We start from the raw sequence: 266,173 nt of genomic DNA on the forward strand, positions 1-266,173 counted from the left end.
GGCTTTGCATAGACATGCACAGAACAATTTTCTGTCTTTTACAAAATGTCACTTACGTTTCTGTAAAATACCTAAAGATGACATGGCACAATGGACATAAATAACATCATTTGCATAACAAACCACCATAGTGACGTACTTTCTGATTCAATGGCCATTGATGAATAATGGATCTCCCTCCCTCCCAATTAGTCTGTTAAAACAAGGTCTCAGTGTATAAGTGATTCATGATGTTTCCTTGAAAGAAGCAGTAGAAATACTGTAGATGAGCTCTGGAATGGTGGCGGGTGGGGGTGGGGGTGGGGGGAAGGAATTTGTTCCTTGTGGAACTGGCTTGGTGTATATTTCCTCAGCTGAATAACACTCACTTTAAAATAGAGACATGCTCTCTGTTGTTCCTGAGGTTTTCATTGTCTGAAACTCAGATAAATACATATTGTCCAAAGCACAGAGCAGGAGAGATGTGAAAGATATATATCTTCTTCCTCATAATGTAGCACATTCAATAGAAAAGACTCCAGAGTTTCACAGGAAAGCCCAAGTCCTGTTGATAAGAACTGCCACTTCTTTACAGAACAAGTTAAACAAGGAGTTTTTGAAACTCCCCCTTCTCTTCAAAATCTTAGACTACTCCAGAATCCTGGAGGGAATTCAGACAAAGCTTTCAAGGGTAACTTGATGCTGTACAGGCCAAGGACAAATGTGGTTACAAATTATCTCTCTTGTTGCATGTTGTTGGAGAAGACACACTTGAGGTTTATAGTAATTTTCGATATACAAATTATGAAATGTTAACATTGAGTGCTGTGATGTCAAAATTTGAAAAGTACTGCTCACCAAGAAAGAATGAGACCTTTGAAAATCTAGGCATGGTAAAAGTAGGTGAAATTGTTGAGCCGTATGTGATTCTTACATCCCCAAAGACTCACATGATGCTCAATGGTTTTACCTACAGAATCTCTCAACAAGGATAGAATTATTGGGGTACCAGGGATAATACAACCCAGGAAAGATTATTGCATGAAATAAGACCTTATCTTGGAAAAAGCTCTTAAGTTATGCTTGGCACAAGCAAAGGAGATGAAGAACCTCCTTGATGGGGAAGCTGTGGGTAAGTAAAACCTCAAAAATGGGAAATGGTAAAAGCAAGCCCAAGAGAACATCACAATCAAATTGTACTCCAGAAGAGTTCATCAATCAGTCCCCATCAAGGAGTGAGGGATGGGCACTGCTAAGTGCTATTAGTGGCCTGGATGAAGAGGTGAAAGGAATGCAGGTGATACAAAACTGGGAAAATAGCCAATACCCTTGAAGGCAGACATTAAAAGCAAAACCATGTTGATAAGTCAAAGAAATGGCCTGAAAAATAACAGAATGAAATGTAACAAAGACAAATGCAAAGTTCTATTACGTGACGTGGCAGGAATAGAGTTAGTCTTGGAATAGTAGTTCAGGAGATTTCAATCTTTTTCAGGCCACAGAATCAATCAATCTCTCTCTCTCTCTCTCTCTCTCAGAACTTAGGGTGTGAAAAATCCAATATGAGTTGATTACAAAGTGAAGATGAGTAAGCAGTGTGATATGGCCTCAAAAATAGCAAACGTAATTTGAGGCTGCAGTTTTCATATCCTTGGAAGGAAGAATTTTACTTCATTCTGCACTGATCAGACTCCACCTCAAATATTATCCTAGTTCTGCATCTTAAGAAGGATTCAGATAGGAAAAGAGTGGGATGACAAGCGTGATCAGGGGACCAGAAATGAAACCTCATGAAAACAGATTGAAGGAACTGGGAATATTTAGCCTTGAGAAGAGAAGGGGAGTATTGTGATCAGACTCTTCAAATAACTGAACAGATGCCACACAGAAGATCACAACGTTGTCTCTCATCTTAAAATGAAGAACATAGAATAATAGATTTAAGTTATGGAAAGACAGGCTCCAACTGAATGTTACAAAAACTTCCTAATGGTGAGAGGAATTTTGATTGTGGAACCAATTACTAAGAGAGTTGGTCAGCTCCCATGCAGTAGGGTGTGTTCAAGAGGAAACTGTGTAGCCATCTCTCAGGGAAGCTTTAATTTGGATTCTTGTACTGAACAGGGGGTTGGATTTGATGATCTAAATAGTCTCTTCTAACCCTAATACTCCAAAATATTAATAATATGATAAACTATTCAATATGATTAAAATATCATCCATGGCAGAAGCTTGCATCCTTGTATTCTCACTCAGTTCTTCACTGAAGTTAGCAGTGATATTTTTACCTAGGAGTCCAATATATCCCTAATAGTTATATATTACAATATACAATATTACAACATTTTGTATCCTGAATTTTTCTTTGTCATAACGCTACCAGCACATTAATGTTTTTTGCCTTGAAGACAGAGTTTTCACATAACGGAGTTCCTTGAGGTGTTGTTAGTAATAATGCTTCTCAGTATTATACCCTGGAGTTCATCTAGTTTACAAACAAATGGGTTTTTATCATCTACATCTACATCTAATCATCATTCCCCTTAATCAAGTGGCCTTGCAGAAAAGGCTATCTGTACAGTAAAAAACATGATGAACAAAAAGACGGTAGTGGAAAATGACATAAAACATTGAGGTCTTACCATAGCACACCTTGAGATAATATTTTGTTCCCCAGTGCAGTTTTTAATAGGCCAAAGAATCACCTTCCCATTGCTCATTTATTAGCATATTTATGCTCATAAATATTACTGATAGGGACTGGATATAAAACTGCAAAGCAAATGAACAAAAACAAGACTCTCCAAGAACTAGCAAAGCTGAATTCAGCATTTCAAGGAGCAGGTGGCCTCACCATGGCTAGGAGGACCTTTGCACAGATTCACCTTGTGCACCAGTTGCACCCATTTTTGGATCAGAAGGCCTTACTCACAGTAATGTATGCTGTTATCTCCAGGTTGGATTACTGTAATGCACTCTACATAGGCTGCCCTTGAAGAATATTTGGGAGCTGCAGCTGGTCCAGAATGCGGCATCATGGGCAGTTTGGAGTGATCTACTACATGACTGTGTAACACCACTGGTCTGCAAGCTGTACTGGTTCCCACTAGGCTTCTAGGTGCAATTCAAGGTGTTGGTTATTGTCCTACATGGCACAGGGCCAGGTTCTTGGTGGGACCACCTATTTCTGCTCACTCCACCAAAATCAGCAAAGTTTGCATGCTCCAGATCCCATCTGTTAAGTCAGTGCCATCTTATAAGATCTAGAAGTCGTGGCTTCTATCTTGCTGTGCCTGGTCTGTGAGACAGCATTCCCTCTGAGATCTGGTTGGCCTCAAACCTGTTGGTCTTTCATATGGCATTAAAGACCTGGATGATCCCACAAACATTTTGGCTGGGTTGTTAGTTGTCTTAGTGACTGAAATGGAACAGCATTCTTTCTTTCGACTTCAGGCATATGGAATATTATGGTTTCTCTGTATATAGTTTAAACCGTGTTTTGTTCTTTTGGTTCTAATTTTTTGTAAGCCACCTAGAGTCACTGTGGTGAGATGGGCAGCTATATAAATTGCATGAATGAATGAATGAATGAATGAATGAACATCAGGATGCCAGATAATTAGACCAGAAGCTCATCACCACTGGGTCCTAGAAATAATTAAGAGAAATAACAAATATGGCCATGCAAAACCCCCATTAGCAGAATTTACCCAATTGTGACAGAACTAACTACAAGCAGCTGGTAGAATCTGGCTATCTTTCTAGCTTTAAATTAACTTCCTAGCAGTCCTTCAAATGAATGCTAAACCTGTAGAAAGAAGATGCTGGCATAAAAACCTAACAAGGGCTTTGGGAAGTGTTGATCGAGCATTATGCTGGCAGATGAGATTCCTCTGCAGAAGCCAGTTATCCAGTCCTTCCTGTAACCCAAGCCCAAATTGTCAGAGAGGGCAGTTTCCAGTGACTGGAGGGAATGGGGTGAGCCCACAGTGGTCAAAGGTGGCTAATAGGAGTTGGGCATGTCCAAACTCTCCCCATGCCAGCAATCAAATGTCAAGTCAATGTGTGGCAGCTGTGAAAAAGGCTGTCAAGCATGTAGAGCAGCAGAAATTCCTTGTTAGGGATTATTTATTTATTTTATTGATTTATATTTCAAATTTGCACCACCCATCTCACTGCAGACTGACTCTGGGCGTTTAATTGGAAAAGGGATTGAGAATGGCCAACATTGTCATGTTTTTATAAAAATCTATGGCATGTCCACAGCTGGACTACAGTATTCAGTTCTGACCACCACATTGGAAGAAGGATGTAGACAAGGGCATCCAAAGAAATCACTGGCCTTGAATACATTCCCTATGGGAAAAAAAGGGCTAAAACATTAGGACAGAAAAAAGGAAATTGAGTGAGACATAGTTGAGGTATAAAAAATAATGCATGATATGGAGAATATAGACATGGAAAAGTTCTTCTCCCTCTCTCAAAACACCGGGAACGGGGGTCATCTAATAAAGCTAAATGAAAGGAGGTTTAGACAAAACCAAGCACTTCTTCACACTGCTCACAAACCATGGCATTCATTACTATGAGGTATGTTGATGGCCCCCAGCTTGGAGAGCTATAAAAAGGGGTTGGAAGAATTCATGGCAGACAAGCATGTCAAGGGTTATTACCCTTGAGTTTCTGTGCTAGCTTCAGATGGGAGGCAGCATGCCTCAAGTACCAGCTACAGAAACCACGGGAGGAGAGGGATGTGTGATCATCTGGTTAGCTACTATGAAAAACAAAATCCTGGATTAAGATGGACCTTGGCCTGATTTATGCTTTTATTGGCTTATATTCTTAATTCTGGAGTTTCAGCTGCAAACTACTTTTGGAACATCAGGATGCATAAGACTGGTTTAGCTTTAGTTGTATGAAAACAGTTACCCCCTGTTTTCATACAGCATTCACATACACACAAATAATAGGTTTGATCCAAAATGTGACAGGGACCAACCCAGAGCATGCTGGGTTGAGAGAAAATAAAGTCAGTGCCACTCCTGGAGAAAGCATTTTATTTATTAATACAAGAATAGAAATTCTGCAATAAATACAATCTAATAAATAACATCTGAAAATAAATAAATATTAATATAGACAAACTTAGAATAACAACCTGACAGGAGGAGGGAGGGGTGGGCAAAGATGGAGAGAAAGAATGGTAGATGGGGCCACATGTGGGAAATTCCTCCTTTGCTGGTGACAGTGTAAACCACAGAGCTTCACCAATCCTGTCTTGTGGAGTGAATGGTACAACAAGTGGTAGCCACTACTGGAGCTGGCTTAGACAGTTATCCTACTATGGGTAGGTCTGCACATGGCAATAGTGAATGAATGATCTTACCTAACCACAGAGGGGAAAGAAAGGCTGAAAACATACAAGTGCTTGCACTAAACCAAGCCCCTCATCTCTGGGTCAGAGTCCAGTTTGCCCCTTCTGGTGAAGACGGCCACTAGAATTAAGGTCCAGCAGAAGGTCCAGCTTGGGCATATTGTATGGTCTGACTGGAGAGATGCTTCCCATGTAACTGCCTGATCAGTGAGTGGCCTTTGTAAGCTCCCAACTGGCATAGCCCCTTAGAGAGAGCAGGGAGAATGCAGAGGAATCCAGCCATTGAGGGAGTGCAGTTTAAGGCAAGTGGAGCATCAGGGTGGAGGCTGCCAGATGTTGGCTGCCCTGCAGCCAGGGCTTTATTGCTCATCATGGAGGCAGGAGGGAAAAGGGGTCTTCCTTTTCTTCTTGAAAATGAATGGCCCCCTCTGGAAGAAAAAGGAGGAGGAGGAGGAGGAGGAGAAGGAGAAGGAGAAGGAGAAGGAGAAGAAGAGGAGGATATAATATTAATACTGTACAAGAAAGCAGAGGAGAAAGAGATGAAAAGAAACAGGCTGTATAGATGTAGATCTGCTCACCCAGGGGCACAGCTTAGTAACAGACAGCAATACAGCACCAAGAAAGCATGGGAGGAGGAGAGCAATTGTGAGGAGGGGCTGGGAAAGAGCAGTAGATTTGGAGTCTTTCAGAAGTGCTAGTCCTTGAGCGGCAGGTATGAATGATGTCAGTGAATTGAGGTGGAGGCAGAGACAATGGCAATGGCAGGGATCAAAAGCCTCTGGTCTCAAGATGCAGCATAACAGCGGAAGGAGGCACCCTTTTGCGCAGCCGGTTGAAGTCTTTGGCTGAGCGCCACAGCCAGGTCTGTAGCTCTTTCAGCAGCCAGAAGTCATCCATCTTGCGCAGGAAGTGGCTGGGTGGGGTAAGCTCTACAGGGGGCCCTGGAGTTGGAAGTGAATAGCCCAGGGAAGCCATGATGCCTGCGATTGAGCCCAACAGCCCTTGCAGGCTAGCCCGGAAGTGGGCTAGGCTGTGGCGCAGACTTGGCAAGGCAGTTGGAGCTGTGCCATCCATGGTCCTCAGGTAGCAGAGCAGATGGCTGTAGGCCTGGTAATTAGCTGCTAGCCGGGCATTGTCATTCAAGCTGTGCCACTCCTGAATGTCTACGGTGGCACTTGGCACAGCTTCTACCCCAATTATCCGGGGAGGGTCAAAGTCTGGCTCATTGAAAGGTGGCCCCAAATAGTTGAGCTGAGGGGAAAAGACAAGACAATGTTAAACTCAGTGGTACAGGAATATCCACTTTCACAGTTCTTTCCACCCACCATCTCTACAAACGCCTCCTCCCTCTCCTACACAGCAAGACAAGGAGGTGTAACTCTACTGGAACACAGGACATGCGTCCACTTGCACTTAATCACAAAACAAACAATCTCTTTTTTCTGCTGTGACCCCCTGATGTTACTTCATCTGGTCCCTGGTCCACCAGTGGGAAAGCTGCGGTATTCTTTAGCTGTTCTGGTGTTAAAATACTCCCCTTATTCCAACAGCCTCAAGGTGTGCAAAATCTATCAAGCCTTGTCACCCTTTACCTTGGAAGGAAATCAGGTCACTGGCAGTGCCCAGGAACATAGATAAGAGAAATGGAGTAGGGATTAGCAGTGGGAGCAACTGGTACAGTTTTCTGCTGATGGAGGGGTGGATAAGACCTCAGCTTGATGTGGGAAAGACCATTTGCAATACACAATGCAAAATGCAAGAGGACATACTTCTGTGTATTCTGTTGCCTACCTATGCCTGCTGACGAACCCATCCCTAGTCATGGGCAAAATGTCCCTGGATCCACTGAGTTGCAAAAGCCTCACTTTTACCTGGTTGCACTTCTTGCACTTCCATACTGCAACTGCAGCTGGTAAGTTTCTATCTTTGAAAGATCCTTGCTTCCCGGCTGATCGTTCTGCTACAGACAGAGGCACATGCTGGCTTTATTCACACCCGCCTGCCCTGCTGAGCTGCGTTCCTGGGATTCCCCACCCCCTGCCAACAGTGGTGTCCCGCAGGCAGCAGGATTGCCCAGGCAGTGGGGTGAGTGGGTGGGTGAAGCACCAAGCGGAAGGGAGGTGTGTCAAACCCTGCGGGTGTGTGAAGAATCTGACAAGCTCAGGAGACAAATTAATTTCCTCTCTGTGGCCTGAGGGCAAGTAGAGGCTCCCCAAACAATATTGTAGCAGTAGCAGAGATCAGCTAACAGGCAGGCTGAGACGTGGCCATCACCAGGAGACCAGCAGGAGAAGGTGGGGAAAGGAGAAGCAGGAATTCTGTCATATTTAAGAACAGGGGCTTCATAGGGAAAAAGAATAAGGAAGGAAAGATGGTGCACATGGAAACATGGTTATTGGAAGATATGTTTGTTTAAGATATGAAGTGATATAGCCCTGCATCTGTCAAAGGCTTTCCTTTTCCATCTTTTTGTGATACTTTCACCTTTTATATAAGGACAACGCGCCAATTACTGTTAACCCCATTCATTGATCTCAACTGTTGTCCCATTCACTGCAAGACTGTGTACCAAGGTAGAGGGAGAAAGACAGTGCAAAATCCAGTGTCAAGTCACTTGTTACACTCACAAAAAAATGCTCAGATTGAAAATGTGAATCAATCTTAAATGTTAAAATGCTTCTTTACATTTCATCATTTATTTGGGATTGGATAATTTAATGGGGAGGATCCAAAAGCTGTCTAGAACACTGAAGAACTTATCTGTCAACAGATACAGTGGTGGCCACTCAATTAGACCTAAATTTGTATAGAAGGTATCTAAATAACATTGTGGAGGATTAGGCTATCAGTGGCCACTAGTCTTGATAGTTATGGAGGTAGTCCTTGTTTAGAAACTGCCTTGTCTAGCAACCGTTTGCAGTTACAACGGTGATGAAAAAGCAACCTTATAACCAGTCCTTGCATTTATGACCTTTGCAGGTCTGTAAAGCAAAGGAAAGCTAAAGTAAGATCACAAGCACAGTTGCAGTTTCACTTAGCATCCACTCTGCTTAACAACCGAGTTGCTGGTCCCAATTGTGGTTGCTAAATGAGGACTACCTGTATACCACCTGCAGATTCAAAGGCAACATATTATACATTCCAATGACCATGAAACAAAAAAGGGTTGTTGCCCTCATGTACTGTTTCTTTTGAGCTTTTCTGTGCAACCAGACAGAATATTGAAGATGAGCCTTTGGCCTGATCCAGCAGGGTGCTTAACAACTCTTATGAGTTTAAAGGTAAACACAGGAACTTTCTCATAAAGGCTGCTGAGACTCCATTGTGCCCAGCACAAGGGTTTTAGTTAAGTTCAACAACCACCAGTTCCTGAGCAGGTAAGGGATGGGAGAAAGCTGAGTAGCAGGAGGCCAGGCTAGTGGGACCCATGCAGTCAGCTATGGCTTCCTGCAAGTTGAGGGGGGGGGGGTCAGCTCTCTGCATGGTGTGGTGGGCTGCCTGATGCTTAGTGCCTGGTGCTTATGGGCCAGCTTTGCTAGGCACTCATAGCAAGACTGTGCTGCTGCCCCTTCCAAGTACACTGCACAGCAACCCATCCCACTGAAGGCCAAGCAGAGAGGCCTTCGGCCTTCGTGTACAGCCTGAGTGGATGCTGGAACTTGCTCTCCTCTGCTTAGTTCTTAGAGAAAAGAAAAAGAAAAAAAACCCCAAAGAGTTTGCAAAGAGAACTGGCCCAACCCTGGCTAGACAACAACCTTCTTCAGCATGTCTTGGGAAAAGGTAGGTACCTTTTGGCACTTAATCAAGCCCACAGACTCCATTCCCTGCTCCTCCCACAATCATTGCCCAGAAGACAAGCAAGGAAAGGCCATGGCAGAGATTTGGTCCACGTAAACCTCAAATCTTCACAGCCTCTAAGAGACTTGCCTAGGTAAGACATTTGTGTTCGGCTGGTGCTTCCTTTCATTTCTCCTGGCCCTCTGAATAGCTTTCTCCACCCATAGCTTCTATGGCAGCCTGTGGAAGGAGCTTTGCTTCCACAGAAATCCCTTGGGAAAAAGTCTGTAACATTCCTCTGAAGTCTGCCAGCGGGATGGCCTGCCCAATTGTTTTCCTTCCCTGACAGGTTCAGAGCAGAGCGCTTGTGACTAGGGGGCCCTTTGCCTGGGTATCCTTGTGTTATTTTGCTTTGCTTTGCTTTCCCCTTCTGCTTGGCTGCCAACCATTAAGCATTGTGAATGCTAACCTACTGGGGGGCGGGGGGGGGTAGCCTGGGCAGTCCTCCCAAGGCATTAGCACAGCTTCCTTGACCATCAGGATCATCCCTTTGTCACTGTCTGAGTTCCTCTGCCGTTTTAATCTCCTGAATTTAGGCTTTTGCCTGTGCTCCCCTCTCCAAAGGAAAACTGCTGTGAGGTGCGGCAATTGACAGTATAGCCTTTCTATAGGATCTGATTTCCCAGTTCCTGCACTTATTGCTCTCAGCATTCTCCTTCAGACTGCCGCAATGCTTTTCCTCATCTTCATTTGACTTACCATGACTCTTCCATTTCTTTATTTTCATTTTGGTTTCCTATTACACATCCTTTCCCAACCTGCTGGTCTCCGGATGTGTTGACTATAAGTCCCATTAGCTCCCAGCCATGTTGCCAGGGGATATTTATTTATTAAATTTATATGGCCACTCATTCACTAAGCAAGTCTGATGGGATGATGGGAGTCACAGTCCAACAGATTTGGAAAGTACCTGGTTGCAGAAAGCCGTTTTTATTTTGGTTTATTAAAATCTTTGTCTGTCTGGGTAGGTTATTTCTAAGGCCTGGATCATGCTCTTATTTCTTGACAATTAAGATGGACTAGCGTTTAAAAGTGAACACTTACAAAATGGAACTGCACTATCTGACAGATCTTAAGATATAGATGCTGGGGGTGGGGTGGGGGAGCAAGAAGGTGAATGTGATGAAATGCATGTCATGATGTCACAGTAGAAGCCCTGTGACTGACATACCTGCATCCAATGTTAGAATGCAAGTACAAAACGCCAGGAATTCCCTCATGACATCACAATATACATTCCATCATTTTCTTATTGTGATTTGAAGCAGTAGCAGAAGCAGAAGCAGAGACCTAGGCTCTCAGAAATTGCAAAGCACTATAAAGATTGTGGAAGCCTAACAGAAGTGGAAATTATTTCAATGCAACATCACCCATTTGATATGACATTGTACATGTTACAGTTAGTTTTAGTATTTAGCAAAAATAAGTGTAGGTTTTTTTAATATACAGTAGATATAACATTGTACATGTTACAGTTAGTTTTAGTATTTAGTAAAAATAAGTGTGGGGTTTTTTTTCTGTCTAGCTCTGGAAATTGTTCTGGAAATGAGCATCTATGGATTAGGCTTTTCTTTTCTTTTCTTTTTTAAGCATAAGGAGGAACGTATATCAGTTGATCTTGCATTAAGCAAAGTTTGGGACCAGATGACTTCCAAGTAATCTTTAATTTCTAACCTATGATGTAAATGTCATTAATTAGTTTTTAAAAGTTTACCGTCTTTTACAAAGGGAAGACAAGTTTGAGAGTCCGAGTTCAGTGTGAAGCCAAGTACACATTGCAAGTGAAGAACCAGCTGTTCCTGCCATATCTTTACTTATATAATTTCACTCACTGAAAATAAGTGAAATCTAGCTTTCTGTGGCTCTAATGTAACAGGTTTCATACAAAAATATCACCTAAATTTGGAAATTTGTCTATATGTCTCTGTGCACACAACTATATATTTTGAAGACACTCACATCTTTTGTGTTCCAGGTGGACAACATGGGAATGCACCATTAGTTGAGGTTGGCAAAATAAATTCCCATATTGATTGTGACTTCATTAGATGTGGCAACATGCATGCACTGTAGGATTAGTACACCAGTACTGATCAAATTGATCTTTTGCCATTCTAGTTGCTATAATGATAAATAATTGTACCTTTGGTGACAAGGATTAAAATATCAATATTTAATTGGGGACAGTTTTGTCAATAAATAAAACATATCTACCACCCCAGATTTTATCAGATGGTAGTTTTTCAGTCCCTGCACTAAGACAGGAAAAGAAGAAAAGGTCATGATTGTCATTTTGACCTCATTCTCTCTCTCTCTCCCTCACGTGCACATGCATGCACACACACACACACACACACACACACACACACAGAGAAACACCTCTCCATGCATTTATACATTTTCTGGTTGGAAAGTGGCACAAGCTGAATATGGGCACAGTGGAGGCCCAGAGAGTTGGCTACAGGCTGAATTTGCCTCGGTTGATCAGCCTCTTCCATTCAATTAGCTTATTATTATCAAAAGCCTGTATTGTTTGAGAATGTTGTTCATTTCTGTGACAGAAATCATCATTAAGTGAGCACATAAAGGAAACTCAATGAATGGACCCTGGCTGCTGTATAATGGCACAATTCTTTTGTTTTCTAGACTGTGGAAACTTGACCTTCTTGGTCTCCTTCCTTAAAAGAAAGTTTCCAGAAAGTTGATACACTAGAAAATATGGGTCCTGCATTTTCCATGGGCCAAACAAGCAAATCCCTGATTTTGATAGCATTTGATGCTCAGTGTCAAGGAAACCTGCCAAGGGGTAGGGCCTGAAATGCCAGGTAGGCCAGAGAGCAGGGATGCCACGCAAGCTGATGAGGGGCTGCCCCCACTTTCAGCTCTCTGCACAGCCGGGCGTTTCCCTGGCAAGTTCTGACAGACGAGGCCTCACCTCACCCCAGCGGGAGATCCACAACAGATTGTAAACAGGGAGACTCCACCGGTGCCTGAAGGCAGGGAGGAGAAAGGATGTCAGATATTCTGCCAAGTGAGGGCCATAGCTGTGGAGAGAGAACAGTATTTCAGCTATTCACCATGTAGGAGGAAATTTTAGGTGCTGGGACAGAGTGTTGCAGGCACGAAAAGTCCATATCCCTAAATCCCTTTTCAAATCGTGCGCAAAATCAGTCTGTTGCCTTTTAAAGCCCTTCTCTTCCAGTGGGCTTTCAGGATTCAGTATCTGGTTGTATAATGCTTCCCTTCTTATGCACCAGTCTTATTCATAATTTTATGAGGCTCCAAATGACACTGCTCCTATCTTTCCCTACCACTTCTTGCATCATTTTAATTTCCAGAAATACTCATTAAGAAAAAAAAAATAGAACGACTGCCTGAGTCCTGTGGATAGGTGGCATGAGAGGCCCTCTGTGCAGAAGTGGCCTGAGATTCACTGAGCCCACAAGCCAGAATGCACAGAGGGAAGGACTGTACAGCCAGGCCTCCCTTTGCTGCGCAGATGTCCAAAGGGAGAGAAACAGGGAGGGACAATTTTCAAAGGAGATCTCAGCTAGGCAGGAAGAAACGGAGATGGTTCAGGGAAAAGGGAAGGAAGGAAGGAAGGAATGAAGGAAAGAATTTCTAGGAAGTCGCTCAGCTCAGTCGCTTCCATTCTCCCAAAGCATCTACACTCACATAAGTGGCCGCAAGCGTGTGCAGCTGGTGTTCCAGATAGCGAGTGAGGTCGTACATCTGCTGGATGGACTGTCTGGTGGTCACTTGGTCCGTGCGGTTCAGTGCAGGCACCCCAGGCAGGTTCCAAAGCGTGGCACACAGGAAGGCAAGGATCCCCCACGAATCTCCTGCAGGGAGCACACTTGTAAGGAGCTGTGGGCAAAGGGAGCACTGTGACCGGGGGAGCAAAGCCTGCGTTCCCCATCCCTGACCCTCCACACCCACCCTCCCCTAGAGAAATCCCAGGAGAAAAGGGCTTCAAGCAATCTTGTTCTCTCCCACTGTATATATTTCCCCCAAACCCGTGGTATAAATCATATCTACGTGCATGGGAACAGATGGCCTTTTTAGCTTAAGAGTGATTCGGTCTATTCTGATGCTGGTCTAATGGCTGGAAGAGTCCACCAGAAAAGCCTTTTGTCAAGCAATCCTTATTCCTCGTCAACCCTATTTGTCCCACCCTTCTTTCATGCAAACGAAACGGCTCCACTTATTCATGCATTTCTGCCACCTCAGCAGAAACGCTTCTATTTTTTTTTACAGGCAGGGTTTCCCATGGCAGCAGTTAAAAGCAATCGGGGCCAATTAAGACTTCCCCAGATGCAAATAGCAACTTTAGGGGATGTGTGCCTGCACGTGTAGGCTTTCAGTAGGGCCAGGGAAGGGAGAGGAAAAAACCCTGGTACTGTTTCCCTGAAACTAAGGTTGCTATTTCCATTATGAAACATGTTACCTGGATTCTCCTCATGTCCAATCCAGTGTAGCCTAAAGGTTACCAAGATTGTGCTAGGATGAAAAGATTCTTACATAATGTCTTTTTTCCTTTTTTTTTTTTTTTTTGGAAGTTCTTCTATCCTTCTTCCCTGCCCCCATAGTGCTGGTACATTCTGGAGATTTTCAGGGAGAAAAAAATAATATATCTCTCTGGAAATATATAGGTCAATTTTTCATTCCTGGCAATTGCCTGGATTGGCCCCTGCAGTTTTCTTGGCAACATTTTTTGGAAATGCTTTGTCCTTGCTTCCTTCCTAGGGCTGAGAGAGAGTGACTGGGCCCAAGGTCACCCAGCCGGCTTCATGCCTAAGGTGGGACTAGAACTCACAGTCCCCTGGTTTCTAGCCTAGTGCCCTAACCACTAGACCAAACTGGCCCTCTTATTGTTAAGGAGAATAATGTCTCCTTAAGTATCCCATCCAAATTCCCAGTGAATGTTCAGAGTTGGGGTGAAGGCCTATTTTCAGGCAAGGCATAATTTTAAGTGATCTAATACTTGACAGGATAGAACAGACTAGTCAGAGATTCTGTGTTAGTAACTTGGAATGATTAATGTACATTAAGCATTATCTGTTTGATAGCAAATATTTCCACACTTAGTGGACAAATGGTTGAAATACATTCAGCATGTACCCAAAACTAGAGTTTTTCTGTCAAATGTACAACATTTGGCTGAAACAATGCTCTTAGTCCAAAAGAGAAACCCTATTTCCTAAGTTTATTAGTACACCATGAATGCTGTAATTCTAAAAAAAAAAAAAAACAACCCTTAGCATTTTGAGAGTGAAATTTTGGATGCTAATAGAAAAGATAAATACAGCCAAAAAGCTCTAAGTAATATGAAACATTACATGGAAGACTAAGGCACATTCCCACATTTCTTTGTTAGGAATGCCACAAAAGGGGATTCTTCACTTGGCTGGCCTGGTGTTTCTGTTTTCCTCTGCCAGAGACAGAAACATCTACAATATATCTTTATTCCTGGACCAAGGCTAGGTTATGGTTATGACTGTAAAGCCGCCGTAAAAACCTACCACATTACTCATGCCAGTGCCTCCCACTTGGGTGATTCACCTACGAAGCACGCAGCCCGCCCTGGCCACTCGCACTTCATTAAAGACTATCCTGTGGCATTTTTCAGTGCGCGCCACACCCAAGCCCAGCCCAGCCTCAATGATTCCATCTTACTTCAGTGCTTCCACTGTTCTTCTACCCACCAGGGACAGTGCCCACCCATTCTCTCTCCCACACAATCCAGAGATTTCCTTTCCTTTTATACAAATTCTTTAGGAATCTGTGTCATTTTCCTTTGCAAGTGTGGAGGGGGAAGGGGTGGTGTCTCAACACTGGGAGCTTAAAGGGTATGTGTTTTTGGTCCCAAATGGATGTCTGGTATACAGTAACTCCTGCCTGATCTTGATCATTCTTTCTAAAGAGAATGAGGGAGGCATGGGAAGGTCCTGCTGTGGCTTGAGAAATTCTGCTTCATCACCCAAGACATGTTGCCATTTCTGATAAAGGAAGTATTCAGTGCCCCGCCCTCGTCCTCATTCTGGGCAGTTCTACCCGGCTACTAGGCCCTCAGATACATTGTCCAAATGACTGTCCTCATCATTACTGTTCAGGAAATGGCAATAACAAGCAACCATCACCCCCTCCAGCTAACCAACAGACGAATGAAAAACTCAACACCCTCCTATCATTATTAGCTTGCAATGCATTCTTTTCTTTGTAATTAAGGGGGGGGGGACTGTCTAACTGAGCTTTGGAGTCCTTGGGGTTCTCTGAGCTTGGTTGTTTTCTTGCAAACATTTCGTTACCTGGCTAGGTAACATCTTCAGTGCTGGAATGCGATGGGGTTTGCTCTCTGTTTATATACAGTGGCATGCCCTGCCAGTGTTAGTGGGGGTGGGGGTTTTATTTTTTCCCTCTGGTAGTTCCTTGATTAAGGTATTGTTTACTGCTTGATTGTATGTCTGGTGGTAATCTTGGTGTTAATCTCTGCTTATCTGGTTGATGATTGCTGGTGAGGAGATGTTCTGGTCATTTGTTTTCCTTTCTATTGTCTCTTTTGAATAGTGTGTAGATGTTGTTTATTGCTATGTGCCTGTTGATGGCTGCCTTGTCTGAATACCAAGCTTCCAGGGATTCCCTTGCATTTTTGGATTTAGCTTGGTCTAAGATGCTGACAGTTTCCCAGTTAAAACTATGGTTAAGTCTGTCCCTAAAGAGTGAGCTTTAGGAAGACCAGTGAAAGAACAGCAGAGTACTATGGTGGCTTAGGTGACTTATGAAGCAGGGGGAGAATAGCAACCAGGAGCCAAGGGCAGTTTGGAGTTCCCAGACGGCCCTCCCACAAGCTTCATCCTTTCAGTTGCTCAGATGCATTCACTGCCATTCATTTTGTGCCATCTTGGAGCTGGAAGTTAATGATGCCCTGAAAAATGGAAGCAAACTTGTGTGGTCACACAGGCAGAGAGCTATAGAGGAGTGACACTAATACTGGATGTGGAAATGTCCTCAACATGCTGCTAGCACCTGGACTTTGAACTGTTTGTTCAACACCAGCAATGGGACATTGTCCTCCTCCACTGCACCTGAAGGCAACAAGCTAGCTTAAGGAATGTGGTGCAGACAGCACAGCAACGTGTGCCCCCTTTCTTCCATGAATTTTTTCTTCTTATGTATTTTTTATATATTTATAGTTTTAATGTTTCTTGTAAGTTGCCCAGAGCCCCCTATTGTGGGGGAGATGGGCGGGGGAGAAATCCAACAAATAAATAAATAAAAATAAATAAATGAAGCACCTTGTCAGCTTTCTCCTGCTGCCTGAGGCAGCTGCCCCACAGGCCTAATGGCAGGGCTCATCCTGCATAACAACATTTTGGTCCTTTTCTATAGTGGTTATAATCACATGATAACAGTACTTTTATTTTTCAGATATATTGTCAAATTCAAGATAATTCTACATTTCATACAGTTTCTGCTTGGATTATATCTGATGTGGATAACCCGGAGGTACCTAATAGCTGCTAAATTCAGGACTCAAATAAATAGTTAATCCAGCTCCATAAGGGAAAGATATCCTGATCCTCTCAGCATTTCTGTATAATCAGAAAGATCCACCCTCTATTTAGATTACTGCAAATTAATTAGATGAAGAAGAAAGAAAAAAGAACCTTGTTTAAAGGTTTCAAAACAATCTACTAGAATACACATGAGGTCTTTGTGCAGCCAATGTCCTCTTAGTTAATATTTTCCCCATTAAGCTATTTACAGGTATATATGAATTTTTAGCTCTTCGTTATTCTGATAAGTGTCCATTGTATGCTAGAGTATACAGCCATTAGACTTCTCCAATTCAATGGACAAAGAAATGCTTAGATACTTAAAAGAAGACTCTAGACTTTCAGTTGTAGCGAACTGGAGAAAAACAGCGCCAGTCCCCATACACACTGGTGACTTTCAATTTTTTTTAGAAAATGCTAACCATGGAAAAGGAGACGTGTCAAAATCAATATCTAAATGAGTAAAGGAAGAAAGCAATATTTATCCTATAATGCTATGATGGAAACGTCTGGAGTCTGTATTTTTTCCCCACAAAGCCAAAGAGATCTGAAAACTTTTTACAATATTTTAATTTTGAAATACATCTGACTTGCATTTGTATCTATTTATATCTTACAACAGTGATTTGGATGTGTTTCTGACAGCACACTGAGATTGTTAATCCATAATTTATTGTAAAAATAATTCTTCACATACACTAGAGTAGATACAAAGTTACTTTTTAACCTTCTGTTACAAAAGCTAAATAGCTAAGTAAAATATAAATGAAATCGCCCTCAAATTGAGCTTAACATACATAGGTTGTTTTCTTGCAATAGTACTGAAATCTGGCATTGCTTGTGGTCTCCCATTGAAAATACTAACCAGGTCTTATGTTGTGGTGGTGTGGTTTTTTTTAGATTAGTCAAGGTAAAGTAGGTGCTGCCACAAATAAATGCATCATTTTACATCCCACTGTGATAGTTTTAGATCTCTCTAACTATGCACTCTATTTGTCTTCCAATTTTTGCTTTTCTGGGATGGGATGCCCCAGGAAAGACAGCATTCAAAAATGATCGTTCCTAGCAAAAAGGAAATAGTAATTCCTTGGTTTGAATATGACCAAGAATCACATTAGCCCTATGAGCCGCAGCATCTTCCTGGAAGCTCACTGTGAAATAAAGTTGTGCCTGTCCTAGTTCTCTTTTTGGGTTTTCCAGGTTATGCTTCCCCAGCATATAAGATATGGACAAGTAACCACTTCTTTGCAGCCCTTGTAAACTCTGCATTGCTGAATGTTGGCAGCACAATTTCCCATCTTTTTGAGACTGGAAATACACAGGTAGTGTAGGTTAAAGTAAGCTTAGCACTATTTAAAAGAAAAGAAAAGAAAAGAAAATCTCACAGCCCCCAAACTGGAAAAACCCTGGCCTATCCCTTTGTATGCGATGCACTGCTTTCTACTTCTTGCTTGATCATATGGTCTTGCAAATTGTTAAGCATGGATACCAGCCACCAAAAGCTTGCTTAATCCTATTCTAAGGGCAGTTTCAACGGCAGGTGCCATCGTTCTGAGTCAGAGCGCTTAGTACCTGCAAACTAAATGAAGTCTATCCTAATCAGATTACCAGTGGTCTACACCAAACCAGAAACTGGCAGAATCAGTATGGGCGATGCATCTCCTTCATTCTGATGGCTTTTCTGACAGCTTTTGATTGAGTGTAGTTATTCAGCCTCCGATTCTCCTGGTCTTCCCTTTTAGGCAAATGGTGTCTTTGTTCAAATGACCCCATGATATCAACTGATTTCTACCACCACCTATAGCTAGGTCTGGCCTTATTATTAATCATTACTCTTTCTTCTGCAAAAAGATTCCTTCACTCCCCACATTTCCCAAAACACACATTTAGTGGAAGGCAGCTTAGAGTTGTTCTTAGCTGTTCCAGATTTAGAGTAGGGTTCTCTCTCTTCTTCTGGCACAACTTTGGTCATGGACACAATCCAGGACATTTCATCAATGATGCGGTTGATGACACAGTCACGCTCGGATCTGCCCAGCTCCAATTGCTGCTCTGGTTTCTGCAGCCATGCCCCTCCCCTTGGGTCACTGGTCACTGCCCGCCAGGACCATTTTGGTCTGGGCTGCAAGAGAGGCTGGTCACCTGGTTTTCAGAGAGTCACATGCCCATGTAGGGCTGACTGGCACCTTTTAAAGTATTTGTTGGGTCTTACACAGACTCTGTATATGTCTGCGTTTAGTGCTTTTTAAAAAGAATACTAGATCTGTTTTTTTCCTTAAAAAAACAAAAAAAAAATTTAGTGCTCTTTTGAAAGTGTGATTGTCCTGTGCTGCATAGGAAGTCAATTTGAACCAGGAAAGAGAACCTGGTTTTGCCAGCTGTATGTTCCTGATTCTGACACCAATGAGTGCGTGTCAGGTTTTCTACTGTACCTGCAGTTTCACATGACTGTACTCTTTTTTTTACTGTTTCTATTACTTGTGGGGGGGGGACTAAAGTCCCCTTTTGCCTATCCCCACACCCTTTTGCCTATCCACAGGCAGCTATTGTGGTGCTACTGGCAATGGCCACTAATTGCTAGCACAGCCATCCCCTTGCAGCACTAACTGAGGGCAGAGCTCAGTGATTATCCGTGTCTCCTTCCCATTCCACTTACCCTCCCTCACTTCTGCCCCATCACATCCGGGCAGGTGATGCTCAGTGAGAAGGGAAACAAAGCCACCACCCATTGCTTTCCTTAGTTTGTCCATACTAAAAGGGTTAGAACAGCGCTACCTGCAACCTCCTTGGTGGGGCAGAACAGGGCTCGGTCGGCTGTGCATGTTATGCCAACGGACTGTGCTGCCGACCGAAGAACTGGAGGAAAGTGCTTCACATGGCCATGAGGAAGAGCCTTTAAAATAATAATGGACCTAAGTAGAGCCTTATGGGTTTCCCATGGCACAGCTCAAGATTATTGGTTTAACTGCTAATGTCAGTAGGAAGTGGCAGTGAACATGTGATATTTGGGATGACCTAATAAGCCAACTGAATGTAGAACATTGTGAAATGGTATTTCTGCAATGCAATGTCACATAGTGAAACATTTCACATACACCATCAGATGCCGTCTCCAAATTCCTAACGTAATGGAGAAACTATTTTTCAAAACAGAATGCATTAGCAAGCTGACACTGTATCTCATTGTTTAAATAAAGATTATGGGTAGCTTTCTCACAACAACATGTAATTGTACCCCTATTTGCCATTGCAGCAATAATCTCTCATAGGAAGCAGGAACAAGACTACTAGCTCAAATCCAGCACCCTGCGTACTGTCTGAGCTTTACTTGACACAAGCACACACACACTCAGTTATCAACAAGAGAGTGAGAAACTGGAAACAAAACTCCATTCTCTCCTCAAAGTCCACTAGCAAAATGCACATTTCAGGTTCGTTTCCTAGCATCTGCACAACAGAATTTCAAGGAGCAGGACAGGAAAACCCCCAGTATGATACCTATGAGCAGAGGTTAGAGATCTGGTGCCTTCCAGATGTTTTGGACATAATTCCCACAGTCCATTGATACTGATCGTGTTGGCTTGGCCTGATTAAGTTCAAAACATCTGGAGGATACCATGTTGTCTATCCCTAGGTGAACTAATAGTCTGTTTCAGTATAAAGATGCCTCTTTTGTTCACAGAAGAGCTACACTCTTACTAGATGGTTAATTAGATTTGTTTTGGCATTCCAGTAGATGTACTTTACGCCAGGGCTTTTCAGACTAGGGTTCCATGAGAATTTGATGGGGTTCTGTGAGAAACTAAGTTAAAAAAAAGTTCACTTGAATGCAGCCAATTTTCTATCATTAGAGTTCTGCCTCTTAATTAGAGGTTCTGGTTTGGTTTTGTTTTTTTGTAATTAAGAGATTCCAAGGCTGGAAAAAGGTTCAAAAATAGTGCCTTTCATTTAGGTAATACGTTTCTTCATATTTCACATCCTGCTAATACTGTCTTTGTATTTCTCCTACTTTAGGTATCAGCATCTTTTTAAACTCTGCAGTGACTGGACTCACATGATCGGCTCTGAGCATCTGTTGAAAAATGCACTTGCTTATCAGAACTTTTAACAAAATTAATAGGTTTTTTTTTTTTAAGAATCAACAAAAGACAAAAAACAAACTGCATGTATTTTTTGAACATCCAGTTCAGGAAGAAATTATGATGACTATTTTTTTTTTAGTGTATATCAGTTCTGACAGAAGGCACAAGTCAAATTTTTCTTACTAAATTAGCCTGTGATAATTGACCATGAACGAGGACCTGATTAATTTCTTCAGGGAAAATATGTGGAATTTCTTTTGGGGAAATAGATACACATCTGTATGTGTGTGTGTGTGTGCGCATGTGTAGTAGAAAAGCAGATTCAAGGTTTTACAGAGAACACCCACAAGGAAGAAAATAGCTTGTGAAAAACATGAGATTATTTCTCCAGTCCTCAGCATTAGGCATTCACTATCAAAATGTGCCTTAAGCCAAGACAATCTTATTGGAGCATCAGGCTGCATTGGAAATGCCCTTGTGGATTTTCAGTCCAAATATTCCTTTTCTATTGAAGGATAACTTTGGGTGGGGTGGAAAGGGGGTGAATCCAAAACTGTAGTACCTGATGTTGATTTGCTGTCACTGATGAGTCACCAGAAAACACCTTCCTCTGATGCCTGGAACATTTTTGCACTTTTAAGAAATCTTCCTTTTCTAAAAAGATGGTGATGTTAAATGTATGAAGATTCATGAGGAGGAGGAGGAGGAGGAGGAGGAGGAGGAGGAGGAGGAGGAGAGATGATGATGATGATGATGATGATGATGATGATGATGATGATGATAGAGGAAGCAGTCACCTGAATCACATGGGGTGGAGCTCAACCACTGTTTGATTTACAAGCATGTATGAGCTCTTCTTCATGGCCACCCACATTAAAGGGGTCTCCTCCAGGCCTGGGAGTGGCAAACAAGGATGCTGGCTGGCAGGCATTGCACAGTCCTCATGGCTTAGCCTTGTTCTGCTTCAGTAACCAAGCCAGGGAGGGGTGCTATTTTAGAGATTAATGCAGGACAAGTTAAGGAAAGTAGTTGATGGATTCCCCTGGCTTTCTCCTCCCACCAAAGATCACTCAAACCCAAAGGGAAAAGCCATCCTCAGTCGCTCTTCTCCTTTACATAGGATCTGGCTGAGGCTGAGGAGAAGGAAATGAGAGCTTGCCTCTAGGCCAGTGTTTCTCAACCTTGGCCATTTTAAGATGGGTGGACTTCAACTCCCAGAATTCTCCAGCCAGCATGCTGGCTGGGGAATTCTGGGAGTTGAAGTCCACCCATCTTAAAATGGCCAAGGTTAAAAAACACTGCTCTAGGTCATTCCCCGCTGCTTTCCACCCAACCCTTGAGTTGAAAGAAAACTCTGAGTTTGAAGGCACAAATTCTCTGGTCCTGAGATAGAAATGCAGTGAATCCCTATAGAGAATGAACACTTAAGAGTAGGAGGAAATCTAAATAAGTATAATGGCAGGTACAAAACCAGGAATTCTAATTTTAGATACCTGTCATTAATTTCTGCAACTTACAAAAAAATATTTTCAATAGCTATTTTTCCATGGTGGTACTGTAGCAAGTATTCCATTTCTGTTCATAATACAAATATGTTGCCCTTTTCTCCCATAAAAGAACCATGATCCCGGAATATAAATAATCTTCCAACATAAATTTTGCCTGTATTTAATTGACAGTTTCCATATCATTATCTGAATTCGAATATATAGAATTTTACAACTATGTTTTTATAATATAGGTAAATCATTTATATGAACATTTCAAGATCTTTTGCTTATCATTTATCATAATGTGCACTTTTAAAACTTCCAAATTGGAGGTGCATTTGTTATGTAATTTCCTTTTTTTGCTAATAACACTTCGGTAAAAATTTTTTCTTTACTAACGTTTAAATGGCTAAATAAATAATAAGATTTCTAAAATATTTTTCTGGAATTTCCAAGCAAATTTTCCCTGAGTCTCATTCATGCTTTATTTTCTTGTTTTCAAATGTTGGAAAACTGTTCCTTTCAGTATTTTGTAATATATGTGCAAACGGTATGAACTACTGAGCCATTTTTGTATGGTGATTGCAAAAAGGGCACCTAAATAACCATAATTATTTCATTCTGGGATCAACTTAATCTTTAGCCATCCAGATAAAATAGATTTTAGAGCACAAGCACATTTAATATACTAAACTTTTTCCCCTTTTCCCAAGCTATAATGAGCCAAGAAATAGAGAGGTCAGACTCCACACAGATGCTGTCATACATTTGGCGAACGTATGTGGTGTGCTACCCCGCTACCGGTATTCATTAGCTAGCCCAGGTCTGTTTCAGATAAACAGATTCCAAAGTCAATTTTCAAAAAGGGGGAGGGGGTGGAAGAGGCCTAGCCCACAAGGAGCAAAAGGAAGGGTTAATAGAAAGTAGTTGAAAGTTAGATGAAATTAGTATAGAAATAGCTTTGTATAACACCACTCCCCCCACCCACCCTGTAAAATGTGTTAAACCTGCTTGATCTTTCCTTTCCCCTCCCTTTAACATCTTCTTGGCTTTCTGAAATATATCCTGATCGTGAAGGTGGGAACAATTAGTGATAAAGGTTGGAAGTCTTGGTTCACAATGCCAATATAACTGTGGGCCAGATGTTAAGTCAACCTCAGCTGCAGGGTTCCTAGCCTGTTCTACACTGGCAAAGGACAGCTGCCAAAGACCAAATTGTAACTCTTGTTAGGTGTGTTTTGCAAGGAAAAAAACATGTGCTTGATTTTTCTGGCATTTTTTTTGTTGCTGAGAAGTGAGCCATTGCATACAGCTTTTAAGAAGCAACACACCCCTTTGCAAACATGTTGCAGAAGGAAAACTGTTTCCTCAAACATACCAATGCTCTGTGGGAAATGCTGCACCCCCCAGAATGCCACTGCATCTGTAATGAAGCAGGAAAGGTGTGTTTTGGTTTGCTTAGCAACCTGAAATCACAAACCATCAAACAACAGTAACTGTTTGTGATTATCAGTTAGATTTGCCAGGGAAGCCCACATTGAATCTCTGTAAATTTGGCAGCTCAGAGAATCACATGATTGCATCTGCTCACATTTTAATTAAAAGCTGCATCCACAGAGCTGGTATTAAAAGTAACATCTGCAGAACTGTGGGACTTAACAAGAAATGAAATGTTGACTGTAATAACTTTTTTAAAATTGGTAAGGTTTCCTGTCAAGAAGCAGACATGCCATTTTTATCTTCGAGAAGATGCCATAGCCAGGGAACCCTTATATTTATAGTTATATTTATATGTTTGTTTATATTTATCAATCAGTAGCCCAGAATATCATATACAATCCCATATCATTGTATCATCAATTGAAAGATGTAGATTATATTAAGTTCTCCTTTTTTATCCCCTTACATATTTGTTTTCTCTGAATTAGGTATGAAGATTACATTAAATGCAGAACTGATTAAAAGTCCAAATTCATGTTAGCTGAACCAAATTCATGAATACAAAGGAATTACTATCATGTTGCTATATGTATGTATTGGTAAAATCCAGAGTCTATGATCTTAATTAAGGTTGGCATTTTTTCTTCCATAGGATTAAATTCCTGTCCATCTTTAATTATTCTTGAGCCCAAGAAAACAGAATTGCCTACCACTTCTACTTTTTCATAGTCAGCTGTACATTCACTAAGCATGCTGGCTGGCATTACCTTATCTTCTTAAAATTAACCATTGGCCCCAATTTGCTTTCCTAGTGAGATTTTTAAAGCCTTCCATAATTTTAGCTAATAAAGTGGTACCATCTGTAGTAGATAGTGGCAACAGCCAAATTTTCAACTAAGACTATAAAAACAAGGTATTTTCTAATAAATTAATAGTTTTGAGTTTTTAAATGTTTTATGTAGTCTCTTTTAAGTTATCTCTTAAACTTTTCATCTTACATCAAACTTTTAATTATATTTGTACTTTGCTACTTGGGTCTTTTGGCTGTAAATAAAAATTGTTAGTAGTAGCAGTATTAGTACCCCCTGCATATCTCAACTGTTGGTGCTTCAACCTCCACATCTGATTCCAGATGTCATCTCTACTAATATTGCCATTCTATTAACACATTTGTTGAATCAGTTAAAGCAGTGTTCCTCAACCTCAGCAACTTTAAGATGGGTGGACTTCAACTCCCAGAATTCCCCGGCCAGCATGGGTGGCTGGGGAATTCTGGGAGTTGAAGTCCACCCATCTTAAAGTTGCTGAGGTTGAGGAACCCTGAGTTAAGGTGTGGATATCTTTCAGATATGGGGTCAACATGCATTTTTATCTCTCTCCTTTCCCTATTCTGAACTCCATTTCCTAAGATTCAGTTTTTACAATCGCTTATTGTTCATTGTAAAGATTACTAAAAAGAATAATCAGCTATTTTGGCATGCCCAGTTAACCTCAGTATGTTCCATATGATCTAAATCTGAACAATCAAAGGCTTTGCTATAATCAATAAAGCAAAGATAAACTTCCTTCTTAACTTGCTTGCTCCAATATCTATTGTATAGTAGTAACTGATAACCCATATCCCTCTGAATTGCCTTTTCTGAAACTTGCCTGTTCATTTGGTATTTCTCTTTCCATGTACACTTCTACATAAGATCTTAAGTAAAGCTTTGCTTGCAGTCAGTAATCTGCATGTTCTTGCATTACTATACTTCAGTATACACACACACACACACATATTTTTCAGTCACCCAATCTTGTTTGATATTTGTTGATGTAAAACTATTAGCATTTTAACTGACTCATCTCCTTCAGCTTTAAACCACGTAGTAGGTATTTCATTCATGCCTAGGACTTTCTTTTTTTATAGCTCCTCTATTGCCTCTCATACCTCTTGTTTTAGTGGAATTGGTCCTTGAATATATTCTGTCTCTATTAATTCCTGTCATTCTAAAACCCATTTTTATGGGGTTTCAGTGTACTCTTTCTGACCCTCTTTAACCGAATTTTACTCTGTTAACTTTCTTCCAGGCTTCCTCAACCAGTTCTGTGCTATATATTTTCTCAGTTTCACTGATCTTATTTCTCATTTCCCTTTTCTTGTTATCAGTAGTATTTACGACCAATCTTCCACTGGCCCCATTTTTGTTTTTGTATCCCATAGCATGTGCTTTGGTGTTCACAGAACAGAGAGTGAATGGAGAGAGAATTGCTCTAATAGATGGCATTAAGAAAGACCTATGGAGAGAGAGTACATGCTGAAAAGTGGGGAAAAAGGAAAGTTAAACAGAACAGCTTAATTGAACTAATTAAGGACTAAAGTAATAGTGAAAACTTTCCCACCATTGCTGTCAACATCTTCATCTGTTTGCTGATTTCCTGTTTCCCACTCCATAGGCCTCTCTGCATTCTAATCTTGTAGCTTCCATGTACTTTCTTTTTTCCAATTTTTTTCTCTTTAATCTATCATGTCTCAGTCTTTCTTCATTCCCCACTATAATGCAAATCCTTCACACCCTATCTCTCAGTCCCTTTTATTCCTGGACTTTTTTATACTTTTATTTCCTTATTTCTCCATTTCTTTCCACCTGATTTTAGCAACCATAACAAAGAAGTCTTTCATTCCAAGAAATTCATACAATGAAGGAATTTTACTGTGGAACCCTACAAACCCACAGCATATGGTAGGACTCCCTTCAGATAACGTGTGCATATTGTAGCATGCAGCCTGACTTTGAACCTCAGAAAAGGAAAATCCATGGAGGGGGCCTACCCTCGTATTAGATGTTGGGAACGTTGCAGGAGTTATTTACTGTAAACAAGGATTTATTTCCAGTCATATAGAGTAGGATGATGGGTCTATTTATAATGACAGAAGGGCCATGTGTGTAAGGACTGCTGAATCCTCTTGCTGTCTGCTTCTTACCTCTCTGCAATCTTTCACTCCAAGTACTTTGGTCGAAGCCGAGCATAGCTCCAGTATCAGGGCTTGTTTGAGAAGAAACACATGGGCAAGGGGATGGGAATAGGGAGACAGAGAGGTGAGAAGGTAAGCAACAAGTGGGAGAAGGGCTCTGAATCTTTCAACCATGTGCCCTTGCATATAATGAAACTCCCTTTCTACTCCCTGGGCATTTAAGATGGTCCTCAGGCATTCCTTTCAGAAGAACAGAAAGAGCCACATGGAGCAGTCGCTTGGAATTCTTCAGTGGGTGAAGGGAGGCAACACAGGGAGGAGGCACAAAAGCCTTAGGTTAACTTCTTCATATATAAGACAGAGCGCATGGAGACAATGGCTAGTAGTGGGAAATGTTGGGAACAGTGGTTTAAGGACATCTGGAGGACCATAGATGTATTACCCCCTGCCCCAGAAGAACCCAATGAATTAGATTTTGCTAGAGCTGTGCATGTTTCAGTGCTTCAGACCATGCACAGCTTCAGTCTGCTAATGGACTTTTTTCAGGTTTTTGTACAAACATGAAAATAAGAAGCCCCCACTCCAAGGAGTTCACTGATTTAAATTCATGTGACTCTTAAAACAGTGCCATCTTTTTTTCAGGCTCCTGAAAAAAACTGAAAAAAGTCAGCCTGCTTTAACAAATAGTAGGCAGGTGCTATGCTCACATGAGGCTGAAGCACTTATTCCAGATCATTTCCCCTACTTTCTATCATCTCATTCTGTGTTCAGATAAGGAAGGAGGGATCCTTATCTGATCATGCCTGTCAGTTACAGCCTGAACTGTACTGATATGGAAAGTGACTTCTGTGTATATGTTAATAAAATGAACATCTGGAATCCATCATGGTGGCAGCCATGATCAAACTCAATCTCTTACCTCTAAAATTCAGGCCCCTGCCACTGAGCTGCAGAAGAAACCACTTAGTAGTGGGTGGGAGTGAGAGGTGTGTGATATACAGAGCAGCAGTCACAGGCCTATAAACATCCACACTGCTGTGTTCAGTGCTATATAAACATGATTAAATACTCATCAAGTCTGAAAAATGGCCCAATACTCCTCTCTTTAATTGTTCAGCAGGCCCTAAAAGTTCAGACTGTAATTTCTACTTTATTTCTTTTGCCCCATTTCCATTCCCACCACACTTTTGCTAATACAATGGAAAAGCAGAAACATCAACAATTACAGAGAACCAACATGAAGTTCCAGAAACTGTATTTACACACCCAGCACTAAGATTATAATTCAGTATAACATTTTTAGATTTCTGGGATGCCACACTGCATTTTAGTCTCACTTTTGCTTAATTTATGTCTATTGATTTATTAAAAGTATTATTTTATAACAAATATAATTTTATTTATTAAAATTAACTTCTGTGTCAGGCAATTGGCTTGGCAACTGATGCAGAATTGCTTGCTGTAAACAAAATGACATATGCAACTCACAGACAGGGTTTACTTTCTCTCTGTCCAGAAGAGGTGACAATTCTGATAATAACCAAGGCACAGGAATCCTACCCTTGAAGCTTCTTGCCTTCTTGGAGTTTCAATAATCCACTTCCAAGGGCTTGTGCGGGTCCTACTCATCAGTGGCTCCAATTTTATGTGGAGCTCCTGAGCAAGAAAATGACCTCCTTGCCTCATCCTACAGGGTGTGCTGAACAGGTTGTAAGCGACTGCCAAGAAATAACAGGGTAAGCAAATGGGCATCTTTGCATGAATTTTATTGGTCATTTATTTTTTCCTGAGGGAGAACAGTCATTTATTCCTTTGCCCCAGTAGCCACTGAAATCTTTGCACTTTTATATAGACTAGCTTAATTAGGCCCTGTCTAACATCCAAACTATTCTTAAGAATATCCAAAACTGCAGAAGGGGAGGTTTTTTCCCTAATAATCAGCAATATATTTCCTCCCTCCTTTTTTCTTGCTTTGCTCAAGATTCAGCCTGAAAAAGAGTCCCGGTGAGCTCAAATCTTTGGTCATGGTCATGCAATATCTTAGGTCTAGTCAAGATGCTGCTCTATTGTTACATCAAGAGGATCTTTTCCCTAATGGTTTAGCATGAATACCTGCCATTTCCATATGAACCCTTAGTGTGCTCTCTTGCTTATGGGGCAACTAGTGGTCAATGAGCTACCAATGTAAGGAAACTGGAAAGAGATTGCAAAAAGACTCATGTTGTTAAGCTGACTGGCACACCGTATGAACAAATTGTAGATAATCCTTTGTTTTGTTGTTACCACTATCCATATGCATGTCCATTTGCACAGAATCAAAGCATAAGTCACTGTCTACGTCACAATAAACTATATTTGCACCAACTTTATACACTTCCCCCATCAAATGCCTCACTACACATACGTTTTGCAAGGTGCCAGACAGATCAAAAAGCAGCTTTTTAAATCAAGGGAAGTAATTCTTCCTCTCTATTCTGCAATGGTCAGATCCAGTTCTGGACATTGCCCTTTAAGAAGCATTCAGATAAATTTGAGCAAGTGCCAGGAAAGGCAAAGAGGATGATCAGGGACTGGAGACTATCTTGTGGGGAGAGACTGCAAGAACGGGGTATATTTAGTCTTCAGAAAAGACAACTGAAGGGATAATATGACAGCGGTTACCAAGGATGTTACATAGAAGGTGATTATGACATGTTCTCTAACACCCCATGGTGAAGGGCATAGGACAACAGTCTAAGTTATAGAAAGGCAGATTTTGGTTGGGTGTTAGGAAAAACTTCCTAATGGTAAGAACATTTCAATAGTGGAACTAGTTCCCCAGAGAGTTTTTGACCTGCACTTTGCCAGATGGTTGCAGTAGAGGCATTTATCAGGGGTGCATTAATTTGGATTGGTAAACTGAACAAGGGTTGGACTTGATGTCTAAATGGATCCTTCCAACCCTATAATTCTATAAAAAATGTGCTGACGTAGAAATAGCATTTTAATCCCACATAAAATAATTACATTTATCTTTCCTGATAATACCTTTAGTTCTTTAGCATGATTTTGGCCCAAAGAAATTTAACAGGAACAACTATTCTTCTGCCCCTCCCTTCTCCCCCATCATTTATATCCCTGCCAGGAAAAACTTCACCTCTTTATTTGGGTGGCTAAAAACACAGGGGCCCATGCTGTTTAAGGCAGGGTTCCTCAACCTTGGCAACTTTAAGACGGGTAGACTTCAACTTCCAGAATTCCCCAGCCAGCAAGTTGAAGTCCACCCGTCTTAAAGTTGCCAAGGTTGAGGAACCCTGGTTTAAGGCACACATACCTACCCCAACCCAGTCTGGCTGGCACAGGTAAATACAAAGTACTGTTTATGCCAGGATAGATTGGCATAAGACCCTAACAGGATAAATGTTCATTCCAGGAACTGAAAACATCATCAAGCCAAGTCATTGCTATGGAGTATAACGCCTGCCTTCATTTGTGATGTAGCAGTGGTGAATGACAAATAAGAGACTATAAATCCCTGATATAGAAATAGCCTTGGTTAACACAGTAATTCCGATGGAAGTATTGACGCATCTATTCTAGGCCAGCGAACATCATGCGACACCACCCTTCCTGGACCAAGGACCCTAATGTTAGAGAAGCCAGTCAGCGAGGATGTCCCCACATTAACATTCTATAGAACCTTCCGTGCTTATGTCTCACCATGGCAAAACAGGCCCTGGCAATCTCTCTCTTCTGCCATGTCCCTAGGAAGTTGCCTTCATCTCGTCCCCAAGTAGTATGAGCACTTCACTTCAGCTGCGGGGAAAGGCCTGTGGGTTGTCCTGCTGTTACTGCGGGAATATGTTTATTTGGGAGTAAGTTTGAAGTCATTAGGATATCCTCCAAGTACACATACCCTGGCTTGCACAGAATACACGCAGATTTCCTTGTTAGGCAGCTAGGTTCGCTGAAATAATCTTGACTGAGGCTTATGGTGGGCAGGGTTATCTACACTGATCTGCCCTCTGGCCTTCCTTCTTGGGGCTCTATCTGGCCGGCCACTCGTGCCAATTTCTGCCACGCAGCCGGGGGAACGCAACAGGACCCCAAAGCGGGCGGCAACGTAGAGAGCCGCTATTGGCTCAGAAAGCGCTGAGGTCACAGACCCTGTGCCTTAAATAGGAGGCCCGGCGGGTGCGGAGTGGCTGAGCGAGCGGGGAGTCGGGGGTACCGCGGGCGGCCGGAGAGGAAGGAGTGAGGGAGAGCTCGCCTTTCTTCTCTTCGCGCCGGAGTTCAGCTCGCCTTGCCAGCTGCCGGTCTCAGGAAGAGAGCGCGTCCAGCTGGCGAGGCTGGATCGGAAGCAGGCGAGGGACAAGGATCGGGGCGGCGGAGTTTGCTTTGTCTCCTTTTTCTCGCCATTTCATCATTTCCCGACGCTCTTCTCCCATCCGGCCATCTCCCCTACTTCCCCGCCGCGGCTCTCCTGCCTCTGCTGGCCTGCTCCCGCCCCACGCGCGGAGCCTTCGGGTGACCCCTTCCTGCCGGCTTGGCTGGGGGCCGGAGTGAAGTTGGCCCCTGTTCAGCGGAGGAAACCAGCAGCCCATTAAAGCAGGTGTCACATGTTTCTTCACCTGGGTCGCTTGGCATGTGGAGGCTGCAGTTTCCCTTTAAGAGCCTAACCTGGAGAGGCCAAGGAGAAGAGCGAGCTATGGTTCCCATCGCATTTCTGGTCCCCCCCCCCACGCACACAAACGCTTACAGACACACACACACACACACACACACAACATAGAGGGGCCCAAGGAGGTTTAGCATGGGAATTCTTATATCCCCACCCACTTTTCTTCCGCCATACAGCAGCATAATAGACTTGTAGCAGATGCTTGTGGGGTTTTTTTTCCTAACACACACACACACACACACACACATCATAATCATCCATAACTATTGTTCCCCAGCCATGCACCTCCTGACCTGAAGATCAAACCTGCAAAACTGAAAGGGGCTGCAGATGCCTGACCAACAAGAAAGACATGAGTCATTGGAATGAGCAAATCAAATCCCCAGCCAGAATGGACTGCTTCTGATGGATCCTTACACAGAATAGTTGTTGAAGTCATGGCAATTCCCACATGCTGGGTCACAAGGTGTTGGGGGGTGGAAAATTTTTAGGAAGTCATCAGTCTGCCAGGACTTACACTATAGCACAAGAAGCTGGAATCAATGTGGGGGTGATGAACAAAGCCCAGATTTGGGGGGGATCCCCCCTTAGCATTTGGAAAGCAGCAGGACGCCCAATTTCACCTCCACCAAATTGGCAAACCAAAAGCTGCACATTCTCAGAACACCAGCAAGGGTACACGTCCCACTGTGAACATTTCAATGCACTACAAGCTGACAACCAGCACATACAAAAGCAGCTATAAACTATCAGTGGGAGTTGTGAATCATAAGACAGCCCAGGCGCTAAAGAGGAACAACGGTGCAGCCAAAGCAAATATGCCATATCAGAATTGGCTAGAATAGACATTCATAAAAATGCCTGTGTGCTGTTACAAATATTTAACACTGGAACATTCCAGAGTGGAAGAATTCCATAAAGTTACCTATAAAAATACCCTAAAACCATGGAGATGCTTTGATATTTAATGCTGCCCGGTAGCCTGTGGAAATATCCAGAATGGGACTCTTTACAGATTCTGCGTAATTGCCCCAGTTTTGGATGGCCACTTTCAAACGCCAAGGATATCTTCCTCTAAGAGAGGTTCCATGGGCATCACCCAGGCAAAAAAGGCAGAATCAAAGTGTCCCAACACTATCCTTATCCTGCCAATTTTAGAAAATATTTTCCTTGCAAAAATTAAGGGAAGTCATGCCGGTTACCGGGATGGCTTCCCATCTATTTTGCCCCATAAGAAACTACCGTAGGGGGAGTTTTTTTTTAAAGGATATTGCTGCTGATATGATAGAGAATCACTTTCTTTCCCATACTACAAAACTACTACAGAAATAAAGGGACTGCAGTCATCTGATGGATCAATATTCATAACATTTTAGAATTCCCTTTCCTGAAATAAATGGACCAAGCCATGGTGAAATATCTTATAGTTACAAAAAGAACATGCCATAGGAGGCAACAGAGCACAACATTCAAACTGGGAATATGGACATCAAAGCTGTTGTCTTCTGCCACTCCACTGGTACGTTTCTCAACAAAAGATAACACTGGATCCCATTTCCAGACTCAGTTCAAAATGCCGATTTTGTCATTTAAAACCTGGAGACCAAAGAAGATATAGCATCTAAGCATTTTTGTCTCCACACGCTCTGTCCTGAATATGAAAAATTTAATCTAAGCACTGTAACTAATATATTGCATCATATGGCCATCTCTCTGATGGAGATCCAATCTTTAGAAAGACTTGTATTTACTCTGATCATTCATTCATTTCTTGTTTTAGTGCCAGGAAAAAAAACCTGTTTATTTAATTGATTTGTTTTATCTTGGCAGAGTTTCTATTTTCATGCTGTTACTGCTGATTTTACTAGTTTTGATATATGCCGATTTTACTGTAGTGTAGTACATAACACTTCTGTGGAGTTCTTGCTGCTCTTTGAGCTTGGCTGTTTGCTTGCAGACGTTTCATTACCCAACTAGGTAACATCATCAGTGTGAGTGAGAGTAGGACTTGCTGCCTGTTTATAGGAGGAGGAAACTACACCCCCCCCAAAACTGGCAGGGCAAGCTATTGCATATAAACAGGCAGCAAACCCCACACTCACTTGCACTGATGATGTTACCTAGTTGGGTAATTAAACATCTGCAAGCAAACAACCAAACTCAGAAAGCATCAGAACTCCATAGTTCAACCCCAAGCTACAAATAGTTCTTCTTCGAAACTCTTCTATTGAAACATACATTTTTGTGGTTCTGGCTGATGTTAGCTACTGGGTAGGCATGGGATTTAAAAGGATGCATGAAATATGTCATGGGGCAATTTCAGATGAACAGATGCAAGCATTATCATTCAGAAGACATTATGCAGCAATTCTTTCCACCAAAAGAATTTTGGAAGAAGCAATGGAAAAAGAGTTACAAATGAAAAACTTCCATAAAATTATGAGAATAAGGCAGGAAAATGGGATGTTCAAGTTGTTGTCTGGAAATACTCATGGTGTGCAAGATTACTATGCTGTAAACTTACTGGGAGGTCACTGAAAAAGTTAAGAACAAAGATCTTCTGCACACTGAACTATTAAAGCAGAGAGAGAATGAACAGCAGTAAAGGCTAAGGGGAGAAAGCCTAACAGAAGGGATAGAAAACAGGAGTACTCCACTGACTCTGCTGAAGCACCAACTTCATGGAGTTCCTCCCTCTGCTTCCATTTCAAACCCAGCTCAGGTGATATGTTCAATATGTAAATCTCAACATGTGAGAAGTGATGAGCAATCTCTTCCCTCTCTCAGATGTGCAGTGATGTCTGAACACTTGCATTGTCCATGGGTGCAACACAACTGTCTCCATGTCAGAGTTTCTGTGTCCATACAAAGGCTTCCACATGACTGGCACTTCTTTCCATGAGGGCTCCAGCTCATGGGGAAACCTTCTAGTGTACCGCAAAACTCCTAGATGCAAGCCGTTGTATCCATAGAGACTGACCCTTCAATGACAGAAACAGCAGGAACTAGAGAAGAGCAGGACCCCTCACTGTTTCTCTCAGACTGAGATTTACACAGAGATATTGCTTGAACAGGCTCCAGTCACTCTAAGTATTATGAACTTTAAAAATTGATATACCTTTACCCTCTTCCCTCACATTCATTTTAGGGTCTGCTGTTTAGATTACCAATCAACAGTAAAGAAACTAGCAATCCAGAAATGCACCACAGACAAACACTTGGTAAAATAACAAGAAAGGCCTTGGGAAAATACTTAGATGCCATTATATGCTTATAACTACAAAGATCAGAATCATGCAAGCAATGGTTTTCCCTGTGATACTCTATGGAAGTAAAAGTTGGATTTTGAAGAAGTAGGACAGAAAGAATATTGACACTTTTGAACTTTGCTGATGGCGAAGACTTGAGAATACCACAGATAGCTAAGAAAACAAGCCAATGAATCATCAATCCAGAGTTCTCACTCAAGGCCCAAATGTCATGGCTCAGATTATCATATTTTGGACACATTATGCAAAGACACAGCTCTCTGGAGAAGTGTATCATGCTGAGAAAGGTAGAAAGAAAGAGAAGAAGGGGATGATCAGCAGCAAAGAGAATGGACTCAGTAACAATGATAATCATGCACTATTGAAAGATCTGATGGGCCTGGCTGAAGACAGATCATCCTGGAAAAGGCCACCTTGAGGACACTTAATCATCATAATCCGATTTGGTTACGATAGCAAATTTAAGAGTATACATGTACACGTTAAAGCTTAGTCCTTGACTTTAAAAGGCTGACATTTTGCTGCACGGGGATGATTTTGCTCTGTGCATGGGCAATATTTTATAACCTAAACAAAAAGCCTTCAAGCCAAAATGGAATGCAAGATGACGCCAGTAAGGCATGTGGCATAAAAACATTGACGGAGAAAGCCAAGACTTCTATCAATAAGACATTTACTTTTGATCTCTTAAAGAATAAGTAATGTAGCCATTGCGTAGAACCTTATTCCTGGATTTTAGTGAGATTGGAAGAAATCCATAGATTCTTCCTGTATGCCTGAAGGTCTAAAACTGCATTGAGCACATCTTTTTTTGAAGCTCCAGTGTTCATAGTTTTCTTGGTTCTCTGGTACCTCACACTCAGCGCTGCTGTGCTTCCTTTAGCACATTCACCAGCCTGGGCATTGTGACTTGACCCTGCTGGGCAGTTTCAAGCTCAATCCAAAACACCTCTGTAGCAAGTTGGAAAACTAGAGTACATGGTCTGCAATTTGCTGTCTTACTGGGCACTATAGGGTTAATGGCTGCTTTAAGTAATTGCCTAATAACATTGTACTGTAATTAAAAAAATGGACTGCCTCTAGCATTGGGGATGACCTGTATCCACACCACCTCCCTGAAAACCAGCCTCACCCCAATTTGCTGACCTTTTCCAGTTCAGGGCTCCCCGTAAAAATAGTTCTGACTCCATTCTGTGATTCCACCCTCATCCTGCTATTCTAATCCTCAGCTCTCTGTAAATAGCTCTGCTTATGCCCATGATTCCTGCAAACCTGTCCCTGGGATTACAGATGCAAATAACTCAGCTTCACCCCCTGTTTCTCATCTATAGGCCAGCAACCAACAATGTCAGTTCTAATATCCCAGAACAGCACTGCCCACAGTTCCAGTATTTTAGCAACAGCAAACCTGCTGTTTCTAGATTCTAGAATTCTGCCAATATTTTCCAGCCTGACATGCTTGGCAGCCTCCTATTTTCTCTTTGATTTTAGGTACCGTGAACAAGCAGGATTCAAGCAATTTAAACATTTGCAACCCGGCCTTGGAGATGTCAGTGCTTTATTATTTCAAAAATGAAACCTGTCAGAAAGAATTGCTTTCTTCTTGGGAATCTTGCTTATAAATCTCACTTTGCTAATACACATGTTATCCAGTCCCCAAGAATGAAAGAAATGTATTGAAATATGACTCTGCATATGTCCAGATCTCCTTTTCCCACTCTGCTATGCCACCCCAGACTGGCTACAAAACAAAGCCACGCATTCCATGCGACAAAATGGATCGCTCTTACTGGCTTGAGAGCAAGTAGCACCTGCTCTTTTTAAAAGCACCTAAAACACATTTATCAATGTGCGCCTGTTTTTAAAAATTAGTATCTGAAGGAGAACATTGATGAGAGATAGCAAAGAAGCGGCCAGTGATTTGTGATGTCTGAGTGTAAACATTTGCTTTCTTTGATTGCAGGAAATTACATAGTTTGTCATTCTAAAGCAGGGAAGGTGATATCTTCTTCTACCAGTGGAGGAGTTTGCAGGAGTTGAGATATACAGAATTTGCCATTAGCACAATGGAAAGGTATATCTATGCCAAAATGTTCTGCAGCCAGCATTTCAACAAACTTCAAGGGTGGGGGGAGTATGGCTCATTCACTCAAGGGCTTTGATTTCTCATTACTGCACCATGAGTCACTGGTTTGCATAACAAGGGTCTACTGATGTGACTTTTCCAATTGTTGGAGGGTGCACTGAGGCAACCTGGAAACAAAAGAAGGAAAGCGGCTTGTACCCCAAGTGAGCCTTGGGCGAAGGGCCCCTCCTTGTGACTTCTTGGGTGAGCCTCTGCATAAACAGGAATGGCGGGAAGAAGAGAGGGGGAGGGGGAGTGGCAACAGAGATTGTGCCTGGTTAAGCCCTGGGATAGATTGACCCTGACAGATGTTTACAGTGGTGCTGAAGAAGGGGGGCTATTACAGAGCCGCAGACTAAACAGACCTTCATGCAGGGAGGGGCCGATATCACCCCTTGCCCCCCAGTCCTGCCAAACCTACGTCTGAGAAGAGGGGATGGAAGTAGCAGTCCCAGAACATGGTCCCAGGTCTCATGGCAGGGCGGGAGCCACTTGGGGAGATGAGGAGCTTGTGGGAAAAGGCACCCACAGCTGCCCCAGTATTTTGTCCCACACTGTTTCCAAGCTCAAGCTGCTCTTGAAGAGTGGGTTCTGAAGTGGTGAGCTTCAGGGCAAGAGATGTCTTGAGGAATGGGCAGAAGGCAGCATGATTCAGGGGAGAGGCTGATTGGAGGGAATTCCTTGTGGAGAAGAGAGAGAGCCAGGCTGAAACAATGGTCTGTTTGGACTCAAAAAACCATGGAGGCTCCTGACGTCAAAACCTTTATGAAACATAAGGAAAGGTCATGTCTGGTGGCAGAACATTTCCATCCAGCAGGCATCTTTCTTGGCATGTTTTGGTCTATGCATGCATGTGTATGGGGTGGAATAGAGTGGGATGGTGGAGGAATTCCCATCATTTCCCAGAACGAAGAGCTCTTGGGATCATGGTTCCCACCAGCAATTGTCTGTCATCCTAATTCACTAATCCAGATCCAGTGGAAGTATTTCAACCCTCAGCTCAAGGTCAGGGTGCAGTTTTAGACCACCACTGTGTTAACACTCCCCCCACCCATTCAAAGCCTAGAAGCAAGCAAAGATAATTTGCTCACATCCATTTTCGCAAAACTGCATTTGAAAATTTGGAAGGATGGAAAACATGCCCTTACTTTATATGTATTTACTTGTATATTTATGCGCTATCCATTTTGGCTCTCTGTTCAACCCTCCACAGTAGGCTTGTCTGCAGCTTGCCTTCAAAGCACTCTCTGCTCCAAGCCAGTTGCCAACCAGGGCTCACTTCTTGGAGTCTCTGACTGCTGGAAGTTGCTGAAGTCAACAACTAGGTTCACATATCCAGCCATGGTTAATCAAGGATTTTTGAATACTCCACAATCAGATGGATTTACACAACACATTAAGCCATAGTCTACAACTTACTGTGCACAATGACTAAGTTCACACAGCAGGCCAAAGCTAATAAGTGACAACAGAATGAGAGAGGCACTGGGACTTTTGGACTTTCCAAAAATGTAAAGGGGGCTGGTGATGGGAACAAAATGCTTGACTATATAGATCTTTTATATGATGCAGCATGGCCATTCCTAGGTTCTGAAAAGGGAATTTTGCCCACATCTGTGTGATGGCCCTTCATGTACTCTGAGTGTTGGTGTGCTCTTGCTTCATCTTCTCCTCTTTGGGTTAAACATATTTAGTTCCTTGAACCTTTCCTCATATGACTTCTTCTATATGCTTCTACCCATCCTCATCGATTCCCTGTTTGTCAGTATTCATTCTTAGGAGCTCCTTCATATTAATGTACAAAAACTCAGGTTTGTTTTTTAAATGGAGCCCAGCTGATCACTCTTCTGTGAGAGGAGATGGGAAAGAGGAAGAAGCTGCAGTTTAGCATAGACAAGGAGTGGGTAAGACAAGCTTAGCTAATTTAAATGAATTCAAGTCTCCCTGGCCAGAGACATTACATCCCAGGGGACTGAAGGAACTAGCAGAGGTATTGCAGAAACACTTCCAGTATTCTTTGAGAATTCCTGAAGGCATGGTAGGTCCCACAATACTGAAAGACAGGAAATGTCCCCATTTTCAAGAAGGGGAAGAAGGAGGACTCAGGAAGCCACAGACCTGTCAACTTGACAGCTATGTTGAGCAAATTCCTCAAAGAGATTTGTAATAACAGTGCATGTTCGTGAGCACTTGGATAAGCATGCTACAGTTAATAGGAGCCAGCATGGGTTTGTCACTAACAAATTGTGCCAGACTAACCGTATCTATTTCTTTGACAGAGCTACTAGCTTAGTAGATAAGGGGAATGCTAAAGACATGGTGTACTAGGATCTCAGCAAAGCCTTTGGAAAACCCACTCATGAAGAATTCCTTATTAAAATGGTAAAAGGTAGGTTGGATAATACTACTGTCAGATGGAGATGGCTGAATGATTGTATCCATGAGTGCTCATTAATGGCTCCATTTCAGTTGGAGGGAATACGATCGCAGTTTTCAAAGTTTTGAAGAGATGTCACCTAGAAGAGGTGGTGGACTTGTTCTCTGTTGCTCCAGAGGGCAGGACCAGTGGATTAAAACCATAAGAAGTAAGTTCAACTTAGACATCAGGAGGAACTTCCTGACTACATGAATTGTCAGCAAGTAGAATAGGGTGTTATAAAATGTGATGAGTTTTTCTTCACTAGAAGTCTTCTAACAGAGCTGGATGTCATCTGTCAGAGATGCCTTAGTGGATCCTGCACTGAACAAGGGGTTGGACTAGATAAGTTCTAAGGTTACTTCCAACTCTATGATTCTATGACAAATTACTAGGTTTTGGATGTTAAGGAAAGCTTAATAGCAAATGCAGTTTGACCACAGAGCCAGTTGCACAAGGATACAAAGTTTTTCCCTTCAAGCAGAAGCTGGACAGTCATCTACTGATGCTAGAGCAACTAGTCATGAAGATGCTCTACGTAGTTCAAGGTTTCTCAACCTTGGCAGCTTTAAGACATGTGGACTTCAATGCCCAAATTCCCCAGCCGGCTGGGGAATTTTGGGCGTTGAAGTCCACACATCTTAAAGTTGCCAAGGTTGAGAAATCCTGCTCCGGTTTGAGGAAGAGGTTGGATTAAACAGCCTTCAAGATCATCATAATTCTGTGGTTCCATGATTGGAAAAATGAGTACACTGTGGTTATCTCCAAGGAAGTGGTGTAGCTACACCCTTTTTTGGTTGAATTGGCCCCAAGGGAGTGAAAAGTAGCTATGGATTCCCATTCTCAAATCACAAAAACCATCTGAACCTGAAAGAGAAGGCACAGACTGGAGAAACAGGATAGAATTGGGTAGTAATTAAGTTTGGGAATAGATAGTTATGTCAGGTTAAGGTCTAACAGCACACCTCTTCTCAGTCCCCATCTGCAGCGATTACTGAGGACCAGGGTACTCTGTGGATACGTCACCCAGCAAACAAGATGCTTCAGGGTAAAAACTGACTCTGGGATCTGATGGGCTTTGGTTTCCATTTGCTTCAGTATATGGAATAGGTGACCTCATCCAGAGAAAAAGTCACAAGACAAAGTTTACTAGAGAGTAGGAAGAATTATCCTTCGTTTTTAGTGAGAACTTAACAAAAAGAATCATATTACTCCAAGGAAGTAAAATAAGGATTTAATGCACAAGACAGCAATTAGCAAGCTTTGAGACCACGTCCCATTTTATAAATACTAAGCCTTAAATTTCAATCTAATCCCACACCGATATATGCATAATCTTACCCACTTTACAGCGTAGCTGGGTGGGGGGAGAAATTGGAGAGGATTACATTCTCTCTGTGGTTGCCTCTTCCTGTTTGGTGTTGTGTTTTTCATATGTGAGCCCATGGCATATACAGTATGTGCTTAAGGGAGTTTGCCATAAGAACATTCCTGTTATATCTGTACAGTCTGCAGTGATAGTTGTGAAAAACATATCTGAGGCATTACAACAGAGAATCTGCCTAAGTATTTTTCACCTTTTGAACACTTGGCTTAAGCCACGTTGGCACCTCCAGGGCTTCTTCCTGAGTTTGCCATTTGTGCTTCTTGCCTACATTAGGCCTCCGCACTAACAGTTTATCAGCAACCTGCACAGGAGTTGTGAGTCATTCTCAGAGATAGCCTGCCTGTAGCTTCCCTTTCCTGAAAAGCAAGCATGCAGGAGAGGCTGATACAATTCCAAAATGGCTGGTGAATGGTCTTTTTGAACATGATCTACTGACAGTAAGAATCCATGGACAAATGGGTTCAGGCATGAAACTTTTGAGAAGTTTAAGAGAGAAATAACCAGTTTTCATTTCTGGTTGTGTCTTTCCACAGAAGTGACAACACCTAGATGATGTTATCAGATTTCAAAAACGTTAAGCAGATTTGGGCCAAGTTAGTCCCTGGATGGAAGGCCATCAGGAAATGTCAGGGTTAGATTTGGAAATCTCTTGGTTTTTCTTAGACTGTCATAGAAAAGAAAGCAGTAGCAAGCCACTTCCATACTGATGCCAAGAAATTTCACAGACATGTCCATGAAGTTACCAGTGGTTGACTCTTTTTTACTTTTACTTTACATTACGTTTTTAACCCTCCACATCATTTGCTGAGATAAGCTATGTCTCCAAAAGCATTTCTGCCTTGAATGAAAACTGAATGTCCTATTCCAAAAGATTTTAAAATAATAAACTCCATGAGAAAAGAAATAAACAACTCGAGCAGGATGAAAACATCACATCCCTTGGAATAACAAATCAAATTTCTTCTGTAAAATCTAAAGTCTAATCTTCTACATGTTTACTGAGAAGCAATTCCAACAGAATTCAAACACACTTACTATCAACCAAGAGCAATTTTCAATGTCATGCCCACAACATTAGTTTAATGGCATGGGACTACGTATTATTGTTTTCTGTTCCAGCCTAGCAAAAGCAAAGGTACTGCAGTGTGATTCATTTTGGGGTTTTTTTTTCCTGCTGATTTTCCTAACCATATGCCACTGTGCTACCTACATCTTTGCCATAAATACAGAATCCTAGCCTGTATGAAAGTTAAGATAGAAGGTGCTTCATCGGATAGAACTCTAGCCTAAGTAATTATGCACTGGTTTGTGCTGCCTCTCAAACTCTTTGTGTGCATATGCAAATGCTGTTAATGTTGGCTGGAAGGCAAAAGGGAATTATCTTTAAATAAACATGCATGTTTTTAGTCCATATTGGTTTTCCATGGATATATGAAACAGAAAAATGATTCTACAGCGTAACTCTATGCGTGTGTAGTTAGAAGAAAATGTGTATTTTCCTTTGTAAGTTTTTTTTCCCCCTTTTAGGATGGCAGGCTAACAGCTCAATCTTATGAATCAATAGACTGAACGTGCAGCTGGATCTGAGAGCTTTGCAGTAGATGAGCAAGTATTTCTGACTCTTATACAATTTCAATCACAAAATCCCTTCACTTGAAATAAAAAGCTTGGGATAACTGGGAATGGATATTTATATACAGAAGCACTGGGAGTTCTATGGAGTTAATTTAATCCTTGTATTCAAAGTTTTTTTTGCACCTGGCTTTATTTGGTGGCTCTAGTAAAAAAAGAAAGAGCAAGTGTGTAATCTTGGCCACTCCAACTTTACATGTCCAGACAGAAGTGTTATTAAAGTTGGAGAGAGCACATACAGTAGTACATTGATACAGACTTTTACCATCATCCTACGTGAGAATGGCCATACTCTGTTTTTAAGTTTTCAAGGTGAAAAGAACATTTGGGTTCCAGCAGATACAGTTCTCAGAGGGTCAATCACTAGTAGTAGAGCTCGATTTGAGGATCTTATCTTTTTAGCCATGTTAATCTATTGCAGCTTAATCATATGGCATTTAAAACACTAACTAAGGTATTCTTGAAGCTTTTATGAATCAGTCTATCAGATCTGTGGTTCAAATATGTGGTGTTTTTTTTTTTCCATCTTACATTTACCAGGTTATCAGTCGATCGATTGATTTAAAATTAAACCTTCTTGACATTAATTTCAAAGGTGCCATTGTGAAAACTTCGATCACCTGTCCACTGAATTTCCGAAGGAACAGAAAAAAGAAAAGAAAAGAAAACGCAGGAAATCTACTTCTGGGGATCGCCCCTGTGCTGCTGAATGGGATAACCCTAAGATGAAAGTCTTAAGAGTCCCCAGTGCTTGGCCAGAAAGAGATGGAATAACTGAGCCGAAGAGAAAACCGAAACGTGGAGTGGAGAATCAGAGGAAAGGGAAAGTCCATTCGTTGATCCTCCCCTCCTCTGCCCGCTGTTTCTCTTGCCCTGAGCTCCCGTTTTTTGCAGCGTAGCTCGGTCGGTTCGCTCTGAGAGTCGCAGTTCGGTGGAGGAGAAACGAGTTTCTGCAGCTGCGAACGGGGCTGCATGCAAAGCGAACGACGAAGCTGGGGAAGACTGCCGACTTCGGAAGGGGGATGGGGGAGGCGGGAGATGGCGGGTGGGGGGCACACTCGCAGAAGCCCTGAGGTTGGCTGGGCAGGGATCAGGGATCCTGCTCGCGCTGCTGGGGAGGCTGGAATGGGAACCGGAAGAAGAAATCGAATCGTGGTGGGAAAGGGGCCGCGGGTCTCTCCAAAGGAGAACTGTTGCCGTCTTTCGGCATGCACAAAAAGAGGTTCCTAAAGACGGGGGTGGGAGAAGGGTTTATCCTTTTTTCCCATCGTGCATATTGGTAGGAGTCGCGCTGCCTTAGAAATGGAGGGCCGATTCCAAGTTTGTAGCGTTCTGTTTTTATGGCGGGAAAGACGAGATGGGCAAGGGATTGACTTCTCCAGTTGTGACCTTGATAGTATTAAAATAAACGGGTTGTGCTTGTTTATGTGATGTACATCCTTTTTTAATCAGTTCCAAAATGAGTTAGAGTACTAACAATGTCTGAGAGGATTTAATATAATACGTTCTGTAGACTTTGCTCATCTCAACAGTGCAATGCAGGCCTTTCACCATGGCAGAACTGAGTTGTCTCCACAACAGCTACCTTTTGCCAAACAGCTGCTGAATGACAGCAATTCCCAACTTTTTGCTCCCAACTAATTTTTGTAGTCCAGATATGGAGGTCTGTGGAGCTCCACCTATCCATGGGTCAAATTATACCAGCAGGAAATGCCAATTCCTATCCTCCTCCTATTGCCTCCATTGCAAGCCAGGCAGTCACCTGACTTCCCTCCCAGGTAGGGTATGACAAAGCCTGAGAGGCTTCATGCATAATATTGGAAGAAGGGGGAAGCCATTTGTGGGCAGATGACTAGGTGAGGGCAGTGCCCAAGGGAAGCAGTAGAAATAAGGTTGCCAAGGCGTGTTTGCTCTGTGATTACTCACAAGTGGGGAAATGTTCTAAGTAGCTTTCTCACTGCTTGAAACCAGAAGGTTAGTGGGGAGTAGTTCAGTGAACTAAGTGAGGTTGTGAGTGGTTTTCCAATCTCTGATTTTAAACAAAAGAAGCCAGGAATAGATTATTTTGTTTTGAAATTTCAGGGAGAAGAGAATGCTCCCCCTGTAGCCAGATGAAAAAGGAATTTTGCCTCTTTACCAAGTGTTTGTCAAGAGAAAATGCAAGGTAAAATGGGACATATGATTGGATCGTTCATCTAGGCCAGCCAGGGCATGCTGGGTAGAATTGTGGGTGCTAAAGTTTGACACATCTGGATGATACCAGGTTGGAGAGAGTTGGCCTAGGCTGACAAGATTGTGTCTGACCTGGTCCAAGAAGCTATGACTGGAGTTCAGTGGACAGCTGCCCTAATTAATAGCAAATAAGTACCTTTCCACTTAGCAGAGACAGGTTTCATCTATAACAGATTGCGCAGAGGGCACAAAATATGAGAGTAAGAGATAGATCTAGGATGCACACGCTGTCCACTGGGTCCTTGGTCCTTAAAATGTTTATCAATCAAGTGTAACTTGGTTTAACCTGACTGAGGCTAAAGCTAATAAACATTACACCCAATTTACCCAAGGTCTTTTGTAAAAGTAGGTACATTCAATGAATTGGAAAGATAAAACCAGAGTTATTGAAAACTGAGTTATAGAAGACCCGCAAAAGTCTTTAAAATAGTCCACAAAATACCCCTAGCATTTTTTTTTTCTATAAAGGAAATCGGGGAGAACTGCCATGTCAAACCCCCTACTCCTGTTCCATAAGTGGAGTACATAAATCTGTTAGGGAATAATCAGAGTGATAGGAAGGACGTTTCAGTGTGCACACAGGTAGTTGGAAAGGAAAAGGGAGAGGTAAGGTTAAAATGGAGGGGGCTATCAATTCATACATGAGACAGAGACATAAGAGGAGCTGAACTTTTAGAAGGAAATTGTACTTCTTGGGACAAATTCTACTGATCCAAGACAAATTCCTAGCACCCTTTAATCTCTGAACAAAGTCATTACAAAATGCTAAAAGTTTTCTTTCAAATCCTATTTTCTGTATGTGCTAGTGGGTTGAAGGCCTGATGTCTTAATTAATAAGGTTTCAGATTTAGAACATTGTATATCCTTTCCCAGCCTGCAGCTTTCCAAATAGGACAAACATTTTTTTTTTGAAAATTTAGAGTGCCTTATAGAGTGGTATCCTTAAAGACGGGTTATCACTTTTCCACAGTTTCCTGTATAATCTTAGGTGAGAAAAATATTAAGGGCTAGCATCCAAAAAATAGTTGATCAGTGAAATGAATCCTTATTTTCTCTGCTTGATTCAAAGTGAGTTCTTAATATATAGTGGTTGCGAAGAAATCTCAGAAGTATGTGTGTTTGTACACAGTATAATGCGGGGATTTCTCTAAGAGCCAAAAGGAGCCTGGCAGTGTGAACTGTTCAGTGTCCCTTGGCCAGCTGGGGAATGGTTCTGTCTTGCGTAGCTCAAATTCAAATGCCAGCACTCTTAATTTTTTGATGCTCCTGTAAAAATGCTCATAAATGTGGAATAGAGATCAGTGTATCTTTTAAGGATCATTATAATATGTGCAATACATAATCTTTTACCAGTAAGCCATGTTCTTAGATATATATTAATTATGATGGATCATCACTAATGAATCTTTTTGGGTCTCCTATCTGTGTATGGCACACTGCAAATGATATGTTTTTGGCATCCGGACCTTTACAGGGAACCAGCAGCATCGGCCAACTGCCTTTATTACTACTTTCACTTTCAAAACCAACCAACCATCTTTCACTGTGGTCTATGTTTATTCTCATTTTGCAGACCCTAGACTGAGATAATACTTTTCAAATATTCATTTGGTGAATTTTTGGCTGACCCGAAAAGGTGCTGGGTGGGCTGGGGTGAGATGGTTTGTTGTTAGCTGCATATTTTCCTTACATCTGCTTTGTTCCCTCGGAGTTGTTGCAGGCTGAGCAAGTGAGGAGTTTGCAGGTGATACTGGGGAGCCCCAAGCAGCCAACAGGCTTGTTTGCATCAGTGACAGAGTCAAGGCTACGCAAAGAAAAAAAGGACAGTGAAATTAACCAGACAGTGGCTGTGCTTTGTAAGGATTTTTCCATTCTGAGGTAAGCTGTATTGCTCCAGGGGAGAGGTGGGTAAAGTAAAGTGGATAGTGACAAGGAACAGAAAAAGTGTGAAACTGAATGAGGCACAAGGAAATTCCTAGATGAACAGAAGATTTTCTGTAGATTATATGGCCAACTGAGGTATTTCCAGTTGTTTATGTAACAACACCACTGAACATATGCCAAAACGCTGCTAGGAATAAGCCTTTATTAGGTCTTCCAGCAGATTTTTAACTTCTATGTAAAAGTTAGAATTTTTAAATCACATATGGGATGAAGGGTCATTGATTTCAGGGCAACTAGTTCCCTGGTAAATATGACTAAGGTTGCAACCTTAGTGGAATATATTATATTTACAGCCAATGAACAAATGGAGGACCATCAGTAACCACCTACTTACAGGCAGCTGCAGTGAATAAGAAATGGACACAGAATGGCGAATTGCTGCAAGGGATGTGAAGACAAATCAGGTCGGAATGAAGGATACTGAAAGGATTGAAGGTGCTAAGGGCTGAAGGGCTGAGGGACCAAATCCAAGGGACATAACACTGAGGCTGAACGTACAAGTTGCTTTTGAAGTCATTTAGCTGTATGCTTAGCCATGCTAATTTGCCTGCAGAGCAATATGCAAGAGACATTGGCAGAAAAAATTAGGGAAGTGAGATGCGCTAAAGCTATACCAGCGTGTTCTTAATATTGTGCCACAGAGTATGTGGATACTACATTATACTTCCTTGACAGTGAGAGACAAAGTTGCACCAGACAAGATGGTGAAGAAATCCTTTTGGACTCAGGTCTCTGTAACTGAAAGCAAAGAAATGAAACATTTCTAGGGTCCAAAAGTTGTGAAGCAGGGCCACCAAGTGTGTGCAGTGCCCCTGGAGTACAGTTGAAGAGATCATGTCTAGACCGTACAATGCAAAAATAATTTTGGATCTGGATATGAGCCAAGAGGTTTGGCCGTTCCAGCTCTACAGTATACAGAAAATGCCAAACACCTTCCCCCCTGCTGCCCTACCTTCCATGTCTATGCTGAAAGGATACTTGGGATAGTAGATACTGAGACTATAAGAACATCACCGTGGGCATGCAGAACATGAAAGAGGCATCTTGTGCGTGGTCCAAGGACTGGGAAGGAAACTGTAGGCTATTCCTACAGTTTGTATGCTTACTCAGTGGTAAATCATACTGAGTTCCATGGAACATACCGTGCAAGGCTTTCCCTTTTATTGAGCGTTAGTCCCACTCTAGGGACTTAAATCTGGGAAGAATGAGCATAGGGTTGCAGCCCTACTTCTACTCAGTGTGCTTAGCATTGCATTCTTTGTACAACAAGAGGCTTCCTGCAGTGTGACATATGATGGATTTCCATTGAAGGAAAGCAACCGTTCTGGATGAAAGACCTCAAGCATGCAGAGAACAAGCCATGTGTTGAAATGCTGCAAGGAAACACTTTATTTCAATTGCTGCATGTGGTGAAGGGTTACCAGATTTTGGCACCAGATTTTATAGCAAGACATTCTTAGGAATGAAGTATTGATTGCAGGCATCGACTGATAACAAAGGACAGATAGCAGTTTAGGGATTGGGAAGCAATTGGGAGTATATTGATGTTTCTTTGAAGCATTCTCTGATTGCTGCCTTTGCTTTATATAAAAGTCATTCCCATGCTTGCTTACTTGGAGGTAAGCTTTCTTGATCTCAGTGGGATTTACTTTGAGTAAACTTAGAGTAGAATAGGCCTGCACAACCTCAAAACAGTCCTCTGCACCAGTAACATATTGAGGCTCGTATTTAGTTGACTTCAGAATCTTTCTTGTGGGGAGGCTCCATAAGCACGTTCCCCTACAGTTAAATGCAGAAGCCAGTGGAGCTGAAGTAAACACTGGGCTGAGCTCTGCTGAAACTAAATCTGACCAGCTTAGTCTAAAACCACAGGGTGGTGTGAGCTTCCAAGAGTATCAAGGCTAGAAAGCGGGGCAAGAGGAAAATCCAAATTTCCGAAAGCCAAAAAGGGGGAGGGGCAGAAGTCACACTGAGGAGAAGTCCCTGTGCACAATATGATTTGATACAATACCACCATTTATTAATCTGGTGCAGAATAGAAATGACTAAACTTAAATACTAGTGCCCATTTGGTTACTGAGACATGTGCAAACAGAGCCAGCAATGACCTATCTTGATTAAGCACAGATGTACTTAACCAGGTTAAATATCCAGCTACGAAGCATGCAGTCAGTACAAAGAGCTGAAGGCACTCACGGATGCTTTCTTTTTGGGATACAGCAGATTCTTTGTCACGGAAACTCCAGAGGTGCTTCCTGGTTTTTCCTGACTGAAAACTCTCCAAGTGTGTGACCACCTTGTGTTGCAAGGTTAAGGCAAATAGATCCCCTTTCAGCTTGTGAGCCTTTCTCTTCATTGCAAATTCCTCAGGAAAAACCAAGCTATACACAAAACATAGTACATAGAAGCAACTTCCCCTGGAATTTCAAAGTACTTGTGAAAAGAATGACAGTGCAATTTGCAAACGTTTTGTCCAAAGTATGCTGTGGGAAATCATAACTAGAAGTCTTTCTATCTAGCATAGTCGATCACAGAGAATCTGGTATTCTGAGTGCTCTTACAGGGATTTGCAGCTGGATTTGTAAATTATCTCTGAAGGTCCTCGAGAAGGGATTACAGACAGAAGAAGGAAGAGTCAACTGACATAATCATCTATTTAGCAAAGGCCTCTTGGCCTAAGCAGTTGTATGCCAGAGCACAAGAATACACAAGGCATGCTTGCAATAAATAGGGCCTTCCATTATTAGAAGCTAAATGAGAAATCACTAGCCTTTTCATGATCTGTCTATACCAAGAAAAAAACTAGCACTGTGGATTAGATGTTAGACTGGAAAAAAAAATCTTGTGTTCTAGTTTCTATAGATAGCAAACTGTCCTTCCAGATGGGGTGAAGAGGCTGTAAAAGGCAGGTGGATGGCTCTTTTTTTTTTTTTTTTTTTGAGATTGATGAGCTAACATCGAGTTAGGGATCTTACCTCATTCTGGTTTGCCTTTAAAAATCTGCTGTGGGTTTCTTAATAGGTGCACCAAGCTGATTGGAGGCTTCACACAACTATTTCACTGCTTATTTCCTTTTTAAAAAGCAGGAAATTGCCTCGCTGTAATTTGGGAGTACAGAGTCAAGAAAGCTTCCCCAAGAAAATGAGGTCTGTTTTAATGCCTCTGCTGTTCTCAAGTAGGTCCCAGCAGATGGCAGCACTTAGCTAACCATGACCAATCTCAGAAAAGCTAAGCAGAGTCAACTTGATTAGTTCTTAGATGGGAGACCACTAGGAAATCCTGAAGTGGTAGCCTAGCCTGGAAAGAAAAAAAAAGCTTCTGGAAAGTAAACAATGACAGCCCCCATTGTATTGCTGCCTAGAAAACAACATGGCCTGTCTATGTAGTCCTGTGTTTCTCAACCTTGGCAACTTGAAGATGTGTGGACTTCAACTCCCAGAATTCCCCAGCCAGCTTTGCTAACTAGGGAATTCTGGGAGTTGAAGTCCACACATCTTCAAACTGCCAAGGTTGAGAAGCACTGAGGTAGTCAGTAGGACAGTCTTTATCTCCTATTGTTGCGTGATCTCTCCTCTGCAGTTCATACTCCATCTTGCCTCATTTAACCTCACGTCCATTTCTTTTCTTTTTCTGTGTATGTCCTGCAGAGGCTCCAGCCCTTTTCCAGACAACTCCCCCAAACAGCTGATATAACCCCTTCAGTCCCCTCTTTTGGGACCAGACTCAGCAGCAACACCCTGCCCTCATCTCCCTTGGACTCCCCATCGATCTCCTTTTTGTGGAAATCTCCTGGGATTCCTCTATCCTGCATACTCTCCTCTGCTGCTGTTCAGACTGTCATGTCCCCTCCGCCCCTGCACCTTTGTGTTCTGTTCCCTTGGCCTCTCCGCAAGCCCTCATGAGGCTGTCCTCATCCGTTGCCTGCAGTTCAGTGCGGTCAGAATAGAGCTTGATTTTCCCATATATAGTCAGGGTACGTACCATGCTGCCTTTTGCTCAAGACCTCAGATATCTCTCTGTGACTAAGTTCTAGTGACTAATTGTTCCACGTCATCTGGGCTAGCATCCAAAGAACCTCCTGCCCGTGACCCAGATTAGTACAGATTTGCTGTTCCTACCTGTGATATATGCTTTCCTCCCTCTCCGCATGCCATCCTTGCCTACTTAGGCAAGGCCCATAATTTGGAGCCTTGCTTTGCCAGATCTGCCTCTCTGCACTTTGAGACCTTTCCATTATCCATCTAACTGTGTTGTCATCCTGAGGCTGTTTCTCTTCCTGACATCCCTCTTTTTTCTCCCCTTGAAGACACCTTAGTGGTCACATGTAGATAGATTTTGCCTGCATAAATGGATCACAGCTAGCCTAACATGTTGCAGCTGAAGTTTAGGAAGATGATGTCCAAAGAGTGAACAAACTGTTCTTATCTTTCAGGAACCAGCGAATATTTTCTTGTAAGAAACTGGCTTCTTATAATCTTGGCCTCTTCTGGCTATTGTTAAGAAAAGTGACAGAGTTCAATGGGAATAGTTGTACTAGTCATCACGATTTTTATACTGGGCCTTTGCTCCCAGATTTAGCAGGTGCCTGGGCTATACAGGGGGCTTCTGCAAGAGTGAAGCTTAAACCTGATCTTGTTCTTAAGAAGCTGAAATAATTGTGACCGCAAAGTTGTTGTGTAGACATGAGAACTTGTATTTCAGTTGTTATGCTTCTTGTGGTCTTGGGAAGGGGGACTGAGGTTTTCCTAGATTAGTTTCAAAAATCCAATTAGTTCCAAAAATCCAATTAGTTCCAAAAATCCAATTAGATTAGTTCCAAAAATCCAATTATGAATTGGATTTTTTTCTAGAATGTCTTCAGAACACCTACATACACCAGGTTGGAGAATACTGGTATAAGGAGAACATCTGGTTGTCCCTAAATTTGAAGACTAGGTGAGCTTCTTTCTCTGTGCAAATGCCATGGCATCATATCTGTTCATGCTAGTCACCCCTTTGATGGAATTAATAAAGAGCACAGGAGGTAGTTTACAGAAAAAGTATTGGCTGCTTCCCAGAGTGTGCCCAATTATGTGTCAGACCTGGCCCATAAAACAGTTTACTTGGCAGCCTTATCTGTTTTAACCATGTGGTATACATTTTGCCCAAATTTTCATATCTAAGCAAAGGAAATTTGTTTTCAAAGGTTGGGAGATACAAAAGTATGGACGCTTTTAAACATTTGTTCACAATTCAGTGCGATACCCTGGTGATAGTTATGCAGAGATTCTGTTCTTAAGCCTGGCCACCTGTGTTGTGTATCAGACTATACTTCTGGTTTCCACACCACTGCTTGGAGGGTAGATTGGTCCCCAAGAGCAGAGAATTTGGCTATTCAAGTTCTACAGCACTTGACCAGGAGTGTGGGAAGCTGCTGAGCATATGCATCCTTAAAACTGAAGTCTCATTCAAAATGTCTTGTTTGAGCCTCAGTTGTTTTGTTTTTCTTGTTCAAGTGCATCTCTGCCTTGTCACAATAACACAAAACAGTCAGACAATTTCTACAACTTTTCTTTTCTCCTCTTTAATTTCCTGGCTGCAGGCTCAGGGCCAGCAAACCAAGACCAGAAGCAGAAGTTATGAAGGACACTTTCTAGAAAAGGCATGGATGTAGAAAAGGGTGTGCCTCTGTGTGGTACATGTGCACATATGTGTGTATGTATGTGCATGCAAAGATATGGGTGAGTAGGAGAGGTTGGACAGCAGAGGGTTTACTTCTCAGAACTGAACAGCTGCTTTGAACACATCTGATTGTGGGATGGGAGGCAGTAAGAAAATCAAGTGGGGAACAGGGAATTTACTTACTCGGTTTTGCTGTGAACCCTCACCTGCTCCAAAACCATGATTTAACTCCTATTCAGAAACTAATGTGAGAAGCATTCATGCATGTGTATTGGTGCATTAGTGCACCAGGTTGGATATTCTGAGCTGAAGCTGGCTTTCTGATGCCATAATTCCTGTTGTCAAGTTAGTTGTCAAAAGAAGAATCCCTCAAATACATGCAGGAATGCCTTCTCCACAGAGCTAAATCTTCAATTTCCAGACAGTTGAGTCCTGGCAGCCTTCACTTTGGGTATGAAGCAATATCTGTGTCAGAGTATATGGTACTTGGAAGAACAGCACAGAGATCTCTGTATAGGACAGACTGTATGAATTAGTCTGCTTCCTGTCGTGTATCTGATTGTCCTGACACTGATTGTTTACATTCTGTCTCTTTGCTAGTTTTAAATAGCCATGTGGAGACTCAAATAGGCTGAGTGAAAGAGATGCCTGTGAGCTGAACAAGGTCTGATCTTATGCAGATTCCTATAGTTCTCATGCACTTCAGATATTTTCCCCTGCACTTCAGTTCTGAGCAGAGCTTGGCGCTACCATTCCCTGAAAGGGGCAGCCTCCTTATACATATGACATCCATGTTCATTTTGAAGTCTACATGCCAATGTCACTCCAAACCATTGGAGAGCAGTATGAAATGTGTTGGTCCCTAAACCAGCTCTTCAACTGTAGTCACTTTCTTTCTGTACTTCAAATCCATTCAGAGTGATAATATGTCTCCAGTTTGTTTGCCAAATTGATGGTGGTATGAATATGGAAACTAAGCCAATGGTGGAAGCCTCCTTGCCCTGTTGTCTCTCAGCAGCAAGACAAATACTGCTGCATAGAAAGGAGATGCTGATATAGTGTGCACGTGCATGGCTGTTTGGAGCATAAAACTATGCACCTTCTTGAGGTGGGTGTTCACGTATACGTGTCTGAGCACCTGGCTGGATGGTTTTTCTGGGGAATTCTCGGATACCTTGGTATCCCTGCCTATATCACAGAGTTGGCTTTCTGTGCGGGCACTGGATTTCTAACCATAGTCTTTCACTGTGGAGAAAGTTTTCAGGTTCAGCTGGAACTGCTAGTTCTCTCTTGGGAGGAAGGGCTCCTACCTTTTTCTTCACATGCAGTAGAAGTCCCTGTTACCCGGAGAAGCCCATGTGACTCATCAGCTTGTGGTGGCTACATTATGGTGCTAGTGGTTGAAAACTACTTGCCAAAAACTGAAGGCTTCAGCAGCAAGTGATGTCTTTTTGTCTGACTTGCCATAGCTGCAAGCACACTTGAATAATCTTGCATGTGTGTGTGCATGCAGGTAAAGAGAGGGTGTTGGAAAATTATGCCCTTTCCTGGCACCTATTCCCTTTCTACCTATATCTTCCACGAAACTTTCCTCATAGCTTCTCCAGCATATAGTATTATCCATTCTTCTGCTACTCAATTACTATCAAGTTGGAGAAGTTCTAAAGCTGGTTTAAAGCTTAAGAAGCCCAGAGGTTAGCCATCCTGGCCATGTTGTTGAGGAACATTTCCCCCTAATTTCAGCTATCCTAGGGGGGGGAAAAGTTGCTGTCTGCAGCTGCCGGATGGGAGTGTTAGAGCCGTGTGTGTTTATCAGTGGGACGTTCTTCTCTCCTTTAATTTTGCTAGCTAACTCAGCCAAGGATCAAAACCGCCTGGCTGAAAAGGGTCCCAAGAGCATTGCAATTGGGCAAGCATCTCTTTTTGCTCTACCTAGCAGTAAGAGTTTGGTCTCTTGCTCGTTGTGTTCTGTGTTTGCCTGTCTGCTCTTAGAGGGCTGAATCAAAGCTGGTCTCCCCAGCCTCATGTTTTCCGGCATCTTCCCCTTCAGTTAGTTTCCTTGCTCTGCCTTTTCCAACATCCAGAGTGAAACCCCCCCCCCAAAGCTTTTTGTTCTGTATCCTTTTTTTAAAAAAAAAGCTTTGTTTGCTCTTTCTTTTTAAATAACTAATTCTGTGGGAGCAAGAGACTCGCCTGTTCCTAAATGGCATGATTAGATTGTCAAAAGAGCCAGTTCGGGAAACAAACCACTTTTGACCTTTTAAGGCTTCTTTTTACATTTCTATTTTATTTAAACACAAGTCCTCTCCCAGAAAGCCTGGGGTGTTGTCTGCAAAACACAAAAACCCCATTGCTTATAAAAATTACACCCTGCAGGAAAAAGTACTCTCATTCTAAGTAATCTCCCCCTCTTCAGCTTTTCTACCTTCTCAAAGTAGAAGTGAGAAAAGTTTTGCTAACCAGACTGAAATGTTAAAACTTTACCAAGTAACAAAAACAACACCCCAGACCCCTCACAGAACTTAGAAAGATTCAGACACTTCCCAAGGTTGTGATCTCCCCCCTATTTCTATCCCCCCCAGAGAAGGACATTTCCTCATTTGGGGGGAAAAAGTGTTTCAGGGTGGCTTTCTTCCCCCTTGTCCTGTTCTTTGTTTAAAAACAAACGAATAAACTATCCTTTTATTTTAGTAACCAAACATACTTTCTTTCTGTTTTGGGACAGCACTTAACTCAAGCCATGGGGAGGGGGAAAAACCCTTTTTAGCAGTGGTCTAAAATGTTGGTGACTTTGATTTTCCTCTGTCAATTTGGGATGTTATTCCCTTGCTAAGCAGCCTTCTCCTCTCTACCCCCCCCCTTTCAGTAATCACAAACATACATGAAAAAGGGAGAAGGGGGGCAGAGGGAAAGTCTTAAATCAGTCCCAAAGCCAGACAGACGTTTTAATCAAATCAAATTAGAATCAGCAGCGGTTGGAAAAAAAGACAAGGCGCACAGCAAGACCCCCACCCCACCCCCCTTCTCAAAACTGAGCAAGATGCGAGCCCTTACCTGAACCCTCCCCAGCAACACATAGCATAGTAGACTCAGAGTGTGGGCTGGGGGCGACACGGCGGGTTAGCAGACCAACGGTTGTGCTCCGAATGAACGCTGCAGATCCCGGCGCGGAGTGAAAAATTCCCTTTCTCTCTGGCTGGCTCTGCCCCGGGTTCCGTTCCTTCCTTCCTTCCTTTCTTCCTTTTTTTTCCCCCTTCCCTATTTGTTTTGGCTTGTGTTTGCTGGGTGTTAGGTGGGAAAAGCTGTCTGTACTTTGTTTTGTATGTATGCAAAGTTTTTACCACGCGCGCTCTCTCTCTCTCGCTCTCGCTCTCGCTCTCCTCTTCCACCTCCTGTGATTTGTTCTTTGATTGGTGTCCAGGAATGTAGGAGAAAGGGAGAAAGAAAGAAAGAAAGAAAGAAAGAAAGAAAGAAAGAAAGAAAGAAAGAAAGAAAGAAAGAAAGAAAGAAAGAAAGAAAGGCATAACCCTCTTCTCAAAGTGGCTGCTTTTTAAAAAAAATTAAAGTGTTAAGCAGAACCAGGTTGCTTTCAAGAATGTATTTGATACAATTGTCTACAAGCACCCATTCATTTTCTTCCCCCTCCTGCTTGCTGCTCAGCCTGAGGTGCCCCACTTCCAGCTCTTCAAAATTTGGAGTGGGGAGGGGTACAGGAGAAAGGTAAAAGTCCTAGCAATAGGACTCTTCTGAAAGGAAAGAAGGAAGGGGACTTTTCTTGGGTTGTTTTTGTAAAAACTATCCAGAGGAAATGCCAGCCCACCATACTCCTCCCCACCCTGTTCTCTAGATCTCTGGATGCTGCCAAGTTTTGCTAGTGGCATTTAAAAAAAAAAAAATTAAGGGGGGGGGGCTTCCAGCAAATATTGAAAAATCCAGTGTGTTGCAAGGGCTTCCTTTAGCTTCTGAGTGAGGAAGAGAGTGGGCAGGCTACCCTCTGGATGGGGGCAGGCTGGGGAAAGGGACCAAGGGCTCCTACCTGCTCTCCACGCCATCTGGTTAAAGCCCCAGTCCGGTGCAGCCCTTGAAGGTAGGTGTGTGACTGAATGCTTCCTTTCGCCGAAGGGTCTGCATGGAGTCTGCTGCCTCCTTTATTCTGGGCCAGGATTAATAATCCCATTTGCCAATCCCACTCACTGGGGTTTGGTTGTGGGGTTTTTTTGAAATGTGGATGTGTGCGTGTGTGCAAGCATGCGTGTGTTTTAATTTGGGGAAGATATTCATGCAACCTTTCTTCTACCCCCCCCCCTTTTCTGACGTGTAAAGCTTTAACCACAAAGCTAAGCCCAGTCCCTGGAGGGGGGAATATATGTGGGGGGCATAGGGGGAGGAGAGGTCCTGCAGATTGCCTCCTCTCCCCTACAAAGAGACAAGGCGAGGTGAGTGTGTGAACCCACCCTGTCTCAGGCTGAAATGCCAGATTTGGAAAGGGGGGTGGAGGGAGAAAAGGGGTGGGGATAGAGGGAAGAAACTGACCCATTCTTTTTCTCCACTTCTTTCGCCTTCTGTGTGCTTCCCATTCTCTGTCCTACAGTTGCCTGTCCATGACCCCCTTGGACCAGACTTTTGGCCTCAACTGTGAACTGCTCTTACACCGCATACCAGTCTGAGTGCCAGGCACTGGGCTTCCTCTTGTTGCCCCACTGCCCTTGTCCAGGAAACAAAGCACAATAGCTTGTTGGTGGGTTGCTGTCAAGGGCTTGCCCCATTCTCATAAACTGAGTGGCCTTTAGTCATTGGCAGGTGACTAACCCCACTCCCCCGTCCTGTGAAAAGGAGGGTGTGCCTCTAGTTCCTGGCTGCACAGCCACTCAAGAATACTGGAAGCAAGAGGTGACCTCCCCTCCCTCCAGGCAGAACAAAACAAAACACCCCCCAGCATTTTATACCCACTTGTCCCTCATTCAACCCAGTGTTGTTCTTCTCTTCCGTTCTTTGTATGTCTCATATCTGTGGGATCCAACACTAATTCATTAATCAGCAAAAGTTTTCCCAGTCCCCTTTCAGTCCACACCGGGTGACTCAGCAGTCAACTCTGCAACATGAGGGGTAACCTCCCTGGCACTGGATGGGTTCCTTGGACACCGGATGGGTTTCTTGGAAAGGGGTGCAAGGAAGAAACTGGGGAGGCTGCATAAAAGTTTGGGCAATGGTAGGAAGGGAAGAAAAGGGGGAAAAAACCCAGGATGGATGGATGCTGAAGAAGGAATCCTTAAAAAGCCCTACCTTGCAAGTATAATTTGTACAAAAGAGAAAACGTTCTGTGCTGAGGTAATAAACAGCCTCCCAGTACTTCTTGAAAATGTGCACTACATGGATATTATCATTTTAGCAAAAGGAAGCCCTGCCGAATTCCATAGGATTTGTACACAGACCACTGAGTGGAAACAATCAAGTTTTGGAGAGTCCCCAGTTCTGCAATTCTTGCACACGCAGCATCTCCATTAGCAAATTAGCAGCATAGGTGGTTCTGACCCATCAAACTTTCACTGCATTATTTTGTTTCTTCCATACTGCTCTCCAAGTAAAACATCTTAAAGTGTTAAACTTTGAGATTTTAGTAGAAGTTTCTTTTTGCTAAGATTCTGAGCAGCGTTGAAATGGTTTGTTTGTTTTCTTTAATTATGTTTAAAAAGTTATTTGACCAAAAAAAAACAAAAACCACTCTAACCCTTTCTCTGAATTTCAATAGCCAAGCAATTGTTTGTTTTCAATTACCCTCCTTTGATTAGGACCGACTTTGCTGATGGGAAGCGTTCTAACTAGATGAGGACTTGAGAAGTAAACTTTATATTTAAAATAAACTGTCACATGTTATTAAAGCTGGCATGCCAGGTATATGGCAAAAGTGGAAAAATACCGAAACTCTGTTTATTCTCATTACTAAATATTTACATATTTAGCAAACAAAAAAAAATAAAAAAGTTTTGTGCTGTTCGAGGAAATCCAATCACTTCATCCAAAATTAATTGCATTTGTGAATATATACGTTTTTTCATTGTTCAAACCTGACTCGTTATTTACATGGAAAAACTATTATGAGGCTTTGAACTTTAAGGAGGAGGGGGATGGAAACCTATTCCTTTTTTCCCCTTGCAGGCTTTTGCGTAATGCTTTGTGTAAAAACAAAGGCACTTACAGACACAACTAATTGTAGTGCTTTTTTTTCTTTTTTTCTTTCCCAAAAAGTGTTTTGCGCCTCCAAAAGGTAATATTCAGAATTAATCTCAAATACAGTATGAGCTTAAAGTCCTCAGGTTTTTAAACGTTTTGAGCCCCAAATCCACCATAATTTGCCTTTCTGGTTTTTATTTGAAATAACAGTTCAATCATAAAATGAAGATTTATGTATCTCAGATTTGGCTGATGTAAGCACAGAATAAATCCATCTATGGTAGGTAGTGGTTGCTCAGTGTATATATTTAAAAGAAATGGAGTTCTGCACAAAGCCTTGCATTTTTATTTATTTATTTTGGCCTAGAAACAATTTTATGTATTCATAAAACACATAGAGATTTTGGGACATAACACTTCCTACTTCTTTGTTTTTCAATCCATTACACCAAAATATAAAATTAACTAAAATGGACTATCAGGGACAACAGAGATCAATCTAAAACCTAAATCATGAGCTTTTAGTCTTTACCTAAAGAATGGATACTTTTATTTGTAAATGTCCCAGTTCTGTTTTTCTAGGGGGAAACACTGAAGATAGAGCTGGAGTGCTCTGAATATAAAATACTCATTACATGAAAAATGTGTAACGTATGTTTTGTCTTGGAGGACTGTGAAGCTGTAGAGCAAGAAACTGTCTTTGAAATAAAGAGTATCTGCTAAAATAAATATGGGTGACAAACAGCAAGAACTGATTTTGTATGGTGTGTATGTACAGTATAAGCTGCCAGGAAAATTCACACAGTTTCAAAAGTAGCAATGCTATTCACAATAGTATGCTTATTTTGTACTACATACAACGATATTCCTTTATAACACAGATTGTTGGCAATCCTTGAATATGATAAACTAAAGGCCTGGATCTAGATCTCAATTCATAGTTTCTCATTCTTGAAAAGATTGTGGACATGACGGCATGTCCTAGGCATTAGGAACTGCAAAGTGAAAGAACAGAAGTATTGCAAGCAATCTGTTTGTCATGCGCGCCCTGATCCGATACATGTCAAGATATCTAGGATAGAGGAAATGGATTTTACGTTGAAGGAGTTTAAATTCCAGTGGGATAACTTTGCCTCTTTGGTAACCACAGCAGACGTGCCACCCAACCCCCTGCCCCCATGCAAAGGCCTTGTTATCTGGCCCTAAAATGACGTAACTGATTTCCTTTAGGCCATGAGTGAGAAACATTGGCCCTCCAGACATCATTGAACTATAATTCCCAGTAATCCCAGTCAGTATAGCCAGTGGGACAAATGTTGGGAATTGTAGTTCAGTAACTTATCGACCCACGTGGGTTCTGTATTCCAACTTTAGGTTTTAAGTCCAACTATTGCAGATATGGGCTCCACAACTAACAGGCACCAAGATCATATTTGTGATACAAGCAGCTAACCTTTTGTGACCTATGATGATTTTCCTCTTCCATCATCTGAAATTGGACATGTTTTGTACCCTGCCACCTGTATGAACAGTCTTTTTCTATTCTGTAGGTTTTGTGGCCATCAGGTTTTTGCAATTATAATGCCCAAAAAGTTTGCTGCTAGGACATCTCATATCATTCTCCACCCTACACAGGAAGCTCAATGTAATGCAGTACAGTACAATTTTTTTAATGTGTTTTGTGGCTGAAGGAAGATGTGTTACCAGAGGCATTTATGTTAGCCCCTACTGGAACTTGCAATCTCTTGAGATGGCCTGCAAAGCTACAAATTAGTCAGAAAGCTCATCTACATAAAGGGTGATAGGGTAACTCCCCAAAGCCCTATAAAATAGCTTCTATTCTCTCTATGTCAGGGGCATATTTGAGAGATGCAGAGCAAGCAAGAGGAAGTTCATTTGAAAATACATATTTAACATCAGCAATAAGACTATAATAAGACAATCCTCCCCCAAAATCTGTGATTAAAAACCATCATGTGTCAATGTACAAAGTAGCAGAGTATCATATATTTTGTGTGATAACATTCAAGAGTTGACCCTTATGTGCGAGAAGGAAGAAACAATGTGCATCCTTTTCTGCTCTATCACAAGATAGTAATAACCATGCCTAGGAGTAAATAGAATTTTCTATGACCTTACAGACTGATTCATGACACTGTAGTAGGCTTGTGCCACAAAGGATATAAGCAAGCATTCAAGGAACTGTACATTTCAGAAAAACGCCAGCTGAAATTATAATGCAAATTATGTCTTTATATTATAGTACACATTCTGTATATATAATTCTAATATTGGAGATATGGGCTATCTGACTTCCGGGGAAGCAATGGCAAACTGAAGAAGTCTCCGCTGAGAGTGGAGCTGACAACTGCGGCAGAATGAGGAACTGGTGAATGGACCAGCTTTTTGGAATTACTGTCCGGATAAGGAGAGGACTTGGGATAGCTCTCACACATTCCATACAGCAGTTCCTCATGAGGAGACTGTAAGACAGCAGTCTCCAGCAGGCTTAGAGCTCTGGGAGCCAAGGGATTGCCATCTTCTCCCAAGCTGCGGTCAGCCCCTTTCAAAAGGATACTGGGTTTGCATACTTTCTTTCTTAATCACTTTTGGAAATTGCTTGTTAATGGTTTCTTGGGTATTAAGAACCGTCAGAAAGACAAGTTTCATTACACCAGGTTAGTTTCCTTGGTGAAATGGGTTTTATGCAAGTTTAAGGTCTTAAAAAATTCTTATTTTGGAATAAACAGCAAAAGAGTGATTAGAATGTTGATTTTGGAAAATTATAAATGGACTAAGGGACCAGATAGATTTGAAATAAGATTTTGAAATTAATTACAAGAATCCTTTCTGTGGGTTGTTTAGAATTCTATAAAAATATATATGATGATTTTGAAATTAAGTATAAGAAACCTTCCCATGGGAAAATGCTGTTGATTAGGAAAAAAAACATAAGATGGGCCTTTGAAAGTTGGACACGAGAAGGAACCAGGAACAACTAAAAATTATTATTAAAGGAGAAGAGACCCACTTACACAGAATGGAGCAAAATAATCTGACTTTGGAAGAATTCAAGGATATTTGGGAACAATGCACTCAGAAATTACTCTCAAGATTATCTGCTATTATAAAAACAGATTTAAAAGAGGAAGAAGAGGAACAGATTTCACTGGACAAAACAGAGACTGAGGCTGATTTGAATGTGGATCTGAAAATGGATTTAAAAATGTCAGGCTACAAGAATGATACAGAAAAAGATGTTACACTGGATTTACAAATGAAACCAGCTGATGTTTTAATAATTAAAAGGAATACACACATAACAAACCAGAAGAGTGACTTGGATAACTTTCTTATTTTGGATTTACAAAAGAGACATGTTGAAGTTTTGAAGGAGCTTCTGAGAAGAGACAAAGAGAAAATGAAAAGAAATCAAGTTCTGGGATACTTTAAAGAGATTAAAGATCAAGATTGTTAAAAGCAAAGGGAAGGAATATAAAGTTGGTTTATTTGATCAAGGATAACATATATATGTTGTTGTTTCTGGTAACTCTTATTGGATTTTTGCTGACCAGGACCAAATGATGAGACTTTAAAGATTTGTTTATAGGCAAGAGATGAGATATGGGAAGAAGAGACATTTTGTTGTATTTTTAGAGAAAGTGATAAGTTACTGTGTTAAAAAGAAAGGAAAGGAATATAGAGTGGGTTTATTTGATTGAGATTAAAATATATATGTTGTTATTTCTGGTAACTTAATGGACTTTGGCTGATTAGGACTGAATGATGAAACTTTAAGAATTTGTTTATAGATAAAAGATGGGATATAGGAAGAAGAAGTCTTTTGAGGTAGTATCAGAAAAGGTGATTAGTTACTGAAATTATACTTGTGATGATGAAGGGGGAAGTCATTTCTTTATATATCTCTCTTCTTTTTCCTATGCTATTTTTTTTCTTTTGTCCTTTTATAATTTTTTTTCTTTGCACCTTTTCTTTTTTATATTTTTCTTAGTTTGTATTAGTTCTTTATCTTTGTATCTTTAAACTTTAATAAAAATTATTATTAAAAATATAGGAGATATGGGCTATCTGGGAGATCAATAGTCAGCAGCACTGTAAGCAGGCATGAAATTGGAGTCTGAGAAGATACACAGAATGAATTTCTACCTTCTGTCTATTGAACCCAACACACATATTATCTTGGCTTTACAGGAGTGAGCAAACACAGCCTTTACAAAGGTGTTTTATTTCTCTAATCATCCGCTCTAGAGACATGCTTTTTGAGAAGCAGAAGCTTTAGGATTTTGACGTACATAGGCTGTTTTCAAATGTTTTAAAATGGGGAGTGGGGGGAGAGAAACAGATGGACAAACAAGAAGAGTTATGTATTTTCTATCATTTGAAATGCAACTTTTACATCTCACCTTATAGTAAGATGTAAACATACCTAAGAGATGATGTATTTATGTGCTTAAAACTTCTGGAACAGTATAAAGAAGTACAAGAAAGATGCATAAACCACTTGGGTTGAGTAGATTACTATGTGTGTGGACAAAATGCACCATTTGGCAGTGCTGTCCAACTAAATGATTTGGAGTAAATCTTCTATCACAGTTTTCTGTTACTACTTTCAGAAAATGGACTGAGCACATTTGCAAGACCACATGATGTAAAAACCCATAACACATTAGAAAGCATGCTTCAGTAAAGTCATGCTTTAAAGTATAATCTATCTTGATTAAACAGTCTTATAAAAGTCTCTTTAAGTCTCCTGTAACTATTTTGAATCTGATTGTTCCATTCCCTTCTTGGTCTTCCCTTCTATTGGGCAGGGTTTTATCTGTTTTTCTGAGGCCATATTCATATAGATAATTCAGCTTAATAAGCAAAGTTTATACACTTAATAGCCTCTAACACCTATACTATCCATGCATTAAGAAGACATAACATGAAGATGATACAATTTCTGTTTTATATATTTGTGCAACAAAGAGATCATATATTTCTCCCCTCAAGTGTTTCTTTGACCATGACCTACAACTCTGTTGTACTTTAGGAAATAGAGGTAGGAGGAATTCTGGAATTCTTCATGTAAGATCACGAAACAGTATCTCTTGGGGCATTATGTAGTGCTTATGATGGGTGTGAGCTGTCTAGAAACAAGGCATATATTTCTGAGGATCTCCAGCAGAAGTGTCTCATACTGTATGTATCATGCCCATTGGTATATTGAAAAGAGAAGAAACCATTTTGAGTCCCCACAGCATCAGAGTGGTACCTTCCAGTATATGTGCCCAGAGCTTCTTTATTAATGAGGAGAATCATGACTGGTCTGATAGCTAGACAGCAGCCAATGGCCTTTTTCTCTGTCAAGTTTTATATGTCAACCATCAAGGGTCTTCTTCCAGATGAAACTATAAGATCCTCTTGAACTCTATTGCTCCTTCTGGCTTTCAACTACATTCTTCGAAAGTGCTGGTTCCTTATGTCCATAATCCCTCAGCCAACCTTTTGATCATGCTTAGTAAGGAGAAGATTTTGCTAAGGAACATCAGATATCTGGGGAGGCTGAAGAGTTCCTTTCTAACTCAGTCACTCTTTTATTTCCTCACTGGGAGCTAGGTCTCGGTCAGTAGCATCCTTGCTTGACTTTCAACCCAATAGAGAGAGAAGCCATTCCATACATGGTTGCATGGGTCACCAGCTGGCCTTCACAGCCTTGGCTGACTGCCCAGTTCTGCCATCCCCGGCCTTGCCTTTCTCACTTCCTCCCCCCTTCCCCTCATGCACACAGGAAGTGCTGTGGGTGGCTGACCTCACCAGAGAAGGGTGAGTCGCTCCCTTGCCTTCCAGTGGCGCCAGCCCCAGCCAAGCCTCCCACTTCCGACCTTTGATAGAGCTTCTTCCCAGCCTCTTCTTTGCCAACATGTGATGTCTTCTTTTTTTTCTTTTCCCTTCTGGCAGGAAAGACAGCGGGCTATGAGAATTGCACAGAGATTCTCTATGGCTTTTCTTTCAGTCTGTAGTGATATCACTAGGGAGAATCCCACAGACATTGGTCTGAAATCCTAGCCATTAGTTACTATAACGAGAGAGATGTCTGTTTACACTGTTCTCAGTGATATAATTTTATGTTGCTGTCACTGAAATATAGTGTTCCCTGCCCTCCTCTCAGATCTTCCTTCATCTCTCATCTCTTCCTCCCCCTTCACCACATGCTGAGGTTCTCTTCTGCTGACATTCCCACAGCTGCTCTTTTCAAATTTGAAACCCTCATGCCCAAGATTCCCCTTTTACTATTTCTTCTCCATCCACCAATGGACTGGCGGATCAGGGAATTCTGTGAAAGGGAAATGATCGCTGGGTTTTTAAAACTGAACTTCTACTGTAGTGGGGATTGATGCACCATGCAGTTAAGAGTCAGGGCTGATCTTAGGCCAGATGTCTCTATAATAGTGGCACTTGTGGAGCGCTCTGCAACCACAAGAGGAAAATCCATGCAGTGCAAATACAAAAGAAAAACCAAAGTTAGATTTACATATGTGTTTTACTTCATGTTACATCTGCTTTTACTTCTGTGGTGTCTGCAGTAGTAGGTACTTCTACATCTCCTGTCCACATGGCAGAATTGTTGCCAATTCCTGCTCCTTGAGTAGCGTCTTTATACGGCACATTCCACTGAACAAAACAGAACATCCTTGTGTGCTCGATCCAGGTCCTAGTGAGACGTACAATGAACAGGTTGCTCTGCCATTCTGCAACCTTTAACCTCTAACCAGTTGTATGTGTCTAAAAGCTGGATGGCCAGAATAAATTTGCAGTGACCCTGGAGAGCAATTATACTGGTTCTTCAAGACGCAGATACACTCTTATTTATGTACTTACCTATTCCATTTATATAGCCACCCATCTCACATAATATAGTATGTCTATATACTGTGTGGGTATGTGTGTATATACACTATATGCAATACACACATACATAAACAGGGTGTATGTACCAAAAATCAGGCCCCATAGACAATTACATAAATTGCATTAAATGTTCAAATTGGCTTCCATTTCCTTCCAGACACTTCCTTATTTATTTGATGCATGATCTTTACACATTCCTAAGTACAGTAACACACATACATACTTATACATGCGTACATACATAGTAGCAAGATTTTTTTTAGTGAAGCATCTGGCATCTTCCTGAGCTCACATTTTATGAACTTTGTGATGATAGAGCATATCTGCTTTTGGACCACAAAAACATTTTCAGTCATTTATGGCTCAAACAAACAAGCCTTGTGTATTTATGAACTTTTCCTGTCCCCAAAGATGAAAACTTTTAAGACATAACAAGATCATATTTTAATATTTGTTTAAAGAAGCTGAAAAGTTAAAGCAAAAGTTCCAACAACAGATGAAAATGAAACAAACAAACAATAATTTGGAGGTGAGCTGCTTTTTATAGCACATGCCTAAAAGAGCCTTAATTTTCCAGCATGTTTATCCACTTACATTCCACCTGAAACAAATGGATTTAGGAAAGCCTTTCTTTTCCCACCTTCTGTGTTGCTTCATTTCTAACCAAAGGCTACTTGAGGAGAGAAAAAGTTTGTTTGAAAGACTTCATTCCATTCTGGTAGAAGTTCCCTCTCTCCCTGCTCTTATTTTCATCTTCATTTTATAGCCTTGAGCTTTGTTTACTGCAAGCATTAAATGCTGCCCTGACTAAAGAATTACTCATATCCCTTTAGGGTGTCCCATTTAACACCTCCTTGTAGCTTCTTTATCTTCACAGCATCTTGATTAGACATTTATAATGGAGAAAGTATCTACTTAATTTGGGATAGCCTCCTTAACATTCATGTGATCAAAGCTGGGATTTACACCGCAGCTCTGCCCTTCGCTGTAGGCAGGGCCTGCCCGCCTGGCAGTAGATACCACAAGAGTTTTCTTCTCTCTTTTATCCCCCACTTCTCCCTCTTTTCACCTACTTAGGCTTGTGGGGGAAGGATCAATTCTTTTGCGAGGGGTCTGAACGGCCTGCCTGTAGGGATCTTTTGAAAGCATACCGCTGGCTACAGTCCAGGTGCTCAGACTTCAGGACATGCCTCTTTGAGGAGATGCAGGAGGGCGAGAGGTAGGAAAGCTTTGCTTGGCATTAACTTCAGGTTCCCTCAGTCCCTTCCAAGCTAGTTTGGGTGGGGGAGTGGCTGGGAGCGGGACAAGAGGGGAGATGGATGCTCCTGTCTAAAATCAGGGGGCTCACCAGAGAGCCTTCCTGTCCCTGCATTCAGTTCTGCAGGTTGCCTGGTGTGCCTCTATGTACTCAGCTGAGCATTTTGTAGAATGGTGACTTTCACAGTTGATATAGGTTGGATGGAACATTGCATTAAGCCATGGTTCATTCAATAAACGAGAACCAACTGGATTCACACCGTATGTTCAATCATAAACCATAGTTTACCAATCATAGTGGTTAGGCTCACACAACATGCTAAGTCAAAAGCTAACAAACTGCTTAGCGTGATTTGTGAACACAGTGATTTAATTATTTAAAGACTCTGATTTTTAGTTATGCACTCTAGATAGACAAATTCATTCTCAGGAAGAGACTGCTGCTCAGAGGCAAGACACATCTCAGATACCCCGGGTCTTTTCCTGGCCTTTAAAAGAATTCTCAGTAGGAGTCCTGTCCAAGAGGCTGGGGGTGCCACGAGGGTGAGTTATTTGAACCACTGTCTCACGTCACATAAAGCAAGCAGAGATCTTTACCTCTCTGGCAACACTGGAATGAGCCAGTTCACACATTCAAACAGCTACACTGAGAATTAGAGCTGTGCTGAAGCACTCATGGGATTTCTTCAAAAAGCACGTAGCCTGAGACACTCCCATAATTACCATGCCACCACAAAGTGCACAGCAGTGGCACAATAATGGGAAGCTGGATGGTGAACCCACTGCTTGGCCACCAAAGCAAATCTGACTAGAACATGGATTCACTGAATCGATATAAAAGCCAAATTAATCATGCAGATTTAGTGATGAATTACCTTCCTATATAGGAAGGGTCCAATCAAGACTTCCTCTACAGATCTTGGAGGGCCAAAGGTACTTCCAGCCCTGAGCTTTTCAGTACTACTGAGGTTTTGTTTTTCACAGTTGGCTGGAAGCAGACACAAAGTGTTCGTTCTGCATAAGCCCTTTGTATTGGCACTCTGCTATGCAGCAATATCAATCTATTTGGCCAAACTCATGCTATACGTGTGCTTACAAGTACATTAAGAAAAGGTGCCTAGCAAAGTTAATAGACAGTGCAGCACTATACATGTCTGAGCAGAGGCAAGCCCCACTGTGAATTAATTCTAAATAAGTGGGCATAGGATTGCTGCCTAAATTTCCTGTTTGCAGTTCTTGCTTGCTTAGGACTTGCAGCAAGTCACATGTGTGAGTAGAGATTGTCCTTTCAATAGCTACTCTGGAGTGCTGAATGTTGATTTATGTTGCTCAAAGGAATAATACTGACTTCCTTTTGCTGATTTTCATTTAATTTTTATCACAAATAAAAAATGTTCTATTAAATGGTAAGAACAAAAATATAGAATGCATGCTGGTGTCCCCATTATCTATTTCTACTAAAGCAACTTGAAAAAATAAGTTGTCTCTTATTCACAGTCCGCTGGAAAGTAAGCATGTTCATAGAAATAAATTAGCTGTATCTAAAACAACAAAAACAAAAACAGAAAGCAATATAGAAAACCTGGAGCAAATAGTGACCTGAAAAGTCAATGACAGAGACTGGCAATTCTAAAGATATGGACTAAAGTGGAAGCAACTCTAATTCTCCAGCAGTTCCAAACCATCTTTCACCAGATGAGCCATAAGCTTAGCATATCCAGATCTAAAGATGGGGAGAGGTAGCTCATTGATTGGGTCAATGACTCATCTCTTCTTCACATAATAACATGATTATGGAAATATGTGTAACCTGCTTTTACTCTTAGATAAAGAAATAAAGTAATGGTTTATTCTAGTTTCACTAACTTTTGCCTGTGATTCAACTTTTCTTGGATCTCACTTGGGGTAGTGATTAAGGTTGTTAGAGACAGTCTTCAGTAAATGTATACAAGAACACCTGGCAACCAATGCCCTTAGAACCCATTGTGGCAAAGGAGTTGATGCGGTTGGAGCCCTAAGGCAATTGGCTGATGGAAGCAGCACAGTTGTAACATAACGGTTGTACGTCATTTGCTGCCAAATCTCTCTGGATCAGTATGGTGAAATTGGAAACACAACCATGCACATCCCTACTGGGCAAATTGGTGGGATCAGTCTGCACAGACATATCTGTTTTACATACCAGCTATTCAAATTTCAGATGTAAGTTGGCACTCTTTGATAAATTTCAGAGATTCTCAGACATCTAGTCAAATAGAAACATAGATGAAGGGGCCATTGAGGCCATCAAGCCCAAGCTCTTGATCTTTTTTTTTTTTTAATAATAGTTTTATTAAAGATTTGCAACAATAAAAACTAATACAATCTAAAAAAAGAAAAAAATAGGTGCAGAAAAGAGAAAAAGAAAAAAGAATATAGTAAAAAAAAAATATGTAAAGAAGTGGCTTCCCCTTCATCACAAGTATAAACAATTTTAGTAATTTATCACCTTATCTTAAAAGACAACAAATGATCTCTTCTTCCCATATCCCATCTCTTATCTATAAACAAATCCTTAAAGCCTCATCGTTCAGTCCTGATTAGCAAAAGTCCATTAAGGGTTACCAGAGATAATAATGTATCTATTTTAGCCTTGATAAAATAAACCAAGTTGATATTCCTTCCTTTTACTTCTAACAATCTTGATTTTTCGTCCCTTCAAATAATGTCCTAGAACTTGATTTCTTTTCTTTTTTTCTTTGTTCCTTCTCACAAAATCCTTCAAAGCTTTAACAAGCCTCTTTTGTGAATCCAATATAGGAAAATTATCCAGGTCACTGCCTTGGTTTGTTATTTGTAATTATCAAGGTTTCTTTTGCATGTTCAGCATAACATCTTTTTCCATGTCATTCTTGTAGCCTGTCATTTTAAATCCACTTTCAAATCAGTCTCAATCATGTCAGGTAATACGTGTTCCTCTTCCATAACATCTTTTAAACAGACTATTTAGGCAGACACTCTTAAAATTAATTTCTGGGTCTATTGTTCAAAAATATCCTTCAATATGTCCAATGTTAAAATATTTTGCTTCATTCTGTATTAGTAAGTCGAGTCTGAGTGTTCTTCTCCTTTAATTGTAATCTTTAGTTTCTTCTAGTTCCCTCTAGTGTCCAATTTTTAAAGTCTTATTTAAAAAAAAAAAGAATTCAAAACAAAAGCATTTTCCCACAGGAAGGATTCTTTATAATTAATTCCAAAATCTTATTACAAATTTACCTGGAGCCTTAGTCTGTTTGTAACTTTCCAAAATCAAAGTTTTAATCACCCCTTTTCTGTTTACTCCAGAAAAAAAATTAAGTCCTTAAACTTGTATTTAAAACTTCTTTCACTAAGGATTGAAGGAAATTCACCCAGTACTGTAAAACTTGTTGATCCAACGTTCCTAATAGTTGAAAAGCAGTTTACAAGCAATTTCCAAAAGTGATTAGAAAAGGAAGTATGCAAACTAGTGTCCTTTCAAAAGCACCGACTGTGGTTTGAGCAAGATGGCTATTCCCTTGTCTCCCAGAGCTCTAAACCCACCAGAGACTGCTGAGGACATGAGGAGCACCTGTCTGGAGCACATGTAGGTGATCTCATGTCCTCTCCTTGTCTGGAGAGGAATTATGAAGAGCTGGTCTACTCGCCAGCTATTCATTCCACTGCAGTCGTTGGCTCTTCTTTTCACTGAGCCATCTTCAGTTCACCAGTTCTTCCTCAGAAGTCCCCCAACCTCTTGTTCAACATAGGATATCTAAAGTAAACCATCCTGACAGATGGCTGTCTAACTTGTGTACAAGCACATCCAATGAAGGGGAGCCCACCACTTCTCTGGGTAACTGAACCCATTGTCATACTGCTCTTACTGTTACAAAGTGTTTTGTACCATTCAATCAGAGTCTGCCTTCCTGAATCCACTATTTCATGTCCTGTGTTCCAGAATGATGAATACCTTCTACCTTGTGACATCCTTCCAGGTATTTGAAGAGTGCTATTGTATCTTGCTGCCCCACTCCACCCCACCTCCAGTCTTCTCTTCTCAAGGCTTGGCATTTCCAGTTCCTTCAGGCTCTTCATAGATTCTCGAGTCCTTGTCACTCTCATTCTCTGAATTCTTCTTAGAAGTGTGGTGCCCAGAATTGGACACAATACTTAAGATAGAGTCTGACTAGAATAAAGTGGAACTGCTTCCTGTTACTTGGAAACTGTTAATGTAACCTAAAATTGCATTTGCCTTTTTTTCAACCATATCATACTGCTGACTCATATTCAGTTTGCAATTTATTACTAGATGTTTTTCACATATACTGTTAGCCCTCTCTCCCTGTGAATTTGATTTCTAAGTGAAGAACTCTGCAATTTTTAAATTTCATTCTGTTATTTTCAGCCCATTTCTTTGGTCTATCAAAATAGTTTTAATTTTATGTCTGTTTTCTAGAGTATTAATTGTCCCATCCAATTATGATCTGGAAATTTAATTAGCATCCCCTCCAACTCTTCATCCAAGTCATCTGTAAAAATGTTGAAGGATCCAGGATCTAGGACAGAACACTATGGTGCCCCATTTGATACCTCACCTTACTCAGGTTTGGTGAGGAACTATTGACAATCATTCCTTGAGTATGATTTTTGAGCCTGCTGTATGTAACCTTTTAACCGTCATCCCATCCATCCCATACTAGCTTGCTATTACCATATCATAGAGTATTTTGTATGTAGCTCTATTATATCTTTATTTCTGCAAAGCATTTGACAATCTACTAAGGAAGTTACCAATCAAAAAATTTAAAAAAAGATTAGTCTGGTAAGACTTGTTCTTCACAAATCCTTGCTGATGTCTGGTAACTACTGTACCGTTTCAAGTACTTACAGATTAATCTCTTTATGACCTTCTCCAGAATCTGCTGAGATATTGATGTCAGATGGACTGGTCTGCAGTTCCTTGGAGTCTCCTTTTTCCTCTTTTTGAAGATAGGGACAATATTTGTCCTCTTCCAATCATCGGGCACTTCACCCACTCACCAACATTTCTCAGACATACTACATAAACATTTGGCCAGCTCATGAACAAATTCCTTCAGTATCCTAGGATGCAATTTATCTGGCCCTGGAGATTTAGGCTGCAAGTAAACAGATATCCATTGACCATGGTTCTATCAATCTCATGTTCAATCCTGCCTCTTTGTTCTGCTCACAACTGCTTGGTGGAACACAAATTGCCTTGTTGGTGAAGACAGAGACAAAATAGGAGTAGCTCTGTTTCCTCATTCTCTGTTAGCATTTTGTTGTCCTCTGTGAGTAGCTTGTGATATAATTTTTTAAAAAATGTAAGTTTATTGAAAGTTTTAAAAACAAGAGTGAAAATTAATACAAACTAAAATAGAATAAGAGAAAAAAGAAAAAGGAAGAAATAAAAGAGAAAGCTGGAGTGCAAAATGGGAGAAAAAGGGGGGAAAGGTAGAAGAAAAACGGAAAAGAAAGAAAAAAGATTCAAAGAAGTGGCTTTCAATCTTGTTTACAGCAGTTATAGGTGCAATGCAGCAAATATAAGTGCAACTTCTTTCTCTAAAGTCACATCACGACTCTCTTTTTTCTATAATCTGTGCTATCTAATCATCAAAACCATAGATCATAAGTTCACTTTTAATTGATTTAATTTTTTTTAAAAAAAATTATTTTGAAGAATCGGAAAACTTAGCACCCTTTGCCAGCCTCAGCTCATTCTGAACATTAACTTTCTTGATACCCTCTCTACAATTTCAGGCATACTTTATGTATTCTTCCTTGGTGATCTGCCTCTTTTTCATAAACTGTGAAATCAGATTCCATAATGGTAGAATCACAGGAACATAAAATGTATGAGTTCAAAGAAGCCTTCTAAGCAAACTAGTCCAAATCCCCGTTCAGGTGGGAATCTACTAAACTATCCCCAACAGCTTGCTATTGAGCAACAGGGACTCCACCCCCAGGGCAACTGAACCATGCAAAGTCTTTCAATAATATTGTAAATAGATCATAACCTCAGAGTGCTGAGGGGCAATGCTTTATCTAAGACTACAAAATAAGCTGTGGCATTTCAATGAGATGATCACAATGGGGCCAAATATAAAGAGATGCCAAAAAAGTACAAGTCCTTTTTTACGGAAGCAACTTTCCCGGTATTTAGATGGGCCATAATTTTTCAAACAAAGCTGTACTATAACCATCTTTCCCCACTGTTCTGTCTCTCACTCATTTATTTTTTATTTTTTGTTTTTGTTTCTGTTTTTACCCTTTGAAGAAAGAAGGAAGAATCCTGCCATCTGCAGATACTGTGCCCTTTTTTTTCAGCACTGCATCACCTCCTGGTGGCCAGGAAGTGCAGCTCTTATGGATTCCCATCAGACGTCCCAACTCATTCTGGCGCTCTTTCAGCGCAGACAACTTGGCAACTTCTCTTGCCAAGTTCTTAAAAGTCTCTGCTAAACATGCATAAACTGTAACATTTTGGAGGCTTCCAATCTGGCCAAATGCGGACAAATTTTTCCTGAGGCCGACAAAAGCAAGGCTCCTGCCTCGCACCAAAACGAAACCTCTCTGTGGTCAGATTTCAAGCCATTACTTGAAGCATGGAAGTGCTGGAATGTCTTAGTGCTACCACTGAACATGGGAAGGGGGGAGGGGGAACCAAACAGCTATTTTGTGGCTCCAGTTATGATGTTCACAAGTGTTAACCATTACAACTGAAACTCGAAAAAAACCAGCCTGAGGGAAAATTAGTATTTGCAAGTAATATACACAAATAGTTGTAATTGGGCAAAAATAACAAGCAACTAGTAGTGGTTTTAGAATGGAAGTTTTAACAACCCCAGTAAGCAGCATTCACAGCATCCATCTGAATGAAAGCCAAGCTGGTCTTCTGATTTGATAGTTTCCCAAATTTTGTATTAAGGTGATCTGCCAATGAAAACCACTTGGCCCCATTTATCAATTGTTCATAATCCACCAGTAATGTTTCATGGTGTGGGAATTAAGGCTCTTGTTCCCAAAAGAGATCAGTCCTCACAGAAGGGAATGCAGACAAGAGGACTTCCTTTTACATTTGTGGTTATTATTTGCTATCTTTATAGGGTGTCTAAACAAGGATGCATTTAATTATCAGGGGTATAATGTTATTCCATGCATGCCTATTCAAAAGTAAGCTCTACTGAATTCAGTGGAATTTATTCCCATGTAAAGTGTATAGGATTGTTGCCTGTGGAAGTTGTGGATTCTCTGGAGATTGTTAAAAAGAAGCTAGGTAACCACTTCTCAAGAATGGGCTAATATTGAAAGGGGTTAAACTAGGTGATCCTTGGGGTCCCTTCTAACTTCATAATTCCAGGATTCTAGAAAAGGATTTAAACATACAGTATGGCCATCAAATCTTGTAAGAGTAACTTATGTTTCTAGAGGACACTAGCATAGAGAACACTGGCACGGCATTCATTTTCTACCTCATGAAGAAATACTGTTTCATTCAGTAATTTCTACTCATTGTTTCTGGAAAGTTCTGGATCCTTTTTATCTCCCAGAGTTACGTATGTTGCTCCTGATTGTGGGATTTGTTTGCAGTCCAGAGGATTGAAGTCAGCCTTTCCAGTAAGTGATCTTCCTTCATATTGTTGCATATACAGATTTTCAGGATATTCTACACCACAGAATGTTGTAGAATGTCCATAACATTCTACAGTACAAAAGGCACCATAAGGTACATGGCCAAAACCTGTGAATTATATTTTTAGAAGAAATTCCTTGGCTTGTTCAAATGTCTGGATTACCACTGAGGCTGAGAGCAGTTCAGTTGTTGGAAAGTATTGATTGTTATGTATAATTTAGGCTGAGTTCACACAACATTGCTAATCTAGGGTAAAATGGGATTGGATTGTTTATGGATCAGTGTGTTGTGGGAATTTGTGCTTAATTGGCCTATTAAAATAAAACTTACTTAAAAGTGTCCCACATCATGGGACAACTTTTGACTCAGCAGATAACATGCCCTGTTCTAGTTCAACTGTGTCCTTCAATAAAATGCATGTGAGTTCAGTTCCACTCTCAACTTATACCCATATATAAATTAATGAATTATATATGATGAATTAATCCCTGATAACATTTTTATTGCTGTGCAACTAAATTCATGCTTTCTTGCTGCTTATTAATTGCTCATGTTAAGTAGTATGGTGTAGCAGGTCTATGTAGGGGAGATATGGAATTCAGTGGAGTGGAGGGAATTTTAAATAGTTGGCCCACTTTACCAAAGGGGTTACTAGCATGGAGTTTTAATATTTATAAAACCTACTTGTGCTAGATTAATATTGATCAATAGAAACAATAAGAACATTAAACATTACTGGTGTCATATTTATAAAATGGGCACATTCAAACTTGCTTTTTAAAAGAAACCTAGAACAATATATTATCCAGGTACTTCATTCCTTGATAAAACAGTACATATACATAAACATTTGATTATACTCACAATTATTTCAATTTGTGTTCCCTCATTTCAAAATATATACAGAAAGTATCCTGTGTATGTGAGTACACTGCATATAGTTTCTAACTGATATCTGATATGGACAAATAGTATTTGATGTTGGCTTGTAAAGTGTATATATTACACTATATTAAGGATGCTAGCTTGTGAGGGAATAGCATGGGCAGTTTGGAGTAAAACTGGGCTTTGGTTGCAGTAGTGGCATACTTGCCAAAATGTGCCAAAACAGACCTTACTGCTGTTACTGTTAGTTAGTGTTGTTACTGTTACTGTTAGTAAGGCCAGTTGTAAACTAACTTCTCTGTCTTACTATAAAGTCCTGTGAGGCTTGATTGGCCTAAACCATGATGGACAGACAAGGTGGCATCTATGGCATCAACCATAGCATATAACAGACTGCACCTGGGTATGTAAGAGGAATATGCAGTAAAGTGTGAATTAACAAACGAAAGAAAGGGAAAGAAATATGTTGCGTATCTGAAATAAGAGAAAGGGTAGGATGTAATAGGTGTGGATGAAAGAGTGGTACCTCGGTTCACGAACTTAATCCGTTCCACGATTCTGGGCGCAAGCCGAACTGATCGCGAGCCGAATCAAATTTCCCCATAAGGTTCAATGTAAATAAGGTTAATCCATTCTGACCCCTAAGAACGTGCTCGCGAACCGAATTGGTCACCAACCGAATCAGATTTCCCCATAAGGTTCAGTGTAAATAAGGTTAATCCATTCTGAACCATATGTATTTTTTTTAACCACAAAAATATGAAACAAAGTACAGTACAGTACAGTAATGAAGAGAGAGAACACTAACCTTGCTTGAGGCGACAGCAAAAAGCTTCACAGCAAGTGTCTGTCTGAGACCGCAATCTCACCTAGAGGAAGCCACAACCACGTGTCAGAGCAGGGAAGATGGCCGTGGGTCGTGTTCGTCACCCGATGCGGCGTCCGCGAACGGAAGCAAAATTTTGCGAATGCTGCTGTTCGTGAACCGAATTGTTCGTAAACAGAAGCGTTCGTGAACTGAGGTATTACTGTAATCTGATCTTGTACAGTGGAGTACATAAATACATGCAGGGGAATGAAGGTGTATGTTTAATTATGAATGAAAACTAAAAAGTATGTCAGAAAGTATGAAGGTTGAGTATATATGTGAAAATAGCAATACACAGGTTGATAAGAACTGCGTGTTATGATCCAGTGAATAATGATAATCAAAGAACCAAGGATGTGCTTTGGGGAAAAAATGTGTAGCGTTCTGAATAAATACGACTCAGATGAAAAGTTATTATGTTAGGTGACATGTGTTGATGTGTGGAAACAAGAAAAGAGTATACTGAAAAAGTGGTTGAGCCATTCAGAGACCCCAGAATGAATGAGACTGGTGGCTATTTGGTGAGTAACTGCCTAGAAAATGGTATGTTTGTTGACTTAACCATAAGTCTTTTATATGAATGCACAGAAGAAGAATGAATAAAAAATCACGATTGATTTCACTGTTTATGATGACAGATAATCAGTCAAGGATACAAGAGTGATGAGAGGTTCTAAATGTGGGACAAACCATTACAGTCATTACAAATAGTTTCATTGTAATGGTTTGTCCCACATTTAGAAATAAAAATTGTTTTGGAAGTAGGTGAAAAGGTCTAAATAAGGAGCCTTCAGCAGAGTGGATGGAATTAAAAATATAAGTGATGAAATTATTTGTAATGATTCTATAAATGTTAGTGTCGAAGAAAAAATTGCTGGAAAGGAGGTCATAAATGCTGTGAAAATGGTTTGTCCCACAAGTGTCAACAGTGGATCCGGGGGGAAATGGACATTGAAAAAAAAAGATACAAAAGATAGTTCCAAAGAGAGAAAGGGACAATTAAGATTAAAAAAGGAAGAAAAATGCTGTGATTTTGATGGAAATAAAAAATTGCTTTGGAAGTAGGTGAAAAGGTCTAAATAAGGAGCCTTCAGTAGAGTGGATGGAATTAAAAATATAAGTGATGAAATTATTTGTAATGAAACTAAAAGGAATAAATGCTGAAAGGAGAATTTTAGAGATTTGTATGGTATTGTCAAAGAGTGGAAGAATGGAACAAATTCTATAAATGTTAATGTCCAAGAAAAAATTGCTGGAAAGGAGGTCATAAATGCTGTGAAAATGTTGGAAAATGGCAAGGGGAGAGGAGTAGATCATGTAACTGGAAGAATGTAAAAATATGGATTTGGATTATGTGGAGTGGCTGTATGACTTGTTTAACATGTGCATGAAGACCACATCCATGCCTGAAAATTTGCCGTTCCATTGTACAAAAGGAAAGATAGCAAGAGTAAAAACAAAAACTATAGTGGGGGTTTTGTTTGTTAAGTGCATCTGTGAATTGTTTGACAGAATTCTGATAGAAAGGGTTCAAGAGATGACAATGATCAAATTTGGAAAGTGTAGCATAGCTTTATATAGGGCAGGAGATACCCAGACTATATTTTTGCTCTTCAGCAGGTCACTGAAAAATGGGAATGTAAGAAGGTTTTTATACCTTTGTTGAGTTTTGAAAAAAATATATAATAAAACAAATAGTCTGAATTGTGGAATATATTGTGCAAATTTGAAATTGAAGGCTGGTCACTGAATGCAATAAGATGGCTCGTTTATTTATTACAAAGATTTGTATTCTGCCTGATTCACTATAAGGAACTTAATAAATGGAATATTTAGTGAATGGTTGTACATTGAGCAAGGAGGTAAGATTAGGATGTGTGATGTCTCCTTGATTGTTCAATGCAAATGTATGAGGGATAATTGTGGTAATGTTAGTAATGTCCTGATCAGAAATGTGAATGCGTGCATATTTTTGTAAGCAGATAACGCCATGTTGTTGGCTGAAGACAATGGTGTACAATGAATGTTGGATTGTTGATCCAACTGGGAGTATGAATCTGGAAATTAATGTATCAAACACCAATGTAGTTGGGTTTAAGAGGAAAATAAAGCAAATAAGTGTAAATAGTGAAAAACTAGAGCAAGTAGATGAATTTATGTATTTTGCTAGAATGCTTTAAAAAGCTGGGAAAACTGAGAAATTTTAAGATGTGCAAATGCTGGAAGAAAGGTGGTAGGTAGTAATATAAGATCTCTTGCAACGAATGAATGTTGAAAGCAGCAAAACAGTTCTGATAAGAGCATTTTTTATTTTGCCCATTTTGTTATATGGAAGTGAGTTAGGTATGTCAGGAGAAACCTAACAGTAAGTTGAATACACAGGAATGGGGTATTAAGCAAGTGTATATGGCAAAACAAGATGAGATGGGGTCAAGAATGAATGGATGCTAAAGGAATGCACACTGAATACAAAAGTGAATGACTGGTGAAAAAGATGTGCATTACAGAGGTTTACTCAAATAGAATGAATGAAGATCACAAAACAAGGAAGAGTGGATGGGTCAAGAAGAAAGGGATGATGGGAAAGTCATAGTTAGATGAAGTTGATGAGATCCTCAAAAAGAGAGATGAGAGGTTTAAAGAAAAGGCAAAGGATGAGGTGCTGTCCTGAGAAGGTGGAAGCAAGAATTTGCAAGAATAGAAAGATACGGAAAGGTATAGTGAATGGTGTTAATGTAAACTTGATTTACCTATATTTTCTTTCTTTTTCTTGAGTTAAGAACAATTGTCTTAATTTCTTTGGATTACTATTTCTTTCTGTTTTTTGGCATTTTGCATATTGATTACCCTGAAAGGGATTAGCCTGATGAATATATATATTTGTGAATACATTACAGTGGATTTTATTATTATGTTTTATGACTGGATAATATAGATAATGTTCCTAAATCATTGGCTCTATGCATCTCTCTCTCCTTTGGCTAGAAACACATTATAGTGTCTGGATTATAGTAGACTAACTATCCCTAGTCTGACACTTTCCAGATTCAACTGTTGGGGGAGCTACCAGCTTCTCCACTTAAACTCCAACTTCTGAAACAGAATAATTCAATCAGTAATGGAGCAATAAGTGAATTGCTTACGAAAATGCACACTACTGGGAAATTTCCCATTGTTACCTCTGTCTATAATTATATGCATCCATTTAACTAAACTGAATTACTGGAACATAGAGATAACACCTTTATTTCTCTACAGACCTCTTACATCCATTTCTCCAGTCAACTTAAATCTTTCTTGGCCTCCCTCCCATCTAAGTATATCCTGCACTCACAGGAAGCATCTATCTGCAAAGCAATGGTTGCAGAGCGCCCTCTACTGGTCAGGGAAAACAACAACAAAATCACTTCCTACAAAAAAGCCTCCAGTTGAAAAGCGGCAGATTCTTTTTGTGTTCGTTTTTCAAAACATATTTCAGCCTTCGGTAATGAAGTTTATGGTCTCCAAAATCAGGAATAGATTTGAAGCATTTAGAAGCATTCATTATCAACTAACAATAATCAGCCCTTTCTGTAATCCAGGCAAGCCACATTTCTTAGTTTTAAACTGATAGCAACCAAGTAGTACCATGAGATTAAGAAATCCCAGTGTATTGTCTTAACTGTATTATTGATCTGGCTGGTAAACTAAACTGACAATTTTCCAGGGAATCCTGTAAATATTTCAGGTCATAAGACTATCATAAACAGTTTCTGAAACTTGGAGGATTTTGTTAAACAAATTTACAGTGTGATGCTATTTTAGTTCTTGGAATAAACTGGGTTTCCTGCTGGGAATGCCCAAATTAAAGCTCTAATGGCCCAAATGGACATTTAACCCTCAGTATATTTCTACTTATTCAATAGAAATTTCTTCTTCTAAAATTGCTATTTTAAATCAAGTGGGGGAGTAGATAGTACAACAGTTGTATTAGGCATACCTATAGCAAACAGGTGGCAGACGTGCACAAGATTTTAAAAGGATATTAGTTTGGGCCTTCACCTTTGATCCATATTTTCGTAAGGATTTATTACTATAGAAAAAAGTCTACTTTTACATTCTTGTGTAGGTTACAATTAGGTACTCTGGCTTATTCTGTAGTGAAGCTAATTATGGATTGTCTTTCTAGTAGAGATCTGCCATGCACCCTAATCTCTTTCCTACATTAAACCTCCTGCTTTTGCTTTGTCTTCATATTTACAATATATTTTGATTTTGAGAACATTTTTGCTCATTTTAATGGTGTGTTAAGTTTCATTTTGTGTTTTTGTATTTTTTACGTAAGTCATTTGGAATTATTGTAGAGGAATGGATATAAATAAATCACAGCCGGATCAATAATATAGTTAAGGCAAAACACTTGGATTTGTGTAATTTGTGTCTCATGGTACAACTTGGTTGCTCTCAGTTTAAAACCAAGAAATTTGGCTTGTCTGAATTGTGGAAAGGGCTCATTATTGTTAGTTGATAATAAATGCTTCTAAATGCTTCAAATCTATTCTTGATTTTGGAGACCATAAACCTTTAATGTACAGGCTGAATATTATTGAAGGCTATGGTATTTGGAATTTTTTTTTTTTTTACTAATGTACACATTGCAGTTGATTAAACCATGAACGGATGCAATGAAGTCATAATTTACCTCTCAATTATGTTTTGTAATTCAGGGGCCAGGTTTAATCCCAAGTGTTTGCTTACAGCCTGCTGCAAATACAGTATAACCTTCTAGTTTTTTGTTTAACATGTCTGTTTGAATTGGCTAGAGATTTAATTCCAAAAAGGAAATCCACTGGAGTTTTTATGGATTTTGTAATGCGTTTGGTGGGTACTATTTATGTTTAGCAGTATGTGTGTGGGGAAACGTAGATAAGGAGGTCATTTCGACAAACCCAAGATCTTGCTCTTGAGATGGCTTAAATGTAAAAGATAATTCGTTTTTTCTTCTCATGTTTCATGGCTCACGTTAAATTAAGGTAAACTAGTTTCCATTTGCAAAAAATTCAGAAAAGTAAAACACCATTTCCCCAAATAATGTCCCATAAGGAAAACCGTGAAATAACGTTGAATAATGCTGTCAGTGACGGGAGATTTTTAAAAAAAAGCATAATCGTATCCCAGCTACTTAGAAGAAAATTCCACTGATATCAATAGGGATATTTCTTGGGATAAACTCCCAAGAAAGCGAGTTTAGGAACAATAAACCGTCCTCTCCCCTTTGCTAGTTGGAACAAGCCGAAATCCTCTGTTGCAAAGTAATTTCCTCCTTCCGTTCCATACAGCGCAGGCGTAAACCCTCCCTCTTCCCTCGGGGAGCAGCCATAATCGAAGGGTTAACGAGAGGGGGCGTGGCTTTCAGAAGATTCCTGGAATCTGACCCCCTCCCTTCCCCCTTGTTCGGCACTGTAGTCTACCCTCCGGTCCAAACACCATGCTGGTCAGGTGGACTGAATCCACAAATGAGGTTTCACTAATTTCCCACGTGCTTTCCCAGCGGTACCTGGCAGTCGTATTGGCCAATGACAAGGCAGGGTGGGTGCAGGGGAGGTTGGGTCTTTGCGTTGATGTTGGAGGGAGGTGGCAGAAGGCGGAATTACTGGGCATGTAGCGGGCGGTTTGGGGCGGTGCTTTTTTTGACGGGACTGTGGAGCGGCAGTTCCTCTCTCATGCCACGGGTGGCCATTCAGCAGTCTTTAGCTTTGGGATGGGGTGGCGAAGTCTCGTGGCCAAAGAGCAGAGCGAGTCGCGTGTCCAGATGTGAAATTTAGCATTCAGACGACGGTGGACTGATGCCTTCCATGCCAAGGTATCCTTTCCAGGGGCTACGATTGCCTAGCCTGATCTTGTACAGTGCCCCTGCCTCTCTTAAGCGGGCCGCGTGACAATTTCAATTTCTCGATATTGTTGAAACTGCAATCCTTTGCTTATTTAAAGTAATATGTAGCGTTTGCTTTTGCATAAATATGCAGAATTACATCGTCAAGGCTGCTTAGGATACTCCTTGAATTTGTCCCCAAGACCTCCTTGCCCCTAAGGGAACAGCTTTCCTATTCTGGTTAGGGCAGGATCAGCACCACAACCAAATCTCCCTACCGAAACAAATCTGACTATTCTCTTTATAGCAATTGCCTATATATAAAATGCCTGCCTGCCTGCCTGCCTGCCTGCCTGCCTGCCTGCCTGCCTGCCTGCCTGCCTGCCTGCCTGCCTATCATGCCAAACCACCTATACACACACACACACACACAAAATGCCAAACCTATTTTTCCATATCTTTCTGAGGCATAAGTTCTCTTGAAACAATCACTAAAAAAGGGAAGCAAGGGTGGTGCTTTCCAGCTGTTCAGACAGGCAACTTCTGGAGATTATATAGCAATAGGCACAAAATGGAATTTTAAATTAAATTCATATTCTTCTAAAAGCATATTTGACATTTTTCCATCTACTTAGCTGAACAGATGATAAGAATGAAAGATGTGAAACAGAGTTTCTTTATATAAGTCAGTGATGCTGAATAGTTTTTTCCAAAAGTAAAACAGCTGCACAGCCTTTCCTGAAGCCATAATTTGTTTGGTGTACAAGTGCTATGAACTTGTATATGTGTTACATTGAGAGGTGTAAAGAGGATCTTATGTCACCTTCAGTGCTATGTTGTTCAGACTCAAGACCTATTGGGAAAAAATGCAGTATTGCAACTTCCATTGTTCACTTTCTGAATGATAAAAGCTAAAAGCTTCACTCACACATTCATACAACTGTTCAAAACCCAACTCAGACCCCAACTCCTAGCCAGGCTACAATTGATCTCCAGGACAATTTTGGAGCAAGAGGCAGGCCCTCATAGAAAGCTTGAATTATGTGATGGTTCCACAGGACTATACTTCCCAAACACTTTTATAATTTTCATCAAGGCTTAGCATTTTTCTCGCATCTCTTGTACTCTTCCACTAGAATACCATTGCCTCATCCAGTTCACATGGAAACTGTCTGTTCCTCTGATAACCATTTTCTGATCTAGGAATTATCTTTTGGTTATGTCTTTTAATTCTTCTGATATTTTTCCACATGGTGCATAAGCTGAAATCTTCCTCAATAACCCTTTCACCTCCAGGCTTGCTTTTAGTGGGTCTCAGGTAGTTTATCTTTTTTTTCATTCACACAAATAAATTGAGTAAAATTCCAAATGATAATTGATTATGTGCCATTGAGTCAGTGTTGACTCCTAGCAACCTGTAATGGTATGTGGGAATGACCTAGAGAGTTGAGGGGAAGAGATGCCGCCGAGGGTATGATCAGATAAAATCGTCAGGAGCGCACAGCTAAATAACAGGTAGAGAAAGAAAGTTAGAAAGGAACCTAACTTATCAGGCTGTAAAAAGAGAAGGTAGGAGATTTGTATTTTCAGGCTTGCAAGATTCTGTTCATGTAGCCTTACGGTACAGTAGAATTAGCTCATCTTGTGTTCCCTGTCTGGTCTACCTGGGAGGCTGACACAACCATACAAATGGACCTCCTCCAGGATGGACCTGTCTTCCTTATTTTACCATGTATTTTCCCATCTTCAGTATATTTTCAGATGTCTTTGTAATACTGTTTCTTGTCTCTTCTAGCAGCTCTGAAATTCTTTGTCAGGTTTCTTCCTGAGATTCTTGTTTTTCTTGGCTTTGGCTTCTCTTCTCTTTTTGACAGTTTCCACTGTTCGTTCTGATATCCATCTTGCTTCTGTTTCTTGATATTCGGCAGTCTCTTTTCACATTCATCCTTACATCATTACTGTTTTCATTCCACAGTTTCTGTGGTTTCTAATCAGTGATGTTCAGGACTTTAAAGCAATTCCTGATGTTCTCCTTGAAAATAATGGGTATTGCTCAAGATCATATTGTGGAAACTAGTTGGCTTTATTATTCTGCTTTAGCTTGCCTTGAAACTTATACAGGAGTAGTGACCTGTTCCACAGTCAGCCCCCGACCACATCTTTGCTATTATAACTGAGTCTTCACCTCCTTGTACCAATAATAAAATCAGTTTGATTTCTGTGTCCTCTGTCTGGTGATGACCATGTATATAGGCATCATTTTGTTTCTTTGAAGAATGTGTTAGCAATGAAGGAGTCATTGGATTGGCAGAAACTGATAAGTCGTTCTCCTGCTTCATCTTTGTTTACTAGGCCACGTAGTCTATATTTTCCTTCTTAGTGTTTTCAACTTTGGCATTCCAGTCTCCAACCACAAGCAGCACATCTTGCTTACATGTTCTGTTAATTTCAAGTTGAACTTATCAACTGTTTATTCTTCTGCATCAGTGGTAGGAGCATAAACTTGGATAACCATCATATTAAAGGGTTGTCTATAAATCTGAATGCTGTTATTTGGTCACTGACTGCACTGTACCCAAGTACTGTGTTTGCTGTATCCTTCCTGACTATGAAAGAAAGCATACTGAACTGAAGTATACTTATTTCTGAGTAAAAAAATGTTTTATGATTGGACAAGAGATCAAAGAACAAAAATAAATTACTCTAGCTTAAATGAGGGCAAATTAAGTGCCCTCTCTGTATGTTGGCTTTCAACTCCTAGAATTTCTACCCAACACAGTTCAGCACATTGGAAGGTATCTGGCTGAGGAAGGTTGGTTTAGAATATCTATTCTCTTCACAATATAAGACAAATAGCATCTTCAAGAGACATAATTTGAAAAAAACATAGGAGGACAGCTTACTGCTCCTTCCTTAACAACACAGTTTTTAATCCGTTTTTCCAACTGACTTGTTTGGCCCTTAGACTGAGAATCTTTTCCATACTCTGTTACAGATTTCATAATATTTCTGTATTATATGAATCAATAAATTATTATGTTTTTAACTTACATATTGTCATTAAAGTAGGAGCTGACATTGGGGAACAAACATAATGCAAATTAGAAACCTCATGCCCTTCAAATGCCTACAAGTATGAATAAAGCTTATTAATCTAAATAGACAGTATGTGGATTCATTGCAAAAAATTGAATTTGTGATACATATTTTTTTTATTTTCTCTAATTTTCTAGTACCTTCTTTGCAAAGTAGAGTTCCTATTGGATAATAAGTGAAGAGTAATAGTACAAACATTTTGTTTCTTCCCAGTTGTACTAGGGATCTCTGTGACATCTCTCCATTGGCATGAAGTGCATAGTTACAGGGGGCAATGTGAAAGGTGAGCTGTGAACAACAATTTTATTTATTTATTTTAGAAATTTATAAGGCTACCTAATTCTACAACAACTCCAGGCAGCGTACAATACAAACAATCATACAGTACCATTAAAACAAACAAAAGAAGCCCATCCAATGCCATAAGAAAAGCAACCATAAAAAGACAAACATACAGGACCCACCACCCACTCTAACCCAAGACCTGGGGCAAGAACCAGGTTTTCAGAGTTCTTTTGAACATGGCCAGAGTAGGGGTCAAACATATCTTGGCGGGATGGTGTTCCAAAAGCCGAGTGCTGTGACAGAGAAAGTGTGGCTCCTGGGGCCCATCAGGTGACACTGCTTACGGATGGGACCTGGAGCATGATCATTTGGGCTCAGTAGAAGCCACAGAAGACAGATGGTCTTTTAAATATCTAGGCCCTATGCCATGAAGGGTTTTATAGATAATAACCAGCATCTTGAATTGCAACCAGAAGCCTTCTGTAACCAGTACAGTTCATGAAGCAAAAGTGTTACATGAGTCTGATGAGATACAACTATAATTGCTCATGCTGCCACATTCTGGACCAGCCGCAACTTCTGAGTAGCTTTCAAGGTTAACCTTATGTAGAGTGCATTGCAGTGGTCCAAAGATGAGTTGACCAAAGTGTGAGCGACTCTCTGAAGGGCCTCCTGGTCCACATAAGGACACAATTGGCACATAAGATGGATTTGCATAAAGGCCTTCTTAGTGTCAGCTGCCACTTGCTCCTTGAGTCCAATTTTGTGAGTCCAAGAAGACCCCTACATTTTGTGTAAGGGGTGTTAATTTCTGATGTGGTCTGGCCTTTCCCAAAAAGGAGTATAGGTAGAGTGAACACACTCCTGAAGGAGCTTTCTTATCAGTAAAACAACAGTATTTAACTACAGGATAGAGAGACTAAGAATAAATGGAGTATTAGAGAGAAAGGATCGTCCTGTTCATTTTTAATAAAATTGCCAATATTGGAATGCTTTTATTTAACTCTATTGGGTGACAGCAGTCACACTGTGTATTATTCTGGTCAGAGTTCACCTCAAAAGATCCACTGTATAGCTGGAGCAGAAAAAAAGAATCAGAATGCCTCCAGTAACAGCTGCTGGGGAATACTGGTGTAAAGTTGCTGTTAATAGTTAATTAGGAGGAGGAGGAAGTTGTGGTAGATAGTCTCAGCCTACACAGATTCCTAGCTAGTGTAAGAAACAGCATCTCACATTATGTGAGACTTCAACTTATCCAGTCCTTTATGTTCTTCTGTCCCTTTTGCAGCCCTGGGGAAGGCGATACATGCTCTCTCCCGGATTGGAGATGAAATCTACATTGAACCATTACAGGAAGGGGTAAGATGAGATCTAGGAGATATTTGTGTGGGCTTGGAGAACTTTTAAATGAATGTTATGTAAGTGGAAGGATATGTTTCAACGAAAAATTAATGCACTTCTTTAAAAAAGTTAAATGTAAAATGTTATGGGAAAACTGAGTTAAGGAATTTAGTTCATTTGCCAGTCTGATGCAGAAATATTATATAAAAACTTGCAATATATTATAAAGGATAGGACAAGATACAATGGAAACCTGCTGTGCTGAGGCTGTTAATATATGCAATGTATATATTGAATACAAATCTCAAAACTGTTCATTAGGGGCATATCCCCTAGGTGGCCAAATGTGAAGAAATTATTTTGGGGGAAGAACAATAGAATCCTGGTAAACACTGACATGACCAAAGCAGGGCTGCAATATAGTCTGAATTGTTGTGTCTCTGTAGCTCAATTGTCAGCAGTTTTGACTGTACCAGGAGCTGCCTGATAATTCAGGTTTGCTTCATGTTTGGACCAGTTATGCTGAATCTTTACAAGGCATGTAGTGACTGACCAGGAAGGGGATCATGTAGATACCTGAAAAAAAATAGCAACCTCAGGGTGCTGCACTGTAGCAAAAGGCAAGTTTCACTGTTGGGAATGTAAAGAAAGGAATGCATAATAAAATTGCCAATATTGGAATGCTTTTATTTAACTATGTTGGGTGACAGCAGTCACACTGTGTATTATTCTGGTCAGAGTTCACCTCAAAAGATCCACTGTATAGCTGGAGCAGAAAAAAAGAATCAGAATGTCTCCAGTAACAGCTGCTGGGGAATGCTGGTGTAAAGTTGCTCTTTCCTCTATGGTTTGCCTGTGGGAGGCCCATAGACGCTAGCTGGGATAATTGAATGGTGGACCTGATCTGATCAAGCATCCCTCTCTTAGTTGCTTGGTGTTCGAAACCTAAGAGAAAGCTAAGGGCTGGAGGGATGGGGAGACAATTCCTGTGCTACTGTTATTTCCTGTTTTACCTTCCCAGTTGTCTTTGCGTGCAATAAACACATCTCGCTCTGCCTATGCCTGCTTCCTGTTCACCTCACTCTTCTTCCAGCGCTACCAGCCTGGGGAATCCGGATCAGACCCAGATGTGGGTGCTTTCCGATGCAAAGTGCTCATGAAGGTGAGGTGCTCCTGAGAGCTGCAGAAAGTGTGCAGCCTCTCCTCAGAACTCAAGTAAATATTCCCCCTCTGGGTTCTTGTGGCCTCTGGACCTCTTTGCAGTCACTGGCATGGATGGAAGTGTGTTGTTTCATACTGCAGGTAGTAGCAGAAAATTAGCATGTCACTGAACTGCTGAGTTAAACCATTCTTCTGGTGCTGTTTTTGTGTACAGAAAAACATTCTTTTATGCCATTTTCCATCAGCAATATGAAGTAGTATAATCCGGTCACATTTTTGCCATCTCATATACTGTTTGTCAGCCTTCTCTAATCTGACTCACTCTAGATTTTTTGGGAAAGCTGCTCTGATAGTTCCCAGGTGGCCTGGCAGTTCCAGTGCCTATCTGGAGAGCACCAGGTTGGGGAAATCTGATGTAGATGCAGTGATGTGGCTATTTCCAGGATGTTCTCCCTTCTGCCAGCAGGTTTCTTCCATTACAGGGTCTATGGATTGAGACAGTCCCCTGATATCCTGAAGTGCACCTTGATTCCACAAATTCAGAGGGCCAGAAGGGAGGCTAGTGGCCACAGAGTTAAGCAGTGATTATTGCTTCAGTGTAGTATACCAGTCTCCTGCCTTTTCTCCAGGTGGTTCAAGGTCAAGCAGATCAAGAGCAAGCAAACTGGATGTTTTGGATGACACTCCCAGCATCGCTGCACTGGGCATTGTAGCTGGAGCTGGGAGTTCTCCAAAACATCTAAAGGGCACAGGCTGCCTCTCCCTCGTATGGGTAATTCTCCCTTTTCTTCCCACAGTTAGATGCAAAGATAGTTTGTGAGTTCACTAACTTGCTAACACGGTTACTGAATTAACAGTTTTCTGAATTCATACAAGACATTGAATAATAAACCAGTCAAATGAGCTGGGTTTGTTTAAGGCACTAAAGCCACGCATAAAACTAACCAAGGTTAAAACTATTCCAGCTTAGGAGGTTGTGCAGATCCAGCTGTTCAGTCTGTGACTGACCTCCTTAAGTGAACCTGGCCTGTGAGTGGCCCACTGAGTTTACAAGCTATCTTGGGGTTTGAACTTGAATCTTCCCCATCCTAATTTGGCATTCAAGCATTACACAGAATGTGGCACTCTCGGTGGCTTTCACTTGTTCAAGAACAATCTCACGCCCTTGTGCCTTGCAGTCTTTCCTAGCTGTATTCCGCTCACTCCCTGCCCTGGAGAAGACGGTGGAGAAATGTCTCTTGTCACTGAATCCCCGGATGAACCGGTTCCGTGTGCAGCTGCACTGCAAATACGGTGAGCGCTGGGGAAGAGCCCTGCTTGTATGTGAAAGGGGTTAACTTTAGGCAGTAGAAAGGGGGTGCAGCAAGACTTAGACCCAGTGGTCATTTGAATGGAGGAATGATCACCCATGGTTCAGGAATCTTACAGCTTATTGATACCTAAGTGGGAGAGTGGGATCCAAGAGTGGTTCAAATGAATTTGGAAAAGGAAGTACAGTCAAGAGGGAAGAATCTATTGAAAGTCAGTTGTAAAAGCCACAGGCCTGTACCACTTTTTAACTGGAGTAGTAAAGGGCTGCAAAGAGCCTGAAACTCTGTACGAATGAAGAGATCAGAGTTTGTTCACTTGCGGAAGGCTAAGGAAATGAAAAATGGGTATCTGATGCCTTCAGGTGCCAGGAATAGAACGTCCAGCCCCAGTGCCAGCAAATTCCTGCAGAGAAATTGGTTGGGTCATTAGTTTGGTTTTTTTTTTCCTCTCATCCATAAGAAGCATAACATAGAGAGAAAGAGTGAACGTAGCTACACACAGTTAGCACTTGCTGATACATACTCTGCTATCCCTATCTCCCTGCTTTCAGTGCTTCAGCGGTACAGTCAGAAGAAGCATATCCAGTTCTTCTCAGCCATTCCCATAAGTTGTACTTCAAGGGCTTATCATCTCTGGGCCTCTCCTCAGAATATGATTGGGGGTGGGGGGTGCCACATCTTACAAAGTAGACAGCCACAAGACAGGACTACCACAAATAGTCATGCTGCCTCTCCACATGATGTCACTTGCATGGAATAATCTTAAACTCTGAATCAGGCTTGCAAGTTTCCTGCCAACATGTAATTTACTAATGAATGATATCAGGTTCCCGTTGATGAATTCAGCCTATCCTCGCTAGCGCTTTTTTGTATCTTACTGCATTTTAGTGACAACGTTTTCTTTGAAATCCATAGCATAAGAGTGTAATCTTATGGGGCAGAAAAAATATCAGGCCAATAATCTGAGTCAGATATTCTTCACCCTCAGAGGGGGAAACTGAAATTCTGACGTCTCCTTTCTCTATTCCTGCAGACATGACTGCAGTTCTTATTTCTCTGAGATTGGTTCTTCAGCTTTGGAGGGCAAAGAAAGGGGGTGAATGTGAACAGGCCTTCAGACACCTTCTCTTCTCCTTCCACACACACCCTTCCCTCCCGATTTTTTCCCCTGGTCCTGGAACTGATGTATAACTGACTTCCCATTATTTGCAGTGGGAAGATCAAATAAAAGATGGTTTCCTGGGATGTGGGGGGTAAGAGAAATCCAATCAGGGAACTGGATTTAAATGCCTCTTTTTTACCTCAGCAGAATGTTGGATGTTTTAGAGTTCTTTGCAATAGCTTTCACTAACAGGAATCAATTTATATTCAAACCATATATTTGAAGGTTGTTATGAACAGGAACAAACTTCTCGCTTTCACATGTACAGTATACTTTTTCAGTGTACTGTAAGTGCTTCTGTGGTTTCATTTATCAGTTTACTTTAGTTGATGGGAAAAAAGGACGGTATCTCACACATACAAGAAGCAAGAGTAGTCTGTGCTTGTGAAGGTCATTCTTCCATATGGTAGCAGTGATATACTCAGCAGCCTCCAAATTATATGATCTGAAGATGTCCCTTATTCTGCAATATTTCAATTATGCCTTGTTTAGGAAAAGTGATTTTGTAAAAGTATACTGTTGATGATACTATCTATTACTACGTTCTGTGCAAATACAGCAGATGGTCTCTGATGCAGCCACTAAAATAAAAAAATATTAAAGCATTTCTACCTAAAAGTTTGGAACACTTGAGCCTTTTTGCCAAAATCTTGCAAGATTTCAGGTTGGGAGCATCTGAAATCTTATGAGATTTGGTGATAGCTATCTGTATCTCTTTATTTCTGTATATCTATATTGTGGAATCATTTGTATGCTATCGGAAAGGATCTATGTGTGTTGTTGTGCTCAAGGTACAGTTATGGTGAACTGGTGAAGGGGGGAGGGAGTGTGTGTGGATGACAATCTGGGCCTGGAAGCTAAGCAGCATCATGGATAGGAAATTATCACAGAATGCCTGGGCTACAGGCTAGATGGGGACATTGAAAAAATTGCAAAAGAAGTCAGTAGTAAACTTACTTCTCTATTGATTCTAAGAAACCTGCGTGGTCATGTCTACAAAGTCACCAGAAGTTGAGCTCAAATAAAAGGAGAGTTTAGCTTTCGTGATCTGCATAAATCTGAGGAGTCGTCTCGCCCCAGTTACTTCAGCCCGCCCCACTCGGTCCAGCAGAAGGGGCATGTTGCGGACCCCACCAGTCAAGGAATTTTGACTGGTGGGGTCTAGGCAGAGGGCCTTTTCTGCTGTGGCCCCCACCCTATGGAACAATCTGCCTCCCGAGGTCCGGTGTGCCCCCACTCTCATGTCCTTCAGGAAAGGGGTGAAATCCTGGCTGTGCCAGAAGGCCTGGGGGCTGGATGGGGGCTTGCACCAGTGGAGGTGGCTTGTGGAGTGATTGACCTTGCCCCCCCTCCCCCCGTCATCTTGAATGTTTTTAGTATTTATGTACAGGGTTTGTTTTTTATACTTGATTTTTAATGGATTAATTTATTTTAACTATTTATGGGATATTTTTAATTGTTGATGGAGTTTTTGATTTTAACTGTGAGCCGCCCAGAGTCACCCGTTGGGGGGAAATGGGCATCATAAAAATGTAATAATAAATAAAATAAATAAATAAAAATAAAGGAAACAGTTGTGTATGGATGGCTTGTGAATTGGATCTAACCTGAAAGAAGCATGAACTGTCTTAACAGTGCTATCTTTAATGAATGCATAGAAAAGTATTTTGCTTTTTAATAAGCACATATCTCATCAAAAGCTTTTACTTTTCCCCTCACAAGTTTCACTCTTTTCTCTCTCTCTCTCTCTCTCTCTCCCTCTCCCCCTCCCCCTCCCCCTCCCTCCCTCCCTCTCATATTCACTGCAGGGGTTGTCAAGACTCATGATTTGTCATTCCAGGAATGTGAATTGTTACAGGCTGTCTTTGACAAAAGACAATATGCCCATCTGCTGCGTGCCCCTCCCAGGTGGGATTATGATGTGATTGAGAGGGATTGCAAGGCAGGGGGATGGGAGGCTATTATGGTTTAGTTGCATCTGTAGGAATGGCAATGGCAATACAACACATGCATGTGTTGTATGCGTCCTTCGCACAGGGAATCCCACTGTCCATAGGCTGTTCCTACTCATCTGTTCAGCAGGCAAGGCTGCTATGCTGTCAGCATGGCGTAATTTACAAATGTTGAAATGGGTGGGAGGATGTTTTGGGAATTATACATTCCCCCCCCCCCCAGTTGAGCTACTGAGTATGAGAATATGTTATGTGAACAAATGATGGGAAGAAAGTGATGAATGCTTTGTGTAAGACAGTGCTGCCATCCAAGTTAAATTGCTAAGACAATAAGTACTAAGTACAGAAGGGAACTGGGGATGTTCAGCCATGAAATTTTCCCTCTCCTACTCAGCCTTTTCCTGCCTCTCCTCCATCCAATTCAGGCTGTTAGCAGATGCTGTGGTTCATTTCCCACTGACCCTGGCTGAGGTGACTCTGGGTGCCAGCCCTGCTGGGAAGGTGACTCTCCGCAGTTACCTGGAAGAAGAGACAGGTGAGCTGCCCACCAGGCCGTGCTTCCAACTCACCCCCCAAAGCTCCAAAGGCAAGGCTTCCTTAGCCTCCCTTGAGAAACTATTCTGTGGCTAGCACGTTTCAGCCTAAGGGTTTCTTCCTAGCATTGTGGCTGTAAATACCTTGAATAGACTATCTTCATCAGTCCGCATCTGTCTTTTTTATTGTGCTTCCTCATGGAAAATTGTATGGAATGGAGACAAGTGGTTGTATGAAGAGATGTTTTCTGATCCATCTCTGTGTGACAGAGCCAAGTCGGATGATGGTGACAGAGATGTGTCTGAGTGAGGAGGAGTTCCAGGCCTTCCACATCAAGCAAGAAACACAAATCACTTTCTGCCTTAAGGAATTCCGGGTGAGAATGCACCCAGCTCCCTGCCTGCTTTAGGATGGGTAGAGTTTGTTCTTTCCAACCTGCTTCATCACTTTTCTCTCCCTCTTCCCCATTTTTAGGGTTTTTTGAGTTTTGCTGAGTCCTCAAATCTTTCCCTTGATATCCACTTTGACATACCTGGCAGGTAGGACTTAAGGAACTTACTAAGCAAAAGCAGCTTAATGATCAAACAGAGCTTCCATCTACAGTGGCAGCAGGCCACTTTAGAGTACGGTGTTGAATAACACTTGCTGGAAGGCATCAGTAGTGTTTCACAGTATTGCTTTGCGGGTTTCCAGAAAGGCTTCTCAGAGACCCTAGTCTGATCTAACCATCCTGCTTATATTCTTAAAAAAAAAAGCAGTCTTTGTAAGCATCGGTGAACTTATTTTCTATTCTGCTTCACCAGAGGCATTGGTATCTTGGCCTGGTCAGCTTGGACATGTTTCCATTCTTGTTGATTTTTCTTTGATTTCCTTCCAGTTGAAATACATATGCCCACCCTTCCTATTTTTATCTTCACAGGCCAGCTATCTTTACTGTGGAGGATCCTGTGCTGGAACTGCAGCTGGTCCTGGCCACACTTTCTGAATCAGAAAGCCGTTTGCCAGCCTGGTAAGAAATATTCTACCTCCTGTGCTAAACCTTCTTGGCACAGACAGAGAGAAAACAAGTTGCTGGAAGAGAACAAAGCATTTAACAGGGCCTCCATCTCTCCTTGGCATACAGGAAGGTAGCATCACTTTCAAATGGGCAATTTTGTTGCCTTTCAGCTGAGCTGTTTGCCATTCTCCAGTCTTGATGCACTACCATCTTAGTGGGTATCCATGGGTGCTTTAGTTACTTTTGGAATAGTTTAGTATTTTGGCTTTAAATTGTTCTCTGCTAGTCAGCAAGCTGTATCAAATCCTTGGTGTTTGGGATGAGGACTTAATTGATTGGATAAGAACTTAACCATGTGTCCCCAAGGAAGGAAGGAAGGCTTCCCCTATGATTAACAGGGTGCCTTCTCCAAGAAAGGAAGCTAGGGCTCCGTAGCTAACACGCCTGTCCCCATTTGTCTCTTCCAGCACTCACAAGCCAGTTGCCCCAGCCTGTGACTTCACCAATGATGACATTGATGCCTACATGGTAGCCATGGAAACCACATGCGATGGAGTGGAACCATCTCCCAGCCCTACTTTCCACACAAGATGTTCCAGGTCTGAGACCGGGGAGTCAGAGAGTGAAAATGAGGATACCGTCCTTGGCACACCACCACAGAAGAGGGTAGGTGGAGCAAGCTTGTGCATGCTCAGGGCATGAAAGCATAGTGGAGGGTGTCAGGCATTGGCCTGGAGAATCTCCTGACCATCCATATTCAAGGATGGGAGAAGCAGGAGCATGGATACACATACTTTTCAGTATAGGAAGGTGTGACTGTTGCAGCACTTATGGCATCTACCCACACTGCCCCTTTTGCATGTACTAGTGACTACTGTAGTGTATGACACATCACTTAGTTCAGAAGCAGGGAAGAAGCTTCTAAAAAAGTCATATTGGGGCAGTGTCTTGGTGATGCCGCTGAAATGGGTGGGGTGGGGATTTCAAGGGAGAATTTCTTGGAGAAAAGATCAGTCCTGTTAAGTTGATCGTAACTGTTACTGAAAGCAACGGAATAGCAGGATCCACTTAGCACGCTGAGCCAAAGTGCATATGACCTCTGCAGTGGTGATCACAGGGGCACCTGCACCGGGAACTGCCTACCATAACTTCCTGGACCACTTATGCATTCTTTACATCCAACCATTGTGGTTTGTAAAACATGATCTAGGGTTATGTATGCATGGATCCACTATTGTGTCATTCAATAATTTGTGGCTAAACTGACTGTACTTTACTGCGATCTGTGTACCAGCTTAATTACTTATAATTATTTCCATCCCTTGCAGTCCGTCTTAACTTATGACAAACTTCTTCAGTTGGAACTGAGCCATTATTTACTAAATTTTAATGGCAGCAGCCAGGTTTTGTTAATCATTCTATTGCAAAATCAGGGATTTTTTAAAAGTCATTTGAAAAGGGTGTGGTGTATGGCGTGCCAGAGAGAGGGGTGTGGTGAAAAATACACATTTGGGAGCAGCTTTGGAATGATTGGGAGGAACAGGGAAAGACAGCAAGCATTCAACCTAAAGGTACGGCAAACTTTATTCTGAACGTCATCTATGTCTTTTCTTCAAGCATTTCTAGAGAAAACTTTTGTGTGCTTTTTAAATTCTCTCCTGTTGTCAGTTCCTGATGAGGAAAGACTCAAGAATGCGTGTACCTTTTCAGATTTCTTTCTCCCCAACTGTATTTTCTTTTGCAGTTTCGTTCCTTATTCTTTGGATCAGTTCTAAGCCAGTCCCAGGCGGGGACTCATTCCTTTTCCAGCCAAGAGGTACTTGCGGAGGACAGCGAGGGAGATTCGTGAGCTCATCTTGATTGCTATGCACGCAGCACACCTCTAAATTGAAAGGAGTCTTTGGCAGGTTAGACTCCTAATCCAACCCACCCCAGCGGAATACTTTCTGACCAGAGACAGCTCTTCGTTGGCATTTTTTAGTAAATGAACTGAGTATCATGGAACTAGTATCTCCAGTGTAGAACTCTAATAGAACCATCATCACACCCCAGCCTTCATTTTCTTTGGAAAAGCAGAAATGTAGGAGACATTTCTGGCTTTGGGTTTGCAGCTAATGCAGAGCTCCAACACATTCATTTTGTAACAAATATAGTGTTTTGATGGTAATGTATATTGTTGCTGTAATACAGACCAACCTTGTAAGTTTCCTTTAGAGTCTTCCACTGTTTGGAGCCAACTTTCCTCTCATTCCCTGTAATTAACATGTTTTATTGCCAAACCTCTCATTAGTTGGAAGGCATCTGGGAATGGAAAGTGAAATTAGGAGGAGAAAAAACTAGGATGGTCCTAAAACTGCCATTATTCAGTAAATATAGAAGGTGGGAAAGGACTGGGCCTGATCCCTTGTTACTTCCTCTTGGTTTCTCCAGTTAGTCAATGTAGCCTTGAAGTTAAAGGCCAAAGCCACTTTTAATTGAAGGACTTGTCTTGTATAGTGCTTCCGAAGAGCAGGCATGTTGCCAAAAAAAAAAAACACCCTAGAATTACTTATTTTAGACAGAGAAGTGATTGAAGCAACAGTTCTAATCAAAGGATTGCCTCTACAGAGGACATAACAGGGAATACTGTCCAAAGTTCCATCATGTACTTCTCCATAGAAGGCCTTATCAAGTCAAATATGGAATGACCAAGATTTGTCTGGCTTCTCTGCCCTTCTAAGAAGTATCTTGTTACTACTTTTCCCAACAAGTGATGACGGTACAAGACTCAACAACCCTCCAGAGCTGCTATATTAAAGTATGCTACAACCGGATTCTGACTTCATTGCTACAATTTTCTCAGTTGCTTGTACATTTTCCCAGATTAGTCCATTTGTACACTTCATGGTACAGGGCAGGTGCTATCCTCTTCAAACTCATGGGCTCCCCAGCCTTAAAGGAGAAGGGGAGGGAGTATTCTCTCTGAAAGTGGGAAGCATTTTTCTCACAATCCCAGCCCATTTCATTTTGTTTCCCCAAGATTACAAAGAGAAACAACTACGTAAGAATCTTACATGTTTATTCAAAAAAGATGCAGTACCCCCAGGGGGGAAAGGGGTGCATACATCAGGACACAGTTGGCAAAAAAGTCAATCAAAAATACCCCCAAAAATAATGACATTCCCTTTCTAGAGGAAGCAGATTTTTTTTTTTTTTTTTTGGTATTCAATCTTATTCAGACATTTTTTTCTTAAAAAAATCACATGGCTGGATCCTGGGAAGGTAGGCAGCCGCTGTACAGTGTAACCGCTATGCAAGACCGCCCAGGCCCCTCATCTGCAGATGCGGGGCACGCAGGACTTGTTACTTCTTGGCTTTGGCTGAGTTGCGTGGTGGAGTGACTGGGCGTCCACCAGGATTCAAGCCACTGAACTGACCATATTTGCCCTTGTTCTTGTCTGCCGGTTTCAAGATCTGTTGAAAAAAAAGTTAAGATGAGAGGCTGGGGAAACAGGAATTAAAGACTTTCTTCCATGCCTAATTTCTGGGGGGAAAATTCCAACTGATTTTATCTAACTCGTGCTGGCTGGGGAATTCTGGTAGTTGAAGTCCATACAGCTTAAAGTTGCCAAGGTTGAGAGACACTGATCTAACCATTGCAAATGTTTCATGGTGACAAAACTAAGCACCAAGCCTCCTGATGTTTTGAGCATGTATTAAACTCTTATGGTGGAAATACAACTCCAGACACAGATCTTTATAATTGGCAAAATAAAAACCCACAAATTCTCTAACTTCATGCCTTGAACTTTGCTCTCTATTCTAAAGCAAGCTTAAGTACATATAATTGCACCTCTCATATCCCTTCTTACCACACGTCTCTCTCTTTTCAGCTATAAACTCCCCCTGAGCCTGTATATTTGTTTCTGAAATTATATAAATAGATAGTATAGGCCAAAAAACCACTATATTCAATTTTTTTTCCTCAAGGAGAAAGAAACTACATTATTTTCAAAAAACTATAGACTCAGATTAGTATGCTACATAGTCACTTGATCTGTTTAATGTACCAAATAAAAAAAGATGCCCAAAACAAATGCAAAACAAAAAAAGGAATAATGTCCAAATTTCTTTTAAATAGGGGAATTATTCTTGGCAAAGTACTTCCCTTATCACATTTCACTATCACTTAAGGTACTAAGATGTATGTGTATATGAACACTTCCTTTTCCTCAATATTCAATCTGACAAAGTATTTTTGCTGCAGTTCAAAAACTTGTTCATGACTTTGCCATTGGTTGGTTGGTTCCAAAAAAACCCCCTTTTTCTGTAGCTTTTGAATCTCCATCCATCCAATGGGCACACTGCAGTAGCCCTGCGGGTCAGAGCAAAAACTAACATAAAGGCAGAAAAATGCACCCAGTGCAGAGACATAAACAGATTTAATATACAAAGTTACTGTAATTGAGAAACTTGGTATCCTAAGTATCCCAGTTTACTATAGACCAGAGACACAATCTTGCTCCAGACCAGGAATTTAGTGGATACAGAAATCCTTTTAAAATACAACTCACTCTTAAACGTATTCAAGAATCAAAAATCTACTTCTCGCTTCATCACCAAATAGTGCATCCTTGGGACTTTAACTTTTATTGTTTATACTAGGCATAAAAAGATAACAGAGCTGTAAACAGTAGATCTTCAAAAGTCCTTACCTGGAAGGAGCACATGAGAGTCTCATCAACACTCATCATTGCACCTGCATTGTCAAACTCGCCACAGTAGTTTGGAGCAGAAAAGAGTGTCACCAGCTGCCGTTTGGCAAAAAACTCATATCCATCTTCTACCACCTAACCGGGGAGGGAGAATTCATTAATCAAATACACGCACACACTCAACTTAATGTCCCCTTGTCAACAATATGCTTCAGCCCTTCTTCATTTCATTGTCAGCTTTTGCAGCTATGTTTCCCACCACTTCTACCTTCTCTCTTTATTTAAAACTGCGGATTCTAACTTCCCAACCCACACAGACACCTTACTCCCACTCCAACCAGGTGTACCCTTTCCTACTTCCTTTGTACTCTAACCTGATGTGCTCTGCAGATCAAGTCAAGATCATGTTTGTGAAGAAATTTGGCGACCACTTCTGAACCAAATGTGAAGGAGACCCCACGGTCATTTTCACCCCAGCCCTGTACGTCCTTGTCAGGATCAGACCAGAGCAAGTCACAAAGCAGACCCTGGTCAGGCACGTCCGTGGGCCTCATGATCCGCCGAATCTGTTCCATAGATTGGAGGTCAGGAGAGAGTCCTGGAATACAAGGAATACGGAATTTGCATTTATAAAGGCAGATCATCTCAATGTGTGGCTCTCACTAGAGGTAATCAGTAACTGGTTGTACTAGGAGTCACTATTTTGCAAAACACTCCTGTTGGTGGACTTGGGAGGGGTATTAATTGAAAAAAACAATACGTCTGACAAGGCCTTCCATACTCAATCCTTTAAGTCAATTCTTACCCCTCAATGGAGTCAAAATTAGCCTGAATAAATGTTTCATCTAAAATGCTGCAACAATGAGGAAACCGCTTATAGGAAGTCAACATGGCCTTTCACTTTTCCCCAGACTTCATTCCACCTCCCAAAGGAAGCATGTCTACTTAATATTCGAAAGACACCAAATTCCCCAGTGTGCTACTGACACTGCTTATTACTTGAGTTCTTTTCCTGTTGACACAGATTGCGAACTGTAGAAGTTCTGCATTACTTCAGTCTCTTGCCTAGAGCATTGCTGGCATCAGTAGTACCACCCAGCTTCCCCACTCCAACATTTTAGATGGCCTACCTCCATGACAGCAGAAGATTTTCTCATCAACAATGGCAGCAATGGGTAAGCAGTTGAAGCAATCAGTGAAAGTCTTCCATAATTTGATGTTATACCGCCGTTTACCTATGGAAAGCAGGGAAAGGGCAAAAGTTAGCTAGAAAAGATAGAGGCTGGACTACTTTGAGTAGCCACATTCCTGCAAGACTTGGTGGGGATCTCCCTGGGGTTGGAGAGAAAGGAGGATTCATGTAGCATAGACGCTGTATGCCACACACCATTTCCCAACCCACTACCCTCATCATCTACGTGAATTCTTCATGGCTTCACCTCCCATCCTGCAACCCTGTTGGTATGATGCACTCACATTCATCATAAAAACCATAGATGCGGTTAATGCTTGCACACTCATGATTTCCACGCAAAAGGAAGAAGTTCTCAGGGTATTTAATTTTGTAGGCCAACAGCAGACAGATTGTCTCCAATGATTGTTTCCCTCGGTCCACATAGTCACCCAAAAAGAGGTAATTACTCTCCGGGGGGAAACCCCCATATTCAAAAAGTCGAAGCAAGTCATAGTACTGCCCATGAATATCACCTGGGGGATGGAAGAAAAAAGAAATACAGAAATGATCAACAATTTATACACTGCACGATAGGGTATGCTCTCTTCTTTCTAAGTGCAGAATGGCAAAGATGGGAAATGACCATTCCAGAACCAGACAGCCTGGCATTCATGGGCATTAATGTACCTGTAGATGTCATCTTTAATTTCTGCCAGATTTCTCGCCCTCCTTTACTTTAAAAAATGATTAAAAGGGAAGCTGACACAGTACAAACCAAGGCATTACCCTCTAGTATCTTTGTTTACATAGGCATTCTTAGAAAATTAAAATATGGTGTGCTTGCAGCTCAGTGCTTTGCCTGAAAGAGGGAGGGTCTACATGACCAGATAAAAAGAAAAGGGCAAGCTTCAGCTGAGGAGACCATTATGAAGGTGCCGGTACAGAGTCTTCTGCTCAAAGTGTGTTTTGAGACTAGCTATGCTCACCAAGGCAACCATTTTGTGAGGGCTCCAGGGAAAGAGAAGAAGACTGTAATAACATTCACTTACCGCAAATTTTGAGTGGGGCTTCTAGTTCCAGCAAGATGGGCTGGCTCAGGAAGATCTCTCTTGACTTCAGGCATAGGCCCCGAATCTCATTTTCTGTGAGCTGTACATTCTTGCCTGGACGTGATCCTTGCACTGGGGGAGGAAAAAAAAGATGACACCCCCAATCCCCAGCATCCACCTTCATGCTGATTCACCTTCCCAGAGATATTCCTGACACATTCCTCTTGCTGTTTCTAGGAAGTTCTGGCATTATAACCAAATCCTACCTCGTTCCCATGTGAAAAGCCAAATTACCTTCTGGAACTGAGGAAGGCAAAATCAGCCAGGTCTGTGCCTGAAGGACATGCATTTTCAAAGGTTACCAAACCATTACGGGCTCAGGAGACATCAACTGGGGAACTGCCACGAAGCAAGCAAAATCTTAAAGGATGCATTATTTGCTTTAGTGTAACATTCTGCTTTGGGACAATTTTAATGAAAAACAAGCTAAACTTGATGTAAATAAATAACAATATATATTGAGACTAGTGGTGGTTTTTTCCCCTCTCTCCCTGGAACTTGCACATGGGTAAGTCCCACTTTACCAGAATATCAATGTGTAGCTGGCTAGCCAGAAAAAAACAAGATTAATTTAGCCACCAATTCATTACCATCCTTGGACTGATTAGCAAACTTGCCTTATTATATTTAATACAGGAGGATCAAAGAAAACCAGAACAAGGAACCAAGAAAACTCTGCTGTGATATTCACCACTTTTGGCTGTGGCTGTGTAAACAAAAGCCACAAAGTGAAGCAAGCGGATCAGTCAGCAGTGCTGGTAAAAACCTACAACTTTGGGATGACAGCACTGTCCCACAAGCAGTCCTCTACCATCTAGCATAAGCTGGCATAAACTCATTTACACAATAGTTGCAAAGTGATGATGTTGCATCCAATACACTTCCAAATTTCTAGCTATAGCAAAGCCAGAGTTTGTGATCAAGGGTTTCTCCTTTGCACTGCTACCTTGCAACTGGCTCTGACCAAAATTAGTATATCAGCTTTGAATCAAAAAGCAAAAACAAAGGCATTGCATAAACCTAAATCTATACAATCCATGGGCTTGGGCAAATTTAATACTAAAATCCTGCCTTATCCTGATGCCAATCTCTCTCAAACTCCACCCACGCACCCCTGCAATGGGAATAGATTTAACCTACCTCACAAGTTAAATTCAGCAAGGCTAAATCCCAATCTTATCAGAACTAGGGCACAACTGGATAATCTGGAAAAGCCAACTCCCACTGAGTTGATTAGCAGAAAACCAGACTCCATACCTCCTGAATTGTATGAGACAGGTGCCCAAGTGAATACTTAGGTTGGGGCTGTAATGGTCTCAAATTACTTTTGAAACAGCAAAGGGTCTTATAAGCCGACGCTGATGTATCTTCCTTTCTTCTTGGGTGAGGAGATCCCAAGAACTAGGGCAACCACTTTTTCACACATGGGTCTGCTTTTGAAGACCGCCTCCTTAAAAGGGCTTCAGGTTCCGGTCCTGCTGCCAAAGCCAGAGCCGCCTGCTCATCAGCGCATCTTTAAGCCTAACCTCCCCCCTCCCCACCGAGCGCAAAAGGTCTTTCCCCAGGGGTAGGTCGGCACCTGCGCTTCACCCCGCCCTTCATTTGCACCCAAGAGGAGCCGAACCAAAAAACCACAGGAATCGCCTGGCGATGCGGAACCCGGCTCTTCGTTCCCACCGTCAGCGTCAGGAAACTCGGTTCCCCGCCTGAGTCAGAGGCTCGTCGCCCTCACACGGAGAGGGCGAGTCCCTGGACACTTGTACGGCTCGATCGCTCTTAGGCTCAGGACCCAAGGATTCCAAGAACACTCAGCCACTGCTGGCGGAGCCCCTCGGCCACCGGCACACCCTTCTCGAGGCGCAGGTCTCCCACCTGCCCCGACCCTCCGCTGAGCTCTCCCCCCACGCTGCAGAACGCCAGCTTCCGGCTCTTTTCTTTTACGGAGAACATCGGGAGAGAGGTTTTGCAAGAGCGGCTACGAAAGGCGAGCCGCGACGGTGAAACCTACGCAGACTGGGGCGGGGGCAGCTCATTCATGAGATTTTAGTCCCGAACCGACCTTGGTTCCCCGGTCGTAACCGAGGCTAACCGAAGGGGATGTAAGGGCCGCTTCGCCCGCGGAAATAAAGACATTCCGACCGGGAGACGGAAGGTGCGTTTCAGGGCCGCTTCATCCCCCTTGCGCTTGGGAGACAATGCCGAGGCGCCAGCTCGCGCGACGCAGCTCCGTCCGGTTCCCTTCTCCTCCGTGCCCCGAGCGGGGAAGTGGAGCTGCCGCTGGGAATCCTGGGGGCTGCCCCGCGCCGTGCGAGCGAGCGAGCGCGCGCCGCCGTCTGGAAGAGGCGCTCGGGCGGGGGCGGCGCGGCGCATTCCAGCGCCGGGAGGGGAAGCGGGAGGTCGGGAAGCGGGCAAGGTCCGCCGCTCGGCCTCCCCTTGGACTGCGCGACGGGAGCCCCAGTCGCTTTCGGCAATGCAAAGCCGGCCCAGCCCCAGCCGCTTACCTTCCAGCAGGCGCCCGATGATGGAATCTAAATTAAGCTTCTCGCCGTCCGACATGGCGCCCTAAGAAGCCGAAGTCGCCTGGTTCCTTCCTTCCTTCCTTCCTTCCTTCCTTCCTTCCTTCCTTCCCCTCGGCGCGCCCCCCTCCCGCCCCGCTCGGTGGTCCTAGCAAGCAAGTGGGAGGAAAGGCCGGCTTTCTTCTCCTGTTTCTTAACAAGGAGCCTCCTCCTTCTCCTACTCCTCCTCCTCCGAAAACAGCCCGCAAGACAGAAAGCCGCGAGCCTGCAGGCCTCGCCGTCCGCCGCCGCCACCACCACCTACAGGCTGGAGGGATCAAGACGAGCCTTCTCTTGCGATTGCGCGAGCTTCGGCGGATCCCTGGAAAACGGAAGAGGAGGAGGAGGAGGAGGAGGCGGTGGCGGCGAGAGGCTTCTGGGAACTGTGGTGTTTTCCTCATGCTGGTCCCGGTAGAGTCGGAAGAAGCGGCGGGCGGAGAAATATTGGGACCCGCAATGCACTGAAAATGCGAAATACTCCCCTAAGAAGCTGGTGAACGGGTACATGTTATACGTGTTTGAAAGAGAGAGAACATAGAGTGGAAAAATGCCTGGTTGTCCCAAGATCAGACTCGAATGCAGTATCCTGTGGAAGCTGAATTTAAAAGCTTACTCTAAGTGCAAGCAGTCGGCCTTTCCAAGCGTTCATCCCCACGCCTCCTTGCCCAGCTCCTGGTGGCAGAAGCTCCATCTCGATGCCAGCTCGCTGCTGCAAAGAGCTGAAGCCAGAGCAATGCCGTCCGGCGTTTCGCCTCCCCAAGAGGAGCAAGCCCTCCTACGGGAGCATTCTGGGTCGGCGACCAGCAAGTCCAATTGCCCTGTTGCAGGGACTGCCCCCTCAGTTCAGCCCCTGGGTTTGTACCCCATGGCCATTTCTGCCTTGGTTGACAGAGCCCCGCACAGCAACCAGTTTTCTTCTTCCTTTTTGTGGATCAGGAATATCAACCCTGTGGAATACCTTCCCTTGGGTCGGATTTCTTTAGGGCAGCCTCCACACAGCAGGCCACCGCCTCCCACCATTGCAGGCTCGGCCTCCCTTGCCTACCCCAGGCCAAACTAATGCTGCACTTCTCCTTCTCTGCTGCCTGCCTCACTCTCTCTCTCCCTCCCTGCCTCCAGCAAGCACAGATCCTTTGCCCTGCGCCTTGCCCCTTTGCTGCCCCTTCCCTCTCTTGCGCTTGCTGGAGAGAGCCACCACCATCCCCAACAGCAGCAGCCACAATTAGCCACTACCGCTGGAAGGAGCTGTGCTTGGCCATGGAGGAAATGAGGCTGGCTGCGGAGAAGGAGAAGAAGCAGAATCCCTTTCTCTGCTCCTTGCTCCCCTCAACAGAAGCAACACCAACTGCTACCCATGTGAAGGCAGTGATCTCCGGCCTTGTTCCTGCAGTGTGATAACAGGAAGGCTGGGGGGCGGGTGTCAGTTCTCAAAACAAGAGACTTTCCTTCCCTCTCAAGGATAAGAGGGAAGCACCTTGACAGGGATCTGTGAATTAGGCCTAGTCTCCCTTTGTGAAACTTACAGGCTGAGTTCGTACAGTAGGCTAAGGCTAAAATGTGAGTAAATAGTTTGTGACTAGTGTGAAGATCCAGTCGCAGTGATGAGTTTATGGTTCATATTATAAAAGGCAGGCAATTTGGTTAATTCACTAAACCATGATTCTGTGTGGTATTAGTAGGTTGTGCAAACACAGCTTTACATCACTAGTGCTAAATTTTTCTACATTCATATCTGTTCTTTCCGATTCAAGGGACAGGGAGATGAAACCTTACAGCACCACACCTTGGGATGGGTCAAGCAAATTGCAGAGGTACAGTTGTGTCAATTAACAACTGCCAATACCCTTCCTTGTATACAGTCACTCAGGAATTTAATTTTATATGTGATGAAATTCCTATATGGCAGCCTTTCAGTTATTTAGGAATTTGTGAAATCTGCATTTAGATATATACAGAAATCACACATGACTACAGGATGATTTTCATCCTCTGAATACTGTATGCCAACTTTAGGAACCCATCATTACATATGGCTGGATGTGTGTTAATATCTACTGTCATTTAGAATATATACATTAAAAAATGAAATTGGATTTGTTGAATTATTCCTACATCACTTGAGACAGACGCATTCACCCCAAATCTTGTATCAAAGAACAATCATGATTCCCACAGTAATCATCTGTGTCTTCAAGGAAGCACAACACATCTTCTTGAGACAACTATCCAACAACAGCGGAGGGTAGTGAATTTATGATCTAGATCTTGTTGAACAACAAGCGTCTGTGGTGGAGAGAGTGGAGCGTAGAAAGCCTACAGCTATTCCAGCATCTTCCAGGGTACTTTGCTGGTACTGTGCTTACACATCTGGTGAGTCACTCCAGTTCAAAGCACGATATAAATCTACTGAGACTATAAATTAGCATAATCCATATATAAGTTTGATAGATAATCTCAGTGATTTCTAGCACAGGAAGGAATCATATAAACTTATTTTGGGCTTATCTCCAAATAATGCAAATCAAGTGGACCTAAGGAAGTGGGGTGATCTTTGGGGAACTTTCATGTGTATAATGACTACTGTAGTATGTCATACTGATAGCATTTTATTTCCTTAGGTTATACCAGAGGGACAATATGTTGTAATGGTCCTTGTGTCATCCTAGGAGGAGGGAAGCTCAGGTTCAAATGACCACTTCATGAAGTCACTGTATAGTTTTGAACCAATAATTCTTCCTCTGGAGGGATAAAATGCCATGGAGAGAACTGTGTCTATTCTATTAGGCTTCTTGGACACAACCCAGACTCTAGATATAACAACAACAACAATTATTCAAAACTGATGGGATAACAAAAATGTCCCCAGTAGTAAGTATTCTAGGAGAAGTAGCTCTTGGCTCAGCACCTTGGTTTTGTTCTGCCTATAGGAGAGAGGTTAAGAGAGGGAAAGGGCATCTCCTGGGGGTGTCTTTGCAACTTCTTTTTTTTTTTACTTTGCAAAAGAGCTACTGAGTGCCTTCCTTCCCTGTAGTCTTCTGTGCCCTTCCGTCTTTTGTTCCCCACCCCCTTTGCCTTGCCCATTTCATAGTGCTATGTATTACATCAGGAAATGGTTTTGGGAGGAAATAGCTTGCAGAACCTGTGGAGAACTCTAGTCATAACAGTAGGAGTATGTGCATAGAGGCAATCTTCACTTCAGAGACTGCAAAACCATGGGCCCTGCAGTCAGCATGAGATAAGGTCACAAGATTGACAGTTTCAGTTGATTCAAAGGATTTGATTGGTAGGGAAGAATGTCAGACCCTTCTCTGTCAGCAGAGCTCCCTGATAATATAAGTCAAGCTATGGCTGAACTACCAGATGCCTTTGATTTCTCCTTGCGTGATGATACCAGCTCTCTGGGCTCTGACTCTGAGCTGAATGGCATGGCTCCATATCGCAAGACGGATCGCTTTGGCTTTATTGGGGGCAATAGCCTCCATAATGGGTAAGAGGCAGCTTCTGCTCCAAAGGTTGCTGGAAGGGTGGGGGATGAGGGGTTGGACCTTTGTTGCATAGAGCAATAATGCTCAAAGGCAAAATGGCACTGAACTCTCCTGTAGACAACTGGATGAAATCTGTTTTCAAACTAGTGGAGTTCTTTCATATTCTAGAGTACTCATTTCTGTGTTCTTCCTATTTCTGACTGCTCCACTTTGCAGAAATGGGTAATTTTCATAGGTTTCTGATTCTTTTGTTCCCACCTGACTAGCTGCATCTATAGATGCCCACAATAATATTCCTTCCATTCATTAGAAAGAAGGAGTCGCTTCAGAAGAACTTTGTAAGGAAAGGTACTTAGCAGATGGGGATGAGAAACTGAAAGGCAATAAATCTGTCTTGGTTTAAGGTCATTTTCCAAGATGTATTATTTACTTCAGATGTGGCAAGCATCAAAGGCAGAGGGGAGGTATATAAATAAGTACACAGCCATGTTCTACCCTGTTGTTAGGTAATTTTAGACTAATGTCTTCCAGGGGAGAGTGCTTTTTTTTTTTTTAACTTAACATCCCTTTTTGAGTACACAAGCTGTGCTGAATTAGGGCCCTCTGGCTCATTCTTTTGAATGGCTCTCTCTGGATTTCTTTCACAGAATCCTATCCTGGCATCGCAATCTCTTTGTAATTTTCTGGTAATATTGCCTTAGGAGTCTGCCCCCAGTAAAATAAGCCTAAGCTTCTACAGGCAAGAAATACAATTTAAAATTAGAGGTGAGAATTATTTTGCTATTTTTCATATTTAATCTAGCTAGTATTAGATATTAAAAATTGTGAAATAGATCAGGGGAACTTTCCCCAGCAAGAAGCCAGATATTTTAGATTTAAATTCCAGATCAGCTTGATTGCCAAGTCTTAAATTAGGGAAAGCTGGGCTAGAACAGAAAGAGTGTCACAAAATCAGGGTTGTTTGGAAGACTGAGAACTGGCATGATTTTGAAAGAGGGACAAAGGGGTTGCAACGCCATTTCAAGTTTGTAGATTTGGATCTATTCCCTTTTGCTAGCTTTATGGCCGTGCTAGATGGGTATTCTGTGAACTGTAATCCTCACGTATTTGGAGGGTATCAGGTTGGAGAAGGCTGATGTAAAAAGACTGAAGGCTTGATGAATTGAATTCATACACATCAAAAGATGCATTTAGTCAAGTCAGAGTGATCCAGACATGTATGGTAAAGGTGTTTACCTACATTCATATAAATAGAGCACATGGAAACCTATTTCTAACTCAGATGTTATTTGCTGGATGAGGATGATGAGAACCAATTATCCTCCCAATGAAAACAGGCAATAATCCTAACCTAGCTATTAACTCATTTTGTAGGACAATAAGTCTTAACTTTTGGTTTCTTAAGTTTTGCCATTCAGTCTATCAAAGAACCTGGTTGCCACATGATAGAAACAAAAAGCCAACTTTGCCCTCAAAATACATCTATATATGAGCAAGCATGCTATTGTTATAATTATTGTTACAGTAAGATTAAAAGACTTAACATTTCATGACGAACCCTGTGTCCCACCTGGATCACTTTCTGTGGTTATGTGCGATCAATTGAAAACCGTGTTCTAGAGTTCATTTCCTTTATACATGAAAGCTAGTATCATTCACCAATCATATTATCTATGAATATCTATACAGGATTAGCCCTGGTTAGTACTTGGGAGACGACCAGGGCAGTAGGTAGACTGGGAAGTCATAGAACTATCCCAGAAATGAGGCAACGGCAAAATTACTTCTGTACTGATGCCAAGAAAACTGCATGGGAAATCACCAGGAGTTGAGCTTGACTCAGAGATGACTTTACTTACTTGTTACAGAGCTGTGTGGTTACAATGGCTTCTCTGTCTGTGCTGTAATCATATTTAAGTAGCTAAATGACAGTTATATTTAAGCTGTATTTATGAGCCTGCATCACTTTAAACAATTTGATTCTGAGGTGTATTATATATTTTGCTTATTTCTTATACTTCCTGGTGAATCTAAAAAAATTGTTACAACTTCAGGAATACTTAATGTTACAGTATGGAATCAGATCAACTTTGATCTGTTTGGAATCAGCAATATTCTATTCAACAATTAAAACTTCAGTTGTGGAATGGAATAGACCAGCTACAAACTTCCGAACCATGCTTAGTTGTCCTTTTCATAGCAGCTTGAGCTAAAGCAACTTGGTAATGCTTTGGTTCAGCCATGAAATGCTTCAGTAGTGGATCTTGTATATCAGGGATGGATAAACTGAGGTTCAAGAGCTTCATGCACCCAATCTCCCTTTTTATAGAGCTTGGAAAGCCTTTTAACCACAATTCCCCAAAACTGGCAGCAAGGTTTCCTGCCATCTTGAAGTAGAATTGTAGTGAAACTCTAAAATTGGCTTAATATCACTTAGGAGAGGGACAAATTCTCCTCAGGAACCTATTAAAAAACAGTGAGCAATCTTTGCCCAAACTAGGTACTCACACTGTTGCTCCCACATTCTCAAAAATATTAAATGTATATGATTATTCACCACTCCAGTGTGTTAAAAAACTCCCTTTAAAATATATTTAAAGGATTTATTCATCCATCCATCCATCCATCCATCCATCCACCCACCCCCTTTCTGGTTGACTGATAAACTTAAATCGCCAAAGAGTACCATTGTTCTATAATTGTAGCTTATTGTAATAGGAGTAAATCAAATATGTAGGACTGGTAAATGTTGTTCTTTCGGAGAAGAAAGAATCTATAATAGCCATTTCCAATCTGGGTGACTTCCCACTGTGAATAATGCTAGAATGAAATTGCTCAGCAAAGCATTATCACATATAGGCTCAAAACCAAAAAGGAATAAGAGCAACAAGAACAACGAGAACAACAACCACTTAAAAAAAAGTACAGAATTGAAAAGAACCCTTTCGTTGTTGATTACAGATTAGAATTGATCTAGCGGGTAGAAAGAACCTTGTGAAAACTCTGCATATCTCCTGCACTTCTACATAGGTTGTCTATTTCATCCTTGTAATTAATACAGGGCAGTTGGAGTACTCTATCTGGGTATTCCTCACTGTATGGTAAATGAGTGACTAAATTCATAGTTGGTTTGCTGGATCAAAATAAAGTCTTAATTCCCATCATCCATGCTGACTGGAACTGTAGTCTGTTTAAATGCTATTATTTGGCAAGATGACAAACTATACACTCAGTTATAGTCCTAATACCCCTAACTGAGGAAGACTAGCCTCTCTACTCCAACATAAGTGTCTCTATGGCCAACCAGTCAATAGACTCATGAGAAACATGCAAGCGGGAGTTGTAAGAGTGCTCTTAACAATGATATTTAGATCAAGATTATTTGTAATGTAGAAGAGGGCTTGAGTGGAAAATGTCTTTGCCTACCTATTAACTAACACTTCCTGTTTCAGCAATGTAGCTCAGCCACATCCTCTCGCTGTATCCATGGCAACTTGTGTACCCCGACAATAAAAGTTGTGGTTATGGTGGCTAGCAACTAGGTTTTCTTGACTCTTTGGCCTGCAAGACTTTGGATTGCCTAGAAGGCTGAATTCAATAAATTAGTAATATTTTTTTTAGCCACAGTAGAAATTCTCGATTTTAAACTGTGTTAACTTTCAAGACTTCCCCCAAAGAATTGTGAAACCAGAGTCTGGTGAAATGCAGACAAAACTTTAGAGAACTCTAATGTTCTCCTTCCTAACTGCAACTCTATTATTCCCAGAGTTCCTGAGGAGGAAAATGTGTGTGTATGTGCCCATGTTTTGAACCAATAAACTTGGGGCAAACCATGACCCACAGCGAGCAGGAGTTTGTGAGAGCACTCTTAACAGTGATACACAGATCAAGATTCTCTGTAATGTGAGAAGAGCCACTTAGCATCTCTCTCTCACAAACACCCCTTCTGGCAGTCACTGGGATTTCCCCAAGATTGTGTTATTAAAATTATGACAGCAGGGTTTTCTGTTGCAGTAAATTATGGTGAAAATAAGCAGTAAATTAAGATTTTAAAGTCATGATGCTCCTGTTTTACTGTACGTTTTTTAAAAAAATCTATTTTTGAAGCCTCCTGTCCTCCAAAGATGGGATATGTCACCACCATTTCCCCTATGACCTTTGAGGCTAAAAAAGATTAAAGGGTGGGGGGAAAGGGATAGTTCCCAGCTACAAAAAGATTGCCTGCCTCAGGTTGGTGCAGAGCATGCAAAGAGAAAAAAAGACTCATTACAATTAAAATGGAAAAAGCAAGCTTAATTTCTTGTAATACCTTCACAGGCATCCATGGGAAAGGGGGTAAACAGCATTAAAATGTCAGGTGCCACTGGGTGATCAAAGCCCTACAGCCCTTTCTAATGTACATTACAAGCATCACGTGCATGTAAAAAGGGGTGGGGCTTTAATCGATAATACCATTTTGACTCTGTTGACCCACCCTCCATGGATATCCCTGCACACCTTGCTTAAATTCTGTTAGCAACCTCAAAGGTCATTTAAAATGCAATCATCAGCTGGGTTCTTGCCCTTTTGTCTGAATTTCATTTTTGGAGAGAGAGAGATTGCTTTTATTGAAATACTATTTCTGAGCGAAAGATTTGTACTGTACAGTCTGGCCAAGTCCCAAGCATTGGATCCTGTAGTGACTCAGTTCTTCCCTGATATTTGATATGCAAATGTTCTAGTATTCCAACTCCTACCAGTACTAGGAAATATGGTGACTTGATCAAAATTGAATCTAAATCAATCCCACGAAGGCAAGAGAAGCTGAAGACTGGTATAATTCTACTGTATCTGTAATAGGGAAGAATTATCTAAACAGACATACTTCCCATACTGCATTTATGTCCTACCATTCTTCCAAAGAACTCAGGATAATTTCATTTTACTCTCACAACAACCTGACTGAAAATGTTTTTTCTCCGGTACCATCCCTGCTAATCTGCATGAAATAGGAAGCAACATGGCAACAGCAAAAGATAAAAAAGATGTTCATAGAGCAGATTAAGCTTGGCTTTTGTGACTGTGTACTGAATAAACCATACTGGCTGACTTAAAACTCTAGGCTAAGCTGTAGATAAGCAAATCACCTGGGGCTTTGTGCATCATAGGGACTCAGAAGCTGAGGTCATAGCAGGAAAGGAGTAAAGCTGTCTGACTCAGAGAAGAGTCTCCTCACCCTTTCCGGTCTCAGAGCATTTTGTGCGCGCACTTGCTTCATATTAAAGATGCTTCAACTTGGCTCTTTAATAGGCAACCTGAAGACCATATCCACCCTGTTGGATGGTTCTGACTGGATAAATCTCTGCCTTTTGCTCCCTTTCTCGGTATAATTGTCTCACCATTTCCTCTGCTGCTACATAAAGCATCTGCATGCAGCTTTCTGTCAGAACATCGTAGCAGCAAGAGGGGGGCTCCAGAGCCACTGGAAACCACTGCCTTTGGGGTGAAGGGAGTTCAGAGCCAGGGCCACCTCGTCCTTTAACTGAATGCTCCTTCTCTCAAGAAAAAAAGAAAGAAAGCTAATATCTCTTTCTAGGGGTAATATATATATTTTTTTACTAATTTTATTAAAAATTACAATTAAAAAGATAAAAACTAATACAAACTAGAAAAAAGAATAAAAAGAAAAAATAGAAAGTGCAGAAAAGAAAAAATAGAAAAATAGAAAAGAAGGGGGGAAAATCTGAATATAGTAAAGAAAAAGAAAAGAAACACATAAATGACTCCCCCCTTCATCATAACAAGTATAAATAATTTTAGTAACTTATCATCTTCTCTTAAAATACAATAAATGTTCTCTTCTTCTCATCTCTTATCTATAAACAAATCCTTAAAGCCTCCTCATTCAGTCCTGTTCAGCAAAGTCCATTAAAGGTCACCAGAAATAACAACATATCTATTTTAACCTTGATCAAATAAACCAACTTTATATTCCTTCCTTTTACTTCTAACAATCTTGATCTTTAATCCCTTCAAATAATGTCCTAGAACTTGATTTCTTTCCATTTTTTCTTTGTTCCTTCTCACAAAATCCTTCAAAATTTTAACAAGTCTCTTTTGTAAATCCAATATAGGAAAGTTATCCATGTCACTCTTTTGGTTTGTTATTTGTATATCCCTTTTAATTATTAAGACATCAGCTGTATCATTTGTATGTCCAGTGTAGCATCTTATTCCATATCATTCTTACAGCCTGTCATTTTTAAATCCACTTTGAGATCAGTCTCAGTCTTGTCTGGTAAAACTTGTTCTCTTCCATAACGTCTTTTAAACACAGTATATCTATAGAGGCAGACACTCTTAAAATTAACTTCTGGGTCCATTGTTCACAAATACCCTTCAATATGCCCAATGTTAAAATATTTTGTTTCATTCTGTATTAGTAAGTCAAATTTAAGTTTTCTTCTCCTATAATTGTAATCTTTAGTTCCTTCTGGTTCCTTCTAGTGTCCAACCTTCAAAGCCTCATCCTATCATGATTTTTTTTTTTTAAGAGAATTCAGAACAAAAGCATTTTCCCATGGGAAGGATTCTTATAATTAATTCCAAAATCTTATTTCAAATCCATCTGGACCCTTAGTCTGTTTGTAACTTTCCAAAATCAAAGTGCTAATCACCCTTTTGCTGTTTATTCCAAAAGAATTTTTTTAGGTCCTTAAACTTGTACAGGTAGTCCTCACCTAATGACTACATTTGGGACCGGAATCTTGGTCATTGAGCAAAGTGGTTGTTAAGCGAGATGCCCACAATCTGGGCATGCCTGGTTGCGGTTGTTAAGTGATCTCCCGGATCATTAAGCAGATGGAGTGAAAGAGCTGTCTGCTGAAGTATTTCAGCTCCGTGTAGAGCTGAAATCCTCCCAACAGGCAGCCCTTTCACTCTCAAACATTCCTAAAGCCCACCAAAGAGTTTGCCCTTCCCTCCGTAGACGGAGGGGAAATTCTTCCTGGGTGTTGGAAGAAAAAGCCCAACCTTCTAACATGGGGATGGAGGAATGGAGCTCAAATCTTCAGGGTTTGAGCTCCTTTCTTGCACACTGCCCCATCCCCTCCACTTGCAACCTTCCCTGCTAGCTTCCTATGGGGAATCATCGTGGGGCACTTGGCAACCAGTTGTAAATGTGAGACAATTGCCAAGCACCCGAAATGCGGGGGGAGTGGGTGGCACAATGTTTTATGATGGCTGGAAGTGCTTTACAGGCTATAAAGCACCTTTTTCGAGGCCATCGTAACTTCAAACCATCATTAAACGAATGGTCATTAAGTGAGGACTACCAGTATTTAAAACTTCTTTCACTAAGGATTGAAGGAAACTCACCCAGTGCTGTAAAGCTTGCCAATCCAAAGGTTCCTAATAGCTGAAAAGCAGTTAACAAACAATTTCCAAAAGTGAATAGAAAAGGAAGTATGCAAACCCAGTGTCCTTTTAAAGGTGCCAACCTCAGTTTGAGCAAAAAGATAGCTATTCCCTTGTCTCCCAGAGCTCTAAATCTGCTGGAGACTGCTGTCTTGTGGTCTCCTCGCAAGGAGCAACTGTCTGGAGCACTTGTAGGTAATCTCAAGTCCTCTCCTTGACTGGAGAGGAATGAGGAAGAGCTGGTCTACCCTCCAGCTCTTCATTCTGCTGCGGTCCTTGGCTCCACTACTTCAGTTCGCCATTTCTTCCATCTTCAAGATAAATGTTTACTGTTACTATTTATTTATTTTTATTTATTTATTTATTAAATTTCTCCCCGCCCATCTCCCCCCAATGGGGGACTCTGGGTGGCTCACACAAAACATTAAAACCATAAATACATATAAATACATAACACATAAAAATGTAAATAAAACATTACTAAAAAAAGAAGAAGAGAGTCCCAGAAGATGAAGGATCTGGGGCTGAAGACTGCAGGCATCTATGGGGCTAGCCATCCCCATGCTTGAAGTATTCCCTCCCCACCCCAGGCCAAGTGGCAGAACCAGGTCTTCAAAGCCCTCCAGAAGGCCAGGAGTGAGGGGGCCAATCGCACCTCCGGGGGCAGAATGTTCCAAAGAGCGGGGGCATACACATGGGTGTTTACTCAGATTTACTCAAATGTAACTAAATGTTTGCTTCAGTGTAACTTTGAGTCACACATTGTGTTATTCACTTGATAAACAGCTTCTTCAATGTGGGGGTCCATTTAATTTGTTTCTTTATTCAGTTGCTTTGTAATTGATATGTGGAATTTCTTTTCTTTTTTCTCTTTTTAAATCTTTTTTATCTAGTAGCCACCAGTTCACATTCTATGGATTTATTCTATACAATGTACAAATGCTAGCAATACATTATTAGCATGGACAGACTCAACCATAGTTTTAACTGGGAAACTGTCAGCATTTTAGACCAAGCTAAATCCAAATATGCAAGAGAATTCTTGGAAGCTTGGTATTCAGACAAGGCAGCAATTAACAGACACAGAGAGATTAACAGTATCTACATACTACTCAAAAGAGACAAAAGACAGAAGATCCCCTTACCAGCAATCAAGCACCAGCAATCATCACCCAGATAAGCAAAGGTTACCACCAGGCACATAGTCAAGCAGCAAACATATGCCAATCAAAGACTACCAGAGGAGCAAAACAAAAAAAACCCCACCCTTACCAGCACTGGCAAGGCAGGCACAGCAGGTAAATAGAGAGCAAACCCCATCCATTTTAGCACTGAAGATGTTACCTAGCCGGGTAATGAAATGTTTGCAAGAAAAGAACCAAGCTCAGGGAACCCCAAGGACTCCACAGTTCGACCCTGAGCTACACATATTCACCTGTATTGGAATTTGAATGTTGTAAGCAGACAATTTAGAAAAAAATTGTTTCTTTTGTTTTGTCTTTCATGCTCAGAAAAAATAGTCTGTAGTAAGCCAGTCATCTACTGAACCTTATTGCAATAAAACTCAATTTTATTGTTATTGCTTTTGCAAGTAATTATTATCATTATTAGTTTTTATAAACTTTATTAAATTCTGACTAGAGTAAAATATAAAAATTAAGAAAAAGAAGAGAACAGAAAAAGAGAAAGGATCAGAAAAGAAATACAAGAAGAGAAAAAGTAGGAAGATAAAAAAAGAGATAACCTCCAACTTTGGTACAGGCATAAATGTATAATATATTCAACTCTTACTCTAATGTTTAAAATAATACAAAATAAATCTATATCAATAAAAGATATAAGAAAAACTAATACAAAGTATTTCTATAATTATAAAATATATCAGTCATCAAACCCCAAAATTAAAATTTTATTTCTTTCAGTCTCAAGCAAAAAGTCCAAAAGTGGTTTCCAAATAGAAGCAAAGCCAATCAAAGTCTTTTCCTTAATCAAAGTAGTCAATTTCACCATCTCTGCCAATTCCATTAATTTCACTATCCATTCTTCGGCTGTAGGTATTTGTAAATCTTTCCATTTCTGTGCATATAAAAATCTTTCTGCTGTTATCATATACAGAGATAAATTGTCATTTTTTCCCCATCTGTTTGTCCATCATACCTAAAAGGAAAACCTCTGGTTTCAGTTGTGCATCCATTTTTAAAATTTTCTGAATCAAAATACATATCACGTCCCAATATTTCTTAGCCTTCTTACGAGTCCACTAAAGACGATAAAAAGTACCTTCACACTGATTACATTTCCAACATATATTTGACCTTCTTTCATACATCTTATATAATTTATCTGGTGTTAAATACCCATGGTACATCATTTTATAAAAAATTCTTTCAAGTTGTAGTTAAGTGTAAACATGTTCCACATGTTTTCCCACTGATCCAACATTATATTATATCCAAAACCTTTTGCCCACTTGAGCACACAATTGTTAACATATTCATTTTGCATATTCATTTTCAACAGGACTTTGTACATCTTAGTAATAACAAGTTCATTATTAGTACATAAAGCAAGTTCAAAGTCTATTATTATTATTATTACTGAGATTTTCTAAGCAAGCTCAACAAATGCAACAGAGGATATGCATTCTATAAACTTTTAAAAATGTGTAAGGTTTTGCAAATAAAAAATAAAAGAGAGTACATGAAGATACTGTACAGTACCTATTTACATGTGGTAATATGAAATCTTCATTTCTTCCCTATGTATTTTGGAGAAATTGAGACAAATATTTCATACAACGTAATAAGCTTCATGCTCATATAAGTCAGGGGTTGAGGGTTATGGTTAAGAGAGATATAGTACTGGATTTATAAAATAATATTGTATTTTGTTGTGGCCTGTGGAGTGTTTAAATAAATGGGGAGGCTGATATGGGGAGAACCTGCATATTTTTGACAGGGATTTCTCTGGGCAGCACTGTCCTGATTCATTCTGGAAAATGTGCTTCTGAATGAGAGCAGCCAGGGGGATGTGCAGTGGAGATCCAGGGTACTTAACGTATCAGTTCTCCTTTCAGTCTCTCTCCTCTTAAGTTAGGCTATTTGATCTGCTGGAGTAAACTGGAGGAGGAGTGGAAATTGCTCAAAAGGAAGAATGAGGCATTTCCACAGACTCCGAGATCCACACCTACAAATGCCATGTCTCCATGTTAAGCTATTTAAGTTTGGTGTGTGTGTGTGTGTGTGTGTGTGTGGTGGTGGTGGTGGGAATCATGGGACTATTCTGGATGCAAGTGTATGCAAACACCTGTCCACAGAAGAAGCTCACCTTTCTAACCTGGGGAAAAGCCAGCTTTCAAACCCAATTTTTGTCAAAGGGAAAGGGGATGCATTTCCAGAGGACAATCAACAGGCAGAATGAACACTCCTGTAGCTTACGCTTCCAACAGGTATTGGATTAATACCGCCAAGCACATTTTCCCCTCAGCGAGCCTCTGCATCCTCTGTCGTATAAAACAGGCTCTGTAGGAATGGACTTAGTAGGAGCCCTCATGAAGTGTAATAATGTCTTGCAAGATTTTTTTCAGTTGCAGGAAGGAACAGTGGGGAACATTATGGCCTTACAGGAAATTTAGGGAGGTGTGCTAAGTTTTGCTTTTCTCTCCTCCACATGCAGCCAAGATCATCTCCCTGTCGAGCTCATCCGACACCGTGAAGCCAAATGGCTGGAAATGACAGCTCACTGGGAGAAAACCATGGCCCGGCGCTACAGGAAGGTAAGAAGGTATCTAGGGTTGTTCCTTTAAATGGTGATTTCAGCACACCCTTTCGTCAGAGTCTTTAATGAGCCCTATTGTGATTTCATGTAATGTTCAGAAAGAGCTGAGTATTTGACACATTGCATCAAATGACATTTAACCATGATTTATTGAATAAATAGCAAATGGTTAACTTCATAGAACAAAGTCAAGACCAAACACATTATATTATGACACAGCAGAACATGTGAATCTTATCAGAAGCTTTTCCCTTATCTCTCTCTTGCACACACCAACCCCAAACAGAAACAGTCCAAATAGAACAACATAACTGAAAGAGTTCCAAGATGCCAAGTTTTTGTGGCCAATGGTTGCACTTTCCTTGAAACATTAATATTTCTGCTTCCAAGGCAGTTAATAATTGCAAATACACTGCAGCATAATACTGATATTAAATTAAAGGCCTGAGACTGAAAGCCCAGGACAGAAGGTAGGAAGACCACCCTAACAACTGGATGCTAAAACTGAGAAGTCTTATTCCTGCATCCCATCAACCTTCTCAGATGGACAGGAGTTACTCTAAGATAAGTTTCCAAAGGTGAGCTTAGCCAAATTCACATGAAAGATAATCCTTTTTGGCACCAAAGACTTTTTAACATTACAAGGCTTTTGAATCCTTCATATATTCACTGCATTGTGAAACTTGGAATTTGTGTTTAATTCCTTTTAATTTTGTCTTAACTTTATGAGCTACCTTTATACTGTTTAATACTGTGATCCTAAAATCCATACAAGGATCCAAAGGCCAACCCCAAGGTTACAGAATACTTTTAAGATTGACCTACTAAAGATATTACTCTAATATGAATTCTGGAATTCTTTGTGTGACCAACTTGGCTTAGCATTTTGTATGTTCTCTTGGGTAGCAGTTGAAAAAAAGAAAACAATTTAGGGCAATAAAGCTGTGTAGGAGGCAAGCAACCATACACCTGTGATAGATAGATGGATAGATGGTAGACAGACAGACAGACAGAATAACAGGCTCATGTGCGAAACAAGCACCACAAATCTCTCTCTGGGTTAGTCAGAAGTAAAGTTTTATTGGAAGCGTTTGCAAAGGCTGGTGGGCTTCGTTGCAAATAAGAAGCCACACCCACATACACACTCCGGCCTAATTATACACCTTCCCGATCGCAAGTCCCTCCCCTTTTCCCCATTGGCTAAGGTACTCAGGGTGTACAGTCTTTCCGGCCGCTCTATGATTTCTTCCTGGTCCCTCCCACCTCATCCATTGCAAGTCTATGGTAATTTGCTCAAGGTTTCAGCTAATTGCATTATACTGATAAAGACTGCCCCAGGTTAAATTAGTTTTTATTTACATTGTCCCACACAAGGAGACAACTTCCTCTCCATCTGCCACTATTTGATAACCATAACACTTAACACTACTTCCTTCTCTCTCACACAGCTGCACTCTTAGCATGCTCAAGCTACTATTTCTTTGTCAATAATAACATATTTTATCCATCTCTCACACTCATTTGTGGAAGACTTTTAATAAGAATACTGAAGATATAAACAGCAGACTGCCACAAAGCTAATTTTTATAGTGGTAGATATACTGTTCTCCAGATATTGTTGGCTGCAGTTCCACTGTCTTTAATCAATGGCCATTCTGCCTACAGCAGATAACAGTTCAGCAACATCCAGTGGACCATCCATATGCTACCAATCCATGCTATGGTGTGATGCCATCCAGAAAAGGCTAGCCTGGTGAATTGCATGCCAATGAGACCTCCATCTTGTGTGAATATGGAGCTTTAGCTTCTTGGTACTCATCCAATCCATTATTGGTTCCACCCATCAATTTAGCCTTTGCAGCTTTTGTGCTGCTCCAACTGAAACAGAGATAAAGGAGAAATAGAATTAGACTTGACTGACATGCTGATGATGGCCCATCACTGTTTAAAATTCCCTGGCGATCACAGTACTTTTAGGCAGATGTTAAAAAAAAAAAGGAGAAAAACTGAATCCTGCCTGCTGACTGGGGCCCAAACCTTGGCTAGCTATAGGGAGAAGGGGTATTGGGATCCTTTCTAGAAGTGGGCTCTATACAGGATCATTATGTACTTAGTTTATATGGTTTACCTTGACTCAGGTAAAGCTGTTGTGCCGAAAAGGAATCCCTTCATCTTTACGTGCACGCTGTTGGCCTCTGTTATGTGGAGGACAGATCAAAATGGAGAGGAGCCCTGGAAAGTACCAGGTAAGATAGCACCTTTTATAATGTATCCCAGCCTTCCATGCACAAGATATTCCACATGTGTTGGATTAAAAAGGTTTTGGATCAGAAATGTTCTATCATCACACCAGCCAACAGGACAATTGCCTCTTCTGCTATTGCACTTATTCTTGTCATCTGTGCCCTTATGTCAGTTAATTGGCAAACTGACAACACATTCTTCCTGACTGATATTTCCTCTTAAGTTGATTATTTGAATATTTACATTAAGACCTGATGCCTGCCTCTTATCGTATAGCATCTCAAACAAAAGTATGGCAAGAACAATTCATTAAATTGAGGAATACCTTAAAATGCAATCCTATGGACATTTACCTGGGAGTAAGTCTAACAGTTGGACATATTTCCAAGTAAATGTGTGTAAGTCTGGAGTGTTAAGTTTGCTTTTTATTTATGCCAGAATACAGTCTTAGTTTGGTATTATTTTTTCATTTGTAACACTTTTTAACTTTAAAATATCATGCTGTCTTTCAGCAAAAAGTGCTTCCAAGGCAACAGTATGCAGTTAAAACAATTGAAATGTATGCAAAATAATCTAATTACAAAATTAAAAACTCAAGATGGTGCTTTTAAGGAAATATAGTATGAAACAAGTAAACCAAAGTAGTTGAAGTCTGTTTAGATTGTGTGCTGTCAAGTTGGTTTCAACTCTTAGTAGCAACACAGACAGACCTTCTCCAGGTTGATCTGTCCCCATCTCAGCCCTTCAGGTCTTTTTGGGTTATAAACCCATTGTCTTTATAATCAAGTCCATTCACCTTTTTTCTAGTCATCCTCTGCTTCTCTTTCCTTCTACCTCTCCAAGCATTATGGATTTCTCAAGGAACTGGGTCTTTTCATAATGTGTCCAAAATATGATAATTTGAGCCTGATCACATGTGCCTCCAGTGAAAACTCTGGGTTGATTTGTTTGATAATCCATTTGTTTCTTTTCTTGATTATCCATGACATTCTCAAGAGTCTTCTCCAACATCACAGTTCAAAAGCACCAATATTCTTTCTGTCCTGCTTCTTCAAAAATCAACTTTCACTTCCATAGAGTATCACATGGAAAACCACTGTTTGCATAGTTCTGATCTTTATAGGCATAGATATATCACAACATCTAAATATATTTTCCAAGGCCTTCATTTGTACCCTACCAACAGCTAGTCTGCAGTGTATTTCTTGATTGCTGGTTTCTTTTTGGTCGATAGCTGATCCTAAAAGGCAGAAGTTATCTACTGCTTCAGTGTCATTTCTAAGGCTGGTTGCTATACCTGTTGTCATTGATTTGGTCTTCTTTATATCTAATAACAGGCCTATTTTTTCACTGTACCCCTGGCCACATATTTGCTTTTATGGTATAGCTGAGCTGTTCCAGCTCCTTGTACCAATAATATAATCAATTTGATTTCTGTACACTCCATCTGGTAATGTCCATGTATATAGGCATCATTTTTGAAGTCTGTGTTAGCAATGAAGGAGTCATTGGACTGGCAGAAATGGATAAATCATTCTCCTGTTTCATTTCTGTTTCCTAGCCCATACTATGTTTTCCTCCTTACTATTTCCATCTATGGCATTCCAGTCTCCAGACATATCTTGCTGGCATGATCTTCAATTTCAGATTGAAATTGACCATAAAACTCATCAACCTCTTCTTCTTCATGCATCAGTGTTTATGAATAACTGTCATTTTAAAGAGTTGTTCATAAAGTATAATTGATATTATTTGGTGATTGACTACATTGTACCCAAGTACTGTCTTTGCTGTATCCTTCCTGACTATAAAAGCAACACCATTCCTTCTTTGTTTTTTATGTCTTGGTCGTAAACAACATGATCTTCTGATTGAAAGAGTCTAATTCCAGTCCATTTCAATTAGCTGATGCAAAAGATGTCAATGTGCAGTCTATTTCATCTTCCATTATGTTGAGCTTTTCTATTTTCATGCTTTTAACATTCTGTGTTGCAAAGTACAGTACTTCTGTCTTTCAGCTTTGGACTTTCTTTTCCTGCATGGCAACATCAGCAACTAGATGTCTGGAAGGGTTTAATCTAGCTATGCGATGTCATAAACACTATTAATACTCTGAAAGATCCTCAGCTGTTCCTTAGTAGCATGTTGAGTGCCTGAAGGCATCATCTGGCACTGTATTGTCAATCACTTTATCTTGTTTATACATGGGGTTTTTCTGGTGAAATACAAGAGTTGTTTACCACTGAAGTCTGTTTAACAACACATAAAGCTGGGGATATTGTATAATTTGTTGGGAAAGAGTTGTACAAGTATGGGGCCACCACTGATAGAGGTCTGTTGTTATTGTTGCAGGAATTGCTTGAGGTACCTGGTGATCCTCAATGGGTGGAGACGATCACAAAGGACATTCACCGCCAGTTCCCTTTCCATGAGATGTTCCTGTCTCCTGAGGGTCCTGGGTATGCAGGGTAGAATTTCTGAATAGATTATTACAGGTTGAAATACACAGACTGGTTGTCTGAAGAACTTTGCAGCCTATCATATACTTTTTAAAGAAAATAAGTAATATTTAACTAAAATAGATAAATGTTTCATATAGTGTCTATTTTTATTTTTTTTCTTATTTTTTATTTGCAATGTTTTCTTGATTAAAAAACAAAACTACCCCAAGGCTAAATTGTAACATGCTTATGTGTTGCTCCCTATGCTCCATAATAGCATTATGTCCATGAATATGTTCTTTCACAGCTACAAGGGTTCCTGCTTCACTTAACTTTAATTTCAATTTTAAAAAAAATGAAAAGGAAGTTAGTTTGTTGCAGAGCAAAGGGCTAGCCTCTCTAAATCCCATTGGCATTTGTAGAAAATAAAAGCAATGGGTAGCCCCAGGCCACTGCTTTGCTTGGAAAGATGCCCACCTGACCAGGAAAAAAGACCCAAAGAAGCCAGAGCCGAGAAGACTCACTGGAAAGCCAAGGAGACAATGGGGAGCAACCTCACCTGTTTCCCATGCAGGATATGGTATTATGGCACTCATTTGGTGAATAGTCAAGCTCTCCCATGCTCATCTTCTTATGATGGTGCCCAATGCATGCTCTGAAATCATATATGGTCACTGGCTCAAAAAGTGTGCCTGCCCCTGGGTAGGGTTGGGTTGGGTAGGGCAGGGCAGGGCAGGGCAGGGAAGGGAAGGGAAGGGAAGGGAAGGGAAGGGAAGGGAAGGGAAGGGAAGGGAAGGGAAGGGAAGGGAAGGGAAGGGAAGGGAAGGGAAGGGAAGGGTGGTTTCCCCTCTAAGAACTGACCAGCTCTGACCTTGGATGTTCTAGGCCAGCCAGGTCCTGAAGTGCAAAATATAACAGGGTACTGTGGTGGGGGATAATACTACCTGGAAGAAAGCTAGCGGGCCTGCCCATATTATATTACTGTAGTAGAAAAAGGGAATAGGCCTGTAACTATAGGGAAACTATGGCAGCGCCAATGGTGCGGGGCGCCTAGAGTTATAGTTCAGCAGCATCTGCAAAGCTGCAGATCCCCATTCCCAGGGTAAGGAATTGCACTGCTTTCCCCAATTCACATCAGTGGTAGCATCCAGTAAAAAGCCATGGTATTCATACCCCAATTTCAGCCTGGACATAGTGGTGGCTGTATTCTTATAACACTGTAGCTGTGTTATAACACAGTGATTCTGTATTTTGTGAGCTCCTTAACTTTTGCACTACAGTATTGTTGAAAAGTTCAGAGGGATGTGAATGTTATGTGTGTGTGGGGGGGTGCTTTTCAAATGCAGATGCTTCCCTGCTAAGCTTGTTTCAATTTTCAGGCATGTTTCCCAAATAGATACCAGTTCAAAGGTCCAAATCTTTCCATTTTGTATACCGGATTTTGCCCTCCTACCCTGTCAGAGACAAAAGACATTGGCGATGCTCCAGAAATGCTCTCACACAGGAAAGCTTTGCCTTTCTCTTTTCTGCCTCCTCTGAGCAGATCATCTGTTGACTTAAGCTGCGCAGCACGTTTGACTCAGTTCCAAAAAAATACTTTGCAGCCCATCGAGGTTCAACCCTAGCACCTGGCTGCAACTCTTTAAGCAGCCACACTGTTTCCTGGCATGGTACAATGGAGAGGGTGTAGAGAAAGGGAAGCGTAGGGTGGGTGGGTTTTGTGAAGAGTTGAGCCACCTTCCTCCTTCATAGTTTAAGCTCTGGTTTCCCTGCTATTGTGATAGTATCGGAAAGTAGGCACTAAAACTGATGAAAGACTCCTGTAAAAGCTTATTCTTACTGAGCTGCTGGGGTGCACCTGGGGAGTCAGCAGCACTCATATCCTAATCTGAACAGTTTACCTTGTTTACAGTGCATCAATTAACAAATCAATAATCCAAATTCTGCCTTTTAAATACCTTACGTATGTAAATTATTCATACCTGCATCTATTTCTTCATGATAAGAGTGGATTGAAACAAGAAGCAGGACCTCCTTCATTGGATATTTTCAAGCAGAGGCTAGACAATCATCTGCTGGGGGTGCTTTAAGTTAGATGATTGTTTTCATGACCAAAATGGCCCCTTCTATGACTGTGTCCCCACAATCGTTCACCACGTCCCCTGAAAACTATGGCTGCATGGGTAAAGGCTGGTGGTCCTAACTCTGAGCTGTGTGTGTGTGTGAAGCTTAATGTGTTGTCTGAACTCAGGCCTTTGGGTGGTTAATGATTCAACGTATTGTGCGACCCTAGAAAATGAATTAACTCAGTAACCAGCTCAGTATGTTGCATGATTACAGTCTATAATTCTTTTTACTTTGCATAACTGATTCCATTTCAAACTTTAACGTGGCTAACGCCAAGCTGAAACTTTCCAGAGGCATTGGACTACTACCCAGCCAATTGCTTGGATCCTAGTTTATATAGGAAGCCCATGAATCTATGGAAGGCAGACAATCCTGCCATGTAGACCGGTCACATGCCCCGTGGAAGAGGGTTGGGGAGTGGAAAGCCCATTCACGTATTCTGAGGCTGAGGTTGAATGCCACTGGCCAAGGCCCAGCATAGGATTCTACCTAAAAACAGAACAACAGAGCTGAGCTGTGTATTGTCAAAGGCTTTCACGGCCAGAATATGATGGCTGATGTGGGTCTTCCGGGCTGTGTGGCTGTGTTGTGGAAGTTTTGGTTCCTAATGTTTCGCCAGCATCTGTGACCAGCATCTTCTGTGCTCCTGTTTTCTGAAGATGCCAGTCACAGATGCTGGCAAAACATTAGGAACCAAAACTTCCAAAACATGGCCACACAGCCTGGAAGACCCACATCAGCCACAGAGCTGAGCTGGTTTGCTCTTATTGGATTGGATAGGTTCTGGTGAAGACAAGGTGAGGATGCGACCATGGCTTCCTCAAGTACTCTGTAATCTCTGTTCCCTTATAGACAGCAAGGGCTGTTGCAGCTGCTGAAGGCCTACACTGTCTATCGGCCCCAAGAAGGTTACTGTCAAGCCCAGGGACCAGTGGGTGCCCTGCTTCTCATGCACATGCCACCAGAGGTGAGTCTTATGCAAAGCCCTTCACCCTTACAGCTATCACTATGGTTGTTGGATTGATTGGCTGATGGATCAAACAACATCTATGTGCCACCCCAATCTGAAAAAATCTGGGTAGGGTGTAAGCCCACATAATATTAAAACACCTCCCAAACAGAAATAAAACTCTACAGTTTCCCCCAATTTCCAAAGCCCCCCAGAAACCAAATAGTTTTCACTGCCCTTCAACAAGTCAGAAGAGAAAGGGCAGGGGTGTCTGCAGATGTAGCCAAAAGAGTAAGATGGCAGCCAAGTCAAGATGGCAGCCAGTCAAGATGGTGCAATCAGAGCTCTGCCTGTTTTTATCTGTGTTGCTACAGATTAAAAATGGACAGAAATGTGATTCCATCACCAGGGCCGCCATCCTGACATTTTTTTTAGTGTATTCTGTGAAGACCCCTGAGAAGGGACCAGATTACACCCCTCTGACTTCCAATACCCCCTCTAGACATCCAGACAAGATGGGCAGGATCAGATTGATCACCCCTTTTATCTTTTCTGCCTCAGTTATTCCATGCTAGATAGTCTAAGGCTCTCCCTCTCAGCTGCTACTGTTTCTCTTCCCTGACAGCTGCCTATTTATCTTTTCCAGCAAGCTTTCTGGTGCCTGGTACAGATCTGCGACGACTATCTGCCTGGCTACTACAGCCCCCAAATGGTGAGAGATTTAAGGAAGAAAGGAAATCCACCTGTGGGGATGGGAACCAGCAAACTGGGGTGGGACAGCAGTTCTTGAGGCCGTTCTTTGAGGTTCAGTTAAAGTTCTCTCCATCCATTCTTGAAATAGCAGAAACTCTACTGAGATGAATTTTTCTGTCCCCACCCCAATTCTTATCCTGCTTCCACAGTCTCTATTTCAGCTTGCTGCCAAATGGTGCTGTCCTCCTAATCGAAAATGTCTGCAGGGTTTGGGAAACAAAGCAATGGGTTTAACCCTCTGGCTTTGGTGCCCATCTTTGCTTCTCAACAATGCCAGCAGGCAGGAAAACAATGATGGGACATGGGTGAGAGTTTGGCATTTGCTTCCTGGTGGCTTGCACTGGTTCCTCATATGCAGATTAGCCTTTAACAGTCTGGCCCTTCAACCCTTGTTGATAAGAATCCATTTGGCTTCTTATGATGTTTGCCATAAAGGATCCAGGCTGAAACTTAAAAGAGCTAGAGCAAATGATTTGTTAAGTTCCTTTGTTGAAAGCAACATCCTAGCCGGTTTAATCTGAATGTTCTCCAGCTGGAGATGATATTAATTAGCACTGATTGGGAGAAAGGAATGGAACCCCTAATATATCCCCCTTTCAGTCTCTCTCTGGCTTTAATTAAGCAAAACATGTAATGTAATTAGAAGACTTTTGGAGGTATGGGACTTCGAAAGAGCAGCTCTTTCCAGATCTGGCATCTCAACAAGCCTGCTGATCAGCTGTTCACATCTCTTTCCCCATGGGAGTTGGGGGCGGGGGGGGGATGGAGTGGAGGAGAGTGCCTGGGGACCAAAGGGGACAGGGCATTACTACCCCAGTCCAAGGCAGCCAGTAGGCACTAGTTAGATCCTGCTCCCTGCAGTCACCTGATTGCTGCTGCCAACAAGTTTGGTTACAAAGCATGTCACATCTAACACACCATAAGACTGCTGCTAGTTGCTCTTGACTGAAATGGACAACACAGTTTTGACACTGGTGCAGCTAAAGATGTCTTTAAGGCAGATGTTGCCAGGAGCTGTTTGTTCCATGGCTACACGCAAGTGGGGAATGGCTGTACTCTGTCTGTATTATGAGGAGTCCAGAATAATTTTACCTTGAATTGTGTATAATTCTCTACATTTTTATCTCCTCTGGAAAAAAGAGTACTGTACAGAAAGGAATTTCCTTGCCACCAGATTGAATGAGAAGGGTAAAAAAATATGGAAGAAAATAGTGGCACAGAACTAGCTTGTTGTAATGGTATGTGGGAATGACCTTGGGAGACAGGAGGGAGAGCCACAGACTGGACAACTGGCATATAAAAGATGTCTCAGCCCACAGAAGTGGGGATGGCATGGGAAACATTTTGGAAGGGACCCTCCCTAGTTTTCCAGAGAGTAAAAAGAAAGGAGGGGAGAAATACCTTCAGTATTGCAAGATTCTGTTAATGTAGCCTAACAATAAAGATAAAGCTAGTACTCCTGGTTGTGCTTCTTGTCTGGACTACCTTGCAGGGCTAACATCTGTTCTCAACTAATTTGATAAATTAAATTATTGGGGATAGGTGGGTGATCTAAAATATTGGGGAGTGAGAGGCAGAAGAGTGCATACAAATATTAGTAGGACTGCATTTTTATTTATTATTTTGAAGTGAGTATTTTGAGCTTTTAAATAGATACATTAAGGACAGAAATTCAGGTGGTACAGCTTCATCTCTAACTCAAATAAGGAAAGATTCACCCATGAAACTGGAGCCTAAGATTCAAGAATTGTGCCAGGTGAGGATGACAAGTGAGACTGTAATGGATGGATGAACCTGTAGGATGGAAACTGGAGGTCTCACAACTCCCCTCCTGGGAGTCCTTTGGGTCTTCACATCCTGGCCTTACATCCTGCTCTGGGAGAGTGGCTTAGTAGCTCCTGCTGCCACTGCCACTATCTACCAAGGGCCACTGCCTTCTTCCCTTAACCCTGGTGTACGAGAGAGATGGGGTTCCCACAACCTGTGTTCCCTTTCTGATGATTAAAAGATCAAAATGCAAAAAGTGAAATAACTTCCATAATGCCACTTCCTGACTGTATAGCATGGAGGCATATGGCTTGAAGATCCAGCCATTTCTTGATAGATAGACCATTTTCACAAGATATAAAGGAATAAAATAAAAAAATTATTTTTAGTTTTAGATATTAAAATGAAAATAGTCAGGGTTGAATAACAGAGCTGTTTAAAGCCTGATGCCAAGTAAAAAGAAAATAACAAATGAAAATGCAGGGCTCAAGTCACATTGTAGGACGTCTCTGGTCTGCTACAAATGGTGTGTTCTCCCTATGAAGTGGTTTATGTTGCAACATAATCTTACAGAGTACAAGAAGATTCTAATTAAAATTAAAATCTTCATGCCCATCCAGAAGGCTGAATGCAGGCTGAAGTTTAACCATCACATTCTATAATTTAAAGAAGAATAAAGAAAAAAATTAAATAATTCAGTGTTTTAAACCTCAGCTTGCATCCAGCCTTCTGACTGGACATGAAGATACGAATTTTAATTAGAAACAATAGCACAGCCCAGGAAACCCCAAATTAAAATCCTATCACAAATCCTTCCTAGACTTTTTAAAATCTGTTTTTCTGCTGTACTTTTCCAATTTTTAACAGAAGCTGTGGGAAGTGATATTAAACCCAGCCTGAATCCACTGATGTCTCCTGAAGTTCTCCTAATTTCAAAATGACCAAAGTTTTCCAATTCAACAGAGGGATGAGCTGCAGTTATCTGACTCTGTATATGACCCAGAACTAATTCAAGGGAATGTGTATTTTAGGTCTTAGTTGGAAGCTCACTACAGTCACATCAAAGATATTGGATACACTGACTTCTGGTAAATTAAGAGGAGCTATTCATTCTGAAGCTAGAACAGATTGTAGGAAAGTGAGAATAACAGAACAGGAGAGTGTTTGAAGAGTGACAAATGGTCTTGTTGCATCTGTTTCCTGTAGGAGGCGCTGCTGCTAGACAGTGAAATTTTTACCGCTCTCCTCCAACGCGTGTGCCCAAAGGCCTTTAAGCACTTGCAGAAGCATGGGGTGGGGCCTTTGCTGTACATGCCCGAGTGGTTTCTGTGCCTCTTCGTCCGCACACTGCCCTTCCCCACAGTGCTGAGAGTCTGGGATGCCTTCCTGAGTGAGGGTGAGTGATGGCAACGAGCACTTGGGGATCTGTAAGTCTGAACTGAGACCAGAATCAGAATCAGATGGCAGAACTTTGCAAGGCAGCAACTGTCGTGGCGTGAGGTAGCTGGGAGAACAAATTGCTAGAGTCTAACCCTACAGATGCAGGAGACTAAACTGGAAAACAAGTGTGGGAGAGATTGAACAATCTTTTTTTTAGGAAGAGGTATCTTCCATGGATAAAAGAGGAGACTAAAATCTTTCTCAAGTAAGCTTATGAAGAAATAGGATATTGGATGGAGAAGCACATGTGCACAGAAGGGATGGTCATGATTTGGAACTGAGTTGGACAATATTTTGCTGGAGTCACACTGAAGCTGTTTTGTAAGAACGAAGGGCACCGGGAAATAGTGATGTTGCTCAGTGGGCTGAACTATGCTCTGTGTTTTTACAGAGCCAGGATTTTTTTCCCCCTATGTTTTGGAATGGAGTTATTCCAAAAACCCTAAGCAAGGTCATGTCTGATAACTATTTAGATGAGGGGCTACTAGGGAATCCCAGAGCTGTAAAATGGATAAAATGGGAAGTTGAAAAAACATTCAGGAAAAAGATACTACCAAACCACTTCCATATTGTTGCCGAGAAAAGCTTACGGACATGCCCAAGAAGTTACCAAGAATCCAATGTTACGCAAGGGACTCTTGAGGTTTTCTTGTTTTTATATGTATATTTTAGGGCTTGTACTACATTTTTTTGTTTCCAATTCAGAATGATGGGAAACTGTATGCTGATTCTCAGGAGCTATGGTTGAAGGACATTCCTGAGATCCTGAAAAAGATATTTCATCAGATTACTCAGCCTTACTTTGGAAAGCTCTTTTAGGCCAGTCATCCTCAGTTTTCTAAAAGTTCTAAGACTGTAAAGTCCCAGAATTCCCAGTGAGCATGGGCAAAGATTGGGAATTCTAGGAATTACAGTTCTACATCAGCTGCAATACTCTGAGTAAACAGGATAGCCTAGTATACAAAAAATGACTTCAATAAATTCATCCACCAGCATTTTATGCCTGCAGTATGCCTGCATTAAAATGATATGCCTTTCTTTGAAGAAAACATCAAGGTGGCTTCTGTTAAGTATCTAAACATTCAGTAGTGAACTAACACTGTGCATAATTGAGTGTGCCATTTTAATACTCATTCTGCTTCCTTGGAGCTCTCAGATTATTCAGAAGCCACAGGAAGCACTATTGTTCAGCGGAAGAACACCCAGTTTGAATGCTGACATGTCCACCCCTAGCACTTCCAGCCAAAAGGGTTAAGGAACATGGAAGGTGTTGCTGCTTGTCGGAATAGGCCTGGCTAGATGGATAGACAGGTTTGCCTTGTGTAAGAGTGCTTGCTGTGAGTCTCAACTGCTCTGAACTCTGCCCTGGCATTTCTCCTGCAGGGGTCAAGGTGTTGTTTCGCGTGGGGCTGCTGTTAGTCCGCTTAGCCCTGGGCTCCTCTGAAAAACTACGGGGCTGCGCAGGACTGGTGGAGACACTGGAGAAGCTACGCAGCATCCCACCTCAGTTTCTACAAGAAGACATCTTCATGGCTGAGGTAGAAACTACAGAAACTTCCTGTCTAGTGAAGCACCTCCCTTTCGTGTTTCTGTCTAGCCCAGTGTTGTCCAAACTTGGCCACTTTAAGATGAGTGGACTTCAACTCCCAGAATTCCCCAGCCAGCCATGCTGGCTGGGGAATTCTGGGAGTTGAAGTCCACTCATCTTAAAGTGGCCAAGTTTGGACAACACTGGGCTAGCCCCAGTCAATCGCCTTTGGTGTGCAGGCATGTAAGATGTGCACACGTTGATCAATAATTCGCAGCACTCCTGGGGAGAGGTCATTTGGTTCTGGTGTTTACGGGTACACAAGGCATACAATGCGTAAGTGAGGGGTGGGATGTTAAAGGATGGAGATGAATGCATATTGCCTCGTGGAGGCTTAATGCATGTGCACTGATTTTCTTTGTTTGTTTGCAATATTTGTTGGCTACCACAGTTATGAGCCTTGGGCAGTTTATAGCTAGGTCAAGACAGAAGCAGTACAAAGTGATACCTACGTACCAAGGTAAATGTCAACAAACAGCCAGTTAGGGCCCAAAGCATGATAGAATAAAAACGATTTAGCTGGTTTGCAGAATGCAAGGAGGGAGATGCTACACATACATCCAGGAGAACCACATTCCAGAGGGGAGGGGCCACTGTAGAAAAGGCCAGCCACCAAGTCCTATGTACTTCCTGTGCAGGAGAGGGTGGTGTCTCTCAACAAATAGTAAGAAAAAGTGTGGATCAGATGGGCAGAATCAGGGTGGTGCCTGATGTAACTCTGCGTCATGTTATATAGGGCTTTGTAGGTATCCAGCACATGGAATTTGAATTATCTCCTTTATTTTGGACTTTTCATGATGGTTGTTGCCAAAATGTGCATTGCTGGAAATCAGCTTTTGTGCCACTGAATTCCTGCAGCACTTTCTTGAGGTAATCAGGGGGTTGCAGACTACAGTTTATCAGGTGTGCCCTAGTTGATTTGCTGCAAGGCACCCAGAAATCTACCCAGCAGTCCCAGTGTATCTTATGACCAGCCCAGTTATAAAGCCAAAGCATCCTTTGCTCATCTCTGTTGCAGCAGTGGACAACTTTGGGGGGCTGGGGGCTGCCCTTGGATGATTGAGCAACGCAGTTACGTCCCTGAAGTGCATCGACTCTCATTCCAAGGAAGGGATTTTGTATTTGTGGTATTGCTGGGCTGCTTCTTGTTATTCTTGGTGTGTTAAATTCAAATGAAGCCTTATTTTCCCTTTTTTAATTGTTTTGCTCCCCTAAATGAGAATTTGTTTCAGTGAACTTACAGCCCAAATTCAGTAGTGCCACTTATTGAAGCCATAAGAGCCATAACAGAAGGAATTTATGGTCACATATGGGCCATGGTCAACAGGTTACCCTCACGCCTCCTGTCTTAGAAGTCAATTTACTATAATACCAGATCCCAGATTCCTATTTTCCCAAGATATCAACTTGTGTCTCAGAACCCAAACTTGTTCTTGTTGCTTTCCTCACCTTTGGTAGGTCCATGATGTGCCCATCTCAGACCGTGACCTGGAACGTGAATGCAGAATCCAACTGGCAAAATTGTGCAAAACTCAGCCTAAATTCCAGTACAAGCCAGAGCAGCGCCTCTCTGGGGCAAAGGCCATCTTTGATGCTCAGCAACTGGAGGATGTGCAGGACAATAAGAGAGGGGAGGAAATCCACACACATACTTTCCACATCCCCCAGATCAAGGTAGACCCACCCCCATTATCCCCAAAGGAGCATAAGAGGGCCTCGGAGATGCAAAGCCAGAAAAAAGAGCAGAAAAGGAAGAAGCCGGACACACGGGGAAAGACTTTCCATGTCCTAGAGCATCCCAGGGGTAGAATGGAGAGAAAGCTAGAGTCAGAAGCTGCAAGGAGCAAGTCTTCTTTTTACTTGGAGGCATGATTCTGAATAAGGGGAGAGAAGAGGTGGAACTCTGGGGCAACATTCTGCAGCCTTCTCTCACTGCCCTGCTCTGGTTAATGGATGAATTCAGAAGCTTCTACATAGCCTGAGTTCAAGGCAGTCCTAAATTTCTAGAAAAAAGAAGGGCTGGACTTTCTAATTTAGAAACTTCCTCTTTTAGAAGCCTTCATCTATATCCATGCTTGAATTAAAAGAAGAGATAGGTAATCCCATCCTACATATGTTTGGGGATGTAAATAGAGCTATGAGCTACAGGTTTTGGGGTGGGGGGTGGGGAGAGATACAATTTGGCTAAACCTGATGAAGTTCAAAGGGCAGGACACATGGATTTCACTAAGTACTCTTCCACTGTCACTCAGCCCCCATCCCCAATAATTTTGGCATAGCGTCAGAAGAAGAACCTCTGATCATTTGGAAATATGGTAGTCCTCATTTAGTGACTCCCTCAAACAGCGACCATTCGCAGTTACAACAGTGATGAAAAAGTAACTTTTTTTAGCAGGTCTGTAAGGCAAAGGACAGCTGAAGTAAAGTTGTAAAATCATGATGTTTCACTTAGTGACTGCTTCGCTTAACAGCTGATTTGCCAGTCCCAATTCTGGTCACTAAATGAGGACTACCTGTATGCTACATATTTTCATCTATTTTTGCTCTGGATGTTGTAGCTAAAGTCCAGAAAAACAAAGGCAGAAATAAGCTCTTGGGTGAATGAAACCTAATTGTGAAGTACAAGTTTACTCTTGCTCTAGGCTTTGGGGTTTTTGGCACCTTGCTTCTAAGAGGGTAAAATTTATTGCACATGTATACATAAACCAGATTCACAGAATCTAATAAAGTAACAAAAATGTTCTTTTACCTTTATCCGTAAAAAAACCAGAACAGACATACTCTGATTCAGTGTGGTGAAGGGGGGTTTCATATAAGTATTTGCTTCCAGGGCAAGACTGTTTTAAATTGAACAAAATGAAGAAACCAGAGCAGGGATGAATAAATTAGTGGTTAAATGAACTAATCATAACAATTACAGTAAAAATTAAACCCCCAAAACCCCCTCAATAACAAAAATAAAAGATCCACGTGATCAGTATAAATACTTATAAGGAGTTAATTTAATTGGGAGCTTATTGTTAAATATGGATCACTTAACAACAAAATGTGTCATCTTTTCATTTTCAGAGCATAAAAACTTTTCAAAAACAGATCACAAACTCATAAAATCAGGAGAGTGACTTTCTTTCCAGTTACGTACCATTATCCTCTTTGTTCTGCCTCCAGCTTGATGGAGCCAAAGTTCTTCATAAAACGATTAATTCTATATTTTACCAATATAATTCAATGTCACCCTACAATTCTTAAATATAATATTTGTTCCCAAAATTATATTAACATACATGTTAATTTGAAACCCCCCAAAGTTATAATGGAAGAAGGCCAAATCATGTGAGTTAAAGAATGTTCAAATTTCTTATATTACCAACGTAGAATTCTTAATGTCCATCCTTTATTAAACATTCTTTGATAGATCCAATAGACCTGACATTATATTTTCTGATTAATTAGTTTCATCTTTAAATAGTAAGAATTGTATTTCCCATTTTTTAATACCTGGACCCATTGATCTTCCAAAACTGGATATTCTAATTCTTCCTTCCACAGATCCAATATATAATTAATGCTAACTTTCCTTTCACTTTTTATTACCTTATAAAAATGAATTGTTGGTTTTCATTTGAGTGTAGCATCTCTTAAAGAAGCTAAAATAGTGAGTATCTTGATGGCTGGTAAATTATCCAGACCGTACTTTTGGTTAATATATGTTTCAGTTGTGTATACTGCCAAACATATACAGAAAGCAAGTCAAACTCAAAAGACAATTTCTCAATATTTTTAAAACAGCCATTGAAAATCAACTGAATTAAGGTATTAAGCCATCATTTAGCTCAGGTACGGCATTCAAATAGAATCTCTTCCTCACTATTTTCAGATCTGAGTTCTACCACATCAACTTACCTATTAATAACCAAATATACCTAGCAGCTTTCAAACCTGGAAACAATCCTGATTTAATATATCTAGATGTTAACACCTGTCAAGATTTCAGGGATGTTACACATTTGCTTTCCAAATGGGCCCGGCGAGGAAAGTAATCATAATAAGTCTTATTCCAGTATAATATAGATGTTAAGATAAAGGCCCAATGGTATAGTTGAAAATCTGCTAGGTTAAAGCCACCATCCTCATAAGGTAACTGTCTGGCCAAAGATATTCTCAGGGCTTTAATCTGCCATAAAATATTCTCAATAATGTATCTATCTGTATGGAAATCTAATGGGATTTAACACTGGAATCCTTCTTAAGAGATACATTCACCTCAATGTAATATTCATTTTAATAACATTAATCTTACCCCAAAGACTTAATGGGAGTTTTGACCATGGAGTTATATCCATTAAAATTATATCCATACATTTATTTAATTCAACATAATGTAATAAACTTTGGGAGGGATGTAAACTCCAGTATTTTATAGAATCTGTACAAATAGTAAATCCTAAACACCTACAATAACCTACAGGTATAGTATATCTTGAAGGCAATATATTAGACCTATTCCAATTAATAGTATAGCCAGAATATAAACTATGTTGATGTAAAGCTTCAACGAGCTTTGGTAATGATATTACATAATTATCAAGAATAGCAACAATGTCATCAGCATATAAGAATAATTTGTATCCAATATCAAGTGCCACCATGTCTTACTATCTTGAGACTGTCTAACAAAAGAAGAAGATTGTTCAACAACCAAATTAAAAATGAAAGGAGACAGTAAAAATCTTTGTTGAGTACCATGATGTAACTTAAAGAGAGACAAATCCATTGATGACAACTCTAGCTACAGGATAAACATACCAAATTCTAATCCAATGAAAAAAAAAGATAATGGGGACCCATGTCTTCTTAAAATGTATTTCATAAATTCACTCTCTAGACCACATCAAAGGCCGTTTCATGCATAATGCAAAATGAAATTAAAAGAGCTGATTCCAATCTATCTGCAGTTATATCCATAAAGTCAGTCACAAGCGAACATTATCAGATGCTTGTCTAGTTCTGATACATCCAGATTGAAATGGTATATTAAGAATGGTATTGCTTTTTCTGTCTCTAATCTAATATTGCTATTAATATTTTAGTGCCCACATTAAGCAAAGATATTGGTCTAACGCTAGAACATATTGTAAGATCTTTCTTAGGCTTTCTTAGGCTTTAATATTACTGTGATGATAGTCTGGATTTGAGGTATAAAATGCCACTGTTTCTGTTGTTTCAAACAATAGACAAAAAACTTTCCAGCATTCTCTCCTGATTCCCAATATTGCTGGTTAATGCATTTCAAAGAGTATTCCAATTGTTCTGAACGCAAAGCCCCAATTTCAACTTTTCTGCTGTAAATGCTTCATATAATTCATCTGTGGGGTTTCTAGCAGATGGCTGGGTAAATCCTTAACTATCTATCCAACGGTATAAAGCTGATGGAGTCTAAGTCTCTTTTTGCTGAAGTAAAAGAAATAATGGATTCCATGAAAATTGCCTTAAACATATGTTGGTTGAACCCCAGTTAATGTTTTAAAAAGAAACTAATTTTCTTCTTAATATATTCCAGAACAAGAGAGTCTCTAAGGAGAAAAATATTGAAATTCTATCTAGGATTAGCTGATTTATAATTATTAATTTTCAAAATAGAGTCATAGGAGCATGATCTGAACTTGCAATTGGACCTAGAGAAGAATTCATAACTATCCACCAAAACAGAAGAAATCAGAAAATAATTTAATCTAATCTAAATCTAAATCTAAAACAGCTTTGATATGCATGTGAAAAAAGTATACTCTCCAAGTTCTGGATTTTAAAAATGCCAAATACGTATTAATTTGAATTCCAATATACATGCTTGCAATACTTTCCAGTTCTGAGAAGAAGTAAGAGGTTTTTATTTGAAACAGTTCTAACTGAGGATCTTGAGTTGGTCGAAGTGCCACCATATTTTACATGTTGATAATCTACAGAATATAGTTTTGCAAAACAACCATGACATATTTCAGGAGTGTTCTTGGTACAACCATACAAATAAAAAATGGCAAAGTGAGAGTAACTGTCTTAACTATCAAAGAATAAAATGTCTATCACTCTCACAGTGTTCATACTCCACACAAATGTGCTAACTGATGTGAAATTCATGGCTGAATTTGTCTGCGAGGCTAATGTAAGCCTCCCATTGGTTACAAAGAAAATGATCCACAGGCGACCCGAGTTACTTTGAAGTAGTGCTCTGGACTAAAGCAAAGACCATCTCAGCAAAACTGCAAAGCGGTATTAAACACTGAACTGGAGGTTGGGGTAGGGATGGGGGAATAAAAGCCCTATAAGGTTGCAGTAAAGCCCTGTCCATTTGGCTAAACTGACCACAATTCCTGGATGGCTAAGAGTACTCATTTTACAAAGAGCTGTAACAGAAGAGACCGGTATTCTGAATTGCTGAAACCTTCACTATCCATGGGAAACGAATGTGCGTGAGAGAGGATCAATGGGAACAGATACATCTGCTCTAATTTTCCCTTCCCCTAGAGAGCCAGTTTGGTGTAGTGGTTAAGGCACCAGGCTAGTAACCGGAAGACCGTGAGTTCTAGTCCCGCCTTAGGCACGAAGCTGCTGGGTGACCTTGGGCCAGTCCCTCTCTCTCAGCCCGAGGAAGAAGGCAATGGCAAACCACTTAGGAAAAACCTTGCAGAGAAAACTGCAGGGACTAGTCCAGGCAGTCTCCGCGAATCAGACACAACTGAACAGATAAAAAAGTGATTTAGGATTATTCCTCAGAGCCTTGTCTGAAGTCCTTTCTTCTAACCCCTGGGACAGCAGAAAAATATGCCAGCATACTTTTTACTGCCTCGTCACTGAACCCAGTTTGACTCAGTGACAAGCAGCTGCATCTACAGAGAGGCTCAGAAAAGTCAAGACGGTGGTTGTGACCACACAACTGAAGCCCCACACCTTTTTGTACACACGTGAATATTGCATGCATGTGCAAAAGGGTGAGACTTAAGTCACATGTCATGATCACCATCTTGACTTTTATTTGACCCCCCCTCCTCAGATACTCCTGATAAGGCTAGGACGTAGTTGTTTCCTTCTAGTTGTAATATGGAACAAATTAAAGAAAGCAGTTAGTGGAGCCTCTCAGCAAGTGTCACCAACAGGTTGGGTAGAACAACCAGAAATCACTCTTCCTAGCATGGGCTAGCTGGGGAGGAGGTGAATTTTGATAGATACTACAGCAGTGGCTTAGTTATTTGTGAAACCTTGCTTTTGCACAAGTGTTTTGCACAAGGGTGTTGAAAGGGAATCTGATTATCAGACTATAGTCAGGCTACTTTTGGACATGGGTTTTTATTTATTCCAGAAATAGTGCTATTCCTGAACATTGCTATTCTAAATCCATGTTTACCAAAAAACAGGAGAGGAGAGGAGAGGAGAGGAGAGGAGAGGAAAGGAAAGGAAAGGAAAGGAAAGGAAAGGAAAGGAAAGGAAAGGAAAGGAAAGGAAAGGAAAGGAAAGGAAAGGAAAGGAAAGGAAAGGAAAGGAAAGGAAAGTCCTGTCCCCCGCCTGAAGAAAGCAGCCAACTCCTGCTGTGGCTCAGAACAAATTTTGGGAGTCCCAGAGCAGGCACCATTTTGGCTTACCTGATAGCCAATTGGATGGCTGGAGATTAGGACATGGAAATAGTGACTAGGGTGCACAGCATGGGTGGGGGCATGAGTGAAGCTGCTGCATTGAGGTTAGGTCCCTCTCAGCCAGAGATACCTTTGCCCAGCATTTTGTAATTCCCAAAGTCTGATCAGTTTTGCCCTCCACAGTCCATTTCACTACTCTTTTTTTTTTTCTCCCTAGCATTTTTTCCCGCAGGTGCAGGGTCCACTTTTTTCCGGATCAGCTGAAAGTTGATCCGTTGGTTGCTACGGGAATTGACCGACCGGCTTGTCGCCCAAGCCTGACATTGTGGGCTGAGAGAGAGGGACTGGCCCGAAGTCACCTAGCTGGCCTTCATGCCTAAGGCAGGATTAAAACTCACCATCTCCTGGTTTGCAGTCTGGAGCCTTAACCACTAGACCCAACTGGTTCTCAGTCAGCCATTTCACTACTCCGATGGCCGAAAATGCAAAGGACTTCCGAACTCTAGTAATAAAAGTCAAGGAGCACAGTGAAAAAAGGGACTAACATTAAATATAAAGAAGACCAAACTAATGACAACAGGTACAACAACCAGCCTTAGAACTGACAGTGAAGATATTGAAGTGGTGGATATCTTTTAGGATCAACCATCAACAGTAAAGGAACAAGCAGCCAAGAAATACGCCACAGACTAGTACTTGGTAGAGCAGCCACGAAGGTCTTGGATAAGATATTCAGATGCCATGATGTGTCTATACCTACAAAGATCAGAATAGTGCAGGCAATGGTATTTCTTGTGACACTCTATGGAAGTGAAGGAGCAGGATAGAAAGGGTACTGACATTTTTGAACTTTGGTGTTGGAGAAGAGTCCTAAGAATACCATGGGCATCCAAGAAAGCAAACGAATGGCTCAATAAAACAAATCAACCCAGAGTTCTCACTCAAGGCACAAATGACCAGGCTCAAATTATCCTACTTCCCACACATTATGCAAAGACCCAGCTCTCTGGAGAAGCCTCTAATGCTGGGAAAGGTGGAAGGAAAGAGGAGAAGAGGACGACCAGCAGCTAGGTGGATGGACTCAGTTACATTGGTGATGGGTACACCGCTGGAAGACTGAAGGACCTGTTACATGTTTGGCTTATGGTCATTCACTCATGCACACACAGCCTGTTGAGGCACATGGATCTTGTAAGCTGTCCTTGCTTTCTACCTGTTTTTTTCCAGGTAGGGGTGGCTACAGCATACAAGACACACAGCCCTGGTCAACAGCTGGGAAATAATTAGGAACACACGCAAATCACTTTCAAGTGAACTCTGAGCCACGTCAGGATCTTTTGGAATACATGGAGACCTAATGAATTTAAAGTACAGTAGCAGCAAAACTTTACTGGTCTCAATGTACATTTGCTCTTTCTCTCTCTCACACACACACACACTCATCCCCACATCCCCACATCCTTCTCAACTAGCCTGCCAGGCACTAGCTAGAGGGACAGAAGCTGCTAAGTCTAGATTCAAGACAACTCAAAGAGGGGGTGAGTTTCAGACCCCTTTTATGCACAAGAGTCCATGCTTTGTTGATTCACATGTCTGGTAGCTGTTGAAGGGATGTGGGAGATGGTCCATGTGCTCAGTGCCCGTCCTCCTTTGTCTGTTTCTGGTGACGTTTCTCCCTTGATCCTTAATTACTTGTTTCCTTCTTATCTACCTCTCCAAAGGCATCTTTTTCACAAGATTCCTGGATTTTTTCTTCTCTGCTTACATGCCTGCTTCATCTTTAGGTTATGGCAGCTTCAGCCTAGTCTCACAGACCAGGTTAGGGACAGATCATCATGGGAAAAAAAATCTATCTATGCTGAGTGTCAACACCACCTTGATGGCACAAAATCAATCAATCAATCAATCAATCAATCAATCAATCAATCAATCAAATCCATTTCACTATGGACTCTTCAGCTGCTTCCTGGATGAACGGGGGAGGGAAGATAAAGGTGAGAAGGCTGCTAATTTCGGTCTACTCTCCCAAACACATACATGTACATTCATCCAAGGACTATAGCACTCTATCAAAGAGCCTAAGAATTGCTTACTAAGCCTTCAGAAACTGCCAGTCAGGCATTAGGCAGGCAGAAGCCAGGTATCTGGTCTCTTCTGTAGTCCAACACAAATCCATATATGGGATGTCATAGATCACCCATTAAGCAAAATTTTCTTCTCCTGAGGTAGTCTCCTGACTACTTTTAAACTGGACTGTCCAAAGATGAATAAAAACTGCTCTTGGGGTAGGCTAGGGATGAGACAAATAATAGATTTTGAGGACGTTTCCCTTGAGAATTCCAGTAGTAATGTACGGCTGTGAGAGCTGGACCATAAAGAAGGCTGAGCGCCAAAGAATTGATGCCTTTGAACTGTGGTGCTGGAGAAGACTCTTAAGAGTCCCCTGGACTGCTAGGAGGTCAAACCAGTCAATCTTAAAGGAAATCAACCCTGACTGCTCATTGGAAGGATTGATAATGAAGCTCAAGCTCAGATACTTTGGTCACCTCATGCGAAGAGAGGACTCTTTGGAAAAGACCCTGATGCTGGGAAAGATTGAAGGCAAAAGGAGAGAGGGACAGCAGAGGATGAGATGGTTGGATAGCATCACTGAAGCAATGAGTGTGAAACTGAGCAAACTCAGGGAGGCAGTGAAGGACAGGAAGGCCTGGCGCGATATGGTTCATGGGGTCACGAAGAGTCGGACACGACTTAACGACTGAACAACAACATCAACCCTTAAGAATGGTAAGTGAGGCATCTTTGTGCTACAGTTAAAGGAGTAGGAAGAGGAGTCCTCACAGCGTCTTTTAGAGTCTTCCAATCATTGTTGTTCCAACATTACAGTTTAGTGATATTTTTATTGTCCTTTTCTTGTTTCTTTTTCTTTCGTTATATATGTCTGTATTATTTGTAGCTTATCATTTTCCCTTTATTCTATTGTAATTGCAATTAAAGTAATTTAAAAAAATTAAACCAGAGTAACAGGAATGAGGATGCACTTCATATTAATTCAGTGGTGCTGATTGTTGCTATGAAGATGCTATAAGTCAGTAGGGAGTAAAGGGCCAACCTTTGCAAAACTCTAAGCCTGATTTAATATCCATCTGTAAGCAGTAATAAAAAATGCATAAATAAACCTCCAACAGGTTGTGTGTAGTAGCTTAGCAAGACCAATTGCAGACAGTGGGGCTGAAAAGACTTTTGCGAATACCAGCTAGTTGAAGTTTCGTTGGACCAACTGTCAGCTTCACTGATGATCAACTATCATCTATTGAGAACATATGTGCTAATAACTGTGGATGAGTGTTTGGAAGCGAGGCAAAGTATGTGTCTGTGGGAGCAACCATAAATTGATTGGCACTTGGATTGAAATCTATGGAGCTGCTAAGTGGTGGAACTCTTCTTCTGGAGGATCTGAAGGGTATGAAAGCTGCAAGTAAGATGCAGCTCTCTTCTTTGCGGCAACATTCTAATTCAATCCCATCAGAAAGACAAAACAAAACAGCTCCCAGAATTCCCCCAAAGCATGCTCAAGCTCCCAAGACATCTGGGATACTCAGCCACAATCATCAGACCCTTCCCCTTCCCACCCACATTCCTGTCCTGAATGGTGGCTGTCAGCTGGTGACATATGGAGGGTGGGGAGGGAAACAAAGCCAGAGGAATCAACTAATTACTTTACTGAACATGCCCTGCACAGACACACACACACACACACACACACACATCAGGACAGCACCATTGGTTGCCAAGTCAGAACAGAGGCAAAAAAAGCAGGAAGGGGATCATCAGTGGGGATAGCAAATTTTATGTTCGTATAGTTTTCTGCTCACTGAAGGAGTAGCATTTCAACTCAGTAATGGGGAAAGGCCTTAACTAAAGTGTGATTGGTTTGGTGTTGGCTTAGCATGATGTATAAACCCAGCTCTTAGGTCCCGGTGGGTGAGAAAGACAACAGCATTTCAGGACCTCAAATCAGTGCAACATCCATCATGATGAAAGTGCGGGGGGGGGGGGGGACAAGCATGGGGGCAAAAACCAAGTAAAAATCAGGAATACCTGCTGTGGGGAAGGGTTTAGGACAGACATGGCTTCTGCATTCTGAGGCATTGTGGGGAAATAAGAGAGATTCTGACCCAGGATTGGCACAGAGCTGGGCAGAGCAACAACTGGTCCAATCTCTGAGGAAACCATATGGCTCCTGCTGCTGGGTATGAGAGTGAGAGAAAAGAGAAGGGGGTGATGCAATTGTAAAAGCGATGTATGCTCTCCAGTTATCCTGCTCAACAATTTCCTAGTCCCACAAAATACATTTTCCTGTTGGAGGACTGGTGCATTCTGAATGGATTCTGCCAGTGTAAAGTTTATCAGAACAGATCACATCTAAAGTATTACTTTAATAGGATAAGTCTTAGCTCTTAACAAAGACAATTATTCCTGAAAGTAGTAACAAATTTTCATATTCCACTCCACCCCCTTCCTATCCTCTGGAGAAATATTAACACGCTTGCTAAGGTTTTGCCCTCCTGTCGGATTACAGCAAAAGAGGTTCTGGAGAATGCTGACGGGGCCGTCTCTGTTAATCCATCTCTCAGCCGGGGGCCTGAAATCTGCACCTGTTCAGTTACAGATAGCAGTAGTACTCAACCAGGATTAAGTCCACCCTGAAATTTACAAAAGGTTGGAAGTATCTCTCTGTGTCCACAGCAGGTGGAGACAATGAGAGTTGGGCCTGTCTTCTGCTGTTCTAGTTGTGTTTAAATGAGAGCTAACTAAGAATAGAGGCCAAATTCCTCCAGTGAGGAGTCCAGTCACACCAACTGTGCATCATGTTAACAGGCCCCAGCTCCTGATTGACTCTATTTCCTTTCTAAAGGTACAGTAACTCCAGAAATTGGCTGCTTGTAGTTAACTTTTTCTCCAGGACTCTGATCCTTACAGGGTTTCCCCTATTCCCCAAGAAACCATAATAGGGCTTGCCCTGAACTAATGCATCATCTTGATCAGAAGAATTGGGGCACAGATCATTACTAATGTAGAGTCAAGCTGCAGACATTATAGCATTACTGCTGGTTTTTTCCCACAAGAGTTGAATCAAGCTGAAGGGAAGATCCTTGTTCGTGGCCTGTACGTAAATCTCATTTTTGCCTCTGCTAAACAGATTTTGTACAGTTTTGTAGTATTTCCAAAGGCAGAATAGGGTGATCAAAGATGATAGCAAATGAGGAGATATTATTCCTGAAACTGGATGTGATGTCAATAGTTTAGATTCTTAAAAATGGTGAAATTATTGTTTGAGATTTGAAAGTTCATCCCTTGTTTAATGCAGGATTTATATTGAAGGATACAAATGAGATCCCTCCTGATATCCATATGGCTTCCCACTGCATTCCAGAGGGTGGGCCTTCTGGAGCATTCCCACGAGCCTTAAAGACCTGGCTGTTCTCCCAGACCTTGGGTTAGGGTGGGTTGAGCCCCATCCTGGATGTGTTTTGCAGATATTTTTTGGGTCTTGTGGCCAGATTCACTATCTTGTTTGTTTACTCTGTAGTATTTCTGTTACACTGTGAGCTGCACAGAGTAGGTTTAGTGTTGGGCAGCGCCCAAATCAACTAACTAACTAAATAAAACTATAATCCAGCAGACTTTAGGGTAAAGAAAGGCAAATATAGGACATGTGACAATGGCTGTTTTTTATACTGGAATCAGGGCTACCATAGCGGGGCTGCATAAATCAATCAATCAGATGGCATCAGCATAGACAGAGAACACTCACAATCTTCACGGCCATCTGGTGGTTGTCCAGATTTTTGCGGCACAGATATGCCAGTCCAAATGGAAATAAATGGATCCAAAAGTAACTCTGAATCCACTTGCCTGCGGGATGATGCCTAATAACTCCAAAAGTACTGAGGTAACAGAGGCACATGGGAGACACACTAAAAGAAAAAAAAAATTGCTGGTTTGCTTGTTGGTTGACTATGTTTATATCCTGCTTTTTCTCCAAAGAGCTCAGGGGTCCTTTGCTTTCAGTTCATCCTCCCATTAACCCTGTGAGTAGGTCAAACTGAGGGAATAGGCTCAGAGGCATCCAGGAGCCTAGTGCCCAAACAGGGATTTGAAACTGGATCTCTCAAGCAGCCCTGTGCTGCTAGAGACTTCTAAGCATGGCCACCGTTTAATTCTAGTCTTTAAGCTACACATTTATGTGTGTCCAGTTGACGACTGGAACTGATACCAATAAGGATGGCTGGAATGGGGAAATGTAGATGCTCCCTTCAAGTGGACCCATTCCAAAGGGACAGCCATCTTACTACAGTAGTCTTCTTCAGCAAAGGAAAAAAAGAGCGACCAAACCTTATCACCTCCTTGGAAGAAATTCGTTACATATGCTGCAATACACAAACCAGCCACAAGGTGACACTGTGCTGCATAGAAATGCTCACAATTGTTTAATTTGGCTGGGAAGGTCTTCTTCTTCTTCTTCTTCTTCTTCTTCTTCTTCTTCTTCTTCTTCTTCTTCTTCTTCTTCTTCTTCTTCTTCTTCTTCTTCTTCTTCTTCTTCTTCTTCTTCTTCTTCTTCTTCTTCTTCTTCTTCTTCTTCTTCTTCTTCTTCTTCTTCTTCTTCTTCTTCTTCTTCTTCTCCTCCTCCTCCTCCTCCTCCTCCTCCTCCTCCTCCTCCTCCTCCTCCTCCTCCTCCTCCTCCTCCTCCTTTCCCTCTGCTGAACCTTCAGTTCTTTTTCCTTCGTTCCAGGTTGTAATGGCACTGTGCTGCCATAAAGAATATGTTGCACTCCCAATTTCCCATTCATGCCACTCCATACCATAGTAGTATGGAGTGGTAGTAGAAATTTAGTTCTGAGCTACATTTCAGCACAGAACTAAATTTCTCATCTCATATAAAAGAGACAAGTCCTTCTCAGGACCTACAGAACATTGCTATTTACTGTAAGTTTTCCTCCTGTTTGAAATGCTTTGGATCCTCTGTTGGCTTCAAGGGCTTCCTCCCTCAGTTTGTATCAGCCCCAGTGATAAACACAAACAGTAATTCTGTCTCTAAGTGGGTTGGAGATTCTTCTGCTCCAGTGGTTGCAAAGTTTTGCCCATGGTGAAACTTCTTCCCCCTGAACTATATACTGAGGAACTCCTATGGAATCTCTGCTTGTCACAGAATGACCCCAGGTGGCACGCTCCAACTGAGTGAGGACTGTAATGCACCTGGAGGATAGCAACATGAATGGAAAAAGAGAACCACCGATTCCCTTAAGGAACATCTCCCCCCACTTCTTTACCCGACCCGGTAGTCTTCACTTGCATTTTCCCACAATGCTCCTGACACAAAATGTTGACCTATTACTGCCACCTAAACCCATAGACTAGTGTCTGGGGGAGATAGTGCCACCAGAATAGCCTGTCAGGGCCTGCAAGGCACTGATAGAGGCACTTACACACCCAGAAAGCCTGCTGTGCTACTTCACTGAACATTCTGAGATGTGGAAGTCACTTTTGCATTTATTTGTGTAGGATATTATGTTGAGAAGAGTTTCCATCCCACAGGTGTAGAGGAGACTGTATTTGGGAAGACTGCAATATATCCTGTGATTCCCCTGAAGATCTCAGGATGAGAGACATCTTATCCTCCTAATCAAAGAGGCAGACTAGCATAAGAAAGAGGGTCTGGCTGGCTTAAGTCACCCAAACAGAGTTGTAGCCAAATGAAGGATTTGCACCAGGGTCTCTTACGTACATTGAGTCTAACACTCAAACCACGGCACCAAATTGGTGCTGAGCACGACAATGTACAGTATTTACGTGAAGCACATGAAATACTTTTCTTTTGTCTTCCCAACATCTATTAGCCTTACACATTTGCTAGAGAGAACTGGTCGATTTTCTGAAAGTCAGAGTCAAATGGCTTCCCCGTGGACCGAAATGCTTGTGACTAGATGCTTTTTCTGATTATGCCATCAGTTTCCTACATTGTCTTATGGCAGTCATATTCATGGGCATCACTCAGCATCTCTTCATCAGCTGAGTCAAATCACCTCTTCTCCAAAAAGCCCCCTTCAAATGTCTAAATGTTGAGCACTTATATCTCAACAATCATTTGATTTTTAGCGAAATGTTTGAATCGGAAAATCAAGAACAGGTGTCTTAGTTCCCTTGTGTTATGATTCAATATGTTTCCTCAACTTAATTTATCATCAAAACTTTAATTATATAAATACATGTACATAATACACATATTTACATAATTACATAAGATGTACATAAGTTCATCTTATTAATTGTACATGTTATATAAATATCTCAGAAATATCTGAAAATAAAGGACAGAGATTTCATTCATTCAATCAATAAAGCAATGAATCAACTATCTAATTCAGCAGAGGAAAACCCTATTCACTGATTAAAATATCTGCCAGCTGAAAACCATGTCAAGCCCTGCAAAATCAATTGGAAGCTAAAACTGATTGTGCCTTAACAGATATGTACCACAGTCAACAACAGTGTGGGAAAGTATCACAAACTGTCCTTGCTAACAACCTTACTGCTCAATGGAAAAGAAATAATTTTAACAATAACTGAAATGCTTTGCTATGAAAAGAAGGGGTGTTCAGCCAATGGCCTTTTTACAGTAGATAACAGTAGAAGCAAGGAAGTTTTTATCTGATATGTAAGAGCGTTCTTTTTACACTTTATATTTAATTAAAACATTTTTATTCCACTTTTCTACTTAAAAAGCATTGGAAGCAGCTTTTTGATGTAACACTTGAGAAGCTCTCCACTTACTTCCCTGAAACTGGCAGCCACTGTGGAAACTCTTCCCTGTTTCCAAAATGAAAATGTGTATTTAGAAATGACATTTACCAGTCCCAAACCTTGGAGTGCTTGTGGGGTCAGCTCAGTTAGGAAGAGACGCCCTGATCCAGGGTGATGATGGCAGGGGTGGGGGGAAGGGCAGTTCTAATTCTGGGGAGGCCAGCAGAGTTAGGTTTCGAAAGGGGAAGAAGCCAAGACAGAGGAACTGGCTGGAAGGCAAAGGCTATAAAGTGTAATTCATCTGCCCAGTTGATAAAGTTACAACCCAAATAAAGCAGTAGGAAATCTAATGAGAACACACCATAAAACCAAGCCGTCCTCTTCACGGATCACCTCTTTTTAACAGTATGGCTCATATGGCATATATTCTCATATCTGGCCTGTTCGGTTTTTACTTCCCCAGAATAGATCACCTCTTAACCAGAAGAAGAAATTGGGAGGTGGGCGGGGGGGGGACACTGGGAGTATAGCCATCACAGAAGAATGCAGGCTGGGCTTGTCCTCTCCCCATAGAGGCCCTAACAATAACTTTTCTTGACTCTCTCCCCATGACCTTCTGATCTTCAGCCCACGAACAAGGCAAGCTTACAGTATCATTATGAGCTGTGCTGGTGTTAAAAGTGTTTTTCTTCTTATGCCAGCTCCATCCAAGGGCAGGGACGGGGTGTATAAAATCTACGAAGCTTGTTTCCCATTACATTGGAAGGAAGTCAGATAACTGCAATGGCCAGGAACAGAGGCAGGTGAGGCAAGATGGGTGTCAGCAATGGGACAGTAAATTTCATGCCAGCAAATTTTTGTGCTGTCTCAGGATGAATAGAAAACACAATAACTTGGTAATGCGAAAAGGCCCTAGTACATTTCAGGGTTTTAGCTGAAATCCAATGAGGCGAGAGGTAGGATTTGTATCACCTGCCCATTTTGCTGGGCTCTACTGTAGGGAAATGACGTGGAGAGTTCCAACAGCAATAGATCAAAGGATGAAAGGATAAGGTTACTACACGGCACAATACACTGAGTACTATTTCTAAACAACTAATTATACTGAAGCTTGAGGGTCTTTGTTAACCTACTGAGCGATTCTACTTTCAGGTTACATTTCTCTCACAGTATAGGACTGTTCTTAAAGATACATGTGTGGAAGAGGACTAGGAGGCAAATGGCATGGGCAGCACGATATTTTTGTCCCAGCGAGGGGCAACTTCTGCCATAACTCTTGTGCCAGTGAGATTCCATCAACACCAGCACCAGATAGAAAAAAGGATGGAGTTGGAAGTGGAGCAGGAGAAGCCATCAATGGACACTCTTAGTAAGTAAGGTCCAGCTAGAACACCAGACCATCACTGTGGCCAAAGCAGAGGGGGGCCTGAAATCCAGAAAGGGATTTTTTTAACCTGGCTTCATTTCCAGCTGGTTTATGGGGAGGAATCAAGCAGCTAATGGTTGCAGCGTGGGAAAGCCCCTAGTCTTCTAAATCCTTTAACCAAACCCAGTTTTCCAGTTCCACTGTCAACCAAGGTCTTTATCAAGTTTCCTTCTTGGCAATTATGACTTAACTGTGGAGTGCTCTCTTTAGGACAGGTCACTTTACATTTATTTATTTATTTAGGCACCAATATGTTTTTGAAGTAGATTTGTTCTGTTTTATCTCAGCTGGCTCATCTATGTTCTTTAAAACTATTCCTCTTGATTGTACAGTACTTGATGATACATTTCTGAATGCTTCTTATTTGATTACTGTATTCTGGAGTTGTATAAGGCACTTTGTGATATTAATTGAAAAGAGGGATGTACGGTTTTATGATAAATATTCCTGCATTTTTATGACACAAACCCTATTTGTTTAGCATGAGTCACTAATCTAATGTACTCAGTTGGAAACAGGAAATCCAGTAAAATGATTTGGGGAGTGTGACACCTTGATCAATACTGCTGCAAGAAAAAGTAAATTTCCAAAAATAGATTTTTTTAAAATTGCGGAGGCCTTTTATTCAATATATATTTCTACAACCTACCAAGCTGAGATGTGATATACAAAAGACTGGTAAAAGAAAAAAATAAAATGAAATAAAACATTTTTAATGCACAGAAATTGGGTGTGTATATATTGTACCACTGTTTCTCATCCTTGGCTACTTGAGGATGTATGGACTTCATCTCCCAGAATTCCACTCATCTTCAAGTGGGCCAGGTTGAGAAACACTGTATTATACATTTCTAATCTTAGGAGACTATAATTTTAAACACACATACTCAGTCTTTTTATCCCCAAAAACGTTTTGTATAGATGAAAGCAATTTATTAGGAATTGCTGTTGCTATAACAAAAAACTGGAGGACATTTTTTTTTTAAAGTTCTTAATTGAGGGATTCTTCAGGACACTTTCCCTGGCACGCTCACTTTTCAAGCAATGCTATTTCCCAAGACTCTTGTATAATAAGCAATTGACACCTCAATGTCATCTGGAAATGTATGGCAACCATAGCTCTAATATTATCAAGAAGCATCAGTGATAAGGAAAAGCATTCCCCACCCACTCCTGTCATTATGATGCATTAGCACAAAACTAGGTATCCAAAAAGGATATTATTTTCCCATAGGCATTTTGAATGTGATACTACAACGAGGCCTCACTGTTATGAAAGTCAGATAATGCCAGGTGATGTTCTTCGGTATCGTACTGATGGTTCTCAATTGTCATACTCACTCCTGGGGGTGCTGCTTCTTGCCAAGTCCACTCATTACCCATTAAGGGTCCCATTCAGAGCAGGACTTGGTACACAGACTCAGGCGCATTTTCAAGGTGCCAAGATCTGTCTGTCTGATTACTACCACAATCACTGTGGCTAAATTTTGAAATTTGCCTTGACCACATTTAGGATTTTTTCCTAAAGCATAGCCTACACTTTTCATTACAGGTAGCCCTTGCTTAGCAATTGCCTTGGACAGCAACCATTTGTAGTTACAACAGTGATGAAAAAGTAACTTTGTGACGAATATCTGCATTTATCACTTTCACACCATCTCTCTCTGTCATGTGTTCACCATTAGTCAGTTAGTACATGTCTTGTGTAGAATCATAAGCAAACTCACGGACATGTGATTTTTCATTTAGTGACCACTTCACTTAATGACAGAGTTGCCAGTCCCGATTGTGGTTGCTAAACAAGGACTACCTCTATTTATGTTGGACTGGGCTCTTTAGTTCAAATGTGATGACTTGTCTACGCACCAGGAAGAACAATTTCTAACATTGCTGCATTAAGTAGCCTGCAACTATAGATCCCAAGCAATGATATGCCATAATCATAATACCTAATAGAAGTGTTGAAGTTAAAAGCCCTGCCAAATAGACCTTTTGAGGGCAACAGATGGCAAGATTAACTTCTCAGGCTCTTAAAATGGTTGCACCTTAAACAGGGTTTCAAAGAAATATTCTCTGAGAAGCTACCTGAAGCTCATTTTTGGGGGAGTTTGCAAAGACTGGGATTTGTCTGACCCTTCAAATTTCCAGCTTGTCCATTCATAGTTAACTGATTCATGGTTAGCTTCCCTTTAAAAACTTAGGCCAATTATTTATTATTTTAGATGCAACAGGCCTCTTTTTATGTATTAATTGTAATGTAATCACCGTAATAATAAACATCTGACCAGGCTTTTAGAAAGTACTTTCTTTTACATTAATTATCTTTATTGTTATCCAGATGTGATATCCAGCTGAAAAATGAGCTAAGCCAAAGCAAAGAAGATTATAAGAAGTTGATTCTAATTCCACAGAATTATTTTTTGCATTTACAAGTTCATAAGACTAGAATGAATCAGGCTCAGAAAACAAGTATCTTATTGGAAAAGAAACTCCAAAATGTCAGAAAAATTAAGTAAAATTCAGAAAGAAAAATTCAGAAAAATTAAGCCTAGGTTTTTTAGAGTTATAATATCAAAATAAACACTGCTTATTTTTTTCCAAGCAAACATTTGTATGTCTGTAGATCTCTGCCTTCACTCCAGAAGTATAAACTTTCATATTCACTACAAAAATATTAAAATATTATAAGGAGTTTGACTAAGCCTCATAAGAAGCTGACAGATGCTGGGTTATCCAGTTTATTTATTTATTTGCTTACTTATTTATTTTATTTGTATGCTACCCATTTCCAAGGTCTCTGAGAAACTAACAATAAAAAGCAGCATAAAAATCCCCCCAATAAGTAAATAAACTCACTCAAAAAGAATAACAAAAAATCCCTACATTATAAGGGATAAAAGAAAACATACAAAGTCATGTGTCCACCAATGCATCCCAGCATTCAGTGCATGCTTTCCTCTTTGGCTAGATGGAAAACCCAGGTTTCATCTGCCCTCCAGAAGCCTAGGAGGGAAGAGAGAGCTTGGATCTCTGTAGGGAGGGATTATCACATTCCATATCGTATTCTCTGGCTGACAGCAGCTCTCCAAAATTTTATCTTTCTCCTTAAAAGATTTGTTGAAGTGCTAGGTTTTATCAATGAATGCATTTTGGCACCCTACAATTATTTGTAATGGAGGCTCCCTAAAAGCCCTCAGTGGTTTTGAACTTCTGAAGCAGCTCAGGATGGGAAGACATCTCCAGCAAGTTTTCACAGCAGGGCTTTCCTCTAAGCTGCATCAGCAGTTGGTTTGGTCAAGACCACTGTCCCTTCCCTCATATAACAATCCAAGTGGAAATGTATTTCATAACCAGCTTGGTCTCTGTGTTCCTGATATCCTTCAGTGCCCAGCTGTTTTCTCATGTAAGGTTCCTGCATTCCCTTACTCAAGTCCTGAATCTTTTGTATTTGCAGAAACAAAAGCTGTTATGGAAGGATTTGAAATTTAGGTTATGAAGCTTTCTTAGTTTTTCTTTAAACCTGTTGGAATCAAATGATGGCTTATAGAGAAGGCTATTTTCTGGCCTTTCCTTTACTTCCTGATTTGATGATGAATGATTAAACCAGGCAAAAACATCAGCTGGAATGCTCCTGTGTTATCAAAACACTGGATGATAAACAAACATGAGAAAACATTGGCTGTTTTATGTACAGAATTTAAGATTATGTTAGACAGCATACAGTGAATAGAGGAGTATGCATCTGCTAGATATGCTGTCTTCCAGTAAGAGCTGCAGCATGAGACCAGAGAAATACATAGCATAATAGTGTACTTTTTAAGGCATCATACACTGTGTTCCTGTGCTTTTTTTGCACACCGTGCCCATCCATACGTCAATATGGGCTTAACTATAAAAATCTACTGGCCAGGTCAGGGAAGGGTGATATCACTGTTGTGAGGATGGTTAAGATCACGCATTAAAAACCATGTCGAATACTTTGAAACTCCATGCAAAGGCTCACTGTCGCTGTCGTTATTTGAAGAACCGTCTTCAGTGGAGTTGCACCAACCGGGCGAGTGGCGGTGACATGGTTCCATTTCGCCGGCAGTGCAAGTGTGGGGAAGGGAATGGGGCTATCCCCAGGAAGAGTTCCCTCTAATCCCTTTGCTTGTTTACAAAGCTAGAGAAGAAAAAGAGCACAAAAGCGAGAAAGAAGCAATCCCAGGCGGGCAGAACAGGAGCCTGGTGTGTAAAAAAACAAATGACAAGTGTTTCTTCCAACAAAGAATAAAGGCAATTCCCAGCCAATGGGGCCCACAGAGCAGTCTTTGTCTGCAGAGACTCAGGTGCCCCCGCACCATCTGGCCTGCAGCAAGAGGCTGCAGAAGCTTCCCAAGAACTCAGCGCGGGGGGCGGGGGGTTGGCCGAGCAGCCCACCCGAAAAGGAGTTCAGCCCAGGGAAGAAGTCGGAGCAACCAGGACCAGGACCAGGACCAGGACCGCCGAACAGGTCTCTTTTTCCAAGCCCTGGTTATGCTTAATGGCAGCTACGAGCAATTCCTAGTTCAATGACTTAGTAGAGAATCATTTCTGCAATGTGGTTTACATCATTATTAAATAACCACAGCAATATTTCTTACTTATAAAATACCTACATTTTTCAAAGCTCTGAAGGCTTATTAAAAGGGTATGGGGTGATCCTTCCCCACCCTTGCATCGCTGGTGATATGGAATCACATTACCCTCATTCTCGTGGTTGATGCAACCCTAGTGAAGACCATTCACAAATGCTTCAAATAAGAGCAATAATATTTAGCAGGTACACGTTCAGCACAGCTTTTAATGCATGATTCGAAACATCCCTATGAGAGCCCTATCACCCTTCCCCAGCTGGTTAAGGATGACAGACCTCAGCATATCTGAAGCATGCATCTTGCCAGGGTGGGGAGCGCTAAACTATGTTGTTGCTGGCACTCTGCAAGGTAACAGAAAAGATACAGGAGAAGGAGAAGGAGAAGGAGAAGGAGAAGGAGAAGGAGAAGGAGAAGGAGAAGGAGAAGGAGAAGGAGAAGGAGAAGGAGAAGGAGAAGGAAGATGAAAAAGGAAACAAGATTTGGAGCCAATTTTTTTTCTAGCAGGGAACAAAGAAGCAATTCGTACAATTGCTACACTTCAAGCTGATAGTAGGTCTCTCCCCTTCCCCATGTTCTTGCGGCACAGCCTCCCATTACTTGACAGTACCTTAGCCAGAGATAAAAGCCAAAGTGAGCTTTCTTTCTGCCCTGAACTCCCAGGGCAACGCAAAGGGACTAAATAAATAGCAAACAGAATGACTAGTTAACGCACAGAACATAGACCCTGCTTAAAGATTTTTCAATCTGGCTCTGCTTTGGCCATTTATCCCTTGTGGACATGATCTCCCATACAGAAACAGTGGTGAACATCTGGGATGCCTCTACAGTTGTCCACAACTATTCCAGTTGAAACTGCTTGACTTAAATTTACATAAGGAGGAAGAGACATCCCCCCAAAATTGTGGGAGTATATCTCCAATCATATGCATGGTGGCTGAGGATGATGGGGTGAAGTTCGGTAAGCAACATATGGAGGCAGCATGGAGACCGTGAAGGCAGTCAATCAGACCCGAATAATCCCTTCATTTTCCCAGCAATCCTTTTTAGCTAGGGAACTTTATGGCAGAGGAATGGTCTCTGAAGGCCCACATTCCCATCCAAGTAGTCATATTGGACAAAGTTTTGTAGGCAGGAGAGAGTGACTTCACCTTTACTCTTTTAGATTTTCCACTGTACCCAGAGGTAATCCTATCTGCGGATGGGGGATTATGACGATGCATTTAGAATACAGCTCAACTCAAGGGAATCTTGTTACAAGGCTTCACTGTGTTCCCCATCTGTCATCTTCTCAGCCCATTTGACTTTGTCTTCTCTCTCTGATGAAAGTAATAATCATTGGGCAACCAGAAGCTGTGAATACAAATAAACAAGATATATCAGGAGTTTCTTTGACCTGTACTGGATAAGGCCACCTGGCCCAGTGTGGCCAACTATGGAAGTGGTAACATCATATGATTTTAGAAAAAAACAGAAAACAAAACTCCTTAGCTTTGTGATCTGCAATCCTTCTGGAAATTAACTGCACTGGAGACTTCAGTATGCAAAATATGTTAGTTCTGAATTACAAGATGGAAGCAGTCAGGAAAGGATGCAGACACATCTCATCTCAGGAATCAGCTCCACCATAATCCTTCCTAATTAAGAAATACTACTAATATCCTCAGAGCAACATACACTGGACATTGCAACACAGATAGTTGAATGTGAATGTGAATTTAGGTTTCCCATATTTTACATCCAGCAGTCTACAACCACATAGGCTTTTTAAGAAAGCCTCTGGATGTGATTATGTTTGTTACTATTTCAATGAAGGCTGCAGATAGAATTTTTAAAGTTACTTCCAACCTCTGAAAAAAATCCTCACCATAAAAAATTGCTCTTTTTAAAAAAATAAATTAAATTAAAAATAAAATTTTTATTAAAAGATTTTACATAGATAACAAGAAATATATTCAAAGAAAAAAATATAGTGGAGTAAATGTGAAAAAGCAAAAAGAAAAGGAAAAACAAAGAGAAAAGAAGATAGAAAAAATGAAATAAAAGAACAGAAAACATGAATATATATATGGCTTCCGATCTTCCTCTTGGCAGTTATACATACAATTCTAATCAAACCTCTCTCTTGAAGATTTCATCATAATTCTCTTCTTTCTATAACCTATTCTTTCTAATCATCAAAACCATAAGTCACAAAATCATTTTCTTTCTTATGCAAAAACTCCATAAGGGGTTTCCAGTCATTAATGAATGTCAATAATGACCTTTCTCTAATCAAAGATGTCAGTTTATCCATCTCAGCAAGTTCTGTCAATTTCACCAACCATTCCTCCAACGGTGGGTAATGCCGAATCTTTCCGTTTTTGTGCATATAGTAATCTTGCCACAGTAATCATATACTGAAATAGTCTTCTATGGCTCTTTTCTAACTGTTTATCCATCACTCCCAAAAGGAGAAGTTCTGGCTTCAATTGAATATTAATCTTTAAAATCCTCTGTATCAATGTATGTATTTTTTACATGTCCACCAAGCATGATAAAATGTTCCTTCATGTTATTCACATTTCCAACATTCATTTGAAATACCTTTATACATTCTAGATAATTTCTCTGATGTCATGTACCAGTGATACATCATTTTCTAAAAATTCTCTTTAAAATCATAACATAATGTAAATTTCAACCCTTTGAACCATATATTTTCCCATTTAGCCATCTGTATACAGAATTGTTCGCGAACCGAATCAAATTTCCCCATAAGGTTCAATGTAAATAAGGTTAATCCATTCTGACCCCTACGAATGTGGTTGCCAACCAATTTTGGTTGCCAACCGAATCAAATTTTCCCATAAGGTTCAGTGTAAATAAGGTTAATCCGTTCTGAACCATATATATTTTCTTTTAACCACAAAATTATGAAACAAAGTACAGTACAGTATAGTATGAAGAGAGAGAACACTAACCTTGCTTGAGGCGACGTCTGGCGTGGAGGACAGGAAGGCGGATGGGGAGGTGGTTATTGTTAGGAGGGAGAGTCCTCCTCCAAAAGAACATTGGGGAGATCTCCTTCAGGGGTTTCCTCTCTTCTTTAACTCTTAGCTGCAGGCTGAGTTTTGGTGAAAAATCTGTCTAATGTCATTTGTTTTTTCCTGCACTGCATAACCCTCTGGAAATGAAAGACCAGTAGTGGCTTAATTTTCAGCTCGGCGCTTGCGTCCGCACACAGCAACAGGGTCAATCTGTCCTTCATGGGCTTGTGCCCCAGCAGTGCCCTTTCCTCCTGCGTGATATAGGTTCTGTTCGGCATCTTCTTCCAGAAGAGCCCTGTTTCATCACAGTTGAACAGTTGTTGAGCGATGTATCCTTCTGCCTTCATGAATTGGAAGCCTCACCATGTCTTGTCACACTGTGGATGCCATTTATCTTGCGGATTTATCAAATCACCCTCTACTGGCTTTAAATTCTTCACTTGTTGCGAAGTGAACAAGTGATTTCACAGTGATTTAACTGTGAAATTTCCTGGCTTTTTCACAGATCATAGCTTCACTAACGCTATCACCTGCTGGCTGTTTCTCATTCAACCACACTAACAAAGTTTTTCCACCTCTTCCAGCACTTGTGTCCTCTGCTTGGTTAACATCATTACTCCTTTTGCCACATCAGCTCCTTTGATGGCATCTTTATTCTTCAAAATAGTGGAGACTGTCGACTTTGCCATCTTGTACTCCAAGGCCAGATCAGTCACACGAATACCACAATCATGCTTTTCTACAATTTCCTTCTTCAATTCAATGGTTATTTTCTTCAAAACCTTATTCTTACCATTCTTGCTCTGCACTTTCTTTTTACCACCATGCTTGCTCTGTACTTTCTTTGGAGCCATGCTAAAAAGCACACTAAAAAGCTTCACAGCCAGTGTCTGTCTGCGACCGCGATCTCGCCTACAGGAAACCACGACCACGTGTCAGAGCAGGGAAGATGGCCGCGGGTCGTGTTCGTCACCCGATGCGGAGTTCGCGAACGGAAGCAAAATTTTGCGAACACTGCTGTTCGTGAACTGAATTGTTCGTGAACAGAAGCGTTTGTGAACAGAAGCGTTCGTGAACCGAGGTATAATATTACTGTATTATAACCAAAATTCTTAGCTCACTTTATCATACATTCTTTAACCTGTTCTTCCTCCATTTCAAATTTCAAGAAAGGTTTATACATTTTAGCAATTACATGTTCATCATCAGTACACAACTGCACTTCAAATTCTGTCTTACTTTGTTCCATACCATAAGTCTTTTTATCCATTTTAAAACTTTCTGATAAGTGTAAATGGGAAAACCATTGACAACTATGTCCTTCTGCCATTAATTGCTCTCTTGATTCAATTTTATATTCCCTTGTTGATTTTCCAATAATTCCTGGTACGTTAAACATTTGTCTTTGCCTGTTGTTTCTCTTCTATGAAATGCTTCTTATGCTGAGAACCATAGAGGTGTTTTTGGGCACAGCCTGGGTTTATATCTATTCATATTCTCAATATGGCATGTCTAATACAATAGTTTTTAAAATCCACATTAACTTTATCATACCATAAATATCATCATATTTATATCATACCATAAATGCTATCCAAACCTCAGGTCATGGTCTTCTAACTCTAAAAGTCTTTTGTTTTTAGCAACAATCTTTCTTTCATCTAAACCAAACAACAAGCTGCAAAATACAGTAGATCCAATCGCCTCTTTGCATCTTGTAACACTTTACATTTAACACATGATTTTTTCCTCCTTGCCATACAAATTTAGATATATCTTTTTGCCATTGCTTAAATGGTACATCAGATGGCAAAACAGGTATTGTCTGAAAGAAAACATCATTCTAGGCAAAACATTCATTTTTATCACAAAAATTCTTCCTAACAGTGACAATTTTAATTTCTCCCATCTTAACATGTCCTTCTTAATTTCAGTCCATGTCTTATCATAATTATTTTGAAATAACATACCATTCATATTTGTCATAATAATGTCCAAATATTTTACTTTTTTCTCAATCTTAAAACCAGTTTTCTCTATCAGTTCTATTTGATCTTCTATTTTCATATTTTTTGCTAACATCTTTGTCTCCTGATTATTAATCTTAAAACCTACTAGCATACCAAAGTTCTTTAATTTTCCCATTAATGTTTCTACTCCCTCTAATGGATCCTACAAAAGTATCACGAGGTCATCCTCAAATGCCCTTAACTTATATGTTTCTTTTTTAATCTTAATTCCCACTATTCTCTCACCTTGTCTTATGTCTCTATTCAATACCTCAAGAACTAAAATGAACAAGAGTGGAGACAGCGGGCATCCTTATCTTGTCCCTTTTTGAATCTCACAAGGTTGTGTTAGTTCTCCGTTAACAATTATTTGTGCTTTTTGCGAAGTATAAATTGATCTTACCCATTTAATAAAATTATCTCCACGGTTCATATCTCCAAGGTCCAGAACTCTAAACAAGAAAATCCAGTTCAAATTATCAAAGGCCTTCTCTGCATCTAAGGAGATCAATACAGCTTGTTTTTCAGTGTGTTGCTCCAAATACTCCAGAATATCCAACACATTTCTAATATTATCTCGTAATTGTCTTTTAGGTGAAAACCCACATTGATCTTCATGAATAAATTCCTGTAAAATTATTTTCAAACTTTCAGCCAAAATTGTGGTAAACAATTTATAGTCATTATTCAATAAAGATATTGGTTGATAATTTCTTTTTAAAGTCAGGTCCTGGGTCTCTTTAGGTATTAATGCAATATTAGCCTCTTTCCAGCTGTCAGGAATCTTTTCATTCTGTAAATAATACTCCTCGTTTATTGTAAAGGTTGTAAAAGTTCGTCCTCAAAACATTTATAGTAAGAGGCCAGCAGACCATCTGGACCAGGTGCCTTTCCTGTTTTAGCCTTTTTAATAACTTCACAAACTTCCCTTATTGTTATAGGTCCGTTCAAAATTTGTCTCTGATTCTCTGTGTTCTTTGGTAAATTCTGTTTATGTAAGTATTCATCCACTTTTTCCAAGGAAATGTCTTGACCTTTATTTAAAGTAGAATAATACTGGTAAAACACTTTTTGCATATTTGTATTATCTGTGATTACAGTATTTCCTTCTTATAACTTTAGTATCACTTTCTTTTCTTTTTCTTTTCACAACTTATATGCCAACCATTTCCCCAGTTTATTTGCAAATACAACTTTTATTTGTATTGCATTGTTCATCTTTATTCCATCTCTTTCACTGTTAACATAGATAATTGTCTCTGTAGAAGTTTAATTTGGTAGGTAATTTGGTAGTTGTACTCTCTGGGGATTTTTTTTTAACTCTTCTTCCTTTTTTTTATCTTATCCAAAATCACTTGTATTTACTCTTGCATTTTCTTTTTAAATTCACTATTCTGTTGTATAAAATATCCTCTTACAAAAGCTTTGCTTACATCCCAAACTGTTCTTACTTCTATGCCTTTATTAAGATTATTCTCAACAAATTCTTTTAACTTCTTTTTGCAATCCTCCACTACCATTTCCTTTTGCAACATCTCATTCAATCTCCATCTAAAAGAGCCATTTTTCCTATTAAAAGAAAGTCACTGGGTCATGGTCTGAAAAAGTCTTTGGTAATATCTCCACTTTATGAACATGAGTAACCAAAGTCTTAGAGATCCAGATCATATCTATTCTGGAAAAAGATTTATGTATTTCAGAAAAATATGTATGTTCTTTTGAGTTACCATTTTTATATCTCCATACATCAGCAAGCTCCAAATTGTCCAATAAATCAAAGAAAATATTTGGTAGTTTGCCTTGTGTATTTTTAATATTTTTCTCAGAAGTTCTGTCTTTTTGTGAGGAAACCACCCCATTCCAATCCCCCAGGAGACACCAATTTTCATACAAAAAGTCCAATAGTTTATAAGTCCTTTATAAAATACTGTTTTATCTTCATTTGGGGCATAGATTCCCAATATCAAAGTCTTAGCCCCCTGTAGATTAACTTCCACCCCACATATCTGCCATAATCACAATTCAATATAAGTTTTGGATATAGTTGAGAATGTCTATACAAAACAACTCCTTTTTTTTTTTCATTCCTGCTGAAATGAATTCTTCACCCAATTTTTTATGACTCAGATATTTTATATTTTTGCCTAATATGTGTTTCTTGTAAGTAAATCACATCTTGTTTTAACTTTTTCAAATCATGAATTTTTTCTCTTTTGAGGAGCATTTGCTCCATTTATATTCCACATTAAGCATTTATAATCCATAGTTACACCAAGATATTAGAAAAATCAATAGCTGTAGCACCCAACATGGTATCATCTTCAGTGTCCTGTTGTATCTATTGTGGCATCTGTTTAGTCACATCTGTCATTGTCACTTCCATTTTCATTTCCTCCAATTCTTCTTTGAATTTTCCCATGAAATCTCTTGCTTTCTGCAGAGTTCTGTCTAAATCTCTGCTGTTTAAAAGTAAAAATCACCCCTTCCAACCTATTCCTTCTAAATGGAATTTTCTTCTGTTTAAGTTCGTCTGTCAGAAAAAAATACTCTTTTACCATAAAAAATTGCTCCGACTGCATCCTGTAACCTGTCTTCTATTCAGTGAAAGGCATCTGTTTATGGATAGTTCCATTCAAAACTTTTACTGCACAATGACTCTCACTTGTTCCAAATTTTACAGAATGCCAAGCAAACAAAATCCTCCATTTGTAACATACCTACTTTTCCTTATCAGTTGTTCATCTTTCTTCTTACAAGTAAAACAAAAAATATGTTAAGGAGGAAAAGATAAAGTACCCCCACAATGCTTTTGATTGCTAGGAACTACCTAATGGGAAGTATTCTATGTTACCATAATTCCTCTTACTCTTCATCTAAAGAATTATAAACTTGGGGTAAAAACATCATCTCATACCTCTTCTATTCCTATTTTATTTGTTATCATGCCTAATGAAAGTTAGTTGAGCCCTTACAAAATTAGAAGAGCATTGACGAATGATCTCTAAGGCTCAACATTCTGTTCTCACAATAGACAACCAGAAGTCTTGGGAAGTCCACCAGCAGGCTGTGAGGCCAGCAGCCCCCCATGAGGATTTGCTTTATTGGTGATAGTCCAAGTAAAGGAATTAGAGTACTGTAGCTTTTGGATCAAAATGTGTTTCCTCTTTTTGGTTTCTTAGACTGAAAGAAATAAGAATGTCAAACCCAACATGGTTACATCAGGTCTAAAATTCTGCCAAGGACACCTGATAGAACATCATGTGAGCTTGCCTAGACTGGAACAAGGGAGCCTAGAATGGATGTGGAGGCTTCAGCTTTCGGGCACTGTCTCAAGTTCCAGTGACAAAAGTCCATCTCCTACTCAAGCACACAAATGCCAAAGGGAGCTCATTATATCCAAGGCTAGTAACAGCAATGAGGTTACTAGTGGCCGCTATTGCTTGCTGTGCCACTGTTTCTATGGCTGCGGCATCTCTAGGGCTGCTGTGTTTTTCTGGCAGGACTTGTATGTCTTTCTGAATTATGAGACAAAGATTCAGCAAGCTTTCCTGACACAGAAGGGAGGCAATGCTAGTTGAAATATTCAGTCCCAGGCAGGAGATAAGTGCAGAGAAACCCTCTTAGAAAAACACGTAGCATCTCTACAACGAAGCCGTGGAAGTTCAATTTGAGGTCTATAAAGTGAGGCATGTAAAGGGCTGTGAACACGGGGTAGACATCTTCCCCTCAGGCAACAGATAGTTCCCCCCAGAGTAAAGCCACTTTGGGTTGCAGAGCTCTTTGTGAATGCTACTCCCCATAAATTATCCTAAGCCATTTCTCCATGCTGACAAGCTTTTTCTTTTGGGAAAAAAGAATGAACACCTCAGTATCCCAGGGGCTGCTATGATGCCTCATTAGCACGATGTTTGTGTACAGCCTCAAAGATAGAGCTGTGCTAATTGTTCTTAATTATCACTTCTCCCCAAATGAAACAAGGTAGCACAATGGTGATTCTGTTGCCTTTAAAAATCCTTTCTCCATCTGACACAGCCACATGCACACAGGCAAACATACATACAAAGGTGCTCTGGAACCACGGAGTCTGAATGGCTGCAGCCCACACTGCAGATACTTTGATTCAAGTACCAGGCAACCCAAGATGGGTTTTCTGCACATCTAATTTTCTCTTCAACTGAACATCCAGAGGCACAAAGTGGTATGGGTATATGATCTGAATTCATCAAGGCTTCACAATCCAGAATATTTGATCAGGCAAAATTTTAAATATAATACTGAAGTGAGAGGAAGAGACTGAGATAGCATATGTGGACCCACACACAGATAGACACATGTATGTTAAATTGTTTTCCAAATGTTACTTGTTTTATTCATTTGCATTCAAATTAAATGTGTACATTAAAATACCCCAGAAAGCTAAAGGTACTAATTTGTCTAATGTTTCTAATTAAATTCTATTGTAGAATGGAAACTTTTTTTTTGAAAAAAAAATCCTGCTTTATTCCTCCAAAAGAGAGAGTTGTTGAGTGACTTATAAAATATTAGAAGCATATATAAGAACCAATTCAATGAAGAAAAAATATATTAAATTTGCAGATTGGAATTTAGGATTTTGGGCACAGTATTAGTGAAGTATTGAAAACTATGTTCATTATACTTAAAGTTTAAATCCTGAATAGCAGAAATAAACTGCTAGAATTCATACAAACTGTTCCTACAAATCCTGTCTGTATGATCTAATAAACCTGTAACCACTTTTCCATAAATTCCATCAAATTTAGTGAAATCCACTGCTGAATATTTATCTTACTTATTTAAAACATTTTTATCATTGATGCTAATTTTTACAGAATGCCTGGAATTGTTTAATCCGCATTTCCCCACTGAGTTTCCTTGTGGGAAGCTGGCAGGGAGAGTTGGAAATGACGATCGCGTGACCGTGGGTGACTGGGGCGGTACAGCGGCACAGTGGTGCTGAAGTGGACACAACTTTGCCAAATTTCAATCCCACGGGAGTAATAGGTCCCAGATTTTGGACGCATTCGTAAGTTATTCCATTTGAGGTACCTTGCTCAAAAATTGTTGCCCTGTGATGCACTGCTTCACCCGATTGAAGGTTACAAACAAACAGACACAAGAGTGTTAGTAGTATATAGATAGACTTCAATATATGAAAATCAATTCATGGGTTTTAGAAATCTCATGTTACAATTCCATCTCTTATAAATGAACCATACTGTAGTTAAAACACATGGAGAAATAACCTCCATTAACCAATCTTGCTCTTGTTTAGGGATGCAACCAGACTGAGAAATGCTAGCACTGTCCTAGCATTGACCTTTCTTTGTAAGCTACAGATAGAATTGTATCTTTTTTTCCACAGACACAGGCTAAATAGAATTTTTTTCTTTTCTTTCTGAGTGCACACCTGCAGTTTTCAGTCCATGCTACTGTTACATGACAAAGGCCATTTCCATATAAGTGACTTAGAGCATCTTTCAGAGTCATCCAATCATTGTTGTATCAATACAAGAACAGGGTTTCTGCCATTTCACAATGGCTGGGTGACTCTAGAAGATGCTCCAAGTCACCAGTGGGGAAATGGCCAGATCATGTGGTCAGGTGAATGAGAGCATGCCTATAGCAAGCAGGCCACCTGGGGAGGGATTTTTAAAGATTTGTTTTAAAATTGGAACCCAAACACTTCTTTGCTTGAGCTCTATTGCAGGGTTTCTCAACCTTGGCAACTTTAAGATGTGTGGACTTCAACTCCCAGAATGCTGGGAGTTAGTCCACACATCTTAAAGTTGCCAAGATTGAAAAGAACCGCTCTATTGTATGAATAGTGCCTTATAAATGTGCTGGTTCTGGGTGAAATGTCCTCAGGGAGATTCCATCTCTGAAGTAGTCCACCTCCCTGACACAGTCACCACTGATCATTCACATGCCCTCTGCCTCTTGGCAAAATTGGCACAAGGACTCAGAAGAAAAGCAAAATCAGCAAGAAGGAGCAGTTGAGCTAGAAAGCTCAGGGGACAGTAATGAGGATCCTTGTCACTGTATGGGCAAGTGGAACACCCCATTAACATTGGCCCCCAATAGCCACCCTCAGTGTGTGGCTTGGAAAAAACCATGACAGTTAATTTAGTTAAAAAGCCATTGGAAGGATGAAACATAGATATGGCTAAATGAATGGGACCTGCTAATTTTCTGGAATTCTGCCTCCCATGCACTCCATTTTTAACACAATTTTCCATCTGTTGCCATCCTGAGAGGCATTTTAGCAGAACGATAGAAACTTTAATATGAAAACAGTATACTTTACTATAAGCAAGAAGGACTAGTTTAAAGCTTCTTGTTTTCAAAGCACTTTACTCTTTGCTCCCTTCCTTTCTTTCTATAGTATTTACTTTTTTTTTTTTTTTTTTGCTGCTATTTAAGGGTAGTATTACTTTTCCTCTGTTTCTGAGTCCTCATTTTCTCTCTTACTGACTCCTTTCTCTGGAAAGAAGGATTTGGCAGTTGTTCAAAGGGCATTTGGAAACAATTTTTATAGATGCAAAAGCCTGTTATGAAACCAGATTAATTCTTTCTGCTCTGAACCAAAATGAATTAGCTTTATACAGTATGATGAATATACTATACAGAAACCAAAGGATTTCTTCAACTTATTGCACATGGAAACTAAAAAAAAATAGTCTTTATCTCCTAGTCAGATGTCAAGACAGATTCAAATTCCTTTCAGATTATCTGTAAGAGAACCATATCCCACTCTACACTCCTATCCTGTGCCAGAAAGAGGGCAAAGGAGAACTGCCTGCCAATGCCTCTCACATTACAAATCTGAAAGGAGATCCTGTGTCCTTCCTCTCTTTGAGTCCCAGCCATCACTCCTCTTCCAGAAGCAATTATTTAGTTCCCAGCAATATGCGTGAGACTGACAGCACTGGAATACTCACATATATGACAGAATGAATCAACACTTCTAATGGTGACACAGATTACCCTCCAGTCTGCATCCAAGGCTGCCACCTGATAGTCAGCAAAGTAATATTCAAAGCTTTGAAGCCCACCAGGGAATCTGGTAGGAGATAGCTTGCCAACATTATGACCTCTATGGCTGTTGGCAATTTTTCCAGAAGGCCTGCCAATCTGCACCCTTTGAACAACCTTTTGATTCAAGAAACTAAAGTACCCAAGTCCAATTTGTATGTCAGGGTAGTGTTGTAGCTAAGGACTAGATCCAGGAAGACATAGATTTAAGGCTACCCTCAGCCACAGAAACTCACTGGGTGACTTGGGACCAGTCAGTCTTTTAGACCAACCTACATCATCAGGTTCTTATTGTGTGGAAAAATCAGAGGAGGAAATGTTATATATCTCATTTTGCATTCCTGGAAGAAGCATACATTACATTCCCTCCTCTAATTTTTCCACACAGTAAGAACCCAGGGACATAACTCTAATAAATATGGAAGATAAAAATAATGAGCAGACAGTTCACAGCTGATGTGCCCTAGAGGTTTTCACACGCATGCGCAGTGGCACATACACCCGAGACAGGAGGCCAACTATTTCATAACCTATTTGGGCATCCTTATTTTTTTACATGGCCGCTCCATTCTCCCAAAGTTTCTATTTCTTTTACGGCACAATCATAGATGTCAGTGTGGAAGTCTTAGGAACAGGTACTTGTGTATGCAGCCTGAAAGATCACCACAACTGATTTGTTAGGCCATTTACCTTACCTTCCCAAGCCATTTACCTGAAGTGCTCAGTGTGACCTGCATGGACATTATTCCATTTTGTGAACTTCCAGCATTCTGTCACAATATGAGAAGGCAAGGGACACAAGGTGTCCCAGGAAGCTGAATTATGGCTAAGCAAGTATTTGAACCCAGGCCTCCCCTGTATGTGAGCCAATCATCTTGAATGGCTCAATGAAGGCAGCTTGTTTGTTCAATTAGATGAACGCTGCTTACTGTGGTAAAAGCCTAAGCCACACCTTCAGCTATGCACACTTCTCTCTTGCTTGCAATAGAATGCCGTTATCTCGAATGGATAATAGTGATCTCAGGGGCTGAGGAATTCCCAGTTCAAGTTGGAATTCATCAGACTCCATCTGCCTCCCTTCGTATGAATGGAACAATGTTCATTCTTCCCTGGCACTTCCTGGACAGTGCAACATGATTATATCCACTTATTCTGTGCCACCAAAAGAATATAAAGACTTTACTATCTGGGTGGGAAAAGATGTAGGAGAACGATCCTGAGCAGGCAGTGTTTATTATGGGTGCAGACTTGCACTTTGCCCTGACATCAATACCACCAAGCTCCTAACTGACATCCGGTATCAGAGAGTTCCTGGCATAGCTTTCTTACTTGTTTCCCAAGGCTACCTTGATCACCTCTGTGCTATTTATATAGGTAGCCCATTCTCAAAGTTGAAAATGTTTGTCTAAGGATGGTGGATGTGTGCATGCCTGTGCATGCATCATGTGAATCTTCATTTGAATCATATGGGGAAAACGAGGAAAATAGATCTTTGGGTGAATCTTTGGGTATTGAAATATAAAGGAATGTGCAGGCGGGTTGTAAAGAATTTACCCAAATGGTGTAAACTGGGCTGATTGTAAAAAGCCTCATGTCAAAGCCTGATCACAAACATCCCCATATACAAGGCATCTGCCTCACAGTTCTTCCTGACAATTAGCACCTTGAGCTAACTTGTTTCTGCCTCTTAGTAAGGCTATTGTTTTCCTTGAAGATAGCAGACAAGAAGAGGGGCAAATACACAGAGCATCTGTCTCGAAGAAGGATGAGATAAGAAGGGGGGCAGAAAGTAACTTGAGATCTGTTGCTTGCTAATGTATGCCTGCATCATCACATGAATATGTAAGTGTATGTGTTCTTTTCCCCTTCCCCTTTTCATAGAAGTGTATAAATATCAGGGTATCCATTTTGCCTTTAGGGGAGTGTCTCCCACTAACCATTGGCGGGGCCCCCCTCCAGTATGTACTGCCTAATAAACACTGCAGTGAAGCCTTGTTTATTTTGCCTTTGGGTCCTGCGTTTTGATTCCACAGAAACTGGTGTCAGAAGTGGGATTCATAGTCTTCAAGCTGCATTAAGAAAGCACTGGCCCCCAATTTTCCATTTCCCGACAAAGAGCCTCGTGTCATCACTGAGTCTTTGCTGTGAACAAGCCCCAAAGCAAATATAGTCATATGTACTGGTTATAGTCCAGGTCTGCACAAAGGCAGCTTGCAAAGCCCTAAACCTGATTCCCATGATAAAAATGCCCAAATGGTTACATAATGGATATTTTTGACAATTGTCAATGAAGAGTCAATGATTTATCTATAACCCCAGATTCTTTCACTGACTATGATCAATCACTGGGTCATTTCCCAGTGTTGGGTTAAAATGCTCTCCACCCATCCCTCAATCAACAGAAAACTATACCAGTATAAAAACATGTTGTCCCAATTGCTGCTCTCTATCCTGTTTCTATTATTTGTGTTTCATTGTCCCTAAAACTATTTTCTCCTGATCTACTCCTAAGGAGATAAAGTCTAACAGATTTTACACACCCTGAGGCTGGCCTTGGATGGTGTTGGAATAAGAGTGAAAATACTGCTTTAACACCAGTCCAGCTAAGCACAATTTAATGTGCTTAGCTGGCGATACGATGCATGCATCATCATGGAGAGCAGCTGAAAAAGATGTTGCTAAGGCATGTCTGTGCCATGGTTAGCTGCAAGTGGGGAAAGGCTCACTGCCATTATAACATAAGAAGCCACAGTAGGACCATGAATGTCCATTTTATGCTTTTCCATAGGGCTTCCAAAGCCCCTATTTTGTTACAGCTTATTTATCCCAGGAAGAGTGCAAAATCCATGATGGTATAGCTATATACTGTACACTACTATGCATGGATACCTCCTTTGGTCTGAGTGCTGAAACCCCTCTAAAATATATTTTTATATTATACTGGCAAACAGAAGCATCTGCATAATAAACCACTGGACTCCCAATTTTATTTCCTAGGATGATTCTGGGTTCAACGTGGGCTTAAAGCCATTGTTAGAAAATGATCACAGAGGCTGCTTTGGTTCGAAGTTCTCCCTGCCTCCTGGAAAAACTGAAGGAAGGAGAGGAGGCTTGAGGGCAAAAGGAGAATGAGAAGGGGAAAAAAGAATTGTGACAGCCTTATGGGGAGGGACAGAAATGATGCAGTGGGGAAAAATGAGAAGTTGGGGCACTTGATTGAGGCAATTTGATTGGGCCAGGGAAAGGATGAAGCAGACTAACTGAACCAAGGGGGCAAGGAACAAAAGGATAAGGCAAAAATGGTAAGGAAGGACGGATCTTTTAGCAATGTACAATAATGATAATACAAGGCATATTTCTGATTCCTGGACATCAGAAACTAGAAATGAGTAGAAAGCTCCATTATGTTCCTCATCTCTAACATTGACCATTAATCATAATATAATAGACTTATTATACATACTTAAAATAATAGTCAGTGTTTTTCTCTTACCTAACATTCTACTTCTCTATTTTAATCATGAATGGGAAGTAGGCAAGAGTTCCACAGAAACAAAAGGGGAAAAATCAACATACAAATAAATATTTTAACTCAGGTGGGACACTTTCTTTGGTTGAAGCTGGTCATGCTCTTCCTGGGTCACATGCCAAAAGTAGCTGAACTGGAAAAAAGTGGTCATGGTTAAACCTGAAGTGGTTAAGACACCCCAGCTAACCTTGCATGCCCACTTATAATATATACACAGAACTTTCTCCGTTTGAACCTAACCATGGCACAAACTTGCCAGAGACATATTTTTCCTGCCATATCTCCATGTTTTTGTCTGTATGTGGTCCTCAGCCCATGAGTGGCACCACCATCTTGCTGATTTCGACCCAACGCCCTGCAGATACCACTACCATAATCACTGGAAACAGAGGCAGCAGAGGCAGGATAGGGAACAGCAATGGGGACAGCTAATTTCTGCCAACTCAAGGCTGGATGGATAGCAGTTCCACCACCAAAGGTCCATCCTTAACCGTACTCCCACAGAATGTGTGTGTGTATACCCATTCCCTGCAGTTAGGTCTAGGAAAAAATTATTTTCACTGGCATCAAATAGAAAGCTTTTTCCAAGTATAAATGCAATGTGTGGAGAGGGAACATGTCAGGAGGGTGGCAGGGCTGGGAGGGGAGGGGAGCAGGGGTCACTGCTTTCCTTTTCAAGTAGTATCCCCTACTACAAATTTCCAGTGGTAGCAATTTATACTTGAAAAAAGTATCCTCTTGATGCCAATGGAAACAGAGCCGGCTTTAGGCTACGGCTGAGCAGGCACAGGTCTAGGGTACCCAAGCTTAGGACGGCCAATATCGCCCTCCTTCCAAATCATTCTAAAAATGCAGATCTTTGCAGGAAGTGGCGCCATCAGTCAATGTGACCTTGGGGCATCATATACACCATCTAGCCAGCACTGAATGGAAGGGTTTGCTTTCCAAATTAATTAATATGAGGTGTGCTTTGGCAGGGAGGGGGGGGCGACTATGAGCAAGCTACAGAAGCAGCTACATCTGACTGTCTTACAAAGTAAATGACACTTTTTTTTTATCACGCGCCATCAATTCACTGTTGACTCTTGGGACCACATAGATGAACCTTCTCCAAGATGATCTGTCTCCAGGCTGGCCCTTCTGGTCTTCCAATGGTATACCTATCATTGCTGTAATTGAGTCCATCCACCTTGCTATGTAATTGTTAAGAGGTACTACTAATACAACTATCTGAATTTATTTATGTATTTGTTTATTATCAACCAGAGGCTCTAAGTGGTGTAAAAAATCAAATACAGGATAATGAAAGTAATAAAACTGTAAGCAGGGAATAATAAGCACTAGTTCTTCTTCTAGTGCTTAATCATTAAAAGCCTTCTGGAAAAGCCAGGTTTTAATTATTCTCTGTAAGGCCATAAGTGTAAGGGCCATTCTTGCCTTGGGTAAGGTGTTCCAAAGGAACGGAGCAACCACTGAGGATGCCTGCCTCCACACCCCCTCCCATCATACCTAGGACTTCATCAGGCCCTCCCTACTCCCCTAGGATGGACGGGCAGATTTTACAAATTAGGTGGCCTCTAATATACTCAGCCCCCAAGCTATATGGAGTTCTATAGGTAATCATCAGCACCATGAACTGCACTTAGAAACAAACTGTTAACTAATGAACCTCCCGTAGCAGCAGAATACTGGGCTGTTGCGTTTTGCACCAGTATAACAGAGTAACTTTACCTGATATGGTGCAGATGCATTGGGTGAATTTCCTGCTGACACAGATGTCAGCCATGTGGGCTGGGAATACTGGACGCTGATGTGCCACATACATGGAGGGCACCAGGTTAAAGTAGCAGTACTGCACTGTAGTGGAGTAGCCTAGCTACAAGGAATTGCCTCAAGGTACACTGCTCCCAGCATTGTCGCTGTTGTTGCTAGTTGCCTTCAAGTCAATAGAACCCATAGTGACTTTGTGGATCATTGTCCTTGTTATTCACTCTTTCCTGAACCCTGCTTACATTTTAGGTAGTTCTCACTGCAGATACAATTTTAGTTTCCACTGAATGATCTTGAGTTCAGTCTTCCTTGCATGTGGGATCAGAGTGGTTGTGTGATATTCTCCGAAGTTAGTTGCATCACTTTTCTTCAATATTAGAATAAATACTGATCTTTTCCAGTTAGTTGGCTATGATGTTGTCTCCCAAATTTCTTGACAAAGCTTTTTAAGTATTGTAACAGCTTCATCTGATTGCTATAGTACTAGTGAAAATGTCATCAGTGCCTGGTGCATTATTCTTTTATAAAGTTTTCAAAGGTGCTTCAAGGTCTTCTTTCATCACCAGTGATTCCTGATGATCGGATATGGGTTGAAATGGCTGTTAACATGAAATGATAGCATATTGGAAATTTTGGTTGAGTTCTGTGACTGCCTCTCTTATTCCTGTATGTTTCTGCACAATTTGGAGAGTTTTTTTCAGTCATCCATTTTGGCCATCTTTGCTTTTTCACCTTTTGCAAAAGCTTTCCATTTTCTTTGAGTTCACTTTTTTAATGTCTTCCCATAGTTCTTCTGGTACTAGTTAGTATCCAATGCAGTGAATTTACAGGCAGCCTTTAAATTCTGGGGGTATATTTTTAAGATCATATATTTTGTTACATTCATGACTGGTGTGCTCTTTTGCAACTTTAGTTTGATTTGCATACTAATTGTTGACTATCTATATTGCAGTCTGCTCCAGCTATTGTCTTTGTGAAAGTTATTGAGCTTTTCCATTGTTGACTTCCACAGATGCAGTCAATTTGATTTTTGTACAGTACATTGGGCAAAGTCCATGTGTACAGTGAATGCTTGTGCTGCTAAGTGTTTGAAATGAATGATTTGTTGGTTTTGCAGCATTCAGTCAAGTATTCTCCAGCTTTATTTCTATTACCAAGTCCATATTGTCAAATTACATGGCCTTTTTTGTTCCCAATTTTTGCACTCTAATTGCCGATAACTATTAGTATATCTTGTTTGCATGTTCTGTCAATTTCAGTTTGTACTTGTTCATATAACTGATCAATCTCATCATCTTCTGCCTCTGGAGTTGGTATATATGCCTGAATAATAGTAACTGTGATGGGCATTCCTCAAAGCCCAATAGAAATGTGTAAGTGTTCACTGACTGCATTGCACTGCATTGCATAACAGCTCCTGCAAGCTTCTCCTTGATCGTGAATGCAGTTGGAGAAGACACCTGAGAATAACCTGGGCAGCCAAGAAAACTAAAAGATGGATCATTGAACAAATCAACCCAGAGTTCTCACTCAAGGCACAAATGGCCAGGCTCAAATTATCCTACTTCTATCCTATCCTATCCTATCCTATCCTATCCTATCCTATCCTATCCTATCCTATCCTATCCTATCCTACTTATGCAAAGACCCAGCTCTCTGGAAAAGAATGTAATGCTGGGAAAGGTGGAAGGAAAGAGAAGAAGAGGATGACCAGCAGCAAGGTGAATGGACTGAGTTGTGGTGGCAATGGAGGCACCGTTGGGAGACTTGAAAGAACAGGTTAGGGATAGATTGTCATGGAGAAAATCTATCTATATGATCACTAGGAGTCAAAAACAACTTGATGGCATATAATCAATCAATTAATCAATCAATTAAGAACATGTGATTAGCAGATTCAAAGTGCCTGATGCCAGTCCATTTCTGTTCACTGTTGCCCAACAAGTCAACTTGGGTGCATTCAATTTCATTCTTGGCCATTTTTTTTCTTGAGATGGGCGGCCATGTAAAATTGATAAATAAATAGATAAATAAATTTCCAGTTTTCCTCAGTTCATGCTTCCTATACTCCATGTTCCAATATTTGGGACATCTTTACTGTTTCTGATCCTCATTTCATGTGCAACTACATCAGCAGTTAGACAACCAAAGGGCTTTGCTCCAGCTACAACATAAATGCCAGGTTTAATCTGACAAGTCCCTAGCCCATAACATTTAGAGTTCTAAGTCCAGGTGTAAAGGGAAGTAAGAGTAACCTTGAGGGACAGGAGGAAGAGCTGCAACCAAGACAATGGTCAGACAAAAGAAATTTGATTCCGAGGCAGAAATGTAATTTGAGAAAGTGTCTCAGGCTTGGCCCTCCTTAGTTATCTTGAAGAGGGAGGGAGGCCCTTCAGACTTGCAAGATTCTGTTACTGTAACCTTATAATCAAAATAGTACTAGCATTCATAACTTTGCTTTCCTAGTCAGGTCTACCTCAAACTGTGTAGTTCTGGAATACGTGATGTTATGGATTCTGTTTCCAACTTTCATCAGCCTCCTCAAGATATTGAAGGATGACTCAAACCACCATTGCACACACATATCATTAATATGGCTGTGGAAGAACCTGCCAGTTGTGAACCTTTTGCATTATTTCATTAATGGATATGAGAATGCTAGAGATCAGTAGGGATTTTCTTTGTTGAAACACAAAACAGCTAGGCATCCTTAAATTATCTCATTAAAAAAAACACAACCTTTTACACTGTTATCCATCCGCTAGTATATGGGCAACTACATTTACCTCGTAGCACTTTCAAAACAAACATTATTTATTGCATCATCAATTTTCAACTATTAAACCTTTAATTAGAAGGCACAAGGAATTAAAACACTAATTGTGTTCATATATATTAACGTCTTATTGTATTGAAACAGGAGCTGGGCCAGATCATTCAGACAACAGGGCTCTAATGAAAAAAAAAAGTAGAACCCTTAAATCTGGGATAAAACCTGTCATAGAGAATCCCAATTTCTAATTTTTTAAACCATCCTGGGTAAATCATCCACCTTCTTGAAACAGAATTTCTGTTTCTATTCAGGGCTTAACTTAAAAAAAAAAAATCAATTGATCTTCGTTTAAATGGAGTGAACTGCTTCCTTTTGCTCTTTTCCCCCACAAAAAAAGAGAAACAGAATTGCTGTGGGGTTTAATGATTCCTTAATTAAAGATGTCATGCAAAGATAAAATAAATAAAGCTGTGCCATATATAGACTACAGGCCTCTATATAACTTTCTGGTTCAGTTCCCCATCTGTAAAACGGACATGTTATGTAATGACTGCATATGCTCATCACAATGAACCATTTTGCACCGACGTAGAAAATGCTACAGACTGTTAATTCATAATGACAGTGAGCTTGGTGTTGTGGTTAAAGGCACTGCACTAGGAATGGGGAAACCTGCGTTCTAGTCTTGCCTTAAGCAGGAAAACCAGATGGGTGACTTTGGGTCAGTCAGCCTCAGCTCTAGGAGGAAGGCAATGGCAAATCACTTCTCGAAATGTTGACAAGAAAACTGCATGGACCGGTCAAGAAGTCGCTATGTACTCATCCGTTAAGATGGACTCAAAGGAGAAGGGCCGTAACAGCAACATGCACAGAAAGGGAACCCTTAGCTTCATTCCTTTCAATGAGAGGAAATTCTGACCTTTCACCTCACGCCCCCTCCCGGCGGATCCCTCCCCCCGCCGCCCGCTTCTCCGCTGCTGGCAGCAATCCCATTGCGCGCTCGCTCCCTGATCCCGGGATCGCGTCTCGCCTGGTCAACGGCTGAGGGCGTCTCTGGTCGCGGCGAGCGCCCGCCTGCTTTGCTTGCTAAACTGCCGCTCTTCATTGGGTATGCCTCTCCCGTCTCTCTATAAAGCCTGCCCTGCCTGCCTGGATCCGCGGTCATTCCGGGCTCCTTCCACCCGCCCTCGCCAGCGGACCGGATCGTGCGGCTCGGGCTTAGCACCGTTCCCCTCCTTCCGAGGTAATCCCGGCTGGAGAAGACTGGAAGAGGGGTTGCGTTTCTTCTCCCCTTTCAGCATTTCCCGCCCGATTTGAGGCACGGGGAAGCCGGGGCGGGGATGGCGCCGGTGGTCACGGATCGGGAACGCTGCTTGAAGTACCGAGGGGGAGGGTTCCGGCAGCGGGGGACCGACTGCGGGGGCGCCCGCGCTCGGAAGTGTAACGTGTGCTTGGCTGGGGAGCCCTGCGGTCCCCCTCACGGTTGCAGGAGAAAGTCTCGTTTCCGAGGAGAGCCGACCGGGTTTGTTTGCGACCTGCTGACAGGCGCGCCTGCGAATTGCGACCGCGGGTCTTAGGCGAGGCTGCGGGGTCGCAGCGCCGTCGGAGAGCTTAACCGCTCCGGTCGCCGCGGCTGGGGCTGTGGGGGAAGCGAAGTCGCCTCTGAAACGTGGCTGGCAGCTCTGACTCTGCCTGCTGTGGGGGCAGGGAAAGGGGGCTTGTCAAGCTGCCCACGGGGACCCTGTTTCCCTTGAAGCTCCGCCCCCGGAGCTCCCGCTCTGCCGTCTGTCCCCGGCCCGCCGCTGCCTCCGACCCGCTGCTGCGCTGGGAAATAAAGGCGTCAGGTTCCATCCCCGAAGGGATGGGTTAAAGCTAGAATCCCCGCGGATCTGACTAGGATCTTGCAGCTATCTGGGGCTTATTTTGCTGTAAAGCAGCCCGGCCAGAAGCCATCGCCGCCTTCTCCGTCGCTCCTTAGAGTGGAGTAACTGAGCGCGCCTGCCCGCGCCCTTCAGGATTTGCCCTCCCTCTCCAGTGCTCGGGCTGGAGTCACACTCCTCCCGCGCAGGAACAGGCGCAGAAAGAGTGGGAAGAATCCGCCGAAACGCTGCCCCTTCCCCCTTGACTAAATGAGAAGCGCTGGGGAAAGTGTGAAGAGGTAACTGTGATCCTAGCTGGCAGGCGGGTTTCTCCATTGCGTGTGAAGGGTTATTAAATACATTTTGGGGGGTTTGCTTGGTCTTTCGCAAAAGGAGCTCTGGTGTCCCACACAGAGGCTGTACCCTCCAGGTCAGGGCTTCACAGAGAGAGGTGGTGGATTAGAGCAGGGGCTTCCAACCGTTCCCCAGCAACCCAAACCTGTTGGTTTAAAACTAAACAAAATTCCCAGACCCCCTGATCAAGAGGCAAAGCACTAATGATGAAAAATTGGGAATGAAACAAAATGTGTGCTTGTTGTAATTTATGTATGCAGATTTATATATTGAACGTATTCGAGTTTCACAAAAATAGATGCCCCAGCCCTAGAATTAGAATTACTTTTTCTGTTTTCACCTGTTTCTGCACTGTCTGCATTTGTACCAGTCTGTGCTAATTATCCATATCTGGAAAAATATTCACATTACATAAATATTTGCTAGGCCTAATCAAAAAAGAAAATGGAAATAATATGTGTATACTGAGTGGTATAGCTCTATGGTGCGTATGATAGTTTAATATAGTGAAACTGAACATTTATGCAAGAAAATCACCATTTGGGATGTCACTTAGAATGAATCCCTTATTGAGGAATACTGTTGGCCTGGTGTCGATAAACATGACATGCAGCATAATAATATAGAGAAAAATAATGGATTAAGAAGGTGAAATTAAATTGGACTTTTTTCGTTGTGCATGCCTGGCTGAAGCCATTTCAGCATCTCTGTCCCCTGCCTGCCTACCTTTGCAAATGCGATTCTAACATGTTTACTCTGGAGTAAGTCTCACTCTAAAGGGATTTGAGGTGCACGTGTTCTGCAGCCCAGCTGTGAAATCCTAAACTTCTTTTTTTAACAGAAGAGAATATCTGTAGCTCATTGTTGAACTGTGGAGTCCTTGGTGCTCTCTGAGCTTGGTTGTTTGTATTACCCAACTAGGTACCATCATCAGTGCAACTGATGTGATGATGGTACCTAGTCAGGTGATGAAATGTCTGCAAGCAAACAGCCAAGCTCAGAGAGCAGCAAGGACTTCACCCTTTTTTTAATTCCCATGCAGCTCAATGGGGCTTACTCTTAAGTGGATCTGCATAGGATGCTGCCTTGAGGACACAACATACGTACACACAAACATAGTCTGCAACATAAAAGAGATACATTTCCAGGAATCTGCAGCACTTCTGTTTTAACCTTTTTAAAACTATCCTGTCTCTCTTTGCTGCATGTAGGACACAGTGATAACCAGAAGGGGAAAAACATTTTAGCCAGTGAAAAGGGAGGGACTGTTAGCCCTTCAAGGTAGTCCAGACAAGAAGCGCAGCCAGGAGTACTAGCTCTATCTTTATTGTAAGGTTACATTAACAGAATCTTGCAAGTCTGAAAATATTTCTCCCCTCCTTTCCTTTTACCGTCAGGAAAACTAGGAAGGGTCCCTTCTGAAACACTTCCCACACCCACTCAGCTTCTGTGGACCGAGATATCTTTTGCATGACAGTTGTCTAGTCTGCATCTCTTCCTTCTGTCTCCCAAGGTCATTCCCACATACCATTACACCGACTCACCATGATCACTCTTGTGCTGCTGTGTAAGTTAGAAACTCCCCCAATGACTTTCTAGCTCTCTCTGGATTCAGCTGTCTTTTAGAAATCATGGGCTGCTGGGGATATGCTGTTTGGAGTTTGGGGGCAGGCAGGATGTCAGGTTTTGTGCGTGTGCTTGTGAAGAGACAGTAGCCTCGAATTGGGAGCAGATGGTTGAGTCGGTTGTTCATTCCCCCCCCCCCATAGTCCCTAACAGAACCCATTCAAGGAAACCCAGTTTTTTTTTTAAAAAAACAAAACAGATTAGAATACCAGAGCATTCTAGAGAGCACGCATATCTGTAACAGGAGCCCCTGTTGAAGCCACTAAATGGTTTGCCAGTTCAAATCTTTAACATGAATCTGAGAAAGGATTTATTTCTGTTCCTAGTGTTACCTAATATTTGCCAAGTAGAACAAATAGGTCTTTACAATCTCTTCATTTCTGTGTGGACCTTCTAAGCAGACTTTTGTCATCAGGCTAATAGGGATGAGCATTAGGGAAGTGTAGCACACACCTGGGAGTCACTAGTGGCTACTCCCAAGAAAGAGGGGTGCCACTACAGCTGGACCACCTGGAGAATGCCAAGGAGGGCAACTGGCTGAAAAGAGGAGAAGGAGAGAAAGGGGCAAACTGAAAAAGAACAATTGGGGGCAGAGCTTCTAAGAATGTATGTGCCTTCCCCTGCCCAGATATCCTGCTTTAATCCCAACAGTGCCATGTATAAACTATTCCAGAAGTAGAAGTGCAAACCCCCAAATTGCCTGATCACTGGATTGCCTTTGAAAATCACAAAACATCTAAATAAGTAATTAATTCTTTCTGAGTCTGTATAACTTTGTTTACACTATTCCTTTCAGCAAGAAATTCTGGTTGGTTAGTAAACTTTCTTTTCTGCATAATGTTGCATAATCCTTGCTTAAAGCAATGTTTACTATAATGCAAAAACAATATTTCCTTGATGGTTTTTAACATAAAAATATCAATGATTTAGCAATATGTCTCCTAATATGACAGAGATAAGTTATTCTAATTCTGAATAGAGGATTTGTGAGGAGACAGTAGCCTCGAATTGTTAATAGTTACTAATTAAACTATTAGTAATAGTCTTTCACTTTCATTTTAATGTATCTTGCTATGCTTGTCAGTTCTATATTAACTTTCTATTGGTATTAATGCAGTCCTTTTAGCATACTTCTCATGATGGTGAGTCAGATGTAGTTGTCCTAGCAATACTGACCATCGTTGCACAAATACACACTCAGGTAAAAAATGGCTTAGTTTTTCTTGTAGAAAAACTTTATCTAATTAGTAATCTTGCGTTTGCAGCAGAAATCCAGAGAGAGAAATAAGAACAAATAAAGGTTTAAAAAAAAAAGAAAAGAATTGGTCAGGTGGCCATTTAAATAATGTAAAGTATTTTTGAAGCATTAAAGTTACGAGAACTCAAACAAAACCCCACTTTAATTATCACAGATTTGATACTTACACTAATTATAAACTCTGATTATTATGAAAAATAATTTTTTAAAAAGTTATGACAATATTAGCTAAGGATTTCAGCAATGGTGCTCCAGGTTGAGAGTTTTTAGATTTGTGAAGCTGGGATCTAGGAACTGAACCTAGGACATTATGTGCGCCAAGTCTCTATCAGAGTGCAGTGAGCTCTTTGCTTAAGTATTCGAAGTGCTATCAAAGTGTGAATAATGCATTTGATCAGACCAAAAACAAAAAAAAGTAAATTGACTTCTATGCCCTTTCTAGATTCCATCTTAGGGTAAATTACATTGCAGCTGGATCTGGATCAAAGAATCAAGAGAACTGCCAGCCCGATCGGTGTTCAGCTCTTGAGCTACAGTTGTTTGCCTTGACCTGCCCTCCTCCTCTCTCTTCAAAGAGGTAAAAAGATAGTATGTGCTGTTCCACTGTACTTCTGCTTGCTGTAGTGGCAGCCTCTATCCACGTCATGTCCCCTTCAGAATTGCTGAGGCTGGATAGGTGTATTTCAGCTCTTTTGGCCAGGTTGCCATTATGGAGGAGAAACAGCAGTTGGGAGGTGGGCTGGAATTCTCTCCAAGTAAGCCCAGGCTCCTTCAAGCACAGGGAAAGGAAGTGAGGCTGCTTGGGGAAAACCTTTCATTGCAACATTACACCTACTCCCTAAAACAGTGTTGTCCAAACTTGGCCACTTTAAGATGAGTGGACTTCAACTCCCAGAATTCTGGGAATGGCTCGCTGGGGAATTCTGGGAGTTGGTCCACTCATCTTAAAGTGGCCAAGTTTGGACAACACTGCCCTAACAGAAAACCTGGGGATTTCTCACCTTGGTAGGCTTCAAGTTACAGTATGGCTTCATCTGATCTCCAGGGGACAGGGATCTCCACAGTCCTCATCAGATCTACCACTCCCCCCCCCCATATGAAAGTGAGCACCGTCTTTCAAATTTTCGCTATGTGTTGTCTTGAAAAAAATACAAGCCCTGAAGTGAAACCTCTATTGGTTACCATTTGGTAACTGCAGCCAATATTTAATGTGGACAGTTACCTGACCATTTCCTAGTACTATCACCAAATGATCAAGCACTTTCAACTGATACACCTGTGGTTACAAATAACAAGATGCCTTTGCAGGTGGCAAGTAAGAAGTTTCTCTGGGCAGAGTTGCTTTTCCAAGTGGAGAATTATGTTTTGAATCTCCTACCCTTCACATGACCACAAGGACTTGTGTTATAAAGGAACACTTATTGCTCTCCACATGATCAACACCAGGCATACATACATGTATGTTTCTACTATGTCCCCTTATAGGTACCTTTTGTTAAGAACTAAAAGCCTCACATTATCAGGCAATTTGAAATGTGCACAACACCATTCTTTAGCAGAATTACTAGGCACTGCATACCAAAGACATAAAGAGATTTTTAAAAAGAAAAAGAAAAAGAAAACCATAGGCATACTTCTTGATAGAAAAACACAGTGGGCTGGTATTTAGCTTGTCATAATTATAACTATTGAGCGGCCTATTCAAGCCTATTCAAGCAGATCCTTCACTACCTATTAAGTAAAGATTAACAGATTCTGAGATTGTGGTAGTAGATGGAAGCAGCATCCCTTGGCAAAATTGTCTAAGCAAAATGAATGCATTGACTAGGGCATGGGTAGGTAATTGATACAACCCACATACCAAGGGTTGTACATGGCGAGAATCCGTTTTTTGCAATCCTCGGAGACCCGTCTGACTATCCCCTTAATCACCTGCCATTTGGAAGTAGTCTACCTCTGGCTATTTATACAAACTCAATCATCCTGCTTTATCTGTGAAATTCCAGATGTTCTTTGCTTGCAATTCTTTCCACCCTTTTTCCTTCCCACTAAGTAGGACAAGCCAGAATCATCGCACAGGGCATTGGGATTAGTAGTGCACTTGATCGGCAGTTCTTTGTCTGGAAGCACTTGTCATCTAGTATTTGCCTCTGATATTTGCATAGCTGGGAGGGCCCTGGCCCTTTATTGGGGTTGAGATATAAAGCTCCTGGCTTAGAAGATATCTTGTAACCAGAGGTGATTATATAGCAGTAAAAATGCCCTCAGTGATTGGTGACATTATTCCAAAGTCCATTTTCCAGATATTTAACTTATCCAGATATATGGAACAAAAAAAATGGATGGAGTAAAGAGAGAAAATTAAGCATTCCAGGCTAAAAGAAAGTGCAGTGGTTTGGGATGGTGGCACCTTCTCCTGCATGTTGGTTCAGCTGTCCTTTGCTCTCAAAAAGGAAAGGAGGCTACCAGAATAGATTAGAATATGGTTCAGATACTTTGTTCTGGGACAGAAGTGAGAACAGCTCATGCAGTTCATATCACAGACACACCCAAGCTTCATTTAAATGATTGTGCTGCCGTTGTATCCAAATTATGTACACATGGCTACTTTAACTGTAATTGTCAACAAAGCAAGGAGGTTATTGTAGGTAATCCTCAAGTTATGACAGCAACTGGGACTGGGATTTCCATTGCTAAGCAATGCAGTCGTAAATTTGTGACATCATGGGACCTCACTGCTTAGTGACGGAAATCCCAGCAGTCTTGGTTGTTGTCATAACGCCAGGACCATGTGGGTCATTAAGTGAGAACCTCACATGATTGTAACCTGGGAAGAGGCGGGAGTCCCAGGCAAGCAGGTTGATGGGTGAGAGCTATGGGTGGGCAGACACTAGGGAGTGTGGGCGAGTGGGTGGGTGCCACGAGTAGATGTGTGCTGTGGACAGGCAAGTGGGTGTCGTGGTTAGGTACTAGGGAGTATGGGCAGGTGAGTGGGTGCTGCAGGTGGGCACTAGGAAGCATGGGTGAGCAGACAGGTGAGACTGGAGAGGAAGGGATTACAAGAGAGTTAGCAGGCACACAATGGGGAATACACGAGGCTGTTTGCATAGTGCGCTCGCAGCTCCCAGCCTTGAGCGCCAGTGCATTGATTTTGATGTGTATTCTGCTTACTCTCTTGTAACCCCTTCCTCTCCAATGAATGTAAATACAAACATTAATTCCCTTCTTGCTAATTATCCCAGCGTGGGGGTGAGCATTCCAAAGGGTGGGAAAGTGGGGAAAAGGAAAGCACAGTCATGGTCACGTGATTTTCCACTTAATGATCATTTAGCTTAACAATAGAGCTGCTAGTCTCAATTGTGGTTACTAAATGAGGACTACCTGTATAGCCACAGATTAGATTGATGGCACAGATACTATTAAACAGAAAGATGTCAATATCTCAGTGGTTATCTAAACAAACTCACTGAGCTAACATTTGGAACCTCAACTGTCCAACCATCCTAATCTCTAACAACTGACCTACTCTACTTAGTTTCCTAAACAGAAAATCTAGGATTCACAGGCTGCTAGGATACACAGACTGCTATTCAATTATTGATTATAGCATATTGGATGCATTACCTCAGTGTAGGTGCCTGTGGTATATATTACCAATTGAAAAGAACAAGAGGATTTTGTTTATTCTGTGGAAAGCTCTGGGGAGCCTAATATGATATAATATTGCAGAATGGTGTATTGCTAAGAAATGGAGGAGATGGCAGGTAAAAATGGAGTTGAAGTCTGATGTCCTGTTGATAGTAATTAATTCCAAAGTTTGATTGGGTAAATGGAATAACTTGCATAAAATAATGTTATGTTGTGAATTTCATTGTGGATGCTCAATTGGAAGTTTGGAGTAGTTAAGCAGAATTGAACTTTTTAATACTAAGAATGGAATACTGGAATTTACAAAACATTCATACACATCGATATATAAAAATATGTGCTCCGGGGAGCCATTAGATTCTGGACTGCATGAAGAAGCACTTTTCCCTTGCTAGTGGGATCCTACTCAGAACTTCTCACTAATGGTGGATAGCTTCTGCACCTGAAGCTGTACTTTGGGAAGGTCATAATCCCAGCATTTCCCAGCTTCTCTGTTTGGAAGCGTGCAAGAAAAGAGTAGATACAAATCTTCAGGCAAAAGACATACAATTTCTTGAAGTTTGTGAGAACAAACAAACAAACATGACTGATAACATCTTTTGATTTGCAAAAGGCTGCAAGAATTCAAAAGGCTACAAGACAAGGCCATGGCCTTACGTCATGGGTTGCAGTAACTCTGCCATATCACTTCCAACTGTTTTATAGTTCCAGGCCCTTCAGGACTGACATCTTATTGCCTGTTTATTACTAGCACCTTTCCACCAATCACTTTGAGTCCAGTAGAACTGTTATCTAGTGAGGCCAGCTGGCCATTGATTCAGTCAATAGGAGCCTTGCATGACTCTTCAGAGCTTGCCAAATAGACTGAGAGTATTCTGAATTATCTAAGTTTAATTCTAACATTTGCTTTGTTTTCCTTTTTTCCTTTTTAAAACATTATATTGTTTCAATACAATGATATTTATACAGTATTAATTGAAGCTTATTGACACTCTATTGTTTAGATAACTTAGACAATTGGAAATAAAGAAAGGAGAGAGAAGTATTCTATCAATATTAATTACAATTTAGGATGTCAGTGTTATAAGCATAAGATTATTTGACTTTTTCATCCAGATTTGAATATAACATTAGGGGGAAAAACCCGCTGCAGATTGGTTTCAATCTTTAGCTGATTACTTAGTGTTAAGGTCCCCCTTGTATTATTACTTTATATATATAAATCCCCTCTCACCCCCATGGGTGGTATGTGTCTTCCTCAATCTTGGGTCCTCTACCAGAGGCCTTGGAGTTTGAGAGTTCTGCGGAGTATCTTAGCTGTTCCTAGCACTGCACTCTTCTGGACAGAGAGCTCTGATGTTGTTCCTGGGATCTGTTACAGCCACTCTCCCAGCTTAGGAGTCACAGCCCCGAGTGCTCCTACCACCACTGGGACCACTTTGGCCTTTACTTTCCACATCCTCCCTAGTTCCTCCTTCAGCCCCTGGTACTTCTCCGGCTTCTCATTCTCCTTCCTGATGTTGCTGTCACTTAGCACTGCTACATCTATCACCAGTGCTGTCTTCTGGTCCTTGTCTACTACTACAATGGCTGGTTGATTGGCCAGTGCCTGCCTGTCCATCTGGATCTGGAAGTCCCACAGGATCTTAGCCCTGTTATTCTCCATGACCTTCTGTGGAATCTCCCACCTGGACTTGGGAGGGTCTAGCCCATATACTGTGCAGATGTTCCTGTACACAATCCCAGCTACTTGGTTGTGCCGTTCAGTGTATGCTGTTCCTGCCTGCATCTTACACCCTGCCACTATATGTTGGACTGTCTCTGAGGCCTCTCTGCACAACTTGCCCCTTGGGTCCTGTCTAGTGCGGTAGACCCCTGCTTCTATGGATCTGGTATTAGAGGGTGTTCTTGTGCTGGTATGATCAGTGCCTCAGTGCTGTCTTTTAGTCCAGCCCTTTCCAGCCACTGGTAGGATTTCCCAATGTCAGCCACCTCAGCTATCTGTCGATGGTACATCCCATGCAGGTTCTTGTATATATATAACATGTCAATAAAAAGAGATAAAGCAAATTTAGCAAGAATTAAAATATCCAAAAAAAAAAAAAAAGGAAAAGGAAAAAGAACTTTTGGTTTTCTAACTTCCCCCTTTTTATACATCTGCTAGTTTACATGTAGACATTTAGGCCCCCTTAGAAGCCAGACTATAAGTGATGCTGCATGATGTATTGTATATATGGGAACCATTGCTTAAATTGGGTTAAACTTCTGTTGGAAATATATGCTGTTAGTTTTGCCATTGTTGCTTATTCTCCAAGTTTAAGTTCCCAGTCAAATATTGTCGGAATTGTATCCTTCCAGTGTTGGGCAGAATTCATTCTTGTTGGTTTTGCTTCACATCATATAAATCTTTCACTTTTCACTTTGTTTTATTCTTATTGAATGACTTCAATTTGTGAATCCCCAGGGAAGTGCTTAGCAAAACATCTCTGCCTGAAGACACATAGAGGTTATTCACCTGCCTCTAAAAGACACCACCAAGCCAGCAGAGAGTTCAAGGCACACATACATTGGAATTATTTTCTCACTATTCTGAGCCATCGTTCCATATGGAATGGGAACAGACATATACTTCCCCAACACAATATTATTGCAATCCATATCAAATCAGTCTTTTTTTCCTCTTGGTCTCATCACTTTTGCTTTTTTGTAATATTTTGTCTGCTGAAGGACATCTGAAAATCCCCAAACTTTGCATTGTTTTTTGGGAAAGGTGGATGGAGCTCTGAATCTCTCTAATATGAATATCAATGTTGCACAATTTAATTTCTGCCGGTGCTTGTAGGCTACTATTTTAAACAGCTTTATAAGGGAATAAGTAGCACTAAGGGTGATGGAATTTGCTGCTTAGTTTGCACTGTGAGAATTTCAAATGCTGCTCTGAGATCTCTGGAAGAAGGAAAGGAGAATATGAATGTCACCAATTTTAAATGAGATAAGTTAATCTTGAAAATCCTATCTTCAATACTTGTCCTCTGTTGTTCATATACATAGTGATCCCTTTTCTACAAGGTCTCTTTCAGCGTGCAGGCAGTAGGTTGCCCTTGGTAGAATCTGGACAGAAGTGCAAAATGGGCATCAGAATGCATGCAGCATAATGACAATTGCTATAAAGTGGTGTAAGATCACACATTTCTTTATTTTCAAGATGGAATAACTGGGCATGATTTCAAGATGACAAAAGAACATTTATATATATATATATATGTATGTATGTATGTATGTATGTATGTATGTATGTATGTATATTTAGTGGCCACCCAAATGATTCTGAGCAGCTTACATTTTAAAAAAAGTACAAACAATTAAAAAGAAAGTCAGATTATAAGCATACAGATGACAAAATAACAGAGCATCCTATGGAAGCCCAACCACCACATTGCCCCAAGACCTGGGAGAACAACCAAGTTTTCAGTGACTCACTGAACATCATTAGGGTCAGAGTAGTATGGATCTGGGGGAATGCTGTTCCAGAAGGCAGCCATGACAGGGAAGGCACAGAAAGCCCCAGAAAACCAGATGTGTTCTTATTCAAGGGTTTGGTGAGGGCAATTGCTCTGCCCAAACAATTCCCACGTTCCTTAAATTTAATTGTGTAAGGTTATGGAACATCATCATCATCATCATCATCATCATCATCAAGTGATTTGTGTCTAGATCTGGAGACGGGATAATAATTTGAGTCACAGAAAGTATAAAGAAATTTATTTCTTTTTTCTTTGCAGTATCTTCATCTTGAACAATGGTAAGTTGTTTTCATTGCATCTTGTCCTTTCCTGCCTTACCTGGTGTGTGTGTGTGTGTGTTGCTATTTCATGGATGCATGAGCACAGACATATGTTCTTAAAGACAGTATGTGTGCTTATCTTTAAGAACCCACAGTGTCCCATTTGAGATTATTTCTGGAGGGGACAGAAAACTGAAATGAAGATTTGTTAAGAAGCAGAAACTGAGTTCTAATAGGGGGTGGCGGCTGGTATCACCTTCCTTTTTGCGCTGAAGACCTTTCTTATCTTGAATCCTCTGTGGACCAGCAGCTTAGTTAATAGGACTCTCTCGAAATAACTGCCTCTCTGTTCCTCGGATGGAATCTAAAGTGAGCTCTTTCCCTTTTTCTTCGCATATTTCTGCATAATACTTTGCAGCTGTCTCTGGACCAGATCCATACTGAACCACCCCAAACACCCAAGGAATTGGATTGGGCAGAACAGAGTTTTCTTCCATCCCTGAGTCCGTTGCGCAGTGCCTGGCACCGAGACACACTCCATGATAGCAAAGTTAACCCTGAGGGTGCACAGGCAAGGGCCTGCACAGCCTACTACTATGACTTGTTGCAATGCAGCTTGCACCAGAAAGGGCTCCCGGGAACCATTGATCTCACCAAGGAGCCCCGATCAGGTGGGTGTAAGATTGTATTGTTCATATATGGGTGATGCAGGATACACATTGGGTTAACACACACGTAATATAAAGCCAACTCTTTTACCATGATTTATTGAATAATGATATATTCAATGCCCTGATTTACACATATGACTAAACCATAATGGCTGTAAAATGCAAACCTAAAAAGGGTGAAGATTCCTTGAATGAAGCTGATAACTCACAAATACATTCATGTAATTTTCTTGACGGTGATAGGGGATTTAAAAAAAAAATCATTTGCCAGTTTAGTCTGTTGCCCTAAAATTGCCTGATGATCCCCTGTCCAAGTACTAACCAGGTCCAACCTATTAGCTTTTTTCAAGTTCAGCTATGGTTGGCTAGGTGCAGCCACCAACTAAAGCAAAATACGGAGCTGTTGTGTCTGAAAGCTGGTGGAATGAAGAGAACAACAGGAAATATATGGGATAATCTGTTATCTCATGATGGAGTAATCCATGTATTTGAGCACTTCATCTGTCCCTATACCTGTAAGAATCATTTACAGAGATTCTGCCTCCAGACCCTAAGAGCTGGCCAGAATGTGGAGTTAAGAGAGAAGGAAAACTGGGATTTCCAGGGAAATGGACTGCTGATTCTGTTCTTGTCTTATTCAGGATTTAGGCCATCAGATATAACCATCTGTGTCTTGGGTTCCCCTGCTTCATACCTGTCAGTGCTTCTGGAAGGTGGCAACCAATGTCCTGGTAAGTTCCTAGATTAGGCACATTGCTTTAACTTAGCTTATCCTTAAGGTTTGCTTAGAACTGCTAAGCAGCTGGAGACTTGTATGCTCCCCTACTTGATAAATTAAATGTGAAAATTAATTAATTTTCTACGTTTTGTTTCAATGCTCTTCAAGCTAATGCCTTCTCATATGCCAGAAGGTATATGCCACTTCCTTGCCAAGCATGCTCTCAGAAATCAGCTGTGATCTTCTAAGGTGATAAAGCGCATCATCTTCTTAATCATAAGATAACTGTGATTCTAAAGTTGCTAATCATAATTTCATGGTATTGTGAGGGGCACTTCATAGCGTTTACCTTCAGATCAAGAAAAGAGGGGTTAAGTGGAAGAGTTTTTGAAGAGCAGTCACAATTAAACTATATATTGGGAGACAGTATTTGTGAAGAACTGCCTGAATCCTCTTCATCTTGATTTGTTCCTGGTTAGACCACTTATTATCTTTGTTTCAGGAGTGGAGGCTAAATTAGAGTTGGTTACCATTTTGAATGGTTTAAGGAGTTCAATCCCAGTCAGGATTTATTCAGCTATGATTAATTCTTTTGTTTAAGACTTCATGCATTTTTATTTCACTGGATAATTAGGCATAATCACATGTCAGTTAAAGTTAACTGTTCATACTTTGATCACAATTAGGAGTTGTCTGGTTGTTTTAATCCCTTATATTTCAGTTGTTTGGTTTTGTGGGAAAATGTAGGTAATTTAAGTAAATTATTCCATACAAAGTCTTTACAGTTTGTGTCCAAAATAACTAGTATATTATTAAGATGCTTTGAACCCAAACAGATGGCTGAATAGCCATCACAATCAACAATAATAATGCCATAACCTTCCTCAGATATGTAGTATCCATACTACCACTTCAGATATTGTGGTTTCAAGCATCTCCATGCAAAAGTTTTAGAATGTTGGTCTTCCCAGTAAATACTGACAACCATCCCTTAGCTACTGTTCTGAGGAACTAATTATGTAAAATAGAAGAATGTTTTGTCCCACAAAAGTGGTTCATACCCAATTGTATAAAAATCAGGACCAAATTAAATACCATCAAGTAAGCGTGCTAAACTTTTCAGATCTCTGAAACTATGAAGACTGTTTTCCTAGAGAACATGGAACAGAGGCTGCAAACTTGTACACGTGTGCCAAAGGGTTGGTCCCAGTTAACCTTACTTAATAGTGCAGGGAGACAAATTGATTTGGTTTTACCCTGTAATATGAGCTGACCAAATTAACATTTCTGAATACACCAGTCTTTAATCAAACTAAACTGATTATGAGTTAAATTAAATGAGTTGATTATAGGCACTGATTCTTATTACTAAATTAACAATTCAGCAGATGTGCTTTTTCGGTAATCACAAGTACATGATCATAAGCAACGGCTTTCTGAAGCCACTGTCTGAAATGCATTAGAATGTTCTCCTTAGCTGTTTGTACCAACATATCTGGTTCAGCTTCTTTCCTGGACAGCTGCTGTGCTATATCCTTGGTGTGATTCTTCCATCTTTTTGCAGAGCTGAGTCAGGGCTGGTGATAATCCAGGGTCTTGTGGCAGATTCCCTTTGCCTAAGGGAACTATAGAAATCCACCTGAGTTCCTCCCAACCTGCAGCATCAAGGCATAACTGTCTACCCATAAACCTCCTAAAGCACTCCAAATTATTTGTCAATTTAATGAAATTCTTTTGTTCTGATTCTGACAACTAATTAATGTTTATATCTGAGCTAAGGAATATACTGTGTCTGAGCTTCAGGGATTAAAATCCCCAAAGGTCGATGGCACAAACATATTTGACTTACTGAATTTCTTAACAATAATGGTACTAATGTCTGTTGGGAAGATATCAGGGCCCATTTTTGTGCTGAGCGCAGAAAAGCCTCAGGTGTTAAAATCTTCATAGTTTATGTGCAAAGTTGTGTATTGCCACTTACCTGGAAGAGTTCTTGGTGTTCTAATCCAGAGGGTTAAATCTGTTTTGCAAGGAAGGCCAAGGAGTCTGAGTAGCTCCTAGCTACAGGAATAATAAAACCAATATGTGATTATAAAAAAGGGTATATCCAAACAAACATGAATATACTTGCTTGGATTTTGTATCTAGGTAGTCCTCAGTTTATGATGGCAATTGGGACTGGAATTGCTGTTGCTAAGCAATGCGGTTGTAAAGTACGATGTCATCTGACCACGCTGCTTGGGGATGGCAATTCTGGCAGTCCCAGTTGCCATCATTAAGCAAATCATTGTGGGTTGTTAAGCAAGGACATCACGTGCTCGCCATTTGCAACCTCCTACCAGCTTCCCATTGACTTTGCTTGTGGGAAGTCAGCAAAGAAGGTCACAAATGGTGACCACATGACCACGGGATGCTGTGATGGCTGGAACTCCAAGGACTGGTTGTAAGTACTGCTTGTTCAGCAATGTTGAAGTTTGAACAGTCACTGAACAAGTGGTTGTTAACTGAGGACCACCTGTAGAAATGCGGTGGAAGTGCTATAATTTTCTAGAGCAAATACATAATTGAGCCAGCCAGCATTTTCAGAATTAAGCTTAGTCAAATCTCTACTGTCTAAAGGATTCATGAATGGTTTCTGTAGCAACAATATTCAATAAAGTAGCAAGGAAGGCAGGGAGCCTAAATAATCCAATAAAGAGTTGTGGTTTAAATACTTCTAGCCCTGCACTACCTTCTCTTAGTCCCCAGAGCCCTTGAAAGTCATTGCCTCCTGAGAACCACCTCTTCCTTCTTCCCTCCAATTCCTCTCCAACACATTTGGAGGGTACCATTTTGGGAAAGCTGATTTGTCTTCTCCTTCCATATGTTTTTGGGCTCCAATCTATGATAGCCCAAGCAGCATAACTCATGATCAGTGGCGATGCAAGCTGAACAAGAAGGATCAAGAGCCACAAGTTTCCCATCTTTTGCTTCTGCAGTAACTTTTATCTCAGTATTGTCAAACATGCAACCTTGGTTTGCTTTTTTTTTTGTCCTTTGAATAAGGAGACTGACTTTTTGAGTTGGAAGACAGACCAAAGACTTTCCTCCAAAGGGAACTGAGCTGCTTTTTAGGTCGAGAGAAACGAACTGGCATCTCACAAGCCATTTGTTTTTGTTTGTTTTTTCTGCTGCCTTATACCAACACCCTTTCAAAAACAAAATACGGTACATCTTTTCCAACAAATAAAATGCAAAAAAGAAAGAAGTAGTCACAAAGTAGGAAAGCTGTCCACCCAGAGGCCTATTTACACACTTGTAATTATAAATGTATTGCTTGTATCTTCTTTGGGGAATTAATGTGTTGATAGCTAAAGAATCTGCATGTTTTACTTTCAGGATGCTTTCTGCATATTGCAATAAGGACTGGATATGACATTATTGATTGAGGCAGAACTTGTGGCACTCTCCAAAGGGTGTAGGAGGACACTTTCCTACAATTTTTTTTCCTTTCATAAAACTTGAAAGGCTGTCATCCAAATGGTGAACAACCTATTGTAATAAATTGACTGGCTAGTACATTAAAAACAACAACAACAACACAGTGAAGACTAATGGTAGTGCTAATGATATCCTGAGAGATTATTCTATTTTCTTCTCCTTGCTCAGTCTCACTAGGTTCACTGGTGTCATATGGGAAAATATGACAGGATAGCACATTACAGAAAACAGGAAGGCAATTTGCTGGTTCCAAGGCCATCGTCAGGGCAAGTAATCAGGGTGTTGATGGTACAGAACACATCTTTCACTGTTAATGATTATTGTGATGCAAATGTGGTATAGGCAATTCTAATATATGAGACGTTTTGGCCTGTTTAGTTTTTCACAACATCCCTACCTTCTCAGATACATTCACAAGCTGGATTTCCCATCTTTCTTTTTCCTAGGTAACATGCTGTTGTGCTTGTCATCAACCTGGCTCTCCAAGGTCCCATCAGAAACCCACCCTGGAGAGTCATCCTTATTTGTATTGAAGGCTGTGACATTTGAGCTTGGCGGTCGCACAGTGCTGGAAGAATTTTCTTCCCCACGTCGGGTCAACTACTTCACAGGGAGCTTTGGACCCTGCAAGGTGCAGGGCCAGTCAGCAGCAGAATTGGCCCGAGATCTTGACTGCCCCACGGGAGGTTCAGGAGAGTTGACTCGCCTGCTAGAAGACAAGTTGCTGACCCGGCAACTCATGGATCAGAAGGGAGAAGTAGCTGTGCCCCCCACCCTGGCCTTCACCTTCAAACGCCCATTGCTCCTACACAACGTGACAGAAGAGCAGCGCATCCATGTGGTTGAATTGAGTGGCCGGGAAGGACAAGACAACCTTCTACAGGAGGAAATTACAGCCTTCTTGCAAGGTGGAGCAATGGAGTCTTACAAGCAGGTAAGAAATCCTGAACTGAAGATTAGAAAGCAAGACAGAGGTTAAGACAGAGGCATTATAGAGCAAGAACGCTGCAGCTCTTTCCATTCAGATGAGAACATAGCATGAGTGTTGGAAATAGGCTACAGAGCTTTTGGGAAAGAGCTGGATGCTTAAGTCTTGGCTCTACAGGTATTATACTTCCACAGGTAGTGGTGAAGCCCTCAGGCTGGCGCTGCAGTGGAACCCAAGCTGTATCATTCCTTGACAAGTCAGAACATGGAAGTGTCCTGCAGGCTGTCCTGACTCTGCTGGAGACTCTAGAGGAAGAGGAGAGCATTTTGCTGGAGCCTTTCATTCCTACTGCTCACATCATCCAGTCTGGGCCTTCGAATACAAACAGCTCCCCAGGTAAGGAATAGCTTTTGGCCACTTCCCACTAAGGTCACAAAGCTAATTATCCTTCAGTTCAGTGCCTGTAAAGCATAGTTTGATTCACCTTGCCACCTTCCAGATGTGCTGGAATAGAACTCCCAGAATACCTATAGCAACAATTGGGACTAGGACTCCTAGTCCTAGGTTTTAAGCCCTCCATATCTAAAGGTATCAGCATAATGAAGACTCAGTCACTCCATAAACCATTGTCTCTTCCGCTTGCTTTGCTTCATTTCATTAGCGGATCTTGCATGCACTAGACCTTGAGCATTTTGAAAGAGAAGCTTTGGGCTGATGATTTGTGGGGGGGTAGAAGCTGCACAGCTGACAGTACTGGTGGAGATGGTAAGGTTACCATCTTCAGATCCACAATTTTTCAAAACTACTCTACATTACTGATAATACTCCAGAGTAATACAAGCGTTTCAGCAGGCCTCTCTTGTTCTTTTCATTTTCCTCCACGTGTTCAGCTCATACCAATTTACCCGTCTGATATTTTCCTTTCCTATTTTTCTTCCTGCTCCATATCTCCAGTTCCAGGCAACATATCTCTGCGGCCCAATCTGGCAATCCGAATATGTGCTGTTGTCTGCAGATCCCGAAAAGACCAGCCTCTGCTAAGCAAGGTAATTTCAAATGTGCCCAGTTGAAATTAAAAGAAAACTGGGAACATATCACTAGTAGAAAAACACACACACCACAGAAGAGCCATCTGCAACACAAGAGATGATTAGCACATTCACACCAATATTCATGTCCCCTTTTGAATGTTTTATGGAGCAGTCTAAAAATAAATGAGCTTACAATTATTGGTGCTTACAAATGCAGCAGACTTTTTGTGGCAAAATAATGTCTCATTTAGAAATAAGCTAAGTTATATAATCAGTCACCAGATTGACAATTTTTACCCTCCTGCTGGGCAGGAAATACTCTATTCTCTTAAACCAAATAGAACTGGAAATCTTTCTTATTGTATTGTATGGATATAGCCATATAAGTTTAATAATAAATAAATAAATAATCAAAGAGTTACTCCGACTTTTAGGACTGTTGGAATAGAGATGCTGACAAATTGTTGCCAATAGTCCAGAGAGATCTCAAACCTTTTGGTTCTTTCCAGGTAATATGTGGTGTGGGTCCAACAAATAAGCCCCTGAAGCACCAGACCACAGTGCCCCAGACTCTGGAAAGCAGCCTACGGCACTGGGGACTAAAAGATGAGGTCCAAATTGCTGCAATCCATGCCCAAATAAAGCAGAAAGCAGAGGCAGCCATGAAGGCCTTCATGGATATGGAGACTAGTCTATCAGCTGAGCAGAAAGGTGGTTGCCGAGCACAAACTGACATTATCGGTAAGCTTATAGCATCAGCCATTATTGTTTGTAAGATATTGTGGGGTACCGCAGTTTGGTTGCACAATGAAACTGGGGCTGTCAGAGCAGCTGAACTACAGTTTTAGCAAGCCATGGGGCAGCAGCGTGATGTGGCTTTACCGATTATAGTAACAGGGCCAGATAGCATCCCGCAGCATTAGAGAAATTCCTTTCCAGGTTCTGTGTTCTAGAAATAGGCTTGTACAATGTCTATTTTTGTATTTGTCTTATGTTAGCAGCTGCTTACATGATGGTGAGACCACAAGCATGGTGGTCTCTAACAAAAAACCTAAATGATATTTCATCGCTACTGTCTGCATTCTCTGAACAGAGGCAAACTGGGGTCTTCAAACCACATGATATTGATCTGGATTAGTACATTTTTTGGAGTATGTCATTTGATTCCAGCCTCTGAAGGCATTCTTGAGCAATCGGTTCTTGTGCAATCTTTTCCCTTAAAACTGGCCAACTAAGAAAAACAATCAAACTTAGTTGCCACCCATGAATTAAATTTGATATCATGGTCTCACTTTATCTGAAATTCAGAGTCTGGTTTTTCATGTTAAATTATTATCTATTTTCCATGTTATTACTATGTACTGAGCAAACTTGTCCCAACCTCCTTACTCATTGTTGGCAACAGCATCTTTGCCACACTCAACCTCAACTGCCACTTGATAACAAAAATAGGGGAATAGAAGTACACTCTTGGTTTGCTAATTTTTATTTAAAAAATAATTTTTTTTTTCTGTAATAGCATAACTGATGTGACTGTTAATGGTGAAACATAGAATTAGTGATGAGAAGTTTGGAATGTGAATCATGGCATTTTTTGATAGTGTTAGAGCTGGATATTGGGGCGAAATGGGCATGAAAGAAGTGAAAGAAACAAGAATAAAGCTAGAATGACTTGTTGATGACCTCTGGCAGAGCCAGGACAGGGGTGGTGTCCCAGTTGTCCTTGATCTCTTAGCAGCTTTCAGTACCATCGAGGTATCCTTCTGGAGTGCTTATGGGGAGTAGGAGTGGGAGAAAAGGTGTCGCAGTGGTTCTCCTCCTTTCTCCATGGTTGGGTCCAATTGGTGTTGGCAGAAAGGGGTGAGGGAGAGATCATTCTCGAGATCATTGAAATGTGGAGTGTCTCAGGGTCAACATTCTCATCCCTCTTTTTTAACACCGACATGAGGCTGCTTGGTGAGGTCGTCCATCAGTTTGCAGTTGGATATCTTCAGTATGCTGATGATACCCCCTTATATCTCTTGACCCCAAGCTGACCAGGTGACCCTGAGATGTCTCAGTGTCTGGAGGAAGCACAGGTCTGGATGGGGAAGAACAAACTTGACAGAAGCTAACCTTGACAAGACTGACTGGCTGTGGGTATGTGGACCACTCAGGTCTGGAGATGGTCCATTTTTAGTGCTGAATAGAGCTATATTTCCCCCTTCAGGACTACTGTACAATTTGAGGGTCTCCTTGCACTCACAGCCCCTGCCTCTTGCTCAAAGAGCAGGTGGCAGCTATGATTAGGAAGGCCTTTGCACAAATTCATTTTGTGTGCCATACCTGGATTGGGAGGTTCTAGGAATAGTTACTCATATTTTGGTCACCTCATGTTTGGATTATTGCAATGCCCTGTACATGAGGCTACCCTTGAAGACCACTGAGAAGCTGCAGCTGGTCCAGAATTCAGCACATAGGCAGTTATGGACGTGCCTTGGTATGCCCATGTAATATCTCTGCTTTGTGAGCTGCGTTGGTTTCCAGTAGGCTTCCAAGTGCAATTCAAGGTGTTAATTATCACCTATAAAGACCCTCATGGCATACACCCTGTCTCCCATATGATCAGGCAGAGTCAGCATGCTCTAAGTTCCATTGATTAAACAGTATCACCTGATGGGACTCAGAAAGCAAACATTCTGTGTCATAGTGCCTGTCCTCTAGAGCAGGGTTTCTCAACCTTGGCAACTTTAAGATTTGTGGACTTCAACTTCCAGAATTCCTTAGCCAGCACTCTGCTGCAACAGAGAGATGCATTAGTTCCCTTGCTCTTGTGATAGGTACTAGATCTGGGATCAAAGGTGGCTTCTGTGGCCTTTCTGTGGATATTCAGCAAGGCCTTGTAACAAATGTCCTCTTTTCTTTGGCATCTTCTTTTCACAGGGGTGGATTTTCTTCTGAGCTCAGAGGACCAGGTGTTGCAATTGGTAGCCCTGGAGATGAACTCACAGCTGTGCCTGGAGACTTGCTCAGTCCTTGAAACCATGGGCCGGATGGTGGGGGCCCCAGGAGGAGAGACAGCTTGTGCCTTGGTGGAGACAATGCTGCGTCGTGCACAGTGCCACCTGATGGAGGGCAAACATGTGCTGGTGATTGGGGCCGGCGGATTCAGCAAAAAGTTCGTCTGGGAGGCAGCCAGGGACTACGGGCTAAAAGTAAGATGCAGAAACACAGACCTGTGCAGCCCTTCCAAGCTGCAGGATGGACTAGCTAGAGCAGCACCACCCCACAGTCCCTATCCATACCCCATAAATGTTATGGGCACCATCTAAACAGAGAGGGGAGTAAACCGCAGACCCACATTACCCATCAGAAGGGCTTGCTCATTTCACTTTGCCCGTAAAGCTGAGGAGCTTGCCTGGCCCATCCGTTTCCCAGCTGGCCATCTCTCAGGAGTACTTCAAGTGGGGCATTGGAGGGCCCAGTCCAGAAGCAAGGTCCTGTTGGAAGAGTCCCTGGGGATGGAAACAAGTTCTGCGGACTTCAGAGCTGCCTTCCACCATTGCCTGTCTCCATGTAATAATGTTAGGATGCAAATATGGGGCAGGACAGATGAGCTAGCTTTGGAGATTGTGGATTCCAGCTTTTCTCAAGAACCATCCATTGTGGGAGGAGGCCCCACTCCCATTGTTATTTTGGCATGGTTCCTGGTCTTCAGTAGCGGCATAAGAGGCAAAAACTGAAACTTTTTTTCATCACTGAGCATTCCCAGAATATCAGGCAGACCTGCCCCCATCTTTCCAAATGTCTTTTTCCTGACTTCTCCAAATTCAGGATATAAATATTGTTTCCTACAGTGTTACGAGACACGGGTGTTTTCCACCTTTAGAAGAGATAGAAATACAGTACAGTACTGTTACTGTTCCAAGAAGAAGCCATCTTGGGCTTGCTAGTCTCAAAGCCCTATTTCCAAGACCTACTTATCACTTGTGCACTGCCTGTTTAGAACCTGAAAGAAGGCCCCTCTCGATAAGTGGGATGTTGTATGGAGACTAGATGAGGAGAGGTATATAAATGGGGTGGGGTGGGAAGGTGACTGGAATGAAATGAAAACTACCTACATGAGTAGAAGGAGACAGACAACTCAGCCACAGCCAGATTTAGCCTCCAAAAGCTCATTCCATTGTCCCTGAAGTTTTCAAGTGCTTCAATGTCAGCTTATTCCTCTGGGACTGAAGGATGAATTTGCCCCTCTTGGAGCCTTGATCCATTCTCCAGCTCAGACCCTGAATTGAGCACGATGGCTATATGTGCCACAGTCTTATGTCTACAACTGCAGTTTTCAGAGTGGGACAGTCTACATCCTATGCTTTATCCAAGTTCCTCCTGGAAAAATGGCTTGGCTCTGAAGTTATTTAAAGGGAGTACAGGCTTGACAGCCTCCATGTCCCTGGAGTTCACTGCTAAACAGCACCTGCAGTGAAAGAGATAATGTTGACCCATTCCCACACCCTTGCTCTTAACTCACAAAACCCTGTGAATCAGTGCTGGTACCTGATCTAATCAGAATCCAGATAAGGAGTGGAAAACGAAAATGTGACTCCCTTGTTCACCCAGCCTTTCCCATGCCAACAGCAGGGTCATCTTTGATTTCTCAAGACTGTGAACGCTTTTTAGCCAGCCAGCCAGCCAGCCAGCCTGCCAGCGTGGGTGTTGCCTCAGCTTTTAATCCCTCCTCCCAAACCTAGAGGACAATGGAGCTCTTCAGTCTAAAGCCTGCCGCTGCAGAAACAGGGACATAGAAAAAGCTCAGATGAACCAGCATGATGGAATGGAATGGTCTGGTCAGTTCACGGGGGAGCAGCTGCCTATTGATAGTGCCTCCTTCTTCAGGGACTGTTGTGTTGTCCCTGACCCCAAGGAGTTGGCCTTCTCTGTAACTGTCTGTAGTGATGCATCTCTGATTTTTTTCCCCCGCCTTCTCTGCATCTCTGCCTTTCCCTCTTCCCCGCCCTGCTTCCACTCCCTTTCCCTTCTTTTTCTCTCATCTTTCCCATCCCCAGATCCACCTGGTGGAGACCGATCCCAACCATTTTGCCTCCCAACTGGTGCACACCTTCATCCACTATGACACCACAGACCACAAGAAGGATGAGGAGCATGCCCAGGCACTGCTGGGGCTTATTCAGGAGAGGGGCCTGCATCTGGATGGCTGCCTGTCCTACTGGGATGACTGTATGGTCCTGACAGCGCTGGTATGTGAAGGGCTGGGCCTGCGCTGCAGCTCCTCAACTGCCATGCGAGTGGCCAAGCAGAAGAGCCGCACTCACCAGCACTTACTGCGGCGGTGCAAGGAGGGGTCCCGCTGGTCCTCTGCAGCACTCTATGCTGTGCCATGCTGTCACCTGGAGAGCCATGCTGATGTGGAGCGAGCTGCCAGCCACATTAATTTCCCAGGTGTCATGAAGCTTGAGTTTGGGGCTGGGGCAGTAGGGGTAAAGCTGGTGGAAGATGCCCAGCAATGTCATCTGCATTTTGACAAGATCTCACATGATCTGCAGGATGACTCTGATTATTTAGGCATTGGGCTGGGTTGGGGCAATACCATGCTGTTGATGGAGTATGTCTCAGGCACTGAGCATGACGTGGATCTGGTGATATATGAGGGACGGATGCTTGGGGCATTCGTGTCTGACAACGGGCCCACCCGGGTGCCCAACTTTACAGAGACAGCAGCCTGCATGCCCACCTGCCTGCCCCCTGATTGTGAGGCACAACTTATCCATGCTGCCTATCAGTGCTGCTTAGGTTGTGGTCTCACAGATGGTGTCTTCAATGTGGAGCTCAAGTTGACAGCTGCAGGCCCCAAGCTTATTGAAATCAATCCTCGCATGGGTGGCTTCTACCTCCGTGACTGGATTCAGGAAATCTATGGAGTAGACATCATGCTAGCCTCTGTCATGGTTGCCTGTGGAGTGACCCCAGTCTTGCCCACACGCTCTTGTCCCCGTACAAACCTAGTGGGAGTGATGTGCTTAGTGTCACAGCATCTTCAGGCCCTCAAATCCACAGCTAGCCTAGAAACACTCCAGGCCCTACATGAGCGTGGTGTCATCCGTCTCAACCTGCTTGAAGATGAGATTGTGTCTAAGGAATATGAGGAACCTTATTGCAATGTGGCTTGTGCCAGTTCTAGTCGCCAGGAGGCCTGCCTCAAGCTACTAGGCATCTGCCAGGTGCTGGGCATTGACTCACCGCATTACCCTGTGGCTCACTTCCTCTCTCACTTCAAATAGCCTTGGAGATACAGCTCCCTCGGATTGGAGCTGAACTTGCATGTGCGAGAGAGAAAGGGACTTGTTTATTCCTTCTAAACTATCCTCCCCTTATTCCTAAGTGATCACCCCTGGGGTTTGCATTACACAAACTTCCTACTTACTAGTCTTTTTGGAGCCATCTCTGGAAAGTGCTCACACCTTGAAAGGGCTCACTTCTTTTGCGAAAGGATTCTGATAATAATTAACTCTGAAATCCTCCCCTTCTGCCCTCTGTGTGAGGCCATTTTCTTCTCTTTTATTTGTACTTCTGATTAATCTCCCCAGTCCCAGCCCTTGGTTTCTGAATTACATGTGCCCCAGATATAGATAGAGTGAAGTTCCAGGCTCTTCACTTTCTCTTTCTTCCCCTGAAAAAAGGGGAAGCTTCTTTCAGATAGCTCTGGAGAGACCCTATCTCATGCTTCTAGCATCAATGGAAGAGAAAGCTTGGGTCAGGTCTTTTACAGTCTGTATCAACCAATATTTCACCAGCAATATACTACAATAAATTAGCAAGTGCTATTTCTGAAATCACTTGCTTTTCTGAAAGGAGCCTTTGTATGCAAACTCCATCTATATACAGGTGAGCATCTAAACACCCAAACCAACCTACTCTAACAAAAGGACCCTATCCAAACATACCATAACATGTTTAGCAGTAGTATGTAAGACATTCAACAAGATCTGCTGGCCCCACGCTTGCAAACCTTGTAATTAATATTCTAATCACCTCTGATCCTTTTCAGAAGCTAAAGAACAACTCTGTACTCATCAAACAACCATAAAATAATGGAGGGCAATAGAACAATGCTGTGGCGAGCCTTCGTATTCATAATTGCTGCTGGGAAAAGCCCCTATGTATATTCTCTGTCCTTGTAAGAGAAACAGCTATAACCATCTCCTTACCTCTGTAATGTGCCAAGAACCTCGCAAAAGGATATTACTATAACATGTCCAAGCACGTGACAATAGCCCATTATTATAACATCTCCCAGTGCACTCCTAACTTCAAATAATCAGCCTTCCAGTGGAACTTGTACGCCTTTAAGGCCCTAGAGTACTGAGGAGCCATAATACTAGCATTCCAGAGTTTCTGCGGTAGCAGGCAATAATCTTGCCACCACTCTGAATCGTGAAGTAGCTATGCTTTGTGCATAGTCCGAACATCCCCAAATATGTAACGTTCCTTTAGTACCAGCTTCCTTAAGCATGCTTATAACCAGCATAAAGAGCAATGTGAAAATAGAGTGTAAATTTATACATCTGAAGAGCTTTTTCATGGTTTCCTCCCACTTTCATGACAAAAGGAAAAGCAACTGACAGATGTGGCAGCTGAATTGCCTGAGAGAATATTCAGAACCTGTGATATTTAAAATAAACACCTTGATCCCATTTGGATTAAGGAATTAGGAACTGGGAGCTTTAAGGTAACCACAGTTGGTTATCAGTAGGAGCATTAGTCAAGCATGTCCTCTTAACTGGTTGGTGACTCTACCTGCCTATTTTTCCCATAACTTCTGTAATCAAGCAGGTATAATAGTTCCTTCCCCAATAAAATGCCATGCAAAAATATCAAGACTGCTGAAGTATTATTTACAGCTGCACCACAGCTCATTCCCCAGTCACCTAAGAGTGGACAGAAGAAAAGCTGATGAAGATGACTCACTAAGAAATTAATGGATTGGGGCGGGGGGAACTTCAGTATATGGACTTGTTAGTTTCCAAGAGACTTCCAGGCGACTTGTTTCCAAAGGAGAGAGATGATGTTCCAGACTTTGGACCCACCACCTTCTAGGAAAACCCAGCACTGATTCCACTAGGTCTTCATATCAGTTGTTCTGTTCCACTCTGCCGCCTTTGGCACTGATCTATATAGGAAATTTGATCGGAGCATATGGACTGGAATTTATCCCCTTCCCTCAGTCCCCAAAGGAGACAACAGTTCTCCCTTTTGGAATCTTTCTCTTAGCTATTCTGCAGGTTCAGGCAGATGTATCTGCTTCAACTATTCTTTTTAACAGAAGGACTGAACTATGGACAGGTTGATATTCTGCAACTGAGAAGCTAAAGCAAGAGAAAAGTTGTAATTTGCAAGCCCTAATCTCAATTCTGCTTTAATACCCCTGACCTACATTGTAAGCCAAGACCTTAAGACTCACTCTTTTCAACTTCTTTGGATGAAATCTGATATTTTCAGGTCTTACCATCTGAATCAAGCTTCATTCACAGGATCTATACTAAACATTTCCTGTTTCTTCTTTTTGGTTCCACCAGAGTATCTATAAATTCTGAAGATACAAAATGCATTATGAAGTAAATCAGGTTATGTGACAAGAAAGCATAAGGCAGATTGAAAGAAATTAGGCAAACTTTCTTAATTTGCATCAAGTTTTGTTCAAGGAGCAACTCCATGTTGCCTTGGGATTTGTAACACTTTGTCAGTGATGGAGGTTGCTAGGTAGTGTGAGAAACGCACTTGAGCAATGAATTGTTGGAAGGCAATAGAATGGCAGCCTTAAAATAGAAAGGGATATGTTGGCAGTGGGATGGTTGTGGGGAGAAAAGTGACAGCCAAGCAATTTCTGTTTATTCATGGAAAATGACTGAACCCTATATCCTCAATAATTTCCTCCAGAAACCTTTGAAAATTTAAACTGCAAGGGGTCCTAGAGAGCTTTTTCCAGAATGTCAGTCACTGGTTGATTGCTGAGATTGTAAACATTGTTTCTGTCCACAATCTGGATGTCAAAATTTAGCATATCTTGCCCTATTCTTTAGATGCCATGGGAAGTTATTCTGTATGGAGTCAAGCCACCATCTAGCTCACTGTTGCCTACACCAACTGGCAATGCTCTGGGTTTCAGACAAAGTTCTATTTCTGCTCTGCTGGGAGATGCCAGAGATTAAAATAGGAATGTTATGCATGCAAAGAAAATACACCCCATCAGAATCACGACTCTTTCCCAGATAGAGTTTTCAGCTGCAAAATATGGATCTGGATCTATAACGAGATCAGGGATTGTGAAATTAAATCCTCTCCATTCAGAGTCTGAAGTCATCTATAAGAGAAATAAGAACATTTAAACTGTTTCCTTGGGAGTTTTGCTACCTCAGGGAATTAAGCAAAATATGAGTGCATAGATAGCAGGCACTTAACTCTGGTTGAAGAATGTACTTGAAAGTACTTAATATCTCTTAATTACTACAATGCTTTGGTGAGCAATTTCCTCAAAGAATACTTCATACAGCATTTTAAAGTTAAGTCATTTGAATTGAACCTTGAAATTAAAAGGAAATCAGTATAGTGGCATGGCCTAACTCTAGAAGAGAGTAGCTGCATTCTGCTTCAATATGTAAATACTTCAATATGTAAATCACCTTCAAAGGTAGCCACATTGAGCACAGTACTTATAGCTGTAAAAATTCAGCACAGTGAAACCATTTGTTTTCTAAAGGCTTTGTTTTCAAAAAGTATCCCTAGATGAGGGGAAAAAAATCTTTTTTAGGAATAGTTAGATCCAGGAGCTTATCTAAACTTCAAATTTATTTGGATGAGGATACCTTCACCACATCATAGCCATGCATACTTACTATCCTCAAAGACTGGGGATTTCAAATCAGGATCACCTCCTGTCTTCTCAACTTGAATTTGCTTACCCTCAATCAAACAAACTTTTAGACAAAGATGTAAGAGAGTCAAGGTTTTGGAACTTGGATACTAGGTCCAAAACTCCTCAGTGGCTTTGCATAGAACTTCAGCTGCACTAATGAGAGCACTAAGTTCTCTGATAGACCACCAGTGACCTCCTCTATATACAAGCAAATCAAAAATGAAATAGTTCATGACAGCAAGCTTTAAGGACCATGGCATCAACTGAACTAACAAAAGCCCTCAACGGATCCAAAAAGATGAACTGGGAGCTAATTATTCTGCTACTTGTAAAGATAATGGCTTCCTTAGCAAAATCCAAATGGAAAAGCTGAAAGAAAAATTATCATCCAGAAATGTTTCTTTCAGAAGAAAGAAGGTTAGGGAATTTATAATTGGTATGTATTGAGTAAAACTATAAACATTATAATTTACAAGAGATTCTGAAGATAAGGCAAGACATAACCGATTTAAGTGGGAAATTAAAAAGTGTTTCGTCATTCTAGGAGAAGTGAGTTTCTCCAAATACTGAAACTAGTATCTCTGAAGATACTGAAAAAGAGATGTGAAGTGTATCTATTAACTATAATAGAAACATTCCTATGGATACTGTATTCCATTCCCTGTGATTATTTATAATACAGAAAAGTAATTTCTGTATTATAAAAAAAATTCATTACTGGATTAGAAGCCACCTAGGGTAATAGTTGAATCTTGTATCAATACTGTTGATGCGCCAGTGATAACTCTACTGGAGGACAGCAGACTAACTTTGAGTTCCAGAATAGGCTGTCTAGAATCCATAGTTCTGTCCTGCATCTGTTGCTTGATATAGTCACCTTATTCTCCCTAAGCTGGTAGATCCAGCTCAGATTGTTACCATTTTCCATCAACTCCAAAAGTCATTAGAGTTGATTTAGTTGGCTAATGTGTTTTAAACTCATCTACATAGTATTTCATTTTCTTTAACATAATTCAGTGTGGCTTGGGGCTGCAAGTCCATGTTGCAATTATGGAAGCAGTATAAATGTTCAAGGGGATTATGATTATGAAATTCCACACAGGAGTTGTTCTGTATACAATGGGCCATCACAAAAGCAGTTTACCCCATCCACATGGTTGCATCATCTACATAGTTCTTGTTGTAATATCATGTCACAGAAGAACAACTCCTGTGTGGAATTTCATAATCATAATCCCCTTGAACATTTATAACAATCTGCAAAGGCATGTAAAAAACACTGTCTCATATCAGTCTACTTTAAAATACCACTAGCAATCCAACCTACTTTATAGGGTTGCTGTGGTAAAAGAAAGTCAGAGGAGAAAATGCTATGTACAGTGCCTCAAGCTCCTGGAGTAAAAGCAGAATCATCATAAATAATCAGAATCATCATAAATCAGCATCATTTAATTTGAAAGCAAATACAGTCTGCTTACTGAAAAGTAATGAAATCCTACTTGATCAAGTACAATTTGGAACTGTGCCTCAAATACCAAATTCAAGCCAACTCTAAAGTGACAAGGTTACCTACACTAATCAAAAATAAACTTTGGGCAGCCCCTAACAACCACCAAAATCCACATACACTATACCAGTGCAACTAACAAGTTTTTCTATTGGTTTTGCAATGGCTATGGCCAGCCAAACCTGTTCTGTACATAACATATACTTTATTGGCTTTTGTAGAACTAAATTAGTTCTACAAAATTAAATTAGCCCATTGTGGGCTAATCCAGAATTCCACAAAGTCAGTGAACAACACAGAAAGGAAGCAAGCAGGATCTGTACAAGTTAAGCAGCAAGATGGAGAAGCTCCAGATAGGAGTTAAGCCCTAAAATCATACATTACAGTACCTTGCTATAATTGTGCAGGTCTGAGCCTAGTTAGTCCTTAGAAGGGAGACCACTTAAGAATTCAGTGTAGACCACCCTGCACTTTGCTGTGATCAAAAGGGGAGATAATACTTTTTTTAAAATGTCAGTTCAAACCATGGGCACATTCTGAACAAATAGTTATTCTTCCTTTGGAATATACTTTGGAAGTACCCAAGCAACAACAATTTGGTAAGCTGAAGTCTGAAGGAATACTAAATTCTTTCTATAAGATCTACTAGACCAGGATTTTTCAAACTGGATTCTATGGAACCAAAGGTTCCTTGGGGAGTTTAATGGGACTAAGGACATCCCACCTCGTTTCTCTGCAATGGACTAAGGGAAAAAAAGGTTTCTTTAAGATACAGTGGAAAGGGTGGGGCTTGTCAGCTGACATTCAGAAGCCCCACTTCTCTCAATCAGAAGTTCTGGGATGGGATTTTTTGTCTGCTTGTTAAATGAATAGGTTCTGAGGCTTGAAAAAGTTTGAAAACCCCTATCCAGATTATTTCTAAAAAAACCTCTACTACAAAACCTATGATCATAAGGCACACTGCTTCTAACTATTACTACTACTACTAAATTACTATCACAGTACAATTGACAGAGTTCTGGTTCAGTTGTGTTTCTTCCCTATTTCTATACAGGTAGTCCTTGTTTAGCGACTGCAATTGGTTCCGACAACTTGGTCATTAAGCGAAGTGGTCACTAAGTGAAAATAATGTGACCACGACTGTGCTTATAATTTTACTTCAGCTTTCCTTTGCTTCTTGCTACTTCCTTCAGCTGAAGTGGGGTTCTTTCTCTTTCTCTTTGAGGACATCTTGGTATGGGGTAAATAAACAAGTGAAAATAACAGGTTATACGAGATACCGTACTGACTGTAATGGCGAACACAAGACTGAGAGGGAGAGATCTTGTGAAGGTCATAAATGCACACATTGGTGGTAAAGTTACTTTTTCATCACCATCGTAATTATAAACTCTTGCTGTCCAAGGCAGTTGTTAAACAAGGACTACCTGTAGCATACCCTTGCAAGCTCAAAAAAAATTATCCTCCTGTTGAGATAACAATTTTGCTCAGGTATGCCAAGTGCAGTCATTTGCTCATAGATCTGCATTTACCTAAAGAATGAAATCCATGGAGTCAACATTACTCTTGGCTTTTCCTAGTGCTTTCCCCATTGCTACATTCTGCTGCTTCTCACCATCCCTGATTTTTATTATTTCAGCCATCAGAATTTTGTTTTAAAACTGTGTTATGATAAATGTAGTTACAAAAAGTGGGGGGGGGAGGAATTAAAGAACAAAGCTGTGGGCGGTCTGAAAATAATTCAGGAGCAGTGGTTCAGACTACATTTAATCTTTTTTTTTTTTGGCTCAGCTAAATTTAACAATAAATACTACTGATCTAAACATCAATTTTAAGAATTCTATCTCTCATTACTCTTACAGTATCTCTAATGGTCATTAAGTGTCCCTATTAGGATTACAGGTAGTCCTTGGTTAACTATGGTAATTGGGACTGGAATTTCTGTCAATAAGCATGGTGTAAAGCATGGTGTCACGTGACCACATTGCTTAGCAACGACAACCCTGGCACTCCCCGTGAGTCGTTAAGCAAGGACCTCCTTGCAACTTCCTGCCATCTTCCAAAAAGCAAAGTCAGTAGGGAAGCCAGCAGGAAGTTGCAAGTCCCAGGCTTGCAAGCAGGTCGGCAGACAGGTAAGTAGCCACTCCTGGGTGGTGGAGGGTGTGCGGGTGGCCAGTGAGGCAAGGCATGAATGCAGCAGGGCTGGGGGTGGCTGCAGCCAGGTCAGGGAGACTTACCGGAATGACTTGCACCCTTCCTGCTGGCTTCCCCATTGACTTTGCTTGTGGAAAGCCAGCAGGGAAGATTGCAAATGACAATCACATGACCACAAGACACTGCAACCGTCATAAGTGCAAGCCAGTTGCCAAGCACCCAGATCACAATCACGTGGATTGGTCACAAGCATCACTTGTTCAGTGCCATTGTAACTTCCAACAGTCACTGAATGAGTGGCTGTTAACTGAGGACCACCTGTGGCAATTTGTGAATTGATCCTCTTGCTACTGTATTCCTTTACTGTAATAGATGTTTTGAGTTGCACCAAAGAGTATCTCAAAAAACTTCACATCCTGATTGCTGCATATTATACTTTTATTAAGCCTTAGGAGCAAGTCAGATTCTTCCATCCTAACAAGTTCTCAATCTATCCTTACTAGTTTGTATCTCCATAATACCAAAATCCAGTGGAAAACTTGCAGATCTAAATTAATAGGTACACCTACACTCTGTGCTGTATCAGTGCTGACCCGTCTGTAGCTATGACATCAGCTCATTCTGAAGGTTGGTCAATGCTTTTTAACTCTGCATCTGAAACTACAGTAGAGCAAAGCTGGACTTTTTTTTTTTGGGTAGGGCTTATGGGGAGTCAGTCTTTCTACTGGCTTTGCTCTTGCTTCATCGTGCATGTCAGGGAATTCAGGCAACCTTATCACTGACTTTAATCTTTTAAATCAGTTTTTAATCAGTTTCTCAATCCTTGTAAAACAAAATTGTGAAAATTGATTTTCCATGCTTATCTAAACAACACGCCATGCCTCTCAACGGCTGGGCTCAAGTGAACCATTATTCTCTTCTGCCTCTCATACCTGGGCTCTATATTGCAGCCTACAACCATGATAAAAGCTATTGTGAAAAGCACCAGGACTGGAAAAATACTTCTAGGTGATCCTTTCAGCATCACCAGAAGAATAGGCTTTTTCACAGAAACAAGAGGAATGGGTATCCCCTGTAACAACTGCACTCTTTCAGCCAAATACAACCAATTTCTTCATATGATTGTGTGTGTATGTTGTGGGGGCAAGGTGATTTTTGTTACTCTAGAACCTGTGGCAGCTCTGCAGAGGATACTGGATCCCACTGTAATTTCTCCTAAGAGCAGCTAACGGGAGAAGAGATGGGTTGATAGTGCTCTGCCTGTTCTCAGCATTCTGAGAGTGGCTGGTATGAACTAAGATAGGTTAAACTGTGGGGTTCTCTGAGCTTGGTGGTTTTCTTGCAGATGTTTCATTAACAGCCACTCTGTAGGACAGGCAGGCAGAAGGCTGGCAGAGCGCGTCCATGAACACCAACTAGCAGTCAGAAGACATGATGAGAACTCCTTAATCTCACAACACGTGGACAGACTCAGCCATAGTTTCAACTGGGAAACTGTCAGCATTTTAGACCAAGCTAAATCCAAAAACGCGAGGGAATTCCTGGAAGCTTGGTATTCAGACAAGGCACATCGAGATAAACAACATTTACACACTATTCAAAAGAGACAATAAAAAGGAAACAAAAAGACCAGAACACCTCGCCAGCAATCAACACCCAGATAAGCAGGGATTAACACCAGGATTAACACCAGACAAACAAGCAGTAAACAATACTCTAATCAAGGAGCTATCAACTCAGACAATCAAGTAGTAAACAACAGCCTAATCTAGGAACTACCAAAGACAAAACAACTCCCCCACCAACACTGGCAGGGCAAGCTACTGTATATAAACAGAGAGCAAACCCCAGTCCCTTCCAGCACTGAAGATGTTACCGAGTCGGGCAATGAAACGTCTGCAAGAAAACAACCAAGCTCGGAGAACCCCAAGGACTCCACAGTTCAACCCTGAGCTACATATCTTCTCTTCTATAGGTTAAACAGGTTTGTGAGCAATTGGAAGGTGGACACCATGTGAATGCCATGTTGTATGTAAGTACATCATGAGTGCAGAATTGTTAAGGAAGTTTATCTCAGGGATATTTGTTTCAATTTATGTAGCCACCCTTATGTGACTTTGGGTGGCTCACAAGTTATAACAGCAAAGGCAAACTCATATAAATACATTAAAACAATTAACCAAAAACATAAAAGTGTGGGAAAGTGCCAGCCTACAGCTCACAGACAATACAACCATCTTGCAGGCTCCCCACATCCCTGGGACTCCCAGCCCTGATGGCACAGCCATGTCTTCAGGGACTTCCTAAAGGCCATCAAGGTTGGGGCCAATCTAACTTCGGGGAGATGATATTCCAGAGGGTAGATGCCATGGCAGAAAAGGCTCTTCTCCTGGGTCCCATCAGATGGAACTCCTTCGTAGATGGGACCCACAACATACCCCTTCTGCCGGATCTGATGGGACAGGTAGATATAACGGGAGAGGCGGTCCCTCAAATAACCCAGCCCCATGCCATGCACAGCTTTATAGGTCATAACCAGCACCTTGAATTGAACCTGGAAGCAAACTGACAACCAGTGCAGCCCGTGGAATAGAAAAGTAATGTGCACTGATCTTGGAGCACACATAATTGCCCGTGCCACCACATTTTGCACCAACTGTAGCTTCCAGTTGCTCTTCAAGGCCAGCCCCATGTAGTACATTATAGTAGTCCATCTGGGAGGTGACCAGGGTGTGGGTGACAGAGACTGGAACCTCCCAATCCAGGAATGGGCTCAACCTGAAGTTGCACAAAGGCCCTCCTAGCTACAACAACCACCTGCTCCTCAAGCAGGAGTCATCAGTCCAGAAGGGCCCCCAGATTGCACACAGGGTCTGTTTAGGGCAATGCCGCCCCATCCAGCATCAAAAATGGTAAATTTCCAGATCCTGGAGGTCCCAAAACTCCAAAGCTATTCAGTCTTGCCAGGGTTGAGCCAGAGCCTGTTGTTCCCCATCCAAATCACCACAGCCTCCGAACATTGAGACAGGAACGCAACAGCATTGCTTAATTCACCAGGGGCAGAGACATACAGCTGGGTATCATCAGTATACTGATGGTACGTCACCCCATGGTGACGAATGACCTCATCCGTGGGCTTCACGTTGATGTTAAACAGGAGCGGAGAGACAACCAAATCCTGCATAACCCCACATAATAGGGGCTGAGGGCGGAACCTCTCACTCCCAATCAACACCAACTGGAACCAACTGCAGAGGAAGGAAAAGAACCAGCACGATACAGTGCTGCCCACTCCCAACCCTCACAGACAGTCCAGAAGGATACCATGGTCAATGATACTGAAGGCTGCCAAGATGTCAAGTAGAGTGAGGATGGATGCACTACCCCCATCCTGCTTCAGCCACAGGTCATGCAAAAGCGGCACCAATGCAATTTCAGTCCCATGCCCAGGTCTGAAACCAGACTGAAAGGAGTCCAGATAATCTGCTTCATCCAGGAAGCTGAAGCTGTTGTGTGGCCATCTTCTCAACAACCTTCCCCAAAAAGGAAGGTTGGATACAAAGTGAAAATTGTCCAGTACGGATAGGTCTAGTGATGGGTTCTTGAGGAAGGGGCGAACCAATGCCTCCTTAAGAAGTAGAGGAACAACTCCCTCTCTCAAGAATTTACCACTGCTAGAACCCAGCCACATGTCACCTCCCAGGCCTCAGCCAACCAGGAAGGGCATGGATCTCATAAGCAGGTGGCGGAGCTCACAGTCATAAAGACCCTGTCCACTTCCTCAGGCCCAGCAGCTTTGAATTCTTCCCAGAAAACAGGGCAAGACTATACCCCAGTCATCTCCATCAGACCTGTATCAAGGCTGGTATCTAGCTGGGAATGAATTCAAGCAATTTTATCCAAAAGATGCCCTGCATACTCCTCTGCATGGCCTTATAGGTGAACCTCTGAGTCAACTCTGCCCAGGAAGATTTAGGTCTTACCCTGGACTTTACCAGAGTAACTTCTATGGGCTGCATGGACCTTTCTATGATTGCAAGCCACACTGAAAGTGGGCAAGGCCAAATGGGTAAGACCATCTTATTAGTGATTTTATATTGTTATTTGTACACGTGATTTTATTATTTAAGTGTAATCTGATGTTTATTAAGTACCTTTTTTTTATGTCTTCGAGTCAGTTATTGACTCCTGGTGACTGCATGGACTAGTCCCTGCAGTTTCTTGGCAAGATTTTTCAGAAGTGGTTTGCCATTGCCTCCTTCCCAGGGCTGAGAGAAAGGGACTGGCCCAAGGTCACCCAGCAGCTTTGTGCCTAAGGCGGGACTAGAACTCACGGTCTCCTGGTTTCTAGCCTGGTGCCTTAACCACTACACCAAACTGGGTCACAAATGACAATTCCCATAAATACCATAAGTGGTACAGTTGTACCATCTCACTTCATTGATGACTAGGTGGCACGCTTACACAAAAACATTAAAATGATGGCATACACCATCAACCTCCAATAAAAACCATTATTGTCATCAGTCATGAGTCTCTACTGATGTCTCAAGTTTCAGCGTTATCCTACAGAGGGTTTTTTATGCAAAGTACATAAGGTGAGAGGGGGACTCTTTGCTTCTAGGGGGACAAACTATTCCAATAGCCTCTCCCTTCTCTCCTGCTATTCTGAAGTTACCTATAAGGTAGCAATCAAGAGTTTCAAGATCTGAGAACAGATGTTGTCTGGTAGCAGTTAAGCATCCCAAAGAGAGCCAGTCCAGGCAGTCATCAGGAGTCAACACTGGCGTGAAGACCCCCCCCCGCAAAAAAAAGTATCCCTGGCAAAAATGCGAGAACAAACACAAACTGTCACAGCTCCTAGTTACTATATGAAAAATGTGGACTAATGTTTGGACATCCTCCAATATAACCCAGTATTATTACTAAGTCTAGGAAGATGCAGGTTCAGGAGAACCTTCAGCCATGGAAACTCATCCGGTAACTTGGGCCAATAAGTCTTCTAACAAATTAAAGAGCTGTGAGGGAAAACAACTGAAAGTGTAAATCTTGTGTAGTTTGCTGTCAGCTCTTGGCAGGACAGAAGTCTAATGACTAAGTAATCAATACATAAATAATCCTGGGCAGGGGATGAGATTGAGAGCAACAGTGTGCTGTTTATAACAACCCTTCAGTTTAGTCCAATGCTGTCGTACAGCAGGGATTGGGAGAAGTAAGGTCAAAGGATACAAGAAAGCAAGTTGAAACCACCCTACAGTGTACTCTTATCATTATGTACCTAGGAATATCTAACACACTGTAAATAATCCTTTGTACAACAGCAGCATTCTGAAATGTACGTTTTGTGCCTCCTTATACTAGAAGGAACACTTGTGGCGTTTTAGAGGCCTGGTTGTTGGGAAATGAAATGTGTGTGAACTTCTGTAAGCACGTAGCCATGGTGCTGGCTGAGAAACTGGAGCTTTTGCAATGAATGTTAGATTTACCATGCAATGAGTATAGAACTGAAAATGAATGTTTCAAGATCAAGGTAGTTGCCTCTGACAGAGAAAATGGAGTAAACAATTGTGAGTTATATATGAATGACAAAAAGAGGAGAGCAAATAGATGAATTTGTGAACCTTGGTAGAAGGTTCACAAGTTTTCTAAGTATGGGAAAATGAAATGTTAGAAATGTTCTTGCGAGGAACGAGTATTGGATGAAAGGTGAAAATGGCTGTGTATAAAATGTGTAAGTACATTCTCCTGTCCGTTTTTGTGTATGGAAATGAGAGCTGGGTGTGTCAGAAGCATGAAAGTAAATTGAATGCAGGGGAATGGATTACTGAAGAAGCGTGTGTGGTAAAGCAAAAAGAAATAGAATACATGGGTAATGAGTGAATGTGGATTGAATGCCAAAGTCAGCAACCAGTATGAAAGTAGTTTGAGACTGGGATATAGAGAGTATGAACAAGGACCAAATCTCAGAACAAGCACACGAAAGAAGAGTGAATGGGTCTAGAGCAGTGTTTTTCAAACTGTCAACTTTAAGATGTGGCTGGGGGATTCTGGGAGTTGAAATCCACATATCTTAAAGTCACCAAGTTTGAAAAACACTGGTCTACAGGAAAGGGAAGTCTGAGGAAGTCATGGCTAGATGGAGTTGATGAAACTCTGAGAGAAATGAAAAACGTAGAGATCCAAAGGCAGTGTATGAACTGATGGAAAAAAGGGTGGTTTGCAGGAGACATAGTGAATTGTATTGGTGTACACCGGATGTCCTTTTATCTTCCGCCTTTAATTAGCTTACTCCTTTTTTCCTGCACTTTGGGAATGGGGTAATAGATACGTATGCATGTATATATGTATGTCAACTAGGAAAAAAGCATGCAATCCTGTCTCTCCGTTTGCAACAAATACTCATCCTGGTCAACCTGTCCCGCGCTAATACAGGTAGCGCACGCGACTCCACCTCCGCTCCATGACCCGCAAGGCCCGTCTTGTTTTCCCCCCGCCTCGCCTGTCAGGCAGAACGCTAGAGGCCGCCCGGGAGCTCAACAACGCCTTCCTCTAAATCTCGCTCGCTGCGCCAAAACAGCGGCCGCGCCCGACTCGTGACGACAGTACTTGCGTGGCTGGGCGGGGAAGGGGGGGTGACGAAAGGCAAGGGGGCGTGGCCCGGAAGTCCACGGGGTAATTGGGGAGCCTCCGCTATGGCCGGCGTCTTCGACATCGACCTGGAAACGGAGGAGGGGAGCGACGGGGAGGAGCCTGAACTGGGGGCCTTGGTGAGGCGGGGTGGAAGATGATTAGAGGAAAAGGGGTGGGTCCAGCCAGAGGAGAAGGGAATGGTGAGAAGGAGTAAGGGCACAAGAGCCTAGTGTGCAGTTCATTAGGAGGTCATAGTGACTTCAATGCGGGTTACTCCCAAGTAGGATAGGGTTGGTGTGGGCAGACCTCGCTTTCCCCTGTGCTGCTGCTGACCCTCTGCTCTGTTTCCCCCCTCACCCTGCTTGTCTCTTTTAGGAGGTGGACCCAGATTTTCATAGCAGTAGCTCAGAGTAAGTACGCTGCCAGCTCTCCCATCTGCCCCAAGATTGTTTGCCTCCTGGACGTGAGCTCAGTTTGCCTTTGGGTGGAATTCTCCTGCTTTTCTTAGGCTCTTAGGTGGTGGATGCACTCACGCACAACTGAAAAATAGGTTGGCAAGAAAGGGTGAGATTGCCCCCTCTCCCTGCTCAGTGTGGTGTCAGCAGCTACTTCTTCCATCCTTTTAAAATGGCCTTTTCTAACTCGCTCACCATGTGGGTAGGGCAACAATTCCCATCATCCCCAGACAGAATGCTGTAGGGCTGGAGATAATGGGAGCTGTCCCCAGGCAGAGGGAATCAGCTTGGGAAAGACTGCAAAATGCAGGTTGTGTCAGTGTGGCATGTGGTGGGATTTCCAGGTTTATTATTTATTTTTATTTCGCTCTAAATTGCCACAGTTAGATTCCTGATGATAGTGATAAAGACTGTTCCTTTGGTGCCCTGACTGAAAATATGTCACAGTGAATCAAAGTGTCCTAGCTGCCTTGCTGACTCAGGGACTAAGGCCCCACTAATTCAGCATTTTGTTCCTAAAAACTATCATCTAGTTCAAAGGCTGGGGGAGATACACAAATCACAACAGGCTGGTGATGGCACCGGTGTTTTGCGTTTACAGAGGATTTCTAGCTGTTTCGACAGATGCTGTTCCTAGAAGCTGTCTTTATTGTACATTTGTCCTTTTTGCATCTGCACCAATGGCTGTCACCATCGTAAGATAGAGAACTGAGTGTTTATCACAGTCTGTGCTAAAAGCAATCTTTGAAAAGTCAGTCTGTTCGATGACATAAGAGTGTTTAGGGCTGTTATAAAATTATGAATAAGTGATTTAGGGTGTATCAGAAGATGACTTCATCTTCATGGAAAGCACTCTTGTGCAAATTGGGGCATCCAGTTTCCACTTATACACCCAGAAAGCCAGTTTTGTGTAGGGATCAAAGTGTTAGAAACTGGGAGAGGGTGAGTACTTGTCCTCCCTTAGGCATGAAAACCAGCTGGGTGACTTTCAGCCCATCACCCTTTCAGCCCAACCTACCTCACAGGGTTGTTGTAGTGGGGAAATAGGAGACAGAAGCATTATGTACACCACCTTGACTTGTACAAATAAAGGTGGGATATAAATCTATTAGTGAAATAAATTAAAATCCTCTCTGGAAAGTTGCTCCTAAACTGAACTGTGACAGAGGATTGAAATGGGTGGAGTGGATTCCAGTACTCTTAATGTGTACAAAGGGAAGCACTGTGTGTTAAAGAAAAGTCATCACTTCAGTGTGCCTCTAATCAGTGTAGTGGACCTCTGGATTGTTGCAGCTTTCTTCTTCATTTCTTCTTCAACTGACATTTTAATATATTTCTTATCTGTTCATTTATAATTCTGTACATTGAACAAAGCAAGCAGCATTTGCTTGCCATTGTGTGATTGACAGAGAACATGCCTTTGGTATTAATATCAATGAGTGTAGTCCCCTATGGGACTGTCACATTTAACACAATGGTATCTGAAGAATTCTAGAGTATCACCTTGCTATTGGCATAATGCATTTCCTTTATTGCTTTTCTTTTTGGCTTTGATCCTATGTTAACTTACTTGAAGGAAAGTTGTTTTCCCTATCAGTATCCCCCCATTAATATGCTGCGAGCTCTTCATCGTCTCTTCGATTTTCAACAATTGGACCCTCCTCATTTCTGGAAAGCCTCACACCTTTGCCTTGCCCTTCACTTATGTATTATGGATTTTTGGAGGCAGAGCAATATAAGAAGATTAATCTCTCTCTTCTCTTCCACAGTTTGGTGCCAGGTTATTATGAGGAAATTGAAATCTCTGAAAGCAGCGTCAACAATGGCCCAGAATGCATTGGGCCCCACTGCTTTGAGCTGCTGCGTGTTTTGGGAAAGGGTGGTTATGGCAAGGTGAGCAATGACTGGAGAGTGAGGGTGGAGGCAGAGTGTTAACCCCTTAATCAACTGAAAGAAAAGATCCCTTTCAGTAGAAGAGGAACAAAGTAGCTAAGTTGGCCTAAAATCTTAGGGAATAAGTGTGCTTATGCATATGTATGTTTCTGTATGAAGAAGTATTCATCCTGGGACTGCCCAGAGTCTGAAATGGTGCGGTTTAGTCTGGTTTGTCCCCTTGGGAAGAAATAGGCTAGACCACTGCATTGTGAGAGAGCATGTTGACTGTCTATAAGTGGAGAGCTGTAGTGAGTGCATGAGGAGTCCTGCACTTGTGAAGTTAGCAGGAATGGGAATTAAATACTTCTGAGATTCTGCAGCCCTCCGGAGTTTAATAAAACTGTATTTCTGTTACTCTATTCTCAGAGTATTCCTTAAGATGTTTTGGAGTAAGGGAATATTATGTAGCATTGGTGAAAACACTTTTAGAAGCCTATAATGAATCAGAAGACACAGGTATCAAAGCTCTGTAATCAGGAGTGTGAGAATAGTACTCTGGATTGCCTCCCCCCACCCCATACCATTTAAAAGGTTTTGCTTGTTCTTATGCAGTTTTTTAAAATAAGAAGCTGAGTACACAGGAGATTAATGTTAAGAAGTATAGAAACATGGAGTTTGGGTTATTGACATCTGATTTCCATTATAGAGAAGACAGTTCTTTTTCCTCACTCTTTATTTTGCTGGATAGCCCTGTTCCTCACTTAAGGATTTTGCTTACTGTTTCCATTTCTGCTTTAGGTGTTCCAAGTGCGGAAGGTGCAAGGCACAAATTCCGGGAAAATCTTTGCCATGAAGGTGTTAAAGAAAGTAAGTGTCTGTCCGTCTATAGCTCTGCATGCCTTGTTACATATCTTTGTGAGACCGTAATTCTCTCTGAATGTCTCCTGCAGGCCAAGATTGCCTGTAATGCCAAGGACACAGCACACACAAAGGCTGAGAGAAATATTTTGGAAGCCATCAAACACCCATTCATAGTAGACCTCATCTATGCTTTCCAGACTGGTGACAAGCTCTACCTCATCCTGGAATGTCTCAGTGGTATGGAAATGAAGCTTCGTGGAAAGGAAACCATTGCAGTGGATTTGCCCAAGAATCCGGGATCTGACTGTTCTTATTCTGTGTAGATTTTAGAGGTTGGGGCAGATAGTGCTGGGGAAAACTGACTGTATCTGTTTGTGCTTTGCTTCGTAGGAGGGGAACTCTTCATGCAGCTGGAGCGAGAAGGCATCTTCCTGGAGGACACAGCCTGGTTAGTGAAAATGCTACCTTAACCTGAACTGAATAGCCAGGAAGATTGGTTTCCACCATACATAGGCTTTCTCTCCTATTTCTTACCATGGCCAGAATTAAGTAAGGTGACAGTAGAGGCAACTGGAAATCTTAGAGTAGATAAGAGTAACTCTCACTGTACTTTGCAGCCATTCTGAAACATCCTGAGTCCTACCAAGTAGTCCTATTCAGAGTGACTCAGTTCCCCTTGGCAAGGAATGGGAGGACAGGCACAGGCCATTCAGATATTTTTTGCGGGATAATTTGTGGATAGTCAATTTTATTTGCCTAGGTCTGGATGCTATTGGGTACAGCAATGGTGATATCTAGCAATGTTATCTGAATTCTTGTGAGCTCCTACAACTAGAAGAAGTGGCTCTAGTGCTCTGTAGGTAGAGTTCTGCCACCTGGCTCCTTCAGGTGGCCTAATGGGGGTGGTTAATGCTTTTTTGAAATAAAGTGCAGTGCCATCTGCCATAAACAAGGTGATGATGCACTCTTTCTTTAAGAGACTATCTTTTGATCCAACTGTGTATTGGACAATTTTTTTGCAGTCTCCAACCTTGTCTTTTTGGAGAATGTTCATTGAGGTGGTGTTGGCAAGTCAGCTACATGTGGATTAAATGTATCAGGTCCAGATATGGGGAGTAAACAGCATTGCTGCTCTGGTGGATGATCTTCATGGTAACACCTCTGGTCTTATTACACCTCTTGTCCTTAAGGGTTCTTGGATGGGTTTGCTGCTACCTAGCGGGTGGTTTCAGTCAATATGTGGGATGTTGCTCCAAGATAGGTTCCACAAAGCTTAGTCTTCTCCTTGTTAGTCAACATTTATACAAAACCACAAGGAGAGGTCATCTGTCAGTTTGGGGTAAGGTATCATTGGTATGCTGATGAGACTCAATTCTTCCTTGTTGTCCCTGGCCATGAATGGCCATGAAGAACTGGATGGGAAGGTTATATCAAATAAATGTATGTATGTAGATAATTTCTGCTGCATTTTGAAATATACAGTCTGTTGTTTTCAGATGCATAAAGCATATTCCAAAGCAATTCCCTAGTGCCAAGCGGGGAAAGCAGGGAGAGTTGACTAATGAAAGAAGGTCATTGTATTTAAATATATGGACAAGTTTCCATCTCCCTCCTGGGATTGCCAAGTCTCATAACTGCATGTGGCAGTTGTGTCCTCCTACTGGTTGTTCTGTAAACACCCCCCACCCGGGTTTTAATTGGAGCTAGAAGTGGGAAGGTAGGAGGCAGTACAGTGTAGACAAGCTTAAAATATTGAATTGCTGCAAAAACATCTCCTTGAATATCCAGATTATGTTCAGAAGAGATTTTAGGACTGTGGGTCTCTATTATTTAAAATACCAGATGCCATTTGATCCTTCCTGCTTTCCCAAGGAAAAAGTAGTATTGACTTACCTGCACCAAATAGATATTCTCCTCTGAACTTGAAAGTACAAAGTCCCATCTCTCAAGGTCCTCTCTTGACAGCTGAGTTCCTCATTCCTATAAATGGATTAAACTTGCAGATGGCCCTCCCTGCTAGCATCCTTTCAGTGATATCAGACTCTCACCACCAGCCTTCACTGTGAGTTATTGGTTCTGAGCTATAAGGATTGCTTGTGGCTAGGTTGTTGATTAGATCTCGTTTGTGTTCTGCCAGTTTCTATCTGAGCGAGATCACCTTGGCTCTTGGCCATCTCCACTTTAACGGCATCATCTACCGGGATCTTAAGCCAGAGAACATAATGCTGAACAGCCAAGGTAGGGAAAAGCATCCTTGTTTACAGAAGGAGAGGCAAGGGAACTACATTGTTTGAATGTCATCTGTACTACTCTGTGACCCCAAGCAGGACTGTAACAGGACTTTGACTTTCCAATCTCTTCTGCAGGGCACATTAAACTGACGGATTTTGGGCTTTGCAAGGAATCTATCCACGATGGTGCCGTCACCCACACCTTTTGTGGCACTATAGAATACATGTAGGTGATGAGGGCTTATGAGCACCTTTAGGATATCTCTTCTGGATCAGTTTTAGTTTGAGGTTAACTGGTTTAATAATTATGCATCGATTTCTTTGTCTGCCCTAAATTCCAGGGCCCCAGAAATACTGATGCGCAGTGGCCATAACCGGGCTGTTGACTGGTGGAGCCTTGGTACCCTGATGTATGACATGCTCACAGGATCGGCAAGTCTTGCTTGTGCTGCTTTTTGGAGCATGGTGGAAATGGCAGAGAATGCAGTGGTGGGAGGGAATGAAGGAAGAATTGTAGAGCAGTTGTCCTCACTGGATAATAGATAAACTATTGCAGAGAACCTCATGTGGAGGTCAGCTGGCTGTTGACAAAGGATAGTAGGAAGAATGTCCTATTGTCCTAATCAACAAACTGCACAGCTTCTGAAAAAAGGCAACATGACCGGTACAAGCAGTGCTAGGTCTGCCAAGTAAGCCATTAACGGCATTGCTATCGAAGTGATACTTCGCTGTCTTGCTGCCTCTTTCACTTGGCCCAGACAAAAACCCATTGGTCAGACCTTCTGCTTTTAAGGGACAGTGCTTATATTTCCATTTGGGTTTTCCCCCAAGTTCCTTGATCTATCTGCCCTTTCCCTTACTTTCTCCCCCAACCTCTGCCTCCCCTATTACCGTCACTTCCTTGAGTCTCTAGGACTATTTATCTTACGCCCTTTGTGTCAATGCTTTGCAGCCTCCATTTACAGCTGAAAACCGCAAAAAGACAATTGAGAAAATCCTCAAAGGCAAGTTGCTGTTTCCACCCTACTTGACTTCAGATGCTCGGGATCTGCTCAGGAAGGTATAAGTGTGTATATCACATGATTGGGCTGCACTGATTGGAATTTTGAATCTTACTTATAAAATTAATAACTAGCTTCTCCTCCCTAGTATTTTACTATTGCTGCCAAGCAGTCTTCCCAACCTGATTTCCCTTTTCCCAACTTAGTTACAGGCAATGGTGACCAAAGATTATACAAACAAGTCCAGCATATTTGGAAGGCATCTGTGATTGAATGGAATTATGAAGGCCAGGCTCAGGGAGATAAACATTTTCTTAGCTCCCCAGAAGAGCGTGAGAGGAACAAGAGGATGAGACTGACACCTCCCTGAGGAATTCACACTGTTGTGGCTGGCTGACTTTGGGATCTGGGGTTTCAGTCTGGGAAGATTCTTGCTAGAGGTTGTAGCTAATAAACATAACTGGACTGAATTTCCACTGTCTCTTGGAGTTCTTCCAAAGGGAAGATGTCAGGCCTAGCCCAAGGAACTCCAAGAGACAGTGGAAAGTCCTGAACTTAGAAGTGAGCCTGGATGGTTTTCTGGTTCCTTCTTTCCTCTAAATGTATCTTTAGCTGCTCTTGCCTTTTAGTGATCTGCTTGTTTTATTACCTCCACCTGAGAGTGAGCAGGAAGCCCCCTTCTCCCCTATCATCACAAGAAAGAATTCACAACAGTAAAGTAGCCCTACTCAGCTTATGTTCACATACTTGCTCTACTTGGACCAGGCTGAATGGACAGAGGTAGCAGCCCTGTGGCAACGCACATTTGATTACAGGTAGTCCTTGCTTACTGACTGCTCGTTCAATGACCGTTTGAAGTTACGATGGCACTGAAAAAGGAGATTTGCGACCAGTCCTCGAAGTTGCAGCCACCATAGCATCCCTGCAGTCACATGATCATGATTTGAGCACTTGGCAATTGGCACACTTTTACGATGGTGTCAGCATCCTGCGGTCACATGATCGCCATTTGTGATCTTCACAGCCAATTTCCGACAAGCAAAGTCAGTGGGGAAGCTGGCAGGAAGTCACAAGTCTCAGTCACGTGATGTCATGCTTAACAGCCACGAGTGATTTGCTTCACGGCCGCAGCCAGGTCTGATGTCTTAACTCAGGTGCAGTCATATGATATTTCACTTTACAACTGTGTCGCTTAGTGATGGAGTTGCCAGTCCCAGTTGCGGTTGGTAAGTGAGGACTACCTGTACTGAATGGTGCTCAAAAGTGGGTTGCAAATGAGGATGGGAGCCCATCTCACTGGAATGCAGTGGTGCTGATGACTTGCATCCCTTGCCAGAATAGGAATGAAGCCTTTACCATGGGGCCAGGACTTGGTGAGCACTGCTGTGTGGAAAGAGTTCCGGTTAAGCTAGTTCTGTGGTGAATTACATCCTGAATCAGGATGAAATGGAGGTTATTGTGAAGCTGTCATAATGGGAAGTTTAGGACTGGGAGCCCTGACTTCTCAAAGAGTGATTCTTCCTTTTGGCATTATCTAAAACAATATTTCTTAAAACTTGCTTCTTTCCTTCTCTAGTTTCTCAAAAGGAATCCCATTCAACGAATTGGGGGTGGGCCAGGTGATGCTGCAGATGTGCAGGTAAAGTGGATAGGGAGGGGGGCAAAGTTTCTTTTGATGCATTCAAGAATTTGGAATTCTGAGCAGCTTTCTTCCCTTTTGATAAGCAAGCTATTCTCTGTTAAGGCTGAAAGTGATATTGGAGAGGCTAGTGTGGGGAAAGGGCTATCCCCTCAGCAGGCTTTTCAAAAGAAGGCAGGGCATCAATGCCTTGCATCATTCTTTCTCTACCCAATAATGATTAAATATGCACAAATGCCTGCAACATGCTTAAAACAATGAAGGCTATTGCACTCTTCAGAAGCTGCAAACTGCTGGGGAGAGATGGAGAATTTTCTTAATATTACTTAAGTAGATTTTTAAATGTAGAAAAATCCATAATTTTATAGAAATTTGAGATTTGGAATATGAGGACGACGTGTTTGAGGACTCTTCACACATTTCGGATAGCATTAAACTCTTTATCTTCTCTTTTAGAAACACCCATTCTTCCGACATGTTAACTGGGATGACTTGTTGGCCAGAAGAGTGGACCCACCATTCCGGCCATCCCTGGTAAAGCCGCCCCCTCTCAGCCCTCGCTCTTCCTATCTCTGCATTTCCTCCACTTTTCAGTCTTGTCCTGACTGTAATAGGCCTTCTTAGTCCTCAGAATCTTGATCTTGATCTGTATCTTAGCTATTGGCAGGTTGTTAAGGAATGCTAAATTGGACATTTACTGGATTCACATATCACATAAAGGAGTTTTCTGGTTTGAATAAGTGTAACTGCCTGGTTCTCATACATTGCTAAGCCATAAAAGGGGGCATGTAATCCTTTTGTACGAGGAACTAATATTTTTTCACCTCTGGAGGGAGTTGGGAATTATGACAGTACTGCATGTGGTGAGGCCACAATTTTCATCCCTTTTCTACCATTCTCTTGGTGAAAATTGGGATTGCATTGCTGTATATTAGCAGTTTGTTGCCAGATTTCTGAAGTTTAGTCTTGGGATGGGGCAGTGACAAAGTTGCAGAAATGGCGTTGAGCGGCCACTGAATTTGAGTTGCTTCCCTCTAATAAACTGCAGTGACTGTATGCGTGTATTGTGCAGACCAAAAGCCAAACAAACCAGTAACTGCACAGTTCACATGCTCCCTTGACTATTTTCAAACCATAACACAGATTCTCATTCACTTTAAACTTGTTTAATTCTATGCCCACAGTGTTAATTTATCTGTCTACCTTTGATAATTCCAACTGTATGATATATAATCTTAATTATTAAACAATATGACTCTTTTACATCATGTGCTAACAATGCATACTTCTCCACAAAGTTTCTGGCAAAAGAACTCCCTTTGTTTGTGTAGATAGTTGCTAACATGGACTAGAATTCCCAGTTTACCCATAACCAAAGGGCTAAAAGATAGTAGGACATCTTTTTCCATCCACAGCAATCAGAAGATGATGTCAGCCAGTTTGACACCCGCTTCACTCGCCAGACACCTGTGGATAGTCCTGATGACGGCTCCCTCAGCGAGAGTGCCAATCAGGCCTTTCTGGTAAGGGATATCCGGCTGGAGCTATAGTGAGAAGGAAGGGGTGGTAGCAAAATCGTTTTCAGACTCCTACTGTGAAGCAGTGGGGAGAGCCTTCTTCACCCTAGGGGCTCCATTCCCAATGACTAACCTTTGGGGGACCGCATGCCAGCCATGGATAAGACCAGTGCAAAAATTCAGTGGTGACTCCAACTTTTTGAAAAAAGTCTTGCATTGCAACTACTTGCTGCTTGGGGGAAATCTTTCTTAAGACCACAGCTGGTGGGAGAATTAACGCTCCTTAATCACCCTTGCCAACTGCAATCTCAAAGATGATCCTCTCCTCTGCAGCAAACAGGTAGGTAAAAAAAAAAGAAGCATTTTAAAGCATAAGTTCCATGCAAAGGTTGCTGAAATGAAGGGAACCTAGGCTGAATCCAACAGGTGGTTCTAACTTTTGATGGAGAAATTAGATGGGGAACTTAGGGCCTTCCACAGGTTGTTGAACTACAACCCTCAGCAACTGTTATTGGCTCCATTAGCAGGGGTTGCTGAGAACTGTTGTCCACAACATGATGAAGGCCGCAAATTCCCCATTATTGATGGAAAGAATGCAGAGCATAATTGAACCCAGATCCTGAAATGAAGTTGTGGCCAGGATCACAGCAGCACTGACCAAGTGTTCCTCCCATAGGGATTTACCTACGTGGCTCCATCTGTTTTGGAGAGTATCAAGGAAGGCTTTTCCTTCCAACCCAAGTTGCGATCTCCAAGGCGTCTCAACAGCAGCCCCCGCACACCTGTCAGGTAAATCTGGAGACAGAAAGTTGGGAGGGAGCCTAGATCTTTGGGGCATGTTCCTCCTGGGACTGGTTGCAGGAAGGATGCGGTTCCTGCTGAGTCCTTGCTTCCCCAAAGTAATGCTGCCTCCAAGGGTATTGTTTGCTCTTCTGTCCAAATTCTAGAGGCACAAGCAAGGCTTTGAATGGCTTTGTTGCCTTAACTCTAACCTGTGCTTGTTTTTGCAGCCCACTGAAGTTCTCACCCTTTGAACCCTTCAAGCCAAGCACAGCAGTCGAGTTAATGGAGCTGTCAGCAACTCCACCTGGCCCTGTACCAGAAGTCACAGCTCCATTGCCCATCAAAACACCTTCAGGCACCAAGAAGAAAAAAGGCCGAGGACGGGCACGATAACTGGGCAGCAAAGAGATCTCTGGATAGGCATCATCAGGTGGCACACTGGGGTGGGGCTCAGGGGTGGACAAGACTGTGCCTATGGGACTTCAAGCCCTAGTGGAAGGCACATTTTCCCTTTCAATTCACAGGGCTGCCTTCACTCCCAGCCAGAAAGGGGCATTTGATGTTGGTGCTTCCTTGATGTCAGGACTAACTTGGCCATGGTGCTTTAAATCTACAGCGAATCCTGGAGGGAAGAGAATAATGTGGGATGCGCAAAGGAGCTGTGAGCAGCAGAGTTCTGCCCAGTTATCATCCTTCTAGGAACATTGGTCTGGGTGCATCTTGGAACTTTGCAGAGGTTAGTCAGAGGAAAGGCACAGGCTGTGCTTCCATCATGGCTGTGCTAGCTGAAGACTTAGGACCTGTGAAGGAAAGGAGGCAACTCTGAGAAGGTGGAAGGAAGGATCAGACTGCTGCTTCTGGGTAGAGCTCTCTCTTGTCCCAAGGAACTTGTTTGCTTGTCTTCTTTTTCCAGCATGCATTCATGTGCCAAAAAGGACCACTTCTCCCTCATTGGTGGTTGTTGCAAGATAAATCTTCACCCAGGACTGCTATCAATCTTCTCTAGCATACTGGTGTCCTTGGCCACAAATGAATCTCAGCAGTTGGCACAGTTTCATACCTGGCTCATATTCAGAAAATGAGTGTTGTGCTGCATAGAATAACTGGCTGGTTGTAGGAACTGCTGCAAAGAGAAATACTAAGCAAAAAGAGCTTTTTTTTTTTTTTTTTTTTGGGTCAGCCCAACAACAAAAATAGCTATTGAGATACAGCCACTGGTTCTCTGTTTTATTGTTACAGGGAATATGCCTTTTTTGTTGATCAACAAGCTTTTTGGAACAGGCTAGAAGAAGCAAATGCAGCCATACAAACAGCGCTGCTCCCCAGTGGGGGCAGTAGGCAAAGCAGAGTGACAGCAGTCTTGGGACTCCCATCTGTGGAGCTTTGTCAAATGGGTCTGGAACCAAGCACTACAAGTTGTCTTTGTGACAAGTCCATCCTTCCCTCCTCCCTGGGATTTCTAGAGAGCAGTGACATTCAGCGGCTTGCCACTGTCTTCCCAGGCTGCTGTTCCAGAGAAGGAATGCAGATGACTCAATAGGACTTCTGCACTGCCCTCAGCTGCCTTTGATGCTTCATCTTCTTCTAAGGCCTCCTGCGCTGCTGCCTCAGGATTGGCACCCTTAGTTGGCTTCTCTTCTTGCTCCTGAAGGAGCTGCTGTTCCTCCTCCTCCTCCTCCATCTCCTCTTCCTCCTCCTCCTCCTCTTCTCCTTCTCCTTCTCCATCCTCCATAAGCTGTTGCTGCTCTTCCCCAAGCTCTCCATCACTCTGTTTCTCATCCTGGCAGTCCTGGGCCAGGTCCTCAGAAGGTGTCTCCCTCCAGAACTGTTGCCACTGAAGAATCAGAATTCTCATCAGGTGCCGAGGATGGTATCTTCCTTCTGTTGCACGGTTCAACCAGTGCCATGCCATAAACAGCAGCAATAGCAGCACAAGCAACAGGCAGATGAGGATACTCACTGTGACATTCTCATTGTATCTTCTGTCATTCCCTGGAGTCCCTGCCTGGACTTTCCCAGGAAGTACCAATAAGAGAATATGGGAGAGCCTGAGCTTCTGTAAAAAGAAAGGAGTCTGGGTTAGTCACTCTCCTAGCAGGTCTGCTTCTTTTGGCACTTCCATACAGCCTCAAATCTTCAGCAGGAGAATCACTGTGCTGCACTCTGCCTTCCTAGGGAGGCTCTCAGTACTCTTTCTAGCTGGCCAATAGGGCCTGACAAAAACCAAAGCTAGCTCCCCCCCCCCTCATTCTTCTCATGCCATGAAACAAGAGTCAGCCATTATGTGTGAGGAGCAACAGTGCCTATCTTATGTTGGGTAGAGGAAAAAGGGGAAATCCCAAGAAAAGGAAGATAGGATAAGGTAGGAGTTCCCACCAATGAGGAATGGTCTGCGCCACAAATCCAGAGGAGACACTGCACAGCTGTCTTGGTGTTTCCTCCATAGCACCTGCTGAGCCAAATCCATATAAGCCCCCATATGGGGTGGGGACACAAGGGACTGGCACGAATCTCAGATCAGCACAGCCCTTGTGTGTGAAAGACCTTTATTTGCTCTGTTCACCCCCGAAGCAATTCTGTAGCTATGGAATCTTGGAATTCTGTACTAAAGACTTAAGTTGCACAATAATAATGGACCTCAGATATAAGGTAAGGGGTAGCATGGACAAAGATGGACTGGAAGCATCTTGTGATTGCTTGGAAGCTATTTAAACTTTACCTGTTAACCAGTTAGCTATTGCCCTACCTCAGATAACTTGTATAGGTAGTCCTCGCTTAACCATTCGTTTAGCAACTGTTCGAAGTTACGACAGTGCTAAAAAAACTGACTTGGGACTGGTGCCCGAAGTTACAACCATTGCAGCACCCCCACAGTCACGTGATTGTGATCTGGATGCTTGGCAACCATCTCGCACTTATTACAGTTGCAGTATCCTGGGGTCACGTGATTGCCATGTGCGACCTTCCCAGCTGGCTTCCAGCAATCACTGGTGAACCATGTGATCCAGTTAACGAACATGTGATTTACTTCACCACCACAGCAAAAAAGGTCATAAATTGGATCCAGTCATGTGATGATTTGCTTAATGACTGCATTGCTTAGCAACCTAAATTCCGGTCCCAATTGTTGTTAAGCAAGGACTACCTCTATTTAAAAAATATTGGAAGGAATTTCACCTCTTTTGCAGTCTATGTGACTATTAGACACTAGGGTAGTATCTGATAGACGGTGTGCAGCACTGCTGCAGTCTCATAGATCATAAGAAGCTTGTTCCCTGCTATAACACGAGCATGTGAGGGAGAGAGAGATTGAGGTTTTGTCCTTGTGCAAGTTCTACCTTTGTGGTTATTTCCCAAAGTAAAGACCCATCCACATGTACTCAGGGCTAAATATATTCTGCACTTAAAAAAGAAGATTATGTACCCAGAGAAATTTAATTCTATGATTTTAGAAAGAAAATATATATACTTATTATTTTTACATATCTTTCTGATATTTTTACATAATTTATTCTGGATTGTGTTACTAAGGAACTAGGAGGTAAGAACCTCTTTGAAATCGCACATCTGGCAGCTGAAAGTCTGGTTTGCTCCTGAAAATTCTGCTAATGTTGCCCAAATGATTTATTTCTCCTTACTCCCTTTTGACTAAATAGCTGCTGTGTATTATTTTAAAAATAAATGCTGAAATTCTCAAAAATTTGATTTATACTCAAAGTGAATGGGTTTTTCTACTTGGAAAAACTGGGAATCAGCAGAAGTGTCTCAACCTTTGTTTCAGAAGGTAGGTGCTCTGTCTTACATCAGTCTTTGTTGTATTTCCTACATGAGACACTGAAAGGGAACTGCATTGCTGACTCTGATTCTCAGTACATGTGTGTTAAAAAGAGGACAAGATGCTTTTTGTTAACAAGCCTTTCACACACTTGGACAAACTATTTTCTCCTCACTCAAATAGGGCAGATTGTAGGTAAGGGAAAACCAATGTTCTCTGGCCTGCCAAAAGACTGGAGGGAGTTTAAGCTGGTTTACACACTGAATTAAGCCCTTGCTATTTTCACTGGATATTATATTGCTAACATGGTTAATGGTTTAGTGTGTTGTATGAACTCGGGACAATTGGTAGACTGTTCAATAAATCTGGGATCCCCATGTTGGGCCTCCCATCTGCCAGACTTTCTGTCAGATTTTTTTTTTAAATAATCTTTGCAATTTAAATAGGGAGTTCACAATCATGTGGTCTCCAGCATGATCTTTATTTCTAAAGAGAATCTTTGGCAGTTTAAAAAAAATTAAAATGGTGGGTAACTGTGGCCTTGTACTTTATTTGGAAATATACCTATCTGCCCAGAAAAAAAATTTAAGATTGCTTAGTAGGGAGCAACCTAGGAGATAGATGGAATAGTGAGAAGTACTGTCGATTGTGGGTACTAGTATGATTGGTTCTTGAGGAGGAAGCTGTAGAAAAAATGGAAGAAATCATTTTCAGGAAATGAGCTTAATGAGCAAGTGAACAAGATGGTTAGTGAGAGCTTTGTGATGAAGTTCAAGTGTGGGAGATCATTAACAAAGCCAATGGATCATGCAAAGAACAGAACAGTGGATGGATGGAGTTGACTCTGCAGTCATTATCTACAATATCTATAGCATGTTTGTGTTCCTACCTGAAAACTACAAAGTAAAGGTATGCTACAAATGAAGATTCACTGGCTATGTTTGAGGAAAAAGAGGATCAGAGCAGAAGCTTTAATCAGCTGATAAAAGAATGAAGATTTCTTGGGCCAAACCTACGAAATGCAACACACAACAATTGACAGAGGTAAGGTACCACTCTTCCACAAGGAAGAGAGGTAAGTAGCAAAGCCTAATGGATGAGATTCATTGCCAGAATTGTTTTGAAGATATTTTGCACCATGAAAAATAGTTTCTATGCTTTCATAGAAAAAAAAAAGCTCTGAGTTTCTAGGGAAGAGACAAGCACTTTAGCTGAACAGAAGATGAAAAGTTGGAGCCATGTACAGAAAAAAAAAGGATACAACTGCTACCTGTAGAAGGCTCAAAGGGATAATTGTAATAATTGGTGGCTCCGTGCAACAAAGAATCTACACTAATGTGTGTTCAACCAGATCTGCTGGTTTAGAAAGTGTGCTGTTTCTCAGATGTGTAGTTGATGGGTATGACAAAGCAGCTGGCAAGATCTTCATATCCATGGACAGGCCTTCTCTCTCATTCTTGATACCGCCAAGAACAGCTACAACTAACCTTGGACTCTGAAGGTATGAGAAGAAAGGTGAGCGCTGGTGGCTTTGTCATCCATCCTTCCAATTCAGAGGACTAGAAAGTGAAAATATTCTGCCATTTGAATTACCGGCAATGAAAATGGCAACAGAAAACAATGATTTCTGGGAGCACGGTTTATGTTATGTAGATGATAAACTGTTGGCATGAAATTATTTGCATTTCAGAAAGGCTGAGAATAATGTGTTTGACCAAAGAGTATCAAACTTGATCTGGAAGACTTTCCTTGGGGAAACCCAGAATAAGATTAAGCAAGAGAGTAACTTTTAGGGCCTATTAACCCACCAGTGAAAATCAGGAACTGGTTTATAAAATTCACAGCATTCATTGTCTATAATATATACTAATGCACAGAGTATTAGAAATAAAGTAATATGAGAACTCATATTACAGGAAGGCAAATGTGATTTACTAGGTGTAACTGAGACTGATGCAGTGATACCCTGTGACTGGACTTCAGCTATAGGATAGAATTTATTCAAAAGGAACAGAAACAAAATGAATGGAGGGGGAGTTGCATTTTAGATTAAAAATGAGTCTGCACAGAAATCCAAGAATGCTAACTTGGAATTAATCTGAGGTAAAATAAGCAGAAGGAGGAATAAAGGCAATTGGTTGGGGTCCACAACCAACCCCTCCCACCCCTGAGGTGAAGATGTGGATCATACTTTCCAAAAGCAAATTGCAAACCCAAAAGCTGTTACAGGAAGGCAGATTCTGGTAGAATGTTAGGAAAAACTATCCAAAGATAAGAGCAATGGTAAGAGGAACCAAATAACCACAGAAGGGGGAGACTCCCCTTTGTTGAATACGTCCAAGGATAGGTTAGACAGCCATTTATCAGGGATGCTTTAATTTGGATTCCTGCACTGGGAAGGGGGGTGGCCCCTTCCAATCTTGTGATCCTATTATCCTCACCAGTTTGATGTTTGGTAAATGGCAGTTACTGGTTGTGCCACCATTTGTGTGCAGCACCCATTTTCCAAAGGGCCACTAGCCTGAAAAATGTAAGGAATCCATAATAAACCATAGTTTAACAGGCCATAGCTCAGCATTACATTTACTGAACCACAATATAATTTGAATAAATTGCTGTTTTAAACATTTCATTCATGTCAGTTTGGCTGCTATGTATCTTGGCTATATAGTTGTGAACCCTCCAGAAATATAGAACAATGATCCCAGCATTGTTTACCACTGATCATGCTGGTTGGCGCTACTGGTATTTATCAACAATAGCTGGGAGGCCACAGGTTCTTCATCCCTGGTGGATAAGGAAAGTGTGGGTAGTCTTAGACTTCTCTGAATTGCATTTGGGCAAGGTCCCAATAGAACAACGTTTTGATGGAAAATTGAATGGAAGAAGTAAATTCCAAATTTTTTAACCTGCTCAGCCTTTGATACAAGATTAACCCTCCTTGGCAAAGCTTAGACTTTGAGTTCATTCTCTTGTTCTAATGGCTGAGAGGGAGTGACTGGCCCAAAGTCACCCAGCTGGCTTTATGCCTAAGATGGGACTAGAACTCACCGTCTCCCAGGTTCTAGCCTGATGCCTTAACTAGTACACCAAACTGGCTCTCCAATTTAGAAATATGCAGTATTTTGTACAGTAGACCACCAGGACAAGTTGTTACTGTTACAGTATGGCTTAACTTCTGCATTAACAATTCAGTGGCTGTCCTTTGGCAAGGAAAAGGCCTAACTTGTCCCCTAGCTTAATTCTCTCTCTACTCCTCAGCCCCACCTTTAATAGATTGGAGGTTCTGACACAAGACGAAGGCCTTTCTTAATCTGTTAGTGGGCTAGGGATGGTACATTCATTTTAGTATTCCACCCATACTCCTACTTTCCTTGCTCTGCAATCTATATTAATTTAATGTTTTAGCCATGGAAGATAATGACCCAGCAACTGGAGTGTATGGGAAAACCTAAATTACAGAAATAACCCTTCAGAATATATTTTTCTAGATTAGTATGAAGTAATTTGATCATTCCAAAAGAGAACCATACTTTGGACAGGTGAGACTATCTGTGAAGCTAGGGCCATTGTCCACGTTGTCCCCTCCTTAAGAAGACCCTCTGCATGGCGAAGTTTGCAACTTACAAGTTTCCTTTGCATCTAGTTTGAGTTGCAGTAGTACATTGATTGATTAACACAGTCACTTCTCTCCCTTGCTGCTTCTACCCCATCCAGATGCTTCCCAGATATGCTAGAATCTAGTTCTTGTAAGATCTGCCTGCTTGGCTGCTGGGCCTTATGAAAGCCAGTCTAACACCTTGGTTGATTATCAAGTTGGGAAGGTAGGTTGGCCCCTCTATTTACTAGTCACTAGAGTCCAGTGTGGTACTGCATGTTTAGTAGTTCAGTAGCCTTGGTTCAGCAAAAGTGCTTATGTCCTCTATATTGTTTCAAGGATTGAGTAGCATAAGGAGACACACTTAAATCTTCCATCCACTGTTAATTGTTTTGGTCTTACGAAAAGGATGGATATTCAGTCTGATCAATGAACATCTAATCTTAATTCGTTCCCAAGAATATTGGCATGGTCTTGTGGCCATATTTCCCAACATGTTAAGAAGCTTTCTCTTTCCCTTTAATTAAATAATGACAGCGGCTCATTGAAGAAAGGAAGATAAGGAAAGAAACAGTATCCAGGAAAAAAAATCCTACAGCTTGTGTAGCCCTCTCAGTAAGTTTACAATGTGCACAAAAATTCAGGCTACATGAACTTCTACCTTAACCCACTTAAGCAACTAAAATATTTGAGGGCTATTTGCATATATATTATTAGAAGTCAGTCTTCAGTATCAGCTTTCACCATAACCCTGCAATGTTTGTATGAATTATCAGCTGGGTTGGGAGTGTTGTTTTGGCACAGAGCATGGCTAGCAGAAGTTGCTCTTCTAGGTTGCAATCTTATACTCTCTTATCTAAAAGAAAGTTCTTGAAATCAAGGAGCAGCTATTTGTAACTATCCCTCTTGTAACAAATAGCAAGTCAACAGAAGGAACTACTAGAGCAGGAGCAAATGGCATCTGTTGTCTTCTAGATGAACTTCAACCCCACCAACCCCTTACCATTGATCATGCTGACTAGGACTGATTGGAGGTGAACTTCACAATATCTGCATGCTCCAAGTTGCCTAGCCCTGTGCATTTCTGGATAGTGGACAAGGCAGCATGTGACCCAACAGGACACAACATTTTCTCAACACAAAGAAAGGGGTGAAAATGGGGGTTGTAAAAGAACAACTGTCTTGTTCTTTTAACCAGCTGACATTGGTTACCCAGAAAAACCTTCTAGCTACTCAATGTAACTCACAAATAGTACAAAAGAGCCAAATAACAAGAGAAATTTAACCAATCTTCTTAATGCCATACAGTCTTGGTTCCTTGGTATAGAAACAAAATCATCTTATAGCTCTGAAGAACAAAATATGTATTCTCAGTGGCTTACAAATGGTTTGTAATGAACTTCTTTAAGTGGTGAGAGAGGAGTCATTCCAAAGCAACAGTATCTGGCTTAACCACACTAAAGGAAAAGGTAATGGAAATAGACTGCTTCTAATTGTTTCAAAACCAGGAATGTAGAAAATGTGGCACTTATGGCTTTTCTATAAAGTTTTTCATCATGCTACAGAGGGACAAGCATTTCTTCCCTCCACCCCAATCCATACAAAATTAAAAAGACTAATTAGCCTGTGCAAAAAACAGTTCCCTTACACTATTTTCCATACTGTGGCTTTTCTTAACCAATTCTGAGAAATGTGGGACTTGCCATTGGTAAACAAATGAATTAAGTTGGAAACTGGTTATTCTGGGAAAGTATAGAGAACTCAGCACCTTAGCTAACCACCATTTCTAGCCCAGTAGAGTAACTGATTTCAGCTGCATTGTAGTAGAAATCTGAGCTATTAATGCATGTCTTGGCTAGACTGAACTATGCATCACTTCCATATTCATTCTCTTTTTCTGTCCTGTTGGATCATTGGTTCACTTACCATCATCCAGAGCAGTGCAGTTCTCTCTCTGCTGGGCTGCATGGAGTCGTGAGAAAAAATGAAACTCTTCAAAGTGCAGGGTTAGGGAGGGCTTCCTGCCTGTGTTCCTCATCCGGAGATGGGCTTTTGCTGCACATTTTTACTAAGCGCCATATGCAGAGTGATCTGCCTGGCCTATCTATTTTGGGTAAACTATCCAAAACTACTGGGGGAGCAGCAGAACTTCCTATTTTCCTTAATAAACAACATTCAGATTGGCCTTAATTGGGGGGAAGGGAGAGAAAATGGGGGGAGGAGCTGAACTTTACCTTCTGACTGGAAATGTTCTTAAATGGTGCAGGGGTGGAGATGGTGTGTGTGTGTGTGTATGTGTATGTGTATACATACATACATACACACACACACACACACATTTTCACCTGGAAAAGAATATGAAAAAATGAAGGCCAGCTTAAGCTCATAAGTGAAGGACAAAGAGGATTCTTCCTGAAGGCCAGCTGAAATAACCTCAGAGTAGGACATTGCACTGGAAATTGTCCAGGATTAGAGAAGTATAAGGAGGACTTCAAGAAGGAAGAAGGCATTTCAATGAAAATTCTGAGTTCTTGGAGGCATCTTGAAAGAAAAAAAGTCAACATATTCAGAGATAGCCTGTGCCACTGGAACTGAGTAACAGATTTGAGGATCTGGACAGGGAAAGGAAGCTCCAACCATCTGAAATTAGTTTGGAGAAGTTAGGGTGACAGAATTATGGAAAAGAGCGAACTCAGTAGGGATAAACAGAACCAAAGTTCTCCACTGAGGAGGAAAAGAGGAGTGGTGGTGGTAGACTTAATTTTGCAAAGAAAACATAAATCAACAAGCTGTCATGGGAAGTTCGCTGTTATGTATACCTATCAAGAACATGATGGAAAGATTACTAAGTCTAATAAGAGCAACTGATCACTATCCGTTCCTACTAAATGAGAAGGCACAGGCTGGGCATTAGCATATGATTTCCTATGATAATGTAGCTTGTTCAAGACAGGAAAGGGCATTCAGAAATCTCCACATATAATAGTAGAGAGACCTAATAAACAGTGATATCCCCAACCTCCAGTGTCTGCACATCAATGCACAGAATATGGGCAACACATGGGAGAATTAGAAATCCTAATATGGGTAATCATATATCTGATAGGTATGTAGAAACTTGGTGGGAGAACTTTGGAATAAAGAAGATACATACCAGTGAAGAGATTCCTGGCCTTGAGTATGCAAGTCCTGTTTAAAATACCCTGGAATGATTAAAAGGAGTAAGAAGCAAATATGATATTGTGCAAGTTTACCATAGACCTCCTATCCAGATTGAAGTTGTGGATAATGTTTTCCTAAACTAATAGTGGTAATCAGAGATATGCTAGGAAATTAAGTAGGAAGGGGAGGTCCAGTAGATTTCTGGCCCTTGTAGATTATTTCATTTTTCAGAGGTGGAAGAACAAGAAGATCAACTATCCTGGACCTAATTCTGATTAATATAGAAAAACTGGTTGATGGCTTGAAAGTGTCAGGCACCAGTAAAAGCAAACACATCAGACTGGTCTTCAAGATAACTAGGGGAGAAGAAGCTGAAGGAGGTAATTCATGTATCCTAGATTTCACTTAGGTAGCTTTAATGAAAACTGTATGGATGAGTAGGCAATGTTGCTGAGAAGCAAAAAAAAAAAAAAAGTGCACTGGAGATGTGAGCAGGATATAATAACTAAAATGGAGTTCAAACTGGTAGAGCAAGTCTCTAGGGATGATATCAAGCTAAAGCTCAGAATAATACCTTTATTATAAATATATACTAATCAAAATCTACCTTGCTATCCTTGGTGAATCTGAGTCTTCAGGGTCTAACAAATTACATCCCAGTGACTAGCAGAAGTTATCCAAAACTAATTGTAATATTTGAAAACTCTGGAGAATTGGTGAGATGCCCGAAGAACAAATATCACCCAAATGTTTAAAGGAAGAAGGAGCAAGACCTAGGAAACTCCATACCAACTTATTTCTGCCCTGGACAAGGTACTAGAACAGGTTGTTAAGCAGCATGTTTGAAAGCACTTAGAAGAAAAAACACAACTATTGTCAGGAACCAGAATGAGTATGTTAAGAACAAGTGTTAGATTAAAAGTATCTCTTTTTATGACATAATTAATGACTGGGTGCTGCTGTGGTCTGGGGACATAGAGTACTTTGTAAAACACTCTCGAGAGGTCTTTCAAGATAAGTATGTGAGAGCTAGCTCAGGGTTCCTCAACCTTGGCGACTTGAAGATGTGTGGACTTCAACTCTCAGAATTCCCCAGCCAGCCACACATCTTCAAGTTGCCAAGGTTGAGGAACCCTGAGCGAGAAGGTACTGCAATCTGGTGATTTGCAATCAGTTGAGTAACCACATCTAAAGGGCACTGTGCTGACAGTTGATCCTGCATCAACCTGGAGGGAAGTACTGACTGAGGGTCCTCCGGGGCTCCATCCTCAGCTCTATGCTGTTCAACACATATAAAAAGACCTAGAGGGTGGAATAGAAAAGCTGCAACTCAAAACATCAGGCTCTGTTGGGACTATGCTTGGCAAAATTCCCTGGCCAAAGGGAATCTAGCGGTGGCAACCTAACACATTTCCAGTCTGTCAGGCAGAAAAAGACTATTGTTCAGGGTTGTATGTTCAGAGAATGATTACAAATTGGTAAAAATCTACAGGACATGAGTAGGGAGACTTTGCACGCCTGCTTGCATTTGCTCTACTCTGCTACTTCCTGCAGGTTCAGGCAGCCTCGGTGCCTCAGCTCAGTAGCATCAGCCACAAGCTTCCTGCTGCCCCCATAATTGCCTGAGCTAGGACAGGAAGAGCAGCACACCTGCCACCCACCAGTGCTGCTGATGTCTTTAGAAAAATAATGCTCAGATGGTGCTCACAGCAGGCAGATGCATTGAAGTGGATGCTATGCTGCTCCTCTGAAAACCACAACAGGATGTTGCCGGGCGCTGAAAGTAACAAATGACCAACAAATTCTCTCTGCACTTTCACCAGACTGATGGAGAAGCTCCTTCATGAGGAGGGGGTGTGACATGATCCTTTTACAGTATTCATTTTTTATAACTTTTTTGAAACAACATTTTGAGGACAGGAGATACATTTGGAATTATGGGAGCAGATTGTCCCCATTCACACAAAACCACTGTCATAGGAGGGCTTGCCCATTTATTAGTTTTATGCTAAACAATGCAGTCCGTTCCTGGAATGGTCCAGTTTTCTTCCAGAATGCATTAATTGGAGTGTTCATAAGGTGAACGAAGAATAGGAGTCCTGTTGGATCACACCTTTCATGGCTCCCATCATCCAATAGCCCAGGTTCCCTATTCTGAATATTGTTGTAACTTTTGTTATTGTTGTTTGTTTTAATGTATTTTGCCATGCGTACTTGAGTCTTTTAAGGAGAGGCATATTTCACTGACTTTGTTTCTGTATTATTTTTGTGGTATTTGTGTTCGTTTATGTTCTTCTCATTTGTAGATGGATTACATTTTTCAAAAGAATCCTTTTTGACTTCCATAGAAGTTCTGACTCTGCTTGGGAGCTAGGCTGGTGTTCTTTGTATATCTTTCCAGGTCTGAAGTATATATTTGAAGTGAGATTCTATTATTGTAGTTTGGAATAATGTTCAAACATTGTGCAGAAAATTGACTCTCTTGAACTTTCCTTTCAATTTTCTTTTCACCAATACCCTTCTATTTTTGGAAGTTTGTTCTGCTGAAGTCCAACATAACCATGTTGGTGTTGTTTCTGCAAGTATCCACTTACTTGCATGTGAAAGTTACAACAATATTCCCAATTGGTTGAATCATGTTTATGTCTTGAACAGGGTTCTGAGCACTATGTAAGATTACATCCAATGTTGCATCTCCCCTTGTTGGCTTCTTTGACTAGCTCTTCAATTATTCAGTGAGTCTAAAAAATTGACCTCTTCTTCAAATCTAGAAGGTACATTTCCCCAGCCTCAACAAGGATGATTGAAGTTGCCAATTACTATTACTATTTCTGATGCCTCTCTAATTTTATTTCCCAGCTGTAGGACAGCATTAGTTTCTTAGTCAGAAGGGAGATAACAAATAGCTAGTACTAACTTGCTTTTGGGAAGGACGTAGAGACAATGATTCAGTAGAAAACTTTGCTCCTTTTGTGAGTTCTACTTTATGGAACTCCATGTCCTCTTTGACATAATACAGCAACTCCACACCCAGTATAACCTCCCTGCCTTTCTTGTAACACATATATCTAGAGATAACCACATTCCAATTGTTATTTTCATTCCACTGAGTAACTGGAATGTTATTGCTATAGGTTATATTATTATTATTATTATTATTATTATTATTATTATTATTATTTACACAACAACGTAAAATCGCAGCTGACAGTTCTTTAGCTGGTGTTGGCCTTCATTCCAATCAAGTTTTCGCAGGAACCCAGGATATTGTAATATATTGGCGTAGTATATGTGCAGATCCAAGCAGCGTGGCCTTTTGTAACTGACAGATGGAAATTTTGTCAATGCACAGATTTTCTAAGTGCCGTGCAAGGTTTTTTGGCATGGAACCCAGTGTGCCGATAACCACTGTGACCACCACTACTGGTTAGAGTTAGGGGTGTTTGGGCAGTTTCCTTTCTGCTCAGGTGGAAAGAGTTTGTTTTCAACTAGATGCTGTTGGACTGCATCAGCTACAACACCAGTTAGCAATTTGAACGTTATTGGTAAGCAGGTAATTGGGCTGTAGTTGCCTAGTGCTGTGCCTTTTGCTGGATCTTTCATTATCAGGTAGGTTTTGCCAGATGTTAACCAATCTTCAATTTCACCTCCTTGCAGTAAGTCGTTAAGCTGCTTGGCGTTGAGTGGGTGCTGACCAGCCAGATGTTTCAGCCAAAAACCATGCAGTTCATCTTCACCTGGTGTTGACCAATTCTTGATCTTCCTTGCCCTTTTCTCCGCCATTTCTGCTGTTATTACAAGTTTTTTCATTTCAGCTTCTTTTTTATTCTTATCCACCTCCTTTATCAAAAGTGCATTCTTGTTGTATTTCTTTGGGTTGTCCCATAGCTGCACCCAGAACTGCACTGTTTCTTCTTTGTCAGGTATTGACTGGTTCATTGCAGTCTCTCCATTGATGGATTGGTAGAAATGTTTCTGATTCGACTAAAATGGGAGATTCTGCCTATAATGTGCAATTCAAGCTTCGTATCTGCTGATCTTCTTGGCTATGGCTGTTATTTTCTGCTTTATTATTTCCAGTGCTTCCTTCATCTTCCTTGTTTCTAGGTGATATTTCTTGATCAGGTATTCTTTGGTCTTCTGGTTCTTCAGTTTCTTTTCTTTCATCTGTTTTAGCTTGCTTGCACGTGATCTTAGCATGCTGATCTTATTTTCCAACCTGATCTTCCATTTTGGTGGTGCACTGTTTGGCTTTTTTCTTGTTTGTTGATTTTGCAACCAAGGCATTCAGTTATAACTGCAGCTATGCTGTACATCATTTGGTTTGTTTCTTGCAGTGAGCTGGTGCTTATATTACAGTATTGCCATCTTTTAATACTTGTGCTGTTTCTTTGTAACAAGCTTCAATGCAGGCAACCTTATTCTGTTGTTTTTGTGCTGTTCTAGATACTCAGTTATTCCTTGATTCAATTCCTCTTGTTTTTTTAGTTAGAGGGCTTTGTTCTTTCTGAGGAGAAGGCAGAGGAGAGGGTGCCTGGTTTGGGATGAAAACAATTCAATAGCTATGCTGGCTTTCTCTATTGCCAACTCCCCCTGGTTTGCCTCTGCAGTCTGAGCCACTTCTGGCAAGGCTTCGGTTTCTTTGCCCTGGGTAGACCTTTGTAGTCCTTCCAATTACTTCTGTGAACACTTTATTTTGCATTATAAATCAACACATAAATCAAATCCTCCTTGGAGCACTCAAGCCCCACAACAACGTGAAGGTAGTGCCTCACTGGGGGGCATTATTGTTATTGTTATTATTGTTTAGCTCTTCAATTCTCCTGGCATTTGCGTATGAATACCTATATGCACTCACCCTTGGATTTGCTTTGGCGTGTGCTTTCACCCTTGCAAACTCATGGCTTCCTTGTTTGACAGTGCTCATTTCCTAGGCTCACAGTACCCGGCCCTTTCTGAATAGTTACAAACTTTTCACCCTCATCCTCTGAGTGATTTTTTCCAAACTGGATACTCCTCGTATCCTGTTGGTTCCCTCCCCCCAGTTGATAGGAGGCGGCGGATCCCTTTTTATACCACTGGCTTGTTTGACTAGAGATCAGACAATATCTGCATTTATTGCTGACTGGAAATCCCTTATGGGCTTTTTGCAGAAAAGAAAAAAAATGAGCTTATGATTTATGGTTTTGATGATTAGATAGGGTAGTTTATGGAAAGAAGAGAGTCATGATGTAACTTTAGAGAAAGAGGTAAATTTACAGTTGTACTTTTAACTGCTGTAAAGAAGATTGGAAGCCACTCCTTTGTATCTTTTTTTCCCCTTTCCTTTTACTTTTTCTTTCTTTCTTGCACTTCTCTCTCTTTAATTTCTTTCTTTTTCTTTTTTCTTCCTTACTAGTTTGTATTAGTTTTTGCCTTTGTTTTAAAAACTTTTAATAAAATTATATAACAAAATCACTCCCCTAACAAGCAGGCTCTCTCCAGTGTTCTGCTGGATTTGACACAAGTCTTTCTCCTTTGGCTTCCCAATTCTACAACCATTCTACAACTATGGAGGTCCAGTAAACTGGCTAAAGCAGGAATAGGAAGATACATGTAGTGCATGGCTGAAATATTCAGACAAGAACCGAGGGATATCCTGCCATAACTGAAGAAAGCATAATGTTTTCAGTTCCTGGGAGAGTCTTAAAATCTGGAGTCCCTCCAAGCAGCATATAAACTGGAGAAAATTAATAAAATAAAAATCTAGGCTTCAGGTAAGTTAAGCATGTGCCAAATCATAAGATAGAGGTTAGGGAATCAGTCAGCAAATGGAGTTGTAGGAAACCCAACAGTGCCCTACCTTACAGCTTTAAAAGGCTGAGAACCTCATTTGGACCAGTGGTTGAAGAGCCCCCTCGTGGACAGTAGTAAAGAATATTTCTTGGGGGGTTTTAAACTTCATATATAGTACATCTGTAAATATACATCGTTCACACAATTCCTTTTCAGGGCAAGAAATGCTTTGCAAATTACATGGAACAGTAAGAAATACAAAGAAAAGGAAATTAAAGGCATCAGATAAGAAAAAGAAAAGTAAATACAGCTTAATTTAGTTTATACCAACACACACACTGTATCTCTCCATATTTTTCTTTGTTTCCACCACATTCATACGCCACTTGCAAGTCTTTTGTCCATCTCTCTCTTTTGGAGACTCTCATCAACTTCATTCAGTCACTACATTCTCGTTTTTAATTTACTCTCAATCTATTCATTCTTCCTTCGTATATTTTGTTTTGCAATTCAATCTGCATACATTCTCTCTATATGACTGAATTACTTCAATGTACTTCTGTAGTAGTTAGTTACTTCTGTATCCAAACTCCATTCACTCATTACCCATTCATTCTTGACTTCATCTGCTGTTTTACCACTTACACAAGAAGTATCCTATGCCTGCTACATTCAACTTACTGTTATGTTTCTCCTGACATGCTAAACTCTCACTTCCAACATGGGCAGATTCAAGCTCTTCTACATGAACATTTTCACTTGACATTCATTCTTCACCATGTACAATCCACTATCTTTATACCAGTAATTGCACATCTTAAAATTTCTCTGTCCAATTTCCAATCTACTAAACATTCTATCAGGTACACAAATTAATTTACTTGCTTGAGTTTTTCATCAGTGTGTATAATCTGCCATTCTTTGCTCTATTTTCACTGCTTAACGTAAGTATCTTGGTCTTTGACACATTAAAGTGTCAAAGACCACATAAAATCATATTAGGGATTTTCAGATCCCTACTGATGTTACATCATGCTAACATTTGCTGTTTCTTGCCAATGGTTAACACAAAAGTATACATACATTCACATCCCCAACCAACATAACAGTACCACTACCACCTCAGGCATTCCTTATATATGTATCCATAAACACATTAAATAACCAAGAGGACATCACATATCCTTATCTTTCTCCCTGCTCAATGCTGAACATTCACTAAATATTCCCTTTATTCTCCCACATGCTGTACTTCCATGATATATTACTTATCACCTTCAGCAACTAGCTTTCAACTCCACACTTGCACAGAATATTCCATAATTCAAGTCCATTCATCATGCATTTTCTCTAAACCAACAAATGTACAACAGACTTTCTCACACTCATATATTTCTTAATGACCTACTGACGAACAAAATATAAGGACACTTTCCAGATATTGCCAAAATAAAGCCCAGATCAAACTTGACCCAGCAACAATTATTGTGTAAAGTGCAGGAAACCCAAAGAATCCTGACCAATTCAGATAAAAAACTGATTATCAGACAAGCCCATTTATGACATTCATTCGTTCATAGCAGGATCTCACTAGGTTAGCATCAAAGTTAAAATTTAGTATATAGTTTTGTGTTGAATTGATCCATTGTGTGGAGGATCTACATCACTTTGAACACTATTTTTAGGTGAAAGTTACATAAATATATGGAAAGATTTCTCAATTTACCCAAGGTGCATGGCCTTCTGCTTTAATCCAGTCTTCTTTAATGCCTAACCACCTATTTTGCTTTTTGAAGACAGCTTTCCTTTAAAAAGGAAACAGAAAGTTCTACCCAACAAGGATATTGTACCTCTACTGTGACAAAAGTCTCTGATGATGATAGGATGCAAGCTGCAAACCAGTGCCAGGGAACAGTAATTCTGCGTGAAAAGCTGGTTCTTGGCCAACCCTAGAGAGAAGCCCTAAATGTTTGAAAGTACACATAATGGGAATGAAGTAATCAAAACACATGGTGGCATTCATGTGCGTTGGAATTTATTAGAAAATTGGGCAGATGATAGTGGAGCAGAACTCAGTGTGGAAACAGGTTAAAAAGTGATTCTTGTCCTTTTGCCAGGAATACACACAGATGGAACAGCTCTCAAATTTTATTCAAATGGAGCTGCATACCTTTTAAGCCTGTTTAAATAAAGAAGAATACAAGCTTGCATTACCACTCCCCACCTCCACCCCCCAAAAGGCAGTTAATGGAAAAGGTTTAAATCTTTATGGATGTTCAGAAAATGCAAACAGCTACAAAAGCCACCTTCAGTACAAAGATGACTAAATAATGTTGGTATGTACAAAGTAAATGTTAAAAATTTAGGTCAGAAGACAATTATTTATTACATTCTCCCATTTGAATTCCCCCCTCTCAGCATGGGGCACATACATACCCCATGAAGGTTTCAAGCAAAATAGTCCATGACTAAAGGAAACATGTCTATGTCCTTACTGGAGAAGGGGAAGGCAGTCTGGTTTCTTTGGGAATTTCTAGCCAAGCTTAAAAGAGGGATTATTGCATGATACAATTGTTTCCCCATGTTATTGGAGGATGAAGGAAATTTTCATCCGTAGTCCGAAGAAGGCCAGCTGACATTCTGGAAAAGAGTCTGCACTTACCTTGAAGTCACTCCAAGTCAGAGGGCAGAACAGAGACACGCACAATAATAAGCTGCACAGAGCTCTGGTTCTATAAAGACTTTTATTTGGAATGAAAATATAGATATCGACCCTGAACAGTTTATTTCCCCTGTTCCATCCTCACTGTGTTTTGAGAGCTAGAAAGAGGAGTGGTTCCAGAGACAATAGGCTGAGGACTGTGGCCAGAGGGCAGGTTTCTTTCACTGCCTGGCCCTACTGGCCAACTCCATGCTCTCATTGCAAAAAGTTCAGACAAGGAAGCAGAAAAGTCCTCAATAGGATCTCAGTGGCCCTATCTGAGAAAAGGCATCCCACCCCAGCACTGACTCATAGAAGGCCCAGGCTTCTCATAAACCCCCACTTGCCATGAGAGACTCAGCCTTCTTCTCACTGGAGGGCATGGGCAGGCTAGGCCAAGCTGTTAGACAGCCCTAGTCTCCTCCGGGTGATACCTAGGCCAGCCCATCCACGGGAATGGGACAGGAAATAGGTCCCTGACCAGAATAAGGCAAAGGGGCAATGGTTAATACAGGGTGCAGAAATAAGAGGAAGAGGAGATTTGGTCCGAGACAAAACCCAAGAAACATTCCCAGTAGCAGCAAGAGAGGGCAAGCCCCTGTCTCGCCCCACAGGGCAGGAGGAGGCTGTGTGAAGGGATTACTGGCAGCTCAAAAGAAGGTGAAGTATGTGAGATCATCCATGTTGGTCAGGTTCTCTTGGGGGGCAAGGCCCACTAGACATCGCCATTCTCAATGCGGCTCAGCTGCAACTCTAGCCGTGCAATGCGCTCCCCCTGGGCGGCCACAAGTGCTCGCAGGGATGCCATTTCACGCAACACCTCCTCAGTAACCTGCCTCCCTTCCTGCAAATGGGAAAAAGTTGTTCATATGTTATTTCAACATATTCTCCATCTTTCTACCCCTCAGATCCCCAGAATTCCAGTGGCTCAACTCAAACCAACCCCCGACTTACATTCCCAGAACAGACAGCAAATAGGGTATATAATCCAGTGCAGGAAAGGGTGAAGAAAGCAAGTCCAACCCACACTTCCAAGCCTAGTCAACACATATGCACAGTATCCTACCCTGATCATATGGGAGCCACAGTAAGGAAGAAGAGTATTATTACAGTTCCAAATAAAGAAATCCTCTACAGACTCGGTTGCATCATATGATCTGTTTCCAAGAGCCTGGTTTACAAGGCATTTAGGCGTTGGTTGCAAAGAATCCAAGTGTCAAGATTACCTTACTGTGAGCAGCAAGGACACCTGTGCAGGCTCATATTCTAACCCAAGAAGCCCTACCCAGCCTTTCTTAAACAGCTGACACTTCTCAAAGCTATGAAGAGCCAGGAGGCTGCTGTTCTAAACGGAGGGAGGGCAGAAAGTCCGAAGATGAAGCAGATGCTCAGTGCTACCTTGCAACACCTTACAAGTCTACCCTACTCTGGCCTCCTTATGGTTGATTTTGGTCTATGGCTGTAACAACGTCTCACCCATCTGTCTGTCTAGCTAATGTCTGGTCCTTCCTCCAACAACTCATGCTCTCCCCAGCTCAACTCCATGCGGTCCTATGTGGGAAACCCCATCCACCCCATCTCCCTTGGATCCCCATCTGCCAAAAGCAGCAGCGCAGGACCTACCCCACTGGCAGCAGTAACGCTAAGGGCAGATGTGGCAGCAGCTGGAGCCATGGCACTGGAGGATGTGGCACTCAGCCCAGCATTGGGGGGAGCCGCAGGGCGGCCCTCGGGCAACAAGCTTCTTCGGCTGACCTTGAGATCCCGCTGTTTGGTGGGCACATAGGCTTCACGCAGGGAGACTAGGATGGGTGGTGCTGTCTTCCCTGCCACCCATTCCTCTGCTTCCATAGCAGCTTCTGGCCCAGCTGTGTCTGGGTACAAGTCATCTTGGAACAGATCTGACTGCAAAGAGAGAACAGCAGCAGTACGAAATGTTTGGGTCAAGAGAAATGGTTTCTGTTTAGAACCAGATCCATAAACACCGAGGAATTAAGATGCTGGTTTCTCAGTTCAGTGACAGTTATCTCTCAGGCCAAGTTTGGACAACACTGACCAAAGGGATTCTGGCTAGCTGAGGAAAACCAGCCCTTGAACTGACCCATTCTGGTTCTGTTTCAATGCTTCTCTCACACTTGTGAATGAAGTTCAATTCTACTGGAGTGATATTTGGAAAACGCACTCAGGGCAGAATGCAGCATTTCAAGGTGAAGGAGGTGTGGGAACGAAAAGAAAAGAAATCATTGCACACAGGTCAAAGAAGGCCAGGAAAGCTTAGACATATTTCTCAGGGTCATATTGCTCTAGAGAGATGAGAAATCTGAATGAAAACAGGTGTGTGTGTTGAAAAACCACTCTCAACCGCCAGAAATATTTTAAACAGAGACTATCAAATAGCTCCCAATACAGCAGTTGAGACAAAGCCTATCAAGAATTAGTAGGACACTACATAGTAGTTCTAAATCATCAACTCAAAGTTCCTAGTTTAAATCTTAGCACAATTATAACCCTAATTTAATTTGCAAGATGACCAAGAGACTCATTGTTGAGGTAAGATTGGAACTGGCCCAGCTTACAGAGCTTTTGAAAAATGACAGATATAATGGGAACTGAAGCACATTCATTAACTTGCTAACTCACTGGTTAGTATTATTAAATCAAGATAATTACAAATTATGCCGAATGACAGAAGTCAAGATTCAAGGGAAAAAAGTAGCGGCCAAATGGTTCCTGACCTTTTACAGGTTGCCCAACCTGCCTTAAGAGAAGCATTGCTGCCTCTCCATAGCCAGAATCTAGGAATTGGTAGCCTGCTTTGGCTTTTAGCAATATAGGTGGGGACAGAACACCAGCACACTTCCTAGCAAGATGCTAACAGAGCACTGCAGGGGCAGGATCTTATTTCTTCCAGATTAGAGTCACAAAATTCTAGTGCTGGATTTTAATCCAGAATTTTAACATTAGACAAATAGGTCAGATGCTAAACTGTAGCTGCTTGCCTGCCTACTGCTAAAGACCAGGAAAGGAAGATGAACTAGGAATCCCTTGTAAGGAAAAGCAGGCTAATGTCTCCTTATGAAGTACTCACCTTCCTTGGCACTGTCATAATAATGGGTTCGCACTTGCGTTCATGGAGTTTGTAAAATCTATAGAAAAAGAAAGAAGGTACAATTGAGTTAGTCAGCCTGGAGCATTAAAAACTATGAGAACAACTCATGCTACATCATGGCCGCCCAACCGCTTGCCTTCTCGCCATCCCCCTCCATACCTTCCTATTAACAATTCAATCTAACTACCTGGCAATCTCACACTTGTTGACATCCAGACCCCGCTTGGGCATCCAACCCATGCCACGTTGTGGTTCTTTGCTAGTAAATGTATTCAGGAAGTGGATGTATGGTGCTTCTGCTGTGATCTCAAAATAGCGGATGCTAGAATCTCCCTGGAAAGGAACAGAATGGGGGGAGAAAAGATAGCGGGATACACCATGTCAGATTTGCAGCTCTTTGGATGGCAGAAAAATACACTACAAAACCAGAATTCTGAATCATCACATGAGGAAGTTAGCCTGGTCCATAATGAATGTGAGAAGAGGTCCCACATATATGAGTCAGCCAAGTACGCTAATAGTCTGCAGTGAAGTGGGTACACTATGCCTGATATAACATGAAAGTCCTTTCTCTGGATTTTGATCAATAATAGGTCATCTACTAACTGAAACTGTTCTTAAGGGAACAGAGCCTTGGAGGTAGACCTGACCCGACTGTTTGGAAATACTGAGATGTTGCCTGTTTCTGCCCTTAGACTGGATGTCTTCAACATACTGACCTCAAGATACAATGGTCAGCTCCTATCATTCCTAGACAGTATGGCCATTTGCTAATGTAATTCAACTGACAAGACTCACACCCAGAATTCCAAGGTATCAGAGGAGAACAAGCACAAAAATATAGACCTAGTTTTAACTGGAGAGTCCTGTTTTCTCTGCAATATTAACATTGAATTACAATACAAGCTACAATAGGAAGGGAAACTAATAGGTCCTCAGAAAATTTCTGTGTACTATAATAGAAAAGCTTGTATTAATTAGTTTAGGAATCATACTATTTGTGAAGATAGCACACAGAACATAGTGGAAGGGATACTCTTGCCTCAACCAGGCACCACCATGCATATACCTGCACACACACAGAGTAAGAAAGCCTACTTTGCCACAGACGTAGACAACATTGGTGTCAGGATCGTAGAAGGGCAGAAGAGCCCCATTGCTTGAGTCCAGTTCCTGCAACGCCATAGGTTCTTCAAAATTTTCCTGGAATGGACCCACATAGACAGAAAAGCACAAAGGCATATTATAGCCTCTTTCAGATATTTACTTCTATGTCAGCCCCTTCTGTGTAGGTTTGACTTAGTTGCTGCCTACTGCCTTGCTGGTTGGGAAGAAGTTGTACTCCAGCCTGTCTAAAGTTTGCCTGGTGTGGGAGGGTTACTCTGTGTCACCGAATGGCTTGAGAGGGAGAATCTTCCCATCCGGGATTCTAAATTGTAGTAGAGTCTTAATCCTTTCTCAGATATTACCCTTCACCTTATGTGGATGGTGAGGGGCAATGATATAATTGTAGAAGCTAGGCCAGGATTCTGTTCACTTCCTTCAAGATACAATCATGAGGGGGTTCTCTTGTGGAACCAAACTTAAAGCAATACCCCTTTGTTTAAGAAGAACAAAACATCCCTCAGAACGGGATGAGAAGAGGAGCCCTTTGCTCAGGCTCTTGGAATTGTTAGGGGCTTCTCTTCCATCAGAGACTTCCTCCCCACCCAGTCACACCCCTCCATCCACCTTCCCACTCACCGGGTCCCAGAGAGCCAGCTGCCTTTCGCTCATACGGCTGAAGCCTGTTGTAAAGATCTTCCCATCAGCCAGAAAAATGGCTCGCATTGGGCGTGCTCCCTCGTGGGCTTTTTCCCTTTCCTAAGTGAGTAAAAGGGAAAAGATCAGGTCAGATAAAGCAGGCAGGCTCTACATCAAACAGCACAAATTCTCCACTCAGCTCTGCTCAGATATCTGTTACATTGAATCCGAACCAAGCTTCCCTATCAGTCACCAAGATTTAAGTGCAACTTGAAGAAGACTTAACTCTCTCCCCTCTGTTGTAAGTATTTAAGTGCTGTATTCTTTGGCCCTGCCTCACTTTTTCATTTTGTCCCCATTCTAAAGAAACTGACCCATCTAGCCAAATGAAAAGCGGTGTCAATGAAAGCTGCCAAGTAACAACACTTTAGGCTAGATTAGGCTGGGAGGCCAACAGATTCTCTGGGATGAGAAGTTAAAAACACCAAATGCTTCATTTGTAATTCACTTTTGAGCAATGAACTCAAGACATTAAAACTTTGGCACTCTGCAAGCAGAAGAAGCTTCTTCTGCCACCTCACTTCAAAATTAATCAGGCCAGCAATTACTCAACCTCCTCGCTGATGACCAAGAAATATGATTTGGCTCCATCAATACTTTCTTTTTATCTTTCTCTCTCTCTCTCTCTCTAAATATTTAAAAACATATCCAGAAGAAAAACAGAAGGAAAGCAAAAAAGGAAATAGGGAAGAGATTTACAAGCATTATAAAATTAAATGATAATTTCAAGGTAATATTAGTTTAGTTCAAAATATTAAAATATGTCACTTTAGGACAATCAAAACAACATGGAATAATTAATGACAATGATTATAAATTGGGATGAGATTACTGTACAATAATTTCTGCCTAATCTAAAAATACTATCCTTAAATGCTGAAACCTTATGTTAGAAGAAATTCAAATTTCAGATGCGTTACAAGACCACATGTGGAATTATAATCCAGGAACCTTCTTCATTTGAAGTGAATTCTGTATTAATTTTTTTTTCAAATGAGAGGTTATTTTTGGACATTGATGCAAACTCCCGCAACTTAATTTGCCATTCTTCCACAGAAAGGATTATGTATAATTTCCAGTGAGAAGTGCAGAGTATTCCAGCAGCTGTAATATTGTACTTATTTTTCAATGGTCATAAAAACTGATACAGAAGTGAAATTTAGAGATTTTGTTTGCTCCTGTTACTTTGTTCTCTCAAATTGATTGTGCTGATTTTACGAACATGGTTCTGGACTGAGAAACAGTTTAAGCTGCTGTTTTAAAGACATATTTATATTGTTAAGCTTACTGGCATAACCACAGATTCTAAAGCTGAAAAAAAAAATGATGATCAGCAGGGACTGGCAATGCAGAAAAGGTCAAGTAGGTCAGGTCCATGTTATTTGTTAATAAAAATGTAAACTCTGTTCATAAAATTATCTGCTCTGCGGGTCACTTTTATGATGGAAAATTGAGATCTCCACCATAAATGAGTAATCATATTTCAGAAGCACAACCTGAGGAGGGAAAGCATTTCTAACTTATGCTCCAACTGCACTGAGAAAATACCTTTGTAAAAATGGGTTTTATTGCATTTTCAATTTTAAAGGTTAACAGAAATTTAAAAAGCATATACAAATATGCAGATATACAGAAAAAAGATATTAACTCCAAAACAATCATTGGAAGTCAATCAAAAAAACAACAGTCTCTGTCATATTGTTTGTCTCTCCCTAGTTTTAATGAACACTGTCCACAGATCTAAAGAACAAAATATATGAATTTTTCCACTACAATCTTTTGCAAACCTCAACTGCTAGAGTGCATCTTTCTAAAAAAAGATGTGGCTCTTCAGGAGCTAAAATTATTTAGAGGGAGCTGACATGAAAGTAAAAAAAGGGAACCTAGACTCAATACTAACTAAGCCACTCTGTGTCTCAGCACTGCAGTAATAAGATAATGCATTCCTCTTCAACTATTTTTGGGGGTAAAGACATTACAGCTTCACTCTAGACAGGTCTCAAACTGACAAGCCAATACGTATCCCATCATCGCTGGCAGCTTCCCAACACCATCATCCCCATCTCACTTAAAAAAGACCCCCACCCCCTGCAAAGGATGCATTACTAGGCTCATAAGAAGATAGCAGGAGTTTATCATAGGAAGAGGGGAACCTTCAACCTACAGTATGTGCTTCACCAGCCCCCCAAGGCTGGCTCATTGGGGCTCAAGAAAGGCCTTTCCTCCTCCCCAAAGCTTATCATCTCTCATCACTGGCAATAGGAGTTTTACATACAGATACTTCAACTGGAACTCAGCAAAAGCAGTTTTAGCTTGGCTGTCAACCCCCCATCAAATCTTCTCCAAAAAAGGCAGGCAAGAGTGACTTAAGATGGCTCCCTTAAAGCCACACCCTGCTGGGGGGCATCAACTCCTAGGGAAGAGACCCTTTTAAAGTCCTCCTGGCATGTTGAAACAGCTGCTTCCTGGAACTGCAGGACATCTGCATCTCCTATTCCATCACATCATCTAGTTGGTGTGAGAGGGACTGGAGATCATCCAGCCCTTGGCCCTGATCCTATTCCCTAGAGGGCTCCATTTTGGTTCTCCTGCTTACATCAGTGTACAGTCCTTGTACCTTTCTGCCACCTATGTATTTTGCTGCTACTGTAGTAAAATTTATTCAGCACAGGACTGGTGACACTATGCTTCTTGCTGACACATTCATTTTAATTTCTTGCACATGCACATCATTTATTTTGCTTCAAAACAAAGTTACAAAATCTGACTGTACCAGTTGCAAAATTTCCATTTGCCTTAAGACAGCACCTCTGCCTCAAGCACATTCCATATGACATTCTTTCAGTTCCCAAGATATGATTATGGTTCTGCAAGCCCTCTAAGGAAAACTAAAAATGAGGTCAGTACTGTCAGGCACCAAAATGAACATTATAGTATACTACCCTGAATACCCACCAGTGTGTCATTTTTGTACATATAAACATTGCAAATTGTTTTGTAATTCTATAGGCCTGCAGTCACATTACTGCAAACTAAAGGCAATATAAGTTAGTTCACAGATATAATTTAATAACCAAGCTAAAAAATGGAACATGAAGTAATAAAACAGAGAAAAAGCTGTTCAGATAAGAAGATGGGGCATCTACTGCAATATCCTAAAACACAAAAAAGAGTCCCTTTGAATTGCCAAGATCAGAATGGCTTGTCACAAAGACATAAAACTAATCACAGCATAGATGGAACTCTTACAATCATGCACCGTCATGAATGGGACAACGTAGCCAAGAACTTAAAGTATGTCAGACTTACAGCTACAACTTGCCCACGGCGTGGGTCGATGATGCGCACACTTTTGTCCTTACAAGCTGAACAGAACAGACTGCCATCCCGGTTCCAGCTGACATTATAAATGATGTCAGGATGCAGATTGTCAAGGTAGTAAAGCTCTTCTGCTGTGCCCACATTCCACACAATAACCACGTTGTCACAGCCTGGAACAGAAAGGTACAACTAAATGGTTTGCTATGGGTGTTCTTTTTCAGACAGCTCATAAGCCTACATCTCAACATCATTCTGCTTGCAGCAGAAACTTCTCAACTTTGCTGCCTCCTTTACTTATGGTACCTGCACTCAGAAGGATATTGCGAGCAGTCGGATGCCATGTGATGATGCCCACACGCTTTGAGTGTCCTTCTAGAACCACCACTGGTTCAGTCAGAGGCACTGTGAGGCCACCTTCTGGGATCTGCCATACCTGAAAAGAACAAACAGTGGAATACAATGACACAGAATCACAAGTGCTCCCCTGTGCTTTCATTCTCTCCCATCAATATTGCACCTCAAGCACAACCTTTCCTTCTCTCTAATAGCATCCAACATCGGTGGAAATTCATTTTGGAAGGCCCTATCCTTCTAATCATACCTCCCATAGTATTCTCCACCACCTACTACATACCTCCTCTTCAAATATGGCAAGATTGTTACTCCTTTTCTTTACTGAAGCTAATTCACATTTTAAAAAATGCTGTATGCCCTTGTACTTGCAAGTGGGGTGGGGATGGATAATCAAAATGAAACACTAATAACAAAAATTTTTGTCCTGGATATTTTATGCCAAGGGTGGACAACCTGTATCCCAATCCACAGGAAACTCCCATCTCCCTTGTTTTTGTATTGGAGCGATGACACAATTTGCAGCCATTTTGAGGTGGGAAGCAGAATAGTGTGGTGTAAAGCCTAAGAAAGGCACATCACATTTAAAAAGCAAAGAAAAACCCAACCTCCTCCCCTAAATTAAGTCCTGCTCTGGGTATATCATCGCTCCACCTACTTTGCAGTTTTCAACCTCCCTAAAATGAAGAGCTGTAACTCTTGGCCAGCAAAAGATCGCCAGTCCTGTTTTATGTAAGCGAAATGTTCACATATGCCTGCTTATTTTGCATAATTTATTCTACCTTTGCAGAGATAAGAAGTGTATAGGACACTGGATCCTGCCTTCCTCTCCACTGCTGGAAATCCTGCTCTACTATCCTTCATGCTGCCCAAACCTTCACAGCTTTGAGGAACAGTAACAGGAATTTTGCACTTCTCACAGTAACTGACTGCATATGCCTCAGCTTTAACATACAAGTGGCAGCGTGGCCACTGAAGAGCCCATTTTATCCTCCCCTTTTCCCATTTCCTTCTCACCATAACAGTGCAATCCTCAGAACCACTGGCAATGATCTGATCATTGTGTGGGCACCAATCAATGTCCAAAACTGGTCCAGTGTGCCCACACACAGTAGGGTAGGACTTATCTATGCGCCCTGTCTGGGGGGAAAATAAATAAAGGAAATAAGAGTTGACATATAGTTAAAGTCTCTCATAATCTTTTTGCAAGCTGGAGTCCCATTTTCTGCCCCAATCTTTTTCCATATCAAGACTCTCCCATAATCCCTCTCTTCCACCCCCAGTTGTCTATCAAAGGTGGATCCATTAAGACAAAGATGTGAGAAATGTAGAGCAATGAGAGGTTATTTTTATAACAGTTTTGTGCTTCTCCTCCTCCCCTTCTCCCTTCTTCCATCTCTAGCCCATCCTTCACCTTTTGCAGCGGGAGCACCATAAAGGCCCCCCCTCCACTGGCCTCGACAATCACTGCCACAAACTTGGGGTTGACAGCACAAAAGGTGCTGTCCCAGGTGACTCGCGAAACCCGGATGTCATCATAGCACTGGTCATTCTTGACAGGTTGCCCAAAGACGTGGCGGAATTTGCTCTGACGCACGACCTTACGGAAGGACATGACTGGAAGGAGACAGAGCAAAAGTCAGGGAAATGGTGCATGTGCAAGCATAGTGCAGGAACTCACTTATGACTACTACCTAGTTGGGCATCTTGCAACTTCAAGAACAGCTCTGCCAACAGAACCAAGTCAGATCATCAGCCAATATCTGACTCTTAAGGGGACTGGGCCAGGCCAACTGTGCTGGTAATGAAGAGAGGAATTGCACAAGAGGGAAGGAGTAAGTACCAGCTTCATTCCTAGTTTCATCCAGGGCACATGCAGCTCCTGAAAATTACACCATATAAATTGGCAGACAGACTTAATTATCCTATTCCTTTGAGAAAAGATGAAAAGCAGTCCCACATTGCCCCACTTCTAAAAGAGAGGCAATATGAAACACCTAAAATGAAATACAGATAGTCCTCAACTTACGACCATTTATTTAGTGACTGTTCAAAGTTACAATGACACTGGAAAAAGTAACTTACAACTGGTCCTTGCACTTACAACTATTGTGATCATGATTCAGGTGCTTGGGAACTGTCATGCATTAAGCGTCCTGCAGTCATGTGATTGCCATTTGCGACCTTCCCAGCCAGCTTCTGACAAGCAAAGTCAATGGGGAAGCTGGCAGGGAAGATCGCAAATCATGGTCACATGATGTCTCACTTAACGACAACATGCAGTGATTCACTTAATGATCATGGCAAAAAAGGTAGTAAAATTGGGTGTGGTCATGTGATGCCTCACTTAATGACTGCACTGCTTAATGATGAATCTTCTGGTCCCTATTGTAGTCATAAGTCGAGGACTACCTGTGAAGCAGAACTATAACAATCAGAAGGTGTTAAGTTAGAGTAAGGTCTAACTCAGAGAAAGCTCACCAGCAAGCCTGCTTAGTGCCCTCTGAGTAGAGAGGAAGGATGGAAATGGAATTACCTGTACCACTACTAAGCCTTTAGATCTATAGAGTACTGCAAGCAGACTGGAAGGTTGCCCCTAACATCAGATCTGATCAAATCAGAGTCAGAAACCAACCCAAACTTCAATAGAACTCTTTCAGGTTACAGGGGAGCAAATGAAGGCCCACCAACAATAGCAACATCAGCATGCACTGAATGATTTCTGGGGAAATGAGCTAGGATCACTCAACCAGATGCTTCTGCTTTCCATTCTGTTCATAAGAGGAATCCTCACCTTAGTTCCACCAAAACGAAGTGGCTGAAGCTATAGAAGCAAACTTCTTTTGGAAATTCCTAATAAATCAGCCCAGGACTGTGATGGATTCAAGAGTGGGTAATCATACGAATTATTCTGCATATCCTGGATAATTTGGAGGGAAAACAAGGGTATACAACTGACCCAATCTAATAGCATATGAGAGACAGTTTCATGTAGTGGCTAAAGGCACCAGGTTAGAAACTGGGAGACCATGAGTTCTAGTCTTGTCATGGGCACGAAGACATCTTGGGACCAGTTACTCTCTCTCAGCCCTAAGAAGGAGGCAAGGACAAGCCACTTCTGAAAATGTTGCTAAGAAAACTGCAGGGACTTGTAGGCAGTCACCAGGAGTAGGCACACTCTTGCATAAAACCAAACCCACATTAGATGGCCAGAACTGTACATCCAGAACCTTCCTGTTTTGAAGCTGGAACTGAGAGGAAAGAAGATGCAGAAATGTAAGGGGGGAGGGAGAGGGGGACAGAGAAAAGAGAGAGAGGAACTGTTTTTCTGCAAATAAAAGTCCCACAAGGAAATGCATAAATCACCACAATTCAATTACTCCACTGGAGCAACCGGATGTACAAGAAAAAAAATAGCAAGGAGACTACAGTTGGACTAAAAGCGGTGGGGGGAAATCTAAGCAAAGCAAAACGCTCTTCCTTGCAGACCCAACATAATGAGGGGGGAGGGCGAGGGGGGAGGGGGAAAGAGCACAGAGCTGTATAACCTGGAGGGAGGTTTCCACCTGGGAAGAAAAAGGCTATTAATTCAGCCTTCAGAGGCCCCTCAGCGTGTCAGAGACCAGCCGCGTAAACAGCGAAAAGGCAAAGGGGGTCTCTGGCCGTGTGCAAAATGCTTTCCCATTTCTTGGCAACTGGCACGACCAGGTGAGGGGAAACCGCGTAGAAGCACGGCAGCCAGCGCCCCTCAATTTTTAAAACGAAATTCAATCTGAGGCTGCTGCATCCCCAGGATGGCCGCCCCCTTCGATTTCCGAGCACCGGAGAAGGGGAGCAGCCAGGGCGGTACTGCTGCCCAGTCCGGAGGCGGGGAACGGAGGGAGTGATTTTTGGAGCCTGCCCTCCCGCCTTTGGGGCCTGGGAAGAAGCTCGGGGCCCGGTCCACCCCCTCTCCCCATCACCGCGCTCAGGACGCGGTCGCCCACCTCCACTCACCGGCTTGGAGGAACGAAACGGAGCAACCTCTCCCTTGCGCACAGCCCAGGGCGGTGCAAGCGAAGGGAGGGACGCAAGGCCCGGAGTGGGCTGGCCCCTCGGCGGCTACAGGAAATGACCGAGGCGGCGAAGGAGGCGGAGGAAGCTCGCTTCCCAGCACCGATGTTACCTGCTTGGCGGGAGCAGCGGGCTAAAGCGCGGAGGAGAAGCTCCTTCGGCTCAGGAGGGCGCCGAGGCGACCGAGGTACGCCGAGCCAGGAGCCGCTGCTGGCTGGGGCTACCGCAACCGCTCGCCCGCGGAAGGGTCAGCCGCTGTCGTGGCTTGCAAGTCGAAGGCTGCAGCGGTGTGGCAGGCCAGCCCCGGAGGAGAGGCTCAGGCTGGCAGCCGGGATTCAGAGGCAGGATCCCAGCGGCCGTAGGAGCCCATTTCTAGGAAGAAAGTGCTTCTGGGCGAGAGCCTTTTCCTTCCTGTTTGCGTAGGAGCTATCCGTTCGTGAAGGGAATGGCACCGTTTTCCGGATTCCCAATACCCTTGTCCGCTACAGCTTGGTACGCGCGGGCTTCTCCCTTTCACTGGGAGGCGGGCGCGCGATCCTAAACACTAAAAAGCGTCCTTGGCGGGGCGCTTTCCCCCTTTGGCCTCTACTGGCTGCAGCCTGGAGTCTCAGCTTTCAGCTACTCCAAGCGCTCTCCTGGAGACTCTCCTGGAGACTCTCCTGGAGGCTGTGTTAGCACTAATCAGATGGTTGCTTCCTCTGGGCTGGAGTTTGTTATGGTTCTTTACACAGCTACATTAATTATTGTGGTGTAAATCAGTGTTTTTCAAACTTGGCCGCCTTAAGATGTGTGTACTTCAACTCCCAGAATTCCCCAGCCAGCGTGCTGGCTGGGGAATTCTGGGAGTTGAAGTCCACATCTTAAAGTGGCCAAGTTTGAAAAACACTGGTGTAAATGAATCAACCATCAAGCAGGAAGGGTGGAGAGAGGGAATAATCAGAATTGCAAGAGTTGGAAGGGGCCACAAGAATAATCTAGTCCAACCTTATGCAATGTGCAGGAAAACCAATTAAACCATCCATGAGAGGTGGCTGTCTGGCCTCTTAATAATTTCCAGGGATAGAGAACCCATAATCCTGACAGACATAGAGAGTACAGAAGATGATCTTGTCAGGGATATGCAAGAACATTACCTAGGGAAAAGGGCTGAAACGTTTTTTAAGTCCAGAACAACATGATTACACTTGGAAGCAGCTGAGGCAGATGCCTCCCTGATTTCTATAAGAAGGAGGTACAACACAATCAGACTTTCAAGATTCTGTTATTACAGCCAATCTCAATAAAAGTAGTTTTACCCCTCTGGGGGAGTTGATTTTACTGGTCTGGTCTACCCAGTGGGGCTGACAACAGAGGCGAAGGTGACAATGTGTGAATTTCTGTCAGCTCTTGTTCCTTTTTTGCCTGCCATTGGTGCAACAAACACTGAGGCATGCATTGACTGATGGTGGACAGCTCCCCCTGAATTCATGTACCGTAATCACAAGGATATTTTTTAATGTATAATATATCTGTGCAATATTCATGTAAATGAGTTGTTGATTAATAAAAGTTTGCAGAACCTGCTGGGGCAAATTTATCTGCTGTCAGGAAAAACTTTTTGAACATGAGATGTTATCACTAATGGTGGGCAAAAAAGGAACAATAGTCTCTGTTGTGTTTATATAATTCAGGACCACAAAAGAAATATGTGTGTGGTGGGTTGCTTGCTAGCACAGCACACACGTTTGTTCATTGCACTACTTTATATGCTGCTTCCTCCCTGGACTCTAGGCAGTTCACAATAAATTCATCCCACATAATTTACAGCATAGCATTAAAAGAACATATGACCACCAGTAAGTTCCATAAAATAAAGTAAAAACTCATTACATGGCCTCCATCTTAAATATTTCCCCCATAATTTGGCTGTTCCCATTAAACTGCACCCTTACATATGCAAGTCCACATGTGTATACAATCCATAATCACTTAAGTCTTTAATCCATAATCTCTTAAATTAGAATAAATACAATTCTGTTCTATTGTACAAGTGATCAGAAGCGTGCATTTAAAGAGGGGTGAAATGATCTTCCTTTATTAAATACAATGAAGGTAGGAATCTGGATATAGTACCTGTAACACATATAATTTGCCATGTGATTAGGAGATACCATCCTCAACCAAAAAGAAATCTGGAAGGCAGGAAAGTGATAAATTTTTTAAATTTTAAAGTGATAAATTGATAAATTGAAATTATAACATGTATTAAATTAAATTGAAATTATCCTTTTAGGGATTCTTTTGCTGTTTATTGATACAGTGTTTAAAACTGATGCTGTTTTTGGCCAGCAGAGACATGATAGGTAAGTGTTGTGGATGTTCTTATACAATGGCCGTGATTGTGGGTATGACTAGTCAGAAAACATCTCTTTCCCAGAAGGCAAAACTGCTGAGGCTAAAAGAAGGCAACTTGCCAGAGAAACAAAATACAAGACAGAAAGAGGCAATAATACATAAAACCATTATTTTTAAACTGTAGTATTCTGCTCCACTTATTAGCAAACTCTTGACACCTTTCACATTAGCCTTGCAGACAGGGGCTGCCAAGAATGTTTTTAGGGCAACATCTGAAGGGCTACAAATCCCCCCATCTAAAGGAATGTGAATATAAATGTGTGTTTCTAGCTTTAAATGTATTGTGACCTTGAGCACCCAGTAGTGTGCATTTGACTTTACTTGGAGGTCATTATCCAGTCATAACATAGATTCATTACTGCCTTTTACCTGATAATTATTTATAGCCCTTTCAGGCCAGCTTTCAACTATCACTAAGTTTCACGAAAGAGGTTGGGGTAGAGAGAGGACTGGACTGTGCAACACAGAGGCAAAATCACTTAACTCAATTAAGTTCCTCTATACCATTTAGCAATCTGCTACACTTATAATTAATTGATGGTTTGTTTAACCATAGTTTACTGACTAAGTCACAACTAGCTGAATTGATACAATACCACATGTTGCAAACCATTATTTATAAACAAGTGGTTGGGTTCATAAAACATTCTCAGTCAAAACTCAAAAAAATACGATTTAGTGCAATGCATGTACACAGTCAAAATCTGTTGCAGCTGCAAGAATAGTTTTGTGACTTTTAAAGACTACCAGTTTATTATTGCATGCAGTGTTATTTGGCACGAAAGTTTATTGTATGTTGCAAGTCTATATGTAAGTGGATATATGGTTGTAGGAGGGAGATGTTGTAAGCTGGTCAGAAAAATAAAAATTACAGTAGGAATAGCGGCATCTACATTATAATGGCACTCATGAAACAGTTGTTGCTAGTTACATAGGCATCCTGGTGGAAGCTAATCGACATGGCATTGTTATAAACCCTATCCTTCTTTTGAAGTTGTTTTGTTAACATACAACTTCTTTAAACAATTGAGATAAAAGCTTCAAAGTCTTTGAAAGAATTAAAGAAGAACACTTGATTTCTCTAGGCTTCAGCTAAAAAGCGTTTTCTCTGTTAAGATAAATGACGTGGAGGTTATCTGAGTTAATCATAAAAAATACAGAACATTATTTAAAAATCCCTTGGAAACTACCTAGCATGCAAAAATCTGTGTCCATTCAAGTTGCTGTGTACCCAAGAATAAACCTCACCAAACTTAGTTATGTTTATTTCTGAGTAAGCTGTGTGTGTTTTATGATAAATCCTTATGACTCCAAACTGACTAGAAAGGAAGAAAGAGATCTCTACAAATCACAACTGTACAACTGGATGCCTCAATACAAAACTAAAATGCAGAAAGTGGTACTGAAAACAGGTTCCAAAACTCAAGATTGAAGAAGTTTATTTGCTGCTATAGATGTTGCTGTACTTTAAAAAAATATACAACAGTGAAACGTTTACGGAAGTGAAATGAAATGCAGTCCTATGCATGTGTACCTTTAAAAATTCTAATAGATTGGCTGCATATACTGTGTTTATGGAACTTAAAATGTATGTCGTTATAGTCAATGATACTGTGACATGTATGATCTTTAAAAAAAACCTATTTTAATTAAAAGAATCAGGATCCAAAACGCTGATATGCTTATTCAAAGTAATCTATTTTCAGTCTAACCAGGAAAAATATGTTGGGCAGAGAATTGCAAAATGTAGGATGTAAAAGCAAACAAACGTTTATACACAATAAACATTTCAAATGCATTCTTTCTCCTCGAAGTAGTGTCACTTCTTTTTCATTTTAACCACTGTATTTGTTGTTCTTTGTGCAACTGGTGATGACTTTGTCGATCTAACAGTAAAGCAATCAAATGAACTGAGCTTTGAGGTGTGTGTAATTGAAAACTTGGATGCCGCGATATCAGTGAAACTAAAAGTATTTTCCCTTGGAATCTCCTGTTGGATGTGGTTACCTTAAAACAGGGAAGTCTAGCCTGAGCTACAGCTAGTTTCATACAGCCCTAGGTCTATGGGCTGCATGGACCTTTCTACGATATATTGCAAGCCCTCCTGAAAGTGGGCAAGGCCATTTTATTAGTGATTTTATATTATTATTTCTACATGTAATTTTATTATTTAAGTGTAATCTGTTATTTATTAAGTACTTTTTTTGTGTGCCTTTGAGTCAGTTTTTGACTCCTGGCAACTCCGTGGACAAGGCCCTGCAGTTTTCTTGGCAAGGCTTTTCAGAAGTGGTTTGCCCTTGCCTGCTTCCTAGGGCCGAGAGGGAGTGACAGGCCCAAGTTCACCCAGCTGGCTTTGTGCCTAAGCGGGACTAGAACTCACAGTCTCCAGGTTTCTAACCTGATGCCTTAACCCCTACACCAAACTGGCTTTACAAATACATGCTACTGTTTTTTAAAACTATTATTTTTTAAATAGGTAATTATTAGGGCTGTGGAACACTTTAGGAATGGATTCTGAAAAAGTGCTTAAAAGCAAGCATTTTACCACCTCTTTACAACTGTTTTTTCCCAGGATTGTGGGGCTTCCATATGCAACTGTCATGTGAACCTGGGAAAAGACACAGCTGCTTTAAAGAGTTGCAGACATGCTATGTATGCATTACCATGCCCTCTAAAGCACCTGCTTGAAATTGAATCAAACATTTATATGGCTCTGGAAAATGGTGAATGGATTAGGTAGCTGTGAAGCTTGAGGTAGGGAAAGCAATAGCAGGCAAAACAGGTATTCCTGTAGGCAGAATAGGTGTGGGGAGGTGAGGAAGCAACATGGGCTGTACAAAAGAACTATCAAGCATTTTGCATTAGTCCCCGAAGTAAAAAATCACATTAAAGGCAAACTCTGCCTTGAGTCGTGATTGGCTTCTGGTAACGTCATGTGCACCATCGTGTAATTTTCTTGGCAATGATATAGAAGTGATTTTCCAGTACCCCTTTGTACCCCTTTCTAGGGTGGATGAATAGATGATAGCTATATCCTCTTAGTCTCGGCTGTAAGCCTGGGACTTCCTAGGGGTCTCTCATCCAAGTACTATCCAGGTCCAACCTTCTTAGGTTTTTAAGATCAGCGAAGGTTCACTAGGTTTAAAATATCAGATTAGATCACTGTGTTAAATGTTAGATTTCTGCCTATTCCTGTAGCTTGCTGTTGGAGAATGGAAGAAGAGTACATCAGAGAGAACAGGTATCCAGCGCTATCAGTTCAGGCTCTTGCCTGACTTGCAAGCCCTTCATGATTACGTTTAGGGAATGCAGCTCCAACCTAAAAAATTATACATCCGTTTTAAAAATTAGTTCAATGCTATCCTTTCAGTGATGGAGAGTCATAGATAAACTCAAAACAGTGCTAGAAGGTATCACTTTTAATGAGAATATCTAGAGTTCCCTCCAAGAAAGTGTGCTATTTTCAGGAAAATGCTGGTTGTAATCTTATGCACAATTACTAGAGATGGGTGAGCATTTACAGGGAGCAGGAAGAAAGTGATAAAAGAGACTGTCCTGCCCATTGTTACTACTGGCCCTCTGGTAGCTAGATCCAAGGAAAAGTGGCTGTCTGGAACTAAAAAAAGAGAAGGTTCTCCAAGCATAGGTCCCAACCCTCAGACTTGTGCTAGTGCTGCTTTGTGTCTTGCCTCAACAATAGGACGGGGGCAAAAGTGTTTTTCCAAATCTGAGTATCCTTGAGCTGACAGGCTCAGGCCCAGGGCCGCGTGACTGTACACACGTGCACTCCCACATGGCTACGGCCCATCCCACATGGGAACTCTAGAGAGGGATCCCTGGAAGAACCTATAGGCTAGAGCAGCTTTAAAGCCTGCCCTGAAATTGCCATAATAATCCCCGCTTATTAGCTTTCTCTGTGCTCCTTCCTGGGGGTGAAGTCTAAGAGGATTACCTTGGCTTTCATAGTCAGAGGCTTCATACAGGGTTGCCCATCTCAGAGAGACACACCTGTCCCATGCCACACAAGCAGCCAGTGGAGACAGAGGGCCCAGCTGAGGGCCAAGTGGAGGAAGGGAAGCAGCCTTCCAAGGATGACAGCAAGCCCAAGGACAGCAAAGTTGAAAGTCCTGCCTTTGAACTACAGCAAAGCTCCCAGTCGGGTCCTCCGCCCAAGCACAGCAAGAAGCATCAAGATGACCCTCATGCAGCTGCCATCAAGGCCTATTCCCCTTTCCTCAACACGGTCTTCGGCAAGGTGAGTGAGCGGCTGCAGAGCAGGAATACACAACTTTCTGAAGACCATACCAGGCTCTCTGGAAGGCTGCGTGCCACAAGTAGGAAGGTCAAGGACCTGTTGGGAGGGGCATCAGGGTATATAAGTGGTGAAATAGATGACTCAAGTCTCTGCAAGGTTTAATACATCCATCCCCCCTCAAGAGCTGAAAAAATGTCCACAAAGGACAATCTCCACAGCTGCCTTAGAGCGCCAGTCTTCAGTCCATGAGCTGGCAGAAAAGTATGTTGGCCTAATCTTTATTCTGCCACAGGAACAAGGCCAGAAACTGGTGCTCTCCTTGCAGATTGAAATGTAGGACAGCTTAAGGAGAGGGATTGCTGGAGTATCCTGTCTTTGTTCTTGTCACCAAGCATTCTGTGCTGGCAGGAAAAACAACACTAATGACTCTATCTTAACATGCAGTGAGGCAGGGCTGGGCGAGTGTAGGCAGGTGGTGGTTAGAACAGCGGGTTAAGCCACTTGTCAAGTTGTCTGGCTGGCAGGTCACTGCATGGAGGTCCTCTACATCTCTGATCTGTCAGTCAAGCTGTTTTTAGACACAGGTCCTGCTTCACTCAGACATATGCATTACTCACTGATTTATTACTGTACCTCTTCATCATGATTTCCTTGGTGGTGTTCCTCCTCTGTTGCTGCAGCAGTCACTACAGAGCACAGTTTGATAGAGGAATGAGGCAAGGTGTCATATCCATGATGCCCCCTACTCCTTCCTCTGGCCCTTCACTTTCAGCCAAACCCATTCTCCACTGAAGGTGGAGGATGCCAGGATGAGGATGTACTGGTGGGAGTAGGTGGAAACCATGCCAGGCTTTCTCTTGGCATCTGGGATGGAGAAATCCTGGTTGCCAGCATCCCCCTTCTGATAGCCTCCATACACAGTAAAATTTCCAGGAGAATATGGAGGGAGGAGTGTGGAGTACATTTAAGTGATTCAAGACCAAGTAAAACATGTCATTAAAGTTTCCTCATCTGTATTTACTGAGTTACTCCTTGGCCATCCATTCAGTCTACTGAGATCTAAAGCAACCATGGGTTTGTGGTAGAGGTGCCAAGGAATGGGGGGTCTCACTGTCCTTGCCATTAGTGCCATTGGAATCCTAGGAAATTACATTGAAGTACCTTGGCCTCCAAGATCTGTGTTTCCAGCAAAAAGTTTGAAATGCAAAAGGGGTGCTGGCAGGCCATGTGAGGCCCTCTTAGCCATTATTCTGGCACTGATGGTGTAGAGGGAGAGAAACAGTGAGGCAAAGCAGCATTATATCCTCTCATTAATAGCAAATCTCATGCTTTGATGATGAGTCCTTAATAGCTAGAATGACTTTACCTAGATCCAGGAAATTAGGAATATTTGAAGTTTATCAAAATAATCACTACACACACACAAAAGAAGAAAAAAACCAATTATAAAACAATGTACCATTGGTATATGATGCCAGAAAAAATGTCTAGAATGTATAAAGGTACTTCAGATTTATGTTGGAAATGTGGACAGCATGAAAGGTCATTTTAGCATGCCTGGTGGGCTTGTAAAAAAGCCAATTTCTGGGTTCAGATACATACAATGATACAAAGAATTTTAAAGATCAACATTCAGTTGAAACCAGAACTTTTCTTGCTGGGTTTAACGGACAGTCAATTAGAAAACAGTCATGGAAGATTATTTTAATATAGGATTACTGCTATAGGACTATTGCATGTGTAAAAATGGAAAGATGATGAAATACCCACATTGGAGGATTGGTTGGTGAAGATGACAGAACTAGTAGAGATGGCAAAATTAACTTGTTTGATTAGAGAAAGATCAATAATTACATTTATTAATGACTGGAAACCCCTTATAGACTTTTTGCTGAAAAAAGGAAAAATGAACTTGTGCGTTATGGGTCTGAAATTAGAAAGGGTAGCTTATGGAAAGGAGGAAATTATGCGGTAACCTTAGAGAGAGAGGATAAAATTTAAATGTATCTATAACCGCTGTCAAGAAGATCAGAAACGGCTTCTTTAGAATCTTTTCTTTTTTTCTAGTTCTTTTTCTATATTTCTTTTTCACTTTCTTATTGCTTTTCTTTATTCTTCTTTAATTCAAAATTTATAATGTTTTTAATACTTTTGAAAAAAGTCTTCAATAAAGTTATTTTTAAAAAAGGAATAAGAAAAATACAAGAAAACCTCTGTTTTCCAACCACAGCCCTTTACGGCTAAGGGAAAGGAAAGCTAGTGGTGAAACCAGGCAATGAAAAATAAATATGGAGAACTTGAAAACCATATGTGAGTTCCTGAAGGGAGAAATACTTTCACTTCTAAACTGAGATGATAATACAAAAGTAACACTAAAACAAGAGTTGCAACAGATTTATCTCTTGAGGAGTGAGTAGGGATTCCTCACTTTTGAAATGTCAGTGCCAGGAGTCAATGCTAGTTAATCCTAAATTAGTTTCTACCCTGCTACAGGGATGGTGGACATTTTGGTTTCTTATTTATTTATTTATTTATTTATTTATTTATTTATTTATTAATCAGTCAGTCAGTCAGTCAATCAATCAATCAATCATATTTATATAGCTGCCCATCTCACACAAAGTGACTCTTGCAAGTGTTCGCTTATTAGTTGGACACTGCTGGTTTTTCCTATCAACTTGCTGGACTGGTTCCATCTTAGCTTCCATCCTGGTGAGAAAATAGTGTGTTTAAGCAAAAGATGGTACAGCCCTTCTACTCAAATAACACAACATCTCTATGTAGGCCTGGAGAGTACATAAGGTATTCATGGAAAAGAATTGGATCTATTAAGTATGATATCTTCCCTGAGAAGACTGCTTTCCCATGGAGATAAATATGCCTAGAAGGCAGGTCAAGAAGAGGGGATAGATAATAACTTCAATGGAATCTGACTCACCCTTTGAGCAGTGATGATTTGCAATAACATGGTTTTTTGTAACCAAGGAAGCTTTCACTGGGTTTGAAGTTCTTAGTCCCTTCATCTTCCAAAGCAGTCTCTTGCTGCTGAGAAATCGGCACACTCCCTGCAAAGCTATTTTTTAAACCATCCCTAGTATGCAGTAGGACTGGGGAACGTGGGGTCCTTCAAGGAGGAACTGTAGCTGGGTGACATAGTCTTAGTTCAGGAATGGGAATATGAAAGATCTGCCTATATGGGACCCTGGAGAGCAACTGCCAGCCAAACTGGGCAATATTGGGATATGTTTGATCTAAAGCAGCTCTTGGCGTTGAATGATAATGGTTTACCACAGCAGTTCCATCATTGTAATAGGACTATGTAGCTAATTAACCAGCTCAGCAAGATATCAGAGAACAAAGCAGTTGGGGCCACTGCCTATACATGCATGCATATTCACAACCACGATTTAAGCTAATTTACATTTTAATTAATTTTTAAAGTTACAATATGGTTACCCAGTGGGTCTCCCCAGCTTCACTTCCTCTTCTGTTCCATACTGATCAGCAACTGATTAGTGTCTCTGCCATACGCCCATTGCATGATACTATAGGCAAAGGCTCCCAAATTCTTCAGTGAACAGGCAACAAGTGATCACAGACTTTAGAGCGAGAGGAACCAGAGCAGGCAGAAATTATGCAGGAAAAGGGTTGCATCCACTTATGTTCTAAAGAGCAGAGGGATGATCCATTGAACAGAGATGATCCACTCTCCACAGTTTATTAATACAATAGCCCATATCTGCTGCCTTGCTAGGAGGTCAGGAAATCGTATTAGCTTGAACAGTAGGTGGAGAAGATATGGGGAAATGGCAGTCTAGTCCTTGGTGATTTCCAAGAAGTCCCTTTATTTGGAAGTACTTCAGTAGTCTCCACGTAGGGAGAGGATGTACAGATTGCACCAGCAGCAGCTTCAGTTGTAAGTAAAACCCTCACACATAGCCTCCTTCTGTTCACCTGGACTGGTAAGTGAAAGTAGGCCTACCACTGGGCTGCAAAGGTATGAGCGACCACTAGATGGCAACCAAGGGTTAGAGTTTGCTGCATTTCTTTGGCGCAGGGTTCCCCAGATGGCTGGGGAATTCTGGGAGTTGAAATCCACCCATCTTAAAGTTGCTGAGGTTGAGGAACCCTGCTTTAGCAGTTGTCACCATTCCTGTGACCAGATACAGTGTGTCTAAGTGAAAAGCTGCAGAAGCGTGCTTGGCCTTGTGAGGGAGTGAAGTTGGGGTTGCTGTCTGTGCTTGGAAAAAGTAGCTGCAGCCAGGCAGAAACGCTTCTCACCCCATTTTCCTCATTGCCCTAACTCAAACTTCACTCACAAACATCCAAGCTGGCGTTCCGGCTGCCTGT

The 266,173-nt window shown here is 41.6% G+C and overlaps 8 protein-coding genes and 1 long non-coding RNA gene across 19 annotated transcripts; 5 read left to right on the forward strand and 4 right to left on the reverse strand.

Annotated features, from left to right (window-relative positions):
- Positions 1 to 5,026: 5,026 nt before the first annotated feature.
- Positions 5,027 to 56,574, reverse strand: CLCF1 (cardiotrophin like cytokine factor 1). 3 transcript variants are annotated; one of them, XM_025164719.2, is made up of 3 exons: positions 56,077 to 56,574; positions 12,866 to 13,032; positions 5,027 to 6,604 (listed from the first exon to the last, which is right to left on the reverse strand). In XM_025164719.2, exons 1-3 carry the CDS (start codon positions 56,090 to 56,092, stop codon positions 6,122 to 6,124), a joined length of 666 nt encoding a protein of 221 aa, XP_025020487.1. In that variant the 5' UTR covers positions 56,093 to 56,574; the 3' UTR covers positions 5,027 to 6,121. The 3 variants fall into 3 exon arrangements, with proteins under 3 accessions (XP_025020487.1, XP_025020486.1, XP_088002421.1); XM_025164718.2 differs by lacking the exon at positions 56,077 to 56,574 and adding an exon at positions 55,095 to 55,852; XM_088146295.1 differs by lacking the exon at positions 56,077 to 56,574 and adding an exon at positions 55,095 to 55,852 and having other exon boundaries at positions 12,866 to 13,057.
- On the forward strand, positions 43,263 to 49,762 carry LOC148215043 (uncharacterized). 2 transcript variants are annotated; one of them, XR_015797152.1, is made up of 3 exons: positions 43,263 to 44,367; positions 46,147 to 46,313; positions 46,673 to 49,762. It is a non-coding gene; the product is annotated as an uncharacterized LOC148215043 (long non-coding RNA). The 2 variants fall into 2 exon arrangements; XR_015797153.1 differs by having other exon boundaries at positions 46,156 to 46,313.
- On the forward strand, positions 56,016 to 96,292 carry RAD9A (RAD9 checkpoint clamp component A). 3 transcript variants are annotated; one of them, XM_088146294.1, is made up of 12 exons: positions 56,016 to 56,127; positions 84,951 to 85,020; positions 86,311 to 86,381; positions 87,385 to 87,525; positions 88,703 to 88,817; positions 91,805 to 91,904; positions 92,374 to 92,483; positions 92,752 to 92,858; positions 92,957 to 93,021; positions 93,402 to 93,491; positions 93,947 to 94,145; positions 95,224 to 96,292. In XM_088146294.1, the coding sequence occupies exons 2-12, from the start codon at positions 84,987 to 84,989 to the stop codon at positions 95,326 to 95,328; spliced, it is 1,137 nt and encodes a 378-aa protein (XP_088002420.1). In that variant the 5' UTR covers positions 56,016 to 56,127; positions 84,951 to 84,986; the 3' UTR covers positions 95,329 to 96,292. The 3 variants fall into 3 exon arrangements, with proteins under 3 accessions (XP_088002420.1, XP_007425195.1, XP_015743033.1); XM_007425133.4 differs by lacking the exon at positions 56,016 to 56,127 and adding an exon at positions 81,399 to 81,632; XM_015887547.3 differs by lacking the exon at positions 56,016 to 56,127 and adding an exon at positions 81,399 to 81,632 and having other exon boundaries at positions 87,457 to 87,525.
- A 228-nt stretch (positions 96,293 to 96,520) lies between these two features.
- On the reverse strand, positions 96,521 to 103,280 carry PPP1CA (protein phosphatase 1 catalytic subunit alpha). Its single transcript, XM_007425132.3, has 7 exons — positions 102,958 to 103,280; positions 100,397 to 100,528; positions 99,650 to 99,880; positions 99,304 to 99,408; positions 98,548 to 98,771; positions 98,174 to 98,308; positions 96,521 to 96,932 (listed from the first exon to the last, which is right to left on the reverse strand). Exons 1-7 carry the CDS (start codon positions 103,010 to 103,012, stop codon positions 96,822 to 96,824), a joined length of 993 nt encoding a protein of 330 aa, XP_007425194.1. The 5' UTR covers positions 103,013 to 103,280; the 3' UTR covers positions 96,521 to 96,821.
- Positions 102,413 to 137,032, forward strand: TBC1D10C (TBC1 domain family member 10C). Of its 2 annotated transcripts, none has more exons than XM_025164717.2 (9): positions 102,413 to 102,608; positions 117,567 to 117,666; positions 119,807 to 119,914; positions 122,265 to 122,371; positions 125,333 to 125,447; positions 126,076 to 126,141; positions 129,156 to 129,345; positions 130,773 to 130,927; positions 132,436 to 137,032. In XM_025164717.2, the coding sequence occupies exons 2-9, from the start codon at positions 117,622 to 117,624 to the stop codon at positions 132,847 to 132,849; spliced, it is 1,200 nt and encodes a 399-aa protein (XP_025020485.1). In that variant the 5' UTR covers positions 102,413 to 102,608; positions 117,567 to 117,621; the 3' UTR covers positions 132,850 to 137,032. The 2 variants fall into 2 exon arrangements, with proteins under 2 accessions (XP_025020485.1, XP_015743032.2); XM_015887546.3 differs by lacking the exon at positions 102,413 to 102,608 and adding an exon at positions 106,018 to 106,498.
- A 37,666-nt stretch (positions 137,033 to 174,698) lies between these two features.
- CARNS1 (carnosine synthase 1) lies at positions 174,699 to 200,834 on the forward strand. 4 transcript variants are annotated; one of them, XM_088146297.1, is made up of 11 exons: positions 174,699 to 174,717; positions 179,149 to 179,283; positions 186,137 to 186,156; positions 186,557 to 186,809; positions 187,451 to 187,540; positions 191,454 to 191,941; positions 192,130 to 192,331; positions 192,890 to 192,981; positions 193,476 to 193,707; positions 195,889 to 196,160; positions 198,009 to 200,834. In XM_088146297.1, exons 3-11 carry the CDS (start codon positions 186,154 to 186,156, stop codon positions 199,239 to 199,241), a joined length of 2,865 nt encoding a protein of 954 aa, XP_088002423.1. In that variant the 5' UTR covers positions 174,699 to 174,717; positions 179,149 to 179,283; positions 186,137 to 186,153; the 3' UTR covers positions 199,242 to 200,834. The 4 variants fall into 4 exon arrangements, with proteins under 4 accessions (XP_088002423.1, XP_007425192.1, XP_007425193.1 ...); XM_007425130.4 differs by having other exon boundaries at positions 174,713 to 174,852; XM_025164714.2 differs by lacking the exon at positions 174,699 to 174,717 and adding an exon at positions 175,196 to 175,767.
- Positions 200,835 to 213,176: 12,342 nt separating this feature from the next.
- On the forward strand, positions 213,177 to 227,839 carry RPS6KB2 (ribosomal protein S6 kinase B2). Of its 2 annotated transcripts, XM_025164712.2 has the most exons (16): positions 213,177 to 213,301; positions 213,540 to 213,574; positions 215,389 to 215,512; positions 216,293 to 216,361; positions 216,445 to 216,592; positions 216,746 to 216,803; positions 218,493 to 218,593; positions 218,722 to 218,812; positions 218,928 to 219,018; positions 219,539 to 219,646; positions 221,164 to 221,226; positions 221,683 to 221,760; positions 222,642 to 222,749; positions 223,420 to 223,532; positions 223,754 to 223,956; positions 224,143 to 227,839. In XM_025164712.2, the coding sequence occupies exons 1-15, from the start codon at positions 213,227 to 213,229 to the stop codon at positions 223,917 to 223,919; spliced, it is 1,428 nt and encodes a 475-aa protein (XP_025020480.1). In that variant the 5' UTR covers positions 213,177 to 213,226; the 3' UTR covers positions 223,920 to 223,956; positions 224,143 to 227,839. The 2 variants fall into 2 exon arrangements, with proteins under 2 accessions (XP_025020480.1, XP_007425190.1); XM_007425128.3 differs by having other exon boundaries at positions 223,754 to 227,839.
- PTPRCAP (protein tyrosine phosphatase receptor type C associated protein) lies at positions 222,377 to 232,876 on the reverse strand. The gene is made up of 2 exons (XM_007425129.4): positions 232,826 to 232,876; positions 222,377 to 225,582 (listed from the first exon to the last, which is right to left on the reverse strand). Exons 1-2 carry the CDS (start codon positions 232,865 to 232,867, stop codon positions 224,986 to 224,988), a joined length of 639 nt encoding a protein of 212 aa, XP_007425191.2. The 5' UTR covers positions 232,868 to 232,876; the 3' UTR covers positions 222,377 to 224,985.
- Positions 232,877 to 242,561: 9,685 nt separating this feature from the next.
- Positions 242,562 to 255,261, reverse strand: CORO1B (coronin 1B). The gene is made up of 11 exons (XM_007425127.3): positions 255,118 to 255,261; positions 252,536 to 252,738; positions 252,139 to 252,261; positions 251,074 to 251,203; positions 250,759 to 250,940; positions 247,390 to 247,509; positions 246,745 to 246,849; positions 245,834 to 245,979; positions 245,626 to 245,683; positions 244,161 to 244,442; positions 242,562 to 243,381 (listed from the first exon to the last, which is right to left on the reverse strand). Exons 2-11 carry the CDS (start codon positions 252,734 to 252,736, stop codon positions 243,253 to 243,255), a joined length of 1,476 nt encoding a protein of 491 aa, XP_007425189.1. The 5' UTR covers positions 252,737 to 252,738; positions 255,118 to 255,261; the 3' UTR covers positions 242,562 to 243,252.
- Between the last annotated feature and the right edge of the window lie 10,912 nt (positions 255,262 to 266,173).

Source organism: Python bivittatus, unplaced genomic scaffold, assembly GCF_059951505.1.
Source record: "Python bivittatus isolate LINGU-HERP-01145 unplaced genomic scaffold, Pbiv_v1 ctg000480_np1212, whole genome shotgun sequence".
Classification (NCBI taxonomy): Eukaryota; Metazoa; Chordata; class Lepidosauria; order Squamata; family Pythonidae; genus Python; species Python bivittatus.

Coding starts and splice junctions, on each gene's coding strand:
- RAD9A (XM_088146294.1), top strand. CDS start 84,987: ATGAAGTGCATAGTTACAGGGGGCAATGTGAAAG. Junction 92,484..92,751: donor TTACCTGGAAGAAGAGACAG/GTGAGCTGCCCA, acceptor TCTGTGTGACAG/AGCCAAGTCGGATGATGGTG. Junction 93,022..93,401: donor CACTTTGACATACCTGGCAG/GTAGGACTTAAG, acceptor TTATCTTCACAG/GCCAGCTATCTTTACTGTGG.
- TBC1D10C (XM_015887546.3), top strand. CDS start 106,305: ATGTCAGACCCTTCTCTGTCAGCAGAGCTCCCTGATAATATAAGTCAA. Junction 119,915..122,264: donor GGAGCCCTGGAAAGTACCAG/GTAAGATAGCAC, acceptor TTATTGTTGCAG/GAATTGCTTGAGGTACCTGG. Junction 126,142..129,155: donor GCTACTACAGCCCCCAAATG/GTGAGAGATTTA, acceptor TGTTTCCTGTAG/GAGGCGCTGCTGCTAGACAG.
- PTPRCAP (XM_007425129.4), bottom strand. CDS start 232,867: ATGCAGCCCAGCAGAGAGAGAACTGCACTGCTCTGGATGATG. Junction 225,583..232,825: donor CTGCACTGCTCTGGATGATG/GTAAGTGAACCA, acceptor TTCTTTTTACAG/AAGCTCAGGCTCTCCCATAT.
- CARNS1 (XM_088146297.1), top strand. Junction 187,541..191,453: donor AGGTGGCAACCAATGTCCTG/GTAAGTTCCTAG, acceptor TCTTTTTCCTAG/GTAACATGCTGTTGTGCTTG. Junction 191,942..192,129: donor CAATGGAGTCTTACAAGCAG/GTAAGAAATCCT, acceptor ATACTTCCACAG/GTAGTGGTGAAGCCCTCAGG.
- RPS6KB2 (XM_007425128.3), top strand. CDS start 213,227: ATGGCCGGCGTCTTCGACATCGACCTGGAAACGGAGGAGGGGAGCGAC. Junction 216,593..216,745: donor CATCCTGGAATGTCTCAGTG/GTATGGAAATGA, acceptor TTTGCTTCGTAG/GAGGGGAACTCTTCATGCAG. Junction 223,533..223,753: donor AGCCCCCGCACACCTGTCAG/GTAAATCTGGAG, acceptor TTGTTTTTGCAG/CCCACTGAAGTTCTCACCCT.
- CLCF1 (XM_025164718.2), bottom strand. CDS start 55,122: ATGCTATGTGTTGCTGGGGAGGGTTCAG. Junction 13,033..55,094: donor TGTTGCTGGGGAGGGTTCAG/GTAAGGGCTCGC, acceptor TGCTCCCTGCAG/GAGATTCGTGGGGGATCCTT. Junction 6,605..12,865: donor ACACGCTTGCGGCCACTTAT/GTGAGTGTAGAT, acceptor TTTTCCCCTCAG/CTCAACTATTTGGGGCCACC.
- PPP1CA (XM_007425132.3), bottom strand. CDS start 103,012: ATGTCGGACGGCGAGAAGCTTAATTTAGATTCCATCATCGGGCGCCTG. Junction 99,881..100,396: donor AGCCCCACTCAAAATTTGCG/GTAAGTGAATGT, acceptor TCCATCCCCCAG/GTGATATTCATGGGCAGTAC. Junction 98,772..99,303: donor AATCTTCTGCTGTCATGGAG/GTAGGCCATCTA, acceptor CTTGTATTCCAG/GACTCTCTCCTGACCTCCAA.
- CORO1B (XM_007425127.3), bottom strand. CDS start 252,736: ATGTCCTTCCGTAAGGTCGTGCGTCAGAGCAAATTCCGCCACGTCTTT. Junction 246,850..247,389: donor AGCTGGCTCTCTGGGACCCG/GTGAGTGGGAAG, acceptor GGTCCATTCCAG/GAAAATTTTGAAGAACCTAT. Junction 244,443..245,625: donor TTATGACAGTGCCAAGGAAG/GTGAGTACTTCA, acceptor CTCTCTTTGCAG/TCAGATCTGTTCCAAGATGA.